This window comes from Theropithecus gelada, chromosome 14 (genome assembly GCF_003255815.1).
Source record: "Theropithecus gelada isolate Dixy chromosome 14, Tgel_1.0, whole genome shotgun sequence".
In the NCBI taxonomy this organism is placed as follows: Eukaryota; Metazoa; Chordata; class Mammalia; order Primates; family Cercopithecidae; genus Theropithecus; species Theropithecus gelada.
The window spans coordinates 9,869,674-10,092,264 of record NC_037682.1 but is presented as its reverse complement, the minus strand read 5'-3'; the positions used below and the strand labels follow the sequence as shown (position 1 = coordinate 10,092,264).

At 53.8% G+C, this 222,591-nt stretch overlaps 5 protein-coding genes across 20 annotated transcripts in view; 2 read left to right on the top strand and 3 right to left on the bottom strand.

Annotated features, from left to right (window-relative positions):
• The first annotated feature begins 28,663 nt into the window (after nucleotides 1-28,663).
• On the top strand, nucleotides 28,664-46,050 carry SLC22A11 (solute carrier family 22 member 11). Of its 2 annotated transcripts, XM_025356225.1 has the most exons (10): nucleotides 28,664-29,445; nucleotides 32,165-32,268; nucleotides 34,976-35,130; nucleotides 35,239-35,407; nucleotides 37,228-37,348; nucleotides 38,136-38,251; nucleotides 40,498-40,712; nucleotides 41,534-41,642; nucleotides 42,519-42,725; nucleotides 44,155-46,050. In XM_025356225.1, exons 1-10 carry the CDS (start codon nucleotides 29,053-29,055, stop codon nucleotides 44,216-44,218), a joined length of 1,653 nt encoding a protein of 550 aa, XP_025212010.1. In that variant the 5' UTR covers nucleotides 28,664-29,052; the 3' UTR covers nucleotides 44,219-46,050. The 2 variants fall into 2 exon arrangements, with proteins under 2 accessions (XP_025212010.1, XP_025212011.1); XM_025356226.1 differs by lacking the exons at nucleotides 40,498-40,712; nucleotides 41,534-41,642.
• An 18,814-nt stretch (nucleotides 46,051-64,864) lies between these two features.
• On the top strand, nucleotides 64,865-75,316 carry SLC22A12 (solute carrier family 22 member 12). 4 transcript variants are annotated; one of them, XM_025357379.1, is made up of 11 exons: nucleotides 64,865-65,042; nucleotides 65,507-66,213; nucleotides 67,036-67,139; nucleotides 67,671-67,825; nucleotides 67,901-68,069; nucleotides 71,495-71,618; nucleotides 71,785-71,900; nucleotides 72,648-72,862; nucleotides 73,341-73,449; nucleotides 73,707-73,910; nucleotides 74,461-75,316. In XM_025357379.1, the coding sequence occupies exons 2-11, from the start codon at nucleotides 65,812-65,814 to the stop codon at nucleotides 74,522-74,524; spliced, it is 1,662 nt and encodes a 553-aa protein (XP_025213164.1). In that variant the 5' UTR covers nucleotides 64,865-65,042; nucleotides 65,507-65,811; the 3' UTR covers nucleotides 74,525-75,316. The 4 variants fall into 4 exon arrangements, with proteins under 4 accessions (XP_025213164.1, XP_025213168.1, XP_025213166.1 ...); XM_025357383.1 differs by lacking the exon at nucleotides 67,671-67,825 and having other exon boundaries at nucleotides 65,034-65,802; nucleotides 65,914-66,213; XM_025357381.1 differs by having other exon boundaries at nucleotides 65,034-66,213; nucleotides 67,671-67,723.
• Nucleotides 75,317-79,106: 3,790 nt separating this feature from the next.
• On the bottom strand, nucleotides 79,107-196,347 carry NRXN2 (neurexin 2). Of its 6 annotated transcripts, XM_025357373.1 has the most exons (23): nucleotides 196,128-196,347; nucleotides 186,032-187,008; nucleotides 171,397-171,414; nucleotides 166,524-166,553; nucleotides 163,812-163,883; nucleotides 159,011-159,312; nucleotides 149,881-149,925; nucleotides 141,036-141,197; nucleotides 139,843-140,281; nucleotides 133,547-133,933; nucleotides 133,128-133,331; nucleotides 126,508-126,534; nucleotides 124,848-124,967; nucleotides 124,068-124,449; nucleotides 123,258-123,448; nucleotides 121,552-121,725; nucleotides 121,037-121,156; nucleotides 108,138-108,319; nucleotides 103,312-103,483; nucleotides 99,395-99,484; nucleotides 95,673-95,998; nucleotides 93,213-93,291; nucleotides 79,107-81,024 (listed from the first exon to the last, which is right to left on the bottom strand). In XM_025357373.1, the coding sequence occupies exons 2-23, from the start codon at nucleotides 186,762-186,764 to the stop codon at nucleotides 80,138-80,140; spliced, it is 5,142 nt and encodes a 1,713-aa protein (XP_025213158.1). In that variant the 5' UTR covers nucleotides 186,765-187,008; nucleotides 196,128-196,347; the 3' UTR covers nucleotides 79,107-80,137. The 6 variants fall into 6 exon arrangements, with proteins under 6 accessions (XP_025213158.1, XP_025213159.1, XP_025213160.1 ...); XM_025357374.1 differs by lacking the exon at nucleotides 196,128-196,347 and having other exon boundaries at nucleotides 79,110-81,024; nucleotides 149,902-149,925; nucleotides 186,032-186,764; XM_025357376.1 differs by lacking the exon at nucleotides 196,128-196,347 and having other exon boundaries at nucleotides 79,997-80,442; nucleotides 149,902-149,925; nucleotides 186,032-186,764.
• A 4,009-nt stretch (nucleotides 196,348-200,356) lies between these two features.
• RASGRP2 (RAS guanyl releasing protein 2) lies at nucleotides 200,357-219,352 on the bottom strand. Of its 5 annotated transcripts, none has more exons than XM_025357945.1 (17): nucleotides 219,173-219,352; nucleotides 216,700-216,843; nucleotides 215,917-216,019; nucleotides 215,346-215,408; nucleotides 214,860-214,991; nucleotides 213,928-214,078; nucleotides 213,551-213,724; nucleotides 213,275-213,391; nucleotides 210,730-211,011; nucleotides 209,881-209,958; nucleotides 209,522-209,644; nucleotides 209,094-209,209; nucleotides 203,159-203,300; nucleotides 202,869-202,905; nucleotides 201,977-202,156; nucleotides 200,743-200,807; nucleotides 200,357-200,577 (listed from the first exon to the last, which is right to left on the bottom strand). In XM_025357945.1, the coding sequence occupies exons 2-16, from the start codon at nucleotides 216,770-216,772 to the stop codon at nucleotides 200,749-200,751; spliced, it is 1,830 nt and encodes a 609-aa protein (XP_025213730.1). In that variant the 5' UTR covers nucleotides 216,773-216,843; nucleotides 219,173-219,352; the 3' UTR covers nucleotides 200,357-200,577; nucleotides 200,743-200,748. The 5 variants fall into 5 exon arrangements, with proteins under 5 accessions (XP_025213730.1, XP_025213731.1, XP_025213729.1 ...); XM_025357946.1 differs by lacking the exon at nucleotides 219,173-219,352 and adding an exon at nucleotides 218,640-218,749; XM_025357944.1 differs by lacking the exon at nucleotides 219,173-219,352 and adding an exon at nucleotides 217,901-218,727.
• A 929-nt stretch (nucleotides 219,353-220,281) lies between these two features.
• Nucleotides 220,282-222,591, bottom strand: part of PYGM (glycogen phosphorylase, muscle associated) — a 14,966-nt gene continuing 12,656 nt past the window's right edge. For all 3 annotated transcript variants that reach the window (XM_025357264.1, XM_025357261.1, XM_025357262.1), the window contains 3 exons: nucleotides 221,117-221,251; nucleotides 220,815-220,881; nucleotides 220,282-220,701 (listed from right to left, as the gene is read on the bottom strand). In XM_025357264.1, the coding sequence (XP_025213049.1) occupies nucleotides 220,552-220,701; nucleotides 220,815-220,881; nucleotides 221,117-221,251 (352 nt within the window). In that variant the 3' untranslated portion in view covers nucleotides 220,282-220,551. The remainder of the gene's footprint in view (nucleotides 220,702-220,814; nucleotides 220,882-221,116; nucleotides 221,252-222,591) is intronic.

The window sequence follows — 222,591 nt, the reverse complement described above, 5'->3', positions numbered from 1 at the left end:
TTTTTTTTTTTTTTTTGAGACGGAGTCTCGCTCTGCTGCCCAGGCTGGAGTGCAGTGGCCGGATCTCAGCTCACTGCAAGCTCCGCCTCCGAGGTTCATGCCATTCTCCTGCCTCAGCCTCCCGAGTAGCTGGGACTACAGGCGCCCGCCACCTCACCCGGCTAGTTTTTCGTATTTTTTAGTAGAGACGGGGTTTCACCGTGTCAGCCAGGATGGTCTCGATCTGCCGACCTCGTGATCCGCCCGTCTCGGCCTCCCAAAGTGCTGGGATTACAGGCTTGAGCCACCGCGCCCGGCAGATCTGTATATTTTATAATAAAACTGTTATTGTAAGTACAGTGCTTCCCTGAGTTCTGTGAGTTGTTGCAGCAATTTATTGAACTGAGGGGTTTGTGGGAACTCCTGAATTTGTAGCCAGTCGAAAGTGCAGGTGGCCTGGGGACCCCTGAACTTGCCGCTGGTATCTGAAGTGGGGGCCGTCTTGCTGGGAACCACGTCCTCAAGCCCTTGGAGTCTGACACTAACTCTAGGCAGCTGTCAGAACTGAATTACCATCCACCAGTTGAGGTTGAAACAGGATATTCAGAAATCCCATGTAGCTGAGCAGAAACGTGCTTGAGAAGGGAACCCCACATCTGTTTAGAAAACGGTTTTAACACAGAGACATCCAGAATCAAGTATAGCAATGATGAAGTAGATCAAAATGACAGCATTTATATTTTTGTGCTAAGTTCAGAAATATACATCTTTGGCATTTTAAGAACTTACAAAGTTTAAGAGAATTTGGCATATTTGAGTCTTCACATCAGACGTGTGATTCTAATTTTAAATGTGCTCTTGAGTCATGGATTTCGGAGCCCTTTCAGTAACCCATGAGCTCAACTCATGATCCCTTCAACCAACTAGCCTGACACCAGCAATCATCCTCTGTGGCTGCAGGTTGAAATCTTACCAAGTTGGTAAACAGTTTTTGAATATTTAAAAATCACCATAATTATACATTTAATGTATTTGATTTATAAGCATCACGTAATGACTTGGGAAGATTTGTCAGTCAGATAATTGAAAAACTTAGAAAATGGAATATAATACATTTTGATTGCAGCTTAAAATGTTTAAAGGAATTTAAATTAACTAAGTAGGTAAATAATACAAACATTAATTAAATTCCTCCTTATAAATGATGATTGAAATTTGCCAGATCTATTCATAGAATAAGATTTGTAAGTTGCATTTGAAAGCTCACCGAGGGCGGGTAGAGGAACGGGCAGTTGCTGTTCAATAGGTATAGAGTTTCAGTTATACGAGGCCTAAAGTTCCAGAGATGCACACAGCACAGGGCCCACAGTTAACAGTACCACACTGTACACTTAGAAGCTTGTGGACAGAGTCGATCTTGTGTTAAGTGTTCTTACCACAATTTTTATAAAAGCAATAGAGCTAAAAGTTCAAGGAAGAATTAGGGCTTAAAAATCAACTTTACTTATATTTATTTATTTATTTCTTTTTGAGACAGGATCTCGCCTCTGTTGCCCAGGCTGGAGTAAAGTGGTGTGATCATGGCTCCATCAGCCTCCACCTCTCAGGCTCAAGCAATCCACCCACTTCAGCCTCCTGAGCAGCTGGGACTACAGGTGCATGCCATCATGCCTGGCTAATTTTTATATTTTTTTGCGAGACGGGGTTTCACCGTGTTGTCCAGGCCGGTCTTGACCTCCTGGGCTCAAGTGATCCTCTCACCTCGGCCTCCCAAAGTACTGGGATTACAGGTGCGAGCCACCGAGCCTGGCCTAAAAAACAACTTTAAAAACCAAACTATTTCTTTTTCCTCCTCAAAGGCTGCCTTCAAGAACACTCAAAAAAATCACTGGAGCTGGACCAGAAGGAGGCTGGAATAAGGTGGATCCAGCTGTCACCTGCTTAGATGAGGCCCACAACAAATGGGACGGTAGGCACAGCAGGCGGTGGCCTCAAGGGCTCAGTAGGAGCCCTGGACCCAGGCGCCCAGCATTTAACAAGTCCCCAAACTCAGGGACAGGCTGAGTGAGCTCAGAGAGAACAGAGGATGAAATTGTGGATGGAGATGAATTACAAGCACGAGCAAAACAGGCTCTATTTATTTCTCACTTAAGGTTGTGGCCCGAGAATGGATCCACCTTGTTTCCTCCCAAGGACTGGAGGGGAACTGAAGGGCGGCTATGAGGTGCATCTCGCCGGCCAGAGAGGCGCTCAGTGCTGGGTAAGCAGCGAGCCCTGTGTCTCTTCCCCTCTTTTCCCTTTATTTCCCTTCTTCTTCTTTGCTTTTAGGCTTTTTGCTGTTTTCTTGCTACCTCCTCCTCCCTGCATCTTGCTGGTTGCACTGCTGCGGAGTCTGGGGCCAGCACGTCTGTCGTCCCCCGAGCATGCGGGTATTTGCCCATCATGACTACCCCAAGCCCCAGCTACCACGGAGGCCTAGGGCGGGGGTCTGATCCCCACAGGGGCCCTCCCCACAGTGCTCAGGCACTTCCTTGTCAGCAACAGGTGTGGAACCAATGGAGAAATCACCACGACCTTGGCTAAGCCCCCCTCTGGAGATGGGTGAGTCTCACCAGGGCCCCATCTGGGAAAACAAAACAGTCCCATTGACGACTCTGTCCTCGGCACCCAGAGCCAGAGCTTGGGGTGGGAGGGGGGGTGGGGCTGTCTCAGACACGGGGCCTCTGGAAGACACCGTTCAGATGCCGAACCCCGGGAGCTTAGGACTTGCCCAGGCACTCTGAGATCCGACTGTTGCTAGAGGCTGTGTGACGGTCCCCACAGTGGCCTCAACCAGCCCAGCCCACAGCATTGGAAAGGACCACTTTTCTCATTTCCCTTTTGATCTTACTCTGAAAGTGAAACTTTAAAAGAAAGGGGACTTTATTCTTGTGCTTATCACCTGGGTCTGCCACAGAGTACTCACCTTCAGCCAGCAGCTCCGGACCTGGAGGTGCTCCCCAAAGCAGCCCTCAGGACAGTCTGCAGTGCCCTGGGGTCACCAAAGCATCCCAGCCACTGTGCCTCACAGCCTCTGTGAAAACGAGCCACGACAGCCCAACCACCTGGGTCTTCAGAGTTTCTTGCCTGCATGGCGTTGCCCTCTGTGATTGGCAGAAGAATGCCCCCCAAAGATATTCAGGTCCTAATCCCTGGAACCTGCGAATGTTCCCTTATATGGCAAAAGAGACTTTGCAGATGTGATTAAGTTCAGGTTCTTGAGATTAAGGGAGATTATCCCACATTATCTGAGAGGTCCCTAAATGTAATCACAAGTGTCCTTCTAAGAGGGAGGTGGAGGGAGATTTGGTGAAAGAAGACGGACACTGAGCACTGAAGCCAGGAGCATGGCTTGGAAGCCGGAGGAGGTGAGGATGGGCTCTCCCCAGAGCCACTGGAGGGTACAAGTCCCTGCCGCCGCCTTGGTGTCAGCCCAGGGAGGCTGATTTTGGACTCCTGGATTCAAGACTGTTAGAGAATAAAGGTGTGTGATTTTAAGCCACCGCATTGGTGGTTATTGTTACAGCGGCTGCAGAAAGAAGACACACCTGCCCAGGGCCCCTCCTTGCTCTCAGCTCACCTGGATACCTGAGCTCCTCCTCCAGGGCTCACGGCCTCTGCTGACCTCCTGGACCCAGCCATCATCTTCCCTGGCACGCTGCTGACATCTCACCATCTGGTGGAGAACTTCTGGGCATCTGTCTCTGAACTTGACAATGACACTGCCCCCACCCCAAACGCCAAGCAAAGCTTCCATCTCGGTGCCCTCGTGGGTGTCTTCATCCCCCTGGACTCACATCAGCCAGAGAAATCTTGGTTATTCCTGAATCTGCAGTGACAGTTTTTACACAAGCAAGGGGCAGGTGCTGGTGCAGGACACGAAGCCTGTGGCCAGACAGTGCACAACAGGAACCTTTTACTCCACCATTGCCACTGAGGTGTGAGTCCCCACCATGCCCCACAGACTGTAGCTGCTTGGATATCTCCCAGGCCCTTCATGCAGGGGAGGGTGTCCGCTGCTGCCTTCCATATGGGTCTGTCTCCTGGACACAGTGCGGGTGTGGAAGGATGCAGAATGTTTCTGGAGGTGAAAATGGAAGACATCCGGCACCAAAATTATTTACTCATTCACTCAACAAACATTAATTGGCATCCATGCAAGCCTAGTTCTGTTCTCTTAGGAAGTGACAAGGTGGGTCAAAGCATGAGCCTTGGAGGCCAGTGACCTGGACTCAAATCTTGGCTCGACCACCTTCTGGCTGTGTGATGTTGGGCAACTTACTTGGCCTCTCGGTGCCTCAAGTAATTGTAGTACCAACTTGCTGCCCTCCACCAAGGTAGGAGGAAGACATGCGATGAGGTGGGAATGACACTGAGCACAGCGCGTGGCATACAGCAGGCTCAGGCCCATTCAGCAAAGGGCAAGAAGAGCCACAGCAGGAGAGGCAATGCGGGAATCAGTAGGATTTAAGGAGATGTGGGTGCCCCAGACTTGAAGGACACCAAGTAATTCTGGAAGGACCAAAAGCATCAGTGAGGGGCAGGGCCAGCAAGAATTTAACTTACAAAAAAGGCAGCGAGGACAAAGGGAAGAGAAGGGCTGGCTGTGGCACTGCCTCTCTGAGATAGATCACAGAGGGAAGTGGCCCGGATCTCCTCTCCTGCTCCCTCCACAGAAGATCCGTGTCCCCTGCCATTTCAGTGGGGCCTGGTGTGTGATTCCCGGGACTCGAAGCAGTTACCACAGGCCCTGCTCACAGGTGGGCAGCTGGTGGGAGGACTTGCAAGCAGCCAGCCGTCTGGCAGTTGAGCTTCCCTTGGCCCCGTGTCAAGCTGTGGGCTCTGTTCTCTGCTCCTGGTCTTGCAGCAAATGCCATTTCTGTGGCCAGGTCAGGGAGGCTGTTGGTGCTGAAGAGGGAGCTCCCTGCTGGCTACTGTCATGGGCAGCACCTTCCACAGTCACTGCTGGCTGTGCTTCCTGGTGGAAGTGGCTGAAACTAGCACGAGAATGAACTTAGGTCTCTTCTGTGAGGCTGCAGGAGGGAATCCCCCAGGGTCTGACATCAGGGCTGCCAGCCTTTTTCTTTGCCCACTGTCTTATCTGCTTTCTGCTGCTATGACAGAGTACCTGAGACTGGGTGATTTATAAAAACAGAAATTCATTTCTCCCAGTTCTGGAGGTTGGGAAGGCCAGTATTAAGGTGTGGGCATCTGGCGAGGGCTTTCATGCTGCATCACCTTATGGCAGAAGGTGGAAGGGCAAGAGAGCTTGGGGGAAAGAGAGGAGCACCAAGGGCTAGTCCTGCTTTATAACAAACCACTCTTGAGATAACAATCCCACTCCCATGATAACAGGATTAATCCATTCATGAGGGTGGGACCCCACGACCCAATTACCTCTTAAAGGCTCCACCTCCCAATACCATCACAGCGGCAATTAAATTTCAACATGAGTTTTGGAGGGGACATTCAGACCCTAGCACCCACCTCTCCTGGTGTGGCCTTCTTCTGCAGCTTCCCTGCTGTGGTGGAGTGTATTGCAAACTGGGCCAGGCCGTCACAGTGGCCATCACCACCTGTCACTTCCCATGGGCCTCATACTGCTGGAGTCCTGAACTACTGTACCCCAGACTGGCACCTCTTGTACCTCACCATTCCCACTCCCCATGGCTGCCCTCTTCCTGTACTCTTGGCAAGTGTGGTCTGGGTTCCCATGGTGGCTCAGAAGTGCCTGGTGTTGGACTTTGGGGAGAGCCCAACATTTCCCAACAAACCCCACAGGCCAAGCCAATTCACATCACGGTTATGCTGAAGTTCACAGGAAACCAGATGTGTCTGTGTGACGGCCTCCAATTCAGAAGTCTCTAAGTAAGTGGTGCCAGACAATTTGCTGGGATATGGGAAGAAATATCAGAACTTCCATTTATATTTATTTTTAGCTCATTCTTTTATATCGCCATTCTTTAAATATCTTTTATACTTAATATATTAGAACAGGGTTACAAGTATGTAATTATAAAGAAATAAACATAAAACGGTAGTATAACGCTTCAAAATCTTTAGATATGATGACAACTAGTAAAGAAAATTTTCCCACCATTAATTGAATTGATGAGCATTTATTGATCATCTACCGTGTGCAAAGAACTGTGCTAATTGCTGTGGGAATATTTTACAAAGAGAGAAAGCACAGGGTGTAGTCTTTAGCAGAGAGCGGAGAAGTGCCGAGTCTGAATGACCAACTGGGAGAATATTTGTAACTCATATCTCAGACAGGACTATAAGGAACATCCACAAAGCAACAAGACAGTGGCCATCAGCCTAATGTGGGGAGGGTAGAATGGGCAGAAGAGATTCACAAAGCGAGCTGTGACACAGCCAAAAAGATGCCCACTCATCAGAGGAGAGCTGCATGAGGCGAGGATGCTGAGAGGCCAGTTTGCAGAATCACACCCTCCCCCACACACAAGCTGGCCACTCATCTGGGAATTGACTGATAAATATCCTCACCTGTAAAAAATGAATTACATACATCCATAGGGTGGAGTATTACTCAGGCTTAAAGAAGAGTCAGGACGCCCTGTATGTGCTGATATGAAATGAGTTCCAAGAAATATTGTTAGTGGAAATGGCCAGGGGCTATGATTTGTAAACAAAAGGAAGAAAAAAGAATACACACACACACACACACAGAGAGAGAGAGAGAGAGAGACAGACTGAGAGACATATCCTTGGAAGGCAGGTGCAGGAGAGGGGGTTAGGGGGTGAGCTGGGACAGGCCTGGCTGAGACTGGGAGAGCCCAGCCCCAGGTCTTCATGGAGCTGTGCCAGCCTCAGTTTTCTTGTTGGATGTGAACACCACCCACCCCTGAAGCCCCTAGGGTGACTGATGTCAGGTTGACAAACCCAATAGCTCTTTCGTCACTCATTGGGGGTCCTCTGGGAGCCAGGGTCTCTGCTCCAAGCCTCACCTATGTTATCTTTAGGAAGCCTCACAACAGCTACCTTTTGCATCTCAATTTCCAGGCGCTGAAAGTGAGGCTTCTAGAGGTGAAATAATTGGCCCAGGTCACACAGTGACAATGCGAGATGCGCCCCCCTCCCCCAGGCTGTGTCCTTGCAAAGCCAAGCTTCGTGTTCCTTTCTTGTCACTGTGAAACAACAAACGCAGCTGGTGCTGCGCATGTCGTAAGGACCCTGCTCACACAGCCCCTGTGCTCACCCGGGAGCACTGGTTCCTGAGAGCTGCCACCTTACGTGCTGTCCTTGTCCCCATGGGTAGGTGTTGGCTGCCCCCCTCCTTCCTTCTCATCCTGGGGAACAAAGTGCCCCACCGATGGGGGCCCAGAGGCAACATGCTGGACAGCAACAGGGATGGGGTTCCTGGCACTGAGAGGGGAGGCGAGGGCTGACACAGCCATAGAGGAGAAAAGTCCCCTGGTGCCCCTGAATCACCCTCACGAAAGAAGAAGAAATCCACAGCCACACCAGGCGGGCCATCAGGGCTCTACTACCACCTGCTTCCACTTAGCTTGACGCCCTGACTCCACAGTACAGGGACTCCAACACGTGGACGCACGTCCACCAATAATCCAGGCACCCACGCTAGCTAACGCCTCCCACCTTCCCCTTAATTTCTTCTCTCCTTAGTGCTGCTGGCAGGCGGCACGACCGGAATTCAAGTATTCCTCTCTCTGAGGGAAGCAGGGATGCTGGGAGGCTTTAAATTGCCCTTTGGGGACAGCAGGCAGAAGGAGGAAGATTTACAAATGGATCACTCAGGAGACTGAGCCCCAGCCACGTTCTGGAGTCACTCTCTCCACCACCCTCGCAGGGAAGGCTTTTGAAACTCAGCAGCCAGACTGGGAACTGTCATCCCCAGGGAACATTCCCCAGGGAGAGGGAGGGCCGCCAAAGATCCTGGAGAAGGGGGCGAGGTTTGTAACTCCCCTGCTCTCTGCAGGCCTCTTAGCCATCTGGGGGGCAGCGGCAAGGCCTGCTAGCTGCCTATCACAGGCAAAGCAGAGGGTGGTGGCAGGAACCTAGAGCGGTGGCCAGAGCACAGGACAGCAAAGGGACGGCAGAGATGTTGACCACAGACTGAGGCAGAAGAGTTGGGCTGTGATGACTGGGAGGGATGTCCTGGTGTATTCACTAACTCACCTGTTCCATGATTTCATTCATTCATTCAACAAACATGTATTGGGTCCTCACAAATGGTATGTCTGATTCAAAGACTAATACCCTCTTCCACCCCATGTATCTGCACACCCCATATAAATCCATGGATGACTAGATAAAATTATTTAGGTGAGCTCTTGAGCCACTTACTCAAGCCTGCACCCACTTTTTGGTATGTACTTTCGTTTCAATACTTCTGTGCTTTTGTTGCTTCAAAAATATTATTTTGTCTAAAACTAAAACAAAAAAGTATCAAGTTAACTTTGAAACTTAGAAAGCTAAATAAAAAGAAAACACTATAACGAACAGAGATCACAGCCACTCAAAGCAAACAGATTTTACGATTTTCTGCAAACGTGACCTTTTGTAAGTTTCACCTTTTTTTCCAGCTGTTTCAGGAGCTCTGCTGAGCAGAGCCAAAAAAGCTCCATGCACCATGGTAGGCTGGAATTCCCAGGGAAGGAAGCAGATTTGGGGGCAGGAGTCAGGACACTGGGGAGGAAAGAAGGGACTTGGATGGGCAGGGGAGCAGCTGAACTGAGATGGTTGCCAGAGAGGCCCCAGACCATCCTAAGGGAGCTCTGAGCTGGGATGACCCTTCAGGGGTCCCTTCATGCCAGCTCTGAGCTGGGCTGGTTTTGTTCCTAAAGGAGGCAGTGGGGAGGGAACAGCAGCACAGACTACAAATGGTAAAGTGAGCCAAATGGCTCCCCCCACTATTTCATTCCAGTCTCTGCTCAAATGCCACCTTTTCAGAGACTTCCCTTCACCACCTGCATTGCAGGAATCCCCCAGCCCCTCTCTTTTTTATTTTTCATTTTATTTTATTTTTTGAGAGGAAGTCTCGCTCTGTCACCCAGGCTGGAGTGCAGTGGCACAATCTTGGCTCACTGCAACCTCCGCCTCCTGGGTTCAAGCGATTCTCCTGCCTCAGCCTCCCGAGTAGCTGAGACTATAAGTGTGCACCACCATGCCCGGCTAATTTTTGTATTTTAGTAGAGATGGGGTTTCACCATGTTGGTCAGGCACCCCGGCCTCTCTTGATCCCTTCTGCTCTGTCGTCCCCACCCTCGATTCCATCTTTAAATATTTATTGCTTATTGCCTCTCTTCTGCTGCAAGAATGATGGCTCCGTGAGGCAGGGCTTTGTGTCGTATCCCAGGGCCTGCTACACAGCATGCACTCGGGAAATGTCTATAGCATGAATGAATGAATGAATGAACCAGAGTGTAGGGTTAGCCCCTGGCATTCTGCCTGCTCCCAGGGATGAGGACTGTGTTGGGAGACCTGAAGGACCATGATGAGTGTGACTCATCAACTGTCTCTATTTGTATCCAAAATGATTGCCTCTGCAGAAAATCCCAAGGACTTACAAAACAAACAGACAAATAAAAACCTTCCTGTAACACAAGGGTTTAGCAAGATCATAGATACAAGGTCAACATACAAAAGTCAATTGCATTTCTACACTAGCAATAAACAATTGAAAACTAAACATTTAAAGTGTTATTAACTCCAAAAACTGAAATACTTGGGCATAAATCTAACAAAATATGTGCAGGTTCTGTATGGTGAAACTATAAAATATAGATGAAAGAAATCCAAGAAGACCTCAAGAAATGGGCAGAAGTACTGTGTGCATTGAATGAGGGCTCGGAGTGGTTAAGGTATCAGTTCTCCCAAGCCCTGGTCCCTTTCCTTTAAGTCTGGCCAACCCAGAACCTCCCTGGAGGCCATGCACCTTCCTGGCTTCATCAGGTGGCCATGGAACAGAAGTTCAGGGACAGAGGTTTTGGTTTATAAAGACAATTGGATGTACTCTTTGGGAAAAAAAAAATTCAAATCATAGATAAGTATATAAAGCCAAAATTCAAGTTCTTTCTGAAAACCTCTCAGCTTATACTCACCACAGGAACCACTGCCAGCAAGGAGGTCTCATAACAAGGCCTAAAGACAAGGACCCTGGAATCCAACTGTCTGGGTTCAAGTCCTGGCTCCATCATTCCTTGGCTATGTGACCTTGGCAAATTTCTTGCCTTTTCTTTTTGAGACAGGGTCTCACTGCGTCACCCAGGCTGGAGTACAGTGGTGTGATCACAGCTAACTGCAGCCGCAAACGCCTGGGGTCCAAGCCATCCTCCTACCTCAAGCTAGGACTGCAGGCATGTGCCATCACGCCTAGCTAGGTTTTTTCATTTTATTTTATTTTTTATTTTTAGTAGAGGTGAAGTCATGCTATGTTGCATGGCTAGTCTCCTGGGCCTCAAGCAATCCTCCCTCCTCGGCCTCCCAGAGTGCTAGGATTACAGGCATGAGTCACCGTGCCTGGCCACCTCAGCGAATTTCTTAACCTCTATGAGCCTTAGTTTTCTCATGTGTAAATAAGGATTAAGTTTGATATCGATCATAAAGTCTGCATCATGTAAAAGCCCCAGTAGAAGTTAACTTTATTTATGAGGCTCTCACTATATGCAAAAATTTGTCGTTATTTTTACTACTGTGAAAATAAGCGAAGACCAACCAAATGGGAACAAGCAAAGCTGTTTGTTCAGAATTTGCTAGAGCCAGGGAGTCAATCACTGTCACTTGTTTGGCAGTGACTCAAAGGTGTCCGGGGAGTGAGGACGCCAGACAGTGGGAAAGGTGGCGGGCTTGGCTGTGCCCTGATGCGGCTGGCACGTGGGGAAGCTGTAGGGCCTCTTGGGAGTCTGGGTAGGGAGCAGGTTGGCTTTCTTTTCTTTTCTTTTCTTTTCTTTTCTTTTCTTTTCTTTTCTTTTCTTTTCTTTTCTTTTCTTTTCTTCTTTTCTTTTCTTTCTTTTCTTTTCCTTTCTTTCTTTCATTCTTTCTTTCTTTCTTTCTTTCTTTCTTTCTTTCTTTCTTTCTTTTTTTCTGAGACAGGTCTTCTTTTTTTGTTGTCGTTTTGTTCTGTCACCCAGGCTGGAGCGCAGTGGCGCAATCTCAGCTCACTGCAACCTCCGCCTCCCAGGTTCAAGTGATTCTTCTGCCTCAGCCTCCTGAATAGCTGGGACTACAGACACACATCACCATGCCCAGCTAATTTTTGTATTTTTAGTAGAGATGGGGTTTCACCATGTTAGCCAGGATGGTCTTGATCTCCTGACCTCGTGATCTGCCCGCCTCAGCCTCCCAAAGCGCTGGGATTACAGGCGTGAGCCACCGCTCCTGGCCGGCTTTCTTTAGTTGATCCTAAATTGAAAACTGTGACCAAAATTAGGGAAACTGGCAGTTGCCGGCCAAGTCCTGGCCATCTGGGACGTTGCTGTGGAGGCTGTGGCTTCCTGTGCTGGTTGTGGCAGGCAGTGAGGAGTTCCATTTTCGTGATGAGGTCTTGCTATGTTGCCCAGGCTGGTCTTGAACTCCTGGGCTCAAGCAATCCTCCCACCTCGGCCTCCCAAAGTGCTGCGATTACAGGTGTGAGCCATCGTGGCTGGCCCTCTTTGCAATTTTCTTTCAGTCCCCTTAAGTCACTCGAGCAGGAGAATCTGCTTCCTGAGGCTAGTAATGCCTTATTCTTAAAAACAAAGAGAACGCTGGCCTCAGTTCGGCGCCCTTGGCAGGCGAAGGCACCCAGCCAGAACTGTCACATTTGTTTCATTTGCACAGGATATTTTTACAGTTTTTTTCTCTTTGTGGCGAGTGATCCTGGTTTTCCAGTTGTGGTTGTTGCTGTAGACGTTCTGGGGCACATAAATGATTTAGAAGTCAGTTCACCGAGAGAAAACCATGAATTAGATAATAGTCCATGTGATCTGAGATGTGGCAGAATCAGAAAGGTATGTAAATGACACAGGTTTGGAAAACGCTGCTCTGAGGTAAGACAAGGATCACTTGCTGGGTCAGGGATGTGTTATTTTGTGACCGCGTCTTGCTCTCGGGCTATTGTGGCCTAGAGGATTTGGGAGCCCCGGAACAGATATGAGTTGATTAAGCATGCACATGGCACTTCCTTTGTGGCTGGGCACTCCCCTAAGTGCTTTTCTGATGTGGTCTCACTTCATCCTCACACACTATGCCATCAGTCCAATGTTCCCATTTTACAGATGAGAAAACTGAGGCGAGCCGGTGAATGGCAGAGCTGGGGTCTGAATGCGGCTGCCTGGCCAAGTGTCTGTGCTGTGAGCTCCCGCCACAGTTCCAGCGTCTCAGCCCTTACGCCCTGCAGGGCAGTTGTTGATGTGGCGGTTGTGTCCCTGGGTCACCTTTTCAATGTGTGCCCTGGAGGAAACGCAGGCCTGGCCCTGCCTGGTGCTGGTGCCTCAGAGCCTCTTAGAGCTGTTTTGTCATTTACTGGCTTAGGGGCCGTAGCCTCTGGCAGGGCCCCTGCTGTGTGGGCACCAAGGGAGACTCAACATCCTTGGGGGTGGAAATCCTCTTCTGAGACTAGGTTCCGCTGCTGTGGCTGGTATCCCCAGGCCAGGGAAGCTGAAGCACGAAGTGTGATGGTTACTGTCCTTCCAGGGCAGCGTTAGGGGAGTACTGGTCACTGGAGTGTGAAACGGGCACCACCAGGCTCCCCTCCAGGACGCGGTATTTGGAGAAGGTGCCCACCCTCCTTTCAGGACAGCGGCTGGGGAGTGGGTCAGATATAAGCTCACCCCCGGTTCTGAAGATCTGAGGACCCCTAAAGAACATTTCACCCCGCTCCCTCTCATCACCGACCGCATCCTCCTGGGCACGGCCAGCCTGGGGGATTTCCTCCTTCTGCCTGGAACTGACATTACCCAGGACTCGGAGGACAGTGAGCAAGGTCCTGGAGACAAAGTTCCGAGGGTGAGGGCTCCCTGCTGGCTACAGAGAGAGCCCAGAGGTGCCCGGGTCCTGCTGGGCTGGGATGTCCTGTCCTTAGTCTCCCAAGAGGCTCTGGGTCCAGCTGTCTCCTTGGCTCCAGGTTCTGGTCTGCCTGCGTTGTCAGCAGCTGGAGGCCCCTACTCTGCAGGGGACCCTGCCTAGGGGCCGAAGTCACAGACCCAAGGCCTCAGTGGCCAGAGATGTCCTAGGCATCTAGGCATGATGGAACCCGTCTGGCACTCGGGTTCATGGGCTGCCAGTCCCTGTGCCGCCCTGGCTGCAGGTCTCCCGACCACATGTCCAGCCCCTCAAGAGGAGCATCTGCATTCCATATTCATCGTTCTGGAAGCAGGAGGAAGTCAGGAAGTGAAATTGTGACTATAATAGAAAAGGGGTCTTGATCCAGACCCTAAGAGAGGGTTCTTGGATCTCGCACAGGAAGGAATTCAAGGCAAGTCACAGAGTGCAGTGAAAGAAGCAAGTTTATTAAAACTCCTCCATTCCCAGCCTGGCGCCGTGGCTCACACCTGCAATCACAGAACTCTGGGAGGCTGAGGCGGGAGGATCACTTGAGTTCGGGAGTTCAAGACCAGCCTGGCCAACATGGCGAGACCCCGTTTCTACTAAAACTACAAAAATTAGCCAGGCTAGTGGCTCGTGCTTGTAATCCCAGCTACTCAGGAAGCTGAGGCAGGAGAATCACTTGAACCTGGGAGGCAGAGGTTGCAGTGAGCCGAGATTGCGCCACTGCACTCCAGCCTGGGCGACAGAGTGAGACTCTGCTTCAGGAAAAAAAAAACAAAAAAACAAAAAACAAAAAACAAAAAAAAAACCCTTGAGCATTCTCAGAAAGCGAGCAGAGAACCGCCCCATCCTTAAGTTCTCTTATATAGGGGTCTTATCTGTGTAAAGACTACCCTAAGCTGTGCCTACGTGCGGCTGGGCTGACAGCATGACAACAATGATTATGCTATTGATTTAAGAAAGCTATCCTTGACATCTTCGTGAGTGAGTACATCAAAGCATAACTATAAGTTTTTGAGAGCGTATATTGTTATGGGTATTGGGACATCTGGACTTTCTGCTGTTGTAGGAGCATGTCCTTGCAGGCATCTTCAGGCTGTGTTCTTCCTAGATGTAATTATCTTATGACCCTGAGTCACGACCGGCAAGGAATGTGCCTGTTTGTGTCGAGATGGAGCCGAATTTAAAATGGCATCACTGTGGCTCTCCCCGCTCCTGCTTCCGTAACAGAGTCCTTCAAGGGAAGAAGAGAATCATCGAGTGAACGTTGTGTCTGTACTCCTGGGGCCTCATAGAAACCTAGATTCAAATTTCCCTGCTTCCAAGACCCCCACCCGGAGGTGGCACTTCTGCTCCCCACACCCTGTGTCCCTGAGGGCAAGCCCCAAGAAGGGAGTGTGGTCCGAACCCCCTTGTCCCAGCCCACCTCACGGTCACCTCCCCTGCTGCCCTTCCAGAAGGACACAGCAGCCTCCCACACCCCGTCATCTTCATTTGTCAGGGCCCTCCCCGCCCACCAGTTGGCCCTGGCCTGAGGCATTGGGGGCTGAGAAAGGGTGATGTGCTAAGAAGAAATCAGGGTGTGGAGAGCAGAAATACCTAATCGCTTGTGAAATCTCTGGCATGCTGGGGCAGCTTCCTCCGGGCCCTGGTGACACCGCAGTCTTTGTCAGCATTACCCGGACAGGAAGTGACAAGCCGAGGGCCCGGGGCAGCAGCCTGATGTGCTTCACATGCACCGGGTGGACAGCGGAGGCCCCGGGCCCAGGGAGGTGGCAGCGGCCACTCAAGTGAACCCGGGTCTGGAAGCTTCTTACAGCAAGATGATGCCCAGGCCTGGCCGGGCAGCTCCCTGGACCCCTCGAGGAGGGTCAGGCACTGCTGTTACACTCCCACATCCCTGGTGATCCTTATGGTTAGCATTTACCACCGTCTTTCCGTATTTATCCAACTCTCACTTAATGCTTCCTTTTACTGTGTGTGGTCACTACCCTAAGTGCTCTACTTACACCTTCAAAATGACCTACGAGACAGGAACTACTATTATACATTGTACATGGAAGGAAACTGAAGCACAGAGAGGGTCAGTCACTTGCCTGAAGTTACCGAGCTGGTAACAGGCAGAGCTGGACTCCGAGCCAGTGTTTCGGCCCCGGTGCAGTCGCCTGTTTTCTCATCTGTTCCCCTGTTAGACGGGGCTTTTGAAGTCAGGGTCTATGTCTGTTTTATTCTCCTTTACCTTCATAGGAATTGGCAGAGCCCTCAGGTTGTCAATAAAGATCTGCTGATTGAAATAATGAATGAGACTGGGCACGGTGGCTCACACCTGCAATACTAGCACTTTGGGAGGCCAAGGAGAGCGGATCATTTGAGTGCAGGAGTTGGAGACCAGTGTGGGAAACATAGCAAGACCCAATCTCTATTTCAAAAAAATTTTTTTTAATTAGCTGGTCATGATGGCTGCATCTGTAGTCCCAGCTACTGGGGAGGCTAAGGCAGGAGGATTGCTTGAACCCAGGAGTTTGAGGCTGCAGTGAACCATGATCACACCACTGCACTCCAGTCTGGGCAACAGAGTAAGACCCTGTCTCTGAGATAGAAAGAAAGAGAGAGAGAGGGAGGGAGGGAGGGAAAGAAGGAAGGAAGGAAGGAAGGAAGGAAGGAAGGAAGGAAGGAAGGAAGGAAGGAAGGAAGGAAGGAAGGAAGGGAAAGGAAAGCAAGGAAAGCAAGGAAAGCAAGAAAGCAAGGAAGCAAGAAAGCAAGAAAGCAAGCAAGAAAGAAAGAAAGAAAGAAAAGGAAAGAAAGAAAGGGAGGGGAGGGAAGGGAAAGAAGGAAAGGAAGGAAGGAAGGAAGGAAGAAAGAAAGAAAAGGAAAGAAAGAAAGAAAGGGAGGGGAGGGAAGGGAAAGAAGGAAAGGAAGGAAGGAAGGAAGGAAGGAAGAAAGAAAGAAAGAAAGAAAAGGAAAGAAAGAAAGAAAAGGAAAGAAAGAAAGGGAGGGGAGGGAAGGGAAAGAAGGAAAGGAAGGAAGGAAGGAAGGAAGGAAGGAAGGAAGGAAGGAAGGAAGGAAGGAAGGAAGGAAGGAAGAAAGAAAGAAAGAAAGAAAAGAAAGAAAGAAAGAAAGAAAAAGAGAGAGAGAAAGAAAGAGAGAAAGAGACAGGAAAGGAAGGGAAGGAAAAGAAAGGAAAGGAAAGGAAAGGGAAAAGAAGGGAAGGGAAGGAAAAAGATGAATGAAGGCCAAGGTAACCTATAAATTGAAGAGTTATAGTGGACGTTTAATGTACAAACCTACCTCCATTCTTGGAGTTTAGACATTTCACCAGGCACGTGCCAATTTTTCATCCTTGCTACCCAAAGCTACTGGGACATTGTAGTCTAAACATTTCCATCTTCTTCAGCTCAGAGGTCCTTTCTTTTCTTCCTTTTCGTCTCTCTGTGCTTTTGCACTGGGTTCCAGGAAACTCCTTTGCTAAGAACTTCCAGGTCACTGTATTCCCCTCGTTATTCAATCTGCTAATTAATGGTTTCAGAATTTGTCCGTCAAGTTGGCAATTTCCAAAACCGAAAAGGTTTCCTTTTCTCAGGAAACTGTTTCTTTTAAAAAATAGATGTCCTCTCAAATTTCCCTGGAAATAGAAAGTACAGCTGTTTTACCTTTTTCTTCTGTTTACAGCATTACTTCATCGGCCTCCTGTGTTGGTTCTTTTGTTTGTCGAGTTTGGTGTCTCTCTTTTGGTGCATTGGATTATTGCATTTTTAGTGTTTCTTGGTTGTCTCTTCATATTTGAAGATGGTGCGGGGAGGGATCTGGACAAAACTGTTGTTTCCTAGAATGTCCTTCCTCAGGCTAAGTGGGAATTCCTGTTGGCTTAGCCATGCAAGAAATCTTTGTGCTGGAGAGCCCTATCTACAGTAATTGTGACATGTGGGCAAGTGAAAGAGGCCTGTGGCCAAGAGGAGCTGGTGGATCTGATTTTCTGAGTAAAGGGTTCTGCTTCCCTATGGGACGCTTAAGTTACCTGGGGTGCTGCCCTTTTTCTCTGGCCTAGTACGCAGTTTCAGAACTCCATTTAGCTGTTCTTGCGCCTTGACCTCCAAGCAAACATGGAATTCAATGCCAAGTGGTGTTTGGTGGAGGAAGGGTGGGACACAGTCAATCTGCTCACCCTGACACTGTTAATTACTCAGATGTCCTTGGCCTGTGCCCACCCTGCAGCCTCTCACCTAGTGCTGTCCTCCTAGGAAGGTTCAGGGGTTTGGGCCTCCTTTCCCTCCTGCATGGGGTGTGGGTCCCTTGGTCTGTGGGTCCCTTGGTCTGTGGGTTTCACTGTCTGTCTGTCCCATGACCTTTATGTCTTATGCAGATTCTTTCCCTAGTTTTCCATTTCTCAGCTTTCCCATGCTGCTCTGGGACTGCCAGACTATTTCCTTCTTTGATCCACTTGGATTTGGCTGGGGCAGATAAATGAGTGCCCCATCAGCCATCTTGAACCCCGAGCCCCTCCATGTCCCTGGAAAACAGAGAGCAAGTGGTCAGGAGACCTGTGTGACCCAGAGCTTCGGGTTCCTGCATCTCTTGGGCGATGTCACCCAGTAGGTTCCTTAAGGGCAGGAATCTTAGTTGGCAAAGAAGTGGCTGAGTGAGCTCAGTTTGTAGCTGGGTCGAGACCAATGAAGAGAAGGGTCTGAAACCTACCTGCCGCCAGGGCAAAGGCACATGTGTCGGGGAGAGTGGGAAGGGGGGTGGGGGGAATGTAGGCCCCCAGGCTTCTGCCTCTCCAGTTGTCTGTGAAGAGAACAAATCCTAGCGCGCTGTGGCAGGGGTGGCACATCTCTTTGCTCTCACATGCCACTCTGTTCCTTGTTCCATTGCCTGATGATGCAGAGGATAGAAAGGGACTTGGCCCTGGCGCGCTGCCAGTCTGCATGGTGACACACATCCCCTCGCTTATTCAGCAAGCACTGAGTAGGCACCTCCAGTGTGCAGGCAGGGCTCAGGCACCGAAGGCTTTAGGGTTACACGTTCCCATCCATAAGGAGCTTATATTTTGACGGAGAGGCAGACGTGGAAATAAGCATAAAGCCCTTCCTGGAAACCCCTTCTGAGGAGACAGAAGGTGTGGAACAGTCGTGGCTGTGGAGAGTGGTCAAGGCCAGGGCATATTAAACTTCAGTGGGCACACGGATCACTTGGGGCTCTTAGTAAATGCAGATTCTGGTTCTGGAGGTCTGGGTTGGGATCTGAGATTCTACATTTCTAAAGAACTCCCAAGTGACACTGATGCAGCAGCAAGGGAAGAGGGAAGCCCCAGCTTCCTGCCACGCCCTGATGTCCTGTGGGTGCTGAGGGCACCTGTGGGAACCCACCAGGAACGGTTGCCCCCGAGGCCTCTGAAAGAGGCCCTGTCCCAACCCCAGGCCCAGGGGCAGGATGGAGGCTGGTTTCCAGGTCAGCCTGGCCTGCAGTTCCCCCTCTGCCCTTCATGCTGCTCCAGAGGGAAAGTGCTGGGAGCTGGCTTTGCCTGGACAGGACACAACCCAGCAGCTCTGGACTTGGTCAGGGAAGACTTCTCTCCAGAATTTTGGGGGTTGGCTCTGTTCTTGGGGGAAGCCTGGTCAGATGAGGTTCTGTAGCCGTCCACACGGCCCTGGGGCTTCAGAGCTTGCAGTAAGGTTCTCGTGAGCACTGAGACCTCTGCATGAAGCTAACACAGCGTGGGTGCCCAGGGACCCTTGGGTGTCTTGGGGGCCAGATGACTCAGCAGCGGTCACTGCTGCCGTCGGGCTTGGCTCCCTCAGGTCACTCAGGGTCAAGGTAAAGGCTCCAGACAACTGGAGAGTCATGCCCCGCTGCCTGTGACAGTGGCTCAGGGCCAGGTGAGACGTGGCCATCCTCGGGACCAGGCTGGGAACTCTCTCCCTAACCAGGGAGCTCTGGGGCTCCTTTCAAGGTGGCAGAGGATGTTGAGCCATGGTTAATAGGCTTACAGGTTAATCCAGCATGTGACCAGGACAGGCACATGCTTCGGTGGGTAGAGGTCAGGATGCTGCCCCCTTACCAAAAAGAGATGCTCTGAAGTTCTGGAACTCTGTGCATGCCACTGAGATCACTACAAGAGCCAGCAAGACTTTGCTAGGACCATGGAGCACTCTAGGCAGTCCCTGCCCATCCACCTCTGGGCTGGAGTGCAGTGGCACGATCAGGGCTCACTGCAACCTCCGCTTCCCAGGTGCAAGCGATTCGCCTGTCACAGTCTCCTGAGTAGCTGGGACAGACAAGTGCTACCACGCCCAGCTAATTTTTGTATTTTTAGTAGAGATGGGGTTTCACCATGTTGGCCAGGCTGGTCTTGAACTCCTGGTCTTAAGTGATCTGCCCGCCTCGGCCTCCCAAAGTGCTGGGATTACAGGCGTGAGCCACTGCGCCTGTTCCCCATCTCTTTAAAATGTGTTGAATTCACATTCTCCTCACCATCTCCACAGTCTGTGCCCAGTTCAGGCCAGAAAAGCCTCTTCCCTGGTTCTCCTCTCTGTAGCCCTGTCTCATCTGAGCCCACCTTACATTTTCATCCATCCAAGACATTCTCCTAGTAATCAGACACTCTTCCCCCATCTCTCCTGGTCTGGCCTCAGGGCCTTTGCACATGCTGTTCTTGCTCTCGGAACACCCATCCTCACCTCCCCACACCCTCTCAAACCTGTGCTTTCTCTCAGCTCTTTCTTCTCTGTACTTCCTAGTTACGTTTTTGGCCTTTGTCCTGTGGTGTGTTGAGTTGGCTGATACTGCCCTGATGCAGTGGTTTTTATATCTGTCTCCCCACTGGATGCACCTCCTTGCTGGTTCACCTTGGGTCTCCAGGGCCCAGCATGGGGCCTGGAACCTTGTACACCTTTAATACATGTTTGTGGAGCTGACATGATGATGAATTCTTTCACAACCTTCAGATGTGTATCTGTTAGGTGGAAGGAAATTGCTGGGAAACAATTTTCAGAACTAAGTGCATTTGCTGTTGTGCTTGGAGAAGCCATTTAACTTCTCTGAGCCTCACTGCCCCACCGGTCAACCACCTGTGCAATTGTTCTAAGCATGACCGGGGGTGATGCCAGTGATCAGCAGGGGGCAGGCTTGTCATTGCAGGACTGCCCCTAACCAGCTGTCCTGCACCTCACAAAAGAGGGTTGGGAACCCCGCCTTAAGTTGGGTCCCCTCCAAAGCCAACATAAAATAAAGATTTGAATGTAAGTCATCTATTTGGGAGGCGAACCCAGGAGGCACTGGTAGGGGAAGTGAGACAGGGAATGGAAGAAAGTCAGCAAAGGGTGTGGCATCAAGCAAGTTACTGTTGTGAGCAACTTGGGCCAGGGAGCTGGGGTATTGATCCACCAGGTCCCAACAGTCACTGAGTGGAGGCTACCCTACGGGTGCTAAGTCCTCAACACTAATTCTGTCTTGCTCCCAGTAGACCCTTTGAGTTCCTGAAGCCAGGGAAGTGCTGGAGTACTTGCAGTATGTGGTGTCAGAAGGCACCAGAAAAGAAGGCTTGGGGACCTCTTCCTGGTAAAATGAAAGGAAATAAGCAGAAGCCAAATAGCAAAGAACGAACCCCCATCACTGGAGCTCAGGGCAAGTCCAGCCTCAGCTCACCTGCTTTGAGCAGGACCTGCAGGACAGCTCTGCGGGTGGCTGTGTAAGTCTACTAGTTTTCAGACACTCTGATTCTTGCAGCCGGTCAAAGTCCAAACGGGCGTATGGTGATGGAGACATATGTGAGAATGAGAACAAACCCCTGCCCAAGATCACATGACAGTCTGGACCCATTTGAGGAAATGAAGCCCACAGGTGAGACTGGTTAAAACCTGATCTCCCGGAAACTGCAAAAAAAAAAAAAAAATTAATACACAGAACCTAGCAGTACATTAAAGAAATAATACAATCTGTCCAGCTCTGTGTGTGGCTGTGTAACTCTACTTAAACCTATGAATATGATGAATTATATTAATGGATTTCCTAATACTGAACCATCCTTTCATTCTAGAAGTGAGTAGAGATTTTGCCAGAAAAGAAAGGAAACTACAGCCCAATCTCACATGTAAAGATTAATGAAAACCTCCACATAAAAGACTGACAAATAGGCTGGGCATGGTGGTTCATGCCTATAATCCCAGCACTTTGGGAGGCTGAGGCGGGCGGATCACCCGGCCTCAGCCACCCCGCCTCGGCTTCCCTTTCATCCAATGAAAGGGTGGTTCAGCGTTAGGAAATCCATTAATATAATTCATCATATTCATAAATTTAAGAAGAAAAGTCATAGTGTCAACTCTACAGGTGTTGGAGAGGAAAGTGACAAATCCAACAAGCATTCTGGATTTAAAAATCCAACCGTGAAACAATTCCTTTATCACCATGGAGTAGAGAGGGCTGTTCTAATGATGACTAAAACCCAAAAATCAAAAAAGAAAATGATAAATTCAATTACAAAAAAAATTCTGCAAGCAGAAAAGTATCAATAATAACATGAGTTGTTAAAAGACAAAGCGGGCTGGGCACAGTGGCTCACGCTGTAATCCCAGCACTTTGGGAGGCCAAGGTGGGACGATTGCTTGAGTTCAGGAGTTCGAGACCAACCTAAGCAACATGGCGAAACCCCGTCTCTTCTAAAAATACAAAAATTAGCTGGGTGTGGTCGTGTGTACCTGTAGTCCCAGCTACTTGAGGGGCTGAGGATTGATTCCCAAGTAGCTGGGACTACAGATATGCACCACCTACTCCCTCTCCCACGAGGATCGCTTGAGCCTGGGAAGTTGAGTCTGCAGTGAGTCCCGAATGCACCACTGCATTCCAGCCTGGGTGACAGAGTGAGACTCTGTCAAAAAAAAAAAAAAAATCCAGTCTCCCTAGTTTATAAAGTGTTTGTAGATATTGGTAAGGAAATAACCTACAATTGAAATAGGTAAGGGATATGAAGAAATAACAGAAAAATAGAAATACAAATGCATCTCAAATATATTAAAAAGTGCTCAGCCTCACTCATAAGAATAGAAATGCAAAGTAAAGCTACACTGAGAAAGCACTTTTTATCCATGATATTGGGAAAACCCCACAACTGTGACACTGGCTTTCTGAGTTAAGGAGCTGGGGACAGGATACACGACTATGTCCTTGGGGAGGGCAGTGGGTTGCCTCTCAAAACCACAGCTCGCTCACCCTTCAAGGAAGCAATCCCACTTCTGGAATTTTATTCTACAGACATACTAACAAACATTTGAAATATTATGTATGTAAAGTTATTCATCCGAGCATTTTAAATAATGTTTTAACTTTTATTTTAGGTTCTGGGGGTACGTGTGAAGATTTGTTACATCGGGGAACTCATGTCATGGGGTTTGTTGGTACAGGTGATTTCATCACCCAGGTACTAAGCCCAGTGCCCAATAGTTATCTTTCCTGCTCCTCTCCCTCCGCTCACTCTCCACTCTCAAGTGGGCCCCAGTGTTGTCTGTTGTTCCCTTCTTTGTGTTCATGAGTTCTCATCATTTAGCTCCCACTTATACATGAGAACGTGTGGTATTTGGTTTTCTGTTCCTGCATTAGTTTGCTGAGGATAATGGCCTCTAGCTCAACGCATGTTCCCACAAGAGACACGATCTTGTTCTTTTTAATGGCTGCATAGTATTCCACGTGTATATGTAGCACAATTTCTTTATCCAATCTACCACGGATGGGCATTTAGATGATTCCATGTCTTTGTTATTGTGACTAGTGCTGCAATGAACACACATGTGCATGTGTCTTTATGGTAGAATGATTTACATTCCTCTAGGTATATGCCCAGTAATGGAATTGCTGGGTTGAATGGTAGTTCTGTTTTTAGCTCTTTGAGGAATCACCACACTGCTTTGCACAATGGGTTGAACTAATTTACACTCCCACCAGCGATTTATAAGCATTCCTTTTTCTTCACAACCTTGCCAGCATCTGTTGTTTTCTGATGTTTTAATCAATAGCCATTCTGACTGGTGTGAGATGGTTTCTCACTGTGGTTTTGATTTGCATTTCTCTAGTGATCAGTGATATGGAGCTTTTTTTCATAGTTTTAAAAATATTTTTTGAAATATCAAAATTTTAGGGCCAGGCAAGGTGGCTCACGCCTGTAATCCCAGCACTTTGGAAGACCGAGGCAGGTAGATTACCTGAGGTCAGGAGTTCGAGACCAGACTGACCAACATGATGAAATCCCATCTCTACAAAAAATACAAAAATTAGCCAGGCTTGGTGGCAGGTGCGTGTAATCCCAGCACTCTGGGAGGCTAAGGCAGAAGAATCACTTGAACCCAGAGGTTGCAGTGAGCCAAGATCATGCCATTGCACTCCAGCCTAGGGGACAAATTGAGACTCTGTCTCAAAAAACAAACAAACAAACAAACAAAAAATCAAAATTTTAGACACAGTCCAAGTGACCATGAACGGGAGGGCGGTTAAATGTGTGATGGTAAATCCATACGGGGGGTTACCATGCTACTGTGAAATGGGAAGGAGGATGTTCACAAAGCATGAGGAAAGGCGTCCGAGGTACACTGTTGTGGGAAATCAACGCAAAGGGGAAGAGTACCTTTGTGTAAAAGGAGTAAAATCAGAATGTGCGTCTCCCCTCGCTTATATTTTCAGAAAGAAAATCTGGAAGGATGCGCAAGAAACTAAAAATGGTTCCCTGAGGGTGGGTGGAGGTGGGATGGGAGAGAGCCTCTTCACTCTACACATGTTCGTAAGTTTTCTATTTTTGAACGATGTGAATTTACTACCTATTGAACAATTTTAAAACTTTAAGAATGTGTTTGAAGGTACATTATGATTTTTCTGGAAGAATATAACTTGTTGGTGGCAGTTGCCCCAGGCAATTGGGGATTAGAGGAGAAAAGGACTTTTACTTGCCATTTTACATACTTTGAGATCATTTTGGTTGTTATCATATACATCAAGACTTCTCAGGTATAAATGACTAATTATGATTTATGTTGACATATTTCTAAATACGTAGGTGTTTTAAATAGGTGTTTTACCTGGGGTCCTTTGAGCAGTGGGACTGTTGGAGTCAGGGTGGAAAAAGGGGGCCTTCCTTTCATTCCTCACATGATTCTGTGATTTTTGCAACACGTACACTTTAAGAAAAGACAAGAAAATTGAGTTAAGGAGGTTCCTATCATCCTCCCTCCCTGCAAAAAGGCACGTGGGTGAATTTAGGAAGATTTGCAAAAATGAGTTCTTATAAGGCATAATAAGATCTAAGAGCTCTAAGCTGCTGCTGGGCAGTGAATTGGAGAGGAATTCGAAAGCGAAGAAAAATGATTTAAGTTTGTAGTGTTATTGGTGGAGGAGGGGGTAGTCCCCAAATTTATGTCCCTCAAAGAGGAATTAAATAACTGAAGAGGTGAGATCTGCTTTTGGCCTTATGTGGCTCATCAATATCTCCTGTTCAGTGAGGTGTGGCCTGTTCTCTGGAGCAGGAGGATAATTTGATATTTTATGGTTAATGTTTCTTTGACTTTCTGATGGATCATTGGGCATCTTTACAAGAGTACAGTGGAAAAAGCAATCAAACTGGAGTCAGGATCTGAGATCCTGGAGAGCCCTGTCCCTACAGCAGTATGAAACTAAGAAAGAGCCTCACCTTCTGCCGACTCCAGATTCTTCCAGGATTTCAGGGAGGAGTCAAACAAGAAATCCCTGTGATTCCAGTTGGATCTGAAATACTGCAGCTTCAACTGGAAAAGAAAAAAAGGAAGAACGATGGGTCCGCTGTGATGGTTGTGGTGATGGTGTGATGGTGATGGTGATGGTGGTGATGGTGATGGTGGTGGTGATGGTGGTCATGGTGATGGTTGTGACAGTGGTAGTAATGATGGTGGTGGTAATGATGATGATGATGATGGTGATGATAGTGAAGGTGATGGTGGTGATGATAGTGATGGTGAGGGTGATGATGATGATGGTGGTAATGGTGATGATGGTGGTGTTGATGGTGGTGATGATGGTAGTGGTGAGGGTAATGGTGGTGATGATGGTGGTGATGGTGGTGGTGATGATGATGGTGGTGGTGGTGGTGGTGATGGTGGCGATGATGGTGGTGATGGTGATGGTGGTGGTGATGGTGATGGTGGTGATGATGGTGGTGATGGTGATGATGGTGGTGGTGATAGTGATAATGGTAGTGGTAATGGTGACAATGATGATGATGGTGATGGTGGTGATGATGGTGGTGATGGTGATGATGGTGGTGATGATGGTGGTGATGGTGATGATGGTAGTGGTGATGGTGATGGTGGTGATGATGGTGATGATGGTGATGATGGTGGTGGTGATGATTGTGGTGGTGATGGTGGTGATAGTGGTGGTGGTGGTGATGGTGGTGATGATGGTGGTGGTGATAATGATGATGGTGGTGGTAATGGTGACAATGATGATGATGATAGTGATGGTGGTGATGGTGGTGATGGTGATGATGATGGTGGTGGTGATAGTGATGATGGTGTGATGGTGATGGTGGTGATGATGGTGATGGTGGTGGTGATGGTGATGGTAATGATGATAGTGACGGTGGTGATGGTGATGGTGGTGGTGATGGTAGTAGTGATTGTGGTGATGGTGGTGGTGATGGTGGTGATGGTGGTGGTGATGATGGTGGTGATGGTGGTGATGGTGGTGATAGTGATGGTGATGGTGGTGGTGATAGTGGTGATGGTGATGGTAATGATGATAGTGGCAGTGGTGATGGTGGTGGTGGTGATGGCAGTGATGGTGGTGATGGTGGTGGTGATGGTGGTGGTGATGGTGGTGATGGTGATGGTGGTGATGGTGATGGTAGTGACGGTGGTGGTGATGGTGATGGTGATGATGGTGACGGTGGTGACAGTGATGGTAATGATGATGGTGACGGTGGTGACAGTGATAGTGGTGGTGACGGTGGTAGTGATTGTGGTGACGGTGATGGTGGTAGTGATTGTGGTGACGGTGATGGTGGTAGTGATTGTGGTGACAGTGATGGTGGTGATGGTGGTAGTGATTGTGGTGACGGTGATGGTGGTGGTGATTGTGGTGACGGTGATGGTGGTGATGGTGGTGGTGATTGTGGTGACGGTGATGGTGGTGATGGTGGTGGTGATTGTGGTGACGGTGATGGTGGTGATGGTGGTGGTGATTGTGGTGATGGTGATGGTGGTGATGGTGGTGGTGATTGTGGTGATGGTGATGGTGGTGATGGTGGTAGTGATTGTTGTGATGGTGATTGTGGTGGCTAGTATTTATTGTCAGGCCCATTAATTATCTCATTTAATCTTACTACCTTAAGTGGAAGGCCCTATCTTACAGACGGAGATACTGAAGTTCACAGCAGGGAAGGCAACCGCCTAAGGTCATTTGGGGGCCATGCTGGTCTTTGGTTTAATTGATGAGAAACCTGGGCTAGGAAGGTCAACTCCACAGCAACTCTAGTTCTGTGAATAACAGGGGTTTACGTTACACAAATTAATTTAATGAGGCACCCCAGAGGGCTTGACAACTATAATTGGGGGCTGCCTGCCTTCCTCCCCAAGCCCTTCTCTCCCCACCCCTGCCTGAAGACCCTTGAGGGATGGGCACCTGGGCAAGATGTGCCTAGTTTGGGAAAGGCTACAGTCCCAGGTGTGACCGCCAGGTGGCAGAGCAGCTGCACCAAGCCCTGCCCCCAGCAGCCCCAGAAAAACAGAAAATACAAATGAAAAATTCCTTGGCCTGGAAGCGGAAAGTCAGTTGGAGATTCCGGGAGCCTTCTGGCAGGTCCAGGAGGTTTGACCTTCTGCTGTAAGCAAAGCCTAGGGGTGTCCATGACAGGCAAAGGGCAGGGAAGAAGAAAAAACGTGAAAGCATATGGACGGAGGAAGGAGAAAGAATCGAAGGGCTTCCTGGACACCTTGGATTCCGGCAGCCACCTCCAGCCCAGAGATTTTCAAAGCAAGGCCTGGGCCCGGTGTGGTGCCATCAGTTGGGGACTTACTTTAAAACGTGCACTCCTGGGCCCAGCCCACCCTGCAGCAGACGCTCAAGAAACTGCGTTCTAGCCAGCACCCCAGTGGCTTCTGGCACATGCTGAGGTTTGCAAATACCGACACAGAAACACGCTTCACTCTGCAGGCGAGAAGCCAGGAGCCAGAGAGAGGAGGCCACCACGGAAGGCCACGTCTCAGGGCCAGGCCTACCCCCAACAGCACGGTGCTTGCTCAAAACAGGAATAGGGTGCAATTCTTTGCACGTTAGATTAGGCCTTTGGGTTGTTTTGGACGGGGGCTCTGTCCAAGGAGTCCCTCTCCTGCGGCCTCCCGGGCTTTAATTTGGGTTGGTTCTCCACCTCCCCCAGTCCCTCTCTGCGATTTTAAAATTCGTAACAATTTCCTGCCTGGAGAGGCTGAAGACGGAAGGGGCCCCAGCTTTGAAGCCCAGGCCTAGAATCCGGCTCCCCAGCTTCCTGGCCAGCCTCCATCCTCGCCGAGTTCCCCAAGCCCTCCAGGGAGGTTCTCAGAGGTTCAGGGTCCAGACACCCACCCACACCTCACCCACACTTCCAGCACTTCTAGGACTTCTTTCCGGAACTGACTCAGCCGCTTCCCTCTCGCGCTCTGGGAAGTGACTTCGGGCTGACCCTCATTCTGACCCAAATCCTGAATTCTAGCTTTTGGCCAGGATTTGGTCCGTGACAGGCTGGAGACCACACAGCAGCTGCCCAGGGGCAGCGGAGAAAGCTCAGGCTGTGGCGTCTGGCTCCGATCTGGACTGTGGCAAGTGACCTTGGGCGAGCTGCCTTGTCCTCTCTGAGCCTCGGTTTCCTTGTTTAAGGGAATTTACCTTGTTTCTCTGCTGGGCTGCCACAAGGAGTGAAGGAAGGGGTGCAGGCAGTGAGGTCAGCCCAGAGCTCAGCACACTAAGAGGCACCACCCAGATGGCCATGGGGGAGGGCTGGCTTCACTCTACCTCGCGCAGAGCCTGGAAACGGGGCTGGCCTCAGAGGCTGGGTCACAGCGTCGTGATTCTGCTCACTTCCCCAACTGCCCGCCTGCTCAGCTGCGGGCCCACGAGGGGCTTCAAAGAGAAGCCAGGAAATGGTAGCCATGGTTTCCACTGGGGGAGCTTACTGTCTAATAAAGGCAACCTAAAACCTCGGAATAGAAGCTTCCCGAAATAGTGAGTCTGCAAGCTGGTCTCCCCGGCACTGCCTGGTAGGAGGTTCACATCAGGAAAGAAAAGAGCACAGACTTGGGCCCTCCTGCCAGCTCATGCCCACCCCACGTCCTCTCCCACGCCCACCTGCACCATCTCCCCAGCTAGGGAAGGCCCTTCCCAGGCCGCACATCTGGCTTCAGAGCCTTGAACAATTGTCAGGAGGGATGAAGTTTAGGCTGACCGTTTTCTGATTTAAAGGGCCTCACGTAGAAGGTTCTAAAGATTTAAGAATGAGATCAACTGGCCAGCGGGGAGTGGCTGAGGCCTCAGGTCCTGAGACATGAACTGCCTTCCTCACTCAGAAGCCCACGCTGAGATTAAACTTTAACCAACTCAGTGAGGCAACAGCCCAGTTGATATTTCTTCCAAACTGTAATTCAGTAACATCAAAGCACCCTGTCTTTTTTTAATAGAATCTGCCTGACTTTCACTTTTGGTGCTGGAGAACTCAGAAGGTGGCTCAGCCCTCTGGTCCACACTTGGTGGGCAGCTCGGATGCCCCAGGCAGCCCGAGTAGAGTGAGCTTAGTCCCGTTACCCCCTCCGCAGAGCGCTGGGGCATCCGCAGTCACTCCTGGAAACAAGAGAAGGAGGAATTTCCCGGAGGCATCATAGGGCTTCCTGGGACCGACTTAACTGGTTATTGGACAGTGCTCCACCCTCAACCCAGCCGAGGGGTAGGAGGGCAGAAGGTCCTGGTGGCCCTGGATCTTGTGGCTGTAACCAGTTCCAAACAGCAGTTAGGTCAGCTGTCCGCTCAGCCGAGGCAGCTCCGTTCATGGCATTCTCAGAGCTCTTGGAGCAAGCCGGAGGCATGGGCTTCTTCCAGACCCTGCAGGTCCTCACTTTCATCCTCCCCTGCCTCGTGATACCTTCCCAGATGCTCCTGGAGAACTTCTCAGCCGCTGTCCCAGGCCACCGATGCTGGACACACATGCTGGACAACGGCTCTGCGGTTCCCGCAAACATGACTCTCAAGGCCCTTCTGACCATCTCCATCCCGCCAGGCCCCAACTGGGAGCCCCACCAATGCCGCCGCTTCCGCCAGCCACAGTGGCAGCTCTTGGACCCCAATGCCACGGCCACCAGCTGGAGTGAGGCCGACACGGAGCCGTGTGTGGACGGCTGGGTCTATGACCGCAGCGTCTTCACTTCCACCATCGTGGCCAAGGTAGGGCCTCCCCCAGAGCCACTCGAGTGGAGGTCAGAGTCATGGATCAGGTTGGTTGGACTCCAAGGTCCAGTCCTGGGAGGGACCTGCCTCCTCAGGCCCTGCTCACTCTCGAGCCTCTCAGCACCTCGTCAGCCACACGCAGGGGAGTGGGCGGCAGGGATCAGTCTACAGATGGGGCCAGCCCAGGCTCCTGGAAGTGCGGGGTCACCTGGACGGGCACCTCTGAATGCTGGCACCTGGACATTCGCCAGCCTCGTCTGGTCCCGGCCCTGCTGACCCATCAGCCATGACCCCAGGCAACTCAGCTGCAGGGGAAGTCAGGGGTAAGGGGGGATCTGGCTGAACTGACCCAACAGGCTTCTTGCTGAGACAGGCCAGGGTGACCAGACATCACCCTAGAGGTGGGTGGAGGATGAGGAACCTGATCGGATATCGAGGCTGGAGTCAGAGGGGATTCTTGCTAAACTGATTCAGCAGGGTCCTTTGCTAAAACTGGATTTTATGAGGAAGCGCCCAGATGGGCCCAGGAGAAGGTTCAGGAACCTGACTAAAGTTTAGCCAAGCAAAGACTTCTGGTCACCCCACGCCCATTTCCTGATTGGTGATAATGGGCCAGATTCGGATCAGGGCTCCGGTTCCAAAATGAGCAAGGAGCCTTCAAGAAGCATCTATTCCACTGGTGACTTCACTCAGTTGACATCTAAACCCCTCCTAGCAGCAAAGCCAGCCCTCGCCCTGCACCTGCGAAGTGGCAAACACATCTCCAAGGCGTCTCTGCTGCCACAACCTCGCCACAGTCTTGTGGGATGGATCCTATGACAGTCCCCATTTAAAAACAGAGAAAAGGAAAACACAGAGAGGTTAAGGGGCTGTCCCAGGCTTCACAACTACAGTGTCCCGGAGCCTGATTCAATCCCGGCAGTCTGCATGGGGGACAAAAGCAAGGTTGCGAGGGGCGAGGAGGGGCAGCCTCCTTCAGGCAGATGATTGGGGATGGCCTCTCCAAAGAGGCAACATTGACACTGAGACTTGGATGGTGAGGGGAGGAATCGGTGAAGGTCAGGAGCCCCACAGAGCAAACGTCGTGTCTAGAAGCATGTCTGGGATTTGAAGGAGCTGAACAAGGCCCAGTGCATCTGGGCACAGGTGCTGAGGGGCCAGAAGCAGGTGCGGGGGCATGCTCTGGAAGTGAGATTTTCTTTCTTTTTTTTTTTTTTTTCTGAGACAGAGTCTCACTCTGTCACCCAAGCTGGAGTGCAGTGGCGCAAACATGACTGACTGCAGCCTCTAACTCCCAGCCTCCAATGATCCTCGTGGCTTGGCCTCCCCAGTAGCTAGGACTATAGGTGCATACTACTATGCCCAGCTAATTTTTTTTTTTTTTTTTTTGACACTGAATCTTGTTCTATTGTCCAGGCTGGAGTGCACTGTGGTGCAATCTCAGCTCACTGCAACCTCCGCCTCCCGGGTCCAAGCGATTCTCCAGCCTCAGCCTCCCGAGTAGCTGGGATTACAGGCATGCACTACCACTCCCGGCTAATTTTTGTATTTTTAGTAGAGAAGGGGTTTCACTGTGTTGGTCAGGCTTGTCCTGAACTCCTGACCTCTGGTGATCCACCCACCTCGGCCTCTCAAAGTGCTGGGATTACAGGCATGAGCCACCACGCCTGGCGTAATTTTTAAAATTTTTAGTAGATACGAGGTCTGACTACATGGCCCAGACTGGTCTCGAATTCCTGAGCTGAAAGGATCCTCCAGCATTCCAAAGTGCTGGGATTACAGGCATGAGCCACTGTGCCTGGAATTTTCTTTTAAATGCAAAGAACCTCATCATCATCATCCTCATTGGAGGGTTTGGAGCATGGAAGTGATTTGGTCTGACTTGCATTTTCAAGAGGTCACTTTGCATGGTGGACAAGCTCTGTGAGGGCATGGGGGACTCGCTGGAGGCTACTGCAGCTGCCCAGGTGGGAGGGGAAAGAGAGAGGTGGGGGAGCTGTCGGGCCTCAGTGGAGGACGGGCTTGGGGACCGGTGTGGGGTGTTCAGGCAAAGGATGACGGGCCCTGGGCTGGAGCCACTGTAAAAATCCCAGCCAACTGTGCCAAGCTCTCTCTAGTCACCCTCACTGCTGATGAGAGGACCAGGTCATGGCTCCGTCTCTAGAGGAGACGATAGCCCAGCGGAGGCAGTGGCTCTGCCACATCCACCTGGCCAGCACTCAGTACAGGTGGAAGCCGAACCTGTCATGTCACCCCTGCCAGCCATTCCCTGCCCCTGCCTCCCACTGCCCACATTGCCTGCCACCTCACTGCCCACCCCTGCCAGGTACTGCCAGACACAGCCACACATTGCCTGCCACACTTCTTTTTACCCAGAAATTGTTCATTTTCATACCACTTCTGCCCCTTCAAGGCCCGGCTGCCCATTAGAGTCTGTCCTCTTCGTGAGGGGCCACCGGGCCCCATGGAGAGGCCTCCACACGGCTGGTGGACACAGAGCCAGGCCGCACTCTGTCCTGCAGCTGGGCTTCCCGTGGGGGTTGTAGCCCCATGGTCAGCAGGTCCCTTCTACCTCTGTGACCTGGCACTGGGAGTCCAGGGACCCTAGTGTGGGTGGCTAGCCCCAAGGGCTCAGGCTGGCCAGGTGTCCCTCGGCCACACCCGGCCCCACGATTCCACACCCCCCGAGCTGAGCCACTGCACCCTCCTCTTGCAGTGGGACCTGGTGTGCAGCTCCCAGGGCTTGAAGCCCCTGAGCCAGTCCATCTTCATGTCTGGAATCCTGGTGGGCTCCTTTATCTGGGGCCTCGTCTCCTATCGGTGAGTGCCTCCGCTCCTCCCAGCTCCCAGCTCCCTCAAAACAGAGTTGAAGACTATGGGGCAGAAGGTTCAGAAATGTCAGGCGAGCACCCCATCCCCCCCTCCATCTCCCTCCTGCCTCCTCTGTTTCTTTCCTCCCCTGGCCATCCCCACCAACCCACAGACTGTTCCGGGTCCCCACCTCAGCAAGTCGCCCCAGACCCTGGCCTGGTTCCCCTCACAGGGAGGTCACCCCAGACCATCTCCCACTGCCCCCATTCCCTCTTCCATACTCCAGCCAGATGGTCATAGGCCTCCTCCATGTGGCCGTGCTTGGACCCTGTGCCTCAGAGCTGTCCTGGCTCCCCATCCTCCTCTCCTCTGTCCTTTGTCCCCCAGTCTCAAAGCCTTTCCAGAAGCCTCACGTGGGCCAAACACTGGCCAGGTGCAAGGGACACCCCCAGCAGAGATGGGGGAAGGGGCGGTAGGGAGGCTGGGAGACAAGTGCCTGCTCTTCCCCAGCTTGGAGCCAAGCAGGGCTCAGGACACAGGTGAGTAAGTTAGGCCACCTTGGAACGTGGGGGGGGGCTAGGGAACAGGGCACGCCAGGGCCGGCCGGCAGGACTGGATATGTCTCATACCAGGTGACGCTGAACCCAGGCCTGCTGGCGGGAAGAAGCGTTCTCTGTGACATACTTTCTTCTCTTGGCTTCCAGAACATCCTCACTGCTGGTTTTCCTTCCACCTCCCAGGAAGCTGTTCCCCTTCCCCCTCTTCCTGCTCCCCCTCCTCCTGCTCCCCCTCCTCCCTCTCTTCCTGTTGTGGGAGCTGAGCTGCTGATTCCTCACCACCCCGCTCACTCCCCCAGCAGCCTCCATCAGAGGACATGGACCCCCGACCCATGGGCCCCTCTGCACCTGCGCTGTCCCCGGCCTCCCTTCCTCACCCCACACTCGCCTGGCTCTTCCTCCAGGACACACTCAGCCCAAGCCCCTCCCTGCCACAGCATCCCCTTGCCTGAGCCACCATCTCCTCCCACCAGGCAGGCTGCAACCCCTCGCAGGTGTCCTCTACAGTGGCCGTCCACGCTGCCACAGCACTGAGTGACTTTGCAAAATCTTGGAGGTTGATCTGGTCAATAAAAGCTGGCCGGAAGCCCTCCAAGGGCCCCACTGCACTGAGGACAGTCCCTTTCTGCCCACCCCCTGCCCTGCGCTGGGCTTCCTCCCACCCCCAGCTCCACCAGCCTCCTCCTGGAGCTCCCTGCACCCCTGCAGAGCGCCTCAGTGACTGTGCTTCACCCAGAAGCTCCTGCCCATGCTGCCTGGTGCCCACACACAGGCCACAGCTCAATGCTCTTCCTTGGGGAGGCCCTCCCAGGCCACAGAGCCAGAGACTCCTGCCCAGCCCCAGGCATGACTATCTCAGCCGCTCCTTGCTTCCCTCATCACTGTGCCTGGCTCTGACCATGACTGACTGGCTTAAGTCTTGTTTATTGTCCATGTCCCCACAAGCACACAGGAACCCAGGGACTGTGCCCCAGAGCTCAGCTCAGCACCGTGGCAGACATGCAGTCATTATTTTAGCAATGGAGGACTGCCTTCCCGCTCCCTCCTCCCACCACCCTACTGGCTCTGGGGTCTGACTACCTGGGTCTGAATCCCAGTCTTACCACACCCAGTCTTGTTCTACAAGGTAGATCTCTTCCCTTCTCTGGGCCTCAGTTTCCCCCCAGCAGTGGGGCCTCGCACCTGCCCGCGCGGTTGTCGTGAGGATGAAGCGAGTGTCCTTGCTCCTGGATGCTGCTCAGACAGGCATGGCCAAGGTCCACCTCGCATCTCCGTTCTGAGCAGCACCGGCTTTAGTGGCACTAAATGCAGTCTCCGGTTCAGGCTCAGCCAGCCTGGAGGCCACTGCGGCCCAGGACACTTGGGCAGGGCCGAGGGCTCTGCATCGCCCCATGAGCACCCCTTTCACAGCACACAGATGAGAGCAGTGCCTTGCAAAGTCTCAGCCTCTTCACTCCCCAGCCCCTTGCCCAGTGTCTTGATTCTCATAGCAGCCCTGTGAGGCATGTCCTTATGGATGCCCTTGTGTTACAGATGGGGAAACTGAGGCTCAGAGATGTTGAGTCACATGCTCAGGGTCACCCAGGAAGGACAGAGCTGGGCTCAAACCCAGGCATCTGATGCCCAAACCTGTGTTCTTTTTTATTTATTTATTAGAGACAGAGGCTCACTCTGTTGTCCAGCCTGCAGTGCAGAGGCATGATGATAGCTCACTGCAGCCTTGAACTCCTGGGCTCAAGCCATCCTCCCTCCTCAGCCTCCCAAGTAGCTGGGACCACAGACGCCTGGCTAATTTTTTAAATTTATTTAGTAGAGACTGAGGTCTCACTATGTTGCCCAGGCTGGTCCTGAACTCCCGGCCTAAAGTGATCCTCCAGCCTCAGTCTCCCAAAGTGCTGAGATTGCAGGCATGAACCACCGTGCCCGGCCCCAAACCCATGTTCTTAAACATTGAGACCGAACTGCACCCTCCCGTGGCAAGGTACTGCCACTTTTATAACAAAAACACTCTGAGCGTACCCCTAAAAGTTCCAAGAAAGATGAGCCTCCTGCAGGAGACCCCCTGGCGTTGTTGAACTCCTAGAAGGCAAGTGCCTGCCCACATATCCACGTCCTCAGGGGCCCCTCTCCAGGCCCCGTGTGCTTCTCTCCTTTGACAGGTTTGGGCGGAAGCCGATGCTGAGCTGGTGCTGCCTGCAGTTGGCCGTGGCAGGCACCAGCACCATCTTTGCCCCAACACTTGTCATCTACTGCGGCCTGCGGTTCGTGGCCGCTTTTGGGATGGCCGGCATCCTTCTGAGTTCACTAACACTGAGTGAGTGCCCAGCTCAGCGTGCTGCTGCCATGGGGGCGGGGGTGGCAGGAGAGCATGGGGCTCAGGCTGCCGCATGAGGCCTCACCTGCACGTGTCTGCATTCTGCAGTGGTGGAGTGGACCATGACCAGCAGGAGGGCGGCCACCATGACGGTGGTGGGATGTGCCTTCAGCGCAGGCCAGGCGGCACTGGGTGGCCTGGCCTTTGCCCTGCGGGACTGGAGGACCCTCCAGCTGGCAGCATCAGTGCCCTTTTTTGCCATCTCCCTGATATCCTGGTCAGTATGATGTGGGACCTTTTCCTTAGGAGACCCAGGGTGGGAGGGCGTCCCTTCACTTTCACTTCTCTGGCTGGCAGGAGGTCCAGAGCCATGAGTGCCACAGAAGGGCCATGGCATGAGCAGGGCCCTCGCTGGGGAGGGACGTTGGAGATTGGCAGTCCTAGGCTGAGTGTTGCAGCCCAAGGTCTGTGGCTCCCATCCAGCCCAGACAGGCCAAGATGGGCTGGCACAGCATTGGTTCAAATGGTGATCTAAAAAATATATTTGTAACTAGTTGCTAACATTTAAAAATCAGAAGATTTTTAAAACAAACAAAAGCAGTATTTTTACCTTCTTTGGAAAAACTGGAAGATCCAGGGGCACTGGGCCGAAGTTTGGGCACAGTGGAAGCAGCCGCTCTCCCAGTCCCCCAGGCCCCACCGCCACCATCCCCTGGGCTGAGGCTGTGGGCATCGTCCTTCCCCAACGCTTGCACCAGCCCCCACCCCCCACCCATCAGCTTCACTCCTTCACATACAGTGCGGACCAACATTGGATATGAAAATAGATCGTTGTCACTACAGTTTTAGGGGCTGCAAAAATCCGTGAGGTCTGGAAATTCCTCCTTGGATTGGCACTGAGGAAGGAGACAGATAGGTGCAGAGGGTCTTAGGTGCTAGGGACATACAAGTGAACAAAACAGGCAAAAACCAGGGGCCCCATGGAGCTTACATTTCATACAGAGATCAATAAGTGAAGAGGAAGGCCATCCCTTACAATAATTAGGCCATCCCTGCCACACTGATCAGGTGTGTACCAGGTGCTTACTAACATATCTTCTAATAAGGAAGATGATGCCATTACCGCCATTTTCAAATGAAGGACCGAGACCTAGAAAGGTTAGTCACTCACCCAGGGTCACACACAGCCGGTGAATGCCAGAGGCAGGATTTGAACCCAGGCAGGCTAACTCTTCACCACTACGTCAAACTGCCTCCGGAAGTCCTTCTTAGCTTCCCTGCAAACAGGGCTGAGAGCCGGTGGGCTGGGCAGATCCTGTGCCTTCCACCAGCAAAATGCTTCTGGCCCATGTGCCCCTGAGGTTGAGGAGAAACAGACTGGTTTTACAAAATCACCTGGTTCTGCCTGGGAATGTTTTAAACGTGCTTTAAAAAATAAATGAATAAATAAAACAGGCCAGGTGTAGTGGCTCACGCCTGTAATCCCAGCACTTTGGAGGCTGAGGCGGGCGGATCACAAGGTCAGGAGATCGAGCCATCCTGGCTAAAGGTCTCTACTAAAAATATAAAAAAATTAGCCATGGTGGTGCACGCCTGTAGTCCCAGCTACTTGGGAGGCTGAGGCAGGAGAATCACTTGAACCTGGGAGGCGGAGGTTGCAGTGAGCCGAGATCGCGCCAGTGCACTCCACCCTGGGTGACAGAGCGAGACTCCATTTCAAAAAAAAAAACAGTACCAAGTGACCTTTCTATCCTAGAAATGGCCCCAGAATCACTGGTGAAGCAGCCAACTCTAGGGACACCCATGCCCAGGCCACCTGTGCCCTGGCTGTGTGCAGGACTCAGGTGGGCAGGCCCCAATAGCCAGGCGAGCCACCTCCATCTGGGCCGGTGGGAAGGTGAGCCGCCAGGCACTGGGACTCAGCTTTATTCTGAAACCATCGGGGACTGCCAGGCTCCTGGCTGGACAGCAGCAGCACAGAAGCATCTGCCTACTCGTCACTCATCTCAGCTGAAGGGTCTATGCCACTGCCCCTTTCCACCCCGCCCCGGGGGAGAGCCCAGCGTGCACCCCAGCTACACACCTGCCTCCTTACAGGTGGCTGCCAGAATCCGCCCGGTGGCTGATTATTAAGGGCAAACCAGACCAAGCGCTTCAGGAGCTCAGAAAGGTGGCCAGGATAAATGGCCACAAGGAGGCCAAGAACTTGACCATAGAGGTGAGATGCTGCTGTCTGTGAGACTTGACCTGGGACAGGACGTGCACTGATGGATAGTCCATGTGGCCTCCAACATCAGCACCACCCACTCCAGCACCACCTCCACCAGCACCACCACCAGCATCTCCACAGACACCACCAACACCTCCATCACCACCTCCACACAGACACCACCACCACCACTAATCCCAATACCCTCCCCAACAGCACCACCACCGTCCACACCCGCCATCACCTTCACCGCCATCACTCCATCACCACCAGCACCACCAATACCATCACTAACCCCACAGCCACCATCTCTGCAAAACATCACCACCGTCACCACCATCGTCACCATCTGTAACAGCACTGTCATCATCAACGGCGCCCACACCGCCACCTCCATCCCCCACCACCTCCACCCGCACGTGGCACACACCCACCTCACGGGGCTTCTCGATGTGTCTGGGGAAACAGAATGTGCTTATTTGAAGGTAGCTGTTTTCAGGAAGCAGGTGCTGCCAGAGATTAGAGTGAAGATGGGGCGGGAGGATCAAGGAAGACTTCCAGAAGGAGGCAAGCTAGAGCTGAGAGGACCAGGGCTGAGTCAAACCTGCAGAAGAGCCAGGGCCTGGAGAGAAGTTTTTCTGCTCCATCCCTGCCCCTCCCCTAGAGATCCGGCTTCCAGAGCCTGAGGCGCAGGACAGGCTCCCCGTCACTCTGGCCACTCGGACAGTTCTCTGGCACAGGGGATGGGGCGGGGCCATTGCCCTACCATTCACAGTACCCCCATTCTCCCCGGAAGGTGCTGATGTCCAGCATGGAGGAGGAGGCAGCCGCTGCAAAGGAGCCGCGGTCGGTGCTGGACCTGTTCTGCGTGCCCGTGCTCCGCTGGAGGAGCTGCGCCATGCTGGTGGTGAAGTACGCCGTCCTGGCGTCCCTCCCCAAGGCAGGGCTGGGATAGGCAGGAGGCAGGGTGTCTGGGGGAAACAGCACCCGCAGGCCTCAAGGGGGTGCATTTCTGTCTGGGACAGGACGCAGGCAGCCCCAGGAGGCAGGAGTCCTGGCAGACCCCAGAGAGGGACTGTGCACTGGTGGGGTCTGGAGGCTGCCATCTGCAGGAAGCTAGAGGGAAAGGCTGGGGGTCCCAAGGTCCCAGGGAGGTCCCAAGACAGAGGCAGAGTCAAGGTCCCTAAAGCCAGGGGACCAGCCGTGGCCAAGGAGTACCACTGTTTGTCAGCATTAGAGACTTACCACTTTCCTAGAGAGTATGGCCATGCTCCTAGAGGGTGAACCCGCATTCACTGACCCCTCCACGCAACCTCACTTCACTGATGGGGAACGGGGATCCCAGAGGGGTAAACAACAAGCCCAAGATGATAGAGCCTGCATTGGAACCCGGCTGCGCTAGCACTTGGCTTACTGGTACTGTCACCGCCAGGGCCCGCACCACCAGACCCTGGCCCACCCCAGGACCCAAGGTCATCTAGGCCCAGGAAAAGGCCCTTAAAACAAATTCAGTTCCGCTGACCGAAAGAGCATATTAAAAAGCAAGGACCAGTCAGGCATGGTGCTCAAGCCTGTAATCCCTCACTTTGGGAGGCTGAGGCAGAAGGATCGCTTGAGCCCAGGAGTTCAAGACCAGCCTGGGTAACATAGTGAGACCCTCTTATCTCTACTGAAAATCAAAAAGTGAGGCAGGAGGATCGCTGGAGCCCAGGAGACAGAGGCTGCACTGAGCTGAGATTGTGCTACTGCACTCCAGCCTGGACGACAGAGCAAAGAAAAAAACCTTAGGACCAGGTTTGACTGGGACTTTTATCTTGAAATAAAACTAAAGCTTAGGAAAACGTTTCTTTTATGCTATATTTAACCACATGTGGGTTATGATGGCAAATATTTCCTAATCTTAGAACAAAGATAGATCAAATGCCTTTTTTAAAAAACTTCCATTTTTTTTCTGATAAATCAGAAGAAGTGCTCTTGCTGCAAACACCCGGGACCTGTTTAAAAAAAGAAAAGAAAACCTTCCAGGATTCCTCAGGGGCCGGCTCTGCAACCTTTGTTATTCAAATCAGAGGCTTTGAAGCGGGTGACCTTGTGGGTTTTCTTGTCTTGACTTGTTAACCCAGTTGTTATCTGTCCAAGGCTCCAGCGTCGGCCGCTTTTGAGCATCAGCCAAGTGACTCTCACGTCACTCACATAAACTTCATGAAACGCTGCGGCTTGTGCATGAATCGCGATTTTACTCTGCCGTGGTTGGGCTGGTGTTGTCCAATGTTTATTGGGTGATGCAATCAGGTGACCCCTAAGGGGAGGGCTGGGAGGAGTGTCTGGGTTGAGCAGGGAGGGGCACAGATTTTAAACTTGGCGGAGAAGAATTTTACCTTGCAGCCACTTGTGGATCCAAATCCGGTCTCCAAACCATGAGAATTTAAATACTGTAAATTCAGCTACTCGTGAGCCGGTGGGTAGGGGAGTGGGCAGAAAGCAGACCCTGAGATGGAGAAGAGAAGGGAAGGGGAGATGCAGCCATAGCCTGGGCCCGGCCCAGCCCCTGGGAGCATGGGAGCTGGGGCCCTTCTAGGTGGTCCCTCTGCCCCGTGAAGCAGTCACAGGCTGCTCACCCCAGAGGAGGGGCAGCACTCCCAGGGGCTGGGGGACAGGCTTTCCATCCTGAATGCGGTCTGGGCAGTGCAGCCCAGGGTCTCCCGAAAGGCCCCGTCCTGCCATGATTCCCATCTTCCAAAACAAAGGAACTGGCACAGCGTGATTGGTTATTGGAATCAAAGTCAGAGAGGGCTAGGCCGGAAGTGAGGGGCAGCTCGGAGACCCCCAAAGGCAGGCTTGGTCCCAGCCTGAAGAGGGCCGAGTCTCCCAGCCAGGGAGCCAGAGAGGCGATGCCTCAGTCTATCACTGCCCCTGACCCAAAGCCCGTATGTGAAGGGATGGGGGCACCACCCTGCTTGCCCTTTCCTGGAAGAGCCTGAGCCTGGGGTTGTGTCCTGAGCTTAACAGGCTTCTGGGACGGCTGGGCGAGACAAGCCCGGGATTGTCCTCCGGGGTAGGCCGTGTCCTCCCAGGCAGCTCCTGGTGGGAGGTGCTGTTGCGGTTGGGGCGCCCTCTCCCCGGCAGGGCCGGGACCTGACTTCCAGCCTTGCCCGCAGCTTCTCTCTAATGATCTCCTACTACGGGCTGGTCTTCGACCTGCAGAGCCTGGGCCGTGACATCTTCCTCCTCCAGGCCCTCTTCGGGGCTGTGGACTTCCTGGGCCGGGCCACCACTGCCCTCTTGCTCAGTTTCCTTGGCCGCCGCACCATCCAGGCAGGTTCCCAGGTCATGGCTGGCCTCGCCATTCTGGCCAACATGCTGGTGCCGCAAGGTGAGGTGGGAGGCCTGGGTGGTGGGACAGGGCCCTGCTTCCCCGCCCACCCTACTGCTCTCAGCGTGGGGCCACATCCCCTTCCTGGCCCCGGGAGCTGCCTCCCTGTCTTCTTTCTGAATGAGGGAGGCTGCGAGGACCTGGAATCCCTCTCCATGTCTCCTTTTATTGCTCAGGGTGGGAGACTGGGGGAAAAAGACAGGGCCACACGTCCTGTGGTGGCAGCAGAGCTGGAAGGAAGGCAGGAGGGTGCCTTGCGGCTGGCAGGGGAAGGCCTGAGTGAGGACGGAGGCGGCCGGGGCCCTGCAGGCTGCAGCGAGAGCCCAAGTTCTGAGCAGCTGCAAGGAAACTGGCAACGGCGAGCCCCTCCCAGCGGTTCAGGTGCCTGCTCGGAACAACACACTGGGGAGGCCAGGCCTGCAGCCAAAAGGTGGCCCAGACCTCCGCCTCCAGGCAGGGCTTCTGCCTTCCCCACACAGGCAGGCTTGGGGGCAGCAGGGAAGCTGCTATGGGCTGGGCCTGGCGCTTTCTCTTTCACAGCAAGAGGCACCTCGGGACCCTAGGAGCTGCGGGGGCCAGGCTCAGCCACCCCAGACCTGGCTGGGTTTCTGCCTGTGCCCCTCGGGCCCACCTGCCGTGATATCACATCCTGTGCTCCGTCCCCCAACCCTAGCCCTGGGCAGCCCCGCACCAAGCCATCAGGGCTGGGGACTTGTAGGGAGCCCAGGGGCCCCTCTGCTCCAGGCTGGCTGGCCACACACTGACTAGCCCCTGGGGACCCTCTGGGGCAAACCCCACTCTCACTCCCTTCCTGTACCCAGATTTGCAGACCCTGCGTGTGGTCTTTGCTGTGCTGGGAAAGGGATGTTTTGGGATAAGCCTAACCTGCCTCTCCATCTACAAGGCTGAACTCTTCCCAACGCCATTGCGGTAAGCTGGGCTGCAGGCCATGCCCCAGGGCCAGCAGAGCCATCCTGGGAGGGCAGTGGGGAGGGTAAACAAGGGCCTGGTAGTCAGGGAAACGCAGCCAGGGCCGCTCAGGGCCCCCCCAGGACAGCTCCTCCCCACAGAGAGTCTCGGCCCAGACGGAAGCACTACAGCAGAGCCCTGGGGACATCTGGGCCTGTGTTTTCACACCGTTTTGAACCACAGAGTCATCTGTCCAGGTGGAATCTTACAAGAACCCTGATAAGGAGACCAAGAGCTGCCCTGGTCGCAGTGGGGACCGTCAACTCATTTCCCACCACTCCTTCCCTGCCCCAAGACAGCCCCAAGTCACCTCCTTGGAGCCCAAGGGCATCACAAAACACAGATGGAAAACCAGTGGTCTAGAGTCTTCGCCACCCCCACATTTGATATTTGGGTAAACAGGCTCGGGGTGAAGGGCTGACTCAGCAGAAGGGTAGGACTGGACTCCAGTTCTCCAGATTTTTAGCCCAATGTTCTTTCCACCGCTCACTCATTTGTCCATTTTTAAATTTGTTGTTTGGACAAGCATTTATTGGTTTTGTTGATATCATATGGAAAGCCTGAGTTGGGAGCTCAGTGGCCTAGCAGGAGCATGGAGAAGCCCTTAAGTTGCCCAAGAGCAGGGAAAATGAGGTGGACCCTATAGATTTCCCCTGAAACACTAGACGTGAAAATCTGGGTAGGCTCCATGGAGGAGGTGGTATTAGAGGAGGCCTTGAGGAGGGCAATTCTCTCAGCCCAGCTTTCCTTCCCCTGGCATCCATGGGCCCAATCAACCTGTCTTCCTGCCACAGGGCCAGCTATAACAGGGATCTGGGCCCTCCCCTTCACCCACAGGATGACAGCAGATGGCATTCTGCATTCGGTGGGCCGACTGGGGGCTATGATGGGTCCCCTGATCCTGATGAGCCGCCAAGCCCTGCCCCTGCTGCCTCCTCTCCTCTATGGCATTATCTCCATTGCTTCCAGCCTGGTTGTGCTGTTCTTCCTCCCGGAGACCCAGGGACTTCCGCTCCCTGACACTATCCAGGACCTGGAGAGCCAGTGAGTGACCTGTGACCCCTGGGCGTAGGGCTGGGCTTCCTTCTGGGCCAAGATGGAGACAGGCCTGGGCCGCCTAGGGCAAAGGCTCAAGAGTATCAAGGCCTGTGTTTCTGAAACCATTTAATCTTTCCAACAATCCTGCCAGAAAGGTACAATTACTATCCCCGTACTATTACTAGAGTCAGAGAGAAAAGTGACTTATCCAAAGTCTCATGGGTAGTAGGTGATCATACCTCATGCAGGAAAATGTAACGGTTGAAAGCCCAGGCTTGGCAGCCAGATTGCCTGGGCCCATGTTCCCCACCTGCCTGGGCAAGTGACTTAACCTCTCTCAGCAAAACTGACAAAGGAAGATACAGATAGTCTCAAGTGTGCTGGTGAAATTTTCCCACAAAGAATTTCAGGCCCAGACAGATCAACAGGTGAGTTTTTTCAAACCCTCAGAGAACAGATTGTGCCATCTCACATCCGTTCTTTGAGAGGGAGAGATGAGGGAGCACTCCCTAGCTGCATTTTATAGCCAGAACCACTTCTGTGGGCTTTAACCTCCTCCTTTGTAAAATGGTGTTTTTAAAAAAAAAAACCGGCCGGGCGCGGTGGCTCAAGCCTGTAATCCCAGCACTTTGGGAGGCCGAGATGGGCGGATCACGAGGTCAGGAGATCGAGACCATCCTGGCTAACACGGTGAAACCCCGTCTCTACTAAGAAATACAAAAAAATAGCCGGGCGAGGTGGCGGGCGCCTGTAGTCCCAGCTACTCGGGAGGCTGAGGCCGGAGAATGGCGTGAACCCGGGAGGCGGAGCTTGCAGTGAGCTGAGATCCGGCCACTGCACTCCAGCCTGGGCTACAGAGTGAGACTCCGTCTCAAAAAAAAAAAAAAAAAACCAAACAAACAAAACCCAGCCTGGCTCACAGAGTTGTTTTCTGGTTTAAGGGAATTATTATTTTAAAGTGCCTGGGAAAATGCCAGGCTTGCAGCAAGCACTCTGGACATGTGGTTGTTGTGACCTGGGTGAGTGTTCATGGGGCCTCAATTCTGCTGGTGACTGAGGTCACAATGATAGTAATAATACTGAGCTCTTATTGTTTTATGTCACCTTATTTAATCAATGCAACAACCACATGAGGTGCTATTACTGTCCAATTTCTTTGCCAAGGAAACTGAGATGCAGCAGGGTTATATAACTTGCCTAAGGACACCTGTGGAGACCCGGAGAAGATGGGACTTCATTTTTTCTTTAATTTAATTGATTTTTATTGTGTACCTACTATGTTTCAGGCACTGTCCCACGCTTAGGACACAGAAGGGAGTAAAAGCCTAATACCATAGAGTTTACCCCCCAATAAGACTTGACTGTCGTTCTGCCCCAAGCCCCAAGTGCATACCCACTTCATCACATAGCACTGCTTTTCTTTGGATTATTCTAGGAAATCAACAGCAGCCCAGGGCAATCGGCAAGAGGCCATCACTGTGGAAAGTACCTCGCTCTAGAAATTGTGCCTGCATGGAGCCCCTTTAGTCAAAGACTCCTGGGAAAGGAGTTGCCTCTTCTCCAATCAGAGGGTGGAGGCGAGCTGGGCGAACTCGAGGGCCTGGCATGGCAGAGGCCAGGCATCCGCAGCTGAGTGGACACCATGGCCATCTGCTGTGGCTGAAGGCAGCTTTCACAGCTCACTCCTCTTCTCCCTGCCCCACCTTACCCCAGCCCTACAGGAGCCTGTGCAGGCGGCTATGCCCAACCAATAACAAGATGGTTCCCCTCCCTTTCCCTGCCAGGCTCATGTCTTTACACCTTCACTCAGCCACACCAACCAGAGACTGGGTTCCAATCTCACCCCACCACATACAGAGCCCTCATCTGTGAAACGGGAATGATCATGTGACCCACCCCCAGGGCAGGTATCAGGGTGAACTGATCTTAGCACCGGCCAAATAAATGGAACTTGCTGAGAGAGCTGCCAGATACAGGTGTCCATGTTGCACACTGGCCCAAGGCATGTGGCCAAGGAGGCATGAGGGGTCTGAAACTCAGCCCAGGCTACACTGGCCCCACTACCTACCCTAGCAAAGGCTGTGTCCACTCCAAGAAAAGAGCTGTTTTAATCACTTTTCATTTACCCATCGGTGAGGGAGGGCTTCCAGCCCTGTGGTTACAAAGATGGCCAAACACATCACCAAACACCAGACAGGAGGCTGGCAGCAGGTTACCACACACATGTGCTCAGAGCCCACAAAGATGACACTGCACGCCATGCGGGCCACACGGGACAGGGTGCACTGAGAATCTGAGCAAACAGCCGGGGCTGCGGGAAGGCAGTTTTGGAGCGCGGAGGGGGTGGGGCAACTCCTGGCTTCTGCGGAGGGGGGTGTAATTGAATTGTTCCATCATGCTGCAGGCTGGCGAGAAATGGAACCTTACCAGCGTAGGATTAAGAGGAACCACCCTTGGTCCCCTCACTGAGGGTTGTTCGGCCAGGGAGCCTCTTCCACAGGGGTGGAGTGAAAGGGGAGAAGGGGAGCTCACAGGCAGGCCTGCTGAGGCCTCCTGGCTTTGCCAGATGTCAAGGCAGCACATAATACTGAACCTTAACTTTTGGTTTTCAACCAAAGGGCACCCTTTTGCTGTTTGTTTTTCCGGAGGAGACACCTTTTCTAGATTCATGCCAAGACCTCCCTTGTCCAGGCTGTGAAAACTCTGGGATGGTCGAGGCCAACTGCCCATCTCAGAGGCAAGGAAGCAAAAGTGCAGAGTGGTGGAGGGGCCAGCTTGCAGAAACACGGCCGAACCCGGCCCTGATCCTAGCCCAGGGCTCTTTCCAGCATAGAAGGCTCCTAGCCCTCGTCTCCACCCCTCCACGCCCCTGATATCTGTGGCCCTGCCACTAAGTTACCCTCATGCCCTTCCCTGGAGACCCCACTCTGGGAAACCTCAATCTCAGGCCCCTCAACTCACCTCTCACACCCCGTGTACACCAGGTCAGTCACTCCTGCCCCCTCACAGCTCCCAAATCCACCTACTTCCCCTTCACTCTGGCTGCACCCTGGTTCACACCACGGTTGTAGTTCCAAACTGGTCCCTGATGTCCATATCGCACTCGGCACAACGGCCACAATGCTTATTAAAAATGCAATCCAAACCAAATCCCTCCCTGCCTGCTGAAAGTCCTCCAGTGGCTCACGATAAGGATCACACTTCTTCCCCTGCCTGGTCAGGCCCCTATGGGCCCCCAGCCTTTCCTCACACTTCAGTATATTTTAAAGGATTCAGATCATACAAAGAATGTTCTTGAAACAGCATGGAATTAAATTAGAAATCAATTATGGAAAGAGATATAGAAAACCTCTTCAAGCTATACAATACACTTCTAAGTAACCCATGGGTCAAAGAGTGAATCTCAAAGGAAATAAGAAAAGATTTTGAACTGAGTGAAAATGAAAAACTGACGTATCAAAATTTGTGAGATGAAGCTAAAGTAATGATTATGGGGAAATTGATATCATTAAATGCTAACATTAGAAAAGAAGAAAGTTCCAAATCAAATACCTCAGCTTTCACCTGGAAAGTAGAAAAAGAAGAGTTAATTAAAACTATAGTAAACAGAAGAAATAATACACAAGAGAAATCAGAGAATTGAAAAAACAATAAAGAAAATTAGCAAAACCTAGAGGTGGTTCTTTAAGATCAATACAATTTACAAACCTCTAGCCTTCCTGATCAAGGAAAAAAGAGGCTGGGCATGGTGGCTCACACCTGTAATCCCAGCACTTTGGGAGGCTGAGGTGGGAGGATCACTTGAGGTCAGGAGTTCGAGACCAGTCTGGCCAACATGGTGAAACACCGTCTCCACTAAAAATACAAAAATCAGCCCGGTGTGGTGGTGCACACCTGTAATCCCAACTACCCCGGAGGCTGAGGCAGGAGAATCAAGGAGAATCACTTGAACCTGGGAGGCGGAGGTTTCTGTGAGCCGAGATCGCACCACTGTACTCCAGCCTGGGCGACAGAGCGAGATGCTGTCTCAAAAAAAAAAAGAAAAGAAAAGAAAGAAAGAAAGAGAAAAGACACCCACGACAAATCTAGGGCATGAGAGAGGACACATCACTAATAATCCAGACATTAAAACGGTAATAAGGGAATATTCTGGGCAATAATTAACCAAAAATTTTGAACACTTTAACAAATTTCTTGAGGAACACAAACTACCAAAACTCACTCAAGAAGATATGGGTGACTTGATTAGCCCTCAATCTGTTTTTAAAATTGAACTTATGTTTGAAAACCTTCCCACAGAGAAAATTCCGGGCCCAAATGGCTTCACTGGTGAATTCTGACAACTATTTAAGCAGAAAATAATAGCGATTCTACAAGCAAAACCTTCCAGAAAATTGAAAATGAGGTATCACTTCCCAACTTATTCTGTTTCCCTGAAACCAGAAAAAGACATTACAAGAAAATAAAGCTATAAACCAACATCCCTTATGGACATAAACATAAAACTTCTTAAGAAACATTTAGCAAGTTGAATCCAACTATGCATGTATATATATTTACATATGTGTGTGTAGTTGTGTGTTTTATATATAGGTATTTATTACATATGTGTGTAGTTGTATATTTTATATATAGGTGTGTGTATATATACATATATATATATAGAGAGAGAGAGCAATATATCATGACCAAGTGGACTTTATCCCAAGAATGCAAAGTTAGTTTTACATTTAAAATCAAGGGTAACAAACCAAATTATGAACAAGCCAAAACAGAAAAGCCATATGTCATCCAAATAAACAAAGAAAGATCATTTGACAAAATTCAACAGTCATTCCTGATCACTAACATTCAGCAAACCAGGAATTCACGGCAACTTTTCCAGCCCGATCAAGGCCATCCATGCCCTAGATGGGCACCCCGTTATCCCAGAGGTGCCATCATGTTTATGGTAAAGGCTGCTTTCCCCCTTCTGATCCGGAATGAGGCTAGGACATCCACTCTCACAGTTTGTATTCAATGTTGCTCCTAGTCAGTGAGATAAGGTGAACAAAATAAGTAAAAGGCATACACATTAGAAAGGAAGACACGAAACTCTCTTTATTTGCAGATGACATAATTGTCTATGTAGAAAATCCTAAAGAACCAACAAAAATACTACTGGAACTAATAAATTAGTTTAGCAAGGTCAATATACAAATGCGTATTGTATTTCTGTATACAAGTAACTACCAGAAATTGAACATTTTAACACAATACCATTTAATAACAGCATGGAAAAAATGTGTCACCCAGGGAAAAATTCAATAAAAGAAAGACAAGACCCATGAACTGGAAACTGCAGAACTGAGAGGAATTAAAGGGCTAAGTACATAGACGTATCTTGTTCATGGATCGAAAGACTCGATATCATCAAGATGCCAATTCTCCACAACGTTGTGTTTAGATTCAATGCAATCCCAGTCAAAATGCCAGCAGATTTGCTTTAGCTAAATTGACAAGCTTGCCCTAATGTTTATATGAAAATGCAAAGGGCCTAAATTATCCAACACAATTTTGGAAAAGGACTAAGTTGGAGAACATTTTTTTTAATGTAATACAATCAAAAGTTCAGAATAGAGCCATGCATTTATGGTTTAAATTTAATAGATTTTCAATCAAGGTACCAAATCAATTAAAATGAGGAAAGGATAATATTTTCTGCAGATGATTCTGGAACAATTGGATAGCCATATATAAACAAAGAAAGAAACAAGGAAAAAGAGGCAAGGAGGGAGAGAAAGAAGAAAGGAAGAAAGGAAAGATGGCAGTGGGGAAGGGAGAAACTCAACCCTAACTCACACCATTTCCAAAAATTAACTTTAACTGTATCATAGACCTAAATATAAGAGCTAAAATTATAAAATTTTTTGGAGAAAACAGGAGAAAGTCTTGGCAACTTTGGGTTTGGCAAAGATTTCTTAACTAGTACTCAAAAATATGAACTATAAAAAAACATATTGGACTTCATAAACACTAAAAACTTTTGCTTTCCAAAAGACACTGTTACAAAATGAAAAGGCAAGCCACGAACTTGGAGAAAATATTGGAAAAATCTGTATCTAACAAAGGACTTCTACCTATAAAATGTAAAGAACATTTACAACGCACCAATCAAACGACAGTCCAATTGTAAAAGGCAAAAGGTTTGAACAGATGCATCGCCAAAGAGGATATATAGGTACCCAATAAGCCCAAGAAAAGATGATCGCCATCATTAGGAAAATGCAAATTAAAACCACAACGAGGCCAGGCGCGCTGGCTCACGCCTGTAAGTAATCCCAGCACTTTGGGAGGCCCAGGCTGGCGGATCACCTGAGGTCAGGAGTTCAAGACCAGCCTGGCCAACATGGTGAAACCCTGTCTCTACTAAAAATACAAAAATTAGCTGGGCATGGTGGTGGATGCCTGTAATCCCAACCACTCCGAGTTGGGAGGCCGAGGCAGGAGAATCGCTTGAACCTGGGAGAAGGAGATTGCAGTGAGCTAAGACCATGCCAAGCACTCCAGCCTGGGTGACAGAGTGAGACTCTGCCTCAAAAAACAAACAAACAAACAAACAAACAAAAACATAAATTCAAATCTATCATTGAATTTACAAATTATCATCAAACAAATCCCACGTTCCCATGACCTAGCTGGAGAAGCAGAGCCTCACTGGTGCTTGATGGCCCCTGCGTGGCCCTCCCCAGTCAAATCCTCCCACACGAGGTAACTGCTAGCCCGAATTATCTTGTTTTCCTCATAAGCGTGCCACCTACTTATATATCCTCCAGCAACATTCTGTTTGGTGACACCAGTGTGGGATTCCGTGGTCTCCTGTGACTTGCTTCTTCCAAACCATTATTATGTGTTTGAGACACATCCCCATTAGCGGTTGGGCTGTGCAGGACATGGAACAGGCCATGCAGTGGAGCAGATGGGGAACCAGAGTCAGGCTGCCAGGCACACGGAGGGCCCACCCAAGTCCGGCCATGAACTTAGAGTGGTCTGTCAGCTGGGCTGTGTGTGTATTTTTTCCATCCACATTTGGCTGCTCAGGGGCAGGTATGGGTTGTCAGAGAACCAGGAGCCCACAATAAAAGTGATGACATCAGTGATAGTCCCCAAGAAACCTGGCAACATCACCCTTTCCAATATCACTGGTGATACTGGTTAGATGTTCGTGCACCTGCGCATGTACTCCCCAAAATGATGTGATGAGTGGGCCCTGCCATCTCACTGGTCTTCTCGAAAACCTGTAACTCCAGTCTAATCATGGGTTCAACCCTCAGTCCTTCTGAGATGCCTTGGGCCCCTGTGTGACCAGGCTTATCCCACACCAGCTTGCCTCCCCCAACCCAGCCCCATCCTCATTCCCCTCATGGTTCCATGAACTTGACAGGTTCTTGCCCATCACAGGGACCTTGCACATGCTGCTCCCCAACTGTAGGCACCTCCCTTCCCAGCCTCAGGTGGGAGCTCCTGTTCCTTCCTGATCACTGGCTGGGTGGCCCTCCACACCCTTACAGTTATTCTATGACCTCTTGATTTTGTTCGTGACCCTTATAGAGTCTGTCTTCCTAATGGCAGTGGCCAGTCAGCCTGTCCTCCTGCCAGCACCATACAACCCAGGCAGGAAAATTTCACCATCTTCTCCACAGTGTCCCCAAAGCTCTGCTCCAGGGCCTGACTCTGGTATCTTTTTAATAACTGTTTACTGGATAGATGGATAGATAGATGGATGGGTTGGTGGTTGGATGGATGAATGAATGGATGAATGGGTGGGTGGAAGGCTGGGTTGATGAATGCATGGGTAGATGGATGAATGGATGGGTGGGTGGATGAATGAACAGATGGATAGGTGGGTGGATGGATGGGTGGGTGGATGGATGGATGGATGGATGGATGAATCAATGGGTAGGTAGATGAATGGATGGGTGGGTGGATGAATGAATGGATGGATACATGGATGGATGGATGGATGGATGGATGGATGGATGGATGGATGATGGATAAATGGATGGATCAATGGGTAGATGGATGAATGGATAGGTGGGTAGATGAATGAATGGATGGATAGGTGGGTGGGTGGATGGATGGATGGATGGATGGATGGATTGGTGGATGAATGGATGGATGAATGGGAAGGTGGATGAATGGATGGATGGATGAATCAATGGGTAGATGGATGAATGGATGGGTGGGTGAATGAATCAATGAATGGATAGGTGGTTGGATGGATGGACAGACGAATGGATGGATGGACTAACAGATGGATGGATGGATGGATGGATGGATGGATGGATGGATGGATGGATGGATGGATGGATGGATGGACAGATGGATGGATGGATGGATGGATGGATGGATGGATGGATGGATGGATGGGATGGATGGATGGGATGGATGGATAGATGGGTGGGTTGATGAATAAATGGGTAGATGGATGAATGGGTGGGTGGATGAATGAATGAGTGGGAGAGAAGAGAGTGAAGAGGTCAAAGACAGCATTTAAAAATATTCCCACAGAGAAAATTCCAGGCTTTGATGGCTTTGCTGATGAATTCTGACAAATATTTAAGCAAGAAATAATAGAAATTTTATATAAAATCTTCAAGAGATTTGTAAATAAGTGTGTGACTATTCATTCAGTTATGTTTTCATTGCCTTGCCTCTGTCTGCTAAAAGCTCTACCCCTTCCTCAGGGCCATGACGGACAGGCTTGAGCCCCGCCTCCCAGGTTAGAGTGTGGCCGAGAGCTTCCAGGAACCCACACTCATCCACAAATAACCCTCCCCCAGGCACAGACATCACAAGGCAGGAGATAGAAAAGGGGACACTGGACAGGGATCCCAGGGACCTCAGGTGACCTTCCCTACCCAGGCCCTGCCCTTCCCATGTCATCACGGGTGTCGCTGTGTTCTTTGGGTCCAGGAGGCTGCATGTGCCCTCACTGGGCCACCAGAGCCCTCTCCTGGGCCACTTGTAGCCAAAATGAAGAAAGAAAATCAGTCCCTCTCTCAGGGTAGAGCAGCAGGAGTTGGCATTTGGGCTGTCGGTCATGCTCTGTGCTTTGTGGAGAAACAGACCAGTAGCAAAAATGAAAGCAACAGGGAGAAACAGAAGCAAATGCTAGAGGGAGGACAGAGTGGAAAAGCCACAGGTCCCCCTGAGACCCCACAGACCAGGGGCCCTGAGCTTCCAGGGAGCCCTTCCCCCTAAGTTTGTATGACCTGGGGCCCTGTCAGTCACAACCCAAACATCCTACCACTGCAGCGTAGGGGGCCTGGGCCTGGCGCAGGGCAGAAGCACCCACAGGAGCCACCTATGTATGTCCTCCCAGGAGTCAGCCTGTGGCAGGCTGTGCTGCTTGGGTGGTGATGGCCCTGCTGGGGCCACCTCCCCGTCTGGGTACCCAGGAAGCTGCCTAAAGGAGAATCGCTGCTTTTCCAGTCAGTTATAGGTAGTATATGTGATCTTAACAGCTAAGAACTGAATTTTCTCAGGGCTAAAACTGCATTGGCTTAGGAAAATCCCTTGGCGAGGCTACTGGAGGGAAGGCGAGACCCTAAGGACACCTGTTGTTTTTTAGGAGAAATAGCCCCAAGAGGGAGAACAGGATGATTCTGGGTTGGAACTAACAGACCACCAGGGTGGGGAGAAAGCAGAGAAGAGGCCGGGCGCGGTGGCTCACACCTGTAATCCCAGCATTTTGGGAGGCTGAGGCGGGTGGATCCCAAGGTCAGGAGATCGAGACCATCCTGGCTAACACGGTGAAACCCCGTCTCTACTAAAAATACAAAAAAATTAGTTGGGCATGGTGGCGGGCGCCTACAGTCCCAGCTACTCAGGAGGCTGAGGCAGGAGAATGGCATGAACCCGGGAGGTGGAGCTTGCAGTGAGCCGAGATCGTGCCACTGCACTCCAGCCTGGGCGACAGAGCAAGACTCCATCTCAAAAAAAAAACCAAACAAAGCAGAGAAGCAAGGGGTAGAGAGGAGCTGTGTGGTAAACAGGCCCAGGGCATCCATCAGGAAGGAGGGTCCAGTCCATTATCTGTCTAGCCACAAGCTGTTCTCATGGCTGCAGGGCAAACTCGCCCTATGTCTTTTTAAACCCTGAGAACTCAGGTGGACGGTGCATGTGTGTGTGTGCTCGTGTGTGTGCCTGCCTGCTGTGTGTGTGCATGAGCCTGCACATGTGCACACCTGCTTGTGTGTCTCTATGTGTACATGTGTGTGTCTGTGTGTAAAAGCTAGGGACTGCCATTCATGTTTCAAGGACACAGATCCCTCCAGGATAGAGACGCAGGAAGGGCCGCAAGCCCCCATGGCGGAGGACGACTCTAGCAGGGACACAAAGTAAGCAGGAACACAGAGCCCCACATCTTCCTCAGCCCCAAACCCTCCTGCGCTTTGCTCAAAAGCATGAACGGGGAGTGGGCCGATTGTATTTAGTTCCCGAAGGTCCAGTGCCCCTGACATCTGTCATACGGGTGTTCTTTTTAGAAAAAAATAAGAGGTCTTTGTTAAAACTCTAAGCACACATTAGCCACAGGTGAAAATGAACATCTCACCCCAGGTTTTCAGCAGACTCATGATACTGTGTACAGTTTGGTGCCTTGTCTTTCTTTCTTTTTTTTTTTTTTCTTTTTCTGAGATAGAGTTTCACTCTTGTTGCCCAGGCTGGAGTGCAATGGCGCGATCTTGGCTCACTGCAACCTCTGCCTCCTGGGTTCAAGCGATTCTCCTGCCTCAGCCTCCCGAGTAGCTGGGATTACAGACATGCGTCACCACACCCAGCTAATTTTGTATTTTTAGTAGAGATGGGGTTTCTCCATGTCGGTCAGGCTGGTCTCGAACTCCCGACCTCAGGTGATCCACCTATCTTGGCCTCCCTAAGCGCTGGGATTACAGGCACCTGGCCCTGGTGCCTTGTCTTTCAAATGATATCTCTGCCTGCCCGATCTAGCCCTGGGGTGACCTGACTCCCCATGGGTCCTTCTCAAGTTCAGCCTCTGGGAGCTTCCACGTGTTTCCCACAGTCTTCCTTGTCAAAAATCAATCACAATAACAACAGCAATACAAATGAGGCATTCACTGCACTCCAGGGACTATTCCAGGTGATTTGTAGAAACTCGTTTGGTCTTCTCAACAGCCTGATGAAATCAGAATTACCAGCACCACCATTTTACAGAGGAGGAAACGGAGGCACAAAGGGGTTAAGAATTTTCCCAAGGCCACACAGCCTGGGTAGAGCAGATTCAAATCCAGGCAGCCTGAACCCAGAGTCTGTGCACTTAACCATTGGGCCTCACTGCCTCTCATTTACCGGGGAGTCTGCGGGGTCTGTTGAATCCCTGGCCAGCACTGGCTGCTCTGAGCTCACTCTGTGTGGCTCCTGCATCCACAGAAGCAGGAAAGAAGGCTCCTGCTAGCACAGTGTGTTTGCACACGGCCGGCCAAATCCCACACTGTTTTCCGATGAGATGAGAGGAATTTTGCCAAAATCCACATCATGCCTTCCCCTGCCCTCCCCACAGCTAGACTTGTCCTTGCATCCACTTAAAATCGCTCCTCTGAACAACAGGCTGCAACTCACAAAGTCAAAAAGAGACAGCTCTCTACTAGAAGACCAGCATTCTTGAGACTGCAGCTTAACCAGCATGAAACTTCTCCAATAAAGATGCAGCAATCATAAGGTAGAGGCCAAGAATCATGGGAGCCCACAGGAAGGGGGGCCCTGGGCACAGGCTCCGGAGGAATGACTCAGAGGGCAGCATTTGTACCCAGCCTTGTTAAAATGTGCCAGCCAGAAAATGCTGGCCATGGGCAAGACCCTCCAAAAACACAGAACAGTGCAAAGTTCAACCTGTTTGAGCAGCTCCCATTTTGACGAGCCTGGTTCCGATGTCTGGTTAACATTCTGTGTTGAATTTTAACGTAAAACATCTTTTTGACATAACAAGAAGAGCGAAGTTCCTTTGGAGCAGGAAGGCCAGGCTCACAGGTGCCGCCAGGCACATGAAAGGGCAGGGCAGCTGAGCCATGCTGCCCCGCGCCCTCCTCGGCCTACTTAGGCACATTTGCTCAATGGGCCAGAGGAACCCCTCAGGCGGAGGATCCAGGGGGGCTGGAGAGAAGGGGTCTGCGTAGTGTGGGGCCTGCAGTTAGAGCCGTGCCAGCTCGCGCCAGGGGCCAATTAAAGTCACGAGTGTGCTCCCCCCAGCCCTGGCCACCTGCCTGAGCTGGTGCCGAGCCAGCAGCCCGTGGCTGCCTCCCCACAATACGGCCTCCGTGTGGGCGGCGGGACACACAGGTGGCCAACCATTGCCTGCTCCCAGGGGTCAGCAGCCTTCAGGCCAGAGGAAAATGTATTTTTATTCAAGCAATGTCTGTGAATGCTCTAGAAGGGTGCGGGGAGGGAGGGATGGGCTGTTGAGTGAGTGCTGTTGAGGAGGGGGCAGGGGCCACATGTGTGAAGCAGAGGTGGAAATGGCTGTTCCCAGGGTGACAGCCCATGGGGAGGCTGTCCTTCTGGGAAAACCTCTTGCTGGGCTTTGGGGTACACAAGGGCAAAGCTAGAACCTGGTCCAGAGAGAGAGGAGGCCAAACTGGAGGGTGGGAAGTGTGGGAGCTCTTCCTGGGCTCCAAGGGCACTAGGACAGGATTGATTTGAGTCTCCCTCTAGGACTCCCTCACCACCACTCTCCCTTACCTCTCTGTCACCAGCAGCACCACCATCTTAATCACCACCATCATCATCTCAATCACCACCATCACCATCTCAATCATCATTACCACCACCACCACCATCACCACCTCAATCACCACCACCATGATCTCAGTCATCATCACCACCACCATCATCATCTCAATCATCACCACCACCACCATCACCATCATCACCTCAAGAACCACCATCATCATCTCAATCATCATCACCACTGCCATCAGCATCACTACCACCATCATCATCTCAATCAGCACCATCTTAATCATCATCATCAACATCTCAATTATCACCATCTCAATCATCACCATCACCATCTCAATCACCACCACCATCATCTTAATCATCATCATCACCACCTCAATTATCATCTCAATCACCACCATCACCATTTCAATCATCACCACCACCACCATCTCAATCACCACCACCATCACCATCTCAGTCACCACCACCACCATCTCAATCACCACCACCACCATCTCAATCACCACCACCACCATCTCAATCATCACCACCACCACCATCTCAATCACCACCACCATCACCATCTCAGTCACCACCACCACCATCTCAATCACCACCACCACCATCTCAATCACCACCACCACCATCTCAATCATCACCACCACCACCATCTCAATCACCACCACCATCACCATCTCAGTCACCACCACCACCATCTCAATCACCACCACCACCATCTCAATCACCACCACCACCATCTCAATCATCACCACCACCACCATCTCAATCACCACCACCATCACCATCTCAGTCACCACCACCACCATCTCAATCACCACCACCACCATCTCAATCACCACCACCACCATCTCAATCACCACCACCATCACCATCTCAGTCACCACCACCACCATCAGCAGCAGCACCACTATCATTGTCATTCCTATCATCACCATCATCATCACCATCATAAGCACTGGGGCATTTCCCAGTTGTTCTGTGGGGAATTTCAAATTGAGCCTGTGACCACATTTGGGGCACATTTGGTAGTGACAAGGAGCAAAGCCACTGCCATTTTTCAGAAAGGCAGTGGCCCAGGCTGTTCCAAACAGACGTTTGGAGCAAGCAATACCCAGGAGAGCAGACCTTCAGAGGCTTTGGAGGAGCTGGCACTCCCGAGCCTCACATGGGTTGGGGGCCCTCATTATCCTCATGTAGACACTTCAGAAGCTGGAGAAGGACTCTCGGAGAACCAGGACATCTTGCCCTAAAGACCACTTCACAGAGTGGAGAACACGATGCCCTTTCCACAGATGAGGAAATCAAGGCCCAGAAGACCTGGATTTAAACCGAGACTGTGAAGATGGCCACCCCTCTCTGCAGCCCTGACTGGGCCCTACCCTGTGCCAGTCCTGTGCTGGGCACTGTTAGAGGCACGATGACTTGGACCTGGCGCTTAGAAAACCTGCAGCCCATCACCTCACTCAAAGCACCTCCAGGTGGTGGGCACTGTTCTGGAGGGCCTCAGGGATAGGAAAGCGAGGAGAGAGGAATGGGCCTGGACAGGCGGAGACGGTGGCCACAGCATTCAGGTGGAACAAGCAGCGATGGAGCAAAGACAAGAGCGCAGGACCTCTTCAGAAGAGAGTTGGTGCCTGTGTGGGCAGGGTTGGGGCCACGTGATGGAAGCAGCCAAAGGGAGAAAAAAGGGTTCCCATGGCCTCAGCCTCCTCTCCAAGGCCCTAGGGAGTTATCTCAGACTCTGAGCAAGGGGTGACAAGCTGAAGGCTCGCAGATCCTCCAAGGGGTCCGCACAGAGCTTCTCCCAGGAGCGCCCTTCTACCTCCAAGAACCCAGCCCACAGAAACAAGGGCTGGGAGAAGAGCAGAGGCTCTGATTCTGCAGTAATAGTTTCCAAGCCCCAGGCAACCTCGAGGGGCACAGAGCCCTGTTAAGCCCTGAGCAAGCCCAGCCAGCTTTGGCTGCTGCCTCCTTCAGCCGCCCGCCTGGATTCGGCCAGCCCTGCTGAGTCACGGACAGTAAGCTCTCCTGCCTGCCCTTTCTCCTGCCTGGCCTGGGACCAGAGGCAGCTGCTGTCACCACAGGACATTGGGGGCTGGGAGGAATCACAAAAAACCTGCTGCACCAACCAGCCAGAAAGATGCCCACCGTGCAACCCCAGGTCCAAAAAAAAAAAGAAAACGCTGACAAACCACTTGCTGTGCCCATTTTGAGAAAATCTGCCATCTTGCCAGTAACAAGGCGGGCCCGGGACAGGGTTGAAGCCTCACGGCCATGGGATCTCCCTTCATTGATTTTGCTCCCGTTGCCTCCACTCTCTGTTCCTTGACCCTTCCCCCGGCAAAAATCTTATCCTCCACCCGCCACTCACCCCTGTGGTCTAGGGCTCATCACTAGACCAGTAGCTGCCCGCGTCCCAGCTCTCCACCTGGGCTCCCCTCCAGACCTGGACTGTAACAGTCCTTCCACACTGTGTGCTCTAAGACTTGGCGCCCCTTCTCCTGCACTGTCCCAGTGGCCTTGAGTCCCTTTAGCCGCTAGCTCAGGACTCCTCCGGGGAACATCTTACAGCCACTCCCTTGCACATGCACACCGTGCAGCGGCCCCATCTCTCTCCTCTTTTGCTGCCTGGCCAGGTTCCTCCATGCCCAAACCTAACTCTGTCCACACCACTCCTGCACCCCACAGAGAAGGCAAAGTCTCATCACAGACTCCCAAGGGGTACCAGCAGCAACCATCCCTCCCTGGTCTGTCGGCTCTCCTGCCTCTCTCTCTTCAAATTTGCAATACCTCCCGAAGCTCAACTGCCTACCTTGCTTCTTATTTCACCAGCCCCTGTTGTCCTCCCAACGCAGAGCTTTGTTTGTGTCCACACGATCACTCTCACCTCCTGCAGCTGGCAATGAACTCCTGGGGCCACTGTGCTCTGGGTTCCATCCCCCCTCACAATCTCAAGGACTCTGCTCAGATATCCCTCCTGCCAACAACATCAAGGCTTCCCTTTCTAACATGTGATCCATCAGCACACAAGCGAGTTGTAATGACCCCCCTGCTTGAAAACAAAGCTTCAATAACAATTGGGTGAGCTCCCACAGCAGAGATGGCCAACTGCCCACAGCACCCACGCTTCCCCATCCAGTGTTGAGATGTGGCCTGGAAGCAGCAGTCTAGCCAGGAACTGTGTCCCTCCCCACCTTCTGCCTTGTCACCAGTTCTCAGCAGTGGGGTGTGAACGGAATAAATGTGGGTCACTTCTGGGCTAAGATGGTTAAAATGCAGGTGAATGTGGGCCGGGCGCAGTGGCTCACGCCTGTAATCCCAGCACGTTGGGAGGTTGATGGGGGCAGATCACCTGAGGTCAGTAGTTTGAGACCAGCCTGGCCAACCTCGTCTCTACTAAAAATACAAAAATTAGCCACGCATGGTGGTACACACCTGTAACCTCAGCTACTCCAGAGGCTGAGGCAGGAAAATCGCTTGAACCTGGGAGGCGGAGGTTGCAGTGAGCTGAGATTGCTCACTGGTGACAGAGCGCAACTCCATCTCAAAAAAATACAAATAAAAATTTTTTTTTAAATGCAGGTGGATGCTTTATCCTTTCTTCCCCTCTGTGGCTGGATGCACGTGAGCACCGCCAGCGTGGACGCCAAGCTGCGAGACAGGGAGAGCCTGCATTTCCAGACACCTCTTGGAGAAGAGCTGCCCACAGTCAGCAACAGCCATTTGGGACTTTAAACTATCAATAAATAAACTTCTATTGTGTTTGAGCTGTTATACATTTCGAGATTGGCTTGCTATAGCAGCCAGCATTACTCTAATTAATGCAAACCACATCCCCATTTTCCTGCTTCTCCTTAGAGTGAAACTCCATAGGTGAGCTGCCTGTGTTCACCGACTTCACTTCCCTGCCTCCAGCACTCTCACGGTCCTGTGCCTCTCTGCATTTCACCTCACCCCTCAACAGTAAACCCTCCAGCCAGGGCCCTCAGAGAAGTCCATGCTGCCAAATCCGGGGGCTAATTCTAGACCTTATCCCACTCCACCTCTCAGCAGGCTGTGACTTGTTTGTTTGTTTGTTTTTGAGATGGAGTTTCACTCTTGTTGCCCAGGCTGGAGTGCAATGGTGTGACCTTGGCTCACTGCAACCTCTGCCTCCTAGATCCAAGCAATTCTCCTGCCTCAGCCTCCCGAGTAGCTGGGATTACAGGTATGCGCCACCACGCCTGACTAATTTTTTGTATTTTTAGTAGAGGTTTCACCATGTTGGCCAGGCGGGTCTCGAACTTCTGACCTCAGATGATTCACCTGCCTCGGCCTCCCAAAGTGTTGGGATTACAGGCGTGAGCCACTGCACCCACCCAAGGATATGACATTGCTGATTGACTCTGTCAGATACTTTTTACTCTGGCTTCTGGGACATCCTGCTGTCCTGGTTTCCAGGACTCACTGGTTTTGCCTTCACAGTTCTTTTGCTGGGTCATCCTCTTCCTGACCTCTCAAAATCAGAGACCGAAGGCTCCATCACAAATGTCATCTCTTTGCTATGAAAAGTTGCACCCTACGTGAGCTTATCCAGTCCTGTGACTTAAAATGCCTTTTATCCCCTAATTATTCCCAAATCACTCCATGATGCCACCACCTGCATGGCTAATAGATGTGTCAATCTCATCACAAAAAATGATTCATTTTTCCCTCACACTTGTTTCTCCCCGAGTGTTCTGCTTCTCCGTAAATGGCCCACCATCCACCCACCACCCACCTGATCATCAGTTTATCCTTTTTCTTCACCCTTGGCCCTATATTTAATCAAAGCAAAGCAATATGCCCCAAATCCAAGCATTTCTCTCCACCTGCCCTAATGCCCTAGCACTGACCCTCATTGCTCACATGATCCACCCCAACAGCCTCCTGGGGGAACCCCTTCTTCTATTTCGTCCCATTTTCAGTCTGTTCTCCAGGGGGATTTGTAAAAACATTAGTCAGATCATGCCACTCCTCTCCTCAAAACCCTATAAGGATCTGTATGTTTTGGTCCCATAACTGCTCTACTTTTCCCACTCACTTATCCCCAACCACACTGGCCTCCTTCCTACTTCTTGAGCATAAAATCACATGCCCACCCCAGGGTATTTGCATATACTCTTCCCTCTGCCTGCAATGTTCTTTCCCCAGTCAACTGTGTGTCTTGTCCCTCATCTACTTGAGTCTCTTTCAATGCCACCTCCACAGAGAAGTCTTCCCCGACTGCCCCACCCAAAGTGGCAACATGATCCTTACTCTCTGCCTCTTATGCTGTCTTGCTCTCTCCATGGCATGATCACTACTTGTCACTACATTATATTCATTTATTTCTTGATGTGTTTCCCCTCTCTTACTGGCATGTCTTTCTACATATCAGTGAGAACAGGGAATTATCTTGTTTGTTCACTGCTGCATCCCTGTGCCTAGAGCAGTAGCTGGTGCATTATCAACACTCAGCTCAACAAATGCATATTGATATTAACAAGAAAGACACTCTTTTTTTTTTGTCAGATACAGTCTCGCTCTGTCGCCCAGGCTGGAGTGCAGTGGTGTGATCTTGGCTCCACTGCAACCTCCACCTCATGGATACGAGCAATTCTCCTGCCTCAGCAACCCTGGTAGCTGGGATTACAGGTGTGTGCCACCACGCCTGGCTAATTTTTGTATTTTTACTAGAGGCAGGGTTTCCCCATGTTGGCCAGGCTGGTCTCAAACTCCTGACCTCAAGTGATCCACCCACCTCGGCCTCCCAAAGTGCTGAGATTACAGGCATGAGCCACCATGCCTGGCCCAAGAGAAACACTCTTAATATCCACTAAGAGATCAAGGAAATTATTCCACCCATGAAACAAGAAGCGGAAACTAGGAAACAAGAAGGGGCAGTTATAGGAAGAACCAAACAGGGATTCTGAAATGGAAATTACACATTCTGAAATTAAAATGCTGGTGATTTGGGGCTGGGTGTGGTGGCTCATGCCTATAATCCCAGTATTTTGGGAGGCCGAGTAGGGTGGATCACTTGAGGCCAGGAGTTCGAGACCAGCTTGGCCAACATAGTGAAACCCTATCTCTATTAAAAATACAAAAATTAGTTGGGCATGGTGGCGCATGCCTGTAGACCCAGCTACTCAGGAGGCTGAGGCATGAGAATTGCTGGAGCCTGGGAGGTGGAGTTTGCAGTGGGCCGAGATGGCACCACTGCACTCCAGCCTGGGGAACAGAGCAAGACTCTGACGCAATTTAAAAAAAAAAAAAAAAAAGTAGAGAAAGCTGAATGAGAAGCACTTTTTTGGGAGAGCTCAGCTTTGGCCACACTAAGTGTGAGATATTGATTAAGCACCTAAGATTAGGCAGTTGGATCAAAATCTAGCATTCCAAGAAGAGGTACAGGCTAAAGATGTGAATGGACCAGATGATAGAGAAGACAGAGAAGACCAAGGAGTGAGCTCAGTGGCCTCCAATGTTAACAGTGTGGGGAGAAGAGGAAAACCCAACCAAGAAGACTGAGAATTGGTGAGTCCTGGAGGCCCAGGGAAGAAAGTATCCTCAGGTGGAGATCAGAGACAGATGGCTCGAGTAAGATGAGGACTGAAAATGTCATTGCATCTAGCAGCATGGAGGTCATTGGTGACAGCAGAGTGATGGGGCAAAGCCTTGGTGGGAATGAATCCAAAAGAACAAAACAATGGGAAGAGAGAAAGTGGAAATGAGTGTCAATAATACTTTCATAGAATTTTGTTGTAAATAGAAGCAAAGGCGGGGCGATAGCTTAAGAAGAAAGAGGGGCTCAAATGGAGGGGGACTTTTTGGAAGACTACAGAAAAAATGGCATATTTGTACATTGCTGGAAATTATCCAGTAGTGAGGGAAAGACAAGTGCCAAAGAGAGACGTGAATAGGCAAAGGGGCTCTAGGCACACAGTGAGGGGCTGGCATGGATGAGAGAGAGACCAAACTGGGTGGAGGGAAGGCAGAATGTGGGGGCACCAAGGCAGGTGAGCTGGTGAGCGAATTAGATTGTTGGCTTCTGATGGCTTCTATTGTTTCAGTGAAATAAGAAGAAAGGTCATCTATTGAGAGAGAGAATGGAAGAGAAGGTGGTAGTTTTGAAGAGGGAAAGTGGTATCAAATAACCCCTGGTTTGTGTGTTCAAATATAAGGATAACAGAAATAAAACATAACTGACAGACCAAGACAGAAGTATAGAACAAGAAAACTTAATTTATTCAGTAGAAATTAGGAACAAGGAAACCAAGATTTAAAGGGAAAATGTGGTAAATGAAGTCCAAACATGTCAATAATTACAATAAATATGAACAGGTTAAAACTGCTAATTAAAAGACAAAGGTTTTTCTTTTGGATTTTACAAAAGGAAATGTAAAGCTTATTTGGCAACTCAGGCTGATGAAGCTAAACATATCAGTTACAAAAACAAAGCCTGGACATATTTACACCAAACTGTAAACAATAGTGTAACTCACTGGTTGGTGAGTATATGAGTGATCTTTATTTTCATTACACTTTTCAATATGTTCTGAATTTTTAAGGAAGTGTGTAAATTATTTCATAATTAGAAAAAAAAGGAAGTTTTTAAAAAAAATATTCCATGCACTTCAGCAAGTCTTCATGGAGCCTCTATTTGTTGTCCAAATCAGTTCCAAAGAGGCTCTAAAGAAGGGTCCCAGACTACCAGGAGCTCGCTGGAAATAAGACCAACTGGACCATAATAGAAGAATGCAGGACATGGCTGGGTGCCATGGCTCATGCCACTTTGGGAGGCCGAAGTGGGCAGATCACCTGAGGTCAGGAGTTTGAGAAGAATGCAGGACAATGTAAAGATGGGATTCCACTGACAACTCTGAGCCCTGGGTGTAGGCAGGAATAAGCAAAGAGAGCCCACTGGGGGAGGCAGTATTTGGACTGTGCCCATTCCACACAGTATGTGGCCTAAGGGTGAGCCTGGAGACAGCATTCCAGGCTGGAGGTCCAACATAAGCAAGGGTGGGAACTGAGCAAGCATGTACAGGGCGCGTGGTAGAAGCAGTGGATGAGTCAAGGTGCAGAGTCCAGGGAGGCAAAGAAATTGGCTTGGTAAGCCACGTGGTGGGGCAGTGGGAAGAGTGGGTGAAGCAAAAAGAAGCAGATGGGAGGGGCATTTATGCCTCAAATGGAGAGTTTTGTGCCCAAAGCACATAACAGCAAACACCTGGGTTGCCATCACTGCTGCACTGCACATATACGCATGCACACACATACACACATGCACTTGTGCAAACACATGTGCACACATACACAGGCATGTGCATATAGCCACATACATATACACTTCTTTTTTTTTTTTTTTTTTTTTTTGAGATAGAGTCTTGCTTTGTTGCCCAGGCTAGAGTGCAATGGTGCAATCTCAGCTTGCTGCAAACTCCACCTCCCGGGTTCAAGAGATTCTCCTGCCTCAGTCTTCCAAGTAGCTGGAATTATAGCTGTACACCACCACCGTGCTCAGCTAACTTTTGTATTTTTAGTAGAGATGGGTTTTTGCCATGTTGGCCAAGCTGGTCTTGAACTCCTGATCTCAAGTGATCTGCCCACCTAGGCCTCCCAAAGTGCTGGGATTACAGGCATGAGCTACCACACCCGGCCACACACACACACTTTTTAACTGCTTTGTGTTTTCTGGCCCTTTCGCCTAGAGAATTAGCTATCAAGACCAAGGGGGTTCTCTTGGCTTCAATCCAGACTTTCCTGAACCCCACACCCTGCACCGGCACACACTGCTGCCTGCCCCCCTGCCCTGGTAAGGCACAACTAGCTATTGTTGACTGGGAGCCCCTTGACTTTTTTTTTTTTTTTTTTTTTTTGAGACGGAGTCTCGCTGTGCTCCCAGGCTGGAGTGCAGTGGCGCGATCTCGGCTCACTGCAAGCTCCGCCTCCCGGGTTCACGCCATTCTCCCGCCTCAGCCTCCCAAGTAGCTGAGACTACAGGCGCCCGCCACCACGCCCGGCTAGTTTTTTTTTTTTTTGTATTTTTAGTAGAGACGGGGTTTCACCATGTTAGCCAGGATAGTCTCGATCTCCTGACCTCGTGATCCACCCGCCTCGGCCTCCCAAAGTGCTGGGATTACAGGCTTGAGCCACCGCGCCCGGCCGCCCCTTGACTTTTAAGCAGGATTTGACCCAAGGGTTTGCAGTGCGGGGTGGGTCCAGGGACAGGAGTTGAGGCAGAAAGACAAGGGCAAGGACAGCTGTGGAGTTGGGGAGGTGGGAGAGAGACATCCTTAGGAGGCAAAACTAGCCAGGCTTGGCCTGTTGTGAGTTTGGGAGGCAGAGAGCAGGAGGCATGAACCAAGACGCTGGGTTCCAGGCCAGGGACCGTGACATGGGAGGCCATAGCTGAGGTGGGGCTCTGCAGGAGGCGTAGATTTGGGGAGGGGACAGAGATCTCAGGGAGGCATTGGGCACACCGAACTTGGGGAGTCTGTGGGGTGTCTGTTGATGCTGGGAAGCTCCACCGAGGGCTCAGGACAGGGTAACAGCAAAGGGGGAACAGGACGCCAACCAGAGCAGGTGAGTGGAGGCAGGAGCCACCGGTGGGGCCATGGGCAAGGCCAGGCCGCATAGCCTGGGAGGCGCAGGGGCTGGGCAGCTGCCAGTGACCCAAGCCCACACAGAGACCTGCACAGCTGCCCCAGCCCCAAGTTAGGGGGATCTGCGGGCCCGCCTTCTTTTGGCTCAGCCACTCTGGGAGGTAGGTACGCAGGGGCACCGAAGGGGGCAGGCAGCCCTGGCGTCCCACAGCCGCCAGGAGGAGAACTTAGGCCTTCCCAAGACCTGGCTAAGAGCAGGCTGGCCCTGGCCCCCGAGCGGAGGAGGCTGCATCTCCCTCACGTCTGCGCCTCCCTCAACGCGGGTTAAACTTTGACCAAGGAAATGATTGCTAAACTCGATTCCGTAAGTGTCACCAGTCACACTTTAATTCCAGTCTAGAATTAAAGTCTTCAGTCTCCACATTTCCTACTTTCCAAATTCAGCTTTTCTGGGAGGTCTGGAGCAGCTGCCTCTCTGGGGAGATGCTGGAGGTCTCGGAAGCACCTCACGCAGCCTCAGGGTCCAGTTGGAGCCACTCCAAGTGACACCAGCAGGCAGATGACCAGAGAGCCTGAGCCCCCAGCCCCGAGTCTGTGAAGCCAGCAGCCACTGACATGCTCCCAGCCGCCGGGCTGGAGAAGCCACTGTGGGCACCACCGTGGAGGAAACAGGCCCGTGGCCCTGGCCCCTTTGCCTTGGGCCAGCCCTTGTGAAGTGGGCCCTCTTCTGGGCCCCTTGAGTAGGTTCCATGGCATTTTCTGAACTCCTGGACCTCGTGGGTGGCCTGGGCAGGTTCCAGGTTCTCCAGACAGTGGCTCTGATGGTCTCCATCATGTGGCTGAGTACCCAGAGCATGCTGGAGAACTTCTCGGCCGCTGTGCCCAGCCACCGCTGCTGGGTACCCCTCCTGGACAATAGCACGGCCCAGGCCGGCGTCCCAGGGGGCCTGACTCCCGAGGCCCTCCTGGCTGTCTCCATCCCACCGGGCCCCAACCAGGGACCCCACCAATGCCGCCGCTTCCGCCAGCCACAGTGGCAGATCTTGGACCCCAATGCCACGGCCACCAGCTGGAGCGAGGCCGACACAGAGCCGTGTGTGGACGGCTGGGTCTATGACCGCAGCATCTTCACCTCCACCATCGTGGCCAAGGTAGGGCCTCCCCCAGAGCCACTCGAGTCCTGCCCCCTTGGAAGTCAGAGTCATGGATCACGGTGGCTCAGACTCAAAGGTCCAGTCCTGGGAGGGACCCACCTCCTCAGGCCCTGCTCACTCTTGAGCCGCTTAGCCCCTCGTCAGCCACACACAGGGGAGTGGGCGGCAGGTATCAGTCTGCAGATGGAGCCAGCCCAGGCTCTTGGAGGTGCAGGGGGCACCTGGGTGGGCACCTCTAAATGCTGGCACCTGGACACTCACTGGCCTCACCCAGTCTCGGCCTTGCTGACCCATCAGCTGTGACTCCAGGCAATGTAGCCACAGGGGGACTCAGTGACCATTCACTGGATTCCCCAAGACCAAAGCACACAGGGTAAGGGACCACCCCAGGCTGCCTCCCAGATGGGGCGCCAGGCAAGGCCAGGCAAGCAGAGAGGGGCGGCTCGTCCCAACAAGCGGGAAGAACCTCTTTACAAAGAACAGGAGGGATGCAGCCTCCGGGAGAGCGGCCAGGGTGTCAGTTTGGGTGGCTGCTTCCAAGTGGACAGACAGGAGAGAGGGGCAGATGTGGCTAGAAACCCATTGGGCAATAGGGAGTCAGGGAGGAGTTTAGGCAAAGGGTGGCAGGATATACTCCTCAGAAGACCAAACTGTGCCTGCAGGTGCCCTCACTGTTCCACAGGGTCTTGCTCTAAAGCCCTAGAGGTCACCAGGCCACCCACCCCACCCAGCTCCCTGGGGGCCCTCCCATACAGTTCCTCTGCCCCTCCGCACGGGCTCTCCCAGCCTCCTGAGCTCATTCTCCTCCTCTCCCCTCAGTGGAACCTGGTGTGTGACTCTCATGCCCTGAAGCCCATGGCCCAGTCCATCTACCTGGCTGGGATTCTGGTGGGAGCTGCTGCATGCGGCCCTGCCTCAGACAGGTGAGTACCCCCAGTCCAGGAAGGTCCCAGTTCCCCTCACGACCCCGCTCTCCTAGGCCCCTGGCCGACTGGCCCCAAACCAGCCTCAACAAACCAAGTCTAGACGCCCTCCTTGTTGGAGGTGGGTCTCGGACCAGCCACCCTGCAGCTGTGCCATGTAGGGAGGTCTGGAACCTTCTCTGAGCCTCAAGTTCACCGACTTTACTCTGGGGGTTGTAGAGGATTGCTACTCCCCAGCAAACATTCACTGCTAAAACTGGCTTGGCCACACGCCTGCCTTCAGCTGCGACCTGAGTGCTCCTGGTGACCGGAGCCCATTCCCTTTGGCTCCAGCCTCGGGACTCTCTTTGTGCTCCAGAGTCTTGCTCCAGAGTCTTCCATGGGTGGAGAATGCAGGTTTCACCCAGGTGCCGCTTCAGTGTCCGCCTCAGCTCAGTGGCCAAGCAGAGGGTGGGCTCTCTGTGGTCCAGATCCCCGTGGCCAGTGCCATGGCCAGTCACAGACCCTGCCTCTTCCTGGTTTGTGCCGCAGGTTCGGGCGCAGGCTGGTGCTAACCTGGAGCTACCTTCAGATGGCTGTAATGGGCACGGCAGCTGCCTTCGCCCCCACCTTCCCCGTGTACTGCCTGTTCCGCTTCCTGTTGGCCTTTGCCGTAGCAGGTGTCATGATGAACACGGGCACTCTCTGTAGGTCTCTGACCTGGCGCCATGCAGGGGGGCTCCATGCAGGCTCCAGGGCTGAACCACTCGGTCTCCTTGCAGTGATGGAGTGGACGGCGGCGCAGGCCCGACCTTTGGTGATGACCCTGAACTCTCTGGGCTTCAGCTTCGGCCATGGCCTGACGGCCGCAGTGGCCTACGGTGTGCGGGACTGGACACTGCTGCAGCTGGTGGTCTCGGTCCCCTTCTTCCTCTGCTTTTTGTACTCATGGTGGGTGCTGTGCTCCACTTCCCTCCTCAGAGGAGATCCTGCCCACTCTCCACCCGGGGGAATGGGAGACTCTCTTATCCCTGGGGGCTGGGGAGTGCTAGAGGCCAGGGGTGCACGGGCTGGAGGAAAGCCAGGAGCCTGGCAGAGTGGACCATCCACAAGCCCAAGACACCCACTTCAACCAGGGCTTGGGTCCCCAGGGCGCCTCCCCTGCTCCTCCCAAGTGCTCCTTCTCCTACTCATTCTTCTCCTTTCCTCCCTCCTTCTCCTCATCTCTTGGCCTGTTCCCCTCTCCTGTCTCTGCCTGCCTTGGCATCTGTGCTGCCAGGCCCATCTTCTGAGCCCCTCCTCTGTGCCAGGCATGGCAGCACTGAACTAGGCTAGGGGAGCGGGTGGAAAGATACAACACATGCCCGCACATACAGCACACAGCTGCAGTCTGCCTCATGGGTTGACAGAATCAATGCATGTGTCTGTCTGCTAGAGAACAGGGACCAGGACCCACTCATCAGAAGGGACTCCACAGTCCCCAAAGAGAGCCGGCATGTGTAGGAAGTTAGGAAATGTCAGCACTGCCCTTAAACAAATCAGGCTTGGCCCTTGCCAAGCACCTGGCACATAGTAGGTGCTAAATAAATATTTGTTGAATGGATGAATTGTTAGGTAAGTAGAAATAGGTAGGTAGGTAGGTAGGTAGGCAGGTAGGTAGAGACAGATCAATAAATGGGATGATGGATGTGTGAATTTAGACGAGTGGATGGGTGAGTTGGTGTATAGATGGATTGGATTGTATAGATGAATTGAATCAATGGTTGAATGAATGGATAGAAGGATGGATGGATGGATGGTTGGAATAGAAGGATGGATGGATGGTTGGAATGGATGGATGGATGGATGGATGGAATGGATGGATGGATGGATGGATAGTTGGGAGGGATGGATGGATGGATGGATGGATGGAATGGAATGGGTGGGTGGATGGATGGATGGTTGAATGGATGGATGGATGGATGGATGGATGGAATGGATGGTTGGATGGATGGATGGATGGATGGATGGATGGATGGATGGATGGATGGAATGGATGGATGGATGGATGGATAGTTGGAATGGATGGATGGATGGATGGATGGATGGATGGATGGATGGATGGAATGGAATGGGTGGGTGGATGGATGGATGGTTGAATGGATGGTTGGTTGAATAGATGGATGGATGGATGGATGGATGGATGGATGGATGGATGGATGGATGGAATGGATGGATGGATGGATGGTTGAATGGATGGTTGAATGGATGGATGGATGGATGGTTGAATGGTAGGTGGATGAATTGGATGAACTGGATGGATGAATGGATAGATGGATGGACGGAGGCCATTTGAGGGCAGGGCTGAGCCTGGATCATTCATACACGGGCCCTACACTTAGTAGTTGTTTGGCCATTGGGACCACCACAGAAAGGAGCACAGCAGAGGGCCCAGTGGTGAGCAGATGCCCACACCCACACTAGAAAGAAGGTTGACTCCACAAATCTCTCCCACCCAACAGTTTGGAGTGGAGTAACAATTTGCAGCCACTCCTCAGAGCAGGAGACAATTACATCTCATACAGTGGCTCCACAAGGAGGCAATTGTGTCCAACAGCCTTCTGGGATGGCAGCTTGACTCCCAACACCAAGAGGGTAGACAGTGGAAGGCAAAGGTCAGCAATACAAATTCCAAGGCACCCCTCCTGGTTCTCATGCTGATGCAGGGCCACAGAGCTGCACCCCCCTTTCCTTGGTAGACATGCTCCCACAGGGCTGAAGAAGTGCCCATTAATTCATTCATTAATTCATTCATTCGACAAATAACTACTGAGCACCTACCAGATGCCAGGCACTGGCTGACACCAGCTATGAGCAGACACGGGGTCTCTGCCCATGTGGAACTCACAGGGAATCCCAAACATCATGGCCTCACAAACTGTGCCTAAGGCTTGATGAGAAGCTGGGGTGTGGACATCTGAAAATGGGACCCCACTTTCTCCCTCCCAGTCACTTCCAACACATTCCAGTCAGCTTTCTCCCTCTTCTCCACCCAAACTGCCCTTCCCAGGGTCACCCACAATGATCCGGCCACCATCACTTGTGGCCCCTGCTGTGTGGCGGGCACAGTCTGCACTCTCTCCCTCAGGCAGCCTCACCCCTGCCTGCAGCCCCAGCTCCCTCCAAATGTTGCAGACTCCAAATCTCCACTCGGTCCCGCCTCCCCCACTGACCTCCAGCTTCACGCCTCCAACTGCCTGTGTGATGGTTCCATTATAGGTGTCTCATCTCCACAAACATCTCCTTAGACCTCTCCTCCTCAAGGCTTCCCCAGAGTGGGGAGCAGCCCCTGAACTCACCAGATGCTGAGTCACAGTGACCATGATGCCTCTCTCTCCCTCACCATCCCCCGACCAAGTCCACGGGGTCACCAGGCTTCATCAGCTCTACCTCTAATATGCACCTGGAATCTCTACTTCTCTCCTCTGTTCTGCAAATACCTAAGGAGCTCAGGGCCCCAGTGGGTGTAGGCAGGTGGCCCCCACCCGACTGCTCATAGGGAACAACATGTCTGGCTGAAGGACCTGCAGGAGCCAAGGCCTAGAGGCAGGCCTTGTGTAGAGTGGTGGGGCGCTTGTGTAGAGTGGTAGCATGGCAGGCGCTCAGCAGGTGGGGCAGGATGGTGTGGCGTAAGCTCAGTTTGACGCTGAGAGTAGTGGGAGCCAGGTCAGCGTAAGGGGCTGAGTCCTGCCACAGGGAGGGGAGGGGCTGGGCTCATGAGGCTGAGGTAGCAGAGACTCAGGTGCAAGGGGTGCTGTGTGGGAATCGGCTGACTGGGTGCGGCCAGAGGGCACTGGTGCTGTTGGGGACCCTGCTCCCAGCCTGAGTCCCAGGGTGGCTGTTAAACTGTTTGCAGGAGGAAGATGCAGCCATGGGGTGGACAGGAAGGCCGTGTGGTATGGGAGGTGCCGGGACAGGGGTGGACCCCAGCGGCCTTGGAGATAGCCAAGGTTCTGGCAGCGGCCAGGACCCAGTGGTCCTGTAGCCCTAGGGGCCCTGACTGCAACCAGGCCAGGTTCCTAGTGAGGTAGGGGAAAGGCTGTGGGGTCCAGAGGGAGGCAGGAAGGGTTCAACGGAGTCGTCCCTCCCTCCATCCCAGCAGCCAGCCCCAGGATGAGAACTGCATACCCCCAACCGCAACCCCTAGGAGGGAGAAAGGAAGAAGGAGTTCTGCTGGGGAAGGAGGGTGCCCAAGAGGGCATGGCTGCCCTTCAGGGTCCTCAGCCACCCTGAGCCTTGGGCCTGGAGCAGTGGGTACAGGGGAGCAGTCTGAGGCTGGCGCAGGCCAGGCCCCGGGGGCCACAGACAATGATCCCTCCCATGCCCCTCCACTTAAGGTGGCTGGCAGAGTCGGCACGATGGCTCCTCACCACGGGCAGGCTGGACTGGGGCCTGCGCGAGCTGTGGAGGGTGGCTGCCATCAACGGAAAGGGGGCGGTGCGGGACACCCTGACCCCTGAGGTAAGGCTGATCCTCCTCAAACCTGGACCCTCAGACCCTCTCCCTGGCCCTGCATAGGGCACCCTGGGAGACCCACCAAGGACCTCAGCTCCCTGAGAAGAAGGTCTCAGAGAGGAGGAGGCACCTGGAGCCCCCAGTGCCAACAGCACCCACCCCGTCTCCATAGGTCTTGCTTTCAGCCATGAGGGAGGAACTGAGCATGGACCAGGCTCCCGCCAGCCTGGGCACACTGCTCCGCACGCCCGGACTGCGCTTCCGGACCTGTATCTCCATGTTGTGCTGGTAGACGCCCTTCCCCCAACCCCACCTCCACAGAGGAACCTGGAATCGGGGCTCTCGCTGGCACATGGCCCCGGCCTCTGCTGGCTCTGCTTGGTCCCGCTGGCCTGCAGCACAGACACCTTCCCCTCTGTCAGTCACTCCTGACAGGAGACAACCCAGGCCGGGTGGGCTCACTGAGGGGCTTTAATAAGGGGCAAGGCAGATAGAAGAGATGCGGTAGGCCGGATCCCTAACAAAGCTCCTGGGGGGGCTGGGAGCCAGGCAGGACGATGGGGTGATCCAGGCAACAGCATGGGCAGCAAGCGCCCCTGCCTGGTGTGGAGGGGCTGGGGAGGGCAGAGCGGGCTTATCAGAGCCCAGAACCCACAGCCATCCAGCAAAGACCAAGACCGCCAAGGCCAAGGAGGGAAGGCCTGTTTAGTGGCAGCTGGAGCCACGGAAGGAACATAGTCACTCCCAGACAAAGCCCCCGCGCAGAGAGGGAGGCAGAAATCCCCTGCTTCTCCCCTCCTCCAGCCTTTCACCAGCGCCTCCCATCAGCCAAACCCAAAGGAAAGCCATGTTGGCAAATGGACCTGGGAAGCAGTCTAGAGACTGGCCCCAGCCCACAGAGCTGCAGCTGAAGGGCCAGATCACTGACCTAAGAGCAGCGTGCCCCCCCCCCGACCGCCCCCCCCCATTGTTCCCATCCTGCCCATCGCCCCCCCACCCCTACCCCCACCCTGACTCCCCTGACCCCCACCCCAGGTTCGCCTTTGGCTTCACCTTCTTCGGCCTGGCCCTGGACCTGCAGGCCCTGGGCAGCAACATCTTCCTGCTCCAGATGTTCATTGGTGTCGTGGACATCCCGGCCAAGATGGGCGCCCTGCTGCTGCTGAGCCGCCTGGGCCGCCGCCCCACGCAGGCCGCATCCCTGTTGCTGGCAGGGCTCTGCATTCTGGCCAACACGCTGGTGCCCCACGGTGAGGGGGCAAAGCTGTACACCAGAGGCTTCCCTACCTCGGGGGTGTCGGGTTGGGAACAGAGACCTCGGCCCCTCCTTGGAGGTGCTGGACTAGAGCAGGTACCCTGTTAGGAAGGAGGCTGCTGGAGCCGTCTAGGGACAGACGGCAGTGTCTGCGCTGAGCCAACGAGAACGGTGAAGGAGTGGCAGGGGTGGCACCAGGGAAAAGTGTGGAGTTAAAATGAGAACTGAGCGATGGGTTGCAGGGGGAGGGAAACAGGGGTCAAGACGACTCCAGGGCTAGCTCCGGATGTCTGAGTGGGGAGCAGATTGCAGGTGTGGCCATGAGGCCACTCAGGACAGGACCCCCAGATGGAGATGACTCCCAAGCATTTGCAAAGAGGCCTGCAGCTCAAGGATAAGCCCCTGGGCTGAAGGGAGCCCCCATCTGATCTTGGGCCCCCCACCAAGCTCACTAATCCCATCTCTACCCACAGAAATGGGGGCTGTGCGCTCAGCCCTGGCCGTGCTGGGGCTGGGCGGGGTGGGGGCCGCCTACACCTGCATCACCATCTACAGCAGCGAGCTCTTCCCCACCGTGCTCAGGTGAGGCTGGGCCTGGGCTCCAGGAGAGGGGAGCCCTGGGCTGAGCTGCGGAGCAACCCCAGGCAGGAGTGGCTTCTCCCAGACCTAGATGTTCATGTCATGCATCTCCCTCTTGCATGATCCTGGGGCTGCTCAGGTGCCTCCCAAGCCCAGCCTGACCCCCTGGGCCTCCCTGGGCCAAGTGGGCCTGGCCCGGGTACGGGATCAAGGATGTGGGCAGGTAGACCAGGCGCTGACAGGCGCATCTGCATTGGCAGGATGACTGCAGTGGGCTTGGGCCAGATGGCGGCCCGTGCAGGAGCCATCCTGGGGCCCCTGGTCCGGCTGCTGGGTGTCCATGGCCCCTGGCTGCCCTTGCTGGTATACGGGACGGTGCCGGTGCTGAGTGGCCTGGCCGCACTGCTTCTGCCCGAGACCCAGAGCCTGCCGCTGCCCGACACCATCCAAGATGTGCAGAACCAGTGAGTGGACCCAGCCTTGGGACCAGCCCTCCCTCCCACCAGAGAACCCCAGCACAGGGCAGCCTGCTCACCCATCCCCATCACTGGACGGAGGGGGAAGCAGAGGCCCAGACAGATAGGATTGGCCCAGGGTCACACAGTACATCTCTGGGAGAGTGGCAACCCAGGGCTCGGTCCCCAGCTGGCAGTGCTTTGACCCACGGCTTTGTCCTCTGCCCTTCACTCCACCATTCGAGGCACAAATGGCCAAGCTCCCCCAGGTCCACCCTGAGAGAGGCCAAAGGGAGAAGAGTGGATAGTCCTTTGTGAGAGGGAGATCCAGCTCTTGTTGGGGGACCTCACAGGCCCCAGATTCTACCTCTAAAGCCCTGATGACTGACAGGGCAGTCACTGCACACGCACTCCCCACCCATCACATGCTTGGGAGCTCAGTTCTGGGCCCCCGAGAGCAGGGTGGTGGCATTCCCTGGAGTCCTTGGGATGGATACAGGTCAAAGGTCAGGGGCCACTCTGCACCCCCAAGACACACCCCCGTGTGTTTCCTGAACAGGGTAGTAAAGAAGACGACACATGGCACACTGGGGAACTCTGTCCTGAAATCCACACAATTTTAGCCTCCTGGGGAGCCTGCGATGGGACAGTCGGAGGAAGAGCCTTCTTCTGTCCTCTGGAGAAGGCAGGAGGAAAGCAAAGTCCATTTCCAGAGGCCCAGAGGCTGTCCTCTGAGGTCCCCACTCTCCCCCAGGGCTGCCCCTCCAGCTGAGCCCTGCCCCTCTCACAGTCCAAAGGGCCCCCTTCAATACTGAAGGGGCAAAGAACAGTTTGATTTGCAGAAGGCGGCCCAGTGCACCACCACCCTGCCCTGCCCTCATGGCTTCAGACAGCAGAGGGGTGAGCCCAGGGGAACGAGCTGGCCTTGCCAACCCTCTGCTTGCCTCCTCACTGCCACTTGTTCGCCCACACCCGTCCACCTGCCCAGAGCTCAGAGCTAACCACCATCCAAGGTCAAGACCTCTCCTGGCTCCGCACAAGCAGTAGAGTCTCAGCTCCACAGCTTTACCCAGAAGCCCTTGTTAGCCTGACCCCTGGCCCCTCTCCATGTCCCTCCAGACCTCAGCCACCTGCCCGCCACATCCTCTGCCTGCAGTCCCCTTCCCACCCTTATCCCTGACAGACTCCACTTAACCCCCAAACCCAGACCCCCTTCCAGGGCTCCAGGGCCAGCCTGAGATGCCCGTGAAACTGCTACCCACAGTTACAGCCACAAGCCTGCCTTCTCCCACCCTGCCAGCCTATGAGTTCCCAGAGGGTTGGGGTGGTCCCATGACCCCATGTCCCAGCTCCCACACAGCGCATTGGGGCATTGGTGCGAGGGATTGAATAAAGGAAAAAATGAATGGCTGCCCCTCACTGACTCCAGTGATGACCCCCCAGGGTCCTCCCAGGTCGGGGGAAGGAGGAAAGTTCTGGGGCCTCCTTGCTGGGATGGGCCTTTTCCAGGCCAGCTTTCCTGCCCTGGGTGCCAGGCCAGAGTGGCTGCTGTTTCCAGCCCCTATTGTGGGCCCGGTGCTGTGCTGGACCCCTCAAAGCATCATCTCACTTCACTTTTCCTGAACCCTGTAGGGCAAACGTTGCCCCATTTTACAGATGAAAAAACCTTGAGGCTTGAAGAACCCGATTGCCCATGACACTCAGGTGGGGGCAGTATCAGGATTCAAACCCGTCAGTAGGCCTCCAGAGCCCCACTCTGGCCACAAACACCCGCAGTCTCTCCCAACCCAGCCTCACCATCTGGGTGTCCAGTAACTCTCCTGGAGGCAGCGGCAAGGCCAGGGGCCCACAGTGTCCACAGGCATGGCTCGCGGGGAAACACAGTGCAGCGCACACAGAGGTCTGGGTGCAGGCAGAAGCCATTTGCTGCCCAGCCGGGTCCCGGTCAGCCCACCCAGTCACCTGAGCCACCCTGGGGCCATGCTCAGATGGTCTCTGGGTCCACCTGTGCCTGCCTTGCTACTTCCAGGCACCTTGACCGAGGGCTGTGCCCCACCCCCACACACACACACATTAGCCATGTGTGCACACGTGTGCCCACGTGCACATGCACACGCATGGAATGGGAAAACAGAAAGCAACTCTTTGCCCCCACAGGAAGGGGGTCACTTCTTGGCCTGGTCTTGTCAGCTGCAGCCCCTGGGCCTCTGGGGGGCCGTGTCCTCTGGCCATCTACCTAGGGTCACCCCTCAGTAAAGAACCCTGGGCAGGAATCCCATTTGTGAAGATGCCTGAATACAACGCCATCTCAGCCTGCTCTGGACTTGTTGTCTTTTGTCTATCTGCTGCCCAGCTGAGGCCCAGTGCCCTTTCTAACCCTTGAACAGCATTCTTGGGACCTTAGGGTATCCAGAAGTTTCTAGAAGGCAGAACCCAGGGCTGGTGGGAGATGTCCTCTCCTGTCTTCTGGGATATCCCTCCAGCTCACCAAGGGGGTCTGGGCTACCCCTCTGCCCGCACCCTGAGTGGCCTTGCTCCTGGTCCTTCCAGGTAGTCACGACCTTCCAGGACCCAAGGCCTGTCTGCTTCCAACATAAGTCATCCCTCGATTAACTCAAGAGGCCCTGAAAGCTGGGAAGGCCCAGGGCCCTGTTCCTCTGGCGAGTCAGCAGCCTTGCCGTGGCCAAGTGGGTGTCGGCGAAGGGAGAAGGGCCCCGCTCAGCAGCAGCCGTAAGCCCACCCGAATGGCAAGCCTATGCTTGGGACACACTCTGTTCTGATGCCCACCACAGGGGCTCCAACCTCAGAGCCTGTGGGGCACCCTGCTATGGAGGAGCCAAGGGAAAGAAGAACCCATAACTACCCTCATCAGTCTCATCCCCATGGCGGTGGAGGCCTCAGGCAGCAGGGATGAGGAAAGTGGCTCAGGACTCACTTTGTTCATTTTCCTGCCTCCAGCCAAGCCCATAGCTCACCCAGGAGGATGTGTGGGAAGAGGTAGCACCAAGCCCCATGGGCTCCAGATCTGCCTTCAAGAGGGGGGATTCTATCCAGAAGCGCTGGGCACTGGCTGGGCTGGTGTTCCCTCTCCTGGGGGCTTGCTTGATGAGGGCAAGTCTGTGAACTTCTCCCCCAAATCCCTGTCCTTAAGAGGCCTGAGGAGAAATTTCCTGACACATCCCTGTGAGGACCACCCGCCAAGGAGCCAGGATGCCTGGAATCTCAAGCACCATCAAGCCCTGGACACTGGGTCTGTCTGGGACACTCCTGGGGCCACTGCCAGGCCAGCCAGACCCTGAGGAGCTCAGCTCAGGCCCAGATGCTAAGTTCAACCTCAGAGGCATAAGAAGATAAACTGGGAATCAGGTGACTATCTCTTACAGATGGGTACACTGAGTCAATGACTGAGTCTGTCCTCTTATAACCAAGACCTTGAGCTGCCTTATGCAGAGAGAAAGACCAAGTCCCACAGTCATATGGCAACCAGGAGGACTGGGGTCCATCCTTCCAACTCCTGGACTGCCCCTGTTCCTGCTCCCCTACCCTGATATACTGTCCCCTATCCTGTGTAGGGTCATTCCAGAAATTTCTGGAGTAAGGATATTCTTTCCCTTCCTAACACCAAGAAGCCCCTTCCTGCCTGTCTTTCTTTGGCTAGTTGTGATGGGAGGAGGGGAATCCAAGCTGTCTCCGTCCCTTGGTCAGAGATAGTAGTAACAGGAAGCCCCAAAGGTTCCAATCACCAGCCCAGGAACAGGACATCCTAGCAAGAGTGCCCCAAACCAGGGCCTCTCCCAGACTTCCACGGGTGCTTAGAGCTGACCTCAATGATGCTGACCTTGGCTTCAAGACTGTGAGCAGTTGGGGGACAAGCAGGGCCCAAGTCTCACCCCTCAGGAGCTGGATCAGAAGGGCAAGGAGGGGCTGAGTCCATAGAAATCCACACCTGGGGCTCTGCTCTCTCGCCCTTGTTAGGATTTTGCGGGAGGAATCTCAAGAGGTCTTGGGGGTGCCCCATGGTGGGGAGGGTCCCAAGACAAAAGCTTCTTTCAGGGATGGAGAGAAGGAAGAGAGGGAGATGAGACTGACCTTGGCCTCTGGAGACAGCTGGAGGCTGCTCAGGTCAGTACCTGCCACTCCCACTAAGGGATGTTCCCCTGCTGAAGGGTGGGGCTCCTGCAGGCATGGAGGCAGCCAGGCCTAAAGATGGACCAGGCTTTTGAACTGCAAAATGCCGCGAGGATGAGCTGGTCAACAGCCAGAGCCTGCTGCAGACGGAAGATCAAGATGCAGAATTGGGCAGTGGAGGGGATGGCAAGCCAAGGGTATGAGGAAGCCTGGCAGAGAGGAGGGCTGAGAAGCCGATCGAGAGAGGGACCCTGAGTGACACAGCATGGCTGAGTCACGTCTCCTGTGCCAGGTGGTGCAACGCCCCACCACCGCCACCCTCGAGGTCCGCAACCCTCCTCGCTCTCCCCTCCTGACAATGCTGTACACGTGGGTATCTGTCCCTTGCGACTGAGAGGCTTAACAAATACAGACCCATCTCTTAACATGTCTGGACCATGGACCTGTTAGGATCTCCACAAAGGAGTAAACACAGTGGACGAGGTGGCCAGCCCTGGTTCCACCTTCAGTTCCAGCAGCTGCCCACAGTCAACCAGAGTGGACTTGGGGGAAGGTAGGGTACCAGGGTCCAAATCCCCAGAGAGGAAGAGCACAGACTCTGGAGTCAGGCAGGAGACCACATGGACTCAGTCATTCATTCACCTCGAGACCTGGGAGCAGCCACTGAAGGTCTCCAAGCCCAGGAATCACCTCCTCCCTCCAAGGGCTGCTGAAGGATGAGGCAGCATCTGTCCCGCACCCAGGTCGGTGCCCGGGCACACATGCCCCGAGATGTGAGTCCAGTAGCCATCAAGGGGCAACACAAGGTCTCCAGAGATCTGTCTGCCTCCCTGAGAAGCTAAGGTCTGTGAACTGGCCAGAGACCAGCCACATTTCCTGCCCGTTCCTCAGCCCAGCAGGGATACAGGACACAGGACACCGTGAGACAAAGACAAGTCATCCCAGGAACCCAAAGCCACGCTACGCCCAAAAGTTCGGGAGCAACTTACCAGATCTTGTGGGCCCCCATGTGGGCCCAGACCCCAGCCCAAAGCCAGGATCTAACAGCACCCACGCCAAAAAAACTGCACAGGACCGTTGGAATTTGGAAAGTTTTTGTTTTCTTTTTCCCACACATTTCCGGGGTTGGGGTGTTTTCCAAGACTCAGACACGTTTGTTAACAAAGAGAGAAAAAAAACTGGGGGAGCAGGGAGCCCGTGGGCAGAGAAGTGACCCCAGCAGTCTGTGGACAATGCCTTGCTCCCTCTTCCCTGCTGCCCGCACCCAGCAGGTGCCACAGGCTGCTGCTCGTGGAATCTAGAGTATTTGTCTGTAATATATATCTGCATTTGCCTTCCCCTCCCTCCCACCCCCACCCCTGCTCCTCCAGCAGCTTCCCCATCAATGCACGTCGCCCGGCGGCACACACAGAACAGGCCTTCAGCCTGGCCTGAGCCCCTTCCCTGGGCGGCACCAAGCAGGTGCCTCTCCTGGTGAGGGGAGTTGGGGCACTTGGGGACAAGCCCACTGCCCCACCCCACCCACCCACTGGGCCACTCGGGCCCACCCTCCCGCCCTTCTCCCACCGACTCTGGAAACCCAAACGGAGGAAAGGAAGGGAGAAATGAGACACACAAAAAAAGAAGTAGGAAAGAAGGGTGGGGACAGTGAGACACAGCAAGCCTAGGATGGGGACTGGAGGGCTTGGGGAGAGAAGGAAGGCAGGAGGGACAGAAGGAGGAAGAAGAAAAATTGAGGAAAATTAACAGGACGAATAGTGGACACTTTACAAAACCCCCAGCCTTCCTTCCCACCCAACCCCACCAAAATAAAACTACCCCCCTTAAAAAAATAAATCAACCCAGGGCTGTGAGCACGTGCCCTGCCTGGCAGGCGCAGAGCTGAGAGGGACAGTCAGCCCTGGGACTGACGAGGCCGCGCGGTGGACGGCAGGAGGAAGGGGGCGAGCACGGGGTTTTTCCTTTTCTTTTTTTGCGTTTCCTCTTCGTAAGAGAAGCCTGAGGCAGCCAGGGAGAGGGTCCCCAGGCCCCTGGCAGGGAGAGGGTGGCACCCTCCTCCCGGGCCCTCCCAGGAGGGGCAGCTGGCAGTGGGGCGCAGTGCCAGGGGCTCAGACGTAATACTCCTTGTCTTTGTTCTTCTTGGCCTTGCTGGGCGTCTTGGGGGCAGTCGGGGCCTTCTCTTTCACCACCGCCCCATTGCTCTGGGCCGAGTTACTGATGTAGTTCCGGCTCTGGTCCACCTGATAGGAGCCCTCGTCACGATTGCGGTACTTGTACATGGCGTAGAGGAGGATGAGGATGCAGAGCGCCGCCGCCGCCACAATGCCCACCACCATGCCCGTGGTGCTGCTGGACTCCCGGATCACCTCCACTGCGCCCGGTGGGCCCCGCTCCCCAGGCCCTGTGGGGTTGGCTGTGGGCAGATGGGGGAAGCCGGGGGCTGAGGTCACGCCGGGGCGCAGGGGAGGGGGCCTCCGCGGCTCAAAGGACGTGGGGGCCCCAGGCCCCAAGGGCGGGTTCTCCAGCAGGGGCTGAAGCGGATCTCGGTGGTTCATTTTGCCCGCCGGCAGGTTGGGGGCTGGGGCGGAGGGGGCAAACAGCACCCCAGGGGCGCCCGTGGCCCCATCTGTCCTGAGGTTGGGCCGGGGAGCGGGTTTGCGGGGTGACAGGAGGGTGGTGCGGTCCGTGACCAGGGGAAAGGTGGTGTAAAAGTCCTCGTCGTCCGTGGGGGGGAGGCTGGAGTCAAAGACCTCCCCGGAGGCAAAGCCCGAGGCCTCGATGGGCTCCTCGCAGTCGCTGTCGTCCCGCTCGGCCTGGCACGGGCCCCCGGAGGGCGGGCGGCGCGCCGCAGGCGGGGGCAGCGTGTCTTGGGTGGCGCCCACTCCCGTGAGGAAGGGGTAGAAGGTAGGGGGCGGGGGCACGAAGGGGGATCGGGTGGCCACGGGAGGGGGGTCTAAGGAGTCCTCCGTGATAATGGGCAATATTAACTCTCCTCCTAGAACAAGAGAGAGAAGAGAAAAGAGAGGGCGTCAGCGAGGGCCAGGGCGCAGGCGGCCGGCACAGAGAGAGAAACAACAGCCTCACACACCCAAATCGGTTCCAATTGGCTTTGGCGGAGACTAGAGCGGGCTGGGCCCGCCCGCCAGCCGGCCGAGCACTGCGCTTTAAGCGGGCAGCGGCTCAGATGCCCTGGGCACCCCACGCACGGGCTCTGTGACACTCTGGGTTTTGGTCTTTTGTTTGTCTTAAGAAATCAAAAGGAACAGAAAGGAAAGGAAATTGAAAAGAAACAGAAAAAAAAAAACTCTACTGGTTTAAGGCTTTAAAAACAGATACAACAGCAGCATTTAAACAAACCTAACAACAGTATCTTTTAGGGTTTTTTTTTTTCTAGATTTTTCTCTTTTTTTTCTTTTTTTTTTTTTTTTTTTTTTTTTGCTTTTGTTTTTAAAAAAGAAGATAGCATACCACGGAATTCAGGCAACTTACATCAACAAATAGGCCGTGTGATTTTAGCATGAAGAAAAAAATTACAAACAGAGCTGTGTAAGCGGGTTCTCCCGGAAAAAATAAGAAAAAACAACTTTTCCGTACAACGTTTTCTGTCTATCTGTTCGGCATCTCCCTCCCTCACTCTCCGCTCCCTGCACATCCTGCCTCCTCCTGAACTCTCTCCGCCCTCACTTGTCCCTCTCCCCCTCATTCAACACAAAGCTGAACTCTGCACAGGGCAGGCTGGGGCTGCGGGGCGGTTTCCACCACTTGGTGTCAGCATATGGGGGAGGGAGGAATAGTGGGCAGGAGGGCTTGGAGAGTAGGGACATGACAGGCAGCCATGTAGGGATTGCTACATGGGTGAGAGGTCTTGGGAGGGGACGGCCATGGGGGGAGCTTGGAAGGCTAATTGCAGGGTGGTCATGGGAGGGGAGACATCGAAAGTGGGAAGTGAGGTGGCCCATGAGGAAGAGTGGGCAGGGAAGAGTCGGATGCATTGGAGCAGAGTCCTGTCCCATAGGACTCTGGGAGGGGTGGGGAGAAGCCATGTAGAGGCAGGGATGTGGGGAGGGACAAGGAAGGAGTGAGGGAAGTGGGCAGGGACACATGGTTCCTGAGCTAAACCTAACTCCCCAACTTTCTCGTTCTTCACCCTCCACCTCTGACCCCCACTGACTTCCCCCCTCCCCCTCCCCAGAACCCCCATGGGCCGCCAGGACCTGGCCAGGGCTTGACTGCCTCTGGCCCTCTTATTATTGTTAAAACAATAATAAAACAACGGAAAGAAGAAGAAAGCAAAAAAAGAAAAGAAAATACATACACAGCCATCTGGGAGGGAAGCACCTGCTAAATAGGGCCCATGGGAATGAGTGGGGAGGGCTTTGTGAGGGGAGAATGGGTCCCCCCATCTCTAGGTCTGATAACTGGAGTCCTGTGGGCAGAAACTGCAATTCCCATCAGCCCCCAAAAGGTGAGAACTATAACTCCCATCAGTCCTTGGAGGAGTGTAGACCACAATTCCCATCAGCCACTAGGTCAACAACTGTGACTCCCATCAGCCTCCTGGGCCTTCTCTCAAAGCAAAATAGTGCAACCTCCTGGTTTGGGGTAGAAGGGAGCTGGGGCTGGCTCTAGGTGGCTGGTGGGAGGACTTGCTCCTCTTGCAGGGGCACCTCTGGGCCTTACAAGGGCTGGAGGTTTCCTCTCTGGCTCTCTCTTCAGCACAGCCTAAGCCCTGCCAACATCTGAGTGCCTCTCGCTGGTCTCTGCAGGGTGTGGTCTTCCTAGATCGTGCCCAGAAGCCCCTCAGCCTCTTGGTGGAAAAGCACCCCAGGGCCTCCACTGCCAGGTCCCGCCTGCCCCACTTCAGCCCCACTGCAGCCAGACCAGCCACATTCCACCTTCACATCTTGTCTGTCTTCTCCTGCTCCCCACCCACCCATGGCCCTCTACCTCTGCACTGAGTTCAAACACTGTTGCCAACCTTCAGATCACAAGCTCCAGCAACGTTGCAGAGCTGTCCTTGCCCACACAAGCCAGCCTGTAGCCAAGACCTTTCCATTGAACTTGAAGCCTTGCTGAGCTCCCCAGGCTGCTCTTCCAACCAGACTCCAATCTCCCTTGGCCAGGGGCTCACCTACACCCTAGATTTTGAAACCCCAGGGCTCCTGGCCCTCCAAAGGCTCAGTCACAGTGAAAACCTTTGAGCTAAGAGCAAAGCAGCATGTTTTGTGGAGCTGGGACTATCGATCCCAGCTCATTATGGATAAGAATGCTGAGGCCTGGGTGGGCAGGACTTCCCAAGGTTACCAGGTGTAGGTGCCCAGCAAGGTAAGTGAGGCCAGGGAAGGGTTAGATCTCATGAGAAGCCCAAGAAAGCCTAAGTCATCCTCCCAATGTCTCCAGGAATCTGTTGGGACTACTTGACTCTTGGCTTGGATGTGAACTTGGATGACAGAACAGGTGTTCTGAGTTCCTGTGTGACTGTGGGCAACTTTCTTCCAGTCTCTGGGCCTCAGTTTCCTCATCTATAAAACTGGGGTATTGGGCTCCAGGCCCAGGATGAGGCCAAGGCTTGGCTCTCGTGGGACCTCTAGCCTTTGGATAAACAAGTATGTCTTCCTGTACCCACCTGGGACCCAGACAAGGAAAGCCAGCACCCTGGTCCCCAGGTAAGGGGCAAACTCAGCTGTCAGCTCTCAGGAGGGTTGGCAGCCCCTCGAGCGGTGGTAACCTGGGCCCAATCATGGCAAGATTCCCCTCCCTGCATGAACTCTGAGTGCCTCTGGGGTCCTTCCTGCTGGTCCATACCACCAGCCCTCTACCTGACCTTTGTCTTCTATTCAGAACACCTTTCCCTGTTGACATCTCAGAGTCTGGTCAAACACCTCCTCTTCCAGGCAGAGGATGCTCCCTGCCTGAGTGCCTCTGACACCATACCCTAATTCTGTCCTGGAGGCATGGCTTTGTACTCACTGCCAGGGAAAGGCCAACGGCAGTGGGCCTGGCACAGAGTTGGGGCTCGTTATACTTTTCCAGGGGAAAGGGAGCAATATTCCTCAGGCATTTCCTCTGAGCCAGGCCAAGCTAGGTATCTAGGGAAGGGAGTGGGCGTCTCTCTCACAGGCCAGAGCAGCAGAGTTCTGAACACCCCACCCCCTCCACCCTCTTAGGCAGCAGGCATTGTGGAGAGCTCAGTCTGGCAGCAGCCTTTCTCTACAAACCATCTCCTACCCCAGCTCGCCACCTTCCATCTTAGACTGGGCCACCAGCTGCTGCTGGAAACCCCAGCATCAAGGTTTGGCCTAAGCTGGCTGGCCATAGTTGGGGCCCCAGCAAAGTGCCAGGCCCAGGGCACAGGACCAGACCAGGAGGCCCTTGCTGAGGCCACATCCTGCCCTAGAGGGGCTGACAGGCTGATCAGGGCACAGAGCTCAGCTCTCTACCAACCTGCTGTCCCCCAGTCAGGCTAGGGCATGGGGGGATTCAGGTCTTGGACCACAGACAAGTCTTACCCAGCCTGAGCCCCCTACAACCATTTGCACTAGCTAAGCTCTTGGGACACACAGGCTCCTCGGGTCACCCTTCTGCAGCCTTCCTCTGCCCCCAGACTCCTCCCAGGCCTGCTCACATTGACCTCTTGCTCCTCCAACCCCAGCTGCTTCCTGGTCTCCATATCTGGGTCCCAGTCCTGTCCCTGCATCCGCAGCTCCTCTGGGGTTTCTCTGCCCAAGGCTTTGACTGCACCATCTCCTAAGGTGTCCTCCCCTCACACACACCCCCTACACTGCCATAACTTCCCCTTGGTCCCCCCTTCTCATGGTAGCTTCTGTCTTCCACATGGCTTCCTCTCCGTTTCTTCCCAGTGTCCCACACCCCACTTCCTCTCCACAAGATAAAAGGCTCTGGAGAACCCATGAGAATGCATGAGGACTTCCTTCCCTGGGCTCGCTCAACCCTGCCTAGGCTCTGGGGGCAATCAAGTCACCAAACCTAGGGTGCTGGGCTTTCCCGGATCACACACCAGTTCAGGAAGGATCAGAAGAGGCTGTCCTGGCGAGGATTTGGCAGGACCTGGAGGAGGGGAGGACCAGAATCCTCAGAGACTCCTCCCTGCCCAAAGCCCCACCGCTGCCTGTGCTGCTGGGCTTTGTGGGTGCAGACTCACAATGACTCATGGTCCAGCTCTACACCAAGGATGCATCCTGGAATGGGGTGCTCCTAGGAGTCAGTGGAGTTTGGTAGGACCCCAGACAGCCTCCTGCCTCTCCCCAACTTCAGGCAGCTGCGGCATTTGGAAAATACTCACAGGTGCACACTTACCACAGACACCACCCGCCCACCCAACACTCCTCTGCATCCTAAGAAAAGCTGAATTTCAGTGCATGTGGGTCCCACTTACTAGAGAATGCCATCCCTGACCAGGGAGACCACCAGCCATTCCTGATCTCCCCTTCCTCCCCAACTCTCCTTCCTCTGGGGGCTGCCGGCCCAACAAACTTAGCCCCTTCTGCCCTTAGGGAACAGAAGGCCCTTGCCTGGAAATCTACCCAAGAACTCCATTCTCACCCAAGTAAGGTGTGCCTACCCCCAAAGGGGAGTCTAGAATTGAGGTTGAGCATGTCTGAGACTAAGCAGTGAGCCGAAGGCCCTGCCCAGGCTGTGAGGGGCAAGAAAGCCACCAGCCTACAGGGCATTTCATGGGGGTTAGAAAAAACAGTTCTATGCGGACGTGACCCTGTGGTACATGACTTCACAAACAGTACCTTCATGCAATATTGGAAAAACCATTCTCTCCTCTCAGTGGACGGTCCTGTTCTGGTGCCCAGGACACACGGCTGGGCAAGCAGAGCTCTGGGCGGATGTCAGCCCCTACTCACCTGTGCGAGCAGAGAGCAATCTGTGCCACTGTGTATGGTGCCCTGAAGGAAGGTGCCCTCCACCACCCACAAGCACCAGTACAGCAAGGGCAGAGGCCAGGGTATTTCAAGGTAAGAAAAAAATGGTACATTGTGGCATATGCACGCGCACACACACACACAGGATCTGTGTTTCTGTGCCCCAAGCACATGTGTACATGCATGTACGTGAACCTAGATGGATCTGAGCATGAGCGTGTGCATGTCAGTGTGTGGACCTCTGGCTCTGGCATGTGCCTGCCGGCCACTGAGCCTGGGTCTGAGTTCTATGTGCACATGTGCATATATGAACGTGCCCCAGAACATGTGAGTGCACCACGGCATCTGAGCACCAGCGGTGCACCCCAGGGAACGCATCCTTCACCAAACTCATTTTCCCTTCTCCTGGGCAGTAATACTACATTTCCCGACATTCCTTGTGAGTAGGCCTGGTGTGTGACTGAGTAGTGGGCACTGCCCGTACCAGTGCCCCAGCAGCCTCCTGGTGCCACCTTCCATGCTCCTTCTCCTACAGTGATGTTGGAAACCACAGGTTGAAAATGGAGGCGCCACAGATGGGAGGAGTGTGGATTCCTAAAGCACTCTTTGCAGCAGAGCCACCTGCTGATCAGCCACACCCAGGTAGGGTGCACCTGAGTGAGAAACTCCTCTTGAATTAACTACGGAGATCCGGGGCTTATCTGTTACAGAAACAAATGTTACTTTAACTAATATAGACACTGGAACCAGAAATGGATGTCACGATAACACAAACCTGAGAAGGCACTCGTGACAATCCAAGGCGTGGAGGCTGGGAAGATGAAACCCACGTACTGCAGTGGTGAAGCATGTGGTGTGCACCGTTGCTCATGAGGACCTGAAGGGTAGGCACTGCCTATGGACTCTGGGCACTGAGGGAAAGGGCTGGGAAAGGCCAGTGACCATGAGGCTTCTACTTTCTGCTTTTAGTGACATAGTACAAGGAGGAGACTAAGGAGGCAAGGAGTACGAGGAGGCAAGAATCGGCTGATTCGCAAGCAGAAGTGAAAAGAATACAGACAGCCCAGAAATCTGTATCCCACCAGAGTCAGAAGAGGCCACTGCTTCCAAACAGTAAGAGAGAAAAGTGAAAAGGCTTTGAGGGACAATGGTGCAGTAAAGCTTCTCACCCTCACCCAATAAGAACACTCAGCCTTGCTCAAGGATCAGATTTAGGGATTGCCCCCCCCCCCCACCAACTTCCCACCTATTGTTTCAAATGTCCTCAAGACAGTCACCACTGTATGAAGAGAAAGAGGCATGGGGGCAGAGCAACAAGGAAATAAGTGAGGCTTGAGAACTGTGTCTAGGTATGGTTACTTTGAACCTTAAACCACCCTTGGGCCCCAAATCTGCATGAGCAGGGGTAGGCTATCATGCTACAGCACCCCCAAGGAGGACATTGTTCCCAACACCCACTTCAGACATGGCTATGGGAGGACCGGGAGGAACTTCCCAGAGGGGAGAGCCAGGGACCCCAGACAAAGGAGAGGGGAGTCTCCGCCAGAGAGCAGAGTCTCTCCCAGGGTTTAATGAAGAAATTTCCCCCACTGCAGGGGCAGAGAGCCTGGCCTGCCTGCCTGCTGGATTTCCTCAGCGCTAGGAGCACACATTGGCCTGTGTGAATCTAGGCTGCTGTCTTCCATTTTTCCCTTTTTTGTATGGGAGGTTGTATTATGGTTGTTGACTCTGCCCCACACCACAGTATTCTGGGTGTGTGTTGGGCTGTGGGAGCAGTGAGATAAATTATCCATTTAGTTCTTGGGTATCTGGATCACATATGGGTCCCCATTCCAGAGAAGTCAGGTCTTAACCGGATGTGGAGGGCCACCATCTCCCAGACATCATCAGCTTTGAGATGAATGCCCTAATGGTTGGGACTTTGGGTGGTCTCCTGGGGAGGGGTGGGTGTGTCCTGGAGGTGAGGAAGAGTGACACGGATCCTTGATGACCCACAGGCAAGCCAGTGACAAAGAATTCACTAGTTGGGCCCCAGACCTGTTTCTGCTTCCTCCTGAGGGCACAGCAAGGCCACACCTCACAGCCTTCCTTAAAGTTAGGTTGGGCCCCATGACTGAGCTCCAGGCAACAGAATGTGGGCAGGAGCCTGGAAGCCTCTCCCACAGCTGGCCCATAAAATCTTCCACTTCACAACTCCATGCCACCGCAACTCAGGAAGTCACCTGTTGAAGATGGTGCAGCCGCAAGATGGAGAGGGACCAAGCCCTGAGTCATCACTTGGAAAAGAGTGGCCCACCAATCAGGAACACTTGTTTATAACTTAGGTGAATGAGAAATACATGTCTATGTGTTAAACCAATACATGTTGTCCATTATAGCAACTAGTGCTACCTTGAGACCCTCTTGGAATCTGAACACACTGTGGTTCTACCGGTCTGGGCAAATGTGTCTGTGACTCTGTGGAGTTAAGCCTGCATGTGCCTCTGAGGGTCTCATTTATGTGTGCATGAGGGCAATGCCTCAGGAGGGATGCTTGCATGGAGTAAGTGCAGAAGGCTGCTTCTGTGGGTCTGAGCATACGTGGACCTGGGTGAATCTGAATACACATGTGTGTATGTGTGTGCTTTTGTGGGTCTAAACAACTGTGTATACTTGCCTGAGTGGGAGCACACAGGCATACAGGCATGCCTTGTACTGTGTCTGAACATGTGTGCATGCCCTCCAGGTCTGAGGATATGTGTGTGCCCTTCTGTGTGCCACTGCATGGGTACCTTGGAGCACAGAAGTGCACCTGCACCTGTGTGGGCTAATGGAGGCCCGAGAGTGTGTGTGTGCGTGCGTGTGTGTGTTTACACCTCTGTACAGGTCTGAGCACATGAACTTGCACATCTATGTGTATGTGTGTACCTATGTATTCTTCAGTGAGTGTGAACCAGTATGTATGTTTCAGCAGGTGAGCATGTGTGTGTGTGTGTACACTACTGTGGCACTCGGCACATGAGTGTGCACGGAAATATGAGCTTCTATAGGGGTGGGCTTGGTGGGAGAAGTGCAGGTCTGTGAAGCCGAACAAATTGTGTGTGTATGTAGACCCCTGAGGTTGAGCACACAGCCTGCCTCTGAGAATGTGCACACCTGCACTCTTGTGAGTCTTATCTAGGTGCACCTTTGTGTACATGTGGGCATCTGGGGGTTGGATGCACATGTTGGTGCATGAGTACACCCCTCTGCAGATATGTATGTCTGCATCATGGTGAGTAAACTTACACACACATGTACCTCTGTGAGCCTGGTCATAGATGTGCATTTCTGTGAGTACATGTGGGCACACATGTGCATTATGGTGGGTCTAAGCACACTGCTTACTTGCCTGATCTGAACATGCCTATATGCCTCTGCAGTTCTGAAACACATGTGAACATCTGCATGTCTGAACACGGGTGTAGGATTCTGTGGTCTAAGCACCTGTGTGTGTTACACAGGTGGATCTGTACACATGTGCCACTGAGCTGAGCACAGATGTATAATCTGTGAGTCCAAGGGCGTGTCACAAGGTATATGTCTTACTAGGCCTAAGCACATACACACACACACTCAGGTCTGAACACAGATGTGTGTGTCCTGAGTGTCTGCAATATGCAAGTCTGTCTCTGGGTCTGAGCATGTGTGTGTGATTCTGAACATTCAGCATGGCTGTCAGTAGTGTGTGAGTGTGCCTCAGTGGGTTTGAACATGCATGTACACATAGCTCAGAACACAGTCAAGTGCCTTGGTAAGTTTGAGACACACAATGTGTGTGTGTGCCTTGGTGCAACTGAACACACATGCAAGTGTGAACCTCTAGGAGCTGAGTAGGTGCACACGTGTGCATCTGAGTGCCTCTGTGGGTATTTCTGGAGCTCTAAGCACACACATGCAAGAGTTGGTAGCTCTGAGTACATGTGTGTGCTTTCATTAGGCTGTGCATGTGTGCATGAGTTTGAGCTTCTGTGAGTCTCAACAGGTGTGTATCTGTGTGTATGGACTTCAGAAGGGTATAAGCACACACATGTCTCTTGGAGTCTAAGCATGTGTGTGCCTCTGTTGGCCTAGGTACAAATAGTGTGTGCTCTTCTAGGTTTGAATGTGTGTGTGTGTGTGTGTGTGTGTGTGTGTGTGTGTGTGTGTGTGTGGAAGTGGGCCCATGTGAGCTTGCTGGTGGGTCTGTAAATGTATGTGCAGGGCTGTATGTGTGTGTGCCTCTGGTCATACATGTGCATACAGACACTGCCTCTGTGGGTCTGAGCCTGTGTGTGCTCTTCTCTTCCTACGTGTCTCAGGTTGTGCAAAGTCAGATCCCCTCAGGGGCCAGGCCCAGAACACAATGTATGGGTTGGGCCAGCTGAGACAACTAGCAGTGGGTCACATTACTAATGGTGCATGCCCCACTAAAGGCACTCCCATTGAAAAGCCAACCTCAGCTAAAATAACCGTGTAGATGATGGTCTCACTAAACAAGGGAGAAAGTATGGGCCCGGGTCTGTGGAGGAGCCCAGGTTAGGGAAAACGGTGGAAAGGTGAGCGAGCAGGAATGATCCTAGACCCAGGGATGAAGATCTGCAAGGTAGGAGAGGTAAAACACCATGGGGTCTCCAGCCAGGCTGCCCCCACCTCTGACACTGGAGCCAAGGGAGGTCTGGCCGTCTGCTGGAGAAAAGCCTCCTTGCACTGGGGCCTGGGAGAGACTGGCTGGAGAGGCTCTGGATGGCATGGCATGGTCTACACCAGCCTGGGAGACCCTGGAGTCATTTTGGTCCTTGCCTGGCCTCCCATTGGGATGATGAGGATCCATCGTTAAACCTTTCACAGTGGTGCAAATGTGGACATGTAAGCATGTGTGATGCAGGCTTGGGGGAGAGGCTGTGGCTTCTGGCAGTTTCCTCTGGGGATTCCAGAGTGCACTCTGCCCTCCCTCCTGGCCCTATTTTTAAAGCTGGCTGCTGGAATGGCTACCAGTCCCTCCCTATCCCAGACTTCTAGACCTCCTCCACCCTTCATCCTCTACTTGTCCCTTTTCCCAAGAGGGTGGCTCAATAGTCAGTGACCTCACAGATCCCTGACTGGGAACCAGCTGACCCACCTGCTTCAACTCCTCCTCACCCTCTGCCCTAATGCAGCCTAAAAGAGTCAGACCACCAATACACCCATTCAGCATCAGACCCAGGCCCTTGACTAGACTCCAAGCCAGGGCTGGGAGGCTAGAACTTCGGTGGACAAAGTATGGCTCAGGTGGGGTCCAGTGTGTACTACATGTCCCTACATGGTGACCATCTGGCCCCAGATACCCCTCTGCAGGGTGTAGGGAAAGCAGAGACTCCTCCTGTTACCCAGGAGTTCCTGCCCCAGAGTGTGTGAACATGGGCACCTGTGTATGAACACATGTGGTAATGCCACTCAGTGCCCTTTCCTCAGGACCCTCAAAGACCATTGTCCGCAGAGCCCCATCCCAGAGCTTTCATGGGGCCACTCATCACAGCCACTTCCAGCAGGCCTGGGCAAGCAGTGCTGTGTTGGCCACACGAGCCACCGGTAAGTGCCTAGAGCTCAGAGCAGTAAAGCAGGGCAGGGGGTGCTGTGTGTTGAAGCTGCCAGATGCCCAGAGCCCCCCAAAGCAATGGAGGCATTGAAGTGTGCATCCTTGAGCCAAGATTGCCCTGGAGGAAGAAGTGACAGCACTCAGCAGAGGGGCCTCCTAGAGACGAAGGCATCTGTCCCAGAAAGCCCAGGCCCTGGTCTATGGAAGGGAAGGCCTTTCTGGCCCAGCAGCTGGCAGCTCCCCTGAAGGTCCCTGGGCCCAGGCCCGTGGGAATAACCCCTCTCAGCTCTAGCCTACTCGGAGGATGTGGAGGGCAACTGGGCTTCAGCCTCTGGATCTGGGGGCTTGTGCCCCAGAAACCCGCTGCCCTTGGTTTTTGAAGCTGAGCCTCTGCCCCAAGGCTCCACAGGCCATGCTATGGTCCTGCTCTAACCACACTCCTTCCAAGATCGTAGCCCACCCTCAGCCTGAATGTCTTTTCTGGAGCTGGGAGGCCCCAAGCCAGATTCACAGGATGTACCCAGGGCATACTGCCCACCTCCTGACCACATTATCTCCCCCAACCCCACAAGCACCTGCCCCAACCTCCAGCCTTCTGGTACCAACAACCCAGGTGCGACCCATTGCAAGGTAATGGGGAGAAGCCTCCGGCAGCCCAAGTGAGAAATGTGGGTGGCCCTCCACTCCCACAGACTCATCTGGCAGCCACCAAGGCCCACGCTCCTCCACTGGGAAATCTGGCCACATCCAGTCCTTTCTCTGTTCCCTCTGCCAGCCTCAAGTATCCCACCCTCCCCCAGCTGCTCCCAGCCACCCCCAACCTGCTCAAATGAGCAGCCTTGGCACTCGCTGCACCACTCCACACCCCACACTTCTCAAGCAGCACTCAAGGCCACCCCCGCTTTGCCAGCCTGGTCTCTCTCTGTGGCTGCATTCTTGGCTCCAGCAAGAAGTATCAAGCAGAGGCCTAGAAAGCACTCCCTGGCCCCAGTGCCCCAGGCCCTGGAGAGCCTTCCCTCCCAGCCCTGCTCTCCTCCTACAGCAGCTCCCCAACTAGAATCCAGGCCAGACCTCAGGCCCTAATCTTCCCCAGGAGACCACAAGTCTAGTCTAGAGGGGACTTCCCACTCAGCACACTATCAGATTCAGAGCAGTCACTGTGTAGTAACTGCCTCACCTTGCCCTGGCAGTCCTGGCAGTGTCCACTCTGGGAGCCCTTCAGACAAGAGCACAGGACACCTCCCAACACCCAGGAGAAGAGGAAGGCCCAGGATCCAGGAGAGATCTCCTCTACTAGTGGCCTAGAGAGCACCAGGCCTCAGGAGCAGGTGGGAGTTGTGATTCTGGACCCAAGAACTGATGGGAGTTGTAGTTCCTAAGCCATGTTCACCCTCCCCCACCCTAGGGACTCATGGGAGCTGCAGTTACTCATCTTCTAGGGAAAAGTCTCCCTCCTTCTCTCCCAGCACCCCTTGGCTCTCAACCCCAGGACCCCAGGCTAAGGACCTCACTACCTCTGAGGGGCTGGGAACCAAAAGGCATCTTGCCAGAGAGCATCTGAGGGACTGGGAGGATGTTAGGCAAGGTGGAACTATCAGGGAAAGCTAAGGCCTGGCAGCAGGCCCTGGGGCTTGGGCCAGGTGGCAGGGACAGTCGCCCCCCTCCCAGTAGCGTCACAGAGGGCCCCGGGGCAGGGGAGGGGGGAAAGGCACTCACCAGTACTGGGCTCACACTCCTCCAGGTCTTCATCATCACTTGGACACTCAGCAGAAGCCACCAGGAGGTCATCTGTGTTCTGGGGGGCGAGAGAAGGGGTGGGGAAAGAGAGGTTCCAGGCAGGTCAGCAGATCCCACAGCTGCCACTTGAGGTGCATGGTGGTACACAGGATGCCCCTGGGCTGGGACGGACCAGCCTGGTCTGAGTCTTAGCCCTTCCATCTCTTGCTGGCTGACCTCAGGCCTCCACTTCCTCCTATGCACAGGGAACTTCCCAGCAGCAGCCCTGCAGGTTTTCACAGCTTCCGAGGGTCAGTGAAACAGCACATGTGGTGCTTTTTATTTCTGGGAAGTGAGGAGAGTGGATGCCAGACTTTGACCTGCAGGGCCTGGGCAAAAGGGTCTAGGATGCCTCAGGGAAGGGGTGCTGGGGAGGCAAGGCCCTACAGCACGGAGCCTGCAGAGGCCAGCACAGGCAGAACACGACCAGGCCCTGGAGGGGTTTCCTGGCTCCAGTTTCACCACCCATCACCCCTCATCTCTCTCCCAACCTCCTTTCCTGGAGCCTGAGAGAGCCCGGCTGCACACAATAATTAGGGCTGTGGTTGCCATGACAACAGTAGTCCACTTTGTCAGCATTTTCTCTCTTACTGATTGCAAAGAAAGAGAATCCCCAAGATGAGTGAGTATAAGGAGGAGGGGGGTGCCCAAGGGTATGAGGGAGGAGACCCAAGGAGGGAAACCGAAAGTCCAGGCAGGAAGGGAGCCCGAGAAACTGCAGGAAGGGGAGGAGAGAGCTAGGCTGAAGGACAAGGACAAGCAGGGTTGAAAGGGTCATAACCTGCCTCCTCCCAGCCCCTGATCTTCAGACTCAACAGCCCTAACTCACCCAAGGGCAAGGTGGTGCCTGGAGGACCCAGCTCCCTTCTGCATTCTTGCCCCCTCCGCACCAGCCTCCATCTTGGGCTTCCTCACCACAGCAGTGACTCTTGGGACCCCCACCTCTCTCTTCCACCAGGATGATCTGCCTATCACCCTCCCACTGAGACCAGACAGCCCCTCGTCCCCTACGATTTGAAGGGCACTGGGCATGGTGGGTACCCAGCCTTGGGTAGAGCCCAGACCTTTCCCCGAGGGACTCCCTGCTCCCTAGGGGCAACGTCTTCAGGTCCCCTCAGCTTTCTTGGCAGAGAGGAAGTGGGTACAGGCTTGTCTCTCTGATCTGGATGGCCCCAGCTAGCCTAGTCGCAGGCTTCCTGCAGCACAGACTGGCAGGGAGGAGGAGCCTTAAAGCACATGGAGCCCACCCCTCAGAGAAGAAGCTGAAGACAGACTGGTGACAGAGGGAGGGGCACATCCTCATGGCCACCCCCAGATCCTGCCCTCACCCTAGAAGGACAGAGAGTACCTAACAGCCACAGGCTGCCAGACAGGGTGATGGGGAGAGAAGGGGTGGCCAAAAAAGGCCTTCATGCCAGGTGTGAGCCCTCCCTGTGCTAAAGGTCAGAGCAGGCACTGGAGGCAACAACTAGAAAACAGCCCAGCCTGGGCTGCCTCAGGAAGTCACACAGGCAAGTCCTGCTCCAGCAGAGCCCCATTCCCCGGGTGCAGGCCCCTCCAGTCCTGCCCTATCACTAGGGCTTGACCTGACCCAGGAAACACCTGAGCAGGTGGGGTGAGCTCCATGTGCTTCAAGGCCCCTCCTCCCCACCAGTCTGTGCTGCAGGAAGCCTGGGACTAGGCAGCTGGGGCCATCCAGATCAGCAGGTGGGGTGAGCACCAGGGAACTGTCTGCCCTGAGACTCCCTCAGACGCACAGACGGAGAGGACACCGAAGCTGCCTGAGTTGTGGTGCCTGCTCACAGTCACATGGAGAGGGCTTGTGAAGGCAATGAACTTGCAGTCAGGATTTTCCCACTGTAGGAAACCCAGAAAACAAGGAGAGGCTCCTCCTAGCTTCCACCAGCCTCTGGAGAGGGGCTGCCCATGCCAGGTGACTGCACCCAGCCCTCCCATGCTGTCACCCCTGCCCACAGCAAGGCCAGCCTGGTACTATCCATCTCCCACTCTCTGCCCACACAGAACACTAGGCATGGCCTTCACTGGAGAAGCAGAAGGAGCCATCCCACTCTTACCCCGAGTCCAGACTTCATCTCTCTTAGGTAGGGTGATCTTCTCTCATATAACTGGGCCATCAAACTCCTCCCCAACTCTGGGGATGGTCCCTCTAGAAATAGTGATCACCCCCACATCACAAGATGCCTGGTCATTAGGGTGAAAGCCACTTCCTGAAAGGTGACCTTGCCCATTACCATGGCAATAAAGTCAGAGACAGCAGCCTCCAGGATCCCAACAGACCCCTTGGATCCTCACACTAGGCACCACTACTGTAGCTATGCAGATATCAGCTCCATCCCCACCTATCCCTGCCCTAATCCACCAGCCAGAGTGGGGCCTCACCTGGGTGGTGCTGTCCCTCAGTGTGGGGGAGCGGCCCCGGCGCGTGGTGGTAGTGGCCATGGTGGTGGTAGTCTCCATGATGGTGGTGGCCATGTCAGCCAGCAGGGTGGTGGCCGTGGTCTCCGCACTGAGCAGCACGGACGGCCCCTCCCCCACCAGGCGCAGGTGACCCTCAGTCCGCACATTGGGGTCGCTCTCGGCGGCCAGCGCCAGCACCTTGAGCCCATTGTAGTAGAGGCCGGACACCTGGCCCTGGAAGGGGCGGCCCTGATCCCGGCCCCCGATCTTGATGGCAGCCTGACTGTTGAAGATGGTCAGCTGGCGGCCTTGGGGGAGGGGAGGGGGTGACAGAGAAGGGGCAGGCAGTGAGGGGAGACCAGGAAGGGAAGGAAGAAGAGAAGGAAGCCAAGGAGAGGAAAGAGGAATGGAGGAGGAAGCCAGTAAGGGAGGAGGGGACAGGGAGAAATGAGGAAGGGGCAAACAACCAAAGGAAAAGTCCTTGTCAGCCACAGCCCCTAGCCCAGCCAGGTGGGGACCCCAGAAGGGGAGGGCACCCAGGGCACACACGGGCTGGGGAAGACGAGCCCAGCCCCTCCTCCCCACCATGTGCAAGCCTTCCCACCTTCCCCATTCCCTCTCCTCTCCAGCTCCAAGGCCATCTCCCCTCTTCATCCTCTTCCCTCAGTCCGTCCCCATCTTCTCCCTCTGCTTCCCCAAACATCCTGCCCCAGTGTCCAGCCCCGAGCCATGAAGCCATGGAGCCCCTGGAAGAGGCAGATAGAGGAGACACAGAGGCAGAGACAGAGGAGGTAGCTGCCAGGCCAAGGTGGAGTCAGTGCGTGTGAGAACAGAGAAGGAGGTGAGACAGTGTGATGGTGTGTGGGAGCAGCAATCTGCCCAGGCTGACCTCCCGCCTAGGACCAGGCCTTCTGACCCTTGGCCAGGATCCCCTCTCTTCTCCCAGACTGCCAAGGCCCAGCACTGCCTGGGACCAGGCCCTGGTAAGCCGAGCCCTTCCTCCCCACCTGGACATGCAAGCACAGAAATGGAAAATGTTAAAGGGACCTTGCTTCGCTCACTGACAGCCAATATAACCCGCTCCAGCTCCAATCTCACCCCACACTCAGCAGTATGACACCTCAGAATTCCCAGCTGGGTGGGGTTGGGCTGTTCTGTTTGTTTTTAGTGGATCTGGGGGTCGGTTTAACCCTCTGAGTTTGTTGTTTTGGTTTGGTTTTTAGAAAAGATGTTTATTATGTTTAAGTTTAGATTTAACTTTGGTTTTGGTGCTGCTTATTTTTTTGGGGGGGAGGGGTTGGGCAGAGGGCCTACTACATTGCCCCATCTCCCCCGGAACCTTCAGCTGCTGGCACTAGGGGTTTTAGACCTGGCTTAGCCCTTGTTAGCCTCTGGTTAGTGCCTCGTTAAAGATCTGGTTTAGAGTTAGGTGCCTGTAAGCCTTGCCCCCAAAACCTGGGCTGAGGAGAGTCCAACTTGTGAAGCCCACAACCTCTTTGGAAACACAGGTTCTCTGGGACACCCAGGCCTCTGGGACATCCAAACATCCTTCCAGGCTCTAGCCAATGATGGCCACTGGTGTGTCTCCCCAGCCCCCCACTCAGTCTTCCTTCCTCCTCCAGCACCCTCCCACTGCCCACTCAGGCAAGTATAGCCCCTGGACCAGCAACGCCCACTACCAGTGCCCAAGAGCCCAAGAGGCAGAGGGCCAGTGGTGGCAGCTCTGGGACAGGCCCTGGAATGCCAGACCCAGCAAGGCCCAGGAAGACCTCTGCATCCAAGTTTATCCCCAGACACAAGAATCACGAGGAAAACAAAGGAGACAAGGATCACAGTGGTCAAATGAGTTGGGGAAGCAAACATTTCACAATCAAACAGGTTTCTTTCTCCAAGGGCTTTTCAGAGTCTTTATTAAACCAATGCACATAGGCATCTCCAAGAGGAAGAAACAAGATTCAGCATTTCCCAAACTCGTTCTACCACAAATCTCTCTATTGTGAAGCATCTCATGGGACTGTTTCATAGGACATGCTTTGGAACTGGAAAATGGATTCATCCAATAAATATTTATTGAGCACCTACCATATGTCACGCGCTAACAATAAAATACGCCCTCCAAGCATCCCCAGACCTTGTTCTGGGATACTTTCCTGATGTTTCTTTCCTCTCACCCTCACAACATGCCTGTGAGGTGGGCTGAGTAACCATCACTGTCCCATCTTACCAAGGAGAGAGCCGAGCCTCAGAAAGGGGAAGTACTTGGCTAAGACCACAAAAAGCGAGTTCCTTCTTTCACACTTTGGGAACTACCTCTCTAGTCCAATTGGTTATTTTCTAGAAGAGGAAAGTCAGATCTAAGGAGAAGGGGAAGGAGGGTCCCGGCTCTCCTTCATCTAAACCACAATTCCTCCCCCACCCCCCAGTAGGGCCTGTCCAACTCTCCCTGCCATTGGGGTCACAAGTTGTCCCAGCCTCAGCCCAGGCCGCTCCCTTGGCCTCTCTGATTCTGGAAGAGGGAGGTGGGTAATGGAGAGGAAGCCACAGTGTTAGCAAACTTGGTCCCTGTGGCCCCTGGCCCCATCCGCCATGAACTCCTCAAAGGGTTAAAGTTCACCCCGCTGGAGAGAGCAGCCCAGTGTGGCTGGGGGCTGTAGGTTTTAGCGATGTGTGTTACAGTCCCTTTAACTTTTTGTCCTGTTATGGGTTTATCACATCTGGTTATCAGCAGGTTTAGGCCCCACAGGCATGGGGGGCTAGAAGTTACATTTGGGGGTTTTAGTTGGGGAAGGCCCCAGTGGACATTTAAAAGCACAGTTATCAGCTGGTTAAGTGGAGGTTTAACAGTTCTACTTCCCCCTTAGAGTTTAGCCTTAGAGGTACAGAGCTCGCCCCCCCGCCCCCGCAAAAGGGAATGGGATGGATTTGCCCTTGGTCCCCAACTTCCCTTGGTGACAAGAAGCCTTCTCTATCACATCCAGCAACATCTCACCACACTCAGGCCTCAAAAGGTCTTGCTCGGTCTTCCTCATCAGCCAAGCAGGAGTAGAAATCCCTATGGGCCCACCATCTCCTGCCCCACCTCCCTTAGTCTCTCCTCAACTTCTCAGAGGCCTTCTGGACTAAGTTGGGCCTGTTCCAGAGACAGCAGCCCCACAGCACTCTCTTTGGGGGTCTTCCAGTAGGATCTGAGGCCCCCACTCTTCTCTCTTCTCCTCACATGGCTCTGGTGAAGCCTTCCTAACCCTCCTCAGGTCAGCCTTCCTGCCTTCCAAAGGCTTCCTGCCTCTGCATGCTCTGTGGCCCTCCGTTGGCCCTTTACCAAGCCTCCGAGATGATTCTGGGCAGAGGGAACCTACCTACAACCTGCATTCCCAGCCTGCTTGTGATTTACTGCTGGGATCGCAGTGGGGAGCTCCCATGGTAGGGATCTTGTGGATTACCGTAGTTGATCCCAGGTTTAGAAAGAGAACAAGACTCCCCCTACTTCTAAGGAAAAACCCCACTCCTACCCCAAAAACCACCACTCTGAAATGCACAGACAGACCCTTGACTCCAAAGGGGAAGGGAGCATTCTGGCTAGCCAATTGTCCCTTCACTTGCGGGTGGGCGTTGGTGAAGGCATGGAGGGGGAAAGAGAGAGCTCTGCACCTTTAAGATAGTGTTTTTAAAGTTAATTAATTAATTAATTAATTCTGGTTAATTACCTTTGTCGAGCAGCCACTCATCTACTACTCGACCAAGCCGGTAGGGGATTCTCTGTCTAGCAATCGCCAGGCGCTCGTTATCAAAGTTTCCTTGGAAAAGTTTAGAAAGACAGTAGGTTTCTCAGGCGGCGAAGTCCAAAGGAGTTAGAAAAGTAATTACGCAATCCTCAGGAGACTCAGAGTAAGCAGCAACATCCACAGAAAGAGGGGAAGGGAGGAAAAGAAACGCTGGGCCCCTCTTCTCCCTCGACCCCCTCCCTAGGCTCTGGTTCAGAGCCAGCCCCACCCTGGGGGCAGGAGCAACCCAAAGCAAAAGAGATGAGAAAAGAAGAAAAGGAAAGGGACACAAAAGAAAGGGAGCTGGAAGGTCAAATGTCAGAGGTTAAACAGGTTTATCTGTGGTTAAGCTGCTGTGGCCCCCTTCCTTCCCCATCCCAAAGTTGGGGGGCAGGCAGGGGAGGGGCATTTAGCAGGTTTAAGTTGGGGGTGGGAGGCATCAGTGGCCCAGCTGGTTCCTGCGTTTAGAGGGCGGTTTAGAAGTGGGAGGGATGGGTTAAGCGGGGTTTATGCGGCATTTAGGGGGCCACCCAGCACGCGCATTGAACAGTGAGATTTAAACCACTTCTCCAGGCCACCTCAACTCCCTTTGCCTTCGTGCTCCACTCCCAGCTTCCCCTCAATTTCCACCTCATACCACACCCCTGACCCCACCACCACCGTCCCCCTTAAGTCCCTCCTGCTCCCAACCCCACCACTGCACTCCCTACAAGGCCTCCTCACCCTGGTCAGGGCTCCCATTCTACTGGGCAGCCGCTACAGGTGTGGTGTGGGAGCTGGACCATCATCCAGCAGCCCTCTTCCCCTTCTCACCTTCTCTTTGGCCCCTTTCTCCTCCCCTGCAGACAGTCCCCCGCCACCCTTCTCTGCACCCTTCTCTGCCCTGAATGCACCTTGACCATTTTCTGCTCAGAGCCCAGTCTCCTCTCCTTGCTGTCTCAGGACCTCATCTTGCTCACCCTGCCAGGCCCTCAGCCTTTCTTTTCCAGGCTCCTCCCCCCAGTTCCAGCCCCCATCTCTTTTCCAAGCTTGGCTGTCCATTGGGATACCCACCTGTTCCTCTCTCTGCTCACCAATCTCCAGCCCCTGGAGACTGGGAAGGGGAATGTGTGTGAATGTGTGTGTGTGCACACAAGCCTATGTGGAAAGGGGTTCGTCAGTGCGCCTGAGAGGATCTGTGCTCCTCTGTGAGCTGTGGGTGATCCCGGTCTGCAGCAGTGGAAAGGGAACTGATTTCCTTTGAGAATCTGGCCACTCCTCCCATTTAAGCCACTGACAAACTATTCAGTGCACACTGGTGGGGCCAAGAGGCTTTTCCTGTCATCTCTCACTGCACAGCTGCGCTCACCTGCCCAGAGATCCGGGCCTGGGCCTGCCTAGGTACACCTCCCATGAAGGTGCACACAACGTGTTCATATGGGTATGGATGGTGCCTCCTTAGGTGCTTATGAGGCAAGGAGATTCTGCTTTCCCTATAGATTCAGGACATTTGTGTTTAAATTAAAAACAGATCATTCAATCCTGTGTGTGTGTCTCCAAGAGGAAGAGAAGAATGTACATCTGCCTGGAGGGAGGCTGAGTATATAAAAATTCTAACAAAAGTCCTATTTATTGAGCACCTTTGCTATGCCATGCCATTCTAGCGTTCAATGACATTCTCACAGTATTGCTATGAGGTAAGTCACCTTTCAGAGGTGGAAACTGAGATTCAGAGAGGCTAGATGACTTGTCCAAGGTTACACACTTGCCAGTGGGAGATCCAGGATTAAAACCCAGGTCCTTCTGACTCAGAATCCATGGGCTGTGTCTCTGTGCTCTCAAAGAGTCAGAGGGTCTCCCCTCTCCGGGCCCATGCATACTGCTGATCTGACCTGCTGGTATTGCTCAGGATCTGCCCTCAGTACACAAAGGCAACCACCAGGCCCTCATGTTACTCCCCTTTACAGGCAAGGGGCACCCAGCAGCCTTTCCTCACCCCTAGTCAGGGGTCCCTGAGGAGAGGAGAGCAGGAATAATTCTTCCATCCTGACTGGTGGCCTGCTGGGCCCCAAGGGGAGAAGCTCTAGATCCAAGTCCTGGCTTGACATGGTGAGGCCTTCATGCTTCTGAGCCCAGCCCTATCCAGCACAGGCCAATGTCATCACTGCTACAAAGGTTGCCCTAGTGTGTGTGCGTCGGAGAATGAGAGAAGTCTGCTGCCCACAGGGATCATGCCTACGCAGCCAGAGCTGTCAGTGTTGGCTTGTTGCGGGGCACGGGGGGTAAGTGGAATTTAGTGTAGGAGGGTTGGTGGGTCTTGAGTGTCCCTACATGTACCCAGGGCCTTGATGTAGGCTGGCATCCCTCTGCAGAGCTGCTTTTTCATGTGTCTGTCTGACCATACGAATGTCTGCAGTTGTCCATATGTCTAAGGTTGACCTGTGTGTACATCAGCCTCTGTAGGTATTAGGGGGCCACGTGGGCCTCTTTATCTCCAGTGACTTTCCAGAAATGTCTGGCTACAAGCCTGCATAACTGGTGTCATAAGCCTGTACTGGCATCTTTACTCCAGCATAGATGAGCCCATGAAGGTTTACACATTGGCCTTTTGCCCCTGCCCCTCGCAGTCAGCATGGGGCAGCTTCTCCGCCTCAGCCTGGCTGTCTCTCCTCCTGGGAGAGTGATGGAGGTCGCAGATGCTCACTCCACTTCTCAGTCAGGCCCTGACTGCAATGTCGCTCAGACAGTATCTCAGCATCTCTGTGTTTCTGCAGTTTTCCCTGCAGTGTTTCTGTTTCCACTCCCTCTTTATCTCCCATGCTGGGGCTCTCCTCCGCTCCCTTCCAAGGCTCTGTCCACCTCTTCTCTCCCTGGGCCTGCATGTCAGCATCTCCATCTACCTCTCCGCATCTCTCCTTGTCTTTGCGTATAGTTCAGTACTATCTCCTTATCTTTCCATTGCTTCCCCTCCGGTTTCCTCTCATTCTGAGGCTCTATCTCTGCCTCCCTCAACATCTTTCAGTCTCTGTCTCCTCACTTCCCCCATGTCCTCATCTCTGTCCCTCTCCTGCACTCCTCAGACCTTGGTTTGTCCTTGGCCGCCACAGCTGTCACCCTGTCGAACTTGGTCTGTTTGCATTCTCAAGGCTCCCTGCAAGCAGGGACTGAGTCCCCAGGACCTAGCACAAGCCCTGATGCCTAAACAGGTTGTCAACAAAGGTTGTTGAATGCACATGACCCTGTGTTTCATTTTTGTTGTCACTTGTCTCTCCCTTCCTTTCACCATGTCCCTCACTGCCTTGGACACTGGGGTCCTTCACTCTGAGTCTCCATGGCTACTTCTCTTCCTTCGTTAGATCTCCTAAGTGGATCTCCTAAGTGGATCTCTGACTTGCTCTTTATAAGGACCTTGGTTCTTTCCTTGGCTCTGCCCTTGGTAACAGCCCCGTCTCCTTGCCAAGACACGTTTTATGTTACTTCTGGATTTTCTCTCCTGTTTCTGCATCTGTCTCCCTCATTTCTGAACTCACCCTTTCCTCAATCGCATCAGATTCTCCTCACCTCTACCCTCCCTCCTCTTCTCCCCCCACCCCCAAACTGGACCCTAGCCTTGCAGCCTTCCCACCTTAGCCCTGCACCCTCCCCTATAGGGGGCGCATTCGCACCACCAAGGTCTCGCCCCGCCCTCACAAATCCCGACTTTTCCTAGCCACGCCCCTGCCCTAGTCCCGCCTCACAAGCTTAGTCTCTCCAGTAGCCCCGCACCGCCCCAGAGCCGCTTGGCCCCGCCCCGGTGCGGCCGCACTCCTACCCACCCGCCCAGAGGCCGCCACCCGCCCCGCCCCGCCACCGTGCCTCCTCCGCGGGCCCGCGCCGCCTACCTGCCGGGTACCGCTCGTTGACCGGCCAGCTGTCCACCTGCAGGGTGGCGTTGCCGCCGCTTCGAGTGAAGCGCACCACGTGGTATTTGCCGTCGCTTACGATGGCGTTGGGCTCGTCGATGGTAATGTCGTCCGTGCCCACATTAAAGATCACCCCCACGGTGCCCTGGTCCTGGGGACAGGGAGGTGGAGGTCAGCCACCAGAGGGAGCTACCATTCATCCCTTGCAGTGGCTACTCCTGTGGCCACCACTAGCCCAGCTCCGCAGCACTTTACAGCTTTACAAGTCACGTTTCCCAGGTCTCAACCACTGGAGGAGGTGGGCAGGCTGGCTACCCTTCCCCACATGCAAGGGAGTAACCTGAGGCTGGAGGTGGGGGCAGACACTGTGGGGTGCAGATCCTGGGCCTGGAGCGCCTTAGACTAACCACACCTGTCTCTTGCCTTTTGGTTTGTCCTGGATATTCACAAATATTCATAGAGCACCTACTCTGTGCAAAGGCCACTGGGCCCAGACAGGGGTGATTGGGCCAAGCTGGGGACCAGCTCGGGGTATAGAGGGCAGAGGCCTCCCTAAAGCAAGACCAGCAGATAAGTCCACAGAAGCTGGCCTCTGCCAGAGGAAGGTCTGATCCCCAGCCCCTCCCCAGTCCCCAGCCTCCAGCCTCTCCTCCCCAGTATGCTCTGCACCAGGCAGGCCCCCAGGGTGCTCCCACCCACACCAGGGCATTAGCATGCCTCTCCTGGCAGCCTCTCAGGCCCAAAGTAGGTCAGGCTCTGAGTATGGGGGTGGCCCCTCTGCAGCCATGGGGGTAGAGGTTGGGGGTGTGGACTGTGTGTATGGTGGGATGGACACCAGAAGAGCTGACGGACAAACTATGCTAGACTGACCAAGAAAGGGGATCATGGGGGTGTCGGGGTAGGGACTGGAGCTAGGGGCTGGGGAAGGACAGGCAGAGTACAGACAGGGACAGAGGCCTGGAGAAGGGGAGAAAGAACCTAAGCAATCTCTGGGACCCAGGCCCATGGTACACCCTGCAAAGGCAACCCAGGATCAGCCCAGGAAGAGTTCTGTCTGTGGTGCTAGAGTGAGAGGGAGGGCTTCACTGAAACCTAAATCATGCCAGGCCCTGTGTGGGTACTGTACATGCATGCTCTCTTCCCCACACCAACCCGCTGAAGAAGCTCATAGCTCCCTGTTTCATCAAGAAAGAGACTGAGGCTCAACATAGTTAAATAACATCTCAAAATCTTGCAGCTCATGAGAAGGAAGCCCCAGATTTGAACCCCAGCTAGTCTGACTTCAAAGCCAGTGTTCTCTCTCTTTGCCCACCAGCCTAGGAAGACCCTGACTCAAAGAGGTGGGGGTGTGGGATGATCCAAGAGGCTGCTGAGGCCAACCTACCTTCAAGACCAAAGGCATCTAACCAAGCCAATGAAGGCCCACCGGGCACTAAGCCTGACCCCCTGTTTCATTTCCCTGAACCTCCCAGCAGCACTCCTGAATGCGGTCTCAGCTCTCCTCCCACAGGGAACAGACACTCACACAGGTTCACTCAGACCCCCTGGCTCACACACTCTCAGGCACCCAGCCCATCACCATAGAAACACACTACACTCTTGGGATCTTCTTGAAAGAATGCCCCATGACCTGGACATGTGGAACATTCAGCTGCCACCTCTTTCCTGCATCTAGCAGAGCCGAGAGGCTTGGTGGCACTGGGGGTGTTGGCAGGGGTGGCTCACAGATGGGGCAAGGGTTAGGGTTTGGCAGAGAGAGTTGGGGGACAAGGTTTGCAGCTGTGGCTCAGAAGACCCATGTCCTATCCCTTCCCACTTGTGGGGTCCAGTTGTCTCCTTCTCAGAACCTGGGAAAACCACATACATATATGCATGCATGCACGCTAACACACACATGCATGCACACAGTCATACATGCATGCAGCCTCTCTCCTCAGATGCAGTAAAGCAGGGAAACTGAGGCTGGGCTTGCCTAAAAAGAGTATTAGCAAGCCCCACCCATCCACCACCCACAGACTGACAACATCCCCAGGGAGACGGGCTGATCATCTGCTCCCCACACACGGGAAGGGAACAGTCGATCCTCCTCGGTACTATTGTTAGTAATAATATCACCCAGAATAGCATCAGCTCCCTGGATTCCTCTGAGGATTTCTCCCCGCAGGCTCAGCCCAGGCAGTGATGGTGGTCAAGGAGCACATGCGGTCTGGGAGCCAGGCTGGCAGAGAGCCGGCCAGGGAGCTGGAAGGCAGGACACCTGGGTTTCCTAGGAGGCAGTCAAGCTCAGGGCCCTGCACTCCGGGGGAGAGGCAGCTCCCCAGAGCCTCTCCCAGTGTGAAGTCAGTTGTCACTTCTGTTAAAGTCATTAATTCCTAATTCCCCAATTACCTCATTAGGCGGCGGTGGGGAGAACGCAGCCGCTCCTACAGCAAATAATTATGGGAGTCAAAATTAATTTGGCAAAGTGGAGCGACGCTTTATTAGAAACGTCAAATTGCTTTTCTCTTATTTTGCTGCCGCCTCCCCACTCTCTGAGAGCTGCTACTGACGCTGTAGTGGGAGCTGATGTGTCACCAGGGAAGGAAGGGGTTTGGGGGCTGCCCCCAGGGGGCCTCAGCCCATCTGGTGCCCAACTCGCACCTCATGGCTGGCTCCTCTCATGGCCCCTCACCCTTGCCAGGCCTCTCCACCCTCGGGCAGACTCCCATCTTCCCTGCCCTCTGTAGTACCCGGCACCAGTACTTGTTCCTCCATAGCCTTGCACCAGTAAGGCCTGTGAACAACTGTTGGGAGGGAAAAGGAGGAAATCCCTTCTCCTCACACCCTGATCCCCCTACCTTTTCTCCTCAGTAGGGAGCCCTGTGCCCTAACCTAACAGGCACAGAGGTACACAGTCCTGCCCAGGTAGCTGATCAGAGATGGTCAGGATACTAGCTAACACAGCATGCTCCCTATGTGCTTCACATACATGATCTCCTTCAACCTCACAACATCCCTCTGTCCTCTTCCCTGCCACTCCATAGATGGGCAAACTGAGGCCCAGACAGCTGTGGTGACTTGCACAAAGACAGCAAGGAAGTGGCAAGCCATGCAGAGCTTCGCATGAGGGAGAAGAGAGAGAAGGAGAAGCCCTCACTCACAGAGGACACAGGGAAACCCAGTCACATCCCACCACCCAGAAAGGCAACTGAAACAACTGCAAACACCACTCCATGGGGAAATACACATCTATAGATACACTCCATCAGAAATCATGAGACCCAGTCTCTGTCTTCATCCCCCACTGTCACAGCCATCACTCCTGACACACATCACGGTGCATCCAGTCCCACACTGTCGTCTACAGCCACACTGTCTCTCACTTGCCGGGTGCCTCTCACCGTTCTAGATAACTGCCTGTTCTGCTGACACAGGTACAGAACTTCCAGGCCTCTTCTTGGGCCTGACCGCTGTCCTGCTTGCTAGTCCTCCTTCTGCACCCCTTCCTCATCCACTGCCACTTCCACCCCAGCTCTGCTCTGCCTACAGGAAGTCTCCCCTCATGCTCCTTCCTTCACGCCCTGGTGTTGGGGTGGGGTGGGGTGCAGACCTGGGATGCTTAAAAGCTATTGTGTAATGAAGGCCAGTGGCTGCATTCCCAAGCAGATGCGGAGAAATCAAAGCCCAAACAAGCCTCTCCCCTGGCTTCCTCTCTCCCCTTCCAACTAACTATGCCCTCCTGAAAGCCAGGGGCCCCTCACCCAGAGCTTTCCAGCCCACAGAGCCTGGCCAGCCTGCCTGATCCCCACAGCACAGGGGTCCTGGCCAGGGTGAGCATGTGAAATACAGGCAGGGAAACAAGGTGGCTGTTAGGGACCAGAAATGTACAGATGAAGACTGAGGGCAGAGGCTCGGGATTGAGGACTGTGAGGAGGGGTCAGGGGAGAGGCTGAGACCAGAAATGAAATGGAGCAATACCAGAGGTCATAGGGAAGGGTGTAGGGCAGAGCCAGAGATGGGGGAAAGGGCAGGGAAAGAAAAGGGGCCACTTGCAGACTAGAGTTCGACAGGACTCAAAATGGTGAGTCAAGGAGCTGCATATATGGTAGGAGGCCCAGAGGGAGACCCTAGGAATGAACCAAGGTCAAGGCGGGGAGCAGACACAGGGAGGAGCTAGGGCCACAGGTGGAGCTGAGCAGAGAAAGGCAGAGCAAGGTGGGAGCCGAGGTCAGGTTGGGGATGTGGGGCTGGGCCAAGGGGTTAGTGAGGAGTGAACCTGGCTAGAGAGGCAGTAAGGGAGACAGGGTAAGGGGGCTGCTGGGAGGGCAAAGGGGCAGAATCCAGAGGCAAGATGAAGCTGCAAGGGTAGGCTGCCCTAGGGCAGGTAGGTATGAAGGAGGGGCAAGAACAGGTGCAGGACACAGTGGGCTGGCCTAGCTGGTCTAGGAGTGAGCAGGCAGCAGCCTGGGGGAAGTCATAAATGTGGGACACCTCTGAAGGCTGCAGGAGAATGGCCTGAAAGGCCCAAAGAGGCCCTTGACTACTTTTAGGAAGGTCATAAAACACAGGTGGTCTCGGGGAGTGGGGAGCTGGAGAAATATGAATCAGATGGGAGGGTGGATCTGGGAGTCTTGGTGAATAACTGAGAGAGGGAAGAGTCTCAGAAGCAGAACTTCTTAGCAGGAAGCTCCAGCAATGAAGGAACAGAAGTTCTGAGGATTCCCCATGAGGGAAGACTTGAGGTGCTGATCCCATGGCAATGAAGGGCTGAACTGATTTGGGAGCAGGAAGCTTGGGGTTGAAGGGCTCGGGCCCAGGGTCCTTACGATGTGCAGCTGCAGGTAGTCTCCAAGGCCGGAGGCGCTGTCCACCCGCACCAGCACAGCGCTCCGCTGGTGGGTGCTGAAGCCCACAGCCAGGCGATCCATCCTCGTGCTGGGCCTGTCATTGGGGGGCCACGTATAGGTGATGAGTGCTCCCCCCTTCCCAAAGATGTATGTGGTCCCAGCTGCAGAGAGAAGGAAAGGGAGACAAGAAGAAATGACATCAGGAGGACGAGGTCAGCAGGTCCTCAGGGTTGTGACCAGAGAGGGATGGAACCCCAGGTCTAGATGTGGGACTTCAGCTGTGATACCCACAGCAGCCACCAGCCCCGCCACCCCAGGGAGCAGTTGGCAGGCGGGTGCCTGGGTGAGAGCCTGTGCACGCGCACAGACAGATGTAGCTGCCTCATCAAGAAGTCTAGCTTTAATTACAGCAAAACGGAGAAGTAATAGAGTGACACAGAGAGAGAGCCCAGAGAGAAGCTGCAAGGAGACTGAGAAGACGAGAGTGCTGTGGGCAGGAAAGACCCAGGGGGCCCGGTCCTGACTAGCTCCACTTCTCCCAGGTCTGGCAGAGGTGACAGATCCAAGGTGTGTGCTTCTTTGGGGCCAGAGTTGAGCAGGCACCAAGGAACCCCAGGTGATGGCAGGAAGATGAGCAGAGCTGTGTGCAGCTCTGACTCACAGTCAGAGCTGGTGCCCTCCAACATCTCCCTGTCCCCACCCCTCTCCTGGCTTGCCCAGGACTCCCTGCTTCCGCCCTCACCCAGGGGACTGCCTGGGTCCCAAAGTAGGAAGGTCCTGGAGCCCTGCCCAGAAAGGAAGAGACAGCCATGGGTTGGGGGGTGGGGGGAGGGGAGAGGGGAGATTGACAGCCAGAGAAGGAAGGAGGCAGAGAGACAGATGGACAGAGAAGGACAGAGAGGGGTGTAGGTGAGAGAAACGGGAGAGTGGGAGCCGGAGATGAAGGCTCCCTCTCCCAGCCCTCCCCCACCCCACCCTCTCTCCCCTTCTCCTTCTCTTCTTCGCCAGCCGGCTGCTGGGGGCGGGTGTGAGGTCCCTAACGATCTCAGCCCCAAAATAAACCCCATTAGTCGCCATGTTCCCTCCTGCGGCTGACTGAGCTCTCTGGGGGTGGGGGTGGGGGGCTGGTCACCCAGTTTCCCGGAAAGGAGCCTTGTCTGGGAGGCCTGAAGGACTAGTACTCCACAGCCTGCAGAGAAGGGAAGGGAAGAGAACAATCTTGCATTCTTTAGAATATAAATGGAGCAGATGAGATTCATAAAATGCTTAATTAAATAATTAGCCACTAACGACTCCTCACAAAGCACTTCTTATGGGGAGAGGGGTTCAAGGGAGGACTTAGAGAGGGAGACAGACAGATGAGGCCTAAGGGTAAAAGCCTAGAGGGGGAGAAAAATGTCCGTCTGGGGGTGGGAGAACTCTGGAGTGAGGAACTAGTAGCCTGCGGGGGCAGGAGGGCCTGCAGCACTTCTAAGGAGCAGGCCTTGCCAGCAGCCAAGGTGGTGGCCCAGTTGGTAACATTAGGCTGGGTTCCCTCAGGTACCATGGGGTCTCTCGCCTCAGGGACTTGAACCCCCTTGTAGTTGGGTCAATCAGGTGTGAGGAGCCTCCATCACAGGGAGCTCCTAGGACCCCAAAGGGGAGGGGCTGCCTGAGTTTCTTGTGGGGAGCCACCATCTGCAGGCCCAGGGAGGGGCTGAGGAGAGAAGGGAAGATTGTTGCCTGGTTCCCAAAGAGGTCTTGAGGCCAGCAGGGGGTTGAGGTTGGGGGAAGCAGGAGCCATGGGTCCCCTTGCTGTTCCTGAGAGCACCCACCATCAACATCTTCCATCTCCCCAGAGTGAGAGGTGACCCCAGGAGGAAGGGCAGGAGGGAAAGAACCATCGGGATGTCTAATAACTGCCATTTCACCTCTGCCTGTTGGCCAGGAAAGCACCCCCAGCAGACAGAGGGGGCTTGGCTTTGCCCTCTCCAGATCCAGGTGTCCTTTCTACCTGAGGGCCCTGGAGGCACAGTGGTGAGCACTGAATCCTCAGGATGGGCCCCCAAGTCAAGGGTGGAGAGTTGGCTGACAGTGGGGTATGCAGTGAGCCCCACCTCCACACCATGTGGTCACCTGCCTGGAAGGGCAGGGCCTGGAGGTGGGGAGCCCAGTAGGCCTCAGCCAGTAACAGTCTTTCCACTCCCAGCACTGCAGTACTCCGGAAAATCGGCTGTTTCCATGACAACTGTAATACCCAGGGTCCTCCTCCCCCCTCCACACAAGCTGCACATCTGAATTTGGGGGGTGGGGTGGGCCAGGGGAGCAGAGATGCTGACCTTCCTCCACACACATTCCTACCCTCACCTCCCTGATCAGAGGCTGCAGCCTCTTCACCCCTGGGCTCCAGGGCCTCCCATTCAGAGAAGGCTTTATTGGGTTTCTTGGTCCCTCAGACCGGGGAAAGAAACCCAGTCTACCTGCAGGCTGCCTCCAAATCCCCCAGGTCTAGGAGAAAAGAGGCCCTTTCTCTTCACTTCCCAGCCCAGATCCCAGACAGCAAGCACATCACCATGGACAGAGCCCTGTCTGTGCCCAGAGAGGGCGGGAGGAAAAAGCCGGCCAAATGCCTCACTGGGCAGTGAGGCAGGAGGGATCAGAGGCGGTGTCCAGCGCCCAAGCCCCCAGGCCCCACACCCACACACAGGCGGCGACGCACCCAGCTGCACACAAAGACCCAGCGTGGAGAGGCAGACCCCCGACAGGAGACGAAGCAGTCAGGAAACATGGCGGTGAAGGCACAAAGACAGACCATGGAAGGCGGCCCCAGGACAGGGACTGGCCAGGCGTGGGACAGGGCGCACGCGTCCCCACTCCCGAGGCCCGTGGCGCACAGGCTGCCCAAGCCCAGACCTCCCCTGGGATTTATCACCCAGCTGTTCTCACACTGCAGCCAGTTTATTATGCTGGGCGGGCCTCTTAAAGCCTAAGGGCGTTTATTACACTGTTGGGGGACGGGGCGGAGAGACTCTTCTTGGGCAGAAGAGGTGAAGGATGAATGGTTTATTGCACTGGGGCGGCAGTAATTACCCTGGGGAGACATTTCTCTCCCAGCACCGCGGCTGCCTCCGGAGCGCAGAAGGCTGGGGTTCGGAGACCGCTGGGCTGGGAGGCGGGGCTTCCACCAGGCCCCTCCCCAGCCGCGCTCCGGAGGCGCCTCCAGCCTCTCACCCCGGCGAGCTGTCCTTGGCCCTGCCCACGGACTCCCCCAGGGAAGGCACCGCTGCCTTCTAGGAGACACGGAGCCCAAAATAGGGCACCACATCTAGAACCTCTGACAGGCTCCAGAAAGGGTTTGAAAGGCAAGAGGGGCCTGAGTCAAGGCCCAAAAATGTTGCCCAAGGGTGGTGTAGACCAGTTGTTTTTAACCTTCCTAGGAAACCACCAGTGAGCTGAATTGTGCATAACATTTCAGAGAGAACTACACACCTGAAGCCTAAGGCAAGAAAGCCTCTGGCCAAACACAAGATGCCACAGGCCCAGGGTTGGCATCTTCTGCCCACTCCCAATATAGTCTCCTCAATACCTCCTAGACCCAGAAATTCACTGATCCAGTGAAATACTCTAAATGTTCAAGAATCTTCCATGCAGTCCCACACACACCTGCATTCTAGAAAAAAACCAACCAACCATTAATAATGGTTAGCTAACCCAGACCCAAACAACATAATCATCCATGTAGAAAACCACCCATGCAGTGATGCCCCTGTGGTTAAAACTACATGTGCAGAACCTCTGCCTGCCTGTGTCCCTGCAGCATCCGAAGCCATGAAAGAAAACCTTCTGGAAGATCTAGACTTGTGAGAAGATAAAACATCCTGCACAACCCAGAAAAGCCATGGCCCTGGTGCTCACAGCCCACACCAGCGCTTTGTACATGAACCTTTACATCCCGGACGGGGAGATCTCTACTGGTCCAGATCCCTGCGCTCGGCTGTCTCTTGATCTAGGATCCCAGAACACAGTCTTTCAATTGTTAACCCCCTGCTTGGCCATAAACCATCCAGTCAGAAATCCGAGTTAACACACCCTGTTCAGAATCAAAATAAATGCTAGCCCCCTTTATAAGCTGGAGTGATAAACCTGGAACCCATGGAAGCTACCGACTCAGAACTTAGCAGGGATTGACCACTCCATTCCTGGCCGAAGAGTACCAGAAATGAACACGGTGAGGTGGGAGGAACCTCAAGGACTCTGAAACCAGAATTGGGGATCCAGGACCAGGAGAGTGTCGCCCCTGGGCTCAGCTCATTTTTAGGACCCAGGTGTGCCAGTCCTCCCATGCCCCAGACAGACATCAGGTACAGGAGTGGCAATGGGTGTCTGGCAGATAAGGACATTATGTAACAGGAGGGGTTGGGGGGGATGGCAGGGTAAATGGGGGATAGTGTGAAGAGAAGAGAGGAGAGGACAAGTAGAAACACAGTGAGACCCCAAAAGAAGGCAAGTGGAGAAGCTGGTGCAGAAAGGAGAGAGGCTGCCTCCCACTGGGGATGCTAGGGAGACACTGGGCAGAGAGGAAGCCTGGCCTGGAAAGGCCTCTTGAGCTGGCCTGGTCCTCTAGCCAAGTGTGGGTCCCAAAAAGAGCCTGTCTTTTCACCTTTCCCACCATGGTTAATGGTTAATGGGAGCAAAGGTGGGGTTTAGCCAGGACAGGTGGCCTCATCCCTTCTCCTCCTTTCCTTGGGTCCTCATCCTTCCTCTCAGCTGCCCCACCCTTCACAGGTTCCTCCCCCACACCTCCCACCCCCTTCTATCATCATCCTTGAGCACCCTCCAGATGACTCCTCCTGTTTCCACTAGGCACTGGTCCTCTTTCTCCTCTGCGCAGCAAAGGGGTGGCTGTCTCCGAGGCAATCCCAAGGCCAACATTCCATACCCTGTCCCCCATACTCTTCTGGCCACTTTCACTCCCTCTGTCCAGCTTTTGCTCCTTCACAGAATCTTTCTTGGGCACTCTGGCTCCCAGGCCCTCCTTTCTACCTGCTCAGGGTCCCTCAGCCAGTTCCTCTCTCCTACACCTTCCTCTTCCACACTCTCTTCATCCTGCAAAATCCCCCAGTATCCCTGACTTCCTTTACCTGTCTCACTCCTTCAGCTTTGTCTCACTGCCCAGAAAGACCATGGCCTATCTGGGCACCTTTGGGGGCAACACTGGGCCTCGAGGGAGCCAGAAGGAGACAATGAAAGAGGGAGGAAGGTAACAAAGAGCCAGAGAGTTCCTGGGGAGGGGGAGGGAGTTAAGGTCCAGGAGCAAGGGTTTGGGTGGGGTCGTGGAAGAAGAGAAGGAAACTGAAGAGTGTTGCCTGAGAGGAGCCAGGTGGCACAGAGATAAGATGAGGCAAACTGTGTTGGGGATGAGAGAATAAAAGAATGGAGTAAAGAGTTTGAAGGAAGTGCTCCAGAGAAATTGGATGAAGAGAAAACGGAAGCATGAAAAGGGAAATAGATAAAGTAGGAGAAAAGGAAGAAGACCAGCAAATGAGCAGAAAGATTGGAGGTGATACGGTGGCACAACTGGGAAGCAAAGATGGACTGGCATGGAGCAAGAATGGGAAGGCAACCAGGGTCACAGATGGGAAGGGCGCAAAATACAGGAATGGAAGATGATGGAGGAACAAAAATGGAGTAAAGAATGAGAGGCGATGGAGAAACAGAAACAGGAAGTGATGAGGGTACAAGGATAGGAAGGGAGAGAAGTGCAGAAATGGGAGGCCACCTGGGTACAGAGAGAGAACTGATGAAGGCACAGCAATGAGAGGGAATGGGAGCATGGAGGTGTCAGAGAACTCCGATGGGAGGTGATGAACATGGAAGGTGAGGAGAGAGGGGCACAGAGGGGAGAGGACATGGATAGGAGGACAGATATGTGAGGTGTTGAGAGCACAGGGGTGGGATGAGATGGGATGGGATGGGATGGGATGGGATGGGAAGGGATGAGATGGGATGGGATGGGATGGAGGCACAGAAATGGGAGGTGAGAGAGGTACAGAGATGGAGGTAATGGGGCTACCCTCTGAAAGGTAATGACAAGGTGCAGAGATGGGAAGTGATGAGTAGACTAAAATGGGACGTGAGGAGGTCCCTGGGATGCAAGTGACAGAAGCTCTGAGATGGAATGTGGAGGGACTGAGGTGGAAAGTGATGGGCTTAAATGAGCTGAAATAAAATGTAAAGAGGGCCGGACGTAGAAGGTAATGGGGAGGACAGAGCTTGGGAGTGATGGGGGCACAGAGTATGGAGGACAGAGATGGAAGGTGACAGGTACAGAAGTGAGAAGAGATGGCATGGAGAGAATCTTAGGGGTCTAAGATATGAAGTAATGGGGGGCCTGAGATGGGGCTGAGGAAGGATGGAAATGAGAAGGTGATGGGGTCTGAGAAGGAAGGTGAAGTTTTTCAATGGATGGTTATGAGGGGCAGAGATAGGAGGTGATTGTAAGTGGACAGTGATAGAGAACTGACACAGGAGGGGAAGCCTGGAAACGGGAAGTGCTGGGCCTACAGAAGTGAGATGCTGGGGGTCAGAGGTAGAGACAGAGCAGAGATGAGGGGACATGGAGGGGAGACACTAGAGATAAGGGGAAGGAGGATGGGAGAATGGTGAGACAGTGGAGTGAATTGGGAGGTAATGGAAGGCCAGTCGTCAGAAAAGAAGGGAAGGTTGTTGGAGGGATGGAGGTAAAACAGAGACATACATGAAGAGGTCAAGGAGGAAGAGATATGTCAGAGGCAGAGATGACAGATGTGACAGAGGTGGGAGGGAGGTGAAGGGGGAGAGATGACAGACCAGCGATGGAAGGGTGAGGGTGAGGCAGAGGTGGAGGCAAGACAGATGGAGAGATGATAAGGGGCCGAGATGGAGGAGGTGATGCGGAAGAGAAATGGAAGGCAGAGCTGCACGGAGAGGATGAAAGGACAGACAGGGCGGGGAGGGTAAGGAAGTAGAAGGAGATAATGAACCAGACCTAGGGGTAAGCAGGTTTAGGTGAGGCGAGGAAGCAAAGTGCTGAAGACAGAGATGAGGGTGATGGGGGAGAGGAGAGATGGAGGCAAGGGTGGGGCTGAGATGATGGGAGCTGGAGATTGGAGGTGAAGGGGCTCCGGGACGCAAAGCAGGGGGGCCAGACTCGGCGTGCACAGCTGGGGTGGGGCCCACGGGGGCCCGGCTGCGCACACGGGAAGCCCCCCCGCCCCCGGGGCCAACCGGGTGGCCGGCATCGACAGTGCCACTTACCGTGGCCGCCGCGGGTGAGGAAGGGCATGCGGTTGATGGCGATGGGCACGGTGCCGTGCTTGCTGTGGAAGTGGTGGACGTGGTGGGTGGTGCTGAGGCTGGAGGAGACCCGGGCCCCCTCGGCCGCCCCCAGCAGCAGCAGCAGCAGCAGCGGCAACAGCAGCAGCAGAGGTGGCGGCAGCGGCGGCGGTGGCGGCGGCGGCAGGGGCCCAGCCAGGGCGGGGGGGCGGCGCGGGCACCCCCCCGGCCCGCTCCCCCCGGGGGGCATTTCGGCCCGGGGGCGACCGCCTCACAGCCCCATGGCCGGGGGCGGGGACGCGGGGCTGCGCAGCCCCGCGAAGCCCCCCTCCGGCTCCGAGCTCCGGGAGCGGGGTAGGGATGAAGCGGAGGTAAACCAGGGCCCAAGCCTCGGTCCGGAGCCAATAAAATCAACTGGATCCCGCCGGGAAATCGGGGGTCCGCGGAGCGGCAACACCAAGGTCCAGGATGCCTGGGTCCATCGCGAGGAGCTAGGGGTCTCTCTGCATCCCGGCGGGGTCGGAGCGGCGCAGAGGGCCGTCAGAAACCCGGGGGAGCGCCCGGGGGAGGGGGCATGGTGCCGAGTGGAGAGGGAGGGGAGCGCGGGGGCCAAGCAGGGAGGGGAGAGCGAGGGAAATCCTGCGGAAAAACCGAGCCGGGGAGGAGGGCGGTGCGGGCTGGAGGAGAAAAGAGGGACGGAGGCCTGGTTCTCCCGAAAGCAGGAGACCGACGGCGACTAGAGCCGGCCGAGCTGCTGCTGCCGCTGCTGCCCGACGGAGGCCGGGGGAAAGGAGGGAGCGGCCGGGGGAAGGGGGGCGGGAGAAGGGGGAAGGGAAGCAAATCCGGGTGAGGGGGGAATGAAGGGATAGGAGAGGAGGGGAGAGGAGAGGAGGGGAGCGGGGCTGAGCAGAGGAAAGGCGCGAGCCTGCGAGATTCCGGCGGAGAGATGGAGGCAGCGGAGTGTTGCTGCAGAGGCTGAGAGGGCTGGAAGGGAGAGGGAGGGAGGGAGAGAGGGAGAAAGAGAGGGAGGGAGGGAAGGAGAGCGGAGAGGGGAGGGGAAGCGCGGGAGGAGGAGGGGGCAGGGCAGAGGGACCAGAGCGGCTCCCGATCTGCGGGCGGCGCTGGGCAGCTCCGCCGCGCGGCACCTGGCTAGCCCGCTCGCCGCTCGCCTCTCCTCTGCGCGCGCCCGCCCCTCCCCCGCGCCTGGACGCGCGCGCTCCTCCTGCACCCCCCTCCTCGAGAAGGGACCCTGCTGAATAATGGAACGGGATTGAGGCTAGCAAGAGAGGCCACTTTCTTCCTCCCCGCCCACCCCACCTGGATGAACCCCAATAATGCTCCCTGGCACAGCCTGCTGAGATGCCGCGGCGGCCACCTCTGCACGCACCCCTCAGAACGCACACGCACACTGAGATGTGTACCGGCTTGGGTATGGAAACATCCACGTGCCCATACGGGCACAGTGTGCGGCCAGGCACACAGGCTCAGACACATACATGGATGCATGTGCTCACAAACATGGGCACACCAACTCACTCTCAGGGGAGCATGTACACATGCTCACCGGGCATACATGCGTGCACACACACGTTTGATCACAGGCCATGAATGGCCAACATACACACAGACACCCCTGCCCTCCAAGCTCACCCTCCAAAATAGGGTCCACAGCATACAGTGCACCCAGAGCCTTCAGGTACTCAGGAGTAAGACATGCCACACACATACAGCTCCCCACCACCTCCCCAAAAGGCTGCTCCCCCAGCCCCTTGCACAAGCCTCTCCTGGACTCCTCCAATCTTTCCTCTCCATTCCCACTGCCCCTCCCCTGGCTCCAACCTCTCTCTCCATGGTGGAGTCTAGAGGACACCTGCCCACGGAGTGTCCCACTTAGGACAAAACCCTTCCTGGGCCACGAATGTCAAGCTGAGGAAACCACTTCTCCTTCAGGATGCCCTCCAATTGGGATCTGTCCCCCAAACTTTTGGACGCCTCTGGAAAGCACCTGTGGCCCCAGAGGTAAGCACAGAGACTCCTTTCCCATCACCCGGTATGCACCAACCTGCTCAGACAGCGGAGAGGGTGGGAAGGCAGAGGGTAGAGGAGAAGGGAAAGGAGAGAGGTGGAGAGGGCACCTGGGGGAGCTGAAGAAACAGTGCAGCAGAGTGAGGAGGAGGGCTGGGTAAGGAAAGGACAGGAGGCAGGGGTGGGTGAAGTGAGAAAGGGGAGGGGCTGGAGAGAGCTGGCTCCTGCTTATTGATTCTGAACTCCATTTGGGAGCAAAAACTGTCACCACGGGCCCCATGTGCCACCCCCAGTTCCAGGATGTAATCAGTACCCAGGACATCTCCCCAGTGCTGCTGCCAGTCCTCCACCCCTACTACATGCCAGGGCTGGATTTGGACCCCAGGCCTTTAGAAGTGAAGAAAGCGGTCCTCAGAGGCACCCAGAGGAGGCTTCTGGTGATGCAGTGCTGGAGGAGAGACTGCAGGCCAGGAGCAGGGCTGGGGCCCCCAGAGGCCACGTCCCCCTGACCTCTCTATCCCGTTCTTGGGCCCCTGGATCTGGAATATAGACTGACACAGCTCTGAGCAGGCAGAAAATTTATGGTCCCACAGGGAGGGAGGGAGGAGCTGGTGGCGAGAGGAGAGGAAGGGAAACCGCCTAGAGGCCAATCAATACCAGTGAGTGGGAACTGGAGAAAGATGGGGGTGGAGGGCAAGGTTGAGAAGGGAGGGGGAGACATAGAGGGTAAAAAAGAAGGGAGAGACAGAGGTGTGCAAGAGATCAATAGAGGCTGCAGAGATGAACAGAGACAGGGAGGCAGAGATGGTAAGGAACTGACTGCCGGGAGAGGCAGGAGACAGGCTCTGAAAGACAGAGGAGCAAGCAGGCCTGATGGGAACACCTCAGTCCCAAATCTCAGGCCTGGGAAGTGTCTCCTTTTAGCCACCCTTTCTCATTTCATATTCTCTTTTTCATTCACTGTCCACTTTCCTCCATCATATCTTTTCTCTCCTGTCTTCCCAAAGGAGATACTCATAAGCCTTAAAGGAACACAAAGTTCACTGCACCCCCAGGAGTAGCCCCCATGTCACAAATGGAGAAATTGAGGTGGTAAGTGGGGAAAAGTTGTTCTGCAGGTGTGACCTCTCCTCACCCTAGTCTCTTCCCCACCAGAGAGCTCCAGCCCGCAGCCCCACCCTTCAGAGGACAGGACCTGCTCCTTCCACCTTTGCCATTTCCACCCTCCTTCCTCTCTTGAGACCAAGACCTGCCTGTGCCCCCAGGGCCTCCCAGGGGTGAAGGCAGAGCTAACTGAACAGGTCTCTCTGCTGGGTTCCAGCTTGACCTTATATATCACAGGGCCCCAAGAAGACGTGCCATAGAAAGAGAGCATGAAAAACCAGAGACAAGCTAGGAAGGAGGAGTAGCCCTGGGAGAAGAGAGGATTGGGCCCCACTCCCAAGATTCCTGCCCTGCCCTCCAGGGGCGGAGATCTCAGCATTACCCCAGAGCCAGAGCTCAGAGCAGCAACACACTGAGCCCTGTGTGGCCCCCAGGTTGCACCCACCTTGTCTTAGCTCCACAGCTTTGTAGAGGCCAGTGCTTGGGGATGGTGACGCCTCCCAAGATGCGCCCTGCTCCCCAGCCCCAACTCTCCCTCCCTCCCACCAGCCTGGAACCCAAAGAAGTTGCTCTTCCCATCCCTGCTGAAAGGTGGCACAACCCCCACTTCCCATCCATCTCATGCCCCCTTTTCAGAAGGCTCCACTGTGTGGGAGTGAAGCAGTGGCGACGGGCAGCAGCGCTTCGTGATCCTGATTTCTTCCACCCCAGGCAAGAAGTGCCCACCATGGGTACCACCACCACTCCCCTGGGGACTAAATGAGCAGCAGGAAGTGACAAACAGGCGCACCTAAGTTCCAGCCGAGCTCTACCATCAACCCTCTATGACTTGGGGTGAGTAACTGCCTCTTACTGAGGCCTCGGTTTCCTTATCAGTTAAACACAAAGCCCACTGCCTTCTCTGAAGATCAAATTAAAAGGGCTTTGTAAGCTGAAAAACATGAAACTATTAGTGGGGACTGTTACCATTAAGCAACGAAGTTACCATCGTCTCCAGATCTGTGCAAAGCTGAGTTAGCTGGAGGGGAAGAGGTCCAGCCACAGCCAGGTCTCCATGCCTTGGCATTGAGGGCTGGAACACCCTCAACTGGCCATTGTCTGGAGGCTTTGGAAGGCACAGAGAGCAGCAGGTCAGGTGAGGAAAATCGTGGGGGACAGAGTGGGGATGTGGTGGTACCCAAGGGGTGGACATGCCTAAGAACATAAGGAAAGCACTGAGGGAGATGGGGTAGACATTTTTTCAAAGAGGAAAGAAAAACTAACACCACCCAAGAGCCCCTGGACCCAGTAGGTTTCTCCCGTAAGAAACTCAGGACTCATGCCCAGGTGACGAAGGTCCAGCAGTGTGGTATGGAGGCAAAGGCACTGACTGGGGTCTCACCCCAAATCTGCTATGAACTACTTCCAGAAATCGACCGTCCCTCTCCAGTCGTATTCCAAGTCTGTAAAATGGAGACGCTCCGTGATGTGTGTGTGTGTGTGTGTGTGTGCATGTGTGTGTTTCTTCCCAGGCAGCTGACTTTTCTGCTTGGTCTCTCAGCAGGACCCCAGGGAAGATGATTCAAGTGATGCTGAGGAGGCTGCACTCTGCCCACCCACTCCAGCCCCATCATCCAAGGGAAACGCCAAAGCTACCCCACAGAGTAGAAGGTTGCCTCTCCGCCATTCCTGCCTCAGCTGCCCTCCCTCTGCAGGGCTCTAACCAGCTGCTGGCTACCAACTGCTAGGGACTGGGAGCTGCTGCTGAACCTGCCCTCTCTGGGGAGGGGCCTCAAACAGAATGCAAGTTGGCAAGCAAATGTCCAGCCTGGGAGGAAAAGAACCAAGCAAAGACAGTAGGGAGTGACATTGTAGCTCAAGGGGACAAACTGCTGCTGGGATGCTTGGGGAAGAAAGAGGAGCCCATTCCAGGCAAACCGGCTGTTCAGCAGCCTAGCCTCCTGGGAGCCTCCAAAGCCTGTCCTCTGGGGTGTGGTCCTGCTCTCAGCAGGAAATAACAGATTCCCACTTCATGCCCTGAGGGCATCAAAGGGGGTGCAGGTTGTTAACAGCCCCCCTCCCTGTGCAATAGTGTGTCTGCGTGAGATACAAATACATGTAAGGCCATCACCAAAACCACACAGGACGGCAGCAAGTTCACCCCACTGAGGCCAACACCTTTGGTTCTAGGTGAAGGGATCAGGGTCCCATCAGCTGAGAACAAGGAGGAGAGGCTATCTATCAGTGGGCCCCTCCAGAGCTTCAGGCAGCAGCAATCCTGCACAGTCCCAGGAGAAAGACCCTATGAGGGGACAGCAGGCCGCAGCTCCCCTGGGACTCTGCAGACAAGGGATGAGAAGGAAGCAAGCAACACAGCTCCTGAGTGCTCAGAGGCCCTCTTTCCTCCCTGGCAGCCCCTACAGCTGGGAATGGACCCTGGTCTCCCCAAACCATCCCCAGCCCTCCCAGGCACTCACGATCATTGCAGACAGGGCCTCCGTAGGAAGTCATGGTGCAGTCGCAGGTGAAGCCATCCCACTGCTGCAAGCAGACGCCCTGGTTGGCACAGGACTCTTCAGTGCAGGTGGTGCTGGGGCCTGGAAGGGGCAGGAGAAAGGAACACCCCTGGCTCAGCCAAGCCCCCTCTCTCCCCAGGAGGTGCGGAAGCTTCAGAGTCAGGCAGAGAGGTCCTACTCTGAGTTCTGCCTGGCTGAAAGGGCCAAGTACTGATGAGAGGGATTGGGGCGGACGGGTCAGGTCTGCGACGCTTGGCCTTGGACTGTGATAAGGGGCCAGGGTGTGAGACAACAGGGAGGGCAAGTGACCCTTCACACACCTGTATCCCTGCCCCAGAACTGTGGGGGCAAGCTCCCATAAGGCCTGAGAAGGAAGGCCCCTTTGCAGAGCAGAGGCTACCTGCCCTGGTCTGCCTCTGCAGCTGGCGGTCCTGTAGCCAGTAGGGCCACGCCTCACTCCTCCACCCTCCACTCACCATCACAGCCCCTCTCCACCTGCCCAATGCGGTGCAGGGCGTCGGCGATGAGGTCTGGGAGGCGTCCGTTGAGGTCCACTGAGGCCAGGCAGCCCTGAAAGCCATCCCGGGAGGCCACCAGCTTGGGCAGGTTGCTGAACATACTCTTGCTCAGACCGCCAATGTACAACTCCCCTGCAAAGGGAGTGGGGTCAACCAAGGCATCCAGGTTCCCATTCCCTTCCCAAGACAATGGCATCTGGCTGTCAGGTCCTCCCAGCCCTCTCAGGCTCTCTGCGTTCCATCCCAGATTCCAGGTCCTTAACAGAGATCCAGAGACCTGCACAACCCGCACCCTCCGACACCTCTTCCTTCTCCACTTTGCCATCTGCCTGCTCCCCTCCCAGAGAAGCCCAGATGCCTGGGAGAGTGGGGGCTGGGGGACAGCTGGAGGAACCTGCTCTGTGCTCTCTCCCACACATTTGATTCCAGTTCCGGCCCGTAATCAGGGCCTTTCATAGATGCGCAGCCCGATCCCCTCCACCCCCATTCCCTCCCTCCCAAAGTTTCCCATTCCCAGAACTCATTCAAGCCTTTCCCAACTCTTGAGCTGTCTCCTAGGGAGTTCAAAGCCCAGCTCCCTTCCCCCAACAACTAGGGCTTGGCCTTGGGACTCTGGGAAGTTCTCCGCAACACCTGATCCCCTGCCATAGAGCCTAACCCCTGGAATCCCTGGAAGCCCTGGCCAGCCCACAGCCCAGCTTCAGTCAAGACACTGGTCAGTCTGCTGCCCTGGCCACAGGCTCAGTACAACACAAGACCCGCCAAGATAACCCCTGGGTTTGCTGGCACTTTGGATTCTCTGTGACACATCGCCCCCTTCTGAGAGCAAGGGGAATTCACAGCACTATGTCGGGAGATCTCACAGATCTCAGATTTGGGGGAGTGGGGCAGTTAATTCCATGGTCTCTGAGGACCCTCCCCAAGCTCTGACAGTTTGAGTCAGGCTGACGCCCAGGGGTTCCTATGGGGCTGAGGGCTACTTTGGGCATGTGCAAGAAGTACATCACATTGCCCTCAGTAGGCTCTGGAGAAGCTGCATCTTTCCTGTCCCAATGCTCAGGCCTTAGCTCACCCTCCTCTTCCCTGATCTCTCAGTTCACCCATTCTGGGGGCAGTCAATGACCGCTTCAATGACCACTGAAGAGGCCCTGGGGAATGTGGCACCCTGATGTGACCCTGGGCACACCAGGGAAGCCTACGTCCAAAATATCCCTAAGCTAGCCCAGCTAATGCCCAAGACAGGTGACTCGGGGACTCTAGCTCCTGCTACGTCCTTCGCCCCATATTGTCTACCTTACCCAGGAGGATGCTAAGCTCCCTATTCTCACTCCAGCCCTCAACCAACATAGGCTTCTCAACCTTGGAGGCCCAGGAGGTCCTTGGAGGGCCTGGGCTACCTACTCCTAGCTCTGAAATGAGGCCACCAAGCACCCTGTGAGATGCATCCTGCAACCAGGCATTCAGTGGTGAGATGCAGACTCGCAAGAGAGCCAAGCAGAACTTGAACAGGAAAATGTCAGGCTGGACATAGTGGAGACAGGGAAAGAGAGGTAGAAACTAGGGGCAGGGAACCGAGGGAAGCAGCGTCCCAGGAATGGGTACTCTCACTGGGGTGAGGGGTATCTGGGCTAGGGCCAGGCCTTTTCCAGAGGCCCCAGCCCCACCTTTGAGATCGAGGTTTCGGGCGCCATTGGAGTGCTGCGTGACAGTGCGGGAGTCAATCTTGAGCGTGTGCACGTTGCCTGGGTCCCTGGACACCACCACGTTGTGCCACTGGTTGTCATTGACTGGTTTGTCTGAGTTCCCCTTCATCAAGGACGGGCCATTCCCCAGGTCAAACACGTAGTGGATGTACCTGCCCCACAGTAGGGAGGAGACACGGGGTCAGGGTGGGGGTGATGCTGGGAAGGTAGGGTGAGGAGAAGCTATGGCTGGCAGGGGTCCTAGGTGCCATGGAAAGAAGGGATTGAGAGGGAGACCCCAGAAGAGAGGGACCAAAACCAATGGCAAGAGTGCTATGGTGTGAGGTCCTGTCATGGGGAGAATGTAAGGAAGGAGGGCCACCAAGGAGCTGGCTCTTGTGACACAAGCTCACAAAAGGAGCTAGAGGGGAGAGGTTTGTGGGCCAGCAGGGTCCTCTGGAGGCAGGGACTGGGCTGCTCTGGGGTGGGGTCCCCTAAGGCAACAGAGGGGCAAGACTGACTTCTGCCTGTAGAGAAGATGACAGTGGACAGAGAACAGATATAACTGGGAACTCTGGCAAGGAAGCAGCGGGGGAGTCAGCAGAGTGGAAGAGGGCGTGCTTCTCCATCTTGGCTGAAGAGGGAGCCTCTCGACTTATGGTTGGGGACCTGAATCTTGACTTGTGATCTAGGGGGATCGGACACCTCAGCCAGTAGCTGGGGGAGCTGTATGTGGTTCAGCAGGGAGCGGGGGCCACTTCCTTGACAGCCGTGCAATGCCCAGCCCCTCACCCCTTGACCAGCTCGATGACAATGAAGTCATTGCCGTTGCCTGAGTTGAACAGGAGAAGCCCATCAGGGGCCGTGGTCTTGAACTGGAAGAAGAGGTGCATGGAAGCATAGGCTTGGAGCGTAGCAAGGGCCAGGTAGCTGCTGCGACTCTTGAAAGTGACGGGATCGGCCACGATGGCACGCAGGCCAAAGCGAGCATTGAGCTCGCAGTAGGTGATGTCACCATCCTTGCACTGGTCCATGTAGGGCTGGCCGTTGAACACCAGCCCACTCAGGTGCCCGATGAAGTTGGAGGGCACCACGGAGATAAACCGCCGCTCCGTCATGATGCCCGTCTCAATGTTGTGGAACTCCAGCCGAGTATGGGCTCCTGCCATCTGTCCTGCTCAGGACAGGAGACCAAGATGAGGGGGACGGCTTTGGGGCAGGGCTGGGGCTTGGGTTCCCAGGAGCCCCCCCCCTCCACAGGAGGGCCACCCATGAGTGACATGAGCAGAGATGTCCTCAGCTAGGCACTAGCAGTCAGCACAGCTCCAAGAGGAGTGGCAGGACTCGCCAGTCAAGAGCCAACAGGCTGCCAGGGGAATGCTGCCTGCAGGGAGTTGAAATCGTTCCTGGGGTCCCGATGCCCATAACATTCACCCCGAAGGAGAAATGGCAGAGGCAGCTCGCCAGAACACCGCCCTAGGAACAGCAGCCCAGGCAGTGGTCACCAAGTACAACAGGGCCAAGCATAGGTCACTGGAGATGTGTCCACCTCCCTGGGCCCAGACCACCTACCCTCCACAGTCACGTTGTCCACAGACAGCTGCAGGCTCTTGCCACGCCGGACCACCCTCACCGTGTGCCACTCATTGTCATTGAGCTTGTGCCCCGCAAACAGCGTCTCGGGGCCTTTACCTGCGGCACCAAGGGGGGAGTGAGTAGGGCACCTATACATGCTCACAGCTGACTTCCTATATCACCTTGGACACACAGACAGCCTCCCCACCCCTGCACATGCTACATATGAACACATACATGACCAATGGCTCATATTTGGCCATACAACACACTCATGAATACAAGTACACACACTCATGGCCTCCCATCACAGCTGGAGTCCATGCACACGCAGAGCTTTTATATCCCAGTCATACATCCACTCTCAGGACTGCCCTTTGTGTGACTTTAGGAGGTGCCATGCACATAGAATATTAAGCGAATGGTGCCTCTAGAGTACCCTGAGGCCCTGCACACAGACACCCACACCTATGACCAACATACTCTTCCCCCAGATTGCTAAGGGCCTTCAGTGAGTGTGGCCAGAAGCTGTATTCCGTGTATAAACACAGACCTAAAACTCAAAACTTCACAATACCCAAATGTAAATGCAAGCCCACAGCTTCAGCCTCCACGCACATACCAGCTCCTCCATCTACAACGGGACCCAATGGGACCTTTCTACATACACATGCCTGGTTAACGTCACACACCAGCTCACGCCACCATATGTACTGCCCATAAATATGCAGGATGGCCAGAGAGGGGAAGGTTCTAGTTCTTAGGAATTATGGCCATTGACTCAAGACCAGGCTTATCAGCTTCCAGAGTCTAAAACAAAACATACTTATCTTTCAAATGCTGCTGGACTTTGTAGCACTCCCTGGTCATCCCCGGGCCGCCCAGTGCTCACTCCAGCACACACACAGCATGCCACACACACATGAAGAGCAGGGTGCCCGTGCCCAGCACACACAGTCTCTGTGCCTGGGCCTACCACGTGCATGTGCTCGCCCACATGACCCCAAGCCACACCATGCAGAAACACCCTGAGACAGAGCATTGAGCCCAGGTGCACTGGGATGTCTGGAGATGTCCACCTGCTCACTCTCCATCTCACCCCTGCTGAGAGCCCTCACTGTCACCACAGAAAGAGCCCCCATTTGGCAGAAATTCACCCCAGTTGGCACAGGAACTGAGGAGAGCTCCCTTCACACTCTCATCCTCTTTCCCGCATACCTCGCTTTCCCCCTTGTGGCCAACTCTGGAGATGCAGCAGCTTATTCCAGCCCCTCTCAGGCTCCTGCCTGCCAGCCCTTAGGACCTCAGAGCATCCCGCCACAGGTGCTACCCAAGTCTCTGCCCCAGCCCTTGATTTCTACCCCCTCCCCACCCTCCTACTGACTTGGGCAAAGGGTGTTCTTGTCTCTCCCTTCCTAGACCCAGTGAACATCCTGACTGCAGGCCCTCCCCCAGCTCTCCTTGGCTCTGCTTCATTTGGTCCCTCCTGCCTTCCACAACCACCCAACTCCACCCCACTGCCTGCACCCCTCCCCACACCCAAGGCCCAACCACCACTCGAGCCAGCTGCTCTTCCTCCCGGCCTCCCTCCCTAAATCCCAGCGTCCAGCATCCCAGTCCCCTTGGGTCTCTGCAGAAGAAGAGGGAAGCCACTTACTGGGTGCGCAGCCGACGCGCAGGCAGTCTGGGGGGGCCATGGGGCGGGCAGAGGGGAAGGGGAGACAAAAAGGTAAAACAAGTTTTTTTTTTTTTACATCCTTCACAGGGAGGGGTGTCTGCGGGCGGGGTTCCCCCCAGGGCCACTTTCCGGGGACCACGCGTGCCCAGGTGCCCTCTTCCCTTCCTCAGTTAGACCCCTGTCCCTCCTGCCCCCAAGAGGGCTCCAACCCTCCCCAGAGCTGGAAGGCAGGGCAGTCAGATGATGTGAAGAGGGCTTGTGTCCCCCTTCTTAGAGGGGACTAGACCTCTATTGTCTGAGGGAGACGGGCACCTTGGGAATCCCAGTCGTACAGGGGATCAATGGGGGCTGAGGGCTTGACCAACCCCACATCTCCCCTGTCTTTGGGAGGGAGATGGATGGGGAGAGCCAGAGTCCCTGCATCCCCTGCTCTGGGACGACTCCCTCCTCAGAGTCCAGGTGTGACTTGTCACTCCCTGTTCCCCTCTGGGCTCTGAGCTAAATGGAGGGGTCTGCCCCAGGGCCCCCTTCCCGAGGCCATACACCTCCCAAAGCCCCAGGGGCTAGCACCACCCCTACAGGAACCTTCCTTCCACCCCTTCCTATCGTGGGAAATGCCAGGCTGCCACTGGGGATGGATCAGGGGAGTCCTTCACCCTGAAGAGGACCTAGTATTAACCTGCTTTCCTAGTCAGAGAAGGTGACATAGATGGAGACAGTGCAGCCCTCAAAATATGACTTCTCTGAGAACAAAAAGCAGCTGGGGACAAGTAGCCACCATAAGCAAAGTTTCCTGCCCCTGCTCCAGTACTGGCATTGCTATCCTCTGATTTCAGGACTGGGAAGGTCCTATGTGGTCAGAAAGCACGTGTCTACACAGAGCCAGCAGCCCAGAGCCCTAAAGCCTCTGGCCATTCCTCTGGTTAGACACATCTACCAAAGGTGGGAGCCAGTCACCTCTTGCAGAAGAAATAGTGGACCAGGGTCCTATGAAATCCAGATTTAAGGCCCTCAGGATGCCTGCACCACTCCATCAAACCCCAAGCCTGACTCAGCCCAAGGGAGGGGGCTGGCTGGAGCTGCAGAAATCCTTTACTGGGAATCAGGGGAGCTCAGTCCTCGTCTCCACCCTAACACTCACTAACTCACCGTGTGACCCTGGGCAAAGCACTTCTCTCCATGCCTCAGCTTCTCTGCATGTGAGCTGAGGGAATGGATAACAGTAGGATCCTGAGCAGGAAGTAGGCAGCAGGTGGACACTGGGTTGGCTTTGCCTTTCAGAGAGGGGCAGTCTCCCAGCCCTCGATTGACAGACCCAGTACCCTGGCCTCTTGTCACTCCACCCCAAACAGGCTCTGCCTACCCCACAGCCCAGGAAGCAAAGGGGGTGAGCAGCTGGCATCCCCTGGGCCCCTGAAGGTTCCTGCAGTGGAGGTAAACTGATGCCCCTGTGGCTTTGAGGGCCACGGCCCTTCGGCAGTACAGCTGAGCTCCACACGCGTTGTCAACCGCAGCAGAAGAGTGGAGGCGAGCAGCCAGGACCCTGGGCCACAGCCTGGCACCAAGGGAGGAGCAGAGGAGCAGAGAAAGGTCAAAGGGCAGACACAGAGGGAAGTGAGAAGTCTCAGTGAGAGGAAGGAGGTAGAGAGAGTACAGAGAGAAAAGAGGAAGAAAATGGAGCAGAGGAAGGAGCAGCTACACAGAGGGGACAGGGGAGGCTGGACAGAAGAGGAAGGGGAGGACTGTCAGGGTGAGGTGGAAGGGTGCCAGGCCCTGGAGTCAGGTCACGGGTGCCCTCTTGGGGCCAGCAGAGTCTTCACCAATGAAGGGTCCAAAAAAGAAAAAAGGGGAGGCTGGACGGGCAAGCAGGTCCCCTACTGGGGAAAAGGCTCAAAGAAGGAGCTTGATTCTTCCCCTTCCCCAGCAAAGGAGCACCAGGAATGGGGGGCCCATCTGTCCAGAGAAGAGGTGTCAGCTCCAGGCTTGCCCCTGCAGAGACTCCACCCTCAGAAGCACAGGCTCCAGTAGGGTTTGCAAGAGCAAACGACTTGAAGATGGACACCCAGAGGGAAGCCAGCCCCATCCAGAAGAAAGCCAGAGACTGAGAGCGAGCAGGAGAAACCCAGTCCCTTCAACATTCACATTCACCAAAGTTCAGGGGGGCACTAACTAGTAACCTGTTAACTAATGACCTGTGCCTCAAGTGCAGGGAATAGGCAGAAGTGAGTGGTCTTGGTGGCACAGACCCACGAAGGCCCTGGCTGGACACAGAGCAGGGTCGTAGTATGAACATGTGCTGGGGAGGTGAGACAAAGCAGTCTGCATGGAAAGGAACTCAGGGGAAAGAACACCGGCTTCCCAGCCCTGCCTCACCTGGGTTCCTTCCCCACCCAGGCCCTATGGGTTGGAGACGGTGGGCCCAAGGCTCCCAGACATCTGTCTCAGAAGTGACATCACAGAGTGGCAGCATGCACTCTGTCATAGCCCTCCTTCAGAGCTGGCTCCCGGCAGCCCCCCTGACAATTATTGACCAGCCTCAGGTGGAAAGGCAATGCACCCTCCCATGACCCCAGGGATTAAAGGACTTTGGGATACAGTGTGTATTTAGCCTGATTTAAAACATGAACGAGAGTTAGATTTCTCTGTTTGATTCCAGGGGGCAGAACTAATGGGAATTTCACAACAAGTGGGAATTTCAGAAGGGCAGGATGACACTAAGAAAGAACCACTCAATCATCAGAATGTCCATCTTGGAGGTGGGAGGTAGAAGGCCTCCTACTGGTGGGCAGTGCATGAGTGATTCACGGGGTGGGAAGGGATGTTGAAGGAGGTAACCCCCTTGCAACTCAGAGATTCTTTAATTACACCACACCCTTCATGTCAGCTGCACTGACAGCTGGGACCCCAGGGGCACATCTAGTAAAGGACAGTGCCCAGCCTGGCCTGTCCTCTCCTCCCCTTCAGGGAGGGACCCAGGCCATGCTGGGATAGGGCAAAGAATCCAGGGGACTCCACCATCCTCTAGGGACAGAGATCAACTCCCCAACTCAGGGGCTGCAGACAGCAGAGCTCAAGGAACTTGCTCAGTGTTTGCAACATAGTGGGGGCTGAGGAGCCGCAGCAGGAGGCATGATAAGTTCCTTAGGATCCTTTGCCTGGAAAGAGGCAGCAGTGCCTTTTTGGCCCTCTCTTATCTAGCAAATATCCCATCTCTTGAGGCTAGCACTTAGCAATCCCACCAAGTGGTCACCCGCAGCCTCCGCTCCCTCTTCAGGCCCAGCCCAGGGTCTGTTTCAATCCACTGAGTGCCTGTGGAGCTGCAGAGATGCCTCCTGGAGCAATAGCTTCCCTCTCTACAGGATAAGATCATGAGGCCAGAGACCAAGCCTCACCAGGCTTCTCTCTGTTCCCCAGTAGACAGTCCAGCCCAGGCCTGGGGCCTTGGTGTTGCTGCCGGTCTGTGAGGCCCTGCAAGTCCTGGGGAGTAAGCAATGGGGGACAGGAATGGGGCTCTTGAAGTGATTCACGAGGGCCAGGAGGCTGAAGGAGGTGATGCCTTGCAGCTCAGAGATTCTTTACACTGCACTCTTCATATCAGCTGCACTGACAGCTGGGACCCCATGGCACACCTAGTAGAGGACAACTCCAGTCTGTCCATGCTATGTGGAAGTGGCTCCCAGGCCTGGCTCCAAACTCAGGTCTCTATTCCAATACGGTTTTCCAAGAAGGCTGGGTGGGTCTCTACTATGGGCCTTGAATCTGCACAATGGTTTCAATGGTTTCATTCCCATTCTTCCATCTGAGCCTCAAAAGCACCACAGACGTAGGCAGAGTGAAGATTCTTATCTCCATTTTAAAGATTAAAAAGAGAGAGAGAGAGAGACTCAGAGATGGGAAATGACTTACTCAACAGTAAAAGATACCAAGGTTAGGCCCCAAGTCTTCTGGCCCTGAGCCCAGAATTCTTCCCATCCCAACCCAAGGCTTGGTGGCTGGGTAGGGACCACCTGCATGTCCACAGTGCCTACACAGGAGGAATCTATAGACAGATGCGTTTGCACCAAGCTTTTGGTCGTGGATTGTCAGGAGCCATGCTAGAGATGGCATCTCAGCTCATACATGTCAGATGGGGGCAGGGGCACAGCCAGGGGTAAGAAATGGGTGGGAGGACAGTCCTGTTATCTGTTAGTCTGGGAAGCCTATTCTTAACATGATGTGTCTTCCAAGAGGCCACCTTATTCTCTGACTTCTGAGCACTTATGTGGCACAGAGAGAAAAGTGCACCCATGGAGAGGAGAGAGTGGGTCCCAAGGGCCCACAGGATAGGTTTTCCTGACCAAAGACATTGTTTCCTGTCTAATCTTAAAAGACACAAGCTTCTTCCCAGGGGCCTAAGACAGTCCAAATAAGCAAAATGCATCTGCCTTCCCTGCAAATCTAAGGCCCCAGATTTTTCCTGCTGTGTCCCCAGCAAGCACAGAGACATGTGCTTAGATGCAGACAACACGCACATGCCTAGGCAAAGTGGGGGGGAACTCACACTAGATACACAGATCTGGGCAGACTTGGAAGTACAGAGCCACTTATGGGGTTCTTGGCTGGGGCCATCCTCTTGTGACAGTTTCAGGGATGCAAGGGGCATTGTGCAGACTTGACTAGAGTGTCTCCCAGCCTGCTTTCCCCTGCAGAGCTGCTGCACACCACCTGCTCTACAGGCTGTGATTGTGGTTAGAAAGAGAGCTGAGGGGAACCCTTCAAACAACTCTGAGGCCCTGGCCACCTGCACATCTCCCCACCTCCAGTCCCCACCTCTCTCAGCAAATCTTTGTCCTAGGAATACAAAGGCCAGGTGGCCAAAAGGGGAAAAGGAAAGAACATAGTATAAATATATTTACAAGGCAATGGGTCCCCCAAAGGCCACAGTCTATCCCACAAATGCCTTGGAGACCAACGTTAGGATGAGACTCCAGATGAGTATTTAAAAGTTCAAAGTTCGGCCGAGCACAGTGGCTCACACCTGTAACCCCAGCACTTTGGGAGGCCGAGGTGGGTGGATCACAAGGCCAGGAGTTCAAGACCAGCCTGGCCAAGATGGTGAAACCCCATCTCTACTAAAAATACAAAAATTAGCCAGGCGTGGTGGCAGGCACCTGTAATCCCAGCTACTTGGGAGGTTGAGGCAGAGAATCACTTGAACCCAGGAGCAGAGATTGCAATGAGCCCAGATCATGCCACTGCACTCCAACCTGGGCAAAAGAGTAAAACTCTGTCTCAAAAAAAAAAAAAAAAAGGTGAAAGCTCTGTATTCTCTCCAGTCGTGTATTCTAACCTGCTCAGAAGAGCCCTGCTTCCCCTCTAGGTCCAGGACATAACAGGTGACCCTGATGGCCTGCAAACTTCCAGTATGGCAGGTGCTACACCTTTATAAGCTTCTAGAGGCCGGTCTGAAATGGACAGATTTGACCTCAGCCTGAACAGCTTAGGACCTCCCATTTCCAGGGTTCCCCTGTTCTGAAAGCTCCAAAAGGGTGGGGACTGCTTATTAACTGCTGTAGCCCCTGGCTTGAAACATACCTAGCATTTATATGGTGTCCCATAAATAGCTGAACGAGTGAACCTGCTGTTTTCTTTTTGCCCCGACTAGGAGAGCTGAAGCCCATGAGGAGAACCTAACAGGCTCATGGTCTGGCCCTCATGGACACCCCAGGGACTGCCAGGTGAAGTGGAGTCAAGGCCTGCTCTCAATCCTAGGCATGGGTGGAGACACGAGTCAGCATGAGTGGCCTGAGGGGGAGGGTCAGCAGCCCTGTCCGAGGCAATGGGAAAAGCACTGAACTTTAAGGCAAATGACCCAGGTTGAGTCCTGGCTCCTCCCTCTGCCTTCGCTAGCTTTGTAATGTTGAACAAGTCAATATATGAATTTCATAATCTATAAAACAAGGACAGTAACGCTTGTTGGGTGATCTAGTATCTTCACAGGACAGCCATGAGGCTCAAACGTGAAAGCCCATTGCACTAGAAAGGGGAAGACAGCACATCTGTGTGTCCAGTGTACACATATGCGCCTCCACATGCCAACACACAGACTGCTGTTTAGACTGAGCAGAGCAGTGGGGGGCAGCTGCGTGCAGAGACCAGGCCTTCCTCATCTCTGTATCTGCTACCACACTGAGCTCAGGCTTAGCATCCAGTAGGCATCAGCAAGTGCTTCTCAAATGAATGAACCAATGAATGAGTAAGTGGATGCGCCACTGACCAAAATGAGCTGTGTCATCTGTGTGTGTGCAGGACAGATGCTGCCAAGATCCACATGAGTGACCTAGGAGGACAATTAGCATACCCCAGACACTCTGGGTCTTGCCCTTCACAGTGTCATCGAGCATGGAGTGTCACCGAGCATGGAGTGTCACCCTACACTGTGCATCCTCACCAGGGACAGAGCTCTCAGGGTCTCTGACCCAGGCTGGCACCTCCCCACCTCCAAACTCTGCTGAGGGCACCTCTTGCTGGTGCCACCTCCAGCTTCTCCAGACAGAGGCAGGTGTGGGTCAGAGACAAGGCCAGGCAAGGGGTCAGGAAGCACAGGGCAGGATGGTTACCGAGGTTGACAGTGAGCTTCATCTGCCCCCCATCCAGCTCCAGGCGCAGGGTGTCGGCAGACTCCCTGGAAGTGGTGGCCATCATGAGTCCGTAGGCCCGCTGGGACATGAAACGCAGGGACACATCTTCTGCCTCCGTGTGCATGGCATTAGGCAGCATGATCTTCATGTACATGGAGCCATCGTAGCTCAGGACCGTGGCCTCTGCCCCACAGGAGTCGGGGAAGAGGGAAGGGGAAGACAGGCAGAGGCCAGGGGAGGGAAAAGACCAGAGAATCATTACAAGGGTGACAAGCCTAAGGCAGGTCTATGAGGGGATCCCCTAGGAGGAGGTGGCACAGGGATGGAAAGTAGGAGTTACCCTGAGAAGGAGCACAGGGATGGGAAGCAGGGACACCCAGGATGAAGACCAGCCTCACCTCTCTCACAGACCCGCCCAAGAAAGCCGGTCCCAATGCAGTCACAGACGAAGCGGTTCCAGCCTTCTCGACAGATGCCCCCATTGCGACAGGGGGCAGATGCACACTGCTTCAGCGTCTCCCGGGAGCAGAAGGGGGCGACGCCCACAGCCCCCTGAGCCTCGGCCAGGCCCCGGAGGTCTCGGCTACGCCCATCTATGAAGAGGTCCCGCACACAGCCCACGTAGCCTGCCCGGAGTGCTGCTGTCCACACCTCTGGGGGTAGGGGCAGGTCCACCCGGCCCCCCTCAGGGAGACCGCCCAGGTACAGCTCACTCTCCAGGTCCAGAATCTCGCTGTCTCCAGTTGCCAAGAATGGTGTGCTGCGACTATTCACTGAGATGGAGCCTGGGAATCAAGGGAAGGCAGGATGGAGAAAAGCCACAGGCCAGAAAGGGACATCCTGACTCTGCCAAGAAGGCCCCCACCAAGTATGGGCCCCTCCACTTTGTGCCCTGCAGCAGGCTCAGGAGGATGAGCAGCAGTCCTGGGCTGGAAGCTCAGCCTCACTCACTGCAAAAACTGCTTAACAAAGGCCCCCAGGCTCAGAGGCTCCTGTGATGCAGCCCCAGCCCAGCTGCAGAATGCTGTGGGCCTCCGTCCATACCCCTCCTCCCCACCTCAGTGAGTCCTCAGAGGATATGCAGGAAGTGAGCATGCCCAAATCTTGAGCTCAGAAAGGGTTGGATCATTCACTGGGTCATTCCTGCCAGCCAGTTTCTTAGACTGGGAACCGGAAGCAGAGAACCTTAAGGAACAGAAGGGGCTGAAAGATCTTTAATCCAAGGGAGTTTTTTCCCCCAACAAACATTTATTGAGCTTTTATGACTAGATGCCAGGCACCTAGCACTTTAAATATATTATATCACTTAAGTCTCATAATAACTCTACGAAATTGGTCCTTTATGATCCCATTTTGAAATGGTAGATGAGGCTTGCAGAGACTGGGGAACAGTGCCAAAGCGCCACAGTGGGGAAGGAACACAGCCGAAGTATGGTCCCAGCAGCAAGAACTCAGAGCCTGTACTCTCCACCCCTCAGACAAGAGCCCACTCTGCAGCCAGCAAGGCACACGAGCAGATTGGCTCCAGGGCCTGTGGGGCAGGACAGCAGTGAGGAGAAAGGAGGCAGGCACAGAATATTTAGGTAGAAGAGTTCTTCAGAAATAGAGGGTGCTTGGCCGGGTATGGTGGTTCACGCCTGTAATCCCAGCACTTTGGGAGGTTGAGGCGGATGAATCACTTGAGGTCAGGAGTTCAAGACCAGCCTGGCCAACATGGTGAAACTCCATCTCTACTGAAAAAAAAAAAAAAAATTAGCCAGGCATGGTGGCGCAAACCTGTAGTCCAAGCTACTCAGGAGACTGAGGCAGGAGAATCACTTGAACCCGGGAGGCAGAGGCTGCAGTGAGCCGAGATCATGCCACTGCACTCCAGCCTAGGAGACAAAGCGAGACTCCATCTCAAAAAAGAAGAAAGAAGAAAGAAGAAGAAGAAGAAGAAGTAGTAGTAGTAGTAGTAGTAGTAGTAGTAGTAGTAGTAGTAGTAGTAGTAGTAGTACTAGGTGATTATCTTAGAAAAAAGACTTGGGATCAGGTGGGAGTTCCATAGCCTTTACTGAGACCTTAAGCTGCAGAAACCTCTACATTAGAAATTTTATTCTACTTGTATTTTTTAATTCCTTCTTCTGTCCTTTTCCAAGTTTGGAAGAACTGTTTAAAAGGGGTCGGGGTGGGAGTCGAGTTCAATCTCTCTCCTCACTGCAAGACCCCATTGCAGTCATCTTAGTTAGAAAAAAAAAGACTGCCTAACTTCATGGGATTAAAGACAGGTTAAGGAGGGTTTGGGTCTGCATGAGGCCTGAATTTGGCAGGGAGCTTTGGGAGGAGAATCGGTGTGAGCATAGGGTGGGAAACCAAGAGGGAAGAACAGGGACCTCCCCTACAGACACATGCCCTCATTCAGGGCATGTTCTTCTTCTCTGCTCAAAACCTCACCTGAGGCCGGGCGCAGCAGCTCACACCTGAAATCCTAGCACTTTGGGAGGCTGAGGCAAGCGGATCACCTGAGGTCAGGAGTTCGAGACCAGCCTGGCAACATGGTGAAACCCCATCTCTACTAAAAATACAAAATTTAGCCGGGCATGGTGGGCACCTGTAATCCCAGCTACTCAAGAGGCTGAGGCAAGAGAATCGCTTGAACCCGGGAGGCGGAGGTTGCAGTGAGCTGAGATCATGTCACTACACTCCAGCCTGGCAGCCTGGGCGACAAGAGCAAAACTCTGAGTCAAGAAAAAGCAAAAACAAACAAACAAAAAAAAACACCTTACCTGAACCAGAGCTGTGCCCCCTTTTAGTAACATGGTCTCTAGCTTTTCTTTCCAAACAAGGTGCCAGATGACCCAAGGTCCTGACTCTAAACCCACTTCCCAGGGCTGGGGGCCCACTCCCCTACCAGGCCACTAAACATGGCCTGCCTGATCACCCACACCTCTATTTATAGCCAGATTCCCCCATGCCTGTTCTGCCCACCCACTGCAGGGTCTCCTGGGCTCTACATGACCCAACCAGACTCTCTACAAATGAACCAAATGTTGGAAAAGGAAGAGACAGAGAAGGAAAGAGATGGGGAAGGGGTGTATAATGGAGGGTCAACAAGAGGAAACTCTAGTGAGTACAGGCCTCTGCACCAAGATCACTCAATACATGGAAAAGAACAACCCAAGCATCCATCAACAGATGGATGGATAAACGCAAAGTGTATATCCAGGCAATGGAATATTATTGAGCCCTAAAAAGGAAGGACATCTTGACACATGCTACCAGATGAACGAACCTAGAAGACATTACGCAAAATGAAATAAAGCCAGATACAAAGGGACAAATATTATATGAGATTCCACTTAATGGAGGTACCGAGAGTGGCCAGATTCTTACACAGAAAGTAGAATGGTGAGTGCCAACGGCTAAGAGGAGAGGGAATGGGGAGTTAGTGTTTATTGGGCCAGAGTTTCAGTTTGGGAAGATGAGAAAAGTTCTGGAGATAAATGATAGTTACCAGTGATATTTACACAACAATATGCATGTACTTAACACCACTAAACTGCATAGTTAAAAATGGTTACGATGGGCTGGGCACGGAGGCTCACACCTGTAATCCCAGCACTTTGGGAGGCTGAGGCAAATGTATCACTTGAGGTCAGGAGTTCAAGACCAGCCTGATCAACATGGTGAAACCCCATCTCTATTAAAAAAAAAAAATTATATATATATATACACACACACAGACACACAAAATTAGCTGGGCATGGTGACACACGCCTATAATCTCAGCTACCTGGGAAGCTGAGGCAGGAAAATCACTTGAACCCAGGAGACAGAGGTTGCAGTGAGCCGAGATTGCACCATTGCACTCCAGCCTAGGCAAAAAGAGCGAATCTCCATCTCAAAAAAAGAAAAATGGTTACGATGGTAAATTTCCTTTTGCTGTTTTTTCATTTTTTTCTCTGTCCCACGTGATGTGCAGGAAAGGGTGGTAAATTTTGTTATGTATCATTTACCACAATTGCAAAAACAAAAATGGAAAAAAAATGGAAAAGATCTAAGATAGTTTTCTCGGAATAGCTGCCCCAAGTCTGTGTTTGTGTACATATATGAAATAGATCATCAGAGGCCAGGCACGGTGGCTCACGCTGTAATCCCAGCACTTTGGGAGGCTGAGGCAGGTGAATAACAAGGTCAGAAGTTCAAGACCAGCCTGGCCAACATAGTGAAACCCTGTCTCCAACAAAAATACAAAAATTAGCCAGGCGTGGTGGCATGTGCCTACAATCCCAGCTACTTGGGAGGCTGAGGCAGGAGAATCACTTGAACCCGGGAGGCAGAGGTTGCAGTGAGCTGAGATCACACCACTGTACTCCAGCCTGGGCAACAGAGTGAGACTTCATCTCAAAAAAAAAAGAAAAAGAAAAAGAAAAGAAATGGGTCGTCAGAAATGTCCAGAATAGGTCAAGACAGGAATCCAAGCACCGGTCAGACCTGGTCCAGACTCTGGCTCCAGAGATTGGTGTGAGCTAACAGGAGTACTTCCTAAAAGCACAGAGAAGTGGAAGCCCTGCAGTGCCCTGCAAGGTTTGGGCAGACTTCCAACCTAGAGTGTTACTGACCACCTGGTGGAAACCCTGGGGCACAGAGAGCTCTGGGAAGAATTCCTGGTGCTGTCCTGAGACACAACCCTGGGATGAAACCATTTAATGTGAAGCCCAGGGGAAGCAACACTTCAAGGACGGAAGCGAAAGAAATAGCAAGCCCATGAGAAGCTGGCATTCTCCAGGAGCCACAGGGGCCCCTCCTTCCTGCACAGGGAGGAATGGTCACTCCACCCAAACTCACAGGCCCAGCTCAGTGACAGGCGGAGGAGCACAAAAATTTAGCTAATGTTGGCCGGGTGCTGTGGCTCACGCCTGTAATCCCAGCACTTTGGGAGGCTGAGGCAGGCAGATCACCAGGACAGGAGATCAAGACCATCCTGGCTAAGACGGTGAAATCCTGTTTCTACTAAAAATACAAAAAATTAGCTGGGCGTGGTGGCAGGTGCCTATAGTCCCAGCTACTCTGGAGGCTGAGGCAGGAGAATCACTTGAACCCGGGAGGTGAAGGTTGCAGTGAGCTGAGATCACACACCACGGCACTTCAGCCTGGGCAACAGAGCAAGACTCCGTATAAATATATATATATATATATTTAGCTGAGCGTTGATAAGTGCTTAAATAGGATAATGTGTCAGTTCTCATTTATATCAATTTCCCTTTCTTGGATAATTCTCTCATGTTTAACAAGATGGAGAAGAGTAAAGGAGAGATAATTAGCAGACAGAAAACAGGAAGAGAATACAAAAGACTGAAGGGTGAAGAAGAGAGTGGTTAGAAGCAACAGAAGATTCAAGAACAGGTATCTGCTTGACCCCAGGACTCTCTGCCCTGACACTTTATTGTTCTAGAGCCCTCACTGCTAGGTGGGGGTGTGGGGCTATTTACTGTCTTTTTCACTCCATGCTCTCCCACCCCACACCAGAACAGGGGTTCTGTGACAGCGAAGATAGTCTTTTTAGTTTCCCCGCTGTCCATATCTCCAGAACCTTGGACAGCATCTGGTACACAGTGGGTGCTCAGTAACTGTTGAGTGAGCGAATTTTTTTTTTCTTTTTTTTTTTCTTTTTTTTGACAGTCTTCCTCTGTCGCCCAGGCTGGAGTGCAATGGCAGGATTTTGGCTCACTGCAACCTCCGCCTCCCAGGTTCAAGCGATTCTCCTGCCTCAGCCTCCCAATTAGCTGTGACTACGGGAGTGCACCACCATGCCCGGCTAATTTTTGTATTTTTAGTAGAGACGGGGTTTCACCACGTTGGCCAGGGTAGTCTCAAACTCCTGACCTCAAATGGTCCACCCACCTCGGCCTCCCAAAGTGCTAGGATTACAGGCATGAGCCACAGCGCCTAGCCTAGTGAGTTAATTTTTTTTTTTTTTTTTTTTTTTAAGTTGAATGGCTCTAGACAGAAGGGAGGCATGGCTGGGAAGATATATTCTTTTTTTTTTTTTTTTTTTTGAGACAGAGTCTGTCACCCAGGCTGGAGTGCAATGGTGTGATCTAGGCTCACTGCAAGCTCCGCCTCCCGGGTTCACGCCATTCTTCTGCGTCAGCCTCCGAGTAGCTGGGACTACAGGTGCCCACCACCACACCCGGCTAATATTTTGTAATTTTAGTAGAGATGGGGTTTTGCCATGTTAGCCAGGATGGTCTCGATCTCCTGACCTCACGATCTGCCCACTTTGGCCTCCCAAAGTGCTGGGATTACAGGTGAGAGGCATCGCGCCCGGCCGGAAGATATATTCTTAAAGGAGAATGGGGTATCTACTCTATGTTGGCCACTGTGCTAATCCTTCTACAGGTGTGCTCTTATTTTCTCCTCTTGATGGCCCTTGTGGGATTATTCCTTCTACAGATAAGGAAATGGAGTCTCACTTGCAGCAAGTAGGGGAGCTGAGGTGTGATCCAGGTCTGACTGACACCAAATGGTGTACTCTTTCTGCAAATGTCCAGAAAGGACAATTGGGAAGACGTGAGGAGGGGTGGAGGAGAGGTGGCAGGGAAGAGTATAGGAAACGGTGTAGAAGAGACCCGCTGAAGAGAGATGGAGAGCATGTCAGGGCAGATGGAAAGGGGTGGCCCACGGAAGGGGAAGGGTCCAGAGGCCTCCTGACCTTTTCGCCCGTCCCTCTGGAAGTCCACGTGACACCACTCGCCATCATTGACCTTGCGGCTGGATGCCCGCAGCTTGATGCCCCCAGATCCCATGTCCAGCAGAAGATAGAGGTGGCCGTCCAAAAGCTCCATGGCAAAGTAGTCGGCCCGCTGAGCAGAGCTGTGGCTGCCAGCTCCACCCCCAGCCCGCCGGCCCTGGCTGAAGAGAAGCAGCCCATTGGGCTCAGTGGTGCGGAAGTCTAGGGAGATGGAGCCAGTGCGCTTAGCGCTCCAGCGGGGCAGCGCCACAAAGGCCTCGGGACTCTCAAAGGTCACAGGGTCCAGGGCAGCCACATCCTCACAGCGGAATGACAAGTCACCCTGCAGCTTCATCTTGGGGTCCCCTTCCTTTGCCAGGCGGGATAGTTCCAGTTTGAAGTCATTGTTCTTATAGACCACCTGCAGGGAGGGGTGGCGTCAGGTATAAAGAATCAGAAAGCAGCTTAGGGCCTGGTCACTCCCACCCAGCAGCGAGCACCAGGGGACCCAGTCACCCACCCCTGTAGCCCCTGCTCAGTTCCACCAGACCACTCCCCTTAGGCCTCTGTTCCGGAGCTTCAGGCACAGAGGCTGTGAACAAGCACCTCCCTTGCCTGTCCTGTCCTGTCTTCTGGCCCAGCAGGAGCATGGTAACTTGCCCTGTGGGCTCTCAGTGCCCACTAAATTGCAGTTCATAATAATGACAAGGCCACTGACATGTGGTAGCCATTTTCTACTTGATGAAGCACGTTCACTTACACTCCCATGTGCGCCTCACAACCTTATGAAGTAGGCACTGACTACCCATCTACAGAGGAGGAACTCAGCATTAGACAGTCAAGTGACTTGACCACAGTCACAGAACCAATGAGTGGAAGAGCTGGGACTCAAGCAAAGGTCTTTAGTCTTCACACCCAGCATTCTTTCCTCTGTTTCACAGCTGCCTTTGAGGGTCCTCTATGAGGATGGGAGTTTCTAAGGCTCAAGGAAATGAGAGGGGAGAAGCCTCTTGATGGAGTCAGTGGGCCTTAGGTTTTAAAGAGGGGGTGTCTCCCACCATAGACTTGGAAGGAACAGAGGACCCAGACACCTAGCCGGGTCAGACTAAGTGACACTGAAGACAGGAGCCAAAGGGCTCCTAAACAGCCTGCAGCCCCTCCCTAGCCCCACTCACGTCCTTGAGGCAGCCCATGAAGTTGTTGCTGACGGGTGAGCCCGGCAGGTCAGCTGTGTTGGGGCTGCCCCCAATGTAGAAGAAGTCATCAGAGCCCAGCATGGTGTAATCCTCCTGCGTGTAGCCTGTGGTGGTCAGGATCCCGTCCACCGAGATGGTCACCTGCCCAGCCCAGGAGGGAGGGAGAAAGACAGGAGACAACCAACATCAAATCCCTAGGAAGAGCTATGGCTGGGCAAAGGAGGGGCCAGAGGGCATCAGGGGAGGGGGACCCCCATTTTTATGTCTGCTTGTCTTGGAGAAGGAACAGTGGGGGGAGAAAAGGAATGAGGAAAAGGAGGCAGCACAAGATTTGATGGTTTCAGGGTGGGCTAAGACCTGCCCTCTTGCCCCCAGCTCAGCAGGCAGGAGCCTGAAGGGTACTTGGAGAGCTCCCCATGAGGTCCCCCAAGAAGTTGTTCCTGGAAGGCACTCTGAACAAGAATGTGGGCTCCAGGATGGATCCCCCATTCTGGGGCACAGGATGGGTGCAGATGGCATCCTCACTTTTCTTCTCCTGAAGGTACTCTCTGGACACACACATGACTCCAGAACTTCTTTCAAAAGTGTGCCAGAGAATGGTGTTCCCCAGACCTTGGTGGCTTAGACTCACCTGCAGCCCTCTCCGCTGGGTGCTGGGAAGCCTTTCAGTCTGGACCCAGTAGGGAGATGGAAGATAGCAGTGTGAGGACCAGGAACTCAGATATTCCTAGAAAGTCTTGAAACTTTCTGGGGTTGCCCATCGGGGCTGATTTCCACCCCTGCCGCCCAGTCTCTGGGTTTGTACTTCTAGCCCTTTCCTGAGTCTGTCTCTTGGCTCCTCAGATCTCCTTATATTCAGGTCACTCTCTTGCCTCCAAAGGAGAGGGACCTCTTTAGCTACATTAGTCCACTCTTCCTTCTTCCTATCTAATTGCCTTGTCTACAGACACCACCAGAGTTACTCCAGGGAGTCAGGGCCAGCTTAGGGAACAGACGGGAATAGGGCTAACCTCATGAATACCTTGCCCCTGGGCTGAAAGTTCAGTAAGAAAGCAGGATGAGTGGGAATGGGGCAGTACTTGGTGTTCCAGGAGGCAGGGGGGCTCAGTGGTGGCCTGGAGAATGCCAAAGTGATCTTAGGTAGGGCGGGGCGGGGCGTGACAAGGACAGGAAACTCTCTGACTCCCCCAGTCTCCCCAGGCAAATGTCCACCTAGTCTCCAAAAAATCTAACTCTACAAGCAGCCCACAAGGGTTCAAGACACCCAGAAAGGTTGTGGGAGAAGGGCCAAGGGCTATGAGACCATGAGCCCCTACTCTAGGAAGGCAGTGGTTTGGGAAGGTCAGCTGGGAAAGAGGGCAGAGCTCTGCAGGGTCAATAGGAAGCTGGCTCAGGGTTAGCCCAACACTGTGTTTCCAAAGGCCACAGCTCATCCCATTTCTCATTCCCCTGGCAGAGAGGGGCTGGAGAAAGGGAAGAAGGAACCGGGATGAAAGGTCAGGGATAAGACAGGGAGTGGGTAATAGGCTGAACGGGCCTCCCTGGGACAAATTCAACTCCATCCAGCCCTCCACCTCCACTCTCCCTGATGCTGCACTGAAAGAGGTGCCTCAGTACCCTCTTTCAGGAACAGTCTAGAGATTGGGGCCTTCCAGTCACATCCTATGCCCTCCTCACCCACACCAGTCTATATGCACATGCCACCAGCCATCTTCCAGCGACTGGTCTCCAGGGGTCCATAGTCTCAGTGGGTGAGGGGAGGAACTCCAAAGGGACATGAGCAGAACTGGGGTAAGGGAGCTTCCTGCCCTCCCAGGACCCCCGAATCCCCCTTGTGCTTGGCTGGAGCCTTGCAGTGAATAGGGTAGAACTGAGCCCCACTTTCCACCTCCTGGGAACCATCAAACCTTGTGCTGGGGTAACTAGGTTCAAGAGCAGAAGGTAAGAGGGTGTCTTTGTGGAAAGGGGCAGTCTGAAAACTTTTGAATCTTATTTGAGGGGAGGGCCGGTCATTACCATTTATTTCTTCTTCCCTCCACCCCACCCTAAGGCTGGGAAGTAGGGGTCTGGGTAGAAAAGGGAAGGGTCAAAGTATTAGTCACAAAAACATGCAAACAAGATTAGACCTGGCAGAGAGGGGCTGGAGAAAGGGAAGAAGGAACCGGGATGAAAGGTCAGGGATAAGACAGGGAGTGGGTAATAGGCTGAACGGGCCTCCCTGGGACAAATTCAACTCCATCCAGCCCTCCACCTCCACTCTCCCTGATGCTGCACTGAGAGACCAGGAACTGGGCTGCTGATTACTTCCTGTGCCTAAGTCTGGTCACCCCAACTGGTCAGCTCCTGACAGGTAGGCACCAGCCTGACATGTCCCTGTAACCCCACTAATCTGAACATAATCCAGGATATATAGCACATAGCCATTAAAGATCATCTTATGACCCAGGGCCACAAAGCCGGCATCTCCATCTATGAACCTAACACCTAGGGAACCTGTGACTTTGGTGACAGAAACTCAAGTGCACTCCTGCTTCAGTACAGGGAAAGGGCTCTTCTGGTCCCAAAGCTCCCCAGGAAGAGAATCTCCTCTTTTGGCCTCCAGCCCACCTGAGCCCCTCAGCTGTGTCCTCCCTCCCTGACCTCAGAAGCCAGGGCACCAGCCACTGGCCATCTCCCTCACCCTATGGGCTCTCTCTATCCCACTCCATTTGCCAAAGTCACCCTCCCTTTGCCCTCTCAGACTTAGACGAGGTGACAGTGTAGGGTAGAGAGGAGGAAACACCCTCCTCAGTTTCCCTCCTGACTGGGCACAATCTCACCTTGCCCCCTGGGCTTTTTGCAGATCACTCCCATGTGCTCCCTACTGGGAAAGGGCTGCCTTAATCACCCTCTTATGGCCCAGGGCTGGGCCTGGGGGTGGGGTAGCAGGAGGAAGGACAATATAAGGAAGTGCCCTGAGGAAGGGGATCAGCCAGAGGTGGGGAGTAGAAGGAGAAAGTGGGGACGGGTTCTGGGTGGAAAGGAAGCCAAAGGTAGAGGGAATGGAGGAAGGTCTCTGGGGAAGGCAAGGAGGGAGATGACTTAGATTAGTAAAACCCGACTGTTCCCTCAGACAAATCAAAGTCCAGACACAAAAATGGCAGGTTCGTTAGTAAAAGCAGGAAACAGGGGAATAATTCCCCCGGTCCCCCTCCACCCCAGGGGTTCATGATGCCCCTGCCCCCCAACCCCCCCCCCAATGCATCTTCTGGAAGGGGTGGGGCCGGTGGGGGAGGAGGGAAAGGAGGGGGTCGTGCGACACAGAACAGCCACTGCAGCTGGACACATGCAGGTTAGAGGAGCAGGGTAAGGGCTAGGCCCAGCAGGACAGGCCAGAGAAAGGCAGCCAGGTAAGAAGGCGTGCAGGGCAGGGGCATTGGGAGGAGCAGAGATGGAGGCGACAGAGCTGTGGGGCGCAGGTAAGGAGAGCTTCCTTCCGATGATGAGGGGAAAAGAGAGGAGTGACCACTAGGACAGAGACACTTTAAGGGTTGAAAAAGAAAGAGAAAAGACATTTGACTCTACCTTCCTCATAAGCAGGCGACCCAAGACTCATTCCACCACCCATTCGCCACCAATCACCAATCCCCAGACACATCTGCGTACATACCACATCCTACCCAGGGCAGTGAGACGTTCCAGCTGTCTCCTTCCAAACAGCATCACTGAGACATAGCAGAGTGTCTGCACCCAACCCATGCCAACCCGCTCAACACAGACAAGCAAGCCAAGTGGGTACTGAACTGGCCAAGGGGAATGAGCCAGAGCTTCTGCCCTGGAAGAGTTGTGTCCAGCCAGAGGAGAAGGGAGAGGGTGCAGAGGCAGCAGGAGCCCACGGCCCAGCCCCCACTGTGCTCCCCAGGAGCAGGGAGGCTGGATGGAGGTGGCCACAAGGGGCAGCCTGTGACTTGGGTGGGCTCTCAGCCCTCCCTGCTGACCCCACTTCTCTTTCTGCTCCACGCACCTCCCCTGTGGCAGGCTGCGCAGGATATGAAACTAGGCCCTGGCCATAAATAACTCCACATTGGTGGGCACTTCATGCCCACCATGCCTGAGGAAGAAAGGCTGAGGAAGAGGGGAAGTATCCTTCTGCTATCTTCTGGAGCCTTTCTCAGTTGCCTGTGATGGTCACAGGGTCACTGACCTCCTTGGGAGTGGGACTTATTCTGGGGAGAACAAGACGGAGAGCAGGTATTTTTAACTTGTGGGCAAGCTGACTGAGCTAGGGAGATTCCAAGTCCCTTGATATTGTGTGCAAAACTGGCTCTGTGGGCTTTTTTCCTGTGAGAGTCCATTGCTGTCATCAAATTCTCAAAGGTATCCAAGAGCCAAAGGTGGTTAAGAGCAACTAGTCTAGGGGAAAGGTCCTGGCATCCCCTTAGGATTGAGTGGGTGGAAATAAGAGACAAAGACAAAGGGGAAGAAAGGGTCTCCAGGCTGAGTGAGGTACTGCAAGTCCTGCTAAGGGTTTGGGTTAGCTACCTGTTCAATGAGAGGGCAGAAACTAACCAGAGACTCAGGCTGGAAAGATACACCATGAAGATGGACTGAACCGGCAGGCACAGCCCTGTCGTGAATCCTGAGGTCTGGATTTGATAGTTTGGGAATAGAGAGGAAAGATATCAGGTCAGAAATCCTGGGCTCTCATTCAGCCTTTATCCTTTTCCAAAACAATCCCATTTTACCTCTGACTCTCATCTGTGAGAGGAGTTTAACAACTTCTGCGGCTCCCATTTCTTCCAGGCTTACAGTGAGCACCAAATGAGAAAACTGAAGTGAAAGTCCTCCATATCTGGCTATGTGACCCTAGACCAGGTGCTTTCTCTGGGCTTCAGCTTTCCCCATCTGTTAACTGGGAACAGTCTCTGCCTGCTACGTGCAACCCAGGCATTTATCAAGTTTAAATGATATTCGAAAGGGGAAAGCTATTCAAAGACTCCCAGTGTGTACACAAAGAACTATCATTATTTTTACAAGCAAACTCCATCAGCCTGATCACACCTAATCCAAACTTCTCAACCTTCTCAAGGTTGGCCTTTTTGCTTTATATCCACCCTCTCCCCGAAGAAGAAGTGCTCAAACAACATGAAAAGAGTCCATATAAATGAGTTAGTAAAAATAAACTGGAAACTAACCAAAACCTGTCTGGGGGATGCCTTGGGAATCAGAACACATCGAACCCTGTTACAAGGCTTCAGACTCTGGTCTTGGCCGGAAAGAGCTGATTCCTAGTACAGGTTTATGAAGGTCTGTGAGGCTACCAAAAGGCAACTAGATCTGTTTACCAGTCAGTATTGCTCATGCAGGAAAGTGCAGACTTCAGAGACTCAGAATTTAGCAGATACTTTCCTTTGAAACAAGACAGTATTGTTTACTTTTTTTTGTTTGTTTTGTGTGTGTGTGTGTGTGTGTGCACGTGTGTGTGTGTGTGTGTGTGTGTGTGTTTTAGAGATAGGGTCTTGTTTGTTTGTTTGTTTGTTTGTTTGTTTTAGAGATGGTGTCTTGCTGGGGCACAATGGCTCATGCCTGTATCCTAACACTTTGGGAAGCGGAGGTGGGTGGAATGCCTGAGCTCAGGAATTCGAGACCAGCCTAGGCAACACGGTGAAATCCTGTCTCTACTAAAAATACAAAAACTTAGCCAGGGGTGGTGGAGTGCACCTGTAGTTCAAGCTACTCAGGAGGCTGAGGCATGAGAATTGCTTGAACCCAGGAGGCAGAGGTTGCAGTGAGCCGAGATCATGTCACTTCACTCCAGCCTAGGCAACAGAGCCAGACTCTATCTCCAAAAAAAAAAAAAAAAAGAGGGGAGGGGGGTCTTGCTATGTCATCCAGGCTAGTCTTGAACTCCTGGGCTCATGCAATCTTCCCATCTCAGCCTTGAGTAGCTGAGATTACAGGTTCATAGCTGGTTGTTGGCTTCTTCTTTTTGTTTTGTGTTTTGTTTTGTTCTGTTTTGTTTTGTTTTGGAGATGGAGTTTTACTCCTGTTGCCCAGGCTGGAGTGCAGTAGCGTGACCTCGGTTCACTGCAACCTTGGCCTCCCAGGTTCAAGTAATTCTCCTGCCTTAGCCTTCTGAGTAGCTGAGATTACAGATGCCCATCACCACACCCAGCTATTTTTTTGTATTTTTAGTAGAGACAGGGTTTCACCATGTTAGCCAGGCTGGCCTTGAACTCCTGGACTCAGGTGATCCACCCGCCTCAGCCTCCCAAAATGCTGGGATTACAGGAGTGAGCCACCACACCCAGCAGGTTGTTTCCTTCTTAACCAACTTAACCACCTCAGCCTCAAGTAGCTGGGATTACAGGTGCCTAGCTGGTTGTTGCTTCTTAACCAATTTAATCAAGTCATTCATCTTTCCTCCTCTTCTCCAGCCCAATTCCTGAAGCATTCTAGGGTTTCATACAGTTATTTTGGGACTGATTCTTAAGAAGAGATAGTAAGTAATAGGATCTCCAGTGGGCCAGAGATGTTGTATTCTCCAGGGTTTGCTATGGAAGAGAATCATTTCTTTACAAAACATCCCTGCCCTGGAAACACTGAGACAATCAGTTAACATTTTATAAAGCTTAGTAACACTACAATTTCCTTTACAGAGTACAAATGTTTTCACTTCTATTACTCTACTTGATCTTCACACTGATTCCATGTAGTAGGCAATGCAGGTATATTACCCCTATTAGCCCATTTGGTAGATAAGGAAACTGAGCTTTAGTAGACTCAACCCACGTGGTCAATTTTTAACCAAATTGAGGCTAGATGGAAAGTCTGCTGGGTCCTAATTCTAGGATGGTATTACCCAGAGGCTTGGGGTGTACCACATGGCTTGATCTTGCCTCCCTTCTGTCCCCAAAGTCACAGGTTGGCTATCTAGTGAAGCACCATAAAGAAAGTTCCAAATGGCCAACTCCTGACAGGTACTCAATGGCCTGGCCTAAGCTGGGCAGGTAGCAGCTAACTCCTAGAAGCAGCAGCTGGAGGAACAAGAAACCTGGCACTGTATGCCCCATTGGAACACCAAGACCACTGGGAGTGGTAACCTGAGATCTTAAATTGGGGAGGGCCGGAATGGTTTTGGCCATGGGCACTAGTCTATATGGGTGCAGGAAAACATGGACCCGCAAAAGTGTCAGGAAAAGCCAGATGTAGCCTCAGAGGTACAGCCTCCTAGGGAAGTTGGGGAGACACTCAGATTGGGAGCCCCAACTGTTACGCTTCCCTCCTCACCAGCCAGCCATGCAAACCTGGGCGGCTGGGCAGGCCAGGCAGCTGCCCCAAGCAGCGCCAGCCCCACAGGAGCAGACACGTCCATCTGCAGGGTCCCCAGCCTGGTGCTCAATCACTCTGCATTATTAATAGGCGATGACTAACCGGCTGCTGCTGCAGAGCCAGGACTGGGCAGGCACGAGGGAATCCCAGGGGATCGCACGCAGCAAGGCCTACGGGCACACACTCTGAGGCAAGGCAAGGAGCAAAGAGCTAGCCCCAGCTCCTTCCCTGTTCCTGCCTGCCATGGCACTGCGACTGAAGGGCCAGTCCCCACAGTCCACCTCCACACAGAGTCCTCACCAGGCTCAAAAACCTACACAGTCACGCAGCCCCCAGCTCACACCAGCTCACACATGGAGAGTCACCAGCAGAGCCTCGCACATACACAGTACAGCTTCCCACTAACACCCCGAAATGTCACGCCAACATTTACACACAGTCACACCCACACACCAACACACACCAGCTGCATTTACACAGACACCCACACCAACACTCACCAGGACTGAGCCCAACCCAAACAGAGGAACTCGGTGACAAGGACAACCAATGCTGCCCCTTCCCACCCCTGCAGGCCTCCTCCTCTCACTCCCCTCAACAGGAAAGGAAACCAGCCCCTGTCAGAGGCCATGCGGGGCAGGCAGTGGGCAGAGAGGGCAGGGGGTGAGGGGAAGGAAGACAGTGTGAAACACAGTGTTAGTCAGAGCAGCAGAGCAGTTGCAGGGAACTGGACGCTATCCCTGGTCGGGGGAAAAGACCATTCATGCCATGCAAAATGTGGGGGACATGGAACCAGGAACTCTCAAGGCTGAGAAGTGAGGGAAGGGACGGCACCTTTCCCGGAGCAGCCAGCATGGGGCAGCCCCCAAACTGCTATGAACTGATGATTTGCATGAGGTCTGGACTGATCTCAGACAGCTCCGCATCTCCCAAGGCCATGCCCCCCACCCCTGGGAACCCACCCCGCTGGCTGCCACTGGAGGTCTCACCCCCAGCCCCCTCCCCAAACTTGAGGGGCCCTGTCCAGGGAGCTGACAGTGAGCAGAGCATAGCATGTCATGGGATGGTGTTTTCCATGGATTTTCAGGGGACCAAGAAACTAAATCAAAGAGAAAAAACAAGGGAGGGGAGGGAAAAGAACAAAATAAAGCAATAGAAATAAGCAGCCTGGCATCGGGGCTGGTCTAACCAGAGCCGATGAACATGGGGCCTGCCCCCAGGTCTCTCTAGCCAGGAATCTGAATTCAGGAGTTAGGGATTACAGCAGGGACAAGCCAAATTCCTCGATTTCCATTTGTCTTTTGTATTTCAGTTTGGACCAAAAAAGAAAGAAAAGGGAAAGAGGGAAACTAAAAGAGAAGCAAAATCTAAAGATTGTCCAGGACGCAAAAAACAATTGGAAGAGCAAAACAACCAAAAAACCAAACAGGGAGAGGAAACAAAAGAAGGAGAATCGAACAGTTAAAAAAACCCACGGCAAACCAAACGGTAAGACAATTAGAGTGATATCTACCAGATAATGCAGTTTGTTTACCATAGCGTGTCCAATCCCTGCGTGCTTCACCGGAGATATAGGGGGATGGGGAGGAGGGGGATGTCAAAAAACAACAACAAACACAACAACAAAAGAACAGAACGAAAAGAAAAGAAAAATAAAATGACCAACTGTGAAACTCAAGGAAGGAGGAAAAAATATATATCTATATATATTTGGTTGTTTGTTCCAACCCTCCCACCTTAGGTTCAGCGAAAGTATTTGTTTAAAGAAAATTAAATTATAATGAGGGGAGGAGAAATAAAACACACACAAAAATTAAGTTCCTTCTTCTCCCCATCCGTCCCCCATCCCTCCTCTGGATTCCTCTTCCCCCTCATCCCCTCCCCGAAGAAGAGCCGTCTGCAGAGAAGGGGAACAGTTAGAGACCTTGGTTAGTAGAGAAGAAAACAACAAAAGAACTGGACCAAGAAACCAAAGACTTAAAGATGGCCGACATTCCGCAGATGAGACAGAAAGGTTAGTTCGGTTTTTCATTCATACCTTGCCCCACCTGTCCCTGCCCATCCCTTGGTCCCCTGGGTTATAAGCGTGTTAGTAACACACACAGAGTCGGCAACGGGGTTTTCCAACAGAAGGGTGAGAGAGGGAAGGCAGGGGATTAAGAAGCAGACCCAATTATGCAGTATTAGTAAGTCCTATCAGCTGAAATGTTAGAGAGTTTAGGGGAAGGAAGGGAGGGAACAAGGGCTGTGAGGAGGGATGGGCTATTGGTTGGAGCCATGGACTTACAGGTTTGTTGGCTAACTGATCAACCAGATGGCTTTCCAGAGAACTGGCTAAAGAGCGAGTTGGTGCTGGCCAACTGGCTGACCAGTGGCCATACCGGGTTAATGGATTAACCAGTTGGTGATGGACCAGCTGGCTATCAGGCTGGAAGAAGAGTGGGCATCACCCCTGGAGAATCAAAGGACTGGCAAGAATGAAAGGCAATTTCATTTTGGAGGCAAAAGGAAGGGGTTCCCAAGGAGCATAGGAGGGACCATGGATGCCTGCTTTTCCTGGGGATGGAGAATACGCAAATCGATCCTGGGAGTCACTGAGGAGAGGGGCAGCTCCTCTGTTTTTGTTTTTTGTTTTTTTTCTTCTCATCCTTAAGAAAGGAAGAGAGAGTAAGTCGCCACCAGTACAGGGAAAAGGAAATGTTGCCCTCCATGGGCTGGCAGATGGCTCACACATTACATCAAATTATTGCAACCCTCCTCCCTCTCCTCCCCATCTCCCACCCATAGCTGACTCCTCCCACGTGTCCACCTTGACTTTTCAGAACTTTCCCCAAAAGTTCTCCAGGCTCTTCAATCACCCCAACCCCATTCTCTTACTCTCCGGGCTGCTGTCCCTCCCAGAATCAAGTGCCCACCACCACCACCACCTCTACCAGTCTCTAGAATTGGTAAGGCCATCCCGGCAGCACAGCCTCCTTTCATGTACACCCATAACCCCCTGAGTCTCCACTCCCCAGAGCCAGCACCAGAAATTCATTCCCCTACACCCATAAAAAGGAACCTCTAAAATCCCTGACTTCTCCCTAAGCTATAAGCGCACTCTTTCTACCCCAGTCTCTAGTGTCCCCACTCTCATGTGGCTCTAAGTTCATTTTCTCTTCTCATTGCCACAGACAACAGCAACACCCACCTTCCAAATTATCCTTGTCTTTGGGGAGGACACATCAGAGGCACTGAGGCAGCTTTACTTAAGAGTATTAGAGATGGAGGGACATTATTGCTTGATGCCTGTTAAATACTAAACTGTACCCCAGAGAGTGTGATTGTGAGAAGGAGAGGTATTCTAGGGACAGATCCATTAGTTAGAGAGTTGTTATAACCAGTGGGCACAGGACTAATTCAGTAAGATAATGAATAAGGGCCTCGTATAATTAAAAATAACAGAATTCAATATTTAGCAGCCAGAAGAAGTGCTGAATAACCAATATTAATTATTAGTGATGCAGAAGCAGTTTACATAGCAAGAGAAGAGTCTAATTGCAGGTGCAGTGATGGGAGCCAGGGGATAGCGTGTGATAAGAGGATTAGTACTGGCGGCTGGTAGGACTGTCATGAAATGAAGAGGCCAACTAGTCAGAACAAGGAACAATTAGCTTCAGGGCAGCTAAACAACCAGACCCAAAAAGGTAAGTGTTGTCTGGTTTCACTGCCCTAGTCAAACAAGGCAGGAAGAAAAAGGCATTGGAGGTAAAAATCCAACTACTACTCTTTGAGTTAGAACTGGTTGTGGAGAATAAAATAAGATTTAAATGTTTTCAACTTTAAGAAGAAGATTCCATTTTAACAAGTAGAACAGCAAATTAAGAATCAGGACTGATGGCCGGGTGCGGTGGCTCACGCCTGTAATCCCAGCACTTTGGGAGGCTAAGGCGGGTGGATCACGAGGTTAGGAGATCAAGACCATCCTGGCTAACACGGTGAAACCCCATCTCTACTAAAAATACAAAAAATTAGCCGGGCGTGGTGGCGGGTCCCTGTAGTCCCAGCTACTTGGGAGGCTGAGGCAGGAGAATGGTGTGAACCCGGGAGGCGGAGCTTCCAGTGAGCCGAGATCACGCCACTGCACTCCACCCTGGGCGACAGAGTGAGACTCTGTCTCAAAAAAAAAAAAAATCAGGACTGAGAAGAAAGAGATGTGAGTTCTAACCCTTGGGCCTTCCACAAATTTGATGAGAGATCCAGCCTTCCTCTTAAAAATAGTAGGGTTGGAGTAGATGAGATGGGGCCCCTCTAGACCTAAGGATTATGGATCCAGACCCAGTCCAATGGAGATCGTGCTTATGGGGTCAATTGTCATGAAATACTAGAATGCAGCTTCCACCGGAACCCATTCCTGGTAGCCTGGGACACAGCACAGGGAAGGGGTACACAGCAGCCTAGGCCTTCCCAATGGCCAGGATCTGGAGAGCTGAGGCTTCAAAATAACAGATGAGCAACGAAAGCTTTATCCCCATTCACAGAAACAGCTAGAGAGCTCCTGGAGCCTAGGAGCACAAGCATGACAACACATGATGAATGAGAAGGGTATCAAAGTCACAGAGGGGAGAAGTCAGGCATCATATCAAGTGGTCATTTTTACCAAGTTTTTCTGACTCAAACACCAGCTCTGGGAATTCACCAGGCAGAAGGGAGAGCCTCAGGACAAAACTATACCCCATCTCCACCTTGAAATCTGAGTGTAGCTCCAGCCCGCTCAAGAAAGCCAAGAGAGGGGAATATTTACATAAATCATAAAAATCTGGGGTGAAGACAATCTGTGGAGCTTGAGTAAAAGAAGCTCAAGACAAAGAGAAGAGCAACCCACTCCACTTGCACATAAGAGGGACCCATTTTTCAGAGATACAAGCAGAACATTAAAATGGCTTCAAGATCTGAGAACATCCAAGAATGACAGAAGCACAGGACAAACCCCAGCCTCTTTGCATTTTGCACCAATGACAACAACCAGGCCCTCACTCGGAGGCAGAGGAACAGAGTGGTTTCAAAGTCAGACTTCCAACTCCACCACTTCCTAAATGGATAACCTTGAGCAAGTTCTTTAATCTTCTGTGTCAGTAAAATGGGAATAATATCTCCACCTCACAGAGTTGTCATAAAAATTAGGTGAGATAGTAAGGACAATGAGATCCTTGAGGCCAGGGGCTAGTGGGGAGAGACGTTACAGTGCGATCTGAGAAGCGCTGTGACAGAAAGATAAAGTCCCGAGGAAATTTAGAGGAGGGACCAGGAGAGGTGTTCTTCTGGTCTTGTAAAGTGAATTAGGGTCGGGTGCGGTGGCTCATGCCTGTAATCCCAGCACTTTGGGAGGCTGAGGTAGGTGGATCACTTGAGGTCAACAGTTCAAGAGCAGCCTGGCCCACATGGTGAAACCCCATGTCTACTAAAAATACAAAAATTAGCTGGGCATGGTGGCAGGAACCTGTAATCCCAGCTACTCAGGAGGCTGAGGCAGGAGAATCACTTGAACCTGGGAGGCAGAGGTTGCAGTGAGCCGAGATTGCGCCACTGTACTCCAGCCTGAGAGACAAAGTGAGATTCTATTGCCAAAAAAAAAATAAAATAAAATAAGTAAAAAAGTGAATTGGAGGGTTTTTTCCCAAGAGGACAAGAAGTAGTTCAGTGCTCACACGAAGTAGTTAGATCTGCTACTTTTGGACATGGGTCCTCGCATCCAAAACCTTACCAGTTGTCTTCAAGAAAGAGACCAAATGGATCAGAAAAAAACTACTAGGAAAACAACTACAAACACTCAATAGTTGCTGATATTAAGCCACTAATTTGCTTACCATCTAGAAGTACAGATAAGGAATGACCACAAATATTGACAACACAGGCAGAATGTGATGAGAGGGCTCAAATACACGTTTCCAAGGGCTCAAAGAACATAGCCAAGAAGGAAGGTTGGCTGGAGGAATGGATCAAGGAAGGTTTTATGAAGATGGTGGCATTTAAGCTGGGCTTGAAGGATTGAAAAAAACACAACTAATTCGTTCCAGGCACTGTGTTGAGTGTTTTAAGGCAATACCCCAGTTAGTCATCAAAAGGCTCATTCTCACTTTGCTGATGAGGAGCTGAAGCTCACAGAAGTTGTATAACTTGCCTAAAAACACTCAAACTATTGGCAGAGCTGGGATTTGAACCTGGTCTTTCTGACTCAAACCTCAGATCTAGGATTTCACCAGGCAGAAAGGAGGGCAAATGTGTGGTGTCTATAGGAGAACTGTGAAAACAAAGGGAAAAACTAAGAAAGTTGGCATGGATGAGTATGGAGAACAGCACAGCAGGCCCTGAGACAGGGTGTATGCCATGCCAGAGAGGGAGAGAGGCCTGGGCAGGAAGGAGAGGAAAGGAATCTAATTGCCTGATGGACTCCACCCCTGGGGACTCCATCCTTAGGGGAATGCATTCCTAGACTCCCAGGGGTCTCCTCATCCTTAGTGACTCCATCCTTGGGGACTGCATGCTTGGGGACTCCATCTTTGGAGGGCTGCATTCTTGGTGGACTCCACCCTTGAAGACCGCATGCTTGTGGACTCCATCCTTGAGGACTGCATCCTTGGTGGACTCCAACCCTGGGGACTCCATTCTTGGGGATTCCATCTTTGGCTATTCCATCCTTGGGGACTCCATCCTTGGCAGATTCCATCCCTGAGGACTGCATCTTTAGGGTACTCTGCCCCTGGGGGACTCCATTATGGGGGAATCCATCCTTGGGGACTCCATTCTTGGGGACTCCATCCTTGGCAGACTCTATCCTTGGGGACTCCATCCTTGGCAGACTCTATCCTTGGGGACTGCATCTTTAGGGGACTCTATCCTTGGGGACTCCATCCCTAGGAGAATGCATCCTTAGGAGACTCCATCCTTGGGGACTGCATCCTTGGGGACTCCATCCTTGGGGACCACATCTTTGAGGGACTCCATCCTTGAGGACTGCATCCTTGGCGACTCCATTTCTGGGACCTGGAGGAGCTCCTGAAAGCCTCTGCAGCAAGGAGAGGAGTTATCCAAGCTGGGCAGGAGGAAGCACCATGTGATATTTGGATAGCCAGCTTGTCTTCCAAATTTGGTGCTGGCTAATGAGGAAATGGGTTTGCACACTGCTTGCATGGTGGTGGGAGGCAGTTAGGAAGCATACTGGGTATGGAAGGAGAGTGGGCCCAGGATTTAAAATAGACCTCGGGGAATCCTCAGAGGTAACAATTCCTGCCAAGATCCTCCAAGAGACACCTCCAGTCACAGTGACCTCGAGGGCTGGATTTGAAAGGAGAGAAAGGAGAGAGCGAGACACTGTCTCATCAGGTACCCCTGGTCCTAACTGCTATGTTCTGAGAGCCTCTAGATGATTCCAGGGATAATTACCAAGTCCAAGGGAAAAAGGGAAATTCTGCCTCCTTCCAGTCTTTGGAGCTGGCCTTTGACCCACTCCCATGGCTGCAGAAGCAAAGGGAATGGAGACGCCTCAGTGCTGGTTCTCAGGCAGGTCCTCCCCAGAAGGCCATCTCCCTGGCCATTCTAATCAAATGAGAAAAATAACCTGGAAACCACAGTGTTCTCAGATCCTGGCCCTCTATCTTATTAAGGCTGAAGGCAGATGTCATTTCTCCCTGTCCTTGCTCCTGGCCCACCAAACGTGGGGGAGACAGAATATTGATTCAAATCACTCCACCCATCATCACCCTTCTTATCACATAAGTGTTGTTCCAATCCCAGGATGTCACCCAGACACTACAAAAACTTGATTGAGGCCGGGTGTGGTGGCTAACGCCTGTAATCCCAGCATTTTGGGAGGCCAAGTAGGAGGATCATTTGAGGTCAGGAGTTCGAGACCAGCCTGGCCAATATGGTGAAACCCCATCTCTACTAAAAATACAGAAATTAGTTAGGCATGGTAGCAGGCACCTGTAATGCCAGCTACTCGGGAGGCTGAGGCAGGAGAATCACTATAACCTGGGAGACGGAGGTTGGAGTGAGCCAAGATCATGCCACTGCACTCCAGCCTGGATGACAGACTGAGACTCCATCTTTAAAAAAGAAAGGAAGGAAGGGAGGGAGGGAGGGAGGAAGGAAGGGAGGGAGGGAGGGAGGGAGAGAGGAAGGAGGGAGGGAGGGAGGGAGGGAGGGAGGGAAGGAAGGAAGGAAGGAAGGAAGGAAGGAAGGAAGGAAGGAAGGAAGGAAGGAAGGAAACTTGGTTGAGTAGGGCTTCTCCATATCAGCACTACTGACAATTTGGGGTTAGATAATTCTTGGTTATGAGGGCTGTCCTGCAAACTGTAGGGTGTTCAGCATCATTCTGGCCTCTACCCATGAGATGACAGTGGCACCCCCAAGTTATGACAGCCCAAAATGTCTCCAGATGTTACCAAATGTCTCCCGGGGAGCGCAACACAATTGAGTGACTGAGAAACACTGCTCGAGGGACACAAGATCCAATAAATTACTCTTTGAGGCCAGGAAAAACAGGCCCATGAAGGGCCTGGTGAGGCTGAACTTGGCCACAGTCTAGGCCTTGAGTGAGGGCAGTGGAGCCAAAGCATGGCTCTGAGGCTGACCTTCCCCTAATAACCATGACGACCAAGAGAGGACTGCTTGTCTGCAGCTCCAACACTTCATATTTATGGGTGTGGACTGGAGTCAAGAAATTCCCCCAGAATCCCTTTTCAAAGAGAGTGCCCAATCAAAGTCTTTAAGCAGACACCCTCTGTGGACCTCAGGACCTGCCTCTGCTCTGAGCCTTCTGGTAGAACAATCCAGGGGAAGAGGTTTCCATCAGTTACCAGCTTGGACTCTCAACTACGGGAACCCCAGGAAGAAGCAACCAAGGGTCACTGTCTACACTCAGCACTACTGAGACTGAGTGTCTCCTCCTCTGTGTGGCTTTCCCACCTCCCCTAGCCACAGACATCTCCCTCGTCTTGGGTATCACTCTAGTCGTAGGGTGTTTAAGGTTTCTGCTGTTCACTTGGCACTGGCATGGCTTTGCTCTACTCACTTTTAACAGACTCATCTTGTCTCCTCAAGAGCTGAACTCCTGGAAGGGCAGGGACCATGTCTTTTTTCCCCGCTCTGTTCCCAGTATGGATGTGCCATGTATTTTTTGGTCATATGTTGCATGGGGACTCTGAACTTGGAGCATCTTACCGAAGTCAGTACCAGGTGACAGCACTGGTCATAGAGAGAGCAAAGCGAGCAGAAAGCCCCAGAGGCAACTCCTCCATACTCCCCAATAAAATGTGTGTGGCATCTGAAACTGTCACAAATGCACATGACACACTCAGGTGCACTCGGTAATGACAACGCGGGACAGCCCTCTGATTGGGTAAAGGGATGATTTGACAAGAAGAGAAGCCCTGCATTGAGAAGTGACTCCACCAAGCATGTCACTCTCTGAAACGCAGGGGCCACTAAGAATAGGCACATTAGTAGGAGACCGGCTGCAACAGGTAGTGGCAGGTCTGAGGAAAAGCAGCAGGACTAGCTACTGCGTTCTCCTGGCAAGGAGAAGTGGCATTAATGAGGAGGTATCCCCACTAGATCATCATTGATGAAATCAGAACAAGTAAGAAGAGTGGGAGGCCAGCCAAGATCCTGAGCCTACTGACAAGCCTTTCAGTGGGAGGAAGGAGACGAGAAGGAGGATGACAGGAGGAGAGACGGAAAGTTAGCCACCACACCGCTAGAACCAGGAAGTTCAGAGAAGATAACTAGGAAGAGACTGGCCAGAGGCCTTTGGAAAGGAGAAGAGGACCACTGCTAAGAGGAACTGTCTGGTGGGAGCATTCAGGAACAGGAGCTCCTGTCTGCAGGAGCCAATGCAGCAAGGTCTCTGAGCACCTGTATGGGCTTGCCCAGGAGCCGGAGGAGGCAGAAAGCAAGCCATGGATGCTGGGAGGGCCTGGCAGCCCTCCCAAGGGCTGAAAGAAAGAGAAGGAAAAGAAGGGCATGTCCTGCCCAAGGAGATAAGGGGCCAAGCCCCCCCTCTGGTCCTGCTCTCTGTCACCCACCTGCTACGCCACCACCTCACTGGCTCCGTCTCTGCCTCTGCCCTAAAAAATCCTCGGCTGGGGGCAGAACACATCCTGCCCCCACACATAACTCAGGCTTGCCTTCATGCTTTGCTGCCCAAGTGTTGGGACACCCTCATCTTCTCCACCAGGCCAAAGCCTGCCCACTCCACAGGAGCCCCTCCCCACCCCCTGGCACCCAGGCACACCCATTCAGGCACTGGCTCACTCCTCCCATCTCCTGAATTGCCCTCCTGCTAAATCACCTGATTTCTTAGCCCCAATCCTTGAAAGCCCAGCTGCTCAACAATCTGAGCCCAGTCCTTCCCCTGCCCTCAGGCTCCTGCCCAGGGGCAACTCTGGAGCCTCCTCCTAGCTCAGCTCCCTAGTCTCTGAAGCCTGCCAGCCACTGCAGCCTTATGTTGGGACCCTCACAGCCCCAATCTCTGTTCTTCTCCAGAACCACACCTCACTGCCCAGCCCTGATCCCTCCATCACAAGCTCCCGGCAGCCCCCTCTCCCAACCCCTGTTCTGCCCCAGATATAGCTAATCCCTGGCCTTCTTCTCACTCCCCCTACCTGGCGCAGGTTTCGGGTGACCCGGACGTCGTGCCAGGCGTTGTCGTTGAACTTGCCATTGACGGGTTCCACAAGGGCCTCGAAGGCACCTGAGCCTAGGTTGATGACCAGCCAGACAGCCCCAGACTTGAGGGACAGGTTGACGTAGTCGGCCGACTTGCCTGTGTGCAGCATCAGGCCGTTGCGTTGCAGGGTGCGGAAGGCCAGCGTGATCTCGTCAGTGCTGCTCTGGATGGGGTTGTGTGACAGGTCGTAGCAGAAGAACTCATTGCCTTTGAAGGTCGCCACAAACTCCTCCTTGCCTGGATGCCATGGTGTGGGGAAATGGGAGAAGGCTGAATGGGGTAGGGTACGCCAGTGCTTCCCTCTCCCCTCCAGCAACCCAGGCCCTGGTCCTGGGCACCAGGAGCCCAGAGGTCCCAACCTGTAGCTTTAGGCCCCTTTCCCTCCCTTGGCCTGTCAACCATCCTCTCGGGACCCTGCCGTCTCTGCTGTCAAAAGTCAATGTCCCCCGTGTCCATTTCCAAACCAGGAGGCTGCTAAGTGGCTCCCATACTGACAGCTGACAATTACTCTGCCACAGGATCCGGCAGAGCAGAGGGTGCTCACTGTCTCCTCCCCAGCTACCTTCCCATCGGCCACTCCCCTTAACAAAGGGACATAGAAGGGAAATAAGAGGCTCTGCCTTACTTTTCCCTGGGTGCTCCTCCCATATGGCAGGGTCCACAAGGGCCTCCTACGCACAGCCCACCTCCCTTCCTGCCCCTCCTCCAGCGATGGCCAATCTTAGTGCCTGAAGACAGTTTCAGCCTCACCATATGGGATGGGACCAATAGGCCTGCTGTGCAGCAGGGAGTAGATGAGGAGAATGGGAGGTGGGGGAATGGGGGAAGGGTCAGGAAGACACACAGGAAGGCAATGCAGGTGACAGGGATATGCACCGGATAGCAACAGGCCACCAGGCAGAGCTCACATGGGTGGCCACCGCCCCAGCTATCATTTCCACCCCCAGCTCCCTACTCCAAGCCAAGGACAGTGCAGACAGGCCCAAGGTGGAGAGCAAAGAGTGCCTGGATGTGACCTGTGTGTGCCCAGAGAGTGACAGGGCAAGGGCAGGCCTGGGCCTCGTGTGTGCGCATGTCTGTGTATGTGCATGTGTGTCCGTAGGCACCTGGCACAGGGCCCTTCCACTGGCACTTTTTAAGCAGAAGCAAAAACTACTGGGAGAGCCTGAGGGATTGTCAGCATTCTGTAAGCTGGTAACAAGTGAGAAGACAATGACTCCGTAGTACCAAGAAGTTGAAGTTTCCGTCCAACACCGGCACAAGCCAGAGTGCAAGCAGAGAGAAGAGAACCGGATATGAAGTCAGGACAAACCAGAGGACCTGGGCTCTACCAGTGGCTACTTCTGGCCATTAAGCAGTGGCACACAGCTGGCCCTGCCTACCTCACAGGACAGGTGCAGGGCAAACAACACTGACCGTGAGAGTCTTTATGAAGAGGCCAAGCTAACCAAATGCGGGAATTCTCAGTAGATGCTCCCAAGGCCCAGGCAAGAACAGGCACAATGCCAAGGTGCATGCAGGGCCACCAGGAGGCACTTGCCTTCCCCTGGTGGGGGCAGGGCTCAGCAGCAGTGCTATGTGTTGAGGCAGTGGGGTGGTGGCAGGGGGGGTCTCGGAGTGCAGATTCTGCAGATCCCCTCCCCTCCACACACAGCCTGCTTCTCTCTCTCTGGGCAGGCTGCCCACAGCCTCTGTCCTCACTGCCTCCGGATGCCAAGGCACCAGCTGCTGCCCCTGAGCCTGGCACAGCACTCGCTGCAGCTGGCAAGGCCCGGTTTCCTGAGGCCACAGGGCAGCAAGGCTGGTGGGGGCCTGGGCAACATCGGGAGAGTCTGAATCCCTTCCTCTGTCTACTTAGGGTACCAGAGGGGAGGGCCAGAAAGCAAAAGTGAGGACCCCAGCAGAGACAAGAGGGGAAAGCAGGGAAGAATGGCAAGGAGGAGGGAGGTGGGGCAGAGCCGGGGAAAGGTGAACCATCGCAGAGACAGACAAGAAATGAAGAAGGCTCAGGACTGTGAGGGAGCAAGAGGGGATGAGCGCGGCTATCTGGATAAAGGAGCAAGCCCTGCGGGGACAGGTACAGGAGATGGGAAAAGAGCCAGAAATGAAAGTGGACAGGGACCTCTAGGGAACAGAAGCCAAGGCTTTCTGGGGCCTTGCTGTTTCCATAGCAACGAAGCCTGCTGCCCAGGCACTGGGAGAACCAGGGGGCTCAAGCACCAGAAAAAGGAATGTGTTTGACCTTGGTTTTGCCACATGTACTAGTCCCAACCAGAAGCCACTCCTCCCACTCCCTCACCTTCACTGCAGTCAAAGAAAATATCATTAAAGAGAGTCAAACAGAAAGAAAGGAAAGAATAAGGCAACCGTGTGAAAAAGTGATTCGGACAGAACAAAAGAGGCCAGCAAAAGGGAAAGAGGCGGGTCTGGGGCTGGACCGTGGCTGCCAAGGCCAAGTAGAGAAACGAGGCTATTCCTCAACTCCTCAGCTCTGCCTCCAGTCTCCTGGGGCAGGTGGCAAAGCTAGCTACTCCGGAACCTGCGCCTCCACGGGCTCCAGTCTCTTTGCCACCAGAGACCTGGGTCAGCCCAGAGACGCCAAGAGGCCTGAGGAGCAGCCAAAGAGAACCTGAAAGCCTTTGAGAAGAGGGACAGAAAAGAGATGAGCAAAAAAAAAGAAAACCAAGGATGAGCAAGTGTGGAAAGAAAACCCGAAGATGGTGAGGAGAGAGAGAGAGAACCTGAGTAGGGGAGATCGGGGCATGACTTCAAGGTACTGGTGGAGGGATTCTACTGGGGTGAGCCTGTGGGGGCGACCAAGGGGCTCAGCAGAGCACAAACCAGATCTGGGCTGAACAAGCCCTGAAGCACCAGGGGGCGCTCTCACCCATCTCGCCGCTCTGGCGCGACTGGGAACTACAACTCCCAGCAGCGCTTGCACAGTTACCGCCCCTAATTGCTCCGGACCCAGGAAGGAGGATAATGGCTGATGCTCGTTTATCTCCCACAGTTGGGGAGTCTGTAGCCCTACAAGTGTCCCCAGTGAAGATGAATGTGGCTACAGACTAGTTGTTGTGGTCCTGCATTTCTGAGTACCATGCATGAGGGACAGAGCAGCTGCCTCCTTTCCAGGCCCAGTTCCCAGACCTCCTCTGGGAAGGTCTCCAGCGCCCCCCTCCGCCCTCCCTACTCTCGAGCTCTACAGCTGTCTGTTCTGCTCACTTGGCGCTTATTGCCTAGTAACATCTTGTACTGCTCCCTGGAGAGGAAATGTGATGTGAGAAAGAAGACCTGGGCGCTAGTGCTGGCTCCACCACCAGCTTTGTGACCTTGGCTTGTCACAAAGCTGGGCTCTAAGTCCCAGCTTCCCCCTCTGGAAAATGGAGCTGATCATCAAGAACTGCACAGGCTGCTGTGGGCATCTCAGAAAGAGAAAGGGCAGTGTCCAGCTTCCTCAACTGTAAAGCATCCCACAAATAAACGATTCATGCCTGTTGGTAACTTTCTGCCAGTGTGCTGCCTCTCCCTGTGTCTCCTCTCTTTCTCAAGGATTCTTTTTTTTTTTTTTTTTTTTTTGAGATGGAGTCTCACCATGTTGCCAGGCTGGTTTTGAACTCCTGGCCTCAAGCAATCCTCCCACCTCGGCCTCTCAAAGTGTTGGGATTACAGGCATGAGCCACCGTGCCTGGCCTCAATGAATAAACTAACTCCTCTCAAAAGAGCCTACACTTTTCATATACTTTGCATGGACCATACTTTATTGTAGTTATTTGTTAGAACATTAATCAGCCCCTTGGGAACAGAGCCTATCGGCTCATGTAAGATAAATTTGCTGAGCACACGGCTACTTATGTGCCAAGAGCTGTGTAAAGGACCAGGGGCATAGGAACAAAAATATCCAATCCCCGGCCTCAGGGAGCTTGGTCTAGTTTGGGAAGCAAACAGGTAAAGTGACAGTTATGATACAGTGTGATGAGCCTTCTAGTGGAAGTGTGGACAAAGGAAACACCGGAAGTGACCAGGTCCGCCTGGGGTGTTCAAGGAGACTTCCAGTGTGGATGGCCTGGCTGCTTTTTTAAGAGTCAGACAAAAGAGACACACCAAGTCATTGGAGAGAGGATAAGGATGGCAGAAATCCAGGCAAACAGAAGAGCAGACTAAAGAATGGAAATAGGACTCCATAGCCCCAGTGCTTGGCACCCACTGGAGTTCCTTGAGGACTATGTTATAGTGGCTTACAAACTTCTTAGGAAAGAGATTATCTTAAGAGAGGCAGCTTCAGTACAGAAAAAGGAGCTAGAGCCCTCAAGCAGGCTTAAAGGCCCTGTGCTGGCCACAGCTCCCAACCAGAATCTCTCTGGACTGGGCACCTAACAGGCTTCCAGAATTTGATGGTTAAATTGGGGTTGCCCTGCTGCCTGGTTGCCTTACCAAAGAAACAGACACTTCCTAGGGATCAGCCTGAACAACTGCCACAAAAAAAGATACCTGTGTTCTACAAAGAGGTCATCAGAACAACTGGGCTTTGCGAAAGAAATGGAGGTGTGTGGCCCTTCACACCAGGGCAGCTAATGGGGCCTTTGGAATGGCACTCAGGGAGCAGGCCCATCAGTTCCCACAGGCCTCAGAGAGGACAAGGGGATGTGCCTGCATTGACTTGGCTTCCCCCCAGGAAGCACAGTTAGCCTGCAGCAGGATGAGGGCTAGGCTCTCTAGGGACCATGGGGATCACTGACCTTTTGTTGGCTGGTGCACATCGCCGGCTCCTCCTCTCCCGGCCCCCCCCTCGGAGAACAGTAAGGACCCTACTGGAGAAGCAGAATTGGGGAGTCAGGCACAGGGGCTACCGAGCCAGTCCCTCCCCAGCCTTGAGGGGATGAAGGGCCCTCTCCAGGGTGGAGGTGCTGCTTGCAGGGACTTTTCTGGGGACTCCCTTGCCTTCAATACCTCTAAGGAAGGAGCTGCTTGACAAACCAAGGACGATCAACCTCACAGACCCCATCAGACTCATGATCACCGACTTCCACTCTTTGCCTGGGGCGGGGAGACTGGACAGAGGAACAGAGGCCTCACCATGAGTGCAGGATCCCTCCTTCCCCACAGCAGGCAAACAGGCCAGCCCTCAGCACTGGAGGCCCCCAGTTCCCCCTTCCAACTGCCCGCTCCTTCTCCTAGCCTCCTTCATGAGGCACATTCTCCCCACCACTCTGCAACTTTGCTCACACCCTTTATGCTGGGTCAAGCTCACACTTCCCAACTCGTTCAAAAGCCTGACACAGGCACCCCTCTCCTCCAGAAACTTCTCCAGATTTACACCCCAAGCTCCTCTTCTGTTCTTTCCTGTCCTTGAGGCTCTCACTACACCTTGAGGCCATCCACACCTGCTTCATTCAACACAGTGAGTGCTCAGAAGCTCACCCTCGTCCAGTTCTTTGCCAGTTAGACCCCAGAGCTTCCCAGAGATTTCCAGGGGCTTCCTGTAATTCCTGTCTGTTCTTCATCCCACCATCATGCCTACAAAAGGGCTGTGCACGTCAAAGGAGATCCTGCCTGGAGCTCAGCCTGGATGTGGGCAAGCCCTTTCTCAGGAGTTATTTCTCACTCCCCACCACCCCCCTCATCAGCAGCACCTGGGCCTCAGTCCAAAGGCCCTGGTGGGCACATGTTACCATGTCTGGGTTCCAGGCCGGCTTGAACTCTTCACCCCACCTCTCCCCCGGCCAGTGAACCTGTATACTCAGCACCTGGCTTCCAGGTACCCAGCCCTACTTCCAGATCCCCAGGGTGGCTTCAGGATGAGAAAACTCAGTGATGAAGGGGAAAAGTCCCTATATGGGCTCTTACTCTAACCCCAGTTGCAAATCCCCAAACTTGAACTAGAATAATACTTGAGCTGTGGAACTTTCCAGGGGGGCTTTCTGAGATCCTTTGGGAGGGGCTTCCCTTATGACAAAGGGGAGCCACAGCCAGCACCCATAGAACCAGGCACTGAGAGGCAAGAAGGATGTGAGTGAACCAACCAGGGCTCCTACTGCAGACTCTCCATTTGGGACTTCCTCTTTCCCCACACTTCTTGCCATAATTTCACATCCCTGCAAGACTCCAAGGCCTCTACCTCCCCAGACCTAAATCCAACCCAGATTTCATATCTATACGAGTTTCTCCCTGTAGCCCAATCTTGGTCCTGCCTTCAGGCTAAGGACCCCACTCTGTTCCTCCGTAAGATGACCCCCCAACAGAGGGCTGAACTGGGCAGGTCCAACAGTGCCAAAGGGTCTGGAAGGTCAAAACCCTGAGCTCAGAGAGAATCAGTGACAGCAGAGGGCTGGAGCAGGCCAGAGCTGGAGGAGCTCAGACAGGACTCCTGGGTTCTGTCTCCAGGTTTACTTAACACCAGGGCTCTCAAAGATGGTAGGCACTTAGTCAAAGGAGTGCTAAAATTAAATGCCTAGTCCCAACCATACCACCAATTAGGGCTGTGGAATCACTAACGAGTCATTTCATCTCTCTGGTCCTCAGGCATCATCTGTCAAATAGGGTTAAGAGATGTTCAATGTAATCCCAGCACTTTGGGAGGCCAAGACGGGCGGATCACGAGGTCAGGAGATCGAGACCATCCTGGCTAACACGGTGAAACCCCATCTCTACTAAAAATACAAAAAAATTAGCCAGGCATAGCGGTGGGCGCCTATAGTCCCAGCTACTTGGGAGGCTGAGGCAGAAGAATGGCGTGAACCTGGGAGGCAGAGCTTGCAGTGAGCTGAGATCGCGCCACTACACTCCAGCCTGGGTGACAGAGCGAGACTCCGTCTCAAAAAAAAAGAGACGTTCAAAAGACACAAGGGTGAAGGCGTGAGGGTGGGCAGGGTGTTGGGAGTGCACACTGTGGAAAGGCAGAGACCCTACAACTCTACTCCCATTCCCTTCTAGTCATGGATGGGGGCCTCCCACAGTAGCAGGGTGAGGGTAATGAGACTGCCTAAGACCCTCTTTCTCCAGCCCATGCTTTTCTCTTGTTACTTAGGTCCATAGAAAAGAAAGAATGATTAGAATGAGTGGAAGGAAATCAAACACCAACATGAGAAAGAAAAAAAGCAAGATATACTACCAGGAAAACGCAAAAAAAAATGGTGACTGGAGACAACGGCAGGAGTTCAAACATCTCTTGATGTCAGAAACCAAGGTGAGATGTAGGTGGATGGAGTGCTTCAGGGTGGGCAAAGGAGAGGGGAGCACACAGACAAGGGCAGGCCCCCACCCCCACCCCAGCACCCCCCAAATAAAATTAAGAAATGGCAAAGGAAGTGGGTAGGAAAGGAAGGAAGGTGTCAGGACAGGTGGAGGAGGGGAAGGGGACAGGGGAGGGACAGGGAGAAGAACAGAAAATCCAGGCGCAGGTTGGGGGCAATCCAATCCAATCCAAACCAAACCAAAACTTCAAACCATACCTTCGCTGTTTAACGTCAGGTGAGCCGGACCTTGGAAAGGGGAAGGAGAGAAAGAAAGAAAGAAAAAAAAAAAGAAGAAAAAAGAAAGAAAAGGGGAAAGAAACAAAGAAAACACAAGTCATCAAAATCAGCCAGAGAGAAGGGAGAAAAAAGCTTTTGCTGCCACAATTTAAAAACCCTTTTTAACTTGTGACAGACATCGGGGGGGAGCCCCAGCCCAGGAGCTGAGGAGAGGGGCCCGATGCCGAAACAGCGGGTGGAGGGCACAACAGGGGAAGAGAGAAAGAGAGATTAGGGGCTTCAGAGAGGGTGAAAAGGGTACAGGCAGAACCGGAGGAAGGAGGGGGCGGGGAGTCGCTGCAAGGGGGAGAGGAGATTTTGGTTTCTTTTTTTCTTCTTGCCGGAAAAAAAAAAAGGAAAAGGAGGAGAAGCATTAGGCTGGGAGGGTTGCTTTTTCCTTTTTCTTTTTTTCTTTTTTTTTTTCTTCCGGGAGGCGGAGAGAAAAAAAAACGGTCAACGAGAAAAACGATTCAGATGGAGGAGAAAATAAAACACGACACAAAAATCAAAGCCACCTGGAGAGAGAGAGAGTGTCCTGTTAGCATGGGATTAAGCGGGCAAGGGGGCCTCCAACCCCCCAGCACCCCTAATTCCAGTTACCCCTAGGATGCTGACAGAAAAGGGGGAAAGATGGGGGGTATAAAGAACCCAGGCCTAAAAGGATCCCCCACTAAAGCGGGGTTTGGAAGGACATCTGTTGGGTTCTAATCCTCCCAGCTACCCTTCCCAATAACCTCTGTAGGGATAGTAGGGACCCTGCACACCTGGGTTCTAAGAGGAAACTGGGGTTCAAGAGGACAAAATTAGTGAGGAAGCAGGTAAGAGAAGGTAGAATCTACGGAGACACTGAGAGACTGGGCTCAGAGCTCTCAGACAGCAAGGTCCAAAGAGGACAGCCAAGCCCTGTGGGAGGAGGCCCAGCTCTCTGAAAGGTCCAAGTACATAATTCATAAATTACAGACCCCCTTTCTCTGGCCAGGACCTCTCTCAAATGACCCAAAAGCTGGATTTTGAAAATAGAAAATGGACTGATAGGAAGATCAGCTAGGATTTCCATCCAGAATTACACTGGCCCCTTGAGACAGCCTTGTCAGCCCTAACCCAAAGTATCCCTCCCCAGCCTTAGTGGGAAGGAATCTGGCCCACTGGATCAGTACCCTTGTCCCCAACGGGCACCAGCCAAGGAACGCACTCTCCTAGAGAGGCTGGCAGCACCAGGCCCCACAGCTGGTCTGAGACCCCAGGGCTCCCTGAGATGTCCAGCCAGCTCCACCAAACCTCAGAGCCCCCTCCTAACCCTAACCCCAGCCCCACTCACTCCCCTGTGGTGTCTGGCCAAGAGGGTAGGAAAGGGAACAGCCCTGCAGTGCCACTGTCACCCTTGGAAACCAGCCCCACTGCTGTGGCAATGAGATGTTAACCCTAGGGATAGAAAGCTGGGGCCAGGATGGAAGTAGCAAGGTTAAAGAGTTACGAGTATTTCTGAGACAAAGCTGGGGGCCAGGATGCCTGGGTTCCAAGAGGAAAGGCAGTGAGGAGGCCAGGAAGGACATGGCCAGATGGTTCACATTTCCCTCTTTGCCCCATCTCTCTAGGGTAGCATTGGTTTCTCCCCACGTCTGAGTCTGAGGCCACTTGGAGGAGGAGGCCACAGCCACTGAGGGCAGCCTTAGGACTGAACAGCTCTTGGGAAGACGTAGGTTTTTATCCATGACACAGGTAAGGACCCAGGCATTTGAACCGAGTCTCCTCATTCCTTACTCTGAATACCCTCCTACTCTGCCACCAACCCTTTCCCCAAGAACTACCAGCATCTTCGTCCAAACCCCCTAAACCCAGGACCCAGACCCAGAGCCCTCAACCCACATCTGACATTCCCTGTCAGAAGCAGCCTTGCTCTCAGGCTCCCACCCTTGAGAATCCAGGCCTCTGCCCACCCCCAGCCCAGGAGCCAGGTGCCCTGTGAACCCACCCTCTGTCTCCCACAGGCCTGACTGCTGCTGGGGGAAGCCACATCTCTCTCTCCCAGACCCTTCCACTGCCCAGCTCCTCGCCAGCCTCATTAGCATTCGGCAGTCTCCCTCTGTCACCACGGCAACCAGCTGCTCAGCTCCCTCAGGCGTGACAGCACCAGCCATCTTGGTGAAGGGGAGGCTGGTTCCCTTCCTGTCTACCCCTGGCTCAGCCCCAGCTGGCCCCAGGGTTTTCTCCCTAAAGTCTGTCTCCCCGCTAATCTGAAATCTCTGCTCCCTCCTCCTGGCCCCCAGCCCCACTGGGGTATTCACTTCCCCACATCCACCTGTGACATCAGCCCCTCCTCCCACCACTGGAGAAGAGACTGGCAGTGATGGATGGCATTGCCAAGGGTCCCTTCCTAGGGCACTTTATCCGGCTACTTCTGGTTCTCTTTGCCCTGCCACAAGAGGGTGGGAGGAAAAAGGAGGTGCTCGGCAGGGGCTGCAAAGCAGGATCTTGGGGTTCCTGGAGAAAGCTAGGCCTCGGGCAAGTGTCAAGCGGGAAGAGGGTGAAGGTACAGAGGACTCCTTAGAGATATAAGGAGGGCTGCAGGGTCCAGAGCACAGTGCCACAGAGGAAGCCCCCAGCCCACCCACGTGGAACCACGACCTGCTAAACCCACCTCCCCACCTTCAGTCTCATCCCCTAACTCTCCTACTGAAACCCCAGAGAGGACCACCATCAAAAGAAAGATGGTGATAGGTGACAAGGTTAAGAGACACAAAAGCAGGCACAAAGACATGTCACAGAGTGACATAGAGATGCATCAGACTCCTAGGTGTGTATACACACACATACACACACACACAGCCACCAATACGCAGCCCTGCACAGCCACTGACATGCAGGCACCCACAGTGCCACCTCTAAACCAGCAGACCACCACGCCACCCAAAGAAACAGTGAGGTGGCATCCACAGGCCTCCTTCCCCATGGGTCCCCAAAGCCCAGCTTCCCTTCTTGTCCCTGTCTATCAGCCCCTTTCCTCTCCCCTACTCCCGCCAGACTCCTTCTTCCCAAGTGCCCCCCTGCCTTTCTTCTTTTGGCCAAGTTGTTCCCCATTCCTGCCCCTCCCTACAGCTTGAGGCTTGAGTCTTTCTCTTCCCACCCCTTCACTTGCCCCCTCTCCTTCCTCCATCTCTCTGCTCCTTCCTTTTTTCTCTCCTCCACCAATTTTTCCCTTTCTCTCTTCCTCCCTCCATCTCTCCCTTTGTTCTGGAGGAGACATGACATCAAGAGCAAGTAAAAGTCACATCAGCACTAAATCTTATCTCCAGCCCTCAGAAGGCTGCGTCCACCCAGACATGCAGACTCTCTCTCTGACATACACACAGAGGTAAACACTGACACACGGAGATGCAAACACAGATGCAGACACACAAAGATGCTGATGCTCTACACAGGCATACAGAAATGTGGGCCACACCACATATGCATCGATGGAGGCGCAGAGCACACCCACACACTCAGACACAAAATCATGTTACATGTACACAGCACATATCCTGAGGCGTGCACAGAGACACACAGACCAGCAGAGCTGTATAAATGTATGTGTATGCAGACATACATACACACATATACATACATACACACACACACACACACACACACACACACACACATATCGGCCAGCTGGGCCCAGGGGACCTGAGGACCCCAAGGAGAAGAGATTTCCAAGAGAGACAAGTCAGACCATGGACATCACAAGGAAAATGGGTTCCAGCCCCACACTCAGGCAAAGAGCCCTTTGCTGCCTTTCTTTCCCATAACTACTGCATCCTTGGCACTTTCCTCTGCTCCTCCCCAGGGACACCCTTGCCCTCCCACTCCTCCTTCCCAGGAGAAGGGACTAGGATGCCACCTCATGCCTGCTCTGCAGCCTTCTTCATGGTGGCTATGTGAGCTCATCTTCAACACAGCCTTCAAGCCAGGACTACCTTCTTCCTGCTCTCAGTCCACCCCAGAGAAGGAAAAGAAACACAGGGAAAGCCAAACTGCTAGAGAAAGAGTCAGAGAATGACAGAAACCCAGAGAGAGCCTGGGGAAGGAGAGACACATGGTCCAGGGACAGAGTCGTAGAGAAAAGGAGGTAAAGACAGAAACTGGACAGGGAGAAGAGGCCAACAAAACAGGAGATAGAGAAAGAACAGAGAGATCTCAGAGAGAGGCAGAAGCCCTACCCTTGCCCTCTGACCTGGATGAAGGAAGAAGCAGACCACTCCTACCTAGCAACCTGTAGGGCAGCGGCTAGGGGCCTGCTGCAAGTGGCAAGTGCTGGTCACAGTAGGGCAGAGAAGCTGCCCCAACTATACACCCCCAACCCCCTACTCTGCCAGTGCACTCCACCACCCTCCAGTCCCCTGAGCCCTGCACAGTGGCACCAGACTCCAGGGCAGATTTCCCCCAAGCACAGGTTTCTGGGGCAACAGCCCACCCTAGCCTGCCCCAGCATCTGGCAAAATTGCCTTTCTAAGTTTCTTAACTTGGGCTGGGCTAAACGTTGTCTACCCAATTATTTCTGGGCACTTCGGAATCCTGTCAGCCCCGTCCCTCCACCCTCACCGCTCATCTCTTCCCTAAGAAGAAAGGCCGGTCAGCAGCTCCCGTGAAACCCATGAAGAGGGGATGCAAGAGAGTGGGGCAAGGCAGCCAAGGGAGGACCCCAGCCATCCTTCTCCAGAGAGGCCCTAAACATGGCAGGAAAGGGAGTCCTTGGGTAGCCAACGACAGCCCCTCCTGTAGGATCCCCATAGCAACAGATCCACTACCCCAGCGACCGGGAGGCTTCACTCACCTTCCATGGGGTGCTCCTCTGCAGCCAGCAAGGTTTGGAGAAGGGAGAAGCAGAGAGAGAAGAAAAAGGAGGGCTGTTAGCAAAGGTACCACGGACAGGGGCTCCAAGGGGAGAGTGGAGTCCAAGCCCACCCAGACCCTGACATGAGTCACCCAACATGGAAGGCCCAAATCTCAAGAAACAGCTATGTTGGGGATGAGGCAGAGACAGAGCTACTCCCTGAGTCAGAACCTCACACACAGTCAGCCAGTACCCATCACACCCAAGCCTCAAGTAACATTTCAGGAAACTGAGGCCCAGGACAGGGAAGTAACCACTCAAGGTCACATAGAGAATCTGAGGCAGGGCCAAGAGTGGCAGTCAGGCTTCCCAGTTTCCCCAGACAGTCTCCTCCCCTGCGTTCCATTGCATCTCAGAGACATGGGGACACACTCACACCACTAATTGTCTCACAGGGTTTACTAGAGACACACTCATGCTCAGTGACACACTAACACACATAGGCACTTAGCAATCCAGTGACACACACCATCTCACACAATTCACATATAAAGCCTCTGTACACAGGACCCAACCGCCTACAGCCCCTGACCCTCCCGGGGGTGAAAAGACATCAGGACACAGAGTGAGAAAACATGATTCTGCCACACAGCACTGTGTGACTTTCATCCTATTCACTTAACCTCTCTGAGTCCCTACTGCCTCTTCTGCAAAAATGAGAGGGGTGGACTGGATAGTTTCTGAGGCCTCTTCTGACTCTGATTCTGATTCTAGGACAAATGTCTTCTTAACATCTGGATGAGGCCAAGGCTCCCCAGGCTGGATGGCCATGCCAGTGAGTGAAGAGAGTCCAAATTCAGTAGGCCACACTGGGCCCAGAGCTAGACCATGCCACATTCTTTGGACAGGCAGACCTCACCTATTAGGGCCCTGCCTGGGCCTGGCCTTGGAGCTCACCAAATGGGTCAAGGGAGAAGACGGAACAAAGAGAAGATGGAGATAATTCCTTCAACTAAGCTATAACTCCTCAAGCAGGCTGGACTCTGATCTGCTTTGTAAGAGGATGGAGGTGCCCCCAGCTCCAAACATTTGCCATGTGCCCACCTCCTGGGAGCCTTTAGATGAAGCAATAGGCAGGAAGGGGGAAACAGCACAATCTACAAACACACAAACCCAGTGGGGAAACACATACTTGCATGTGCAGGCCCCAGGATACACACTTGTGTACACACAACTATCCCGTACACACTCACGCATGCACACACTATCTCCTCCTACCTCCAACCCCATTTGGTGATATGTGTTCATTTACTCACGGAGAGGTAGCTATACTCTGAAAACAAACACAGTCATTTGTCATACCTTATACCACTCCCATAATCCACGCACATACACAGGCTGAATGCAAGCACCAATACCTGCACAGTAATCTACTACATAACACTAGACACACACACCACCACCCCACAGTGACTCCAGTGGCTAAAGACACACAGCCAGCAATGAACACAGCTCTCTTTCTATCTTCCATTTCCTAAACCTACACACACAGTCTTTCCATGTCAATATGTGTTACAAACACACTCCTTCACAACACAGAGCTGCTTCTACCGGAGAGCTGCATCACCTAAAAGCTATGTATCCAATCCAATAGTTTTCTTTCTTTCTTTCTTTTTTTTTTTTTTTTTTTTTTTTTTTTGAGATGGAGTTCTGCTCTTGTTGCCCAGACTGGAGTGCAATGGCGCGATCTTGGCTCACCGCAACCTCCGCTTCCCAGGTTCAAGTGATTCTCCTGCCTCAGCTTCCGGCATGCGCCACCACACCTAGCTAATTTTTGTATTTTCAGTAAAGACAGGATTTCTCCATGTTGGTCAGGCTAGTCTCGAACTCCCGACCTCAGGTGATGGGCCCGCCTTGGCCTCCCAAAGTGCTGGGATTACAGGTGTGAGCCACAGTGCCCAGTAATAGTTTTCTTAAGTAAACTGAATCACATTACATTTATGGGGGGAGCCGGCTAATAAAGGGGCCCTCAGGAAAACCTTTGGCTCTCGTAAAGACTGTTGTGCCAGGATTTCTTTGGTCCCAGTATGCTAAGACCCTGGTCAGTCAGCACAATTGTCTCACCAGCACCTGTGCAAATAAGGAGGCGTAGTGATTTCTAGATAATCCAACATGGCAGGTATTTCAAAACGTATTTCCACCTGCTAGAAATGTACGTCATGCTATGCTCAGGAAGTTGAAACAACCAGGCTTGGTTTGTTTCTGGCTTTGGAGAGACAGCACCTAGAAACTCACATATCTCTCTTCCTCTGCTGCCCTTTGCTTTCTGCTGATTCACCTATGCCCCTCCCCTGCCACCTCAGGCCCCTTCAGGTTTGGCCCCTGCCCTCCACATTCCTCTTACTTCTCCTCGCTGTCCTCAGTGATGGCTCACTTTCGTGCTCAGAGACTCCCAAACCTGCATGGGTAGTCCCGGCCTCCTCCCTGAGTGCCAGTCCTGTATCACCATGTGTCCACCCAGCAATGTAATTGCTTGGCCAACTCTCTGACATCTAAACTCCGGCCGGGCGCAGTGGCTCACGCCTGTAATCCCAGCACTTTGGGAGGCCGAGGCAGGCGGATCATGAGGTCAAGAGATCAAGACCATCCTGGCTAACATGATGAAACCCTGTCTCTACTAAAAATACAAAAAATTAGCCGGGCGTAGTGGCGGGCGCCTGTAGTCCCAGCTACTCAGGAGGCTGAGACAGGAGAATGGCGTGAATCCAGGAGGCAGAGTTTGCAGTGAGCCGAGATCGCGCCACTGCACTCCAGCCTGGGTGATAGAGCGAGACTCCGTGTCAAAAACAAAAAAAAAAAACAAAGACATCTAAACTCCACCACTGAAGCCATTCTCGACACCTCCACTCCCACAGTCAAGTGCTTATTCCTCTGTGCTTAGCAAAGCCCCTGCTTTCAACCAGTGCTGCCTGAGCTCCCACTACATGCCCCACACTGCCCTCACAGGATCCAGAGATGCCATTAGTTAGCCATGTGCTGGGCACCGTACTGACTCTCACATGCAATGTCACACATCAGCCTCACTGCAACACTGAGCTCGGTGTTATCTATCTCCTTGGTGCAGAGAAGAATACACACCCAGGAGCGCAGAATCACCTTTGCCCTTCTCCACTGCAATCCTAGGTCATCATAGCCTCTGGCCGCACCCCTTGTGCCTGGTTTCCTGCAATAGCCTCCTCTTGGTCAGTCTCCTACCCATCCCTAGCCTGACCCTTTTGGCACAGGTAACAGATATGCCTTACTAAATAGTGCTGTGATGAGAACCTTTCAGTGTTTCTGATACAAACCTCTCTCCCGTGCTCTTGACCTATGTACCCATCTGCCTTTAGAGCCGCTGTCTCTGAGTGTCTCATAGGCTTCTCACACTCAATATGTCTAAGGTGGGCCTCATAACCCTCTTCTCACCCCACCAAATTCCCTGATCAAGTTAGGCACCCAGAAAGCACTTGCTCCTTTTGTCAGGCCAATCACCGGATTCTATTGGTTCCACCTTCTAAAACCCTAAAAACAAAACTAAACTCCTAGAAATCCTTATCATCCCTCCATTTCCACCGGCACTGCCGAGGCCCGGCCTTGGTGAGGCCAGGCCCTGATCAGTCCCTCTCCTTGGAACATTAATAAGCCTAGGAGATGACGCCCTTTACAGCCACTCTTTTCACCTTGAAATTCATACACCACAGCATAACAAAGTGGTCCACTCCCACCATGTTACGACCCTGCTGAAAACTTTTCAAAGCTTCTCAGTGCCTGTAGGTTAAAGTGGGTCTTCTCAGAAAATCCCACCCGAAATTTTACTGTGCCTTCCTCTAACCTCTTTTCCTGCGACAATCCAGGCTGCAACCAGCCCAGCTTCTTCCTGTTTCTATAATATGCTATGTTTCTGCACATAATATTCCTTGTGCTTGAAATACTCTTCACCTACAGCTGGCTAAGAAAATCTACTCTTCCTTTAAAACCCAAGTCAAGGGCTAGCTACAGTGGTTTGTGCCTATAATCCCAGCACTTTGGGAAGCCACAGTGGGAGGATCACTTGAGCCCAGGAGTTTGAGACCAGCCTGGGCAACATAGGGAGACCCGTCTCTACAAACAAATGCAAAAATTAGCCGGATGTAATGACTCGTGTCTGTACTCCCAGCTACTTGGGAGACTGAGGTGGGAGAATCACTTGAGCCTGGGTGGTCGAGGCTGCAGTGAGCCATAATGACACCACTGCACTCCAGCCTGGATGACGGAGAAAATCTTTCCTCAAAAAAATAAATAAATAAATTATCCAGACAGGGTGGTGTGCTCCTATAGTCCCAGCTACTCAGGAGGTTGAACTGGAGGATCATTTGAGCCCAGGGGTTTGAGGTCACAGTGAGCTACGATCACACCACTGTACTTCAGCCTGGGTCTCTGAAAAAAAAAAGAAAAAGCAAAAAGATCCAGGTCAATATACGTTTGTCTCTGTTCTAAACAAAGGAGAGCTAGCCTTCCTCTTTTGTGCCAACTCTAGAAATGTACATTCTATTATTAATTATCTTATTGAGTCTCTATTGCAACTGTGTTAACATGTCTGTTTCCTGACTTGACTGTGAAATATCCAGAAGTGAGGACAATGCCTCATTCCTCTCTCTATATCCAGCTGCTTACATGGCTCCTGGCTCAGAAAAAAAGGCATTCTCACGTTTGTTGAGTGAATCATAAAATAACACTTTGCATATACTGAGCACTTAGGGTGTGCCTGGCTCTTTACGCCCATTGTTCCTTTACCCACCACTGCTACATTGTGAATGGATATTACTATCACTTCCTTTTAGAGCTGAAGAAACCAAGACTCAGAAAGTAGGAGTAACTTGGCTAAGGTCACACTGCTAGTTGGTGACAGTCAAAATTTGAACCCAAATCTGCCTGTCTGAAAACTTCCAGTGGGCTACATGCTTAGCCTGGAAGTCAAGACTTCTAGAAACTGATTCTAATCTAACGTTCTGATTTTATCTACCATAGAACACAACAAACTTTGTCTCTTCACCACGCCCTGACCCACTCAATTCACATCCCCTATATTCCTCATGTAGTCTACTCTCCTGGTGGGAAAGCCCTGCCCTTTCCTTTCCACCACTATAATTCACACTCAGTCATCCTTCTTCAAGGTCTGGCCAAGTCCCACCTCCTCCTTGAAGCCTTCCCTGACCACTACAGCTAATAACCATAGTACTATTTATTGATGATTCAGAATAGCGCCTGGATTGTAAAGGATTTTCATATATTAATTCACTTAGTTCTTACAACGTTCTTACAGAGTAGGACGTTGAAGAACAATGTGGATAAGTTAACTGCCCAAGTTCACACGGCTAACAAGTAGCAAAGCTAGGTTCAAACCATGGCAGCCTATGCACTTACCCATTTTGCCATCTTTACATAGAGGCATCTAGCTTGTCTCTGGGTTCTGAGAGCAGCTGCTTTCTATACCACCCTCTAGAGAAGCCTGTCCCATTCTACCTGAAGCCACTTCTACCCACAGAAACTGTCAGGACCACAAGTACTGGATGTTAGAGCTGACAGAATAACCCAACATAGGTGATTTCATTTGCTTAACTTTCAGACACAAGACTTCACTCCCCCAGCAGAATACAGAGGTGGTGTCATAGATGGTATGTCTTGCCTAACATGAACTCAGGATTCCAGCAGATGGGTGATCAAGGACAGTGATGAAGACCAGAACAAAAGGGAAAAGAAAAGGCTCTAAACAACCAAAACATACATCTAACACCTGGGCAATTAAGAACTGTTATTTTCTGGCTACTCTACACACACTGCCTAGAAGGTAGCCTTGCTCTATAGAAGGAGTCATGGAGCTGTAAAGCTGCATCCTTAATAAAGCTACTTCTACAAAAATGAAAAAAAAGAACTGTTATTTTCTCATAGGGCCTCTCAGGCCCTAGCCAGAGTCCACCTACTGTTAGTGACACACAATTCTAACAGCAATTCCTAGCTTAGGAATGCTGATTTCCACATTCACACACACACACACACACACAGAGAGAGAGAGAGAGAGAGGTGTCAGTTGCTAACTGACAACTCCTCCTAAGGGTAGAGATGGAAAAACTAGAAAAAGCTAATATAAGAATTCAGAAATACAGCAGTCAGGCATCATCTCAGGCAGGGACAAACCTCAGTGAAGGAACCACTGCATAACAGTTTGATGTAATACCTGAGGGGAATCACGACCACCCTGAGTCATCTGCAAAAAGTTAAATCACGTTCCAGCTATTATGCTTAGGGAGGCAGAGAGGTGTGTAACACATTGTGAAGAGATTTCCATCTGAAATGTGTTAAATGTGGCTTAGCTGTGTGTTTTAATAGGATAATGCCCTGCTCTCTGGGATGGGTTCCTCTCCAAGGGCTTGGAAAACTGAGATTTTCCTGATCTATCTCTATCGTCCTTTCTCTGTGCTGGGACAGCTGACCGATAAATACAGGCACACCCTCAGCACACACTGGCTTAAGGAAGAAGCTGTGGCCCAAGGAATTTAGGATAGTTACTGGTTTCTGATAAAACCTTGTCCCTAGGCTGGGCACGGTGGCTCACGCCTGTAATCCCAGCACTTTAGGAAGCCAAGGCGGGTGGATCACAAGGTCAAGAGATCGAGACTATCCTGGCTAACATGGTGAAATCCCGTCTCTACTAAAAATACAAAAATTAGCCGGGCGTGGTGGCGGGCGCCTATAGTCCCAGTTACTCGGGAGGCTGAGGCAAGAGAATGACATGAACCCAGGAAGTGGAGCTGGCAGTGAGCCGAGATCACGTCATTGCACTCTAACCTGGGCGACAGTGCGAGACTCTGTCTCAAAAAAAAAAAAAAAAAAAAAAAAAAACTTGTCCCTAAATAGCCCCAATAAACCAAATGCAGGTAATCAAACTGACCAGCTCTCCTTTCCGGAGGTAGCATGGAGACAGGTAGGGAGCAACAGGTTCTTGAGTCAGCTCAGGGCTCAGATCCCAACTCTTACATCTCTGAGCCTCTCTTTGACCCTCTGTAAAATGGAGAAAGTTATCCTCATGTGGTGATCATGAGGACCAAATGGGATAAAACATCTAAGACACCCAGCAAATGCTCAATAGCTGCGAGTCTCCCCCTCTCCTCCCTTAACCTTCCGATCCAATTCTCTGTGTTCAAATTGCTGGGTCTGCAGCCACTACTACTCTTCCTCCTTCTCCCAGCTGTCGGCGCCGCTGAAGTCTTCTGCTCAATTTTCCTCACCTTCTCCTTGGCCACTTCATCTGATCTCAGAGCTTCAAATACTATCTCTACACACACACAGCTCCATCTGCAGCCCCAGCTTCAACTCAAAGCTCTGGTCTCACATTCCCAATCACCTGGAATGTCAAGAGGCACCACCACTTAACACAAGTATGATCCATTGTGCCAAGCCTGCTCCCCTTCCTGGCACTCCCCTTTCCTCTCACCCCTCCACCAAACTTCCAACCATGCAGACCTGAAACTTCATCAACTCTGACCCCTCTCCTCCCACTCCACATCCAAGAGGAAGAATCCTACAGTTTCAGGCTCAGCAATGGCCTTCAATCACTGCCACCACAACTGCCACCACCCTTTCTCGCCACTCCCCAAGACAACCAAGGCTCAGGTCCTCAATATCTCTTGTGTGACCTATCTCCCAACTGATTTCTTCACTACATAACTCTGTCTTCTATAATCCCTTTGCACTTCACTCCCAGCTCCCTAAGTACAGCTCTTCTCTTATCCATTTCCCTCCTCAAAATTCTTTTGTGGCTCCATTTGCCAGTACACTGTACCCAGTCAGCATTCAATATGAGTTAAATAATTTAAGCCAGATCATCAAGACCTGGTCTCAACCTGCTTCTCCTGCTTTAGGTTCTACTATTCTCCCTATACTTCTTGGTGCCCTCTACAGATATGATGTACATTTCCCCGCGTCCATGCCTTTGCTCATACCAGCTCCTTTGCTTCAAATGACCTCTCCCAATCAAGTTTATTAATCAGTGTTCGAGGTCAATTGCAAACAGCATGCCTTTCATAAATCTATTACTGATCCCCTCAACTTACAAACTCTCCCCTGCACTTTGCTTGTAATAATAGCTACCATTTACTCATCACTAATTTTATATAGCAGATGCTAATTTAATTCTTACAACAAACCTATCAGATAAGCGTGTGTATCCCCATTTTTTTTTTTTTTTTTTTTTTTTGAGATGGAGCCTTGCTGTGTCGGCCAGGTTGGAGTGCAGTGGCGCAACCTCAGCTCACTGCAACCTCCACCTCCTGGGTTCAAGTAGTTCTCCTGTCTCAGCCTCCCAAGTAGCTGGGATTACAGGCGTGCGCCACCATGCCCGGCCAACTGTTTTATATTTTTAGTAGAGACGGGGTTTCACCATGTGGGCCAGGCTGGTTTTGAACTCCTGACCTCACGTGATCCACCCACCTTGGCCTCCCAAAGTGCTGGGATTACAGGCGTGAGCCACCACACCCAGTCACGTATCACCATTTTATACATAAAGAAAAATGACTGTAAAGGTTAGGTACTCACCTAATGTCACAGGCCTAGGGAGTAGAGAAAACAGATTTAAACCAAGACCAGAGCCACAGAGGTCTACGGTTTAATCACTAAGCCACACTGCTTTACTGCATCTCTGGGCCACACACTATTGTGTCGTTGGGTTTTTGGGGGTTTTTTTGTTTTTTTTTGTTTTTTGTTTTTTTTTGCTATTATGTATTGAGCATTTTCTACGTGCCAGGCACTGTTCTAAGCACTTTACACAAACTAGCTAATTTAATTTTCACAATAACTCTATAAGGTAGGTACCATTATTATCTTCATTTATAGATAAGGAAATGGGGGCAAAGAGAGTTTAAGTATAAAGTCACTGCCTGGGCAGTCTGGAGGTGGAATCTCTTACCACCACACCGGACAGCTTTTTTATCTGCTTCCTCAATTTCATAATATCTGCTTCCCTAATTTAATAACTCCCAGACCAGGTGCGGTGGCTCACACCTATAATCCCAACACTTTGGGAGGCCGAGGCAGGCGGATCACCTGAAGTCGGGAGTTTGAGACCAGCCTGACCAACATGGAGAAACCCCGTCTCTACTAAGAATACAAAATTAGCTGGGCGTGGTAGTGCATGCCTACAATCCCAGCTACTTGGGAGGCTGAGGCAGGAGAATTGCTTCGCTTGAACCCGGAAGGCAGAGGTTGCAGTGAGCCAAGATTGTGCCATTGCACTCCAGCCTGGGCAACAAGAGCAAAATTCCACCTCAAAAAAAAAAACAATCAATTCCTAGAGCACAGAGTCATTTTATTCATCTCTGACCCCACTGTAGCCTCCAACACACAGTCTATCACAAAGGAGGCCTTGATAACTACCTGTTGAATTAAATCACTAACACAAAACACATGAGACATGTGTGTCTACCTCCCTGCAAGCACACACATTACAACTAGTTTCCTATTTCTCTCCTGAGCAAATCGTATATACCTGACACTCTGTTCTAAACACCTGCACCATCATTCCACCTGAGGTCTCACACACATGCCTGCACATCCCTTCTCCTTTGATCCCTTTTCAGCCCCTTCTCCACACACACAGGTGACATGAGGAAGCACTGACATGCAAATAATTGCAAGATCCCAGTCTACTCTATCCCAGCTTTGGCAGATAATCAGCAACAGTAGACAGACTCTCAGCCACTCCTACTGAGCTCTGTCTTCAATTATGTGTGGCTAGATCCCTGAGAGACAGAGAGTGAATGCAAATTTCCTAGCATGGAGGTTCTCCATGAATGAGTAAGCCCAGACCCTGGGAGAGCAGGAGGGATTCCAAAGGATACACAAATCCGTATGCACACCAAACATCTGAAGGCAGATTGAAACATCTTGCATATAAAGCTAAAACCATTTTTCTAATGTATATTTTATTAACCACAATGGCAAATATAACATCAAAGTCATCTAAAAGCTTTTCCAAATTCACAGTAGCTTTGAGTCATTTATACTCACACTAAACAGATATAAAAATAATAACTACTTTGGAAGGGGTACTGTGAATTACTGACTTTTAAAAATGTCCTCAGTGGGCCAGGCGCGGTGGCTCACGCCTGTAATCCCAGCACTTTGAGAGGCGAAGGCGAGCAGATCACCTGAGGTTGGGAGTTCGAGACCAGCCTGACCAACATGGTGAAAACCCATCTCTGCTAAAAATACAAAAATTAGTTGGGCATAGTGGCAGGTGCCTGTAATCCCAGCTACTGGGGAGGCTGAGGCAGGATAATCGCTTGAGCCTAGGAGGCAGAGATTGCAGTGAGCTGAGCTCGTGCCATTGCACTCCAGCCTGGGCACAGAGCGAGACTCTGTCTCAAAAAACAAACAAACAAACAAAAAAGTCCTCAGTCTCAGAAAGAGTTGGGAACCACTCACAACAGATGATAAAGTGATTATAACTCCAAGGAGGACTGGGGATTCTGACCCCTAGAGTTGTCTCAGAGATCAGGAGCCAGGCCTGCTCCCCTTAAAGTCTTCCTTCCTCACCCCAGTACCCAACCATTGGAGGCCATGTCTTTCCTCCTTGACTGGATGAGAAAGTACTCGAAGTATAATGAGCACAGGATATTATAAAAGCTACCCAGGAAATAAGGAACAAATTGAAGAAGAAATGAGGTTGCAGAGTGGGGAGAGAAAAGAAGGGAATCAGTAGGGTTGTTGCTGTGCCTGTCATCTCCAGATGCAATCAGTGCCTACAACCCCCGTGCCCACCCACAACATATATCTGAAAATATATACATACATGTTTTCATATGTATGTACAGCTTTGCCCCAAGCCTTTATTCTCTCAATTACTTATTAACATCTCTCCATTCATTCCACAAATCTTTATCAAACACCCACTATGTGTCTGGTACCAGATTAGGTGCTGGAAATACAGAAATGAATAAAGACACAACACTCCCCCTTTACCACAAAGCACTGCTCTCTCAAAAGATACCACACACACACATCACACACACACCACATACACACAGGCAACCCTGCCCCTACCAGCTGGCACCCACCTTATATCTCACTTTCCCTTTTTTTTTTTTTTTTTTTTTTTTTGAGACAGAGTCTCATTCTGTCGCCCAGGCTAGAGTGCAGTGGTGTCATCCCAGCTCACTGCAACCTCCACCTCCCAGGTTCAAGCAATTCTCCTGCCTCAGCTTCCCAAGTAGTGGGGATTACAAGCACCCACCACTATGCCTGGTTGATTTTTGTATTTTTAGTAGAGACGGGGTTTCACCATGTTGGCCAGGCTGGTCTCGAACTCCTGACCTCAAGTAATCTGCCCACTTCAGCCTCCAAAGTGCTGGGATTACAGGTGTGAGCCACCGCACCCGGCTCACATTCCCTTTTCTTTTTTTTTTTTTTTTTTTTTTTTTTTTTTTTTTTTGAGACGGAGTCTCTCTCAGTCGCCCAGGCTGGAGTGCTGTGGCCGGATCTCAGCTCACTGCAAGCTCCGCCTCCCGGGTTTACACCATTCTCCTGCCTCAGCCTCCCGAGTAGCTGGGACTACAGGCGCCCGCCACCTCGCCTGGCTAGTTTTTTTGTATTTTTTAGTAGAGACGGGGTTTCACCGTGTTAGCCAGGATGGTCTCGATCTCCTGACCTCGTGATCCACCCGTCTCGGCCTCCCAAAGTGCTGGGATTACAGGCTTGAGCCACCGCGCCCGGCCTCCCTTTTCTTACATGAATCTCACACACACATACACACACAATGGGTCAGACACACATACTCAACCATCTCTCACAGCTTCACCACAGCTGACACAAACATTCATCTGATACCAAGCCATATTATACACACATCCATCCCTCTCCCACAGTTACTCAAACACATCTTAGACACACAACCACACAATCCATATTCAGAAGCATGCACTTGTTTGCCTCACTGGAAGCCTCTGGCCAATGAATCCTCTCAGGGAATGGATACAAAGGCTCTGGTTGACCAAGGTGCCTCTGGCTGCATTTTTCATACACCCAAGCCCAATTCAGCCACAGTGAGGCCAGGGACCAGTTACCCTAACCTCCTGCAGCTCGAGCTTTCCCTCCATCAAATTAGAGGATGGTTCATCCTGTTTTATTAGGCGGGCTTTGGGGGAAGGGTAGAGGAACCAGAGGATCAAATTAAGGTTCTGGAAAGAAAGAGTCCTCATACATTCCAGCTGTCTTACTGAAGCCTCACATTAAAACACAGGCACATGAGCAGACACCCTCACACTTGGGAACTACTCACTCTACTAGGCACTAGGCTCCTATCTGCAAACACTGCTATTCAAACAGACCCATTCACACGTCAAATACACACTGCCAGACTCGCGGGCCTCTACACGCAGGCAAACACACACCGACACAGAATTTCACAGTTTAGGAAACACCTGAACTCCTTGGAGAAAAGGTGAGAAGGTGTCAGCTTAACTTAATACACAGTTCCTCATGACGTATCCCACAACCTTGTACCAATAACCCCAAGAAAACAATCCCCAGAACTTTCGAATGTATTCATCGACCACAACTACAGATACGCAGGCAAACGACACTCCCAAGTGCAGGCTTCCCACACCCAGGGCCACACGTGCAGGCTGGGCCCCTCCCATGGCTGCCCATAGACACACAGCCACAGGACACTTATCCCCAAAGCAGTACCGGGCCATTTCGTTTTGCTGGCGCACACGTGCACACGCACACGCTCCCTCAAAAGCCTCTGCCCCTGGGAGGACGAACACACACACACAACCGCTGAGTGGCCCACAGCTTCTAGAGGGACCAGGGGAGAGGAGGGCAGGCCTGAGGCACACACGGGCTGGAAGAACAGGGACGAGGGGCGGGGAGAGACGCGCATGCGCGGCCCCCAGCCTGATAGGGGAGCCCCTTCCCACCGCCCAGCCAGACCCTTAAGCAAGAGGCTCCTCCAAGTGCCTCCTCCCCTCAGCCCCCCGACACCACAGCCCTGCCCCGGGCCGCTCAGCCCAGGGCCCGCCCGCACTTCTCCACTTCACGGTCTTGGCCGGACCCCTCCCTCCGCTGAGCCTCTCTCCCAAGCGCCATTCCAGTCAGCCCCACAGCCCAGGGTCCCACCTCGCCCTGTCCAGCCCAGCAATCTCCCACCAAACCCGACGCTCTCAGTGGCTCCACGCCCCGTCTGTCATCAAGAGAAACTACTGGCCATCTCTGCCCCTCACCCAAACGGTCCACTCCTCGTCAGGAGCCTGAGAAGCCTCAGCCACCCTCTCCCTCGTTTTCCCTTTACTCTTTGAAGGCGCTCTGAGGATTCTGTGGTGAAAAAGAAGCCCTCCCTTCCTGGCCACAGCTTCGCAATCCCCATTCTCCCTCGCCTGCCCTGGAATCGCTATTGTGCCCTTCTCCTTACACTCAGCGTCCTCACACCTAGGCCCTCATCCCTTGGTGCTTGTCCAGGCCGCACAGGCCGCACTTCCCGCCCTTCGCTCGCGGACCTTCAAAGACTGCGACCCACTGTCGACTATGCCCCCCTGCCCGAAGGCCCCACCACATGACTCCGATCCCTGTCTCATAGGCCCTGCCCACACTGGCCTCTCCACACAGGCCCCACTCAGCCCCTCACGGTTTCACACGGGGCCCCGCCCCCTGTCTCATAGGCCCCGCCCACACTGGCCTCTCCACACAGGCCCCACTCAGCCCCTCACGGTTTCACACGGGGCCCCGCCCCCTGTCTCATAGGCCCCGCCCACAGAGGCCCCGTTCAGCCCCTCATGATCTCACAGGAGGCCCAGGCCCCTGTCTAATAGGCCCCGCTCACACTGGCCTTCCACACAGACCCCACTCAGCCCCTCATAGCCTCATACAAGGTCTGCCCTGTCTCGTAGGCCCTGACCACACTGGCCTTCCACACAGGCCCCACTCAGCCCCTCACGGTCTCACATGAGGCCCCGCCCCCTGTCTCATAGACCCCGCCCACACTGGCCTTCCACACAGGGCCCACTCACAGCCCCTCATGGCCTCACACTAGGTCCCGCCCCCTGTCTTATAAGCCCTGCCCACACTGGTCTTTCCACGCCGGCCCCACCCACCGCCCCTCACGGCCTCATACGAGGTCCCGCTCTATGCAGAAGCCCCACCCACTGTCCTCCAGGGGCCCCATGGTCCCCGCCCACTGCCTTTAATGAGCCCTGTCCACGCAGACCCCACCCACAAGCCTTCACCAGCGCCTCACAGCCCCTCACCCACCAAGCCCACAGGGCTTCGTGCACCCCACCCTCAGCAGCCCCTTCAGAACCTGGCCACACAGGCTGCCCATAGGTCGCCGCGGGACTCACGCTGACCACGCCCACGCCGGCCACGCCTGCTCGCCCCGCCCACCGCCAACCCCACGCGCCCTCGCCCGGACACGCGTCCCCGCAGTCCTGGCGCGCTCGCACCCACTCACAAGCCCTCGCGCCCAGCCCCCGTGCCTCAGGAGCCCCCACAGGCTCCGACCCCCACGGGGCGCCCCAGGCCCTCACCCCCGCGCCCAGGCGCCAGGCGGCCGCTCCCCGGAGCTCACCTTCGCTGCAGAACTTGCCGCCGAAGCCCGTGTGGCTGCAGTCGCAGCCCACCTCGCCGGGGGCCAGCACAGTGCAGAGGCCGCCGTTGGCGCAGGGGTTGCGCGCGGGCGCGCACAGCGGGTCGGCGGTGGCGCCGCGCAGGCCCTGGCTGCCCAGCAGCGCGGGGGGCCGCTCGCCCAGTTTCAGGTTGGCCAAGAGGCCGCGGAAGGGCGGCTCGTACTTGACGGTGCTCAGCGTGAGCGCCGAGAGGCGCACGTCGGGCGGGATGCCTCCCACGAACAGGTCGCTGGCCACCTGCATCTCGCGCCGCTTGGAGCGCACCTCCGCGGCGCGGGCCTCGCCGTCCACCGCCAGCGCCGTGCGGCGCGCGTCGCGGGTCAGCAGCACCATGTGCCAGCGGTCGTCGGCCACCGGCGTGTCCAGCTGCAGCGTGGCCGGCTCGGCGCATGAAAGCGTGAAGCGCAGCCGCAGGCGGCCGTCTACCAGCAGCAGCTCCAGGAAGTCGCAGTCGCCGCCGTCATCCAGGTAGAGCAGCAGCGCGCGCGTGGCGTTAGTACGCAGGCTGAAGCTAAGCTCACCGCTGCTCGCCGCGCCCGCCCAGCGCGCGTAGCGAGCCCACTGCCCGGGTCCGCCGCCGAACTCCAGGCCGTCCGCGCGCGCCGCCAGCGCCAGCAGCAGCAGCAGCAGCAGCGGCGGCGGCGGTGGCAGCCGCCACCGACTCCCGGGCGCCATGCCTCCTGCGGCCCCGGCCCCGCCCGGCCCCCGGCCCCCGCTCAGGCTTCAGAGCCGCGGGCGCATGGGGCGGGAGGGGGCCGGGAGCTCCCCGCGCCGAGCGGGGCTCTCTTGCCGGCTCACAGTGCCATGGGCCCGGCCGCGGGGCGAGGCGCGCAGAGGGCCAGGCGCCGGCTTCCCTCGGGTGGCGGCGGCGGCGCCCCTCCCCCGCCGCGGGCTCCGACGGAAGAGCGGGGAGGGATGCCTGCGGGAGAACAGAGAGGAAGGGGTTAATGAGGGGCTCCAACGACAGGGGCTGTCGGTGCCGGGCTCCCCACTCATATCAGCAGGCACCAGACTGTTTCCCTACATAACTTAGAGAGGCCCTGACCTGCAGAGGGTTCCGAGGCAAGAGACACGGATTCCGGGGACCAGCACTTGGGAGAGATGGCACGCACTAGGGGCAGCATTGGTTTGAGATGTCGACAGGGAGAGGTGACACGTTCCAGCCCTGTAAGAGCCCAACCCATCTGCCTGCGCCCTCACCCTCTCAAAGGACCTGGGTGTCAGGACCAAGGCCAGCTCCTCGAGCGAGGCTAGTCACTCTCCTCGGCCTGGTGACCCCAGCCCCTTCTCTGAACCGCCCAACGTCTTTGCCTGGCTCCCACCTCCAGCCACTGTTCCTCTCATCAGCCCTTGATACTGGATAATGAAGTTGCTAAATAATTCATTGGGATTAATTAAATGCCAATTCGTCAATGGTATCACAGGGTAACCAGACTGGGAAGGGGGCAAGGGAGAGAAGCCAGCCAGGACCCAGATATCCAGGCCCCAAGCCCTCTCTATCCTAGCAGGGACACTGGCATCCAATTCTGTGTCTCCAGTTCCCCCAAAACCACGCTCGCCCCTTCCCAGGCCCCAGCCTCTCTGCTTATCAACCCAGGTCCTTTCTGAAGCTAAATGTCTGTCATCCTCAACTTCCAGTTCTCGGTGCTCAGCCTCAGGACTGGCCCCACTACCTAGGCTCTCTTCACCCTTCAGTTCCCTCTGCGCACCCCCCACCCAAGATTGGGGGAGCCACCAGGAGGCAGGCAGGCTCATTTGCATAAAATTGCCTTTCTGAAATGATTACCCTTGTAACGGGCTGTCAGAGAGCAATTTATACCCCACGCCGGGGAGGGGAATTTGCATCTCGTTAAACTCCAAGTCGTAATTATTTATATCCAACAACCCTCCTGAATATTGCATTGATTTTATTTTGGGGAGGGAGGGAGGGAAGGAGGTGGGGAGAAGCCTGGGAGAGAAGCAGGGAGGGGCTAGAGTTTAGAAAAAGACAGGGAAAGACTGAAGCAAGAGGGGGAGAGAAAGAGGAAGGAGAGGAAGTGCCTGAAAAGTGACAGAGATGGAAGAGTAATGGAGGAGAAAGGTGGCCTAGTGGGGAGAAATGAAAGAAAAGACAGAGAAAATTAAATTCCAAATCCAAACAGCATTTGTCAGTGCCCTGGGTGCTGGGCATTTTTACAAATGTCATTTTACATAATCACTCTGAGAAGTCCCATTATTCTCATTAACCCCTGGGGAAACCCAGGTAAAGAGATCTGGGGACTTGCCCAAGGTCATGTGGCCAGTCAGCAGGGAACTGAGACTCAGATCCAAGTCTGCTTGACTCCAGCATCCCCAGGAAATAGAAAAAGCACAGGACAGCCACAGGTGTAACTCAGTGAGGTGAGAACCAGAAGATAAGAAGGCTGACTTCGGGAGGGGAAGGCTGCAGAGGTGCAGTGAGGAGCCAAAGAGCTATGTGGATGGAAACGAGGGACCTCCTAAAAAGCCATAGCGAGGGGGCGTCTGGAGAGTAACCCTTGTGCAGAGGAAGATTGGACAGAAAAGGCCTCAGAAGGTAGTCAGGAGCGTTGGGGGAGCCATCTCCAAGAGGCCCGTAAAGCTCAGCCCTTGGGTCCTGCCATCCAACTCCTGACTGCTGCCCTCCCAATCCTACAAGGCTCCAATGTCCTGCCCTAGCACCCCTCCAAGGACTGCCTCTGCCTGGGCAGTGGGGAGGAGATCCAGGCAAGCAGCCCCCACTCCTTACAAACACTGTCAGGTTATATATAGCTTTGCCACTGCCTCTCCTCATTGGGTAATGGAGATAATTAACATGTGCGGGCTAATTAGCCAATCAAATTAAATGCAGCACCTGCTCCCAGCCTGATTGACGCCCTCACCCCCCCACACACACATGCATCCCCAGCCCAGGGTAGGGAAGGGGGCTCCTCAGGCGTCGCGGGAGGGAAAGGTCTAAGCTTTTCCTCTTTTCCAGAAGGGGAAGCCAAAGACCCTCAGCAAAGGGACAGCCCTGTGGCCAGAAGAGTGACCAGCGTGCCTCCCTCCCTCCCTGCTAGGGTCTCCATCTCAGTCTGGCCTGGCCTAGCCTCTGTCTGCTGCTCTCCCAGCACCCACCCCCACCTCCGGACACTATTTTGGGGAGGGAATTAATTAGCTATCGATTTCCACTGGCGGAGGGAATAGGATTTCGTGCTGCTGTCCACTTACCCCCAAGCTCAGAATAGGAGGGATTCTTTCATCTGCCTCACCCCCAGCCCAGACCCCCTGCCATGGTCACATCCACCACCCTTTAGGGAGATGGCAGACGGGTTCTGTGGGAAAAGCTAGGGGCAGGAAGTTGGGGGAGGACAGATAGAGTGAAAGATGGTGGGGAGGCTGTCAGAGGCTGGAAGGCAGATGCCTGGGTCCTGAGAGCCAAAGGGAATGTTATCTGGGTGGAGGGGCAGGGAGGTGAAGGGGGTGAGAGTCCAGGAGGTAGAGGTTCTACTGGTCCGTGTGGAGGGAGAGTGGGAGGGGTGCCGTGCAGGCAGGCTTCTGTGAGCCGGTTCAGGGACAGAGGCTGGGCTTATGCGGTGCCTCCAGGGAGGGTCAGAAGCAAGGTCTGGGCCTGCGGCCCCTCAAGGTTCATTACTCATTCTCCCCGCAGCCCACAGCTCTGCAGCAGAGGCCAGCCAGGCTGCCGGGGGCACAGGGGCTGCGGGGCTGACCAGGAGGAAGCCCCAGCACTCCCTGAGTCCTCTCTCCCCAGGGATCCACAGGCCCTTGGGGTGGCTTCACACTTGCCAGGCAGAGATGGCCCCAGGAGGAGTGAGCCAGCGGACACCTGGGTCCTTTCCATTCCCACACTCAGTGTCCAGGAAACGTGCTGCTCTTTCCCTCGCCTTCCTTTCCCCTCTCCACGCCTCTCCCGCCCCAGGCCCAGGCTGCAGCCGACCCAGCCTCCAACCCACCCTTCTCCCAGAACACAGGGGGCTCCTGCTACCCTGGGATGCTCGCTCCATCCTTCCTCAGCTCCTGGAACTCAGCAGCAACCCTTTCTCCAGAGGTCTCCCCACAGGCCAGGGCCATTGCCTCACATGGCCACATCAAGTAAACAGTGTCCCCTGGAGTTGTACAAGGCAACAGCTCCTCCCCAGGTTTATGCAGTGCAGAGGAAGCCCCCCTGCACCCACAGCATCCAAGTACTGCCCCCCCAGGGCCCACTTTTCTTCTTCCATTGCCCACCGCCAGTGCAGGGACACTGCAGGGTGGCCCTGGGGTACCTGCCTGCTCACTGACGTCAGTGCAGTGCACACTGCCACCCAACCCACTGCTGGCCCAGAGCCACCACACCTCTGAGGAGCTGACCTCCTGAGTAATCCTGGGGTTCTGCACCCAGTCAGCTCCCTAGTGCCTCCCACCCTGCCCCCGCCCACAGATAGACTCAGCAGCCTTGGGCCAGTGGTGCCCAAGCTGGAGTGGATGGGGCAGGGAGTGGCTAGGCTGCCCTCAGGACTTCTGCTGCCTCTCCCCAACATTACCCTCTCCCGATAACTCAACATTACCCTCTCCCGATAACTCAACATTACCCTCTCCCGATAACTCAACATTACCCTCTCCCGGTAACTCAACATTACCCTCTCCCGGTAACTCTTCCTGGGTCCTCCTAGGCCAGGGCCTCCTCCTCATCTTCCCATGGCCAGGTCAGTGCCACTGAAGCCTCTGGGCTGCAAGCTTTGGGCTCCGTCTGCATCAGATACCAGGCTGGACCCCATGTACACTGTCTTATTCAATCCTTCAGCTTCTAGGAGGTCATTTTGTCACTCTGACTTACAGACCAGGAAGCTGAGCTTAGAATGATGAATTCACTTGCCTGAGGCCACAGGGCAGGTAAAGGGTGTGAGGGCTCCAAGGCATTTCTTTTACCACTGTGTCTGGGGGTCAGAGCCACCCTCCTCTGATCTGGCCTTCACAGGGGACACGGCTCTCTCAGGTGCCCCACTCTAAAGCCCACTCTTGGGACTGGGAGACAGAGACCTCAGAGCTCATGGGGTTCATCTTCTCCTTTTTTCCTGATGTGGAAACTGAGTCCCAGGGAGGGGCAGTGAGCTGGCCTGGGATCACACAGAAAAGCAAGACTAGAACCAAAGTCGCTGGCCTTCCATTCCAGACACCTCCCATTGCACTTGCTGACCTAGACCTGGGCCCTCCCTCCTGCCTGACCAAAGGCCTCAGCCCCACAGCACCAGGGGCATGTATGCAAATAGGGATCCATGCCCACACAAGCAGAGCCCCTGGCCAAGGGCCCTCTCCCCACATCCACACAGCCCCCTCTCTGTCAATGCCCACACACACAAACACACGCCCATACACACACCTCCAGCCATGGGGATGCCGGCCTCCCTCTGGCTCTCCTCTCCTCACGCCAGCATCCTCTCATGCCAGCTGGGAGTGAGACAGCAGGGGCCTCCTCCAGGCGCCAGGGAGGAAGAGCTGGGTTTACACACATTCTGGTGGCCCCAGAAGGCAGCCCGTGGACAGGTGGGAGAAGTGCGTGCTACGGGGGGAGATTTTGGCTCAGGCTAAAGAGAAACTTGCTGGCTGGCAATCTAAAGCATCCAACAATGGAGTAGGCTGCCTCGGGGGGCGGTGAGTTCCCCGTCTGTGGAGGTGTTTGAGGTGAGACCGGATGACTGCTGCTCAGAGAGGCTCGGCGTGGGGGAGGCTCTTGAATCATATGGAAGAGGACAGCAGACTGCTTGACCCCTGAGGTTCTTTTCAGGTGCAGAGTGTTTTTTGGAGGGTCCCTTCTCCCCCATGAAACTCCAGGCAGGATTGGCAGACAGTGAACAGTTCCTACCTCCCCTTCCTTCCAGCTGTGATGATCTGGCAGAAAAAAAGGGAAGACCCCATACCTGTCCACACCCAGCCATAACCTCAGCAGCAGCAAAAACAAGACAGCACAGTGGTTAGAGGCACTGGCTCCAAAGCCTGGGTTCAAATGCCAGCTCTACCCCTACCCAGCTGTGTGATCTTTGGTAAGTTACTCAGCCTCTCTGTGCTTCACTTTCTTTATGTATAAAATAGAGATAGTAATAGTGTTGTCGAAATTAGAATTAACATACATAAAGCACCTAGTACAGTGCCTGGCATAGACTAACGTGTGAAAAAAAAAATGTGTCGTATTAATGATTATTTTTAAAACTTCTCATCTCGGCCTTTTACAGTTTGCAGTACTGAGTGCCTAGTGTTTCCTTTGATCCTCACCAGGGTTTGGTGAGAAAAGTAAGCAAGACAAGTATTATCACTGCTCCTTTTACAGATGAGAAAATAGATACTCAAAGTGGAGAAGGGACTCACCCAAGGTCCCACAAATAGTAAATGGTGGAGCTGGGATTCAGATTTGCCTCTGTCTAATCCCTATCCCTCGTGTCCTCCTCAACTCTGCTGGTCAATTGTCCTGACTCAGAGGGCAGGAGAAGTAACAAACAGGTCTAAAGATAAGTCAGAGTCCCATGCCAGGGTGGGCTGGGCATGAGTGAGCATGTCCACGGGTCTCCAAGCAGCTCTCTGTGTCATGGAGAGAAGCAGGGAGCGGGCTGGGCCCAGGAGCTGGTAGCTCAGGGTGCACAGGACAAGGCTGTTGCCACTTTGTGGAGCTGGGGAAGCAGGTGGACTGGGGATGGAGGTGCAATGGAATGACTCGGTGCAGTGGGGGCCGGAGGACAGGTGCACAGGAGCATGGAGGTAGGTGGTGGGAGGGATAAGCACCAAGCGTACCTATGCTGTGCACAGCTGCGGCACAGCAGCCTGGGTGGGTGCACCCCAGTGATGCAGAGGGGACAGATGGCTTCCGGGGCGGCCTTGTGAGTAAGCACGAGGTGCTTGGGAATGTTCCTAAAGGTATCTATGACAGGTGTGTGTATGCGTGTGTGTGTGCGTGTGTGTGTGCAGGGAAGGTTATGATAATGACAATAAAAATAGCTACCATTTATGGGGACCTTCTATGTGCCTGACAAATACATCAAAGTAAGGTTTACAGAGTGCTTCGCACAGGGCCAGGCACACAGTAGGTACACAATAAATATTCTTGTTACTACTGTCATTGCCATCATTGTCCTCTCAGTGAGTCCTCGTAACATCCCATTAGGTAGGGATGAGGATCCCATTTCACAGGTGAGGAAACTGAGGCTCACTGAGGACCACAGCGGAGTCCCAGCCTCACCCTCACCCCACCATGCCAAACAGCGGTGGTGGCAGTAGGGAAGCAGCTTCGTAAATGCTAACAAAGTGCCACGCACACCCCTGAAGGTGTGCACCAGACTGTTTGTTGAATGAGTCTCCGAGAGCCCACAGGCCCGTCAGTGTGGAAGGGGCAGGGGTGGAGGAGCTGCACCAACAGATGGAGCAGCAGGGTGGGTGGCAGGTGAGGACACACAATCGGGGCATCCCCGTGGGGTCTGGACTTGGGAGCTGCGAATGAAAGGACAGTGTCTCCAGTGCACAGGCAGGTGTAGGGGCCCCTGTGCCTGAGCACTGATGCGGGGGGTGGTGCCACTTAGAAATGGGAAGGCTCCCAGGGCAGCCAGTTATAGCTGGGGGCTGGACTCCACCAGGAAGGGTTGTGGTTGTGACCAGGAGGGGTAGGAGGCCCTGGGCCAAAGGTACGAAGATAAGTGAGTGAGAGAGAAAGTAGAAGAGAGGTTTAGGGGGTGAGCCACAGCATAAAGTGTATTAGCAAGTGTGTGCTGGTGTGCACACACACGTGCACACACACAAAGGCCTGGGGCAAAGTGCTCAGCACCCAGACAGACATGCACATGGTACTTCAGGATGAGCTTGCTGGGGTCAGGGACTGGTGTGTCTAGGAGGGTGTGCACACGTGCTGTGAAGACCTGGGAGGGATGGGGTGTCTAGAAGGACAGGGTGTGTTGCAGGGACTGAAGGTGTATGAGGAAGAAGCACAGGTGTGCCTGCAATGGCTGTGAGCCTGGGGAGGTGAGTGGTTGGATGGGGGCTGTGTGCATCCAAGGGTGAGGGCTGGCAGTGCGGCGCTTGGGGCTTTGGGGGCACGTAGTGACCATGTGTGTGTGTTGTGTACATGACAGCAAGGCACCTGGGGGAGGTCTCAAGGAGGCAGGCACGAGGTGGCAGCCTCTCTGGGTGGGGAATGTGGGCGGTATGCTGCCAGGAGGTGTATTGTGTACGCAGGTGTGTGTGCCTGTGTAGGTGTGTGTCTGGGTGGGTGCCACTGAGCCTGTGTATCATTGTCAGAGTGTCTGTGTCACTGGCAAGGGCAGGCGGGAGGGAGCAGCTGGACCTGGGTAGTGACTGAGCCTGGAAGGAAAGAGGGGTCCCCACCAGCCACTCAATCACCCAGTCCCTCCTCTCAGAACTCCACTGTCATATGGATTCAACCCAGGCCAAGACGCCAGGAGAGGCCCAGGCTCCTGGAAAGAACTGCCCAGCAGCCATGGCCGGTTGATCCATCCCGCCCACCCTTGTGGATCTGAGGACAGGATGGATCTGAGAATACTTCCTCTAGCATGAATGGAGAGCCCCCAGCACACCCTTCTCCCCTGTCTCCCAAAAGATCCAGCCACACCTCAGATGCCAGTATCCCTGGAGCCATCCCTGGAAGCAAGAGGAGCTAGGGACTGAGGGGCTGAAGCACCCACAAAACAGAAGGCCTCACAGTTAGTGGACCACAGACCTCCCTCCCCTTCTCCTTCCCTCCCCCTTCTTTCTTTCTCCTTCTCTGGCAGAAGACAGAGAAAGTAAGACCCTAATGTCTACCCTCCCCCAAAAGGAACACCCAGACACTGGGAAGGTGGACAAGAGGGAAGGATAAGAATGAATGGAAGAGGAGAGATGCCCACCCGCCAACACATACAAAAACAGGGCTATCTGGAAGCCCCCAGGGCAGCCAAGGGACTGGGGACCCAAGACCCACCCCCTAAAAATCTATTTCATTATTCCAGGTGGACGGCCTCCTCCTTCACCTCCAGACACCAAGAAAAAGCCCCTCCCAGCCCTTGCTAGCTCAATGAGGCATCGAATGCCCTCTCCCAAGACTCAGGAGGGGGCTGAGAGTAAAGGAGACAACAGCACCCCAAAGCCAGTTGTGCCCCAAGAGCCCATCAAGGGTTCAAAGGCTCATACCCCAACCCAAAGACCCCAGGGAAGACTGCTGCTTCAGCTGGGGGAGGAGGCTGGGACATGAGAAATGGTCCCTTCCTCTTTAGGGGTGGGGGAGCAAGCCAAGGGCCCTGCAGCTTCCTCTCCCCCTGCAGCACTCTCTGACCAGAACCCTGTCACCGCCCCCAGCGCATTCCCACCCCAGCAAAGCCCCCTCCTACTGATTTCCCAGTCTCCCTCTCTCATCACCCCCAGCCTTCCCCCGCAAGCTTCCGCTCCTCTCCCTCAGACCCCATCTTCCCCAGCTCTCCACCAGCACAGACCCATCTCTGCCTGGAGCACCTTGGCACATTCCCCTCTGCCCTCTCCCAATAACCTCTTCTCGCCTTGGCTCCCATCCCCCAGGAAAGCCTGGTCCTCAGTGGGTCCTCTCAGGACGAAGCCCTTGGCCTGGCCCTTTTCCTTCCCTCTCCACTTCTCTCTCCTCTCCAGCCCCCTCTCCTCTCCTCCCACGAAGCCCAGTTTCTCGCTGGTTAGACCCTCCAGAACACAACAGCCCCTCTGGCCCGGCGCTGCTTCCAGCCTCTGGGGCTAGCACAGACTGAGGACCCCCCTTTTAGAACCCCCTCACAGTCCTTTGGATGCCCCTCCTTCTCTCCCCATCCCTTCCCCCAAAGACCCTCCCTCCCACCCCTCCCCGTTCTCTCCAGCTGTCAGAGCCAGTGCCCCTTCCACAGGAGCCTCCGACCCCCAAGCCCCCAGCAGCTTTGCCTCCTCTCTGTCACCCGGCCAGCCCTCTCAGCGCGGCGCCCCCGCCCCCCAATTCATCCGTCCTGCCTCCCCCGCCCCCTCTGATCCGCTCCCCTCCCCCGATCGGCTCCCGCCCCCCGCCTGTCTCCGCCGCAGCCCCCCCCTTTTTACCTGGTTCTCGGGGCGCCAGAAGCTGGAGGGTGGGTAGCAGAGCCACAGGGCCGCCCCGTCTCCGTCTCGGGCGGGTGGCAGAGCCGGGGCTAGCGGTGTCTGCCGCCTCGCGCCTCTCTCACTCCCCGCCGCGTCCCCGCCCGCCCGCCCCGCCGCGGTGCCTCTCCGAGGAGGATGCTCCGCGAGTCAGGGCGGCTGCTCCCGCCGCCGCATCCCTGCAACACCGACTGACGGCAGCATCAGCACCAGTGCCCGCCCCCGAGACGCGCGCATTGGACCACACTGCGCTGACGGACGAGCAGTGCAGCCAATGCAAGGGCGCAGAAGCCGTCAGTCCGGCGGCTCCACAGGCCCACTCCCACCCCCGCGCGGGACCCAGGCGTCCCGGCTCCGCGGCACCCGCGCTCCTCCCAGCCTCTCGAGGTTCTGGGGCGCCTGGGCCCCCAACCAGGCGGACCCCAAACCCGGTCTCAGTGTCTTTTCCAGGAACTCAGGCACCCTCGCCCCTTGCCCCTTGGTTCGGGGCCTTGGGTCCCGCACCCTCCCGCAACGGCCAGCGGGTCTTCGCACAGCGCAGGGGCTGGGACGAGCCGAAGGAGAGGCTGTGGACCCCGACTTGGGGCGCCGCGGGAGCAGGGCTGGTGCGGGGCCTGGGCCGCAGCGCCCTCTGCCGGCTATGCTCAGGGGCGGGCCCGGGCTTCGAGGAGACTAGAGAAGGGGAACCCGGTGGGTCCACGGCTGCTGGGGGCTTTTTCCAGCAGGTAGCCTGGCCCCCGCCTCCCACCGTCCGGAGGGCCCCTGGCTTGGAGCCCCCAGCACTGAAGAGGAAGGGGCTTTGCTGGGATAAAGACGGAGACAGTGGGGGAAGGAAAGGCAGAGATGGGGGCAGGGTAGACCTAGGACTTGGGGGTTTCCCAGTCCTGCCTCATGGGAATCCCAGAGTTTGAGGCCAAACTCTAAGTTCTGCCTGGAACCCTGGACTGGGGTACGAGTAGGTGTGGGGGCGGGATTGCAGCTGCACATGCCTGGTGATTGAGGTCACCTGGCAGCAGCCCCCTTCTCTGTTCTTCTCCTCCCATCCATGAGTTTCAGAGTTAGAGTGGTGTTGGGGGGCGCAGGTCTCTCCTGTAAGGGTAAATGCATCACTGTGCATTTGTACGAGTGTGGGGGACTGGGGGACGCCCTTCACTCACTCCGCCAATAAAAGTGTACACACACTGGCACCTAGTGTGTGTACCCGGAGGCTGGTCACTGGGCTGCTGAATGAGACAGACAGTGTGTGTGTGTGCGTGTGTGTGTGTGTGTGTGTGTGCGTGCACACGTGCCAGACCATTCTGCCAGCTCACTCCAGGACCCTGATTTCTGTTGCAGGGTCTGTGATATGCACAGCTGGTGGTAGTTGGCACTTCCTTAGCCAGAGGCAACATGCAAGAACACTTACATTCAACCACCAATGCATGCACATCGGGCACTCACAGCCATGCACACCTAGCTGTGAACACTGGGCATTCCCAGAGACACACAAGAGCACTGCAGAAATGCCCCACCATGGTAACACACCCACAGGAAGCATATACTGCCCAAGAATACACACACTTGTGCACACAGGTACCCACACCAGGCAATTAATGCATGCCCAGAACAGGTGCACCCAGGAGACCTGCCCACAGTCATCCTGGACCCCTGCCCAGACACTTTGAAGAGAGTGGTCAGTTACCGAGTGGCTTAACACGGACACCAGTCCCCCAAAGGGAATCTCCTTCCCCAGCCTGTGATGGGGTAAGAGGGGGACCCAGGCTGCAAGGAGTGTTTCCTAGGAGTCGAGAAGGGTGATCCCTAAGCCAGGTCCCAGACTTAGGGCCCACTCTGACCTTGGAGAGACCCTCAGGGCATCCCCACCAAAGCCACTGAAGGAGCCAGAGAATGGAACTGCTGAGTCAGGGCCTATGAATGTGAAATCACCTCTCTGACCCCACAGCCCACTTTCCTGCCCATCCCCCACTGTTCCTCTTCCTGCAGCCTCCTCACACTCACTCAGACACATACACACACACACACACGCACATACACACACCTTGTCCATCCAGGCATCAGGGCATAGACAGACAGGTGCAATGGTTCACAGAGAGACTCAGACTCTTACAGAGGAGTCTGGGCAGGGAGGGAGGTAAGTATGAGCACTTGTCTCCTGTCCCCACCCCCAGCTTTGCCCATCAAGGGCAGAAAAGGTCACTGGGCAGCTGCCGCACCTCCCTGCCCCTCCCACCTACAGGGACATCTCTCCTCTCTGCAAGGTCCGAGGTTCAGATTGCCTAAGCATTTGGGACCTGCCACTTCAAGACACACCCCATACTCACACACCACACACAGGCACCCACCCGATGTGGACAGTTGAGTGATATGCTGACCACATGCCCTTCTCCCATGTGCAAAGGCCAGTGGGGACACATGGGGGAGGGGAAACACAGCAGTTACAGCATGCATGTCTGTGCACACACATGCACACAGACACATACAACATGAAGCTCAGACACCAAATTCAGACACATGCAACCATGAAAACCGCTACACATCACATCCCGACAGGCAGACCTGGACACACATATGCATGCACACACACACACACACACCAGGAAGAGGCCAGACTGGAACTACAGGGTGGTGAGGAGAGGAGCTGACTGGGCTGCAGGGATGGAGGCAGCGCAGGAGGCAGGCAGCACAGGAGCGAGCTGCTCTTCACAACACAATCACCGTCTGTTGTTATAGCAACTCAGCCCCCAAATCGTGAAACGGATATTACAGCCTCAAGAGGGGGAAGGGTGTAGGGGGCTGAGGACAGAAGGAGGGGCAGGGGGGCACCCGATGCAGAGACAGGGCTGGGGGGCCCAACACGGGGTAGGCCTGCAGGAGAGGTATGACCAGGAAAGAGAAGGGAGTGACACAAAATAAAGAATATGCCAGGGGGAGTGGGGTCTCAAAGCAGGGATGGATGTGATGTGGAGAAACCCTGGAGTAGGGGGCCGGGGCATTCATGGGGGAACTGAGGCCATGGCCAGGCCCGCAGATACTGGGCTTTGGAGTTGAAGGTGCTCAGGTCTCCACCCCCAGGACAATCCCACAGCTGCTGTGGGACACCTCCCAGTTTGGGGGACTTAGGAGGTAGCTCCCATTGTCAGGACTGCTGTCTGGAGTCTCCTGACTCCAAGGGCAGCCCGGCCCAGCTTCAGAACCTTTTGTAAACTCCCAGACCAGCCTTAGAAGTGGCCTTAGCCGGCCAGGTGCAGTGGCTCACACCTGTAATCCCAGCACTTTGGGAGGCTGAGGTGGGTGGATCATGAGGTCAGGAGTTCAAGACCAGCCTGGCCAAGATAGTGAAACCCCATCTCTACTAAAAGTACAAAAATTAGCCAGGCATGGTGGCGGGTGCCTGTAGTCCCAGCTACTCAGGAGGCTGAGGCAGGGAATTGCTTGAACCCAGGAGGCGGAGGTTGCAGTGAGCCGAGATCGCCCACTGCACTCCAGCCTGGGAGACTTCGTCCCAAAAAAAAAAAAAAGAAGTGGCCTTAGCCTTCTTCAGGTAGCAGTGACCCCCAAAACCTCCGTGCTGCAGGCTCAGGAGGGAAGAGCTGGGTTGGGAGAGGCCGCCACCGGAGGCTGAAAGCAGGATCGATATGCATTTCCTCTGGAAGTCACTGTCCTTCCGGCTGGCAGCAGCACCAGGCCAGGAGGCTGCAAGGCCAAGGAGTGCAGCCCCCGCCCTGAGGCACAAGCCCAGCAGGGCCCTCGGACTGCCCAGGGCCCTCCCTCCCTTCCCCCACAGCCAGCAACTCTGCACTGCCCCCCTCCCTCCCACGATTCCTGCAGTGAGGGCCCTGTTACTGGAAGCGTACAAGCAGGGGCTGAAAAGCCCCCTGTCCAGCAAGGGAATTTTGGCCATGGGCTGAAGGCTTTGGGTATGCAAGACCACTGGCCCCGCAATTCTCGGGTGCCAAGCCCTACTAGTTTCAAGTTTTACATGTCCAAGAATCTGGTCTCCTCAAGATCCTAGACCCTCCCCAAGATTCTTATATTCCGAGGTTTTCTGCTTCTAAGATTCTCTCCCCCAAGATTCCAGACACATGAGATTCCAGACCTCCCAAGTTTCTCTTGCTACAAAGTTCTAGCTCCCAAGATTGTCCTCCTGTAGAGTATAGCATCCCCCCACCCCACGGGATTCTAGGCACTGATGGTGAAGGTTAATTACACGGGCCTTTTTATTCCATCTGGAAAATACAAATATTCACAAGAGTCTGTACAACCTTAGGGACGCCAGCCCTGGCCCTGCCCTCAGCTGCATGCCACCCTCATATCCCACCCCCAGCCCCAGTCTCCTGCCCCAACACCCCCAGGCTTCCTGCTCTGGTTGAAGTCTTTTCTCCAAGGCAGGAATGAGTCCTTGATCCAACCACAGCTGGGAAGAGAAAAACAGGTTGTGAGGAAGACACCCCCCTCAACAACAAGGTAGAAGCCCACCTGGCTTGGGGCCATTTGGATAAAGCACCCATTTCCCTGATACTCCCCACCCCCGCCCCAGCCCTCAGTGGGGAGCTCTGGTGCCTGATGTGGGAGGACTCACCATCTATTACAAGTGGATGTCAAAAACCCCATCCTCCACGGTCTGCACCTCCTCCTCACGGATCTCTGCTGGGAGGGGGATTGCTGCAGAACACACTTCCAGGTCCCTGGGACTTTGGCAACCCTTCTTCCTCTCACCACAGGAGGTGTCCACATCATCCCAGAAGCAAACCCATCCACCAAAAATCAATTCCCTGCATGACCTAACGGCTCAATTGTTTTTTGAGACAGAGTCTCTCTCTGTTGCCCGGACTGGAGTGCAATGGCATGATCTCGGCTCACTGCAACCTCTGCCTCCCAGGTTCAAGCGATTCTCCTGCCTCAGCCTCCCAAGCAGCTGGGATTACGAGTGCCCGCTGCCACGCCCAGCTAATTTTTGTATTTTTGTACTGTAGAGACGAGGTTTTGCCATGCTGGCCAGGCTGGTCTCCAACTCCTGACCTCAGGTGATCCACCCACCTCAGCCTCCCAAAGTGCTGGGATTACAGGCGTGAGCCACCACGCCCAGCCTCAGCCCAATTTTTGAGGCTCTTTTTCTATGTTTGCATTTTGCCAGTTTTTTTGCCGCCACAGATTCGTCAGTGCTGTTTGCTTAAATGTCAATTTTGTGTGTATTTCACATTTTAGACCCCAGCACTTCTGGAAGGCTCAATGCAAATGGATTTATCTTTTCCATTTTTGAAGATGTATGCCCTGTGCCTGCCTCTGTTTTTTGAGGACTTATGCCAGCGTAAACAGTTGTGATCAACTACCTTAGACCCCGGTTTAACATAGTTGTTCCGACTGTTCTCAGCAAAATAATCATTTGGCCAATTGTCATTCAGCAAACTGACCTAAAACCATCAAAGACCCCAAGAGAGCTGCCAGGACATTATCAGGGCAAGGGACTTTCCCCAGAAGAGCCTCCAGAACAGCCAAAAAGGGAAAGGCAAGCCAATGGCTCATATAACACCTTCTCCAATCCTTCGTTAATCCCTCCAACAAAATAAGACTGTAATTGGAATGTTGAAGCCTCTTTCACTATTATACCTCTTTATAAATTAGGGTCTCTCTCCTCAGCCTCAGAAGGTCCAGGGCTCCCTGGCCACTTTCTGGCACCCTTACCTGTCCCTTCTTTATTATCCCACCACAAAAAGAGAATTACGCACTTTGGAATGGCTTCCATCCTGCCTTCTTTGCCCCGATGGCCCTGCACCCCTCCCTCCACAGGCCGGTACAGAATGAGTCCCTCTTACCTGGAGGCCTGGAGCCTCGCCTGCCAGGGCGGGGCAGGGAGAAGCTGAAGGCGCGGTGATGGTGGCTGTGCGTGGGTGAGGGTGAGGGTGCAGACCCCTCCAGGCTTACACTCTGGGCCCTGCGCCGACACTCAACTGACAGGCGATCCTTGCACTGCTTGTGGCAGTTCACACCACAGGCTGGGGGAGGGCAAATGGAGAGCCCAGCCAGGGCCATTGGTCAGAATACCCTCCATCCCATCCCGCAGGCTTGCGCCCCTCCCCAGGAACCTTTGTTCCTGAGCAGCTGCCCCACCAAAATGAGAGTCTCCTTCCAAAGTGTTCTCCTCTTCCTAATTGTCAGTCTATGCCCTCTCCCACGTTCTCTGTTCCTGGGCAGCTGCCTCATCAAAATAAATAGCCTCTTAAAGGCCACTCCGTTCACATCAATCATCTTGCACCTCTGATTTTGTGGGGTTTTGGGGTTTTTTTGTTTTTTGTTTTGTTTTGAGACAGAGCCCGCTCTGTTGCCCAAGCTGGAGTGCAGTGGCGTGATCTCAGCTCACTGCAAACCCAGGCGGAATCACTTGAAACCCAGGTTCAAGCAATTCTCATGCCTCAGCCTCCCGAGTAGCTGGGATTACAGGTGGGTGCCACCACACCCAGCTACCTTTTGTGTTTTTAGTAGAGGCGGGGTTTCCCTGTGTTGGTCAGGCTGGTCTTTAACTCCTGACCTCAGGTGATCCACCCGCCTCGGCCTCCCAAAGTGCTGGGATTACAGGCGTGAGGCACCGTGCCTGGCCACGCGCCTGCTTTTAAGGTACTTCACTCCTTGGCAATTGCCCCACCAAAATAGTAACTCTCCAAAAAAAAAAACCACTGCCCAGCAGCCCTACCAGTCATTCCATCTCACCTCGGCATTTGAGGCCCTGCTTGTAGATGCCCAGGATCTGCAATAGAGGAGGGGCGGTGGTGGGAGGTGGATTTAGAGGTGATGACTCTACTTCTTCCTTCTTGAGGGTGGGACTGGGGCTTTAGAGCCCGCCTCAGGGCCGGGGCAGAACCGCAGTAGGAGAGACAGATGGAATTAACCAGGTTTTCCAGGCTTGAAAAGGGCTCCGGCAGAGGCGGGGCCAGAAGGGAGGGCGGGGCCGGGGCTGGAGGGGCGTGGCTTGGGCGGTGAGCCGGGAAAGGGGCGCTCACCAGGGCTTTGCAGTGGCGGCAGGCGACCGGGCGCAAAGAGTTGCTCTCCTGGAAGTTGTGTACGAAGCCCATGCGGCCCCCCAGCACAGAGCTGGAGCGCAGGAAATAGGACACCATCTCCTCCCTGCTGATGCAGCCATCCCTGTGGGGAGTTGGGGGGCACCTCAGCTCGGGCCCTCCCCAGGACCATCCACCGCTGGCCTAACTCATCCCACTGTTCCCAGTGTCCTCATGGAACTCCTGATTTTGGACTCCTGGTGCAGAGTAAAGAAAAGGCAGCACTGGACTAGCGGTCAGGCAGATGTGGGAAGTGCCGCTAACCAGTGTGTAGTCTTGGGCCAGTCCCTTTCCCTGGGTTCCTTCTCAGAACTGTTGGCCTGCCCTGCCCACTTCACACTTGGTTTGCAAACTAAAAGGACTGTACTTTCCATGGAACCATCAGCCTCGGGCTCCGGAAGTGTACTGTGTGCAACACCAGTCGGGAGCCCTGGGCAGGGAGAACTCTCTAATGAGTTCTGCGACCAGGAGAGACTGGGAGAAATCGCACCCCTCTCTCTCCTGCATCATCCTGCTGGAAAGACATCTGTAAATCCAGGGTTTCCCACATAACCCAGGGCTTTCCGCGGAAGCCCTTTTTCACCTGTGAATACATTTTAGGGAAAGAATGAGCATGTGTTCTAGACACAGACCTCAGTTCAAATCGCAGCTCTACCTCTCTGCCTCTTGACAATTTGCCAATGAGTAGCCGAGTAATCTCCCTGCCCCTCCGTTTCCTTATCTATAAATGGGTGTAATGATCATTCCTACATTTCATAGGATTTTGGTGAGGATTAAATTAGATAGTGCACGTGAAGTTTTACAACAGTGTCCGCACAGATAGGAGGGTCCTCAGCCACCAAGTGCTTTTCCCATCGGGACTGGCCCTCACTTGAGACTCCCACCTGCTGTATGAGGGGTCTCATAATGTGTGATCCAGGTGGTCCTTCAAATCAAAGGAGCATTAGGATAACTGGCCATTTAGAAAAAAAATATAGGGGGGCCGGGCGCGGTGGCTCACGCCTGTAATCCCAGCACTTTGGGAGGCCGAGGCGGGCGGATCACGAGGTCAGATCGAGACCATCCTGGCTAACACGGTGAAACCCCATCTCTACTAAAAATACAAAAAAAAAAAAAAAAAAAACTAGCTGGGTGCGGTGGCAGGCACCTGTAGTCCCAGCAACACGGGAGGCTGAGGCAGGAGAATGGCGCTAACCCGGGAGGCAGAGCTTGCAGTGAGCCGAGACTGCGCCACTGCACTCCAGCCTGGGCGAAAAAGCGAGACTCCATCTCAAAAAAAAGAAAAAAAAGAAAAAAACTATAGGGGCCGGGCGGTGGCTCAAGCCTTTAATCCCAGCACTTTGGGAGGCCGAGACGGGCGGATCACGAGGTCAGGAGACCAAGACCATCCTGGCTAACACGGTGAAACCCCGTCTCTACTAAAAAAATACAAAAAACTAGCCAGGCGTGGTGGCGGGCGCCTGTAGTCCCAGCTACTCGGGAGGCTGAGGCGGGAGAATGGCGTAAACCCGGGAGTGGAGCTTGCAGTGAGCTGAGATCCTGCCACTGCACTCCAGCCTGGGCAACAGAGCAAGACTCTGTCTCAAAAAAAAAAAAATGAAAAAAATAGAGGGCCGAACGCAGTGGCTTACACCTGTAATCCCAGCACTTTGGGAGGCCGGGGCGGGTGGATCACGAGGTCAGGAGTTCGAGACCAGCCTGGCCAACATGACAAAACCCTGTCTCTACTAAAAATACAAAAAATTAGCCAGGCATAGTGGCGGGCACCTATAATCCCAGCTACTCGGGAGGCTGAGGCACAAGAATCGCTTGAACCTAGAGGTGGAGGTTGCAGCAAGCCAAGGTCATGCCACTGCACTCCAGCCTGGGTGACATGGCAAGAGACCCTGTCTCAAAAAAAAAAGAAAGAAAAGAAAAAAATATAAGCCTACCCGGGAGGCGGAGCTTGCAGTGAGCTGAGATCATACCACTGCACTCCAGCCTGGGCGACACAGCAAGACTCTGTCTCAAAAAAAAAAAAATACAAGCCAACATTCTTCATACTGTGCATGAAAACTAAATTCTCACTGTTCTCACTGGACTTTTTTAAACACTCCTGCAAAAAATAAAACTATAAAATTATCTGAAAAGATATAAGATAGGGCAGGCACGGTGGCTCACGCCTGTAATCCCAGCATTTTGGGAGGCCAAGGCAGTCGGATCACTTGAGGTCAGGAGTTGGAGACCAGCCTGGCCAACATGGTAAAACCCCGTCTCTACTAAAAACACAAAAATTAGCCAGGCGTGGTGGCGGGCGACTGTAGTCCCAGCTACTCTGGAGGCTGAGGCATGAGAATCACTTGAACCTGGGAGGTGGAGGTTGCAGCAAACCAAGATCATGCCACTGCACTCCACCCTGGATGACACGGCAAGAGACCCTGTCTCAAAAAAAAAAAAAAAAAAAAAAAGATACAAGATAATAATTTTATAATCTTGAGGGGCTGAGGGCCTTTCTACACAGAACACAAATCCGAGAAGCCAGAAAGGAAAAGACTGACATATTGAGCACACAAAAGTTTTTAAATTTTATGTGGAAAAAGACAATATAAATGACAGGGAGAAAATATTTGCAAACACATTCAACAGCAAAGGGTTAATATCCATTAACAGAGATTCTAAAAATCAATGAGAAAAAGACCAACAAACCCAGTAGAATAATGGACAAGGAATCTGAACAGGCAATTGACAGAAGAAATAAATGGCCAATAGACATATGAAAAGATACCCTACCCCCATTAGTATTAAAGAAATGCAAATTTAACCAAGATACCACTTGCCAATGAGACTGGCAAAATTGTGAAGCTTTTTATAGCATCCACTGTTGGCGAGGAAGTTGGGAAGCAGGCACTCGTACACTGCCGATGGGGGTGCAAACTGGTACAACCTTGTCTGAGGTCAGTTTGGCAGTCTCTCTCCTAATTTAGAATGTGCATATCTTTTGATCCAATTATCCCACTTCTAGGAATTTCTCCTACAGAAATACTGGCCTGAGTGGATCAGTAAAAGGACATTCACGGCAGCCTGGTGTACAATCGTCGTGAAAAACTGGAACAGCCTAACTGTCCATCAGCAGGAGGATGGTTAGGGAAATGATAGACTAACCGGACAGTGGAATACTGTGCAGCTGTTCTAATGAATGAGGTAGTTCTACATGAATCCACATGGAAAGATGTCTGTGATCAAGGGTTAAGTGGAAAACAAGCATGAAGACGAAAAAAAAGCAAAAAGCAAGGCGTGCAGTTCTGTCAAGATGGTGATTTGGGGTACGCAGTGGCTCATGCCTGTAATCCCAGCACTTTGGGAGGCCGAGGTGGGCAGATCACCTGAGGTGGGTAGATCACCTGAGGTGAGATCAGGAGTTCGAGACCAGCCTAGCCAACATGGTAAAACCCTGTATCTACTAAAAATACAAAAATTAGGCGAGGCGCGGTGGCTTACACCTGTAATCCCAGCACTTTGGGAGGCCAAGGCGGGTGGATCACCTGAGGTCAGGAGTTCAAGACCAGCCTGCCCAACATGGTGAAACCCCATCTCTACTAAAAATACAAAATTAGCCAGGCATGATGGCAGGCACCTGTAATCCCAGCTACTCGGGAGGCTGACAGGAGAATCGCTTGAACCCGGAAGGCGGAGGTTGCAGTGAGCCAAGATTGTGCCACTGTACCCCAGCCTGGGCAACAAAGAGTGAAACTCCATCTCAGAAAAAAAAAAAAGAAAGAAAGAAAGAAAATTAGCCAGGTCTGGTGGCACGGTGCCTGTAATCTCAGATACTCGGGAGGCTGAGGCATGAGAATTACTTGAACCTGGGAGGCAGAGGTTGCAGTGAGCCAAGATCACGCCATTGCACTCCAGCCTGAGCGACAGAGCAAGACTCTGTCTCAAAAAAAAAAGAGGGTGATTAAAAAAAAAGAAAGAAAAAAGAGAACCCCACTACTACAAGTACCTAGATGCTGCGTAAAGATACATCAACAATTGCTGTAAATGCATAGATAATTTTGTAAGAAAGAAATGGAAACCCCCAAGTTCCAGAAACCAAGAGGGAGCTTTACAATGACGCGGTGAGTTGGGCCCGGTCTCCCTCCTGCTGAACCAGGTGTTAGGTTTTGATACCCAACCAAGGCTTCCCCCTCACCAACACACACATACACACACACACACACACACATACACGGCCTGGGGCCTGCAGGAGGTGGAGGGTTAAAGCTGAGAGCGCTGCATGAAGCCGAGGCCTCCATCATCTCAAAGGGTCATCCTCACTGAAAAGGTGGTCTAGATAAAAATCCGCCCACCAACCCAGGGAGAAAACATGGAGCTTAACTACCTCTGCCTAAACTCTGGGAGAAGAAATAAAGCAGCTACGGTAAAAGCCACAAGCAGAATTGGATTTATACTCTAATCCTGTTTGTCCATGAAGCAGACACCAAACAAACAAAATCTCTATCAATGTGCACATGCCTGGGAAAAGAAGACTGGAAGAACCCACATACTGCCAAGCTTAATATTGTCAACAGTGTTTAATCATGGCAACTTCTACCAGCAGAAAAGGAAAGAGGGGACTTTCATTTCTTCCTTTTTTTTTTTTTTTTTTTGATGGGCGTGGTCTCGCTCAGTCACCCAGGCTGAAGTACAGTAGTGTGATCATAGCTCACTGCAGTCTCAACCTCCTGGGCTCAAGGGATCCCCCTGCCTCAGCCTCCTGAGTAGCTGGGACTACAGGCACGCGCCACCCACGCCCGAAAAAAAATCTTTTTAGGCTGGGAGCAGTAGCTCATGCATGTAGTCCTAGCACTTTGGGAGGCCGAGGCAGGTGGATCACTTGAGGTCACGAGTTTGAGAGCAGGTTGGCCAACATGGTAAAACCCCATCTCTGCTAAAAGTACAAAAATTAGCCAGGTGCGTGGTACATGCCTGTAATCCCAGCTACTTGGGAAGCTGAGGCAGGAGAATCACTTGAACCCAGGAGGTGGAGGTTGCAGTGAGCCAAGATTGTGCCACTGCACTCCAGCCTGGGCAACAGAGTGAGACTCTGTCTCCAAAAAACAAAAAAAAAAAAATAATTTTTGTAGAGACAGGGTCTTAATATGTTGCCCAGGCTGGGCTCAAACTCCTGGCCTGAATTGATCCTGCCACCTTAGTCTCCCAAAGTGGTAGGATTACAGGCATGAGCCACTGCACCTGGCCTCTCATTTCTTACTGTAAACACTTTGTTCACTGTAAAATTATTTTACTACCTAGATTTTATTTTACCATGGATTTTTGTAATGTGGAAATAAAAAACAACAGATTTTTGAAATACAGGTAACATTAAAAAATAAATCGACCTGAGATGGACTGTAAATTTTGAATGGAGTTTTGTCTGCCCAGCAAAAATAGGGCATGAATCTGGCTGCAGGGAGCATGTTTCACCTACTTCAGAGAACCGGCTGTTTTTCCAAATTGTCAGCATATGAACTGTTGAGAAGCAAATGGGTACCACTAATTATAAACTTTTCTTATCTATTCATTAAAACAGGCTATCCAGGAGTTCAACTTGCCCACACTTCTTGACAGCTGTGAGTTCCACAAATAAAACAGCACTTCTGTAGCCACTGTCCCCAGGCCACAGTCTTTGCAAGACTCAGGTGGAGCCCCCATCTGTCTGAACTTGTGAGATACCACTGCACCTTCACAGCTGGCAGCCTCTCCTCCCCACAAAAGCAAGTGCCCCTTCCCACACTGGCAGCTTCCCAGGCCAAGACAGTCTGGTTTAGTGACCTTATCTTGCACACAAGAAACTGAAGCCCAGGCGGAAGTGGGCTAGGTTGCCTTCCCTCTCCCCCAGGCCCCCAGCCCTCCTCACTGGTTCTGGTCGAGGTCCCCAAAGGCGCTGAGGTAAGGGAAGTTCCCACGGATGATCTGGAATTCTTCCTGTGAGATGTGGCCATCCCCATCGACGTCAAAGTTCCGGAACACAGACTGGGGCATACAGAGGGACACACAGAGCCGGGAGAGGGGAGAGTAAAGGGGACATCAGGTCCTGTCCCTTCCCACATTCCCAGTCTATTTGATGAGGTGTGTCTCAGAGGTCTCTGACACTGCCCCTGTTCCATAGCCCCGCCCCCACCCTACCCATGGGCACCTCAGCCCCGTGCAGATGGCCTGCCAGGCCCTGTGACTCCTGGGGGCTTAGTGCTGGGTCTTGAACAGGACACTCATGCTGGCTTCCAGGGCAGTGCTCCGGCAAACTGGCCTCTCCCCACACACTGCTCAGGCTCCGCAGGAGCTCACCTCCACCATCTTCTCGATGTGCTCCACCACGAGGGCCTGATCCAGCTTAGGTTTGGCAGCCGAGGTCCATTCCTCCAGCACCGGGGGCCGAGGTGGTGGGGTGCAACTCGTGGGGCTGGTTGGCTATGGAAATGGTCAGGCCTAAGCTAGGGCCAGAGGCAGGGGGAGCCCAGAGCCCAGGGGAACAGAGAGGGGAATCCCTGGGAGAGGGAAATCTGCTCAACACTGTGCCCTGCCCCCAGGATGCCTCTGTCCTACAAGAAGGATGGTGAGGTGGCTACTAAGAGCTCTTCCCGTCCTCACATCCTGGGATTCTCAGGAGGAAGGGGCAGAGTGGAGAGGAGAGAGTACCCCCTCACCGAGGACTTGGAGCGCGGCTCCCGCTGCAGGGACAGTTGGTACAGCTCATCCTCCGTCTGATACTGATCCAGAGACACCTGGGACATACAGGTCTGATCACACCCACTGGCCCCTGCCCATGGCCACAGAGCCCAGGGTCAAAGGTCCACCTAGAGGCCACAGCTCAGCCCAGAGCTCGGGTCAGAAGCTAGACTCAGGACAAAGCCTGGCTTAGAACACAGCACAGCCACCCCACGCCGTCCCAGTGCACAGATCAAACCACAGCATGGCCCCAAACCTTGAACATGACATATTGCCAAGATGTCAGGGAAGAAGCTAGGTCAGAACCCAGCCGCAAGCTCTGCTTTCAACCCTGATCCTGTCCAGAGTACAAAAGCAGCTAAGAATCCACTCCAAACCCTACCACCTAAGCCCCAGCCCAATGTCTAGAACCTAGTCTGGATCTAAACCAGAACCCAACTTCCACCCTAGACCCCAAGACCAAGTGCAAAGCCAAGCCCAGAACTTCACTCCCAGCCCAGGGCCATGCTTAGAAACCACCCCTGCCCGCAGAATGCAGAGCTTGGCCCAGCCCTAGAACACAACCCACTGCCAGAACTCAAACCGGGACCCAGGCCCAGTTCAAACTGCCCACAGTCCACATGCCAGCCTGGGGATCAGACCTCAGTCCACAGCCCCAACCAGAGCCTGGACCCCTCCTCAGCATCCACTCCAAACCCCAGAGCCCATGCTAGCTCTCAGTTCCCTGGTCAGAACCCAGAGCCCCAGGCCACGCCCACCGCCGGGACCCGGGGAAACTGTCAACCCCTGGTGCCCAGCTCCCCACCTCCCTGCCCCCTGCTCCTCACCGTGAGCAGGCTCAGCAGGTCGGGGTTGGCCTGTACTGGTGGCCGCAGGCTGGTCACCATGGCCAGCTCCTCCAGGATGCTAAAGAGCTGCTTCATCTTGGCCCCGTTGAGCCGGGTCCGGGCTGGGTCCAGCCAGTCAGGCAGTGCCAGCTGCAAGGCCACCAGGTCCTTGAGGTGCACACCCAGGATAGGGAAGCGGAAGCCCACACAGGCTGCCAGCCGGCGCCGGTAGTTGCCATAGTTGCCTGTCGCCGTCACTAGTTCTGTGAGACCCTCCCAGAGCTGGGGGACAAAGGGCAGAGGGGTCATACCCCCACAACTATCCTCCCTATCTCAGCCCTGGAAATGTAGGAGTGAGTGAGGAGGAGTCAGGGTCAGGGACAGGTGAAAGAGCAAAATTCTCCCTTACTGTCCCCCAGGACCGGCTCTCTCAGCCCCTGGGGATTGAATTCATTGCCATTAATTCGTGGTAATACTCACTGCCAAAAGCACCACACCTTTAAACCAGGCCTGGACGCAGAGTATCATCAACATTTAACAGGAGAATCAGAGGCTCAGGGAGGCAAGGCAGCACAGGACAATGACCTGGAAGAATGTACTCAGCCGCCCCGTCCAAACAGCAAAAACTGGAAAAACCAGCCGGGCGCAGTGGCTCACGCCTGTAATCCCAGCACTTTGGGAGGCCAAGGCAGGCGGCTCATGAGGTCAAGAGATGGAGACCATCCTGGCCAACATGGTGAAACCTCGTCTCTACTAAAAAAATACAAAAATTATCCAGGTGTGGTGGTGCGTACCTGTAGTCCCAGCTACTTGGGAGGCTGAGGCAGGAGAATCGCTTGAACCCAGGAGGAGGTTGCAGTGAGCCAAATTAGCGCCACTGCACTCCAGCCTGGAGATACAGCAAGACTCCGTCTCAAGAAAAAAAAAAAAAAAGGAAAGGAAAAACCCCAACATTCAACATAGAATCAATACATAAACTGGGATAGGCTGGGCACGGTGGCTCACGTCTGTAATCTCAGCACTTTGGGAGGCTAAAGCAGGTGGATTGCCTGAGCTCAGGAGTTCAAGACCAGCCTCAGCAACATGGTGAAACCCTGTCTCTACAAAAAGTTGGCCAGATAATCTCAGCTACTCAGGAGGCTGAGGCACGAGAATCACTTGAACCCAGGAGGCGGAGGTTGCAGTGATCTGAGGTCTCGCCACTGCACTCCAGCCTGGATGACAGAGAGAGACTCCATCTCAAAAAAATGAATAAATGAATTGGGGTAGACATACAATAAAATATATGGCAATGAAAATGAAAAAACAATTGTTCCACATAACAGAATGAAAAGACTCTCAGAACCATGTGGAATGAAAGAAGCAAGACATAAAATAACACAAACAACATTCCATTCATAGAAAGTTCAAAACAGACAACAAAAAGCCCCACATTGTTTTGGACCGCATACCTACGTGGTGAAGCTATAAAGAAAAGCAAGATCATCATTGCAAAAGTCGTGGGAAGGGAGTTATGCTGTAAAGTGTTGGGCACTTGGGAGCCTGGCAAGGTTCTATTTCCCAACCTGGGCAGTAGTTACACAGCGTTTTCTGTACAATTTTTCTTTAAACGATTCATATGTTTGTATATACTGTTTTGTTTTTTTTTTTAGACGGAGTCTCACTCTGTCGCCCAGGCTGGGGTGCAGTGGCACGATCTTGGCTCACTGCAATCTCCGCCTCCCAAGTTCAAGCAATTCTCCTCCTGCCTCAGCATCCCAAGTAGCTGGGATTACAGGCACCCACCACCATGCCTGGCTAATTTTTGTATTTTAGTAGAGATGGGATTTCACCATGTTGGCCAGGCTGGTCTCAAACTCCTGACCTCACATGATCTGCTCACCTCAGCTTCCCAAAGTGCTGGGATTAGAGGCGTGAGCTACCACGCCCAATCTCATAAGTTTTTATATACTTTTTAATATGTGTATTACTCAATACTTCAAAAATAATAATAAATGAAGGACAAGGAAAAGAAGAAAGTACAAGTGGCAAGGCATAATGGCTCACACCATAATCTCGGCACTTTGGGAGGCCAAGGTAGGTGGATCACTTGAGCCCAGGAGTTCAAGACCAGCCTGGGCAACATGGCAAAACCCCATCTCTACCAAAAAAAAAAAAAAAAAAATTAATAATAATACAAAAATTAGCCAGGCATAGTGGCGTACACTATAGTCCCAGCTACTCAGGAGGCTGAGGTGGGAGGATCAATTGAGCTCAGGAGTTCAAGGCTGCAGTGAGCTTGTGATTGCACCACTGAACTCCAGCCTGGACAACAGAGAGAGACTCTGTCTTAAAAAAAAAAAGTACTAGTTTTGGGGTCCATGACGACCTGTGAGCCCCCAGTCTGCTGTTGCCATTGTGCAAACTGGGAAAAGCACTTAACCCCTCTGAGCCTCCATATCTGTATCTGTCAAATGAGGACAGTTGTGCCCAGCCCCCAGTGCTGCTGGTAGGACCCAGTGAAGACAGATCTGGGAAGCACCTGCCCCTCCCTAGTCCCAGGCACCTTGATGGTCTCAGGGCTAACGTGGCTGTGGGTCTCCTTGAGGCGGGAGATGGAGCTGTGGCTCAGGCCCCCGACCACTGCCATCAGCGTGTTGAAGTTCTGCAGCTGCAGCAGCTTCTGGAAGGCAAATGGGGAGGCAGAGGCAGGGAGTCACTGAGTGGGCCCAGAATTTGGCCCAGCCTTTCTGGAGAGAAGGCAGTGGGTTAGGGGAAGGGAAGGGTTGGCCTGACCGGCATGTGGGGAGGTTGGGAGACACAGGGAGGGAGGGACAGGCACCTCTGCCACGTGGACAAAGTGTGTGATGACCAGGGCCCGCTGCGGGGCTGTAGGTTTGCTGAGGATCATGAGCTGCACCCACTGCGAGACGCTGTTGAAGAGGGAGATGAACCGCTCCAGGACGGGGTTGTCCACAGTGCAGCCATGAGTCACAAAACTGTGATAGTCCTGAAACTGGGGGCAGGAGGAGTGGCCTCAGCACCTTGCCAGCCTCTCCCCTCACTGATGGCCACTCCTCCTCACTCTCCAGCTGACCTTCAGTGGTTGCACTGAAACCCCTGATGCACCCTGTGACCCAGCCTACCCCAGGGACCCTGCCCCTCCTAGAACCCCCTTCCAGCCCACATTGGACCACTGCCCCCACCCTCGGGCCGCACCAGGATCTTGCAGAAGGAGCGATACTCCAAGTAGGTGAGATGCTCCGCCAGCTCCATGGGCTCCAGGTGGTCAAACAACAAGGACATCTTGCGCTTTTTCTGTCCCACAGGGTTCCGCTGAGTCACCTGCCGCTTCCACTTGTAGGTAGGGCTGGGGGGACAGGAGTAGTGAGCCCTTTGCTGGACACTCACATGCCTCGTGGCCCCCCACTCACACAGACACACCATTCACACTGTGAGGACCTACACAATGCGAGGCACTGTCCTAGGCACGAATGTTCCCAGTCCCAGCAACTCCTCCATATCTCCCCCAACCCCATCATGCATTCAACACACGTTTATGAACAACGTACTCTGTGCCAGGCACTGTGCTAGGCGCTGGGAATACAGAGATGAGTAAGACACGGTTCCTGCCCTCGAGGAGCTCACAGTCTACTGAGGGAGACAGACACAGAAACACATGATCACAAAACAGCGTGACACATGTACAGAGGTCTTTGTACAGGAGTCTGTACAAAGTGCCATGGAGAACAGAGGAGGGAACGACAAATTCTACCCCAGAAGAGCCCTGAACCCTCAGAGCCCGTGGAGACTTCGTGCCTGAGCTGAGTCTTGGTAACACGGAGGAGGCAGCAAGGGGATGATATGAGCAGAACACCATGGTGGGAAAGGACTCGGGAGCTCAGCTGACGGGGAGGCGACCCAACGCAGCTACAGGAGGAGGTGTGTGGGATGGGCGGTGGCAGTGGAAGATGAGGCAGGAACGCCAGGCTGCCCAAAGAAGGCATATTGAAGGCAATAGGGAGCCATGGAAGGTTTTTAAGCGAGAGAGTGACATGACCCTCACTCATTCAGTTCAACAGACATTTATTAAGCACACATGGTATAGGATACTGAGTGCCCCCCCAGCCCTCTGTACTCCCCCCACGCACACGCTGTCTATGTCGATGAGGCTGCTGTGCCGCCGGTTCCCTTCTTGGTCTAGCAGAGCCTTCAGCTCCTTGATCTGCTCAGCCAGCTCCGGGTTCAAGTCAAACTCCGCCGGGAAGGCAGAGATCCAGTACCTGGAGGAGAGGGGAGTCACCCAAGACAGCCCTTCCCCCACCATCACCCAGCAGGCTGCAAGGAGCTATTTGAGATTGTAGTCACCCAAGGAAAAAGAGCCTTAAACTATGGTTCCAGCTCTTTCCCTCTCCAAGTGTACATTAGACCCTTTAGACAACCACCCGCACTGCACAGAAAAGAAAATTAAGGCCCAGACCCAGGAAGGGGTGAGCCTGTGGCAGCACAGCCCACCCAGACAAACCAGGGTTCAAACCCACTCCCAGAAGCAGCGCCCTGCCCCCTCCTCCAGGCCAGCCTGAAGCCAGAGAAAAGGGAGAAAGCGGAGGGGTCAGAGCCCCAGGGGAAAGACTCACCTGACCAGGTGGCACGTTTTCACCTGCAGGGAATTGGAGTTGTCTTTCCGGGATTGTTGGTAGGTGAAGGAGAGAGTTAAGGAGGCCGCTTAACTCTAAAAAGGGAGGCCCGAGGGGAGGGAGGCTGGGGGCGGGGCCTGGTTCTAGGAGACACGTTCTAGGGATGGGGCCTGCGCTCTGCGGGAATGCTGGGGGTGAGACCTGCGCTCTGGGAAGGGTTGGAGGTGGGGGTGGAGGACTAGGTGCTGAGGGAGGCTGAGAGCAGAGCCTGGCCTCTGGGAGAGATAGATGCACGGGGCGGACCCAAGCCTGGAACAGGGGCAGGCCCTAGACTCTAGGGAGGAGGAGGGCAAGGCCTCGGCTGGGGACAGAGGCTGGGGACAGGGCCGAGTCACCAGGAGCAAGGAGGGGGCAGAGCCTAAGCCCTGGTTGGAGGCTGGGGCGACGCCTGAGCGCTGGGATAAAGAGCCGCCTATACTTAGGAGCCAGGCTCATTCTGCGCCTGGGCTGGGCAGAGGGGCTGCGCATGGGCTCCGACGGCGGGGGTCTTGGCAAGGCGGGCGAAGGATATATGTGGAGCAGCTTGGCCGCCAGCTGAGAGGAGGGGATGTACCAGGGGTGCATCATGAGGAACATGCGCACCAGCTGCGGGTCCCGTACCTTCCCGGAGTCATCTGACTCCGAAGGGTCAAAGACAGGCGGCTGAGCTGGGTCCGCAGCGACCATGCCTCACCCCCACCCCGCAGCCCGCTGGGTATCGGCCCTTCGGGTGCATGCTCGACCCCGCCCACCTCCTGCTTGCCCAGGACTCCGAGAGCAGGAGGCTAATTAGAGAGGAAAGGTGGGGTGGGCGAGAGATAGGCAGGCCCTGAGGACTGGAGGAGAGGAGCGCCCGAGCCGCCCATCGTCCGGAGGGGAACCAGCTGGGGCGGAAGGAGCCTGGGTTCCCAGGGGTCAAGAATCCAGAGGTCATTTCCTGAGCGCTTGGGGGAAGGGGCACCCCTTCACCAGATAAGCCGCCCCCCATTAGCCGGAAACAGCTCCCAGGCCGGAGATAGAGAGTTCCTCCGGATTCCCCAGGAGACAGATAATGCCCCTCAAGTGTCAGAGTCAGGGACCCGGCTCTCCCTTCGCCGCCGCTGGCGAAGGCTAGAGAAGGGAAACCTCATCTGTCTGAAGGGCGTGCATCTCTTTGCCCTGCGATGCAGAGGAGGCTTTAGTTAAAGAGACTGCACGCTGCGGAGCTGGGTGGGTCCGGTCCAGGGCTGTGCCCTGGATGGTGCCTGGGAGGCAGGGACCCGGGCTCAGACTCGGGGCTGGGCTCAGGCTCCGTGTGCCCTCCCGAGCCACTCACCGAAGGCTTCGATGCACCCGCGGAGCAGCTCCTCCACCGTGCAGCCCTTGTCCAGGTCCAGAGTGCCCGCCATGGCCGCCGGCGCGGGGTGGGCTGGGCTCAGACTGCGCTCCGGGAGCCTCCCACCGGTCTCGGACCGAACCCCTGTCCCGGGAGAGGCAGATCGGGAGTCTGCGGAGGCGCGGGCGGGGGAGCGGCCCTGCGGGCAGAAACGGGGCGGGGCGGGCACGCCCCCTGCTGGGCAGGGGCGGAGTTGTCCGCCGCGGCCACTCCCGGGGTTAAACGGTCTGGCCCGGGATGGTGCAACCCGCCAGTTGGGAAATGGACCCGCGGACAGGCTTCCGGCCCACCCTCGGAGTCGCGGGAGGGCCGAGGGGCTTCATGAGGACGGGGGAGCCAGGATCCCAGGACTGGCTGGCGCCCAGGCTCCCGCAGGCCCCCTTCTCCTCGCGTCCTCTCCCCAGAGGCACCTGCAGCACCCCGCAGCTCGGCTCTGCGCCCCTCCCGCTTCCCTCCCTCCACAGCCTCCCTTCCCCCGCAAGGTTATTTTGGGAACCCGGAGCCTGAGGGGACCTCGGAGGAATTTCTCCCTGGTATGGGAGGAGGGAGGAGAGAACCCAGGCGTCCTGCCCGCCTCCCCTCTTCCCGAGAGCCCGGGAAGGCGAGGCGGGGCTGCGGCAGCCCCCAGGGGCCTGCCCTAGGGGAGGCGGACTGGATGGGAGAGGAACATTCCTGGGGCGGGGGGAGACCGCTGCGGCCCGGAGGCGTCAACGGGAAGCCTGAGCATGGGAACGGAGCGCTCCCAGGCCACCTCCGCAAAGATCCCAGGGGTCACGGCTCAGCTCGTCCACAGGCCCTCTTCCTCCCTATCCCCGGCTCCTGACCCCGGCCCTGGCCCCGCACAGGCGAACTGTGAGCGCGCACGGAGCAGGGCGTCCAGAGGAGGGCGCTCGAGCCGGGGGTGGCCGGTGGGTGCATGACACCATTAGCAACTCCGGTCACTGGTCATACGCACCCTGGCAGGGGCAAACACTCCACACCCAAGTTATTCGTCGGAGGCCGGGGACCTACATGCAGGTGCAGGCGCCCGCACTTACACGCACCGGGCCACAGGCACCAGCCTCCCATCCTCCGTCTCTCACACACAATGGTACCCACACCCCGTGCACACCTGCACGAAGGAACCCTCAGGCACACATACCCGGTTCGTCTACCCCAGAATGCAAACCCGTGGACGAGGACGCCTCCTGGACCTGCTGTTCACTTGAGCCAGGCCAGCCTCGAGTCCCGCGGCCACACAGGCGCTGACATCCTCACACGTGTGCACACACGCAAGGCAGTGCTTCTCCACGCATGTACACTCCCACACACATGCACACACCCCCATGGGTGCGCACGCCCATTCCATCGTCCCCCTCCCATCTGCGATGCAGGGCCCGCCCTGCGGTCCCAGCGCCCTGATTCCCTTCACTCCCAGATTTTGGCAGAGCCTTGCCCCACGGAAAGGTACCCTGGCCCTACACATACTCACTCCCCCAGGCTGGAGGACGGAGGAGCTCCTGTACAGAGTTCTCAGGCGGACTTTTCCTAGAAGCCACCCAGAGCCGTCCCCGCCTGGCTCTGCCGCCTCCTCGTGTGACCTTGAGAATCACTTGGCCTCTCGGAGCCTCAATTTTCGCATCTGTCAAATGGGGGTTCGCGGGGGAGGGCCCCGATGGAACGTGGCTAGGAAAAGCCGGATGCGCAGCGGAGGTCCTCCGCCCTCTGGGGATCCAGGGCGCCTTAGCTCTCGTGGCCGCTGCCCCCTCTCCCCGACCCGGGTCGCAGACCCCAGCCCGCCCGCGCGCCGACCCCAGCCCGCCCGCGCCACCCTGGGGGGGTCCCTGGGGGCTGTGCCCTCTTCTGCCTAGCGCCCGGCGCGCGCTCGCTCGCTCACTCACTCTTGGGACCTGCCGCAAGGAGCCCGCACCGGCCCGGCCGGCCCCACCTCCGTGCGCTTCCGCCCGCCGGCCTCGCTGCGGCTGCGGCTCCCGCCCGCTCTCCGCGCCGCGGCCCCGCTCCCCGCCGCCCCGCCCCCGCCCCCGCGCCGGGCCGCCCCCTCCCCCCTCCGCCCCTGCGCCGGGCTCCGCACCGCCGGCTGCGCCACCCCCACCGGGGGCTCCCTCTCGCCCCGCACGCGGCGGTCCCTGCGGCAGCTTAACCCCTCCCCTGCCGCGCCGCCCGGGAGGCCAGGGCCGCGGGTGGGGGGCTGCGCCATTGGCTGCCCCGAGGGTGGGCGAGCGCAGGCCCCGCCGCCCGGGACGCGGAGGGGGGACCGAAACGAAGAGCCCCTCCCCCAACCCCGGACGCCCCAGTGCCCCCCGCCCTGCCTGGGTGTCGGGCGGAGGAAGCCGGGAGGGGCAGGAAGCGGACTGCGGTGGGGAAGGGGCGCCCCGCCCAGCCCCCAGCCCGGGTTCCTGTTTTCGAGACAAACCGTTCCCACGGGGCTAACCCGGCCCGGGACCGGGCGTCTTCCTGCAGGCAGCGGGAGGCACAGGCCTAGTGGAGGTCGGGGGCGTGGGGACAGCGGGTCCTTGAGATAGTCTGGGGGAGGGGCTAGGACAAGATGGGAATATTTTGGGGAGAAGGGCCTGTGGGGAGCGAGGAATGAAATTGTGGCTACCTGGAGACGTGGCCTTGATGTCTGGGCATGGGGTCGGGGGCCCAGTTCACACAGGAGGAACGGAGCCCCGGAAGCCTGGCTTCCCACAGGGCCGAATGGAAAGGGGCAGCCGCATGTGTCGGTGGGTTCTCCGCAGCTTGGAGACTGGGGGCCTGGATGCCTGGCCAGCAGGGAGGAACTTGGGAGAGGCAGCCGCAGGCGGTTGGGGTCCCCACTAGCCGGGCCTAGGAGAGCGGGTAACGGTTTCCGGCCATTTGGCTTCACACACTCACTGTGAAACCACCGACCCCAAACCTCCCTTCCGAGGCGTGCCCCTCCCAGCCTCAGGGCGGGGGAACCAGGACCGCCCCCTCACCTCAGTCTTGATAATGTAAGACCTAGAAACAGGCCCTTTCTATTCCTTAGTTTCCCCATAATGAGGGGGTGACATGGCCTAGCCTAGGCAGTCTGCGAGTGTTCCTGCCCTACCACAACCCCGACTTTGGATCGAGCGCAGCCACCTGCTAAGAGACCCTTAAACGCCGCAGTAGGGCGGGGCTAAGGGCGGAGCCAAGAAGGCGCCGAGCATCCTCTGCTTCCTCCCGCTCCTGGGTCCTGCCCTCGACAGCGTGGATCCTCCATGGTCCGGGAGTCCCAGCTCCCAGCCCCGATGGGCCCCACCCAGACAGACGCCCCGCCCCCGGCCAGCTAGGCTGGCCGCTGACCTAGTATGGACACGGCACTGGGAAGAGAGGCGTGGAGGGTGACGCCAGGAAAGGGGCTGGAGAGGCCTAGGCCCCGCCCCCACGGGGTCGCCCCCTCCACCTCCCACCACCGCCCCGCCCTGGGACGCACCTGCTGAGGGTGGAGGATAAGAGGGCGATTGCGCGGCTGCTGTTGAGCCCGCCAAGAGCTAAAAATATTTCCCAACAACGAGGAGAAAGGAGGCTCCCAAGAAGAATCAGTTTATTGGGGAGTGGGTGCAGTTGGTCAGACCCCATAAATAGGAGGGGCCCGGGAGCCCGAGGATGGAAGGGGGCCCGTGTCCTTAGTCACGCTGGACACTGGGACATTGAGAGTGGGGAAAATGAGACTTCCAGGAGGGGGCTTAGAGATCTAACTTTAGTACCCCACCCTCTGCATGAGGCGCTGGGGCTGGCCGAGGGGATTCTGACAGGCTCAAGGGCTGGTTTGGGGTCTGGACTGGAGGCTCAGATGGCCTCATCCGGGGCTGGCAGGCGCTGGCGGGAAGGCTCCACACCCCAGATCTCCCGGGCATACTGGGCAATGGTGCGGTCACTGGAGAACTTGCCAGAGGTGGCTATGTTCCGGATCACCATCCGCGTCCACTCTCTTGGGTTCTGCAGGTCAAAGGGAAGCTCTGGTTCACTCTGGTGGCAGGATCTCCACTTTTCTGCCTCATCCCAACCAGGGCCACCAAAGCCCTGCCAACCCCTGGCCCAGGACCCCTCACCTTGTACAAGGCACTGACTTTCTCCTGGCATTTAATGTAGTCTTCATAATCTGCGAAGACTTTAAACCTGGAGGGGAAAGGATAGGCATGTGCTATTCCTTTAGGGGCTAGATTAAGTTCTATGAGGTCAAGGGCCGAGCCTGCCCTGTCCCAGTGGACAGCCGGGGACCTGGAGGGTCATGCTGCTTCCAAAGGTTCCTGGCTTCAACTGCCAGGACCCCTGTCCAGCTTCCCCACCACAAACCTGAACCTCGATCCACCCAGCAGCCCCACCTGCGTGATTCCCGGGCCAGCCAGCTCACCGGTCATGGTGCATAAGCATATTGACAATGTCCTTGAACAGGTCGGGCTGTTTGGGGGAGAAGAAGCCACTGCTCAGCTGCTCAATGACCTGCCGAAGCTCAGGAATGCGGTCGTAGTACTCCTGGGCACTGTACCTGCCAGGACAGAGCTGCAGTCAGCTACCCAGAAAGGGGTTCCTGGCTCCTCTTCCAGAGAAAAGCTGAGGTCCCATGCCCCAGGGTCAAAACCCAGGCCTGGCCTGCTGCTCCCCAGGGCTGCCACACACACCCCGGAGGGCCTCCCTGCAACTCCCCTTCTCTGCTCAGCTTTTCATCCCTCCTTTGTGAATGAGGAAACTGAGGCCCGGAGGATACACAAGCTAAGTGTTAGAGCCAAGGCCCCCGAACAAGCTCTTTTCCTTCCACATGCCACTGCTGTCTCTTAACCGGTTTGTTTGCTCCAAAATGGCTTTTCTCCTCCAGTAGCCCAAGTCCACATCTGGCCTTGCCCTCGGACTGCAAGAGCAGCTAACAGATACAACCCTTCAACTGGGCTGGGCATGGTGGCTCATGCCTGTAATCCCAGCAATTTGGGAGGCTGAGGGGGGCGGATCATCTGAGGTCAGGAGATCAAGACCCGCCTGACGAACATGGTGAAACCTGGTCTCTACAAAAATACAAAAAGTAGCCAGGCGTGGTGTTGTGTGTCTGTAATCCCAATTGTTCCTCGGGAGGCTGAGGTGGAAGAATCACTTGAACCCGGGAGGCAGAGGTTGCAGTGAATCGAGATCATGCCATTGCACTCCAGCCTGGGCAACAGAACGAGACTCCTTCTCAAGAAAAAAAAAAAAAAAAAAAAGATAACCCTTCAGCTGACCCTCAGCGCCCCCACCACAGCTCTAAGTGCTCCACAGGCCAGTCTCAAACCCTAACCCTTCCAATCAGAAACCAGCGCTCCCCACAGTCTCTAATCCCTGTCCCCTCATGCGACTCTCAGGCGACTCTCCCTGCCTTACTGTGTCAGCCCCCACAGCGGTCCCCCATCTGCCACCTCCAGCACTGTCTCCCTCCTGCAGCCAGAGGGTACTTCCAGGCCTAGTTCTGAGCATGGGGGACCTCGATCACAACATCTCACAGCTCCCTCCTGCCCATGGGACAGCCAGCTTTCTAGTGAAGCCTCACAGGAGAAACTCCTTTCAGTGTTTAATGCCAACTCTGGGAAGCTGTTGTGGGAGGGTAAACTGGGAGAAACTGTCTGGAAAGCAGTCTGGCAATCTGTATCAAGAGCCTTAAGAACTCATACTTTTTAACTCAGAAATATTGCCTTTCCGATAATTATCTTTTTTTTTTTTTTTTTTTTTTTTTTGAGACGGAGTCTCGCTCTGTTACCCAGGCTGGAGTGCAGTGGCCGGATCTCAGCTCACTGCAAGCTCCGCCTCCCAGGTTCACGCCATTCTCCGGCCTCAGCCTCCCGAGTAGCTGGGACTACAGGCGCC

What these genes read in the sequence shown, in the direction of transcription:
- SLC22A12 (XM_025357379.1), top strand. Translation starts at nt 65,812, where the DNA reads ATGGCATTTTCTGAACTCCTGGACCTCGTGGGTGGCCTGGGCAGGTTC. An exon ending in GGGACACCCTGACCCCTGAG is followed by an intron (nt 71,619 to 71,784) that starts GTAAGGCTGATC and finishes CCGTCTCCATAG; the next exon opens with GTCTTGCTTTCAGCCATGAG. An exon ending in CTCTTCCCCACCGTGCTCAG is followed by an intron (nt 73,450 to 73,706) that starts GTGAGGCTGGGC and finishes CTGCATTGGCAG; the next exon opens with GATGACTGCAGTGGGCTTGG.
- RASGRP2 (XM_025357943.1), bottom strand. Translation starts at nt 216,772, where the DNA reads ATGGCGGGCACTCTGGACCTGGACAAGGGCTGCACGGTGGAGGAGCTG. An exon ending in TTAGCCCTGAGACCATCAAG is followed by an intron (nt 211,012 to 213,274) that starts GTGCCTGGGACT and finishes TTTGTCCCCCAG; the next exon opens with CTCTGGGAGGGTCTCACAGA. An exon ending in GCAGGGCCTCAAATGCCGAG is followed by an intron (nt 202,157 to 202,868) that starts GTGAGATGGAAT and finishes GCCCTCCCCCAG; the next exon opens with CCTGTGGTGTGAACTGCCAC.
- SLC22A11 (XM_025356225.1), top strand. Translation starts at nt 29,053, where the DNA reads ATGGCATTCTCAGAGCTCTTGGAGCAAGCCGGAGGCATGGGCTTCTTC. An exon ending in GCCATCTCCCTGATATCCTG is followed by an intron (nt 35,408 to 37,227) that starts GTCAGTATGATG and finishes GCCTCCTTACAG; the next exon opens with GTGGCTGCCAGAATCCGCCC. An exon ending in TGCGCCATGCTGGTGGTGAA is followed by an intron (nt 38,252 to 40,497) that starts GTACGCCGTCCT and finishes CCTTGCCCGCAG; the next exon opens with CTTCTCTCTAATGATCTCCT.
- NRXN2 (XM_025357373.1), bottom strand. Translation starts at nt 186,764, where the DNA reads ATGGCGCCCGGGAGTCGGTGGCGGCTGCCACCGCCGCCGCCGCTGCTG. An exon ending in GTCATCGAGCTGGTCAAGGG is followed by an intron (nt 123,449 to 124,067) that starts GTGAGGGGCTGG and finishes ACTGTGGGGCAG; the next exon opens with GTACATCCACTACGTGTTTG. An exon ending in AGGCCCTGTCTGCAATGATC is followed by an intron (nt 108,320 to 121,036) that starts GTGAGTGCCTGG and finishes TTCTCTCTGCAG; the next exon opens with CTGGGACCACATACATCTTT.